General features: G+C 40.3%; 1 protein-coding gene across 6 annotated transcripts; it reads left to right on the forward strand.

Moving 5' to 3' along the window:
- Positions 1-5,407: 5,407 nt before the first annotated feature.
- Positions 5,408-242,533, forward strand: HECW1 (HECT, C2 and WW domain containing E3 ubiquitin protein ligase 1). Of its 6 annotated transcripts, none has more exons than XM_085226721.1 (29): positions 5,668-5,874; positions 81,649-81,973; positions 98,786-98,893; positions 128,466-128,560; positions 150,517-150,595; positions 156,724-156,893; positions 171,917-172,059; positions 174,019-174,119; positions 175,287-176,654; positions 179,676-179,777; positions 183,512-183,598; positions 185,010-185,160; positions 191,675-191,805; positions 193,207-193,328; positions 196,166-196,351; positions 196,934-197,068; positions 201,091-201,196; positions 201,393-201,489; positions 203,344-203,427; positions 204,059-204,168; positions 206,698-206,818; positions 207,732-207,845; positions 210,524-210,676; positions 226,079-226,177; positions 227,566-227,695; positions 231,850-231,996; positions 232,918-233,032; positions 234,277-234,475; positions 239,967-242,533. In XM_085226721.1, exons 1-29 carry the CDS (start codon positions 5,845-5,847, stop codon positions 240,076-240,078), a joined length of 4,920 nt encoding a protein of 1,639 aa, XP_085082847.1. In that variant the 5' UTR covers positions 5,668-5,844; the 3' UTR covers positions 240,079-242,533. The 6 variants fall into 6 exon arrangements, with proteins under 6 accessions (XP_085082846.1, XP_085082847.1, XP_085082844.1 ...); XM_085226718.1 differs by lacking the exon at positions 183,512-183,598 and adding an exon at positions 63,176-63,233 and having other exon boundaries at positions 5,669-5,874; XM_085226720.1 differs by lacking the exons at positions 5,668-5,874; positions 183,512-183,598 and adding an exon at positions 5,408-5,469.
- Positions 242,534-248,161: the final 5,628 nt, after the last annotated feature.

Raw genomic sequence — 248,161 nt, forward strand, 5'->3', positions numbered from 1 at the left:
TGTGCTGCTAAGACAAAGCCAAACTGCTGAAAGCATGTAGTCATCACTGAATGTAAAAGCACTGCTTGGGATTTTTTGAGGCTGACCTCTAAACTTAAAACTGCTAAAATGTGTGCTGAATTAAAAAATATCCCAGTGTAATTCAAGCAACTTCAGAAAGAAAAACAACCATCCAAAAATTGCATTTTAAAACTTCAAAGATTTATCTATAGCAACAATTCCTTTTGTACATTGTCTTGGTTGTAACTAGAGGCTAGGCAACACGTAAGCACTTAAAGGCAGCTAGGCTACCTTCAGTTACTGTTTGAAGTTGAAATCCAGAGGTGGTCAAGTTATGTATATGAGGTAACAGATCTTTGTATCCAACAGTAATGTGATGGCATGATTTAAAGTTTGTGTGATTTCATGTGCTAGTCTAGGGGCTGAGGCCTAAGAGGAATCACTATTGCTGCAGAAAGAAGAGCCAAAAAAGCTGATAGTAAAGAGCAGCATGTTTACACGTAAAGCTTTTGTGATGAGCTAGAAGAGCTGGTAGAGCAATGACAAGAACAAGAGGAGAGCTGAAGAAGCAGGCAGGGCTCAACCAGGGAGTAGGGCCCAGCCAGGAGAGCAAGCTGCACACAGGGCCTTGCGTAAGGCCTTGCTGTCCTGTTGCTAGTGGAACAGGTCCTGGACTTTCTGCTTGGAATCTTAAAAGGTAGTGATCATACAGAAAATGGGAAACAGCCAGACAGCTACACCAGGATGCTAGGGAGCAAGGTTATGAACAATTAAAGCCCAAATACTTTGGGAGATATATTGTATCTCACTGCCTTGCTCTACTTGCTGTCCTTTTAAACCATTAAGCAAAGAAAGAGTTTATTAAGAAAACTGATATTTTTGGTGTGAAAATAGGCCTTTCAGCACCACACCGCTTCGTTTAATTCTGACAGCTTTGGGATAGAGAATCAAGCTGCCTTTTTGTTACTGGCCTAAGTTTAAACTTGGCATGGTTGATACCAAAGACTGTCAGAAATATTGCAGAGGGCTAAGTATTAAATATTCAGGTCATCTGTCCTAAAGGATGAAAATATTTCACAGTAGGTTATTTTGGCTGCAATTGGAAGGAATATGTTGTTTAAGTGCATATCCTCTTCTTTTTCTTTCATTAGTAGAATTAATTGACAAATGAAAGAAGACAGCGGAAATGTTAGACTCATTCTCACAGTATTTGTGTGGGGAGGTAGATATGACACTGCAGAACTACTGAGCACGGCCCTGGGTCTGTGCATATTATAGCTGTGTTCACATTGTTGTAATTATACATATATGCAGAAAACCTGATACAAAATGGAGTGGTGGTGATGTTGCTTGCTTTGATTTTTGGAAGCTTTGCCAACTACAGACCTTCCCCCCCAAAAAAAAAACAACAAACAACAACAACAAACCCAAACCCTAAACGACTGAAATCTCAGAACAAAACAATAGATAGTTATGAAGCATCGTGACAATCAAACAACAAGAGCAGAAAAAATGTTTAGAAGAGACATATGGCCTACCATGCTGGCCCATTTTTGGTTGATCTTTTTCCAATCCTTCTGCTCTCTCAATATAACCTCTCCCTCAGTCCCTCCCCATTTCATAAACCCATCTGTCTTCATCTGTTAATTCAGTCCTCTGTTACTGTGGAATTGTTTATCAGCCAAGTGACTATGGATGATGAACTCCTCTATTCTCTCCAATATAATCAGAACAGGCCTGCTACTCAGTGGTGGGCCAGTGTTGAGAATAAAGTAAATTACTAACGATTTGTCTGGGAACCTTTGGTGAGAGAGAGGCCAAAACAATCAAGTATTTGGCATCTTCAAAAATTTTCCAAGGTCTAGATGCACACAGTAGAAATATCTTTACCACCCTACTGAGAATCAACAATTGTGGCTTTCACCACATAGGAGGAATATCCCTGCTTGTCTTGTGCTTGATCCTGTTCAGTCTGGGAGAGATCTCATGAGAAGGCTGGACTGATCTAGTGTGGTTTATTGCCCTGCAAAGGGGTAATCTCATCTTTTTCCTTCTTGCTGGCCAAATGATTTCGCCTCTCTCTCTAATGTATCAGTGGGAGATGTTGGTCTGACACCAGTTCAGCTTAGAAAATTAACCCAGAAAAACAGGATAACTCTGTTCTAGATTAATGAACTAAACTAAATTACTGAAGGACCAGGTGAATAATTGGGCTGGCATGTAGGGATGGACAGAATCACAATATCAGGAATCAGAGGCAGAGCAAAACCACAAGCATCCTCTTTCAAAAGGAACTGACTCATACCCATGCTCTAGTAATTCAGTACCAATGCAAAAAAATTCATCTGTACACCCAGGGTGAAAGAGGGATGGAGATCAGGATGCTGCACAACATTTCACCCTTCCTGGTAAGAAGGGCAATGGGTAGGTACAAGGACTGCTGTCCTGCTGGAACAGAGATCGTTCCTGGTTAGTCCTTGATCGTCTTTTAGAAGACGGTCTGTCATGGCCTATCCCAAGTGTGCTGTCAATAGGAAGAATATGGCAACTTGTGCCCAGAGTTGTTTAAAGAAAGCACTCTCTTGACAGAGCCTGAAGTCCTAGTACCTACATGACAGACAAGTAACTACTGCCATGCATAAGCACAGCATTCAGCTGAGATATGAGCAATCTCATCTATGCAAGGCAAAATACAATAAAAGATATTGGGTTGCATCAGCTAAGTACCTTTCTAAAGACAGTCTGTGTGTATTGAAGTCAGTAATGGAGTTCTGAGTCCCAACAAAACAAGTAATTCATAATGAGAAGTCATGCGAGCCAGATATAAGGATGTCATCTGGTCATAAATAAGTCCAGCAGCTAGAAATGCCACATTATATCAGCTCAGTGGCAGTTGCTTTGCTAATAAGTAGCTAATTTTGTCCAATAAAATTTAATGAGGACACTAGCATTTTGACTGTAGCAAGACAACTGCATATTTGTCTGTTTTTCCAGATGTAGGTGTACGTGATATTTGCTAGGAATAGCTAAAATTTCTCAGTTGAGCACTTCTTTGATCAAACCACTTGAGAATCACTGCAAACTCTCTGCTCAAATACAAGACTATACTAAGCATTTGCTCTGATAGATACCAGGCATAAATGAGCCACTGGAATGATAGATTCTGGAAGTGCAATGAGATTTATCCTGCAAAAATTCAGGACCTACATATAGGCCCCTCAGAATATTTGCTACAGAAAGATACATTTGTTTTATCTTGCTTTCTCTTGCCCCACCAGTTCCAAACTAAATTTCTTTCTTGACCTTATTTCATGCTTCTGCAGGACTACTCTAGCTGCCAACATTCTGCTACTTCCCGGCAAAACAGAGACATATGACTCAGTCGCATTGGCTGCCCAGATTATCTTCACCTTACATTGTCTGCAATTACGCCTTAGCTTATGGCTGAAAAGAAACAAGAAACTGCCACTGCTTGTGGGACAGCAAAACCTGCTATTAGATTTAGTCTGTGGGAGCTTAGGGAGTGTATAACAGGTAGGCATGTAAAATTCAGAACCTTGTTTATAATATAGATAAATATCCTAAGTACCAAAGTTTAGTTCAATTTTAGAGTTGCATGTGCATTATGCCATCTTCTCCTTTTCTGCAAAATGTAAAGTCACAATGGAAGCCATTTTAATTCCAATGTGTACCACTTCCTTCTTTTGAAAACAAGAGAGAAAAGGTCGTTCTTAGAGCTAGGTTTATATTCTGAATCATTTGCCACAGAACCACATTTATCTTCTGTTCATAATTTGAATGCCCACCTACCTACAGGAGGTGGGTACGGAATACACAGTTTGCCTCCTGATCTTAATTTTAACCTCTCCTGTTTTACTCAGACTCCAACAAAGGGCAATCTAAAATTGCTGCTTCTGTAGGAGATTTGGGATGTTATTTTCAGTCTAGAAGGAGAGCAGAGGTGGTAGCTCGTCAAGAGAGAAGCATGTGCCCAGCCTTCTTAAAGGGGTTCTTAAAGAGGTTTTTCTCTTCCTTCTTCTGTAGACTTTCAAGTTGCCAGAGGAAAAGCACGTGCCTACCATGAGCAGTTTCAGCGTCATGTCTGGATCGAGGCTTCCTGCAGATACACAATCCACAGCAGTGGACAGCTTCACTAGATGCAGAGGCACTGCACTTGTCTGAACACTCCAAGCTTCTCAAACATCTGCAGAAACATGTTTGTACACAGATGTGTGCTGAAATAGTGTGATTTATCCAGGCAGCCCTGTTTGTCTCTTAGTCTGCCTTGAAGAGCTGATGGTGGCTTTGTAATGGATTCTTCTCTTCTCTGACTCACCAGTGAAGCAGCTCGCTGGCCTGGTGCTAGTAGTTGTGATCAGAGATGGATTTCTTTCATCAGTGTAATAAGACACCCATTCTCCTTCACGGTTCAATCTGATTTTTTTTAAGAAGATGAAGTGATCAAGTGGAAATAAGAGGCCACAATAAACCTGCAAATATTTTAATTGTCTCAAAGTGTGCTGATTGATTAGAAAATTAGAGGTAAAATATTTCTTGGGTTAGAGCAAAGCACAGTAATTCTGTATTTCCAAAGAAATTCGTGTGAGTAAGGGGTACAAAGGTGCCTCTAGAAGCAAACTTAGCTTCAATTACGTGATGTTACTGGAAATTAGTGTTTATTTTTCTTCATTGCCTGTGCTAGGGAGCTAGAACACTCTTGAAAAAATGGCACATTTAATAGCGTGGAGAAGGGGGAAAATCCACTCTAACGGTATGGTCGCAAAATGTCGTTTCTGCCTAAAGGCATCTGCAAAAATCCGGCAAGGGACTAAGCAGAACTTCACTGTTCTGCATTTGCTGTCTTCCAGAGCTGGTGTTCAGCCCCTCCGCCAGCTGGGCACGGGCAGCAAGCACAGCGCGGTGCAAGCTGCTGCTCGCCGCAGCCCCCGGCAGCGCTCCTGCTCTATTTTCGGTGAGCCGGCTGCACGGGGATCGATGCTAGCACAAACGCGAGACCCGTGGGAGAAACGCGCGTGTAGCAGCTGTGTTTTGAAACTCCCTCTCTTCCCAGCTGTAGGCCTGCGGCTTTCTTTGTCCGGGGGTGCGATTTATAAAACGCTTTCCAGGAGAGAAAGCGAGGGGAGGGGAGTCTGGGGATCCTTCAGGGGCTTGGGTTGGTGGTGTCAGCTCCCCGCGGAGTTTCAGTTGCGGGGTAGATGTCATTTCGTGTGCGAGGGGGAAGACATCAGCCACCACCCCAGAGTCCATACTACTGGCGGGGCATCGGCAGAAGGGGCATCGGCAGGAGGGCTGCAGGCCTGCGGGAGGGAGCGACGAGGGGGAGAGATTTCTCCTGCCCCGGTGCCGGCGCGCATCGTTACGTCCCTCTGCGTTGGGCGAGGTTCCCACCCGGGGATGCGCGAGGTGCAGGCGCGACCGGCCCAGCGGAGCTGAGCCCGGCGCTCCCAGGTGCGGAGGGTCCCGGCTTCGGCCCGGACGAGGCCGCCACCCCCAGGGGCCGCCGGCGACCGTCCCCAGGCGGCTCCGGGGCGGAGGCGGGGGCCGGGCCGGGCGTCGCGCTGAGGGGCGGGCCGGGCTGCCGGGCGCCCGCCGCGGCGTGTGGGTGGCTCCGAGCGCCCGGTACCCGGCGACGGGCGGCGGGGTGGGAGGAGGCTGGCGGGGAGGAGGAGGAGGAGGAGGAGGAGGAGGGAGCGCGGCGGCGTTGCGGGCGTTGCGGCCGGTGCTGCCGGACTATGGTGAGCTTCGGCGGGGGCTGACGCGCGGGCGGCGCTGCCCGGAGCACGTGTGGGATGTGAGCCCTGCCAGCCGCGCTGCCGGGGGAGCATGAGCTGTGCCCAGGCCGGCATTGTCCAGGTAAGGGAGGCCGGTGTCGCCCGGCCCGGCCCGGCCCGGCCCTGCCCTGCCCTGCCCTGCCCTTCCCGGGGGGATGGAGGGGCGGCGGCGGCCTGCCGGGGGCTCCCTGCCGGGCACCTTTGTGCCGAGGGACCGGCGGTGCTGCGGGGAGCCGGCAGCCGGCTGCGAGCGGCGGGCGCCCGTGTGTACGCGTGGTTTTGTTCTCCGTGGAGCATCTGGCAGCTCCGGCCTGCCCGCAGGGCGCTGTGCGGGTAGCCGCACGGCTGCACGGTGCGAATGTGTCTGCGTGCCGGCGGCGGGGAGTCCCGTGCGGGATTTGCCGTGGTCGTGGTTCTGCCCTTTAGGAGAAGCCCCCGAATCTGTTTGGTTTTTTTTTTTTTTTTTTCTTTGGCTCCCTGACAATGCAGCAAAATTTAAAGCACAAACTGCCTTTTTTTTTTTTGCCTCCTCCCGTTTTGCTGTAGTCTAACCTCATGATTTCATGTTTTGGTTATTACCTTCTTATGTAACTGCCTTTTCCATCAGCAATTAAATAAAATTACCGTAGGTATGTTAAGAACATTGCCCTAGCATCTAGCACTGTCAAATAATGCTTTTCTCATTTTTTATCTTCACGGAAAACGGATTTGCACCAAAACAGGCATGTACAATGTGTTGTCTCTTGCTTTGTTTCCTGTGTGCTTTTTATACTTGAAGAAGAAATTACTTGGCCTGGGTTTGGATTTTTGCATCCTGCTGTTCAGAGCTGCAGTAGTGCTTTTTTTTTTTTTCTTTTCTTAATGCTGCACTCAGCAGAAGTGCGTAGAGTCCAGCGGCCGCACGCCCAGCAGCGCTGCCATCTCATTCTGGGGGCACCCAGCCATCGGGGCGTCCAGTCTATGGGGGCAGCCCACCATCAGGACACAGAGCTGCTCAGCCATATATATGGCACATAGCAGGTGGTCAGCTGCGCCTCTCTGATTAGCACTCACACTAGGATTGTGGTTATTACAATAATTCATTTTAGCCTGGGGATTCGTTTTGGAAATTTGGATTTTCTACTAAGAAGGGATTATCGTTTCTCCATGTAGTACGTGTGTTTTATGAAGAAGTGGAGTACAGTGTGTATCCTGACTGCTCTCCCTGCTCCCGTCTCTGTAATGTAGACCCATTTGGACAGCGCAGGTGCGATGCTGATTTTCACACTGGAACCAGGAGTAGATGTAAAAAGCAGCACCCACTCTGCCAGCACAGCACTCCTCCCGCAATACAGGCTCGCTCTGTTGGGGGGGAAGAGAGTACCTGTCCCTATGGAAGAAACGCACATTCAGTTTTCTCATTGGGTGGTGGGAGTCAGCTCAGAACGGTGGTCGCTCCAATGGCCGGCATTTGTGAGGAGGAGTAAGGCACGTGACTCGGTGGTTGTGGCATGTTGTATTGCTTGTGTCGTACGTGCAGTGGTGCACAGCTGGTTTAGCATGGCCTGAGCGTTGGCCTCCCAGCCCTTTTGGTATCAGTCAGCTCTTTCTTGTAAATGTGCTTGCATGAAACTGGAGTGGGCCAAAGCACAAAACACACTTGGTGACTTTATCAGGAGCTATAAATACCTGAAAGCGGCAGAAATTTGAAAGCAAAACCATCCACTCAGATTACATCCCTAAATAACAGATTCAAAATCTGTATGCTCTGTTTTTTAAATGCATTCCAATAGACAACGTGGTACTTACCATGTTCCAATAAATAATTGGCTAAGGGCTGTTAGTAAACAAAGCAGTGTATCACTCTGTGGTTTGTATTTCATACAGGTGGCGCACAATCTAGCATTCCTTGCAATCACAAGATGATCCCGGAGAAGCTTCATGGAGTTCTCCACGTGCTTCCTCTGAAGTTGAGCAGTATTCATTCATGGCAGCGCTAAATGCTTCTCCTTGTCTCCTTTTGTGAATAGCCCTCATACAAACAATGCAATTACTTGAATAAGGACTGAAGCAAGATTTAGCTTGTTAGTTTGTTTCTGAGATACTCTGAAAGGTGTGGTTCTGATACTGTGGGAGAGATTAAAGATGGGAGAGTCTTGGTATTGAATACTGTCAGGCCAGGAGCTGTTCTAACAGAGGTGATGCTACCCATTCTTTGAAATTGTTGGAAATCTCAGTTGTGGGGATGCAGGCACTAAGGTTGCCTCTGTGTTTCAACTCTGGTAAAAGCTGCTTAAAAAAAAAAATAATTCTAACAGTACAGCTTCTTTATTAATCCCACCTGCTAGTTGAAGTTCAAACAAAGGGCTTTTAGTAAGTAACAAAATAATTACTTCAAAGTATGTTAGTCGGTCATCGTGGACTTTGCCAGGGAATCTAACTTGTTTCCACAATGATTTTCCTGATGTTCCTCCCAAGGCTCTGATCCCAAGTCTTAACCTATTTAGTTTCCCCACAGGACTGATGTCAGTGTGCAGAGCTTGTAGGCCCCAGCAGACAGGGCACAGAGCTTGACACTTGTACAAGTCCTGTGGTTCACTCTCAGATGGGATGCTAGCCAGCTCAGGTCAAAGTGCCTTGTGAAGATCACCCAGAGCAACAGAGTCTTCGAGATTTAAATGTACATGTGGCATCCCTGAGTTGATCACATCTCCTGCAGCTGCAGCTCTTCAGCCTGCGTAGTGAGGAGCTCTCTATGAGCAGGGAGTTATCAGCTTTCTCCTTGCTTCCAGGTCCCTGGTGGCCTTGCCACTCCTGGAAACTTCACCCTGGTGCTAGCCACTTCCTTTAGGTCCAGAGTAGCTGCAGGATGATCCTGCTCTCCAGCTTGACTATCTGCCTATTCACATTAAAAGAAATTGTGACTCCCTATATGTCTGCTGTTTGTTTACGCTCAGCATCTTTCTTGGTGTTGGCAATAAAGAGATGAGTCAGTTTTACTTCTGGTTAAGGCTTTTTTTTTCCACCCGTTTCTCTTGTTAGGTTTCATGTGCTATTGTAATTCTGCAGTGGCTGATTGGCAAGCACTGCAGGGAGTTGGTTTAATTCCTTAGAAATAAATTTCTCCTGGTCTCAGATTTGATGAATATTAATTCTAATAAAGTGTAAGGCCAAATTTTATATACTTCTGCATTTGCTCTCAGGCATAAGTAAATGTTTTGGTTTCCCAAGGTATCCTCATGAAGGCTGGGGGCATGCAACATAGGGAAAAGTAAAAGCACAGCCAGGAGCAGGGCAAGCAGAGATGCCACCTACGCCACCTACCCCATATGATGTTTTCCAGCTGAATTTTGAGTTCAGCAAAGTGTTTGGAATGAATGAAGAAATGGCAAGATTCTTTGATGCAAGGAGCCCTGGATTATTTTCATTACAGTTAATGAATGGTGGCCAGGCAGCTGTGTAATGGACTTGTAGCTGTGAAATGGACTTTGAATCAGTCCTAGATTTTTTTTGATCAGCAATGCTGTGGTAGGATACTCCAGTGTCAGCTCTGAAGTGGGAAGTTTAGGTCAGGGCTACCTCTCTGGAGGTGTTTGGGCTGTTCCTTTGGGCAAGGTGGAGTCCCCTTCTCATCTGGGATGTTTGTGGCTTCCTCAGCATACAGACTGGTAAGACTGGTCCAGACTGAAGGCAGAATAGGTATGCAGTTGTCACGGGTGTCAAACTGCTGGGGGCAAGAGAAGGTCTGTGGCCCAGAATCCTGCTCCCTTCAGAAGGAGGCAGGGGCTGGGTTAAGCCAAGCAGTAGCTGAGCCTGGTTCGCTGGTTCTCCACTGCAGTGCCTGGGGCAGCTCCTGCTTGTACTCTCTCTCCAGAGGGACAACAGGAGAAACCTTTGCTTCTCAGTACTCTCCTTCCCACAATCTCCCCCCCATCTTCATTTTACAGGAGAACAGCAGCTTGGGCTTCTTTCCAGCCCCTCTTCCTCCTGTCTGGACCATTGCCTACAATGCAGATAAACCTTGAGTTGGCTGGGAGAAGCAATAAAATGGGTTGTTCCTTTAGGCATTAAAAGAAGAGGGAAACCCTCATGCTGGTGTTTGAAATGTCAAAGGAAACAATCAGTTCTGGGCTCCCTACGGGACCGTTGAGCTCATCACATCACGAAGTTCTCTGAGGATGCGGGCAGGCAGCCTTCCCCTGCTGCAGAGCAGGAGGACTTGGAAGAGAGCATGTGTGCAGCAATCAGAATGCTGCTGCTGAGCACTCAGCGGAGGCTTCATTTCATGCGTGTAGCAAAACAGGAGCTCGTTTTCACACTTTCCAGATATTTTTATATTTCTCTGCAGATGCTTACTGAAGACTAGCATTTGTTTGGTTTTAAGCCGGAATTAAAATTCCCATCCGATGTCTAGAGGCAAAAGAAAAAAGAAAAAAAAAAAGCAGGTGTTTGTCCCAGAATGTAAAGCCATTTAAATTTGAGAGCTGTTAACCCATGTAGTAGCGATACAGCACAAAACATCTCTTGGAGTGAATCACTTGTGTTTAAAATGGAACGTGTTCTAAAAATAAACAGGTAATTGCTTCAATGTAGTCAATATGGAATTTAAGGATGACTGACAGTGATTTGTCATCCATCTCCGTAGCAAGAGTCATCTGGGAAGCCTGTGATGTTAAAAGAATTTGTTTTTATTAGCACCTCTTACAGTAGTTTTGTTAATGAGCTCTTGAACACCAGGACTGAAATCTGTCACGTGATATAATTAATTTTTCCGTACTGTAGGAAAACGTCTGCCATGTGCACCTTCAATTAGGTGAATCAGGTTCCTCAGGTCCCAGAACGTCTGGTTCAACAGAGCCATTGTTGTACAGAAAGGAGGAGCACGCTGTTTTGTTGCTGGCAAAGTGCTTTCACACATCTCCACGTACAGTTGAGAATGGCATCCTATGATCTTGGGAAGAGCTGATGTGCTACCCACAACGCCCATTCTGCAGAGAGGAAGCCAGGTGGATACTCCTCTCCAGCATGTGGCAGCAGAGGAGGTGGAGCAACAAATTGTCTGCTTTTCCTGAGGGACAGAAAGAGGAGGGCAAGCAATGGGGAGTGCTTGCGGAGACTGTCAGACAAGTTCTCTCCCGTGTGTTGGTCAGTGTCCTCTGAGTGCCTGGCTGTGTGAAGCAGGCACGTCAGGGTGCTGTTCCCTAGATCTTTAAAGGCATTGCCCTGCATCCTGTTTCTCTCTGAAACAAGCTATCCTGCCAAAGCCTGTCTCTTCAGCAGAACGCATTCGGTGTGAACTTTGCTGAGCTAGGTAAGAAGCAGAGAAGTTGGGGATAATCTGGCTTTGCTTGAGAGCCGGGCACCTGCTGTAAAGCAGTTCCTGAACGATTCGAGCTGCGGTCTTCCTTCCTGCTGGACATAGCAGATGCTTGGGGAGGCTGCTGCTTACAAGTGCTTGACACAATAGTGGGGTGGATGAGATCACCCGATGGGCCTGAGTGGTCCCTTGGGTGGCTTGGTGCTTTCCTTTCCAACCTGGGCCCTGTGAAGTCTGATGTCCTTATTTGTGACCAAGTCTTGTGTCTGTATCTTAAAGCAACCTCGGGAAAATTTAAACTTTTACAATTCATGTTCCAGTGCAGAGCATCTATCAAATATTGGGTTATTTGTCAAGTGTCTTTAATGATGTGTGGGGAAAAAAAAAAAAAAGATGCTGTGTATTTTTAATAAAAATATACAGTTTTTGTGTGCAGCTGCATGACTGTCTGAAGCAGACAACAGATTTACTCTCTGAAGCAGCACCTTGTTTTTAAAAGTGAGGTTGAGGTTGTGCTTAAGATGGAAAGAGGGGAGGAGGATGTGGATGAAGTATTTCATTTTGGAGTCAGAACATCCGTTTCCAAGATTATGCTGTTCCAGATTGGTGAAAGGCCTTTTAGCCATTAAATCTGCTGCTTTGTTTATAGGCCTGTGGAAGGTATGTAAGAATGAAGAGTGGGATCTTGTCGTGAACTTGTTTATTTGTCCTCACTGTGCGTTTGTAAAGGGTCATCAATCTGAGGTTAATACCATGATACCATGATTCAGAAACACTACATACATACCCAGAGTCACAGTAGAGACCTAAGACTGAGACAAATAAAAGGATTTTTGAGGCACATTCTTTGGTCTGAAAGTGAACAAAGCTCCTACTAAAGTTATTGGAAGCTCTGCTTGGTGAAGAGAAGTACCATATGGCCTTTTGTGATATATGTGTTTGGTGGTGGTGGTGGTTGGTTGTTTTTCTGTGGGGGTATTGAGGCTTTTTTTGTATTTTTTTTTTTTTTAAACGAAGCTGAGTATTATAGGGAAGCTGCATATTTGCACTGACATTTCATTCTCGTTGTTCTAGCACCAGGCTAAAGTAGAGACAACAACAGAGTTAGCATCCAGACTGCTATTAGGGGATAATGAACTGGTTTTCCTTCTCCTTCTCTTCTTATTAGGCTAGAAAAGAATTCCAGCATATAAGCACTGAGCCCTTTCCAAGACCTTTCGCTATGGTGGCTTATAAGAGTTAGGCTGATTTACTCATTTTTGGTTTCCAGTTCTTAACATTGCTTATAGATTTTGTCTTACAAGTGGAAGGGATACATTCATTCATTCTTATATGAGCAAAGCTCCCACCGAAGAACAATATTTCACACCTGACTGAAGGCAGAATTTCTTCTGTAGGTCCAAGGGACAACGTGTTGATGTAGAACCATTATCAGCTCCTGAAATTTTACTTTGTGTTCCTTCATGCTCCTCAGAACTGTGTCATTCAAACCTCTTCAATGATTTTTCATACTCGCTCTCTGCCCATCAGTTTCCATTCTCTTTAGCAGCTCCCTTCTCATCTTCTTCTGTCTTTCTTTCCCTTCCCACTTCCTTCTCCCCTTTCTACTCTGCAAAACCTGGTAGTTGCAAAACACTGTTATTCTGTCCAGCATGCCTTGCTACACACACAGTGGTTCCTGGGCCAACTTCAGCTTGGACAATGAGAGCATGTATTCATAGCTCATGCTAATGCTCTGTGCCTAATAGAAAGGCGTAGTAAAAAAAAAAAAAAAACTTAGTGTCTGTATTGAACAATTGGGATATTCCAAATTAAAAATATATCCCCTAAGCAGAAGTACATGAATGCTAAAATGCTTTTGTATCTTTCTGTGCTCAACTGTTTATAAACCAGAAACAGATGCAGAGAGAGTGCTTGTTTAGGACACCCTACAACTAGTGTTAAAAATAATTTATTGGTGAAAAGGGAATCGTAAAGGTTGAGAAAGGTGAACAGAATCAACAAGCAATTGTGCTGCCAAAAAATTACAGGAAAACTGTATCAAAGGTGTGGTGAAATGTTCTGGATGCTTCTGTGGATTACTCTTGTTCTTTGTGCTGCTAAGATTTGGCTGGAGATTGATTTTGGAGATGGATTTAAGCAGCCAGTGCCTTTTAGGAATCCCATTTAAGGATCAGCTGCTAGATTTGCTTGTCAGAGATGTGTGGTGACTTCCTCTTGGCATCAACTATAGCATCATGTCCAGCTTGGAAGATCAGCACAAACCCAAGGAGGTCACTGCAGAAGTTCCAGAAAGGGCTATACTGCCCTTGTGCCCTTTCTCTTTTCCTTGCATTTCTGCCCATACCAGACGCTGCGACTCTAATACTCTAATACAAATACACTTTTGCCTGCCTACAAAAGTGGCTTTTTGAAGCCTGGGACAGGGGCAGCAGTCCCTGCCTCCACTTTCCCCCACCACCACGCTGGAAAACAAAACAAAAGATGTCTAAAGATGTCATTGGAAATGGTTAAGAAGTGGTTTCCTGAAAGAGGTGGCAGAATGAAGTTCCCTCTTCATGGGAGAAAGGATGGATGTGACATTGTGAATCAGAGGTGGTATGTCTAAGCCCATGTTTGGAAATGGGAATATAAATGTTTCCAGCAGTCTCAGCTCACTTAAAATAATTTGGTCGCATCAGGTTATTCACGTAAGACTGTCATCCTAGTGATTATAAAATGTGGAATTTATCTGTATAATGATTTATCAGTATAGTACAGTTGTAGTTTGGACTCTCAAATTAAATATACGCCTGCTTTGATCTATTTTTCCCAACCTAATTCTTGCATCTCCTTGTGTGTGTGTGTGTGTGTGTGTGTGTGTGTGCGGTGTTACCTGCCTAGGGAATCCCAAGGACAGAGAAAGACAGCTCACCTTGGATGGTGGTGGCTGCAGGCACAGGGCTTGTGTGCATGCAGTTAGGCATGCTGTTAGGCTCAGCAAGGGAAGAACACGGAGCTGGATGTGTAAGCAGGGTTTGCACTGGATCTATTAGCAGCTCAGGGAGGCCCATGGTGAATAACGTGTTTGGCTGACTTGTGACCCCCTTGTAATAGCTCTGAGAGATGGACAGGAGATCAATCTGTGTGATGGCCTTCCAATAACTCACTGGGAAACTAAGTTCATCTCCTTTAACTACCTGGAGCAAAAGGGATATAAATACAATATTGATGATCTGAATAATAGCTCATTCCTGCGTGACCCTGAGAGGGACAGATACACCCTGAAACAAAAGTAGAAAGATGGCCGTAAACAAATGAAGATCTGAGTTACTGTGTCTGCATGACGTGATGTAGTGAGCGTACCAGTTTATGTCCAAGGGTATTACAGCCATGTTTTAAGCAGTGCTGCCCTAAAAGGAGGCATTCTACATCAGCTTGTATTGACTGCATGCTACTGGCTTATTGCAGTCAGCAGCGGGGCTCCTGCTCTGAGTTCCCCAAGGCTTTTAGTTTTAGCATAATGCAGGCAAAACCAGCGTGCAGCTGCATCTCTGCCATTTCTGTAATGCACCTTAAGATCATGTGCAGATCTGTGACTTTCCAGGAATCTGTCCTAATAGGCGGGAGGCTTCTCCAAGTGTGTATGACTGTGGGGCAGAATTTATGCCCATCTGGTCAGTTGCTGTCGTCTGCATTCAAAAATTCGTTCAGCCAGAGAGCAAGAGGAAGCATAAGGCTGATTTAAAGGGCAGAGGGGGAGTGTCTGGTGCCAGTGCTTGTACCAAGGGCTTGTTCGTGTATTTTATTTGTTGAATAGCATATGGGATATCAAGACTGAGGTGTTTTTAGGATGCCTGGGAGCAGAACCAGAGGTCTCTTAACACAGTATGTAAAGCAGGGGCCAGTAGCAATGAGTGTCGGTTTGAGGATTACAATTTTCAGCATTAATGCCTAAGTTCTGTGCAAGTCCTGTTCATTTGATCTTGGATTCGAATATCTGTTATCAATATTAGTCTTCTGACCTCTGTCTTTCTCCATACTTCAGTGTTGTGCCTAACGGTAAGCTGCATGCTCATTCGGCGTACTTCATGCAGAAGTTTTCTGAGATGGATCCTGGTAGCCAATGGCAAGTATGAAATCTCAGATACAACTGCCTGTGTAATAGGATACCCATGTAATTCAGCCTGTTGTGTAGCAGAGCTCTAAATACATACGGTCACAAGGTCTTCAAGCCTAGCAGGAACTAGGATCAGAGCTTAGAAAGTTGTTGGGCTCACTCCAGTTTAAGAGTGAGGTAAAATGTCAGAGAGAAGATGCTTTCTATATACATCTCTCAGCCCCAATCGTTGACTTTTCGTAACTTCTTCCCCTGATCCTTTGTCCCTAGTCTCTGGTAGGAGATGGCGTAGGAGGGAGACTTTGCAGCTGAAGAAGTCTCAGCCAGGCTTAATGCAAATCAAGAATTTCTCAGAGAAACATAGGTAAAACTGCAGTTGCTGATGACAGTGATAAATGATTCAACAGTCAGTTAGCTTTCTTTCAGAGCTTTTAGTTTTGATTGTTTGGAATTTTCTTGAAGCAAGGATTAATAAACTTTTTTTTTTGTGCTTAAGTTAGCAGGCAAGTTCTGGATCCACTTGAGGTATCAAGTCTAATGAGGAATAATTCTTATAATTACCTCGGAGGAGAAATATCTTATTTTAGGCCACAGAGGCCTGGCACGGAGTAAGCTTTCTCAACGACCCCTAACCAAGCACACTGCTCTTGCCATACACTTCGTGTTCCTGCAGTGGTGTCCTGGCTCATCTTCTCAGCCTTGAGCTGATTCAGGGCCTCCAGCCAGCCTTGGCAGCTGAGCTCAGCACACACAGGCTGCTTGGGTTGGTGCCGCACCAGAGGGTTGTTTGCTGGAAATAAGAGACCACCCCCTCAGCCCCCCATTGCACGTACTTCTTCAATTGTACGTTGAACTCATGTCACGTAGCAGTTAGAAACACGGTGTAATTATGTGCATTTTTCAAAGGCTGACTGCTCCAGTACAGAGCTGATTTCATCTCCATGCGAACCACCTTGAGACTATCGAGCCTCCTTTAAAAAATATTCTTTTTCCTTGCATCTACTTATGTTGGATCACCCTATTGTTGTCCAACTTTTGTTGGTTTCTCCCTCTCCCAGCGAAGAAAAGACTGGAAACCCGGTAGAAGCAATCCAATGAAGTGTGAACAAGCAGTGTAATTACCTTCTTCAAATAGTTCTGGTGCTTTGCACATGTGGGAGGAGGGGTGGCATATTAAGTATTTCTGCGTGAAAATTTGCCAGTGGAATGGTTTTCTGTCAAAAAATGCTGTTTTAAACAGAATCAAAATGTGCCTCGTGAGAATGTGTTTGTGCTGCGGCTGGCAGCTATTCAGAGGAACTGGAGCCCTGCAGCCTTGTTTAATGATCAGATCCAGTTGGGGGGAGATCAGAGATGGAGGTGTGACAAGGCTAATGTTGTTATGCTTCAGCGTTCAGGAAAAGTTCAAAATGTTTTTCCTACAGTGCAGAAAAGGAGGCCTGACTTACTCTGCTTCATAGAGTTGTTTCTTAAAAACCATCTCCTGTCTCTGGCACATCCTAGTTGTCATCCTATTGTATTTACTTTGTGGAAGCCTGGGGCTGATCTCATGGCTACATTGGATCCATTTAAACCACTGATCTTGGAGTAAGGATACATTCAGCTCATGAGCCCTTAAAATAACTGTGAAAAAATTAGCTGCACCTTTATGGAGACACACATTAGCAGGATTCTTTTCTCTTTTCTTCCTCTTGACAGTGCTAGGAGCAATTTTTTTTTCCTCTTGTCATTATCTCTACTTCCTTCCACATCACAAACATATTTTCTATAGCTATTGGAACTAATATGTCTGTTCTCTCTGTAGCAAGCCTGTAAAATCTTTGAACTTCAAGTTTAAGCTGGTGCAAGTTAAGCACATTTCTGCTGTTTAGGTCTGTCTGTTTTCAGTTATGAGATGACCTTATTTTTAGTTGCAAAAAGGCCTGTACGTTGACACTGCTGAGGTACATTTGTACCTCATTTGCTGAGGTACAGCAAAGGCAAACTTTGCAGCAGGTCATTCAAAAGTGATAGTAATGAGGGAAAGATATGTCCTATTTTGGCTTTCCTTCTCCTGTGGCAGTGAAATCAAGCATTAGTGCAATGAATAGAAAAATGGTGGCTTCAATTAAAGTCTTACTGTTTCAGGAGCTTTTTCTTTCTCTCCTTTTGTGACAATTTGTTTTCTTCCTGCAAAGACCTTTTTAATGCCATGCTCTGTGTGGGTTGCTTAGGTGAGTTGGAAGCCCATCCTCTGGCTGCTTAGTCTGCTGAAACACAAATGTGGAAAATGCATTTTTCTTAGTGTAAGCACTCAACAGTGCATTTGTTCAACAATTGAGTGGCTCCTTATTCAGACCACACTGTGCAGCAAAGACATAGTAGCTTTATTATCTTCTAAATAAAACGAAGAAATAGAAGGTTAATGTTTTGTTGTGTTTTTGTATTTTTTCACAACCCTGATAATGTTTCTCATTCTGTTTAGTTCAGCGATTTCTTGTGCACCTTTACTAACATTTGCCCTGTATCGTGCATGTACGGATACCCTTCAGTCTTCCCTTGCCCCGAGCCCCTTCTGTTGGATGATGGGTGGGGTTCCCTGCTCTGAGGGTCACTGGCTCCCCACTCCAGGTAGCCACATTATCTGGGCAAAACTTGGAGGTGTCAAACGTTGTATCTGCCCATGGACAAAACAAAAGAGGAATAGCGGAAGACTTATCACTGTGCTTAATGTTCTTCAAGGCTGAGAGTTGATTGCTGTGTATTACATAAGAAGAATAATAAAATTGTGAGAAATTCTTTCTATTTTCCTTTAAAGTGTCTTGCACTCCACGGTTGAAAACAGGAATCTTTCTGAGATCATAACTATGCTGTGCTGTGCTTTTCTTAGCCATTTTCGGTTTGTAGACGGAATTTAAGAACTTAATTAAATGCTTTTTTGGCTGTGCTGTGACCCCTCTGACCTCCTCCTAGATAACTGAATAGCAGATACAACATGACACTTCTGTAACCTGTGTTCTTGTGGCCCTGAAGTTCTCTCTTACGCTTATACGGAATTTTCTCTACTTCAGTTTGGGCTCATTGCCTATTGTTTTGTCACTGGGCACACTGAGAAGAGCCTGACTCTGTCTTCTTCACTGCCTCCAATGTGCTATCTACATTGATAAGGCTCCCCCTGAGCCTTCTCATCTCCAGGCTAAATAATCCCAGTGCATCTTGCTGCTTTTCCAGCCACTTTTTCATTTCATTGCGACAGGACACATGCATTTGTGTGGCCATGTGGAGAACTGCATCAGGGAACTGACCCAGGCTAGAAGTAATTTTATGTCTTGATTATAACCCAGATGAGATTTATTTGTCTGTTTGAAGAACAATTATGTCAATGCAAGCAGACAGAAAAAGGATGGAGGAGGGCATGGTATTTCTTCATGTCATTGTATGCTGGCTTAAAGTGTTTGTGACTGTGACAGTAGTCACCTATGAAAAGATCTGGAGATCTAAGAGTAAAGACTTGCCAAGAAACTATAGCAACTGAGATGGCATTTTGGCAGGGACTGCACTAAAATGAGATGACACTGAGAAATTGGGGTAACCCAGTGTATGAATGACTGCACTGGGTCAAACAAAAGATCGGTATAAAATTATCTCCATTGTGACTAAACAAGAACATTTAGAGAACGTAGCAAACATTTTTGTCTGCCATGAGAAAATAACTTCTCTCTATTATTTCCTTGCCCTCAATCCTAACCATTTTCTACTCATGTGCAGAACTGGGTGTTTCTGTTTTTAGTACCGGTTAGTAAAGACCTGCACCAAGACTCACCTCCTACTTTTCTTTGAACATATTTATGCTTATATAATAAAGTCAGAATGAATTTCACTGCTCAACTACCCATCCATCACATTAAGAACCACCTCTCTAGTCTGATGTGAGCCTGAATTCTATTGCCTTCCTTTGATGCCCCCTCCTTCTTGTACTGAAAGAGGAGGTGAACAATCACTTTGCCTCCATTCTCTTTTCCACTTGTGATTCTGTAAACCACTGTCATGTCCTTATCTTTATTGCAAAATGTTTTGCCTCTAACTTGGTTATTTTCATTTTTTTCTACTATCAGTGCTTTCACGTCTTCTATTCCATTTTATCCTAGGTATTTTTTTAAATCTACTTATCCTGTTTTTGTCTTCATGGATCTATTGAATTCTGCAGATTCTTAGATACATTTCTCATCCTTTTTGTCCCTTCTTTCGCTTGGTGATTTACCTGACTGAGGCACTCTGTTTCTACCATTAGTATGGCAACTCTTCATGCTACTTTCTCTTCTAATTGAGCTCAATGATAAAAGACTGAACAGCTTATTACTTTCTTCCTTCAGATCCTTCCCAAATGTTTACTACTTCAGAATGACTGTACGATTATGTCTCTGAACTGTTGTTTCTGTATTTATCTTGTCTATATAAGATCATCAATTCTTTAGTGTACAGACAATGACTGGATGATTTTGTACTCAGTGCTATCATACCTTGCATTTCACAAAATTGTCTCTAATGTTAGACATTTGGTAGACAACCGTTTCTGATGTTTATGACATTTTTTACTTTGCCTTATTAGTAGGTGAAATGATTTTTAAATCTTCCCCAATGCAGAAAATGTCAGTGAAGTTTCCAGCCTGAGGTTCTCACGTGGATCAAATTGTTTGTTCAGACTGCTGTAGCTATTAAAGGCTGCTAAGGTGTCCTGTCCTGTAGGTGGTTTTGAAGATCCTGCTCTCTCCATTCGATTACATGCATCTCACATCATCGTAGTTGTCTAGAATTGAGCCATCTTTTATACCTATGAAATATCTAGACTTTGTAGTGGGGAGAGAGGCTTGCAATGGACCATTCTCTGTTTTAAGATAAGTTGGGCTTTCCTGTGGGAATGATCTTCCATCAAGAGAGAACCTGGCTGTGAACTTAAGCAAAACAGCTAAAAAAATGAAAAACAGGTAACGTAGATCTCACCTTGTATCTACTCCAGGGCTGTCTGTGACAGCAGAGGACTGGAAATGCTGTATTTCTGTGTCAGTTCACACTATTGTTTTGTATTTGAGGTACATCATTCACATCTGTCTTCCTAGGCAGTTTAGTTTTGCAGAGGGGCTACATAACGTTGCAGTCAGTGGAGAATGTCACGAGCAATAGTGGTTGATTCATAATCAGTGTGTAACTATGTAGGGCAACATTTTTGGAGAGTATAAAGAATAAGTGCATATTTAGCCAGTATTTCTGTACATAAGCACTGAAAAAACAGAAATTGGACTCCTCACAATATAGGAATTTTCAGGACTTGTGGTTTAGAGTCTTTCTCTTATGGGATCAGTGTGCTTGCAGGGTTTGTACTTAGAAGATTTTCAGTACATGCTAGTTGGTAATTTAGTTCTGAACAGGAAAGCTGAGATTTTTCTTTGACTCTGTGACAACAGGCACCTCAGCTGTGAGAAAAGCATTGATTTTTTACTGAACTCGCTAAAGTGCTGCTCCCACTGGAAGGCAATTAGATTTGAGGGTCTTTCTCCCTTTGTTTTTACAAATAAATTCTGCTCTGTATAGTTTGAGATGGTGAGGAACAACTTTTTCTTGACATTTCTTGACTATGTTTCACCTTTTCTGTTAGTTTCCCACACCTTGCTACATAGCCTTTTTATATATTGTTTGTTTAACAAACTTGAGTGTTATTTGCTTAAAAAGAAAAATCCTGTAATCTTGTCTTAGGGGTTAATCAAGAGAAAAACTTTCTAAGCCTTGAAAGAGGATAAAACTGTCTCTACTCTGAAATATTAAATAATGGAAGCAAAGGGAAATAATCCCCCATGATGATACCTAAGAGAAAACTTAATTAAGAAAATGGAACTGCATTAGGAGTGACCTATTGTGGATTGCCAAAAAGCCAGTAGATGAGGGAGAAATGTGTTAGCAGCATCTTCCCATCAGTAAGAGGTTGTACAGCATACTCAGCCTGGAAGGTAGGATGCTCCACACAGTGGCTTGAAGCCATGTCTACCCTGCTGCTGAAGGTTCCTGTCAGTACTGCAGGGAGCACGTCTGGCCTGTGGGATGGCATACAAGTTCCTTGGAGTGGGCTGGTGGGAGCATGTGGCCACGCACCAGCCCCTGCTCATGCCTCAACACCATGCTATGTAAGCCTGCATCTTGAGCAGAGTGGCAAATTCACCAGTGCTTCTGTGGGTTTATTGAACTGTTGAGGTTATTTCTTCACGTGTGGTCACCAATGAACCCAATGAATGCAGCTCATGTCAGGAGGTGAGAGGGCAGCTATCAGGGTGCATGGGGCCAGCCGAGATGTGAATAGCTCTATATGATGGCAGACACCGAGGAAGCAGCAAAAGCTGTTACTTAGGTAGGTTCCTGCTGCCCAAGGCCTAGTAGAAGCACGATGGGGAGCTGCCCACCTGTCCTCTCCAAGGTGTAGAGTGCAGAGCTGGGCACTGGGGCGGTGGATCCAGATTCACTCTTGGCTACAGAGGGGAGGAGAGCTTCATCATTCACTGCTGAGGACCAAATGGGGAAACTGCGGAAAAAGTATGTGAGTGGAGGAAGAAGGAATGTATGGTACTTAACCTTTCACCCTTTACTCACCTAGGCAATGCTTTTGAAATTCATTTGACTCACGGTGTCTTTAACGAAGCAGGAAAATGATGTTCAGAGATAAAGGCTGAAAGGGTGGGCACGGTTTCCGTAATAACATGTGGTTTCGTAAGTTGGCAGTCACTGCTGTGAGGGCTGGGCAGTTGCTCTCACCATTAGTGTAATGGCTAGCAAAAGCATTCTTTATCCCTTTGCTCTAGTGACTACTGATTCCATAGTCTGTTTTGCATTAAACTAAAGGCTGACTCGTGTAAGTGATTTTTTTCTCCCTTCTCACATGATAAAGTGGGTACCTGTCATTGCTTTTGTCCCATTTGTATTTCATTGCAGATGAAAATAGAAGGAGAATTTGACAAGAAATTAAAGCAACTGTCATATCTTGTTGTGTCCCAGTGTCTTTTGCAAATCTTACTAAGAGATATGCAAATGACAGAAAATGCCAGTTGGAAAAACACCCCCATGTTCAAATACTTTGTTGTCGTAATTCTGCAATTGCAAGAAATCAAATTCTGACCACTAGTAGTTATTTTGCTTGGCTTTTGTTTACTTATCTTTTGGTTAAAAGTCATATTATGGCTACTTGATAAAATGGAGTTGTGATAATTTCCAAGCCCTCCCTTGTGAAAGAGGAAGGGATATCTTGCTCATGGTTACACTACCTCTTCCACTGTCTTTTATTGCAAAGTAGCTATGATTTTACAGCCCTACTTCATCTTCTCTGGATTTAGAAGATGATTCCAAGAAATAAGCAAAATAAGAATTTTTTTTTTTCTTTTTTCTTTTTTCTTTTTTCTTTTTTCTTTTTTCTTTTTTCTTTTTTCTTTTTTCTTTTTTCTTTTTTCTTTTTTCTTTTTTCTTTTTTCTTTTTTCTTTTTTCTTCCTATGGTAAATTTTCTTTTCTGTTGATCTTTTTCTTTCTTTCTTTTCTTTTCTTTTTTTTTTTTTTTGGAAATGTGGTACCCATAGATGAGTCCTTACTGGTGATACGTGCGGGTTTTATAGAGCACAAATGACTACTGGATATGTCTGTTGTGGGAGAACATAGAAATAGAGCTGGACATGATCTGTGGAGGCAGGAGCAGTGATAGCTGCAGCGTTCCCTGGGAGCTCAATGTAGCTGCTCTCAAATGCTTCTTGGAAAGAGGATTCTACAGACTCTTGTCAAAACACGTACCTGAGCTTCTCTGATGTCATTAGAAAGTTTTTCATAATGTTTAACATTGAATTCTTGCTGTATAATCAATCCTATTGCTTCTCATTCTCTCTACTGTGGGCACAAAGAGAATATTTTCTTCTTTGCAGTAGCACTGTGAACACTAAACCGTGTTACTTATACCATTCCTGTCACTTCACCTCCAGTCTTTCTAACTTTTTTTGCTAACCAGTGCCAGTTTCTTTGAACTCAGTGTCCAAGAGCAGATGTAGTACTGCAGCTCAAGCTTTGCTAATGCTCATTAGAGTGGGAGGATGACTTTGAGCATTATGCAGGCTGCGGCCCTCTTTGTTCCAGCCTCCTCTTCTGTCTCTTGCCCAATAGCTGTGACTGTGACCTGAGTTCAGTTTGTCATCCACTCTTACCAACGATTCCTCTCCCACAAGACTCCTCCCTTGCTAGGGGTACCCTTAGTTGTACTTATGCAATTGCTCCTGCTTTGTGTGTACAGCCTTGCACTTCTCTTCCCTTGTCTCATTTTTTCCGGTTTTTCGAGATCACACTGGATTCTGTCCTCCAGCATATTTGCAGTGCTTGTTGTTTTGTTTTGTCTGCAGAATTCAAGCCTACTTCAGTTAAAGCCTACTCGTACTTTGTCATCCAGGTAAAGAAACCACTGAGCAGGGAGAGCCTGCAGGATCTACTGAGCATGTGCTACAGGCTCTTATAGAACCAATGATAGCTGCAGTCTGGGTATTGCTTGCTGAGTTTTCCATCTAGCCTGAGTTATTTTCAGCTAGACCGTATTTTCAAAACTCTCTTGTAGGATTATAGTGTGAGATTATATCAAAAACCTTATTTGAAGTCATGATATTATGTATTTGTGTTTTTTTTCTCTCTGTAGCCTCAGAAACTATTACTTTGCTGCAGGAGGAAATTAAATTGGTTTGAGGTGATTTTTTCGTGATGAATCTGTTTCTTATTACATCCCATCCCCAGTCTCTTGATGTTCTTTTTGGGTTTGGCCTGCTGTAAGAGCTCTTGGGATCTCTCATCAAACTAAATGCCTGCCAGAGGGGTTATAGTCCAGGCAGTGCTTATTCTTTAGTCTAGACTTTGCAGTCTCTGGGCTGGCCCGGAGTTTGCCTTTGTGTCCCAGAGAAGTGTCTGGTATATTTGAACTCTAAGCAACAAGATTGTACAAATTCAGAGTCTGCTAAGAAGAAAAAGGTAACAGCTAAAAAGCTGCTTTGTTGTTGTTGTTGTTCCCTGGGTTCTACCACAAGATAAGTACAATTAATGAACTGGTCAGGTGCGTTGTGTAGCAGCCAGTCCTGTGATAGGTGCAGCAGCGCAGCTGAGAAAAAGCAGGAAGTGTTTTTCCATGTTGTTTGCATTGCACCTAAGGAGAAGAAATACTGTCAGTGCGGATGAACGTCCTCCCCCATAACCTCATGCATTCGTAGCCAAACCAACAAGACTGAGAAGAAAGTGGAATATATAGCATAAACTTAATTCTGTTCATGACATGGTTAAAATGAATTTCCTGTAGTTTTATAATCTGCCTTTGCCAATCTGTGTGAAAAGAAAGATCTTTTTAGATGAGTAGCCTCAAAGACTGTTTTCTAGACTCCTGTTTATCAATGTAATGTAGATGTGTGAAATGAAACAATCAGAAGGGGAGCAACACAGCAAATCAGTGCATCTTAGTACAGGTGTATTGCAAGAGGCACACCAGTCCCTATGACAGTGAGTGTTAGATCCTGGCTGGTTTTGGAGAGGGATGCTGAAGGATACTAATCCATTTTGAAATGGTTTTGTGTTGTTTTTCAAAAAGAAAAAAAAAGTTTATTTGTGAGCTATGTCTATGAATCCTAAAATTCATTCTTGTCTAAAATATATGTTATTTACAGAAAGTTATTACTTGCCAAAATTGAATTTAGTTACTAAAAGTAATTTTATGGCTGTATGATTACAAAAAAAACTTCCTTTTTATTTTGTTTAGTGGCTTTTTTCAGTCTACTTGTTCTTTAAACTCTGAAAACAATGTTATGTTCTTTGCAACTTGATTTATCAGACAGTAGAAAGGCTTTTCTGCCTGTGTGTTAGAAGGGTTGATCATATATATATAGACTTGAGGAAAACACATTTGGAATGCCTTCTGTGTCTGAGAAAATACAGCTCTCACAGGATTTCAGGTATCTGCAGCCTCTGTGGAGCTATCCAACAGTCTGAAATCTTTCTTGCTAAATCTGTGTTTTCTCTGACAGTAACTTTGGACTGATGGATCTGCAAAGTTTTCACTGCTGTGATCATTGTTTTCTGAACAAAAGCGAGCAAACATGCTTCTTCATATTTTCAGTATTTATTTCCACTTCCTTCACAGAAAGTTAACTGGATGAGTTTTTAAACACTTGCCGTAGTCTTCTTAAAAGTACATTTATAAAATACAAAAATATCTGTTCGTGAGAGCTATAAAGGCAGCAGATTAGCGGTGCTGAGTGCAAAGCAACAAATGTGAGGGAGATGTGCAATATCTTGCATAAAACGTGATAGATATTTCATTAGACAAGATTTAATGTTCACTCCGGAAGGGACTGCTATTCAGGATGGATTTTTAAGCTTTCATTTGTGTTTTCTCAGTAATTCAAGTTGTTCCATGAACCAACAGACTTATTTTGTCCATAACCTGGCAAAGATTTAGATATATTGAAGCAAGAAAACTGCAAAATGATTAGAGAGACTCTGCTTAAAATTAATTTGAATGCACTTAAGGACAGTTTGTCTATCAGATTTTGTTCAGGGAGCCTAAATGCTTAGGATTTAGCTACTGGGAGGATTTAAGATACCTCATAAGTCCTTAAAGTAATTTAGTGGTGGCTTTTAGTTATAGCTGCTTCTTTTCATTTAAAGAATGCAGGAGAAAGAAATAACAGGGTTTTAGAGTGCAGGAAATGAATACAAGATTTTGTGTATCCACCATTTACTTTAAAAAGAGACCTTTGTGATTTTTTATTTATTTTGAACTGATCTTCAGTTTCTTAGTTGTCTCCTTAGTCGAGACCCTAATCTGACCACATATGTATGTTATGGATCATTTTTAATTCAGTCATCTTATTAAACATATGCATTTTATGCAGTTTTTGCAAGTCATTGCAGTTAATAGTCTTCTTTCCCTCTCCCATGCTGTTTAAAATTATTTGGTTTGGAAAAACAGCTAGGCTGTAGGTAGTCTAAGAATGGATTTATTAGATTTTCACATATGTTGTTCATCACTTTGAAAAATTTTGCTACCCTCCTTCCAAGAACATCATTAAGAACAAGGTGACATCTCAGAGAGCACGATGTGGACTATTAGTAAATTTTGATAGCTTAGTAGTGGCCTCAGTTTTTGTCTCTTCTTTTGGTACATTTGCTAATATTTCAAAACATTCAGTTTTCAAGGAAGAATTTCTCCTCTCCAGTTTGTCTTCTTGCTTTCTTTAGTCTGCAGAGAAGATGTGAAGCTGAGTTTGACATGATCTCCATGGCAGCACACATTAGTTCCCATGGCAACATATTTCACAAACAGACCTACAACTTTACGATATTGTCAAACAAAAGGAGAAACCCACTGTTGGAGCAAGCCTTCACCACGGCTAAAATTAAAAAGGGCAGGGGGAGGAGCATGGAAAGAGGATGGGCGATGTAATGGCTTCGTGAGAGTTGCTCTTCTTTTTGCTGCAGGGTAGGCACACCATTTCAAAATCTAAATTTGTCCACAATTACTGTGCTGCCCAGCTGCATTCCTGCACATGAGTAGGGAAGTGATTTGCTGTCACAAGGCTTTTGTCCAACGATACTTCTTTAGCCTGATTTTCTAATGAAATGAGGCTTACAGAATAACATTCCTCTGTTCTGCTTTCTCTTTGTCTCTCTCCTATCATGCCTCCCCTGTAGCTTTTGACCCCATTGATCAGATTATTGGAACTGACAGAGGGGTCAAAGTTGAGGAGGTAATTAAATTCCTCTAGGTGTAGTGAGAAGGCTGGGTTCTGTCTCTGTTCAGTTCCTGGAAGGAGGCTGCGGCCATGCAGAGTTGGTTAATTAAGGTATCTAAACTACGTGTGTAAAATAAAGCCTGGTTCCTTTGGTAATGGTCAGAATTCAGGAAAATGTTTAAGCACATGTATTTGTTTTCATCCAGAGATGCTTTCTGAAACTGCTGATAATTGGAAAAACAGTTAATTAGTTACTTATCTTTCAAGATAATGGCACTGGGAAGGCACGTGGGAAAATATGAGTAACTACAATCCCTGGAGGGTCTTTCTCTTAGAGGCTGAATATAATCCATAAAGTAGGCTTTTACAGTGCAGGGATTACAGGCAACAAGCATAATAATTTACTCCTTAGTTTGTGCGTTGTCTAGTCAGGAAGCTAAAAGGCAGCTTTCCTTTCTATATATTTGTTTGGCTACCACTGGCAACCTGATGTGAAATTACAAAGTGGAGTTGGTAGCGCAGAGGACTTGTAATGGGGTGGTTTGGGAGTGTGGTCAAGCATAAATCAGCGTATTCAATGGTGTGTGCTGTTATTTGGGCTGTGAACATCTGCACTCTGAAAGATACACACATCTACATGCATGGAGAAGATTGCATGATTGCATTTATGTCATTGTAAAGGTACTTTTCTTCTGTTTGAGTGCTTTTCAGCTGTATTGGGGATTAGATTAAAATGATTAAAAAGAATTCAGAAGTCGCTTAAATGTTCATGTTGACCCTAGTTTAGAAATGCAAGGCCACCACATTGTTCTTATGATTTCAAAGTGATTCTCATCCAGTTTTGTATTATGCTCTATTTCATGCGGGATTTATGTGAAGATGGGAGTTTTTTTATTTTCCAGTGTTATTTTTTAAGTATTTTATTAGAGTACATTATAGAGGTTACTGTACATGGTTAAATGCAGGAAGCAACCTGTTGATTATAAGAAATACAGTTAAGCCAGGCTAGTATTCTTGTAGGTACTGGTGTGTCAAATGGAAGGCAACTTCAGGCTGAGAAGCTGTTGGATGCAGATGTAGGTTCTGGAGCCACAACTTGAGGTGTTGCCCTGCTCAGGTAATGGGATCCAGCTCCAGTGGACTGTGGAGGGCTGGGTCTCTTAGTGCTCATTAGTGCTCAGAGGAGAGTTACACCCAGCAGACCATGGCTCTCAAACACTGACAGGCACAGGCATCAACCACCTCTGTAGGAAGCCTGTTCCAGTGTCTGACCACATTCACCACAAATAAATGTTTCCCACTGCTTGGTCTCACCTTCTCCTGGTGCAGCTCTTTGCCATTTGCATCCTGCCATAGATGAGGAGCAGAGCCTGGCAGTTCCCTCTGCTTCCCCTGCAGAAAGCAGTGAGGTTACCTCTCAGCCTCCTGACTGTCCCAGCCTTTCCTCACGGGACAGGCCTTCCAGATTCGTTACCAGCTTTGATGCCTCCTCCAGATGCTTTCAAGGACCTTAACATCCCTTTTATGTTGTTCAGCCCAAAACTGCACGCAGTGTTTCAGGTGAGGCTGCACCAATACTAGGTACAGTGGGAAAAACACCTCTTGACTGCCTATTTCATTTGCCCCTTGCCTGCTGGGGCAACTGCTGGCTCCTGCTGAGCCTGCTGTCATGAGTACCCCAGGTCCCTCCCTGCTGAGCCACTCCAGCCACTTATCTCCCACCTGTGCCTGTGTCTGGCATTGCTCTGTCCCAGGGGCAGGATCTAGCATTTCCCTTTGTTGTACTTCATGCCATTGCTGATCGCCAAATGCTCCTATGCACCCAGATCCTTCTGCAATGCCTCTTGGTCCTCCAGGGAGTAAGCATTACCTCCCAGTTTAGCATCATCAACAAATTTGCTGAGGTTGTATTCCATTCCTGCACCCAGATAAAAATGTTGAACAGGATTGACTCTAGAATTGAGCCTTGGGGAACACCACTGGTGACCAGCTACTGGTGACCAGTTGCCAGCTAGATGTAGCCCCATTCACTACAACCCTTTGAACTCTGCAGTTTATCACCCAGCAGAGGTAAGCCTGTTTGTATCGTAGCTGGACAAGTTCTCCAGGAGGGTGCTGTGAGGGGTGGTACTAAAGGCTTTACTAAAATCTGAAAAGATTACATCCACTGCCTCCCCTTCATCCATCATGTGGGTGACCTTAGAGAAGGAGATCAGTTTGCTAAAGCAGGATTTTCCCTTCATGAGCTCGTGTTGACTATACCTGATAAAAGTTTTGTTCTTCAAGGGGCATTAAGCATCCTGCAAGGTAATCTCCATCCTTCAGGGACTGAGGTTAGAGTAACAGGCTGTGGTCTCCTAGCTCTTTTCTTCATATCCTTTTTGTAGCTGGGTATAGTGTTGGCTAGCTTCCATTCATCAGGGAAGGACCTTCACAGACTCGCACAGTCTTTGATAAATTGTTCAGAGGCATCCAACACCCCTAATTCCTTCAGCACTCTGGGATGCATCCCATCAGGTCCCATGAAGATGTTAAGCTGCAGGAGGAAAAGAATTGTCTTGCAGATTTTTGTTTTCTCTTCATGTCCAAAACTGCTGAGAAATTAGCTCTGGGAAGTGATCCCAGTGGAAGTGATCTGTTGAAAACACTTTAAACCATTAGATTAAATGGTCAAAGATGTACGTAGGCATTTTGTTACCTGCTTTTGCATTTTACTTGATAACTATTGTTTTGTTTTGAAGAGTGACTTGAGCTTGGGTTTTCTTTTTCTTTTCTTTTTTCTTTTTTTTTTTTTTTTTAAGGAACTTGCTTTTCCAAAATGTACTTAGAAGCTAATTCTTAAGTGGCCTCCATTTTCTGAAAATTAGGTGCCTCGATACAAAGGAGCAGGCAAACACCCTATTGTACATCTTGTGTATAGGAGTGCTAACTATATAAGCAGCCTAGGCTGTGCTGCTTCTTTTTGCTTAAAAACTACTGCTTATAAACTACCAATACCAGTACAAACACAGAAACTTGTTTGTAGCTAAGGTGCCAGCTCAAAGCACTCAGTCAATGTGGAAATTTAGTCTTTGTTAGTCCTCTTTGCTGATTAGTTATAACTGTATCCTGCCTAAACATCCCAGGGAATTTGGTCCCTTTCCCAACAGAACCTATCTTTGTTTGATTCCTGCTCAGCTTTCAGCCTCCTTCCTGTGCTTATGACTTTCCAAATCTAATTAATGTTTCTTAAACTTGAATTAGATATTCAGTGGTGATTAAGTCCATCCATGCTTCTGAAGAGTTTCATCTGACTTCCTGTCCCAAACAAGAAGAGCCTGTCTAGCTACTGTCATCCTTGTTTCAAAGTTTAGCTTTCAGACTTGCCTTCCAGGCAATGCGTAGCAAGGCAGGGTAAACTAGACTCACATCAGTGTTTATGTACATTTATGACCAGGATAGAATCTGTGTGTGGTTTGCCAGTATTATGATTTCAATATGCATTCCCAATACCTTTCTGTGAGTTATGGTAATACCTTGCTTTCTTCTGCTTTGCCCCAGAGTGTTAAGGTTGCAGTGTGGGTTCACTGCTGAAGAACTACCAAGATACCGATCTGAATGAAAGCTGTCAGTCTGTTCCAACAAAATAAACTTGTTTCATTGAGCTTTCATATATCATGGGATTTGCAAATGTAAAAATTCAATATGAAGAAGGGCTTTGAGTAATTCCTTAATCTGGTTTTCAGTGGTCAGGATGATCAGCTGTGTTTTCTGTGTCTTCTGCCTAATTACTTTCATATTAAAGATTAATTGCATATCATAGAGAATCCTTGATTAAGCCAATGGAAAGTTAGTGCATAGATCTGTTCATCAGAAGCAGCATGGAGAATAATAATGAGCAACCTCAGGGCTTGTCTATCTTACAATAGACACACAGAGGACGTGCGTTTCTGTGATGCTCCACTTACTGTCATTAAGCAAAAAAGAATCATGGAATCATTTACTGCTTTACTGGAAAGCTTCCTTTATTATTCTAGCAGAAATGCTAAGCCACAGCCTGAATCAGGGATTGAGCACTTGGTGGGAAGGCAGGGAGGTGTATGCAATGAACCTGAATATCCGGAAGGGGTGAAACCGGAAAGGGTAAAATTTTTCTCGCAGACTATAGAAACACAGGGGGAAAAAAAGATCAGAAAAGACCTTAAGATCGTCAAGTCCAATCATCAACCCATCCCCATGATGCCCACTAAACCATGTCTCTGTGTGCCACATTTACACAACTCACGAACATCTTCAGGGATGGTGACTCAACAACTTCCCTAGAGCTAAGCCTCTTCCAATGCTTGACCACACTTTCAGAGAAGAAATTTTGCCTACTATCCAACCTGAGCCTCCTCTGGCACAACTTGAAGCCATTACCTCTCATCCTATTGCTCATTACAGGGGAGAAGAGACCAAACCTCACCTCACCACAATCTCCTTTCAGGTAGTTGTAGAGATTGATAAGGTCTCCTGTGAGCCTCCTCTTCTCCAAACTAAAAAATCCCAGATCTCTCAGCTACTCCTCATTAAACTTTTGTTCCAAACCCTTCACCAGCTTTGTTGCCTTCTCTGGACATGCTCCAAGGCCTCGATGTCTTGTAGTGAGGGATCCCAGATTTAACTCAATACACTATATGTGGCCACATCAGAGCTGAGTACAGGGGGATGATCGTTTCCCTGCTCCTGCTGGCAACTGTTTCTGGTACAAACTCTTGAGCTATTTTTGACCTCTCTAGAGAAGGAATGTCAAAAGTACGGGATGTAGCAAGGGAAATGTTAGGAAATTTGTCAACAGCACAGACTTTATGTATGTATATGCCAAAATTAAATTAGAGATGCTCTAATATTACGAGGTGAAGCAGCTGTGGAATGAGATTTCTTTGCAGAGTGGCCAGTTGCTGTCCCAGTGCTCATTTGCTGCTTGTTGTGTGCACCTTCCCAGCACTGCTCTGAGACCCTTTATTTTAGATGTTGTGGGGAGGGTACCTACATATGTGGAAGAATACGTGAAGATGGTCAGGTACCAGGAAAACTTCCCAAATGTGCACCGTGGAGCCTTGCAGGCAGTCTGAGCAGTCACAAGGAACAGCTGCTTGGTGTGCTGTTGGAGTCCTTTATTTACCCAGTAGGTGGGCAGGTATGCCGGATTCTTGGCTGAAAAAACAGGTCATCCCCAGGGAGAAATTAGCATCTGACAAAGTGACAGTTTTCAGATCTCTTGGAACAGGAGGCTGTTTCATGACGAAAGACAGAGATTTGGTTATTGATGATAAGTTGATACAGTTGTTTTTTTTCTGAATCTAGTCAAATTGCATTTAGGAATAGTTGGTTATTAAGTAATCCAGTTTTACATTCTTTCTCTTCCTACTGTTGGACTTTATAAATCACTTTTTAACACTTTTATTTTTCAGCTTCTCCTTCCTTCCTTTTTTGAACTAATGTGAGTTTTATACCAGAGGGAATAGCTAACCTATTTATCTTGCATTTCTCATGAAGTCTCTAGGCAGCATATTTTAATCGCCTTCATCTTCTAAAATGTCTGCACTACACTCAGAAAGATTAAGGGAAGGAAATCTAAACACAGATGTTGGCAATAATAAACCATCCAGTTTAATTTATCTCTACCGAGAAATGCAAACCAAGGTGAATTGTATGGATGGTTAGTCAAGCTGTCTAGTTTATGTACCTTATCATATGCTGAAGTGCATGGTTAATTTTTTTTCCTTTTAACGCAAACTGAAGTGGTCTCTCAAATTTTAAAATTTACTTCTTTTGTTAATGGTGTTGGTTTCCAAAACAGGTTGGATTTATTTTTTTTCTGGATGCTTGCAGCCCGGAAGGCCAACTGTGTTCTGAGCTGCATTACAAAAGGGGTGGCCAGCAGGGAGAGGGAGGTGATTCTCCCCTACTACTCGGCTCTTGTGAGGCCCCATCTGCAGTGGGGAAGTACGGGAAGTACTGCAGAGGTCATTGGAGAAATGGTGTACGCTTGGGCCCTGTAAGTGTTCCTGGCACAATCTATCCTCGCGAGTACAGGATTAGCAATGCAAATCCACCTTGAGATTGGAGGTGGTGATGTGCTACTCTGTAGTGGTTTTCTGTTATATAGATATTTTTTTTTTACCAATTTAAAGAGAGAGATTAAAAAAGCAACTAGCTGTATCCCTGCAGTCAACTGCAAACACTGGTACATCAGTCTAAAAAGGTAATGCTGGAGGCAGTTCTCTTGGTTCTTTCATGGATTCAAAAGCCATTTAAATCATAAATCATAAAATAATTGTATAGGTATAACAGCTATTTGTATTCTGTAATGTCTTTATGATATTCCTCAGATGAAGTTATCTTGTTACATTAGCAGTCTAATTGTTTTTGTTTTACTGTGATGAAGAGTCAGATGGTAATGGGTGGGGAGGCAAATCTGGTGCTCATCTAGTCCAGACAACTTGTAGTGCTTTCACAGCATGCAGCCACCAGAACATAGAGTCACATGAATGTTCTGTTGTTTAAGTCACTCTTCAAGTGAACTGTGGGCTCTTTTCTCCACATTCCTCATGGAGAACGTGTTTAAGATTAACTCCTAAATCTGGAACTGTTGTTTATGCAGCTCAGCTCCACATCCTGTCTCCTTGGACTTCTCTTGATACTCTGAGATGTTCTTGGAACATTTGCTGTGTTTTTGCCTTCCACTCTCTCAACTGAGCTACATTCCCTTGGAGCAGCCTAGTATATGTCTAACTTGTTTTGTTCAGGATAGCCTGAACAAGTTTCCTGCAGTGCAGGAGCAGGGAGGATGAATGGTAGAATTAATACACAATTTTCTGTTTTTGACAGCAATCTTTATTTTTAGCCACAGGAACACACAACTTTTCTCAAACTAAAGCATCCTAAAGAATTTTCATTGGTACATATTTGGAGGTGGCCAGAGCAACGTGATAATCCTTTCTGGAGGGCACAAAACATGAATATAGTATGATAAATGAAAAAGGATGCTAAGGTCAGCCAAGGGAAGGGAAGATACCTGGAAAAAAAGATTTGTAATGGTTAAAAGGTGTCATACGGATTCCTATTCTAGGTGATCTCCAAATACACAAGAGAACAGTTAAAGTTTTAATATAGGTGAGTTGTAAGAAAAGGTAGGAAGGTAAAGTAAGAGGAAAAAAAGATGACTAGGCTGCATAGATCATGTACATTGAACATGTACATGTTATTTTAGGAATAGAGAGAGTCTGGAATTCTCATTTACAGTTGTTTTTTTTTTCAATAGGAAAAATTAGTATCTACAGAAGATAACTATTCCTCAAGAATATTTTAGTGCTTGGGGGTGGAAGGTGGAATATACTGTGATTTCTGACCTTCACAATTAAATCACAATAGTTCCCTTTATCTAGATAAAAACATTTTGACCTCGCCATTAAGTTGAAAGTACTGTCTTGTGTGCCTTTTAGGACTATTGCTTATCTGTTACTGGATGGGAGAGGAAAAAATAGAAACTCTAAATTTAGAGTTTTGAAAGTCAGCAGATTCAGATCTGCATTTGGTAGTTTTGAAAGACCTTATCAAGGCATTCTGTAGGCCAGTCACGTAGATTTTTAAAATACACATTAGTACCCCGGAAAATTAGAGAAAAGGACTGTTTTGTAGGTATAGAGGAAGGATGAGTAGTACAACCCATATAGTTATTTGTCTATTTCCTGTCATTTGTGCCAAGAAAATTATGGAATGCTTGGGCTGTGATTATTACAGCTTTAATGAGGGGTAGCATAATGAGGGCTAGGTCATGTGGGCGTTGACATGAGGAAAACAAATCATATCAGAATAGCCTCTTTTGCTTTTTTTTTTTTCCCCACGTGGTTTCTTAAGCCTGGTTAAGAAAAGTTATAGAATTGATGTAATATGCTAAAACTACTGAGTCATTTCCTTTGCCACTGTATGTTTTGACTGAGACGGTGAGTTGAGATGGAATCAATATCACACACTGAATAGGTAAAAAAAACATATAACTGAGGACTGCAGAAGTAATGGTAAGTAGGAAAAAACAAACTGCTGACATACAGAGGTCTACCAGTCCTTCCTGCGTTGTGCCCTGTTCTGCCCACAGTTCAGGAAGGGTTTTGGAAGTGGAATTTGGAGGAGACACAAAGAGGAGTGATGAACCGGAGGTATTGTGTCCCTTAAATTCTTGTCTCAAGACAGCAAAGAATTTGAAATCTAAAACAAAAGTGTAGCATCCTGAGGATGAAGATCAAAACAAGCATTTTTAATTTGTGGTGTGGTCAACAATTTAAATAATTCTCTTTGTATGGCTTTTACCACATCTGAAATCTTAATTCTTTTGGCATATTCTTCTAAAAATACCTACCCAGGGAGGCATACAGAAATTTTTCTTTGCAGAAAACCTGTCGCCCCTTTTGGTGAGACAAGCCTCCCCTGTGTTCTGCAACTGAGCTGCCTGAGCTGCATCCCACAGGCCTGCCCACGGTCCCTGCGTGGTACAGCAGGTAGCATGGCAGGGGGAAACACACTGTGGGATGAACAAGGTCAGAAGATGCTGCTGTGAGACTGTGGCATTGTACGTGGCCTGTGGGCCAATTTAGACCCAATTCAATTTAATGTCTCACCAGTTTAAATTATAACTTACCTATTTAGTCTAGGACACAATATTCAGGTGGGAAATGCTGAAATATTTAATAACTGAACCTCATGCTTTCTAAATGCTCTATTGTGTGGAAGGCACTGATATTTTGAAGTTTTGCATTGATCAGAGATGAAAGCAAGTGGGATGGATATTCCAGGGGGTGGTAGTCCTGTATTTTTTTTTTTTTTTTCCAGTTTTAAATAAAAGCTCACTGTAACAGCTAGAATCAACCCTCATCAAGTCAGCTGAACTTGTGCCTGTGATTAAGCACAGGGCTTGGGCTGGGCTGCTTAAAATGCAGTGTGTTACAGCCCTTAACTGCACTGGATCTCACAGAATGAGGCGAGGTGTTGCCCTGTTTCTGTGCTGCATGTAGAGTGGCTGAAAGGCAGCTCCTCTGCGTGTCCCAGGGCTGGTGCTAGGAGCTGGGATGAAGCCCCTGTCTATGCAGGCTGAGCTCCTGCTGGGATTTGTCCTAGGCCCATATCATATCAGAGCTGTGCACCAAGTGGGAGGTGTAATGCACGAGGTTAAAAAGGCACAGTTTAGTGCTGGTGAATTGTCTACAGCTTATGTAATACTTCTGTATGGGCATTTCAATATTTAATGTTTGTTGTAATATAGATGGAACTTGCAGGCAGCTGTACATTTGCTGCATGAATTTTTAAGAAAGGGATTAAAAAAGTTAGGGAGGCACAAACGTCACAGCAGCTTCCTAATTGGCACATAACCCAGTAGAAACCAAAATGTGAAAATTAAGCGACTGCCCTAATTATCGGAGGCTCCTAGGAATATACTGTGCTGGAAGATATTCCTTTTTCATTTCATGCACTACTTTAAAAATAAGCACTGTGCAGAGCATAACAAGGCTTTTAATTAAAAGGCAGTACCCACACAGCAACTTTCCACTCCGGCAGGAGCTGGTGAAGGGAGCCAGGAGGGTGAAAACACTGCTTGGTGCCCTCGAAGGATGGAGCTAATCTGCTGATAATCAGTGACTCTTCAGTGTGTTTGCTGCAGTGACGTGAGGCCTGATTCTGACTGACAGCAGCGTGCCTGGTAGACTTCTTAGAAGGATGAGTACTCCTGAGCGGGTGCCTCTACCCTGCTGCTCCCCTGGGGTCAGTGCACAGATGTGCATGTTTCTTTGTCCTTGATGCCAGCCTTCCTGAGCTCTGGTGATGCCATCCCCAGCCCACACCAGGAGTTAAAAGTTGGTGTCATTTAAAACAGCAAGATTTGTGAGATATGGCAGGGCCCAAGACTTCAAATCCATTTGATTAAAACAGCTTCACAGGCAGTATGTTTATGTAAGGAACTTTTTAAAGGTCTCTTAAACATCCCTGTCCATTTGTTTCCCAGAAATTGTTCCAATTAGTAGAGCATGATATTAATTTGCCAATGAATTATTTTCCCCCTGGCAGTGTTTTTATTTGAAGAAAAATAACTGGTGAAGAATAGAGAATAAATGCATACGTATGGACCTATTTGAGAGGCAAAAGTAATTTTTTTTGTGGAGATTTTGAGTATCCAGTACAAATTATGAGCAGGATTTTTTGAAAGACTGGCTTGAAAGCACTGTCTCAAAGATGAGAGAAATTTTATACTTTGACTTGTCTGTGAGGAGTTTTAAGTGAACTACTGAGTGCTTCTTGAAAATGACCACTCTTTACTGGGACCACAAATGTATAGGTATGTGTTCGTATGAAACTAAGTAGAATTACATTACATAAACATGCATATAATTATATTCATTAATTCAATGAATACATATCTATGTGTGGTAGCTGTATACTAGAGCTTCTGGGGGGAAAAAAGCAGGCGTTGTGCTTGTGCTGACTACATAAGCAAAACTAATGCATTTGCAATCTATTCCTCCAGTTGTCCAAAAAAAAAATTAAAAATCCCCAAGGTCTTAGTTGCTTGCTTTCATGAGGGCAACTTATATTGGTCCAAGGTTTGAGCAATCGAAAATCATCAGAGATTTGTGTGTGCTTACTGGTAGTTATAGTAGTCAGCATTGTCTGTAATAGTGAAGTTGCTCGTGGAAATGCAAACGCAGCTGCAGTGGATCGAAGCAAAGGTCTTTCTTAAGCAGCTCCTGTCTCTCCTGAGCAAATATTATAGTTAATGAAAGATGGAAACGTCACAGGCTTGTAGTCATTTTTTGCCAGTACACTCTCCCAGCTCGCAGTACACTGTGAATCATGAACTTCAAGTCTGTACTGTCTAATAACTCTTCATTTTTTATTTAATCAATCACAGTTGTATTTTTGCACTTTATCCATCTTTCCTCTTTCCCCTTTCACTTTCCTCACTATGATATTTCCCACCAAACTGAAGTTTCTATTCTGAGGTGTATCTCACTGAAATTGCACCTTGTGGCTGCCAGTCATAAACATGATGATGGGATATTAGAGCATGCAATAGTAATTCAAACAGCTGTGATGTGGCATTTTTGCAAAAAATATGATTTCAGTTATTCTAGGATATTTCTGGACAAAATGTCCAGCATGCAGTTAGACAAAAACATCATGCAATGGTTGAGAAAATGGCTGATGGCTCAGGCCCAAAGTGTTATAGTAAGTATCCATCAAGGCTGGATGTGGCTCTGGGAAGCCTGGTCTAGTGGCTGGCAACTCTGTGCATGGCAGAGGGACTGAAACTAGATTATCTTTGAGGTCCTGTTCAACCCAGTCCATTCTGTGATCCTATGATTCTGTGATCAGGCTGGCAGCTGGTCATTAGTAGGATTCCCCAGGAATCCATTTTAGGATCTGTTCTTGTTAATATTTTCATAAATGACATGGATGTAGGACTAGAAGGTATTTTTTGAGCAAGTTTCCCAGTGAAACTAAATTGGGAAAAGCTGTTGACTCTGAGACTGGAGAGGCCTTGCAGAGAGAACTGGACAAATTAAAGAGCTAGGCAATCACCAACCCCGTAAGTTTAACAAGAGCAAGTGCTGGGTTCTGCACTTGGGAAGGGACGACCTTGGTCAAACACACAGACTGAGTGATAAGACACTGGACATTTGCCCCTCTAAAATAGTGCAAGTTAATAAGAGCCAACAGTGTACTCAGGCAGCCAGGAAGGCCGACTGTCTTCTGGAGCAAAATCAAGCACATCCTTACTAGCCAGTCAAGGGAAGTGAATGTCCTGCTCTACACTGCATTGATAAGGCCTCACCTTGAGTGCTACACACAGTTTTTGGGCAGCAGGTACAAAAAGGGCATAGAGCTATTAGCGAATGTCCAGAGGAGAACTACAAAGATGATGAAGGGTCTAGAGGGAGCAATGTAGGAGGAGCAGCTGAAGTCCCATGGTTTGTTCAGCTTAGATAAGAGAAGGCTAAAGGGAGACCTCATGGCAGCCTACCTCATGATGGGTAGTGAAGGAGCAGGTGCTGATCTCCTCTCTCTGGTGACCAACAGTAGAACCTGAGGAAACAGCATTGAGCTGTGACAGGAAAGGTTCAGGTTGGGTATCAGGAAAACGTTCTTCACCAGGTCGGGCACTAGAACAGGTTCCCCAAGGGAGTGGTCATGGTGGTGAGCTTCTGAGGTTCAAAATGCATCTGGACAATGCCCTCAGACATATGGTCTGATTTTTGGGCAGTCAGTATCTCTACATAGCTTGCTCTTTCAGTTTGGCAGGAATCTGCCATAGAGCTCTTTGCAGCCCCCTTTGTGGTCATGCCTTATCATTTTGAATGCAGTAACGCACGGTGTGCCCAGGCTACTTCTTTCTTCCTTGCCCTTAGAGAATCTATGAGCTGATCTGAAGGCAGGAAAAAAGCATCTCAGGAAGAGGTTGGTAAAGATCCATGGAAGATGAGATAGCTGTGTAAATGTATGGCTGCTACCTGCAAGAAAGAAAGCAGCGCTCAGCCTGTGAGGTGTAACAAATACAGCTCATATGCCTCTTGTGGTTATCTGTGTGTTGGATGAAATTTCTATTTCAGTGGCTTTTACCTTTAGGAAAGATTGTTCTGGCAGTGATATTTTTAAAAAAATGTAATCTGCATGCCCAACTGTTTTTTTTAAGAAAAGCATCTAGATAATTTTCATTCTCTAGAGCAAAATGAAAATACTGTTTGCAATAGCGCCAAGATTAAGCACCCAGTTTCTGTGTACCAGACATTAATATCTGCCTGTGCCACAAATTTATCTTTAATTTCTGCCCTTCTCCCTCCTTGCCTAATAAAAGGTAAGCTGGAGTTGAACACCACAGGATTCAACTTCCCATGGATGTGACTCCTAATGTTTTCAGTGGAACTTTGCCTAATAAACGCACCAGTTGTGTTGAGATCCATGTTGTTTTTTGATATATCTTGGTATATGAGTTGTCAAATGATAACAGTTAGAAAACGTGAGCTGTCTTAACGTGTTGTGACCTAGAATATGTCCTCTCAATGAGCTGAAGGGGTTGGAGATATAATTGGGCATATGATGATTTTACGTAGCAGCTTACCCCATCATCTTGACAGATCTGTCTTGCTTTTCAGATATTTAACAGTGAAGCTTTCTCTTTTAGAAAAATAACCCTCCCCCATACAGTGGGGAGAGTGGAGGATTTCAAATGCTGCGAGTCAGAAGGACATTTGGATTTACTGCATTGTAGTTTTAATTGGGAGGTTGTAAATCTCTGGGGGACACCACAAAGTTTTATTTATGATAAAGGAACTCCATCTGAAGCCCTTTGTTCAGAGATCTGTGTTATTTGTACAGTATCAAAATTGAGTTAGTCAACTGCAATGAGATGAGCAGACTGCAATATAAGACCTAATATAAGGACTTCATTCCTTTACAAGTTCTGCAAATACCGCTGGCTATGAGAATGCCAATGTTTAGAAGTACTGTGTTTCAGATGTGTTTGTTGTGTTGCCCAGGCTTTTAGTTTTCCCATCATTATTACCACATAACATTTGGCAACCAAACTGCTCATTTAAATGCTCATTCTGTATATTGTAGGGGTTCAGCTTTCTTTTTAACAAATATTTTCCTTTTAAATACCAAATAAAAACAACCACTGATGCTTTTAAAATAGATTTAAAGAAAGAGTAGTCTGTTCTGGAGGTGCTTCAAGATACAGATTGGAGATCTTTTATTCTTTTCTTTGAACTGGAAGAAGGAAAGCTAGTTTGCAGTTGTCGTCTTGCCTGACGTAGCTACCATTTTTCTCCTAACATGGAAATCTGTTATCCAGAAATAAGTATTTACACAAGGATTAAAAGAAATGAAAGAAAAATTCAATAAAGATGAAAATTGCATCGTAAAGTTGAGAATGACCTAGTGATTGGAATGTTACCTAATTCCTTAGGAGATCATATACCACAAAGAGTCAATACCACAAGTCAAATGGCAGGTTCACTTTCCTAAGAATCAGGTATTCATTATCAAGTTCATTTAAGGTGGTGCAATCTGTCTTATACTTGTTTTCCTGACTACTCACATGTGTATGTCGTGTGACAAACACACACTATATTCAGATTCTGTTAGTGAATGTTGATTATTAGTGTCTCATTTATTACTGAGACAAGGAAAGTAACAAGTCATGCAGTAGATGCGCATAGATGGCTCAATTATTTTGTAAATATTCGTGAGAACTAGTGTTTGTACTCCCAGAAACAAATAACAGTTATTTAGATCTAAAACTCAGGTTCATAAATCTGCTTGGTATGTAAAATTTCAATGTCAAACAAAGTTTGGATGGTTACCTCATCTATCCATTGTATATGACTCAGTGCCAATTTGGCTGTACTGAGGTGTGTATGAAATATTGCAAAACTCATCAGAGTTGGAATTGTGACCTCAGATTTACTAAGTCCACTTGGGCAAGTGGCCAACACAAAGGCTTATCTGAACATGAACTGACTTTTCCTGTTGTGCTTGTATTTTACATGTTTTAATTCTCTTCTGGGTGAAAAACAAGGCAGTATGTTTTTGTTACTGGAAGCGGGCATAATTCCTGGTATGACTCTATGAAAGCATTTTTAACACAGCCTATTCTTTCACATGCAGTGTTCCCCCAACTAAGGAGCAACTCCGTTATCTGTAAGTATTGTTTCATGTGTGTTTTCAGTTTTGCTGTACAATTTTATGGCAGATTCAAGATCTTCTGGTGAAAGATGGATACTTATCTGTAAATGCTGTGAACACAGTGATGCAGAGCTGTTTCAGGGGCCACAAAGGAGATGAGTATTTGGCTCTGATCAGCATGCGTGACATCTGCTGACATTTGTACATGTCAGATACAAGGACTAGAGGTAAATGTATCAAAAAGCCAAATGATTCTGATAGGCTTAAGCAGGCGGTTTGTTTTTTAATGGGGCAAATGAACTGAATAACAAAATAAAAAAAAAACAAAAAGTTCAGTTCATATTATGCTAAGTATAACGTTTTTCCCTCCTCATTTCAAATAAATTTTCACTCAACCTAAAATAAAACATTACACCATTTTCAGCAACTGGTTGGAAAACAAAGGAAGGACATTACTATTTTCAGAAAATCACAAGTGGTCATCCCTGCTTTTTTTTTTTTCTTGGAGTTTGTTGCTTTGTGTTCTCACCTACGATATGCAAAACCTGGGTTTACTCTCTTTGTTCTTTGAGGGTTTATTTAAATATATGTTACATGGTTGACTTAAATCACAAAGCTGAAAGCTAGTATGAAGTTGGGGAATCATCACAATAGCCTCTGCTTCAGTTTAATGTAAAGAAACTCAATAGAGCAGAAAGCAAGGCTGAAGCACCTTGCTTGACAAGTGTGCACCCTTTGAGATGGTATTAAGAGTGGTTTGAGTCTCTAGTTTTTCCTTTTTGTTGACATTTAGGTCATTTCATCAGTAGTGAAACAGCTTCATCGGCAGTGGCTGAGAAGGAACTTAATGTTAACTGTACTACAGTGTGAAGTTAGATTTTGATAGCTGCAAATTCATAAGAGCAGAGGAGGAAACTGGACTGAAACCCAATAACCTGAGCTGGAGACCTGTTGGGCAGACCAGAGATGTCTGCCACCAGCAGTTCTGCAAGCCAGTGTTCCCTTTTCCATTCCTGTAGAGTGCTGTTGAAATGACATGGCTCACATTCGCATTGTGCAGGCAGATGTATTTTTCAGAGAAGTTGCTGTCTGATTTGGTGCCAATCATACCAGATTCCTTGCTCTTCTAAGCAGAACTATCTGTCACAGTAGTAACATGTCAGTGTTTTTTGTTGTTGTTGTTTTTTGTTTTTTGTTTTGTTTTTTTCAACAGAAGGAATGCTAATCACTACTAAGATCTCCGACAGTGATGGTTTTTAATAATAAAACAGTTGCAGGCAAGAGAATTTTAGAGGTCATAGGAAATACACTAAAACTCTCTGTTATTTGTAAAGGTGTTAATGCAGAGGTCTTCCTCAGTTTGGTGTGTGAATTTTTAAGATAGATGCTGTCTAATCACAGTTTGACCTCCTGTACAGGTTAGGTATGAACCTTGCATGCTTGCTCTAGTTCTTCATAATGCTGAGCTATATGTTGTGAGTGAGGTTGGCTCATTTTCTAAACGTTGATTGTTACTGTCATAATTGTGCAACTTAAAAGTTGTGGTGGTTAGGAGGCTAAGGGAGAAATTTCACCAGCCTTATTTTGCTGGTGGAATTGTCCTACAGTAATTATTCATAGAATCCTAGAATGACCTGGGTTGTAAAGGACCACAATAATCATCGAGTTCCAACCCCCTGCTATGTGCAGGGTCACCAACCAGCAGACCAGGCTGCCCAGAGCCATATCCAGTAGTAGGCTGGGGCAATAGTCCATAATTTGGCAAGAGCTGGGCTTGAGACAAGAGAAAGACTTAAGGATCTGTTACTAGGAAAAAGAGATGAACTGAACAGTGGGACTGATTCAGACTGTTACATGCCATCTCAGTGAGATATACACATTCTCACTATCACCAAAGGGTCCTCGCTGGCTGTTTTTTAAAATTTTTTTTTTTTTTTTGAAGTCTCAATGTGGATTTCCCTCTCTGAGGCACAGGTGTTCTCGCAGGCAGTGCTTTAGGAATCCAAGGGATTGACAGCCTCTATCTGATCACTCACTTGAAAACTGAAGTCTGTATATTATACAAACAATGTGGCTGTTTGACATGCTCATGCCAATACAGATTCAAATACTAGGCAAGAGCTGGTGCAAGCCAGGATGTCTTTGGAGAGGATCAAAGCTATAGTACAGTAGGTACACTGCAGTATCCTTGTGCTGTAGTGGAAAGAAAAACATTTTATTTCTTGTTTTAGGAAGAGAGAAATAGCAAGCAGGCAGACGTTTTTAGAGTAGAAACTAGGGGAAGGTTTCTAGCTTGATACCCGTGCATTGTATGTTTGGTCGTGTCAGTGGTTCTTTGTAAGTGGGAGGTTTGTGGTATTAACAGCTGTCTCCCTGCAGAAGGCTGTCATTCTGTGTTTCTTTTTAAAACAAGCTGCTCCATGCCCTGCCAGCAGACAATGAGGCATTTAGGCAAATCAGTCCTGCGTGAAACATGACAAAGCAGCTAAGGATGTACTGATATACTGCTACAGAAACACTGCAGTTCTTCATTATGTTATTGCTCTGCTTCTGTTATCATTTGCTTTGAAAAAAATCTCTTTCCCATAGCTTTGTGTCCATTCTGGCATGCTACCGTTCGGTAAGCCTACATAGTTAGGAGAATATATGTCTGGTGGCTGAATGTTGTTTGAGTTTTCTGCTTATCTCAGCTATTCACACTCACAATGGAGCTAAATATCTCCATTTACTTGGGCTTCTAGCATTTGTGATTATGTGGTTTTGCTATATACCCTTTGTTACTGATATGGGGCAATATGAAAATGTCTAGTCAGTCTTAGAGGCAGATGATATCTGATGTCACTTAACATCAACTTTTCTCCTGCGGGCAGTCTGTGGAGTCTAGAAATTTAATATTGAATGAGTAATGAAGATAGAATCTAAACTGTCTTGTGAGGCTTTTCTGTTTTGGATATGATGGATGGTTCATAAGGTTAAGACCTGGATGCTCTGAGAGTTGAAAAGTTTTGAGCTGGATCAGACATTTGCAGCTTGTATCTTGTATCTTAATAGCTTGTATCTATCTGTCTGGCTAAAACTTGCTTCTTCTTCTCTTATTTGTGTTTGTGTCTGAAGCTTTAGTTATTTGGCAGCCTTACTTTGAGTATTGTATGCAATTTTGGGTGTCATGATATAAGAGGGCCATAAAACGGTGAGAGTGTTCAAGAGTGTGCTTTGACAATGGTGAAGGATCTGGAGAGCAAGATGTACGAATAGTGGCTGAGGTCCCTGGGTTAGTTCAGTGCAGAGAGAGGAGCTGAGGGGAGGTTCTTCACCAGAGAGTGTTGGGACACTGGAACAGGCTCCTCAAGGCACTGGTCATGGCTCCAAGCTTCTAGAGTTCAGGAGGCATATGGATAACACTCTGAGATGAAGGGTTTGAGTTTTGGGTGCTCCTGTGCGGAACCAGGAGTTGGACTTGGATGATCCTTGAAGTTTCCTTCCAATTTGATGTTCTATGATTCTATGAATCTATGAAAAACATAGTTTGCACATTTACAAGCTGGAGCTTTGCTCTTATTATAAAGAAAATACCACTTTCAGAGCATTACTGCTTTTTTCTTGAGGCAAGTTATTTAAAGGTACAAAAATGAGCTGTCTGGGCTTACTCATTTTAAGCTGATAGTCAAGCATCAGTAATGAAAACGACTGCATAAATTCTCATCTATCTCACACTGTCCAAGACATTTTCCCTGCCATTACTCTCAGCATAACCTATAGCACTTTGTCCAGCCAGAAGGAGCTGAAGTGCTGGCTCTTCTACTGTGTAGTTTATTTTCCATCTGAAGGATTAGCCTTTCCATGCCAATTTTATTGGAGGTCTGTCCAAAGACCACGGATCAAGTCTTTATTCTTTCAAGAGACATAAGATCCAGCTCTTGCTAAGATTCTTGAACATGTGAAGTGTGAGTTAACTCCTGGCACCTGAGTAAACCCACTGGTGGAAAGCTCTGATCCTCACAAGGACATGGGGCTTTAGACTCACAGAAACTTAACATTGAAATGAGTGTGCCTACCCTCAAGATTAGGTGTGTGTCTGGGGTTTCATTCCTACAAGTTTCTGGGAGAAGAAACAATCCATAAAGAACGACTTGTAAGTGGTAGAGATCTAGACCTCAAACTTGCTTGTTCCACTTAAGAAATGATCTAGTTAAAACCATTTTCACCATTCTAGTGTTACAAGAACCTTGTGATGTCTTCACTCTTTACATTATTAACTGATTGTCTTTCATCCTTCAATACTGATTGTTATGCTTGATGATGATCTTTGTAGTTTTACCAAACTATGTAAAATGGCTATATGCAAAATGGTAGCTCTGCAAGATCTTGTTTTTTACAGAAATTCTTGCATGGACTTACAGTTTCAAAAATACATGTGGAGGTTGTGTGAAAGGTAGCCAGTGCTTCTCAGGGCTCCAGCAGTGATCAGAATCACTCTGCATTTCATGCACTTTGCAGTCACAAAATAAAGCATAACCCTTAGTAAATGTATGAGATGCCAGACACATTGTGATATCATGATGTAAAGTGAACAAAAGTGATGACAGAGCCTTTATTTGAGATACAGGTGCTGTAGAACAAGATATCAAAGAAAGAGGAATTAACTCACCCCTCCCAGAAAGAGTTTAGAAAAAAAGGATGAGCTGGGGAATGTAGCCTTCTCTGGTTTGAACTCTGGCATGCTGGAAAAGTACGGGAGGAGGGGGGCAAATGGTGCAGGCTCTGAGTACATACACACTGCTGGAAGCACCACTAAGGGTGGATCTATGCTCCCCTCTCCAGGTACTCAGGTGCTCATGTGCTCAAGCTGTTACCTGGCAATTCCACTGCACATGGAAGCACTGTGATTATCCCAATTTCACAGCACAGACATTAAACTGACTGTACGGAAGGTTCTCTGGCATGAAATCGTGACTGGCCTGGTCATTTTTAAGTCCCTGTCCATGCAGTAGTCTCTGGTACATCATTCTTCCTCTCTTCATCAGAGAAGTCAGCCGATTCTCTGGGAGCTGTAGGCAGAGTTAGAAGCCATGAAATGTTGGGAGTCATCTAGTCAAGTCTTTTGGTGGATTGCAAATCCATGAGATGTTGGCAAAAGCTCCAGTTGTCAAATCCAGATTGATGCTTACCTGCTATAATGTGCGGCCAGGTACTCTAGAGACTTGTGAAATGAAAAATTCTTACCTGCACACATGGATAGAGGCATGTAAAGTTATCCAAGGCTAGTGTGCTACTGGCTGAAAGTTTGGTCTCCTGCAGGAAGAAATTAAGCTTTAATAAATTCTGAGAAACAACTGGATGTGATACATCATACAAGCTACTGTGCTGCTGCCTTGAACAAGTTTGAGGCTTAAAGGATGCTATGGAGATGATGTCTGTAACTTTTATGGAAAAGATATCCATATATGAAATGACCTAAAGGGGAAAAGAAGAAGGGTGTACTTCCATAACTGAGACACTGCACAGTTGGGATATTGCCTGCTTCTCTCTCTACTTGATGCTAAGGAAAGGCACTTTTCTGTGATTCTTGGAGTGGTCTCTAAAATAAGTCTCTAAGTGTAAGAGTTTTCTGTGTCACACTGCAAAAGGTATTTTATCCCTTCCATTTAAAATGTAATTTAAAGTTAGTGATGTTAGTGGCTGTGTGATATTACAGGGGATTCCTCTGCTGTAAGTGTTGATTCTGTAGTGGGTCTCTTTTGGGCTCACTTTGGACTTTCTCATTTTTGTGAACTTTGGAAGTTACAGAATCCCTGCCAAAGAAAGGCTCAAACCTCTCAAGTCACATAACAGTACTCAAAGGAGGCTAAGTGATGGTGCTGACTGTAGCAATGGCAGAGGTGGTGGAAACTTCCAACTCTGTACTTCTACAACCTCTGAGTTAAGAGGAATTGGGGGCAGCATATTTAGAAATAAAGCCATTGACAACTAAAAGGTCATCGCAGTCCAAGTAACTAGTAATTACTGCTTCTCCTTAAAGGATCTCAACCAGTGCTCTAACAGTGTTGGGATGGAGTCTTGGTGTAGAAGTATCTGCTTGTTCTCACAGCTCAGCCTGAGATGAGAGGGTAGAAAAGGGCAGAGCTGATGACCTTTACCTCTCCATTCTACCAGTCTCTTTATATAGCTAATGAAAATCCATGCTTCGGTCATTTTAAGACCAGGCTGTACTTTCTGACTGGAGCCCAAAAGGATATAGTCTGAGTTGGTGAGGGGGTAGCAAAGGGGAGCCATGATTGCCTTACAGTTCTGTTCCACAGATTCTTTAAAATCGCTTTGAACTAAAACTGTTTGGTTGAAGAAAGCAAAAAGGTTATGATTATAACTAGGGACAGAGTATACTTTATCTCCTCTGTGGGCTCTTCAAAATCATGAGTCTGGGTAAATGCTCGTACAGTGTGAGGTTTGGGCTCTGTTCATCTTTTCTCACCAGCCAGGTGAACTGGCTGAGCATGGGGCTGAGCACACGATCTTCTCTGGGATCCTGCTCCATGTCAGGGCCAGGAGATGCTGTATTTAAGCATTTTCTCAGAGGTCGTGCTGGAGTTACAGTTTCCCAGAGCATTGCTCAGGTTGTTGACAAGCTGTGTGCGTAGGGGGAAAACAGACAACAAGGATGGTTACTGGAAAAGGAAAAAGATTTATTCTCCCATATCACTTCTGAAATAGTTGCCTGGATCTCAATACAACTTTCTTTCAAATCCGAACTTAAAATAAAACCTGGGTTTTTCTTTTTCTATTGCTATTTCTGCCACCTCCATGATTTGTGAGAGGCACTTAGAAAAGGCTGGTATTAGCATTCATGTGTTACTTTTTTGCCCCGTGTTGTGACAGTTTCACGAAATAGTATCTTGTCTGTGATGTTCAGAGTGACTTCTTTGGGTAGGTTTGCACAAAAATGCATTACTGTTGTGGAAAGTGAGTTCTATGTCTAGAATAATATTCAGGGAAGTTCTTTATAGTTCAGAGACTGAATTAAATTTTATCATGTTTTGGGATGCTTTCTTTCACATCCACCCTTTAAGGACCAATTAAAAAATTCCAGTATTCCCCATATCTGGACCAGGAGAGCAGTCTGTGCCAGATCTGTGCAAAAATTAGTGTGGGTGAAATCACTGGTCAAATTGACAGGTACTGTGAGGAAGAAAGAAAAGCAAAAATCTAAAACCCCAGGTTCTGTGTTACCTTTTGCCATGATGCACAACTGAAACTGGGCTGTGTCTCTGGACACAGTCTCTCCAGATCCTGACTTGTTTGCTTGTTTTATTTTTGACGATTTGAAATCAGCCCTGAGGAAATGTAGCCTCTTGCCTTTGGATGGTTCATGAAGATTAATTTTGGCCCTGTGACAGGAGATAGAGCAGAGCTAAAAGTGCCTGATGATGCATGCTGAAACTCCAGGCTTCGGTGGTTCTGTAAGGATGTCAAATAAGTAATCTTATTGAGAATGGTCTCTTAATCAGCATTTAAGGACTGAGATATGGAAGGCTGTTTCTTGGACAGTTTATTAGGCTCTCTGTTTTACCCAGCCTACATCGCTGGGTTAGTCAGCTTACAAATTGTCCCATTTCTGTTGACTTCCCATGCCACTGTGGTTGCCCTAAGTATGAGAGTGTAACAGAAGTGAGCCAGAAGGTTTGATCACTTCTGGTTATTGATGTCTTTCTGACTTGAGGCTCCTATTGCTTTGGAGTTGCTTCCCAGAACTTTGAAAAATTTCTGTAATATCGTTAGCTTTTATTTTCTCTTTGAGTAAACTCCTTTTCCTGGAGACATACAAATCCTCCTTTCCTTTAAAACACAATGTAATGGTAATACAGAAGCTAATCTAAGTGTATTATGTATGTGAGAAAGTACTTTTATGGTGTATGCAAGTTGTAATTTCAAGAAAAAGGAATGCTCTGTTTGTAATCATTGACATTTAAAAAAGTGTTGGGCTAATTTTTGTAATCAGCATTAAACATATGGTGGACTTGGGCTAAATTCATTTCTATAACTATAACAACCTCTGAATAGTTACCAGGAGACACCCTGACTCACTTCTTTGTGACAATCATAGCTTAGTTTTCAATTTTAACTTGTCCGTGTCATTCTTTGTAAGGGAGAAATATATTCAATTTGTCACTGCATGAGAAGGAAGTTCACAGGAACTCCATAGCCTGTCTGTTAGGAAAATAGATGGAAATCCTGGTGTCACATTACATCAAGCAATTGCTTTCTTTACCCATCTCATGCAGTGGTTTTCAGACCACCGTAGACTGGCTATGGTACTTATATGGCCTTTCTGCATCTCTGTAACTTCTCACAACTAGACAGAATGAAGACAGCAGTAAATTGCAGGGTATATATCCTAGAATCAGAGAGTAGCTTGAGCTGGAAGGGATCTTAAAGATCTTTTAGTTCCAACCTTCCTGCTGTTTGTTGGCACAGTGAGAGCACGTGATGTTGAGATGAGATGTGATGAGTGTGTGATGGCATAATTAAACACATACATCAGAGGTGGATGACTATTAAATGATCAGAAGAGATTTTAAACTAAACCTAGGAAAACAGAACCATTCTTCACTATCTGATTATAGTGCTTATGAGTAAATGACCTTTTCAAAAGAAGACGTGTAAATGTCTTGAAAATACTTCGTGGTTTCAGTGATGACAAATATAAAAATGTTTAGAGAATAAAAAGCATTTCCATGACTTGCATGACCTAATCATATTTTTCTGAGGGGGAGCATTGTTGGGGTTTGGGTTTTTATCATTTTTTACACTGCAATTATCATCTGAATATATGCTGCTTCCTGACAAGGTTTCTGCTACTATCTTCAAAGATGAGAGCTTTCAAAATTCAGAGTGTAGAAATATTTCAGAGGATTCTGAGGACGATCTCACCATAGATGAAGTAAGGGTAATAGTTCATATTTCCCTTTTCTGTCTTTTTCAGTTAAGCATTTCTGAGCAGATCTTTTCTCCTTTTTTTGTATCTCCTACACTGGGGTCCTAATCCTAGCTACTACATCTGGATGTTGCTATTGTATTCTGCTTTAGAATTTAGGAGCCCAAGATCAACACTATCTGATTAAATCTAAAGGGAAGTGTTTCTATTTTTCTCCAGCCATTTTTCATTCCTAAACTTGGTTTTAAAATACAGCTACTGGTGGAGAAAACGCAGAAGTTGCTTAACCAATAAGTTTGGATACTTCTTGCCAGACAGACTCTTTGATGTCTGTAAGCTTAATGTTTTAGAATTTCATTGCTTATAGCTATTCATAATAAATTAATGAGTAATTTAAAATGTTATGAGAAAAAAATATGGAGTTTTAGCCTTTGGAAAAAATCAGTGCTCATTTTACCTTCTAGAATGGAATGCATGTAAGTGTGAAGGATCTGATTCCCTATTTCATTGCACCACTGCCAAGCTAATACTGTTGCTTGGATTCTATAAATGGCTGCAAAACTGGCGTGGCATAGTGAATAAAGTGTCCACTAAATTTCAGTATATGTTGGTGCAATCAGTGGTTCTGGCTGTGACTCAACAGTTCCCATACACATGCACACGTATAATTGTGTTGTTTTCTGTAGCTTTATTTATATTGCATAGTATATGCTTTAATTTGTAGAAATGGAACAGTTATGTCTTTGATTTTGGTAAGGTCATTTCCACCTCTGCTCGTTGCATAGGATTGGTGCCTGCATGTTTCTAATGATTTTCTTATGCTAGTGAGTGCTAATGAAGGACAGTGATAGAGCCAGGCAAAGTCCCAGGTTATATTTTGCTACCTGAATTATAGTCAAGAACAAATTTGCTGGATGGAATGAATAGTCTTTGAAATAAAAATTATCATCTTGAATATGTGACTTAAGAAAGTTGTAACTTAGGGAAACCAATGCTCAGACAGGTAAAAGTGAGCCTTTATACAACAGACCTCATGCCTTCTGTGACACAGAATTCCCATACAATTATCTCAAAAAATATCTCCTTCCCCATTCAAAAAAAGGTGACCAAAAAGGGGAAATTAATGCAGCAACAGGTAGGTGAAGACTAGAGAGTGTGGAAAGATTACTGTCTTTCTTGACACTGGTCCTGTTTTGAGGGATATTCCTCTGCTCATTGCATACTTGATGATTATTTATGGTTTTTTGTATGATCTTAAGAGAAAATGTAACATTCCAGGCAGCTTGTTAAACAAATGCTTTATCAATGTTTATTCATTTATTTTGAAATAACATAAAAAAAAAAAAAAACAAAAAACGTTAGCATGAGAATTATCTGGAGAGAAATAATTCCACTTTGTTTGCTCATTAGCAGTTATTTGCCTAACATTTTTATTGATTTAGAGTATGATTCATACTCTACTCATGGTTCATTGGATTCACTTCTTTGGTATTTCACTTCAAAACTGCGAGGCCAACTATTTGTTCACGAGAGGACTTTGGATTTTTGTTCATTAAGCATAAAACTCAAATATGCCTGATAGGATACATACTGCACTGCTTAGAGATGATTATTTTTGATGGGTGACTGTGCTCATATGTCACAATATGGAAATAGAAATTAAACAGCATGGGGGAAAATAACTGGGGGATTGGGGTGGGGGTGAGGTAAACCAACAGTCAGCTGACAATATAGGCTTATAATGAAGTTTTTCTAGTTACGAGAACAGCAGTGATTTCTCAGTTACTTCCTTGTTGCGTGGCTGAAGAAAACACAACTGTGATTTTATTTATTTATTTATTTATTTTGAATAGCAGTCTTCAAGTTAAATCTGATCGCTGGAATTCTGCTAGGGAATTACTTTGGCATCTAAATTAGTGCGTGTAAATTATGCATGCACGAGCACAAGAAATAATTTTGTGTTCATAACAGCCAATTGTACATTCAGATGAGTGTTTGCATGCATAGTCATCCATTTGGAATCAGGCCCAAACTAAATTAGAATTAACAGCATGAGCTAGTTCCAGAATTTAGCTCTCGGTCTATTTATAATAATGTAATATGCGTTAAAAATACCCCCCTCTGCAGAGTGCATTCTGCAAAGGCTGTTATAGCCAAAAACCCCACGTAGCTGCAACAGTCACACCCATCAGGTAAACACGTACATTGGAGATTAAAGGCTGGTACAGCAAGTAGAGCTGACATCAGCATAAGTTTGGTGCACGTATAATGTGAGGAAACAGGCTGGACTGCGTTGCAGGGAATAGATACGGATGCCCCAAGCACCTCTTCATCTCAGCCTCCTCCAATCCATGCTGTGTGAGTAAGGGCTGTGCAAATGAGGAGATGAACTAGTTCTAGGAGACAGCCACTTCTGCTCAAAGCCCCCAGGATGACTGCTTACGCTTTAAGAGCCATAATAGCTGCCAGCCACTTTGGGCCCCGGGGTGAGATCCTGATATGTTGCGCAGCATTCCACAAGCATGCCTGATGTCTTGTGTCAACTCAAATGGCCAGGCTTGAAGAGAAGTGCTGGAGGAGCGGGGCAAAACACTGCCTTCTGGTTTTTACAACCTCATGGGCATTGCTTCCCTTTCAGTACTTAGCGTCTTCTGCTGCCCGGGATCCCAGTCTGTTTGGTGAACAAGGATTAGGACTGAGTTGTTCATCCCCTGCAATGTGTATCCGCAGGGCACAGGCTCAGTCCCTCAGTCCTGTCTGTCCCCACCACTCATGGTGAGGCAGGGACATGTTCTCTAGGGACAAAACTTGCCTTGGTTCTAACAGATTTGGTGTTTGGACTCAGACCAGTTGCACAAGGCAGAGACCAAACTGTATTTTCCGTGTTTGGAGGACAATTCCAACTATGCTTTTAAATCACACCACAGACTTTCAGACCTTCTTAATGTCAGAATTGGAAAGACCACTCAGCTGTCTTAGAAAGATGATTTGATGCAGTAAAAAGTGTACCAAAAGAACAGAAGCATACATCAAAACAAGAGGTGATCTTATGTAATGAGTTTTATTAAGATCAAGGGGATTAACTCCTGCCTGTGTCAATAAAAAGAAATTAGAATTTTGAATCTGATCTTTATTTTTTATCGTGAAGTAGTTAATGTTCTATAGGATCAAATGATTCTGCATGAAATGTTGGCATCAGATGGAATACTGATCCTGTTACCTTAGCTTCTAACGTAACCCAAACTGAGTATACAGAAAGGTTTTTTAAATCAGATTTTTAAATGCTTTTATTAATTTGCAAAACCAAACTATGTGTCTATAAGAAGCTTTTGCAGGGTTCTTGATAGCTCTGCAGTTATAGAAGTGATCTTAAGCAATTTGAGCGAGAGGACAAGTGGAAATCAATCAGTTCCTCCTCATAAAAATAAAAATAAATTCATTACGTACTTGCATATTGTTTTGGGGTAAGACTGTCCTTTAAATTCTCAGGGTTACAGAAGATGATGAATCGTAGTCAATTATGTAACTTGTTTTGAAAGTATTATTTATCCTCGAATAGTTTTGTGACTTTGCCCCTTGTTCTTAGTCCAGGATGGGAAATAGGGATATGGAAAGTAGAGGCAGAAACGTTCTCTCACAGATATCTTTCTCTAATATCGGTCTACTTGTCAAAGAGGGTTTGTCACTTAATTTCAATTTTTGAAAGAAAAAGAAAGTCAGTGGCTGTTATGGTTATGGCATTAAGACTTGGCTTTGGTTTTTCTTTTTTAAATCTACTGTCCTTTTTTATATAGGGCAAAACTAATGAGGAAGCAAGGTGTAATTAACAGGGCCAGTATTTCACCCTATAAGAAGTTATTAGCAAATTATTATCAACTTTAGCAGTAGAGAAATTTCACACTATTACTTCCTAGGTCTTATTAAAAATAAGAGGGCATAATCTATTGGAAGTAACTTTCTCATCCAATTTGTGTATTTAAGACCTTAGTAAATACCTCAAGAAAATGAAACATTAGTGATCTGACCCTGTTTGGTTGGGAATTATCTAAGTGACCCCTGTTTAAAAATTGTACTTCGTCTTGCTGTTTCCATTAGAAAATATTGCAGGGTGAAGAGTGGGAGGTTCGTGGTCTAGGTAGGACTTGCTGGATTGTTCCCTTTTTTCCTAGTGGCCAGGTTTCCATGAAAATAAGCTCTTTTTTTTTTCCTCCAGTGAATGTTTCCTCTGCTTCAACTCTGTCTGCTGGTGTCTTCTCCTATCTTCCTGTCTGATTCATTATCCTATTTATCACTTTTATTAAGTATGAAATTCTCTTTCACCTATAGTAAACTTGAAATGCTGTGGAAGTGAAGTGCTGCATAAATCAGTGATTAATTGTGTTCAGTAACCATTCTGGCGTTGTGCTTTATTTATGTAGGAAATATCAGCTTGTTGAGATGCTGAGCTTCCTCATAACTGCAGAGCTGGCACCAGTTACCCACTTGTCCCCAAGAGCAAGCTTGCTGAGGTCTCTACCCAAGACATTTACTCAGAGCAAGTTGAAGCCAACCACTGACCAAAAGTAATGCTCCTCATTTAGGATATTCTGTTTTTCCAAGGAGGAAAGAAGTTTTTCAGTCTTTTTTTTTTTTTTTGTATTTTCCATTAACAACTTGGAACTTGGTCTGTGAATATTGCTTTGAAGAAGTGAATGGTACGATTCTCAATAAGATCCTGTGAGGTGCTATTGTGCTAACTTTCTCCAGTGTGTTTATAAGGAAGCAAATAAAAGTCTAGCATATCATACCCTGGCCTGGAGCTTTTAGAATCCTTTTCATATAGTGTATCCCGCCCCCAAACACCACATCTTTACCATAAATTCCATGTTTTGCAGTGAACTATCCAGAAAAACCATTTAATACAGTAATAAATTAATTTCTTTGGCATAGGAAGAGCCAGTTTGCTATTATGGCTTGTTGTTGTGTCTGTAGTGAAAATAGGATGAAATGGAAGCACATTAATTCCACTGAAATAATAGGAGAGCTGGGCCTTCATCAGTGATTAGGAGAATGCAGCATTAAGATTTACAATGGTTTAGAAATGAGCCAAAGGATGTAGCATTTATCGGTTAGAGCAGAAGCTTGGTATTGCTGGGCTTGCTTTCTTTTTTCCTCATTTTTGACAATTAAATGTGAGCTGTAGTTTGCAGATAGTAGTCATTGCACTGAGCAATTGGGAGAAGATATTTCTGGTGCTGGTAATAGATAGTTGGATGTTTCTCTGTCAAAATTCATCAGATCAGTTGAGGAGATTGCCAGCTCCAGAGATGTACAACAGCTATTTGTTACACTTGAAGCATGCTGCTTTGCAGGCATAGGCTTTAGTGGCTTGTTGCAGTCAGCGAGGAATAATGGCATTTAGGCAGTACTAAATAAAGTTTTCTGTCTTGAACCTTTTCCTGCTGTAAGTCTAATAGATTTAAAGACCTACTCGTACCAAATAATGTAGTAGTTTGCTGCATAGCTGTCTTGCTGTTCTTTCAAACCTTTCTTCTCTCATCTCCCCTGTGTTTAGCAAAAGAATGCTTCTAGATAGACCCTAACATTGAGTTTGCAAATACAGGGTTTTAAAGGCATTAGGATAAGATATACAAATACTTATTCTTTGCTCACGGTTGTTTCTTTGGGAGATGAGCTGGTTTCCTTGTGTATTCCTGGTGTATGATATTTACAGCATGTTCAGTGGTAAACTCCATTTAGCAAGTATTCTATCTGCTGATCAGTTAGTACTCCACTGATCCTCTAGGATGGCAGTTCAGATCCAACTTCATTTCACAAGTGGCTGACGGACGGCGTTAAACTGTTTTCCTGCTTACTCAGTGTACTGCCAAGTATCCACATCACTGGGAAAATCATGATTGTCAGCGGGAGACTGAAGACTTGAGGCCAGGCCCTTCAACCAGTTGTTAATTATAGGATATTGGAGCCAGTGGAGTGACAAGAAATTATCTGTCTAAAGATGTGCCGTTGTGCACATTTCGGCCTCATCAAGCATAATGTTTTCTGTTAGGGCCAGCACTGAGGCCTGGTGGCAATGCTCTGGGAAGGGGTAGGCTGCTGCTGCTCTTGCAACTGCCCCACAACCGGCAGGGGTATTTGTGCCTGGTTGTTGGACCACTGATCTCTGCCATCAGCATGAAATTTCCTTAATAAGAGAAAGAAAATGTCATTGCTAACAAAAATATTAGGTAACAAGTGAGCGTATGCCGTATTTCACCACGCATGAGAAGAGGATAACTAAGGTTGAGCATAAAGAAACACATCAACCCTAACTTAGACTTATCCTATTGTTGCAATAATGCCAACTTGCTTTAGTTTTCATTGTCCATAGCCACAGTGTCATATATGTAGAAAAGAAGTTTGGTGAGTAGCCTGGCAAAATCTGGAAGAGGCAGGATAAGTTGCCAAGGGGACCCACTTTCTAGAAGCTCACTAAAGCAGGATAGATTTTGTGCTCTTTCAGAACTGGATCCCTCTGGAGAAGGGAAATGAGGCTGGAACTAGACTGGTTGCAATTGGTTCAGTAGGAGAGGAGGCTTTCTGGAGCTCATTCGTGCTCCAGTGTTTCATTCCCTGGAACTTTGTTGCAATGTCCTTTGTTAGACTAGATGAGCCTCACTTTTTATCTATTTACAACATAACTGGAAGGATCCTCTGGCTACAGAGCGCGTTTTGTTGGCGGTATATTCTCTCACTCTGTCTCCCTCCTGTTTTTACTTTGCTGGCTCCCATTTCTGCAGAGTATATCATACAGCAAATGTACACCATCAGAGGAATTCATGACCGGTAGAGACTATTCCTGTCATCTTCCCCTCCACAACAGAAGCTCGGCATCACTGTTGATCAGACTTCACTGCCAACATACCTGCAATGTGTGCCCCATCTTCAGTAAATCTTCACAGCATCCTCCTTGCAGTCCTACCTGCTTGGCAAATAAATGGAACACTGCATCATCCAGGTTTTGTTGCTTCTTTTTAAAACTCCTTCTTATCACAATATCTGTACAAAATTGGACAGACAGTTGGGCTCAGTTTGTCCTGAGACCATGATTTACTACTACAGTACATACTGTTTCCTCTTCCGTTTTTCTTCCTCTCAAGCACTTGGTGGGTGGCTGTCTCTAAGATTTCACTGTGTTGGGGGCAGAAATCATGTTCTTTGTTCCACACATGTCTCCTTGCTACATGGATGGTCTCGGTTCAGAACCTGCTTCTAAACCACAACTTAAGGTATCAGCATTTTGAGTAATGTTAGCTATTTGTTGTTACAGCTATCTGATGCTTTCCAAGATAGGGTTGCAAATTGAGAACAATGTTGTAGATTAACAGAGTAGCAGATGGAAGATCTCACCTGAATATGGCATGTGGTTGTTGTTACCTTATTAATTTTTGTGATATGGAACAATTGGAGGTTTTATTTTTACATTAATATGTACAGATCTTTTGTCTTTGCTTGAGAAAGCTGGAGTGCTTTCTGCAACAGATGTAACTAATTTTGAGACAAATTTCAGGCAACTGAAGTTTATCTCATAGAATTGAGGTACTATCCTAATTCTAACAACCCTCTGTAAATCATGTCCCTGAGCACCACATCCAAACAGTTCTTAAACACATCCAGGGATGGTGACTCAACCACCTCCCTGGGGAGTCTATTCCAGTGCTTTTAACAATCTTTCTGTAAAGAAGTTTGTCCTGATATCCAACCTAAACTTACCCTGGTGCCACTTGAGGCCATTTCCCCTCATCCTGTCACCAGTGAGAAGAGACCAGCCCCGCTCAGCTGCAATCACTTTTCAGATACTGGAAGAGAGCCATAAGGTCTCCCCTCAGCCTCCTCTTCCCCAGAACTGAACAGCCCCAGTTCCTTCAGTCTCTCCTCATAGGCCATACTCTCCAAGCCCTTCACAGCCTTGTTGCCCTTCTTTGCACCTGCTCCAGCACCTCCATGTCCTTTCTGTACTGAGGTGCCCAAAACTGAACACAGCACTCGAGGTGAGGCCTCACCAGTGCCGAGTACAGGGCAGGATGACTTCCCTGGTCCTGCTCCCCACACCATTCCTGATCCAAGCCAGGATGCCATTGGCCTTCTTGGCCACCTGGGCACACTGCTGGCTCATATTCAGCTGACTGTCCATCAGAACACCAAGGTCCCTTTCCATCAGGCAGCTTTCAAGCCACTCCTCCCCAAGCCTGTAGGGTTGCCTGGGGTTGTGACCAAAATACAGGACCTGACACTTGGCCCTACTGAAACTCACCCAGTTAACATTGGCCCATTGATCCAGCCTATCCAGATCCCTCTGTAGTGCCTTTCTCCCGTCCAGCAGATCAACACTCCCTCCCAGCTTGATGTCATCTGCAAACCTACTGAGGGTGCACTCAACCCCTCATCAAGATGGTTAATAGAGATGTTAAATAGAAGTGGCCCCAGTACCGAGCCCTGGGGGACACCGCTTGTGACTGGCAGCCAACTGGATTTAACTCCATGACCACAGCTCTTTGGGCCCGGCCATCCAGCCAGCGTTTCACCCAGCAGAGCATACGCCCATCCAAACCATGGGCAGCCAGCTTCTCCACAAGGATGCTGTGGGGGACAGTATCAAAGGCTTTACTGAAGTCCAAGTAGATCTCATTGACAGCTTTGCCTTCATCCATTATGTGGGTCACCTTGTCATAGAACGAAGCCAGGTTTGTCAAACAGGATCTACCATTCATAAACCCATGCTGACTGGACCTGATCCCCTGGTTGACCTTTAATTGGTCCATGATGGGTCCTGAGATTATCCATTCCATAACCTTCCCCGGCACCGAGTGAGACTGTTATCTCCATGTAATTTAAATCCTCAATTAGTATATTAATTCTTTTTCCTAATTATGTTACTTTTTTTTTTTTTTTTTTTTTGGTCTACTGAAAATTTGTTAAGATTTGACTTACAGTCACTGGACTGAGCATTTATTCTAAGGGATTTCATGTATTTCCTGCTGTAGCTAGAGGAGTGAAAATAGTGGCTTCAGATTGCAAGCATAGCTAGCAAAATTGAAAAATACAAGGTTTTTTTTTTTACATGCTTTTACTTGTTGAGACAGAAGGAACAAACACTTCCAGCATAAGTACCACTTCCTTTTTTTTGTTTGATCTTTATAGAAAAACCTTTCAAATATCCATCTATCTGAGGAAGTCTGAAAAACTCACTCTGATCTCTTAACTGTCATTCTGATCCCTTCAAGGGAAAGACTATGCTTAGAGCATGCAGCAGCAACTGTTAATTAATGACATATTGGAACTGATGCTGGGGGCTGGAGTAAACAAAGTAACAGAGAAACAGAAGAGCATATCTATATCTGCATGGAGAAAGAAAGCATATCTGCTTTCTTTGTTATTGTTCATATTGTTGGTTACACAACTATGATGTTTTGGTGCTTGAGTTTCTGTCTGCAGTGCCAGATCAGCCCAGTGTATGAGGCATCAAGCCCACAGGGAGCTGAGCACAAGCACTCCCTGACTCTAGCAACAAAGTGTTGACCACTGGTGAAATAATTTTTTGGCCTTGGATGGGTTTTCCTGCACAGACTGCGTTGTTATTAACCAGTACAGCACGCTGTGCTTGCAGATTGCCTGTGCTAATTACTGTAGTGGCTGCCCCAAGGCACTAAGCAGTTCAGAGGCTAAGTGCAACCAATATAGAAATATACTGAAAATAAAAGCAGAGGATAAAAGGGACAAGGATACCGTGGAAATATAATTGTGTATGGGTAGTTGTGTGCATATGTAAAATAAATACTGATATTAGTTGGTTGCATGTCAACTTCGCCATGATCAGGGGTTTATAGTTTCATTTCCCCCAAAAAATATGGTTTTGAGTAGGCATTTGAAGAAAGATGCCAAATAGCAGCAGGGGGATGTAAGCTTAAGGACCACTTCACGCAGGGCTTGGTTTGTATTAAAGAAGATGCTAATAAGCTTGGATGATGAGCAGAGCATCCAGAAGCTGCTCTGATACAGCTTAAGAGACAGGGGTGAGAGTCAAACATCAGCTGCTGGGGCTGGAAACAGCTTCTGTGCAGAAAGGGACAAGGCAGAAGGAAATGAGAAGTGGAGGAGAAAAAAAGGAGATACTCTAAAAGGAGAGACAAAGGAGATAAACCTGGGAGGGAGAGCATGGTGTTGAGGCACAGCTGGGCTTGTTTGAGCTGGATAGCAAACAAGAAACCTTAATGTTAAATGATGGGTGATGAAGGAGAAGGTGTTGGAAGGGGTGGGGGAGATAAAAACAGAAATGATGAGAGAGGGAGTAAATACTGACTGAATGAACTTGAACTCTCCAGGGTTCCCAGAAGAAATAGGTTAGAAAAGCTGCTGCCTAGGGCACTCTCCTTTCTGCTTGTCACTTTACTCTCGTCTTGTTTAGAGTGCTCAGAAGAAACTACTTATTCTCAGGATGCAGGAGTGGCTTTGTTGAAGATCTGCATTGTTCTCAGCCAGGAAATGAATGGTTGCTCAGGCTGCCACACACACAGCACAGCTTTTCTGTTCTTCAATATCCAGCATCTTTATCCTGGCTCAGATAACTTCTTTTCAACATTGTCACCACCACTAGCTCTGTATTTTTGCTAATGTTGAGCAAGAGCCTTCATAATGAGCTCGTAAAAATCTGCAACAGCAGAGGCTGTTGATGTCGCCACTGCTGAAATGCACCACCCACTACCTCCCTCTTTTTGGTCTCCATAAATGTTCAGCAAATGTCCATGAAAATCAGTGGGTGTAATTTTTTTCTGCATCGATGAATTCAGTGATATGCCTTTGTTTCTCACACACTTCCGTGTCAGATGCTGTTTTGTCAGACTGCCCCTTTGCTGCCATCTGTCACACAGCAACAAAATGAGTAACAGAGTATTGGCGGGAGGGTTCAGCCCCCTGCTGCCATACCACCAACATCTGCCTCTGACATAAGTGGCCAACGTAAAAAAACAGAAGGCATTACTTTCAGAGGAGCCCTTGTATCCAATGTAAATACACTTTTTCATTAAACAAAAGAAGTGACCAAATTGTAGGTAATTTGTAAGTATGGAAATAAAATGGATTATGTCCATGAGATTTAGTGTCTTTTGAAGAGTAAAGGGAGATGAAAACACAACGTGCACTTTTACTTTGTTTAATTTCATGTCTATGATGTATTTTGAAAATCTAATTGGCATTGCTTTATTTTATAAACCTTTTTTGAACAGAATGTTTTTGAATAGTAGACCTAGGTATCCTGCCTGTCCTTTCTCTTTTCATTGTCTTGTTCATTTTCATGCTTTTGTTGAATTAACAGTCTTAGTGGTTTTGATCGTGTTGTTGTAAGACTGTTTTTCTGTCTTCACAGCTGTTGTTGAGTACACATTGGGAACAGTTGGTGAGAATGAATTTTAGAGTGGGGTGCTAGAGTGCTAGTCTTTTTTCTCATGTGATATGTGATAAGGCAGTGCTCAGCTTGTATCAGGGGAGGTTTAAATGGACATTTCTTCATGGGTGCCCAGGGCAGTGGTGGAGTTCCCATCTCTGTAGGTACTTAAGAGACGTGGCACTAAGGGACGTGGTTTGTGATGGGACTTGGCAGGTCAAGGTGATGGTTGGACCTAGTGATCTCGAAGGTCTTTTCCAGCTTATGTGGTTCTTTGGTTCCCTGAAACATGGAGTATTTGACCATCTTGTTGCTGAGGAGCTTTCTCTGCTAGTGCAGCTACTAGGCTGTAAAATGTCAGAGTACTCAGTCACAGAAGATAAACAGAGAGAATTAACTGAAAATACAGACTGTAAATGCTCCTGGAGATTAATTGTGGAGTACTCTTGCATTTTTTTTTGTATTGAAAATTTGTATTACTGCATGCTTCGAAAGCCTTCTGTCCTTGCTGATTAGCTTCCCTGATTCAGACTGGAGTTTCCTTGTTCCATCACTTCTTGCTGTACAGTTTTGTGCTATGTGAGGTTTTGAAGTGCTAATTGAGGTTAATTAGAGAAGTAGAGGTTCATTTGCTATTTTGCGCTCTGATCTTGAACTACTAAAATTATGCTGGATCCTGTGTCTGCTAAGTACGTCACATAGAAATTAACTTCCTTTCAGAGATACAAGAATATCAATGAATTGATGGGAAACAGAAATGCGAGTTGACTGCCACCTATCTAAGCTCCCTCAACATGCAGATTTTATGATGAAGCTGAAAATCCACCGAGGGTGTTGTTTGTTATACCCAGGCTGCTGCTTCTTGCTCTCTTTCAGATGTTTCTTGAGTTAAATGAATATGACAACTAATCCTGTGCAGTCTGCAAAATTTACTGTAGCTAATCCTGTTCTGATTTTTTAACCGTGTCTATTTTGGTGTTGAAGTGCATGATGACATCCTGGTGTACTGAAGGATAATATTGTATGCTGTTTCTGTGGTTAAGATATACTCAGTGCCGAACAGTGAATCAAGTCAATTAATAAAATGTTGGCAAAGACAGTTTGGGTAGAAAAACAATGTTTTTAAATGTCGCTTATGTTGGTTATGGGATACATGCTGAGTTAACCTCATTGAACTTTTCCCCAGGAATTGATGCGCTTACAATTGGCGGGTCATTATGCTGCTCCACCTGTGTAGTGTTAAGGTCAGTGTGTTTTTCTGATTATAAAACCCATCCATACCATTCCATTATAAATTCACTGTCATTCATAATGGAATGTGCCAAAGCTCAGAGCTCGTTGCAGCTGCCCCTGGTCCGTACTTAAGATAAAATGAAGCAGCTAAGCTAATTTGAGCGTCTTTTCAACAACATGTCCAACGAAGCTTCATTTGAAGTGATCTTTCCTTTTGTTTCTGTTTTGTTTCCGTTTTGTTCCCGAACTTAAGTAACCATCTGATATCAGTGTTGTTTTAGTTTTGTGTTTAACGTGACCTGCCCAATAATTCACTCAAGACATGGTAATTGTCTTAAGATCCTAGCAAGGAGGTCCTGGGAGCAGCAGGCAACTGTAACGTTTCAGTTGCACGTGTTTATGCGTAGGCAAAGCACAGAATGCATCAATCACTCACCTTCACAAGGCATTTCCTGAAAGCTGCAGCTTTTGACCATGAATTAATTTGGAGTCATCAAGACACAAATCAGCCATCACAGCAGACACTAATGTGTGAGCTGCAGGAATGTCTGACTGTCACTAACCACTTCTAGGGGACCTGTGAGATGATCTGCATGCATAGAACACTGCTGCTGTATGCATCTTCCTGCACAGCTTAGTTCTCTAAATTGCCATGCATTATCAAGGAGGGCCAGAATGTGCATTAAAGCTTATCGAGTGTTATTTCTGTCATTGAAATGTTGTTATTATTGGGGTTTTTGTGTGTTTGTTTTTACATTTTTCTTTGTTACTAATCCACCGAATAACCTCAATTCTATGAAGACTAGGAATTCTGTGAACAGCCATGTATGTAATAGGTCCTTATATTCTTCCATTTTTATGAGGATGTATCCTTTTTATGTTGAATTTTGCACTATGTAGTAGCAAGTGAGAGTTCCTTGCACTGGCTGTTTTGCCTGTGTGCAACTTAAGGGGTACTGTTATTGCTGGGGAAACACATGCAGCCACATTACAACAGCTGTGAATTTTTGTTAGACTGTTCAACAGCGCTCCTCCTTTCACCTCTCCATAGCTGTAAGCTCAGTGATATTGTACATACGTACATGTAAGTTTTCCCAGAAGTATGTGCTATACATCTCAAGATGTGTTGGACAGTCATGGAAAGAACACTACTTTTGGTGACAAGTAATACTTGAACGTTCTATCTTGTGAAAACTGTTTGCCACCTGACACTTCATGTGCCAATAATATGAATTTTGAAATTACTGCATTGTGTAAATACAAATCCAGAGAATTTAGCAGTTTTTTTCCTTTACTCCAAGGAGAAAAAAAAAGAGAAGAAAAAAGGATTTCAATTTGGCCACTGTCCAAAATTTAAATAAAATATCCCTCTGAAAGACAGGATTTTGTTAGTTGTAGGATGGCATGTTCTTTCCTAAGCTAAGAGTGTTGTTTGAAAAGGGCAAAGAAGTTTGGTGGAAGATAAACCCCCTTGCATTCCATCTTGTCCTCATATGAGAAGGGTTAGGCGTAGCTTTGATTCTGAGTGATGTCCAATGTGCCACTGTAAGTCTGGTCATGTTCAATATATGAGCTGCCATGATGATGGGTTCACCAACAGCACACGGCCCAATTCACCTAGCAGAATTTGGATGAGCTCTTATAATCACTCCTAAGAAATTTGGCTGGGCCCAATGAGAACTCCCATGGCAACAGTGTGGTTTGTTAAAGCAAGAGGTTAGAGATTCTTTTGAATTGCTGGTGATAAATGCATGTGAGATTAACCAAGAACATGAACAATATGGCTGACTGCAACTGCATTAAATCATGGAACAACTCTATAGAGAATTCTAAGTTTCCCAGAGAAGCACTTTGTATTCAAATGTTCAAATCTTATCGAGTTGGCATTCCAGTGGGGGTGGAAGAGAGGCTCAGCCTGTTGAATGATCCCAGAAGTCAGCACTGTCTTGCAATTATATCTTCCCTCCCATTTCTTCACTCTTAAGCCATTTTTATACTATTTTCTTAGTTTCAGGAGGAGCTTTAGTGATTCTAGTCAAACATACCTTTGTTTTGGAAAGTTTACTCAGAGAACATAAGATATTTTTGACAGAAAGGTGGAAAACTGCTGGCTCTGGGCCAGCTTGGGGCAACTACAACAGGGTAGCTCATCAGCCCCAACAGAATCATCAAGTCCCCAGCCCTGCAGGATGATCACGGGTTTAGCCATGGGGTTTTCACTCCACTCCGTGCTCTGTGTTGTTTTTTACTTAGTGTCAGCACAGCAAGCTCCCCTGGTGTTTGCTAACAGCTGAGGTCCCAGGTCACACTGCTTAGGGAGCTAACGTGGGTTATCCACCACATTCCTCCCTGGAGCTTTATCTTCTCTCAAGAGGTGGACACTGCAGCAAGCTGTCTCCATATTCCTCAAAGATACAATTGAATGACACCCTTAATAGCAGAAAGGATTAAAAAGTAGTTCTGTTAATAAAACAGATTGCATTATACCTTTGAACATTGTAAGAGCAAAATGTTTTTCTCAGTTGGGCACCAGCAGGATCTATGTTGCAGTGTTTTGAAGTTCATCTGCGGTGATGAACTTTCCTAAGTTTTGAAAAAGTGCAGTGCTCACTGCTACTTACGTATCATAACAAACGTGGGCCCTACATGGAGCTCAAAGGAAATCCTGGAGGTTTTGTTAGATACCTCCTACCAATAACCCTGCTGGAAGTAGGTAGCTGAAGATATTGCACTAAGTCATGGCAGGAAGAAAACCATTTGAGTACTTGCTACAGCACGCTCATCTGGTTGTGGTGCTTTCTCTCTCCTGTGCCCAGGCTGAGGACAGCTGTACTCAGCCTTGTCTGAGTGATGCAGCCCACAAGCACTTGTCACAAAGGTCTGGCTGTATGTTAGACACATCACAGAACTTTTTATGGAAGTTTAACTGAATCTGCAGCTTTGTCCCAGTTTCTACCAATCTTCCCTATGTCTAGAGGGAAAAAAATTCTCTAGAATCAAAAATGAAAGTCATTCCCCAGTTCCTCGTCCTCCCTCCTCGTTTTTTTTGCCCTGCATGGAAAACGTGTTGAACCAAACTTTTTCTTCTTTCTTGTCATTATTGTGAAGAAAATTTTGTTTCCTCTATCTGAGCATGGACTAATTCAGGAAAACTAAAACAAATGCTAAGTGTGGTCCATAGCAATGAGCAGCATGTACCTGCATGGATATATACTTGACCTTATGGATGAGCCCTTGATTGTGTTGCATATAGATAATTGAGCTAAATGTCAATATTTGTTAACAGTTTGAGGACTTGCCAGGTGCAGGACCATTCCAAACTCTAGTGGGGCCCGAGCACTATCACAGGTCTGTGTTCAAGCACTTGATTTTTTTCCTTATGTTAGCTTCCCAATGTACGCAGTCAGCAGAGCTCCTCTTGGTATTTCAGAGCTCTTCTTGGTATTTCAGAGCACTCTTTTCTCTCCCCTAACCATGTAAGTGGTACAGAGAAGTTAGTCGCCCAATGTAAGCACCCAAATCTCAACACAGGCTATGGAAGACTGAAGTGAAAAGGTGAAAATGCAACAGAAAATTTGGCACAAGCCAAATAATGTCTTGGAAGAAGCTGGTGCTCTCATAGGTGGTGGGTTTTTAAAAAAGGTTTTCTCTAAATGATACAAAGAACAGCATGTTAACATTTTCATTTGAACCAAATTCTTCATTAGGGAAGAAAGTTTGCATGGATACATTTCTTAGAAAAATAAACTTTTGTACACACTTTATGTTATATTCAGTCTGAACACTTCAGTGTTATATTTGGTCCCTTTTTATAGTGTTTGGTTTTTATTAAAATGCAAAGCAATGGTTTATTAAAATTAAAAAAAAAAAAAACACAAAAACATGGGGAGATCATGCTTTTAATCAGATAAATCAGCTGTGGTAAAAAAGATATATTAGTATTCCTAAATGAAACACTGTTGGTGTAGAATTGCTCCCTGTGGTTCTCAACATGGAGAAACTCTTCAATATGTTCTTCTGCAGTGTAGTTCTTAAGCAAAAGAAAATTAAAAAGCCAACATCAGTTACATGAATCTTTCTTTATTATAAAAAAGCAGATGTAGGGGAAGCCATACCTGGAAGCTATTTTCATGCCATAAGCCTTGCCATATATCAAAACTAAGGCATTTAGCAAATGCTTTATTTTATACTGTAAAATATACATGCTTTTTGCTAATGATAACTCATAGGATGCACGTTTCAAATTCTGCATCTCTTCCATAATTTTGTCTGATGGGAAGAAGAGCTGGCAGATCCACCAAAATCCAAAGATTTAGCAAATTTAGCAACCTGCACATGTGAAAGCACTAAGCTTTCTTCCATGCCCTCAGCTGGGAAATAGGGTACAGGCAGAGGCAACAGCTGGACAAAACCCACAGGTGGGATGAGGAGAGGTGGGTGGGGAGCTTGAGCTCTTGCTCTCCTGAAGTCTTTAATTAGAGTAACATAAATATTGGCTAGGATGAGAGGTATGTCTTAATGGAAAAAATGAAGAAATAGATTAATTTCTGGCACAATTCCCTCTTCCTGTTTATGTCAAGCCCTATTTTCAGTATCAGTTTAATTGAAGGAAGGATTCTCTCTTATTTGCTTATTATCTGCCAGCCTTGCAAGGGGGAATGAGGGGCACCCGCAGACAGCAAGACATAGATTAAAAAATAGCTCAAACATCACTAGCATTTGAGTGATTAGAAGGGGAGTACTTGCAGCAAAATTTGGTGATAAGCTTGCCATTCTTTTTGTTGTACTACAGCTGGAGGGCTGTGAAGATGCAGGGCTTTCTGACCTCGTTTACTGAGGAATAGAAAAGTCTCTTGAACGGCTTACTGGGTCAGGATCTGATGCAAAGTCTGAAACATCCAGGGAATGTTTGTGCAGAAGAACTGAAATGTCTGATATGGACCCATGGCTGTGTGTATGAGCTGCTGTCTGTACCACCGAACAGTACCCTGACAACATCAGTTACTCATCACTCACACAGCTCATCACTATGAGCTGTGTCTCTAAAGCTGTGATGCTGCCTTAAAACCTCGTGTTGTATCAGCTGTTGTCTCCTGGAAGCTTGTGGGCCTTCTAAAAATCTGAAATAAAAGGCTTTATAATTGTGTTGTTTTTGTAAAAGGTAAATATGCTGTTGATTTCCACTCAGAATTTCCAAAGTGGACACCTATATTGCATCCATAGTATTTTGCAGCTTTGCCTTGTGTGACATACCCTAGTGTTGTTTTGTTTTTTTTTTTTGATGTGTGCAAGTATTTTGATTGTGAATTTAAGTCTTTTCTCAAGATATGGTCCATCTCTTCAAAGCCAACAGAAAAACTGTCTGAAAATCTCCATTAGTTTGTGAGATTCTATGTGACAAAACTAATTAAAATCAATGAATGTTTAATTTGTTTGATTTTAAACAATTTACAGAACTAGTTGCATATTGAAAAGCATTATTCTACAATACACAGAGAAGGCTTTGTCAAATACATAATCTCTGACTCTTATGTAAGTATATTCTAGAATTGAATTGGGATTTTAAAAATGAAAATTGCAAATGGGATTATTATTTTTTTTACCTTGTAATTTAAATGAGTTCATTCTTCATGACACTAAGTTTTCATTTCTGTGTATTTCTTTACTTCTTGAAGGAAGATTGCATGCTTGATGCTCCCTTTATCATAGGATAAAAAAAAAAAAAACAGATTTACTAGGAGGCTGGAATTTTATCATATGTATGCACTTCATTTCTTTCGTACTTAAAGTTTATTGGACTCTATTGAAAGGATATAGTGCTATGTTAGATTTTAGGTCAAATCCTGCTCTTACAAAGTCACTTTGATTTGGCTTCTGTTGTGTTTTCATAACTGCTTGTAAGCAACTCCAACACCTATTTCTGCAGACATGCACACATGAGTAAATTCCCTTGCATGAGTAATCAATTAAACTGGTGAGGCTGACTGCAATTTGCATAGCCTGGTTTCCCAGGCTGATAAGACTCCTATGATTGCACTTTCTGTCTGTCTGTCACTCCCATAACTAATTACTTCTGAAGCCGTTGGCTAATTTCAAGCAGAAGAGAGAGGAGTAGCTGTCTGTGAGATAATTGAGTTTCTTCAAAGTCTCGTTGGCTGGGGAGACACAAGAGAACCACGTAGGGCAGGGGAAGGCAGGCAGAGCCCTCCTGCCATCGTTTCCAGCTGATGGGTTTCATCTGGATCTTGCTTCAGTTGTTGGGTTTTTTTTTTTGCAGAGATATGGACAGGAAAATGATGGGATTTTTGTAGAGATTTGGTGGTGATGAGATTACAGTGCTGCAGGAAAATAGTTTCAATAATTCTGCTGTTGGTTTGTTTTGTTTCTGTGAATGCTCTCTCAGTGAGATCTGACTGTCTTCAATACAAATAATCAACTTCTAGTTAGAGATTAGAAAAACAAAGTGGTCATCTACTTATCACTAATATTGAGAGAATGCCTACTTGAAATTTTAGTATGTGGTCTATTAGCTAACGTATTACAAGTGATAAACTTCCCAAATTAATGTCTTTTCTGTTCACAGGTCTTCAACAAAAATGAATTCTTGCAGTCTTTGAGGACTGCTTACCTGTTCAAAAGCCAAATTTTAACCTCTCTGACATTCCAATTTTACAACTCCAGGTTAAATATCAACTTTTATGTTGAATAGCATCCTGTAGGACAAGAAATGCTATTAATTTTAATGGACTAGCCAGAGACCAAACAGCCCTCAATTGATTTGTACAAAGAATTGGACACGAGACAATCTTCATGGTCCTGATCAGAATGGAACTGGGTCCTACAGCAAGAAATTCAGTGAGATGTGATCATTAGTGTCACTGCTATGACGGGCTGTGTGATTGTCAGTCTTTCAGAATTCAAGTTTATGACCTGCAGAGCTGAACAGTTTTCCAGTTTGCCTAATTCCACAGGTTTTTATGAATGCTATTCAAAATCTAGTGTTTCATTGCATTGCACTGGAAGCTAATCCTCAGTGGATTTAGAGCACTTCATTGACGGAGAAGTTGTTACTAGGAAAGTAAATTCAAAAACTTTTGTTTACTTACTTTTAAAAGTGCAGTTCTACAAACTGTAATTCTTCTAGGAACCAATGGCATAAAAAGTGCTGTTAGCTCTAGCTAAGGGTTCTCGTTAAAGTGAAATTAAGATGTGGCTTGAACCTTTTTCAGGGACGTTCATGTGCTTTTGTTTGTGAGTAGAATATGACTTTTTTTGGTCCCTGTCACCAACATTCTTCTTATCTGAAAACTCACCTGAGATCTTAAGAACACAAGACCACAAACCATGTGAACTAGAGTAAAACGAAAAATCGAATTAGAAACTGCCACAATAACGTGAGCAGACATATGCCCATACACAAGATTTTGTGATGCAGCACATTAATATCTGATCTCTGTATTAGAGCTGCACCAGCAGCAGAGTAAGGGTGGCTGAATTTCAGAACTCAACCTCAAAAGGCAGCCCTTCCACTTCGCATAGTGCGTGTCCAGTTTCTCTAGGTGATGGCAGTGGCTGGCATGGAGTTAGGGGCTGTCTTGTAATGAATTAGAGAAAGGCAGGGTCCCTGAACACAGCTGCTGTTCCCTCATACAAGATGATTTTTGAGCCCTTTATGATGACCTCACATTTTCTCTTTGTAATATTTGACTCTTGTTCTCAGGCTAGAGACTGCAATACTAGAATGACTTATTTCCTCTAGGGACCATTTGCATTTCTTCAATTTCTCATGAATACAGTTACAATAACAATTTATTATGATTTATACAATCAAAACATAAGCAACCTTCAATTGAGTTGAAGCACTAAGTAGGAATCTGGCTTGGAAATAAATATTTAGACTAGTTCACCTGTCCAGAAGCAGAAAAATCTCACCCTTTAAACTTTGCTTTGTGGTTTATCAGTGATATTAAAAGATTTTAGTGGAATCAGGATTATTTTTAAGAACAAAATACTGGATCTGAGGAACTAGGCATACATGTTTTTCCTTTAGAGTTCTTCAGTGCAAAACTAGAAGTCCCGATTGGCTCAAAATGTCTCTTTGGATACAGTTTTGGTTTTTAAAAAACCTGTAATATCAAGTAAATTAGGCAGAACGGGCTCCCCAAGGCAGGAGCCATGGCCCCAAGCCTGCCGGAGTTCAAGAAGCACTTGGACAACACTCTCAGACACAAGATTTGATTCTGTGTCCTAAAAGGCTATTTTTTGCTCTGTGTGCTTAGTGCATTTTTCAACAGAGAGGTGGTGGCACTCTTGGTAACAGTTTAAGTGCTTTAGTTAAAACATGAAGTTCTGATAATCTAGTTGTGGTGCTGCCCTTCTAGTTGTGGAACTGTTTGCTGCAGTTGTTGAGAGCTATCTGGATGTTACTTTGTTTTGCGAAGTCGCCTTGTTCCACACTGACATCAGAGGGAGTTTTGCCTTTAATTTCATTGGAAGCAACATCAAGCACACTCAGTGATGGTAGTTCTGCATCTGTCTGGAGATAGCATAACATGGGATCTCTGTGGCCAATTAATTTCCAAATGTCAGGGAATATTCCAGGTTTCACTGAAAGGTGGAAGATGGAGCTGAGGGCGTGCCCAGCAAGCTGGTGTCTGGTTTCTTGCTGTCTGTGGATCAAAGAAGTGGTTGATGGAGGCATTAATATCCAGCAGCCTTCTCAGACCTACATGCCTCTGCCCTGCCTCTCTGCCTTAGGGGATTAAGATGCTGACACTTCAAAATTCTTTCCTCTTAAAAAGAAATGAAGGTGAAGGTTAGAAGCATAACAGAGTGTAGAGGCAATGAATTAACTGAGATTTAAAACGCTCTCTTTGCTGTGGTGCAGGGAGTGTGCAACTATGGTCAGCTGGAAGGAACCATGAATGAAGAGACTTGCTTGCCATCTCTCCTGTTTTTTGTATTCATCATCCCCACATGGAAACCAGTGTCTGTCTTATGGCTGTGCAGCACCTAGTGCCTTATTCACTGCCCCTTCCCATCTACAAGTGAGAAAGAGAGAGAAAAAGTAGTATTACTGAGTGAGGAGAGATGCTTTGAGAATTACTAGAGAAGAAAGAGAAGAATACAAGAAAGACACAGTCATCTATGGACATGGCAGAGAGGAGCAGGGACCTTGCTGGCAGCCTAGAGTCAAAGGAAAGAGGAAGGAAGTTCTTCGGCCTTTTGCAGGGAATAGTGCTCGAGATGGATGTAGGGATTTTGCAGCTAATGGCAGTGATGGATATCTTGAGACACGTGAATGGATCCATCCCTTTGTGTTGTGCAGAGTGGGCAGAGAGAGAAGTGTCAGTGGTGGAAATAGTACATGGTAGGTGCAAGCTTTGCAGGATAAATCCTCCTTCAGTATGTACCTACACAAACCTTTGGTGTGCTGAGATTCGTGCTTGTGTCTGAAGGGGGGCTGATCAATATTACAAACTTACAATATCTGGGGTTAGTTGCTTTTTATTACCTTTTTGTGTGTGTGTGAATTTTACAAACAGTATGTTCTGCCTAGGATTGATATAATGCATTTGACTTTGACTTTTTTTTTCTTCTCTCTATAGCAGTCAGTATGCAGTACAGAAATCACACAAGCCTTTTTTTTTTTTAGTAAACACTTGGGGTGGAAGGTATACTATAGCCCTGACATCGGGGAACGCTGGCATTTTTAGAACTCACACACTGCATGAAGGCTTTTTTCAGCCAAAAGGTTTTGGAAGAACCTTTGGACTCTGTGGAGTTGGGAAATGTGGGGCCACTTCTAAGCAGAGAGATGATTGTAGCTGACAGTCCTGGGAAATGTGGTACATTACTGGATATCCTTCCGCAGCTCATATTTACTATGTAGCACTTCCTTCATATTTTCCTAAACTTTGCAATGCTTCCTCACAGCTTTTCCTGTAAACCTCAGCTACATTTACTGGTATTGCATTTTTGAGGAAATCTGTACAAGCAGTGTCTGTGGTATGCTGAGTGATTTTTTTTTATTAGTTCATTTTTTTCTTCCTCCAGAAGTACCATCTAGGTTGTAATAATTTTATATTGTTGCCTAGAAAGCCAAACTATTCTTAAACAATCAGATAGTAGAGTTTAGTATGTGCTTTTAATCTGCCTCATGATTTCTATTTCACCTGCCTAAATGTACTTAGAAGACACTCTCTGACACCCTCAAGAATGCTTTGCCCATTTATGATTTTCTTTATAAAATTGTAGAGTTCAAAATGTTTATACATAGATATCACTCCATCCCATCTGACTTAATCTGGGATCCCACCAGTCACAGGCTCTCTGATCAGATGAAGAGAGGTGGAGCTGGATAATCCTAGAGAAGGCCTTCTCTGCTCTCAGTCTTTTCTGGGAGGAGCCCTGTCTCTTGCCTCTGCCTATGCAGAAAGTCTTGGGAACTTGCATCCCTTAATTAGTGTCTTGGGTGTTCAGTTGGAATTGGGTGAATCTGAGCCACTGTGAGTGCTGATACAGACAGTGGTGTTTTGCATGGAGGATGTAGAAGAAATGCAGCTACCAGTTTGGAAAGTCCCTCAGGTAAGTGGTCGTTATGGTGTATGAAATCTGAAGCAGGGTGCTTAGGGCTTCTTGGCACTCTCAGTGCGAATACCAGTTGCTCATTTCATAGAAGAGCAGCAATTTCAGCCTGCAGAGGAGAGCCATCTCCCTGTTCTTACATCTTTCCTCTTGAACACCTCTGGTGTAAGCAGAGTTCCTGGAAGACCAGTGAAATCCAGCTGGATCTGATGGAAGAGTGATTGGACTTCAAAAAATCATCTCTTGTGAGACACACAGACTCTTTTGGAAAACTCTCTGCTGAGGTTGTGCTTCTTCAAGTAGCGGATCAAACAAACTACTTGGCACTGAATGATGATCATGTGTTTTTTACTTGAAGTGATTATTGTGTACAAGTACTGTCCTCGTGTTTGAAAAGATGAGAAGTGGTGATGTTTAGTTTTGGCACTGCAGTCACTAGGGCTATGACTGTGAAGCTGGAGTTGATGGACACAGGGATGTCTGTGAGGAAGGGACTGTGTTCCCCTACCAGGTGAGTGCTTCATCTCTCCCCTGGAGAGAGACAGTCCCTGTGCTGCATCTGTGTTATCCCTTAGCAGCGCAGTGGCATTTCCCTGCCTTCTGCTGGTATTTAAAACCAAGCCAAAATACAGATTTCCTGTTCTGTGTGTCAGAAAGCACCAGCAAAAGCTAGTACTGTGGACTTCGGAGTATTTGGTAATAGCACGTGAGCAGATCCTAATGTTCTTTCATCTTGTAGTGTGCAAGGAACACTGATGCTGTGCAGTGTTACCACGGTTTAAAATGTTACCATATTGACCCTCTTATTATTTCCTTGCAGTTATCTCTGAGTTTTTATATTGAGGCCATACTGCACGTCTAACTTGTTGCATACCCAAATATGTCTTTTACAAAGTGTTGGCAATAATTTCAGATCATTTTTCTCTAATGCATTAGTCTGATGGCTGCTTCTCATTCTTTGCTGTGCCAGTTTGCTAAGACAATACTGTTTTCATGCTAACAATTTGAGAGAAATTAATAAATAAATTTTCTTTTTTGCTGCATTCTGTTGCAGAAACTTCCCAGTGCTTTTTGTAGTGAACTGTCTGGGTTATCACTCTGTCTGTATAAACTTGTGGAATGCTATTGTTAATTGCTCCTAGTGAGAAGTAGTTTACAATGTAGAGGCTCAGAGTGATCTTATCAAAAAACAGTGGAATGCTGTTTTCACACAGGAGCTTGTTTGGTTATACACGGAAAATCTTAATTCTTAGAATCACTTATTTGGAAATGCAATATGTGTGCCTTTCAGCACGCTTTCCTGAGTTCACTGGACAGCACTCCTTTCGTACTTCTTGCAGAAAGAGAAGAGAAAAAGCATTGTTAACTTCTTTCCTTTTTCTGGACTTCAGTTTTCTGCCTTCGGTTATATTGCCCTGTAGTTCCACATCCATCTGCTTCTGCCCAGGAGATTGCTTAAGTGCTCTCAGAAAATGTGGACTGCTCTTAATTGTTGGGTGTAGTTACTGGATGCATTCTGTAGATGCTAAGAGTACCTCTGCTCTGTGCTGCCAGATCTTTCTGCAGTGACTAATATGCCTGCATGGAGAATCAATCCCACAGACCAGCATCGAACCTTGCCTGTCTGACCTCGGGGCCAGCTCTTTCATTTTGATTCAGATTTTCGCAATGATTTGCACATCACTGAAGCAGAGTTAAATGGAAGAGGATGCATTAACATAGCAGTAAAGCTAGACTGGAAACGCACAAAGGTCAGGAAATGGAAAAATGAACTACCTATTAATGTCCATTTGACCCACTGCAGATGTATAATGGCTTTGATTTCCGATTAGTGTTTATTATAGGCATAAATAGATATACAGCGTGCCATAGATGTGCAATATTAAGACAAATGTTCTTTGATGTTATTACAGCATGCATCTCTTTGAAACATTTGCAACCTCCTTCATTTCACTCCTCCCAAGAGCAGCAGTTTCATCTGTATGCTCTGTAATACCGTGCAGGAAAAAGGTTTTCATTAGACTTGTGGGAGCCTGTAACACTGTCATGCTATTAAATGATTCCTTTGGAGCTCTGAGAAATCATTCCTGTGCCTCTCAAGTGAAGGGTCTGATCTGTAAAGTTCTCTGGGCTGTCCAAATCCTTTTGTTTTGTAGTAGTTTCCAATCTCAGGGTTGATTGTACTGTGCCCTTGGTGACCACCGGGAAATACCGGTGTTCTTCATAAGGAGGGATTCATGCTCAATTTTTTGCTTTCACACAGCCTTTTTACACTTCCACCCAGCAGAGCTGAATTTCCCATCTTGCAGAAGTTGCCTGTAAAAAACTTTCTGAGCAGAAAGCCCTTTTGGTAGGCTTAGCTTGAAGTTAAAGATCTGCACCTCCTTATAGGCAGTGCTACTTTTCAGCTTGACTTTCTGGCCTGGTCTTAAGGTGTTGCTCTGTATGTTCACACCTGGGCCATGACTTGAGTTTTAAAATCATTTTTAAAATTGACCACCCAATTGAATCTTTAATAGAGACTGAAACTACCTTGTATTTCTGTTAGTGCCTTGATACAAGTGATCTTAACTTACTTTAAGAGTTCTGCTGTCATATTTTCTTTCTTTCACCAGCCTGCTCTAATTTTTTGTCTTGACTCCTGTGTCTGTCTTACAAAACACATAACCTTTTATTTATAATTTGCAAAGAATATCAAAAGAACCTTCGTCTCCAGAGGAGAAATGAGGAAATAGGGAACTGCATGTCCAATTTGCTTGTCACATCAGACTTAGCAACAGTCTTGTTAAACTTTCTGACTGGTGAATGTGCTGTGTCCCAGCCTTCCCATCATACAGAGTTTCCTCACTATTTTTCTCAGTACTTGCCCTCAGAATCCTGTTTTCAGGGTTGCTTGCAGACATCTGAATGACTTCATACCCCTTAATTAGAGCCCTTTGTCAGCTGACTATAGCATCTCCTTGTTCCCTGTAGTTTCCTCTTTTGCCAGTACTGCAGCAACCAGCTGTGTTTCAGTCGTATCAATATCTTTTGTATGGACAGTAAGAGACTATCATACCACAGTCCTGACCTGCAGAGACAGAGATGCTCTCTCAAAGCAGTGGTAGCAAGTAACTAGTCATGAGCCTGAGTATTTGAAAGGCGGTTCTGAAATTTCTATGAAGCAAATAGAGCTGGCTCCTTGCAGACCCTGAGTTGGGATCTATCTCTGTATTGCTAAGGCATCGTATATCCTTCTGGCATAATAATCCCAAATAATAACATTCTCACCTTTTCAGACAGAAAGCACTCTAGCTCTCCAGTAGAAGCTATGTAGCAGTTGTGAATCCTTTGGAGAAATTGGCTGTAAAGATTTTTCTGGTATCTGGGAGATGGAGTTTTCTAGGTATTGTTTTCTGGGGCTGTGAAGGAAAAGCAGCACTTGCAACAGCTCTGCTGCGCAGTGCCAAACAGCAATGGGGCACAGAGAGCTGTGAGTATGAAAGGGAAGTAAACATGGAAGTAAAATTTGTGAAGTTTTTCACAGTATTTACTGATTATAAGTTTTCTATTCATGCATTTCTTGAGATCAGTTTTCTTTACAGATCTTGTCTGTCATTTCCTTTGACTGCACCTTTCTTCTTTCCCTTGTTAGGGGTAGGAGTTGCATTTCTGTGAAAAATTTGTTATACCCTAAAATTTGTTTTTATCTGATGTTTGTCAGATGGAGTAAGTAATGTAAATAAGAGGCAGGTTCTGCCCACGGATATTACTCCAAAAATCTCATTTTCAGTAGGACTTTACAGAGCTACTTTTATTAGTACATTGATATTTTTGGCTAAATGCTTGTTGATGAGCTGTGTGTACACGAAATGACTTTTTCTGATATGAAAAAGAAATTTAATTAGTGAATTAATTGGAGGAAATTCTAATTTACCCTAGCTTAGCCGATAGCAGTAGAGAAACTATGTATTGTCCAACAGTGATTATATTAATTCTGTGCTTCGACTGGATATTAATTTAAAAAATCTCTATTACCCAGTTTTTCATAATCTGAGTTGTGATGGTGAATGGAGTTAAATCCAGCTGGTGGCTGCTCACAAAGAGTGTTGTCCAGGAGTCAGTACTGTGGTCTGTCCTGTTTGATATCTTTGTTGATGACCTGGACGAGGGGATTGAATTCACTCTCAGTAAGCTGGCCGATGACACTAAATTCGGGAGATGTAATCACCTGCCCGAGGGTGGGAAGGCCCTTCAGAGGGACTTGGACAAGCTGGATCACTGGACTGAGGCCAGTGGGATGAAGTTGAACAAGACAAAGTGTCAGGATCTGGACTTTGGTCATAACAACCAGCGTTATGCCGGCGGTATGCTCAGGTAGCCAAGAAGGCCAATGGCATCCTGGCTTACCTCAGAAATAGTGTTGCCAGGAGGAACAGGGAGGTGGTCATCACCCTGTGCTCAGTGCTGGTGAGACTGAATCTTGAGTAGTGTGTTCAGTTTGGGGCCCCTCTCTACAAGCAAGGCATTGAGGGATCTGGAGCGTATTGTTTAGTCTGGAGAAGAGGAGGCTCAGGGGAGACCTCATCACTCGCTGCAGCAACTGAAAAGGAGGTTGTGGTGAGGTGGGGGTCAGCTTCTTCTCTGGTGTTACTAGTGGCAGGCACTGCGAACAATTTCTTCTCTGATAGAGTGATCAGACACTGTAATGGGCTGTCCAGGGAGGTGGTTGAGTCACTGTCCTGTAGGTGTTCAAGAGATCTTTAAATGTTGTACTGAGGGGTATGGTTTAGTGGGGAAATACTGGTGACAGGTGGACAAATGGACTAGATGATCTTAGAGGTCTTTTCTAGCCTTAGTGATTCTGTGATGTTATTATGCATGTCCAAGTGAGGAATATCAAAGGAAAGACGTTTATACCTGTTGCTTCAGGTGTTGAACACAAAAATAATTGAACACTGCTGATAGACCTGAAACTCCATTCGTGTCACTTTGTTCTTCCTCTCCTAGATGAGCTCTGACGTAGGAAATAGGCAAGCAGTAGATTGGTCACTAAGGCAATGCTGACGCCCTCAGCTTCAAACAAGTTCGTACTGGGCATATCATAGGCACAATGTATCTAAATGTGAAATACAGGGGCTTTTAAGACAAAATCTGAAAGACTGTTCTGTGTGTGCTGTTGGGTCACCATTTGGCCATGCAGTACTCCCGCTTTATAATTTATATTGTACACTGTATAATAAAAATGAGAATATAGCTAAACGTGTTCTTTTTTTTTTTTTTTTTTTTTTTTTTTGTTGTAGTGGGTATGTATGATGGATCATATTGCTTCCACAAGGAACAGAGAGGATCTTTCCTTGATTTTTTAAAGCTTTTCTTTTTTTTTTTTTTTTTTGTGGTTGGTGTTCTGTCACCAGGGCTTTAGGGCTGCTTGCACATTTTACAGACGCAGATACTGTTAGAGCTGTGTGAAAAAGCTGCAAAACTGGCAATGATATGTGGAATAATTATTTGTCCTGATCTTTGTTCTACTTACTCATGCAGCCGTGCATGTATGGTATTATTTATAATATATGCATGACATCTAGTCCAGATAATTATGTGTCGCTGTATTGTCCCTAAACTTTCCAGTTTGGGGATTTTCTTTCTTCTAGATTATTCGTATGGAATCAATGCTGGAAATAAGGGAAACTCAGGTTTCTGGAGACCGTATCCTTGTGAATCATTTTTAGGTTTTGCTACTTGTAACGTTCACATCAATACACAATAAAATGCATTCTTACAGTATTAGAACATATCGATGAATATAACATCTTCATTAAAATGGATTTAAGTCATGGTGAAGCTGAAATAACTAGATATTTGTTAATTATGATTTAATTTGAAGATATGCAGTTAATTAATACTCTATACCATTAACATTCAAAAATGGAAATATCTGTCACCAGAAATAATATGTCTGCCTTGGAAAATAGGTCGTGCTCTGTGAGCAAAGGAAACAATGTTAGTGATACAGATCAATCTGTAAGAAAAGTCTTGAAGTCCTTCGTGTTGCTATTTCACTGTTACAAAACCAGCAATTACTGTCTCAGCTGTTGTTGTGACAGTGCATGCCTTCTTCACAAAGTGACAGAAAGTTTCATGAATTTAAATTACTGCTGAGAGCCCAGTAGTTGTGCACACAGAGAAGTGCTTCCAGCACTTCTCAGGTTAAAATTTGTTCGTAGACTTCCTTCCTTCTGTTTCTGTATTTCTCACGTAGCCTTTTTCATAGTTTGCTTCCATCTTGCCAGCACTCACAGTATGATGTGGCATCCACACCTCAGCTATTTTTCCTATAAACCCAGTTTAATATAGTGAGGGTTTGGGTCACTGGATTGTGAACACTGTAGGGCAGTTTCTGCAAAGTAACAGCATATTCTAAGAGTAAAAACATGCTGGGTAATTTTTTTTTTTTTTTTTCTGTTTGTACACATTTCGTGCAATGGAATTCTACAATGGAATAATAGGCCTCTTAATTATTCTTCAAAAATGTGTATTATTAAAAATATATATATTTCGCTTTTGGGAGCTAATTGTTCTTCTGTGCTACCACAGCCTTAGTAAATAGCAAGGTTAAATAACTGCTTGGCTGGACAAAAGGACTATGATTTTTCTTCTGCTTAACTTGTTTGCGTTCAGAAGGTTGATTTGACTTCTAGTCATGTGAAAAGCATTTGTTTCATACATACTGGAAAGTTGTCTGGTTTTGTATCTGCCGAACTTAACAGCATGATTGGAAACAGACAGATAATGGCAAGCTAATGAATAATGAAAAGCTGAGTGATTGAAATAGCAGAGCTGCAGGGAGATAAGAGGGAAAGCAGGGAAGAAAAGTGGAGAAACAAACAGCAGAGAAGTAAGCAATAACCAGTATTTTGACCAGTATCAGGATATGTCATTATATCAAAAGTAACCTGTCAGAATTTAAGCTTTCTCCATCCACAACTCGCAAGAGCTCTTAACTCATGTACCATGATGCACTTTGTATGAGTCACTCGGCTTGCTTCGAGAAAGGAGGGTAGATTGGTAATAATATTTTTGAAAAATAATTTTTCAACTGCTAATGTAGTGACTACATTTCAGCAACCTCCTCCATTCCCATTATTTGGCTGGTATGTTCCTAAATCCCTATCAGAGAGGATGGACATTGTGTTCACATTCTACTGAAAAAAAAAAAAAAAAAAAGAAAAAAAAAAGAGAGAGAAGAGAATAGCATGAGAAGCATCAGCTGTACTGAAAGACACTGCAACACTTAGTTTATATTTACACTTCAGTGAAGGCATCTTTATTTTGGTATGAGGGATTAAGGCACAAACTCCTCCAGTCAGGCTGGGAGGAGAAGTTCTTACTTAACTAATCTAAACCAAATAGGCAAATGTAGCAACTGTGCTTTAAAAATTATTCCTCTGCAAATGTAACAAGAATTAGTGAGAAGAGGACCTGACTCCAGGAGTCAAAAGTCGGAAGCCAACCTCCTGGTGCTAAAGAGAACGAGTCCCTAGCAGGCTGATAGTCACAATGTCTGTATCGAAATGTGTGCATTAACTTCGAGGAAGCCAGCTGCTATTGATTTCCTCACGTGCTGCCAATTGCAGCTGGGCATGGTGATGTACAACTTACTTTTGCACTTGTTTCCATGGTAAGAGTTAAAGAGTAGAAGTTGGAGTAGCAATATCTGCTTCCTGCTAACCTTTTTGTGCCTCATGTCAGTGCCAAGTGCTCCTCTCTTACTTTCTGATGTGCTACTTTCCATAAACTTTGACATAACTGAAATATGAATCATACTGTAAATGCTCCCTTCTCTTTTTCTCTCTACAGAATCTGTACCAAAACAGGTTCCTGGGCCTGGCAGCCATGGCGTCTCCATCTAGGAACTCACAAAATCGGCGCCGGTGCAAAGAGCCGCTCAGATACAGCTATAACCCTGACCAGTTTCATAACATGGACATCAGGAACAATTCCCACGAGACAGTCACCATTCCTAGGTCTACCAGTGACACAGACCTTGTCACTTCAGACAGCCGATCCACCCTGATGGTCAGCAGCTCCTACTATTCTATTGGGCACTCACAGGACCTGGTGATATACTGGGATATAAAGGAGGAAGTGGATGCAGGGGACTGGATTGGCATGTATCTCATAGGTAAGGTCCTCTTACACTTTCCCATTTGCTTTTCTTGCTATTTTTATTGGTTGTAAACATTAGAGTATTATGGGCTAATGGTTATAATGAACTAATAATACAGGTCCACTGAACGTAATCTCAAAGTGGGTTTATAAGATTTCTTTGGCTCATGAGTTGCTAGTTGTAGTCTGACTTCTGCAACTCTGACTTCCTCTTCAATAGAGATATGACAATTCTTTCTATTGACAGTTTCTTGAAGTTTCAAGGCACTTTATTTTTAAAGCCATTTAAATTTTGTGAAAATGCCTCCTGTACAAAGAACGCATAGTATTTTCAGGGTTTCCTCTTGCAAGTCCTTGAGTAATCTGTAACAGATGAGAGATTTTAGAAATCAAGCATACGAATAGGGATAGAATAAGGATATTTATTTATAATAATTATAGACTGAGGCAGTCTGGAGTTGTGTCCTAGAGGACTTTTTTATTTTTCTTTCACACTTTGGAATCTGTATTCAGCCATTAGCATGTTTTTGACATCTCCATCTGTTTAAAGCCCAGCCCCTCTTAAGAGTAATAAGAGATGGTTTTAATGGACTTTTACCTAATTGTTTCAATTTGATACAAAATAAGCATATTGACCTTATTTGAAATAGTCCTGCTGCCTAGACTGAAGTCTGTGTTAATTCTTTGCCGTCTGGTAAGTTTTAAGCATGATGGATCAGTTTCAGACACATTCCTCTATGGATTGGAGGTCTTAATGTGAAGTTCTAAATGTTGGTGCATTTGTAAATTTGTCAAAATTTGTAAATTGTGCATTCCAGAAAGGGAAGTGTTGATCAAGTTCTGCCCCTACCTGTTTGGATAAGCCCGCAAAGCACTACACAAGTGTTTTACTTTGAGTAACAATGATGTATCCTGCGCAGAAAGCAAGCTAAGCAGATAAAGCATACAAGGTTCTGAGTTGGGCAGTGATGTATTGTTCAAGTGCTTTAGTGGTTAAGATCAAAAACGTTGGCATCTTGCACCAAGGATATTAGGAACAACAATGTTGGCATGTACAAGATGTGAGTAGGAACTAGTTGTGAGATTGAAGCAGATCTGCTGGCATAGTGGTAGATATTGGAAAAGGAGTTCATTGTACTGGTGGGAGAGTTGGAGATGGAGAATGCAAGGATAGCCTAGGACATGGAGGGAAAGGAGTGAGGTATGTAGGAAGCAGGCTTTAATACTTCTTCCCATGAGTAACCTTATAAAATATCCTGTTTTGAAAACCAATGAAAGTAGGAGTCTGGAATTTAAATATTTCAGGAAAAACAAGCAAACAAACAAAAACCAAATTGGATTACAGATGCACTGAAAGCAGTTTGGTTTGTTGGCCTTCGGAAATACTTATGTTTAGTTAAGATTGCAGATGAGAAGATGCAGCTACTCCTATTTCTGGGCACTGTGAATATTCTGCAGTAGTGAAGGATGTATTGCTCCTGTAAAAAGAGGAAGAGAGCAATTTCTGGTGGTCTGGAGTCAACAGAAAGTCCATAGAGCTGTTGCATGTTGGATGAACTCATTAAGAGAGGTTTTTGAATTCAAATGATTGTTTCAAGGGCTGTGAAGGTACATCCTTTTGATGAACCCCAATTTTTTTTTATAGGTAACCTGAATACATAGAGGGTTAACTATGAAATGAAAAACTCTCCCTGATACTCCTTCATACTTTACCTAATCAACCAGGACGTTGCCCAAAATACCCCAATAAACTAGAAGTACAAGCTGTGAAATGCATCCTTGCACCTACTGGCAAAGTGCCTGACGTTAATGGAAAGAATCAATGGCTCATTCTGATGAATGCTGCTGCCAACTGAAAAATGTTTACTGTTTTTAGTCCCCAAGAAATGAACCATTGACCCTCAGTGTCTTTGGAGATGTACTGTCTCCATCCTCTCAGGTTCCCAATCTAAATAATCAATGAAATAGCGGACAGAAGCATCCTAATTTCTTTTATTTTTTCCACTCTTTTCTCTCCTTCCTTTCCAAAACCTAATGTGAGATGGGATTTATTTTTCTAGTTACTATAAAGAATGTGGTAGACTGTGAGAATCACTTGATTTTTTGGTATTGGTGTGATGTGGAAAAATCTTGGAGCCTAGCAAGTGACTGGTGCAATGATTGTATCTATACATTACTGATACAGAGCAAATTTAGAGGAAAGAATCTCTAGAAGCAATCAACTATTGAATACATTTCAAAGGGCTTTTCTTTAGAGCAGCTTCAGTTCTATTCAAGTAGTAGTAATTATGGTGCATCTTTCAGTTTCGGTCCACCAGGAAAAAGTAGAGTCCTTGTGTCTGAAGATTGCTACAAATGTGAACTGAAGGAAGGACAATGGGAAGTATCATTACAAAAACATGCTTCTGTCCTGAAATAAAGCACTGATGCATACTACATTTCAACCTTTGTGATAAATCTGCAGGAGTGGGAGATCCAGACATCCTTTGGTTTGGACCTGGACGGGCTGGAGAAGTGGGCCCATGTGAACCTAATGAGGCAATAAGGACAAGTGCAGGGTGCTGCAGTTGGGCCGGGGCAATGCCAGGTATTGATACAGACTGGGGGAAGATCTCCTGGAGAGCAGCCCTGCGGAAAAGGACTTGAGGGTCCTGGTGGGCGAGAAGCTGGACATGAGCCAGCAGTGTGCGCCTGCAGCCCGGAAGGCCAACTGTGTTCTGGGCTGCATGAAAAAAGGGGTGGCCAGCAGGGAGAGGGAGGTGATTGTCCTCCTCTGCTCGGCTCTTGTGAGGCCCCATCTGCAGCACTGCATCCAGGCCTGGGGCCCCCAGCACAGGAAGGACGTGGAGCTCTTGGAGCAGGTCCAGAGTAGGGCACTGAGATAATCAGAGGGCTGGAGCAGCTCTCCTGTGAGGAAAGGTTGAGGGAACTGGGCTTGTTTAGCTGGGAGAAGAGAAGGCTGCGGGGAGACCTCATTGTGGCCTTCCAGTACTTGAAGGGAGCGGATAAACAGGAGGGGGAACGGCTGTTTGTGAGGGTGGATGGTGATAGGAGAAGGGGAAATGGTTTTAAAGTGAGACAGGGGAGGTTTAGGTTGGATATGAGGAGGAAGTTTTTCAGCCAGAGGGTGGTGAGGCACTGGAACAGGTTGCCCAAGGAGGCTGTGGATGCCCCATCCCTGGAGGCATTCAAGGCCAGGCTGGATGTGGCTCTGGGCAGCCAGATTTGCTGGTTGGTGATCTTACACATAGCAGGGGATTTGAAACTAGGTGATCTTTATGGATTTTTTCAACCCCAGCCATCCTGTGATTCTATGATTCTATGATTCTGTGATCTCTTTTGTGCACTTGCACAGATATCCCAAATCTTCACTCCTGTTTAGGAAGGAAGTGTTCATGGCTTTTCAGATATGACTTTCATAATGTAAACTGATACATAACTACATTTTGAATTAGCAGCCAGGCAGACTGGAGCAGGAGAACCAAAGAAAGTATGAGCTTTTCACAGTCTGCTGGACAAGGGAGTAGTGTTATTACCTTTATTATTACCACTTGTGCAGCAGCACTGTTAACTATTGCATTGCTTTTGGACAAACACAGGCCCTGAGCTGCACAAGCCCAATCTTTTTTTATGATTGTGAAATTTAAGCTGAAAGGTTAGAATGAAGCAATATTGTATTGCGGTCAGTCATTAGAGCAATGTGAAATTATTTTTGTCCTTGAAGTACCAGGCAGCACGGTGTTGATTTTCTATAAATATCATTGCTGGAGCATTAGAGTTATTATTTGTTGTTTTTCTTATGGGAGGTGCTGGTAAGTCCAACAGAGGCTATACCAAAAGCAGAGCAGAAGGCAATTCCCACCTCAGAGGAGTTTAATCATTCCCATTGTAGTTTTCTCGGAAGTATCTCAAAATAGTGTTATGTGAGTGTTGGCTTTGAAATGCATAAGAACAAGTCACTCCTACGACTCCTTTTAATGGTACCCAATAAACTGCAGGCTTCAGAACAGAAATGTTCCAAGTCTAGAGAAATATAGCTAATAAAGAAGATTTCTAGAAAAATTAAAAAAAAAAGCAAAAATGGTGTTGTGTTGTAGATCATATGTTTTAATAGAGAAACTACATTGCATTTGGGATGGTATTAAAAGGCTAAAGCAGCATGAAAGAGGAGCAAGAGAGTCATCCATTTAGAGAAATTCTGGCTACTTGTGCTGCAGTTACTTTTATCAAAAATGAAGGTATCTATTTTTTTCCCCTTCAATCCATTTGCTGATTTGTAAGAATGTCCAAACAGGCTTTGCAGAAGCAGGTGAAAGTTGAATTTAGAACTGATTCTTGGAGTTAACTTGCTCGTGCTCTTAGGAAATTGACTAGACAGCCACTCTGATATAAAACAGTGTAAAATATTGTGACTATGTATCTCATGCCAAAAAATATTATTGATGATGTCTGCCCTGTAACTGGATGAAAGCATTCACATGATTTTGTTGAAGGGTCATAAGAAAAACTCTTCAGTTGAAAGGAGATTAGTAAATGTTGACTGTGTTAAAACACAGGTTTATTACTTTAAAGTAATTTAAGATTAGCCATGATAAGATGACAGAAAATATGGGACTTTGGAAAACAAGCCCCTTTCTGGGTGCCTACGACATATTGTGCCCTCAGGAATAGGAATTACATTTCATCCCTGCTAAGCTAGAACTCTGGAGATGGTCTGACTTCCCGCTGCAGCATGTATCAGCTCAAAGCTAGGCAGTGGAATATCTGAATTCTGTGACAGCTCACCTGATATTTGCATGTGTCTTCCCTCAAGGGAGCTATATCATTTTGAATATCAGCAGTCTTTCAGAAACATGTCCACATGTAAACAACCAAAAAGAGTTGTCTGAGAAATTTGAACATGATAACACAGCTTTGCTTCTATTTAGAAATCTCTGGAATTTATGAGCTTTCTTTGCAGAAAAGCTATGAGTAAAGAAAACAAACACTGAAAAAAAAAAGAAAGATGAAGCCAAAACAGAGTTATGAATAATTAAGATAGTGTTATTTCTTTATTTCTTTATTTACTTGTTTATTTATTTTGAAGATCTATCACTTAGTAGCTACTGTGAGATAGATCAAATATTTGCACTTATTTATCTCAATTTTCTCTTCCTCTGTTTTCTCTTTTACTATTACTATTTGCTACAGTATGAAGTCTCTTAGATGAATTAATATGGGCTTCTGGCAGCTCCTTTAAAGAGCTATCTTATAATTAATGCAGTAGCATTTTAGCTGCTACAGATATGGAGATTTCACATCCATCATCATCTCCATATCTGACATAGAATACCAACTGAGAAATGTTTAAATCAAACTTTGAAAGAATGTTTGCTCTGGTGTCTGTGCACACTGACGTTAGGAATTGATCAGTGCTAATATTACTTACATACAGTAAAGTCCTTTCTCTTTTGGCAGTTCCTTGTGGGAATGTAAAGATTTATTAATGGCTGTTTATTACATTTTTCTTCTTTCACAAATCTCACAGGGTCCGATTTCCTGACTCCATTTGTTTTTTGACAGAGTAATAGTTCTCAAGTGTATGTAAGTAAACTAGGTCAAATGCCTTGACCTAAATAATGACTGAAGTTTAGCTTCTAAGTAATGTGTTGCTCTTCTGTTTTAGCCTTTGATGTTATTTCTCTCCCAAAAAGGCAAATTGCACCATAACCCAACATTCTTCACATTGATTTTAGGCTTGGAGGGCCTTGTGTGCCACTATTGCCTACTGAATCAAATAGAAAGAGCCATGTATTTTTCCTGCAGTTGGTCTTGTATCAGAACGAGTTTGTACAGCTATTTTATCAAACGTTCAGTCCATATGAACAGTGTCACATATGACCAGCAGAGATTGAAAATGTTGTAGAAGTGGTAAGGTACATATAAGACTAGGAACTGTGGGTCTCTGCATTACAGCCCTGACTTCATCTCACTCTGTGCATTTACACACTGGTTGCTTCACCTCTCTACCTGAGATACAGCCATCGCTAAAACAAAGCACTTCATAATGCTTCTAAGCAGTTAATTTTGTTGTTGTTGGATGTTATATCCTGGGGTTGCCACCTTTCTGATCCTTTTGTAGCCTAATATCAGATCATGCTCTTTGTTACTTCTCCTTGCTGGCTCTGGGCTGGGGCTAGCTGCCTTGGCTTGCTGTGAGCACGTCAGCAAGTTTAGTTTTGTTCGGCACCTGCAGTTCTGCTCCCTCTGTAAAACAGCAGTGTCCAGAGGCCACACAGCTTTCACAAAGAACAGCACCTTTTATTTCAGGAAAAAAAAGTATTAGAGGAGCAAACCTGTCATAACAAACAATAAAATACCTACACATATGAGTTCTTTGTTTCCACCTGGCTTGCACTCCCCTGGCTCCCACTTCATGGGAGTGACTTGCCTTTTCAGACTGAATCACTTTTTTTTGTATATTGCAGTTCTGTATCTAGTGGACCACTTTGTCCCACAAAACCAGCATGTGTCATTTCCAGCCCCACTGTGTATGTCACTAACAGTTAGCATTTGATTCAGTTTCACCTCTTACAGATAGGTGCAATCAAGGATCTCTGCATATTAACTGCATGTATAGCTTCTGATCCCTTCTCAGCACTTCCAAGGTTTGTGTCTGTATTTGTCTGCTGTTGACAATGTTAGTATTACAAAGCTCCTGTAAAAGCAATTGTACAATGCCATTGTGTTTTTTGGCACAGTCATCAGGTCACGGAAGTCAAAGGTAAAGAAGCCCATAGATTGCCAGTTCTTTTCCTTTCTATATCTTGAATATGTGATAGAGAGGTGTATACTAGTGCTGAAAGATTCCCATTTTCCTTTAGTACGTCTACATGAAATGACAGCTGTGGTATTATGAAACTTTCCAGGTGAGTTTGCAGAAGAGTCTTCCACTTCAGCTGTCATCTTGAGTATTTGGAAAGGGAAATCATACAGGCAAGGAGCATACCAGCTTCAGGCCTCTGTGATTTCCATCATCCTTATACCCAGGGATAGTACTGCTTCTGTGCAATGGGATCCACATTGCTATATGTACCACACTAGTAATTAAGACAGTAATGACCACTCACTAAAACATTTTTGAAGAAATCAGGCAGTCAGGGAATACTGGGACACCAAAAGTCAGTTTATGGCCTCAGTCCTTGAAAATGCTTGATCCACGGAGCAAATTCAGACCATTGACTGAGTAGACTCAATCACAGCATAAACAGTGGGATGCACAAATGTAACTCTCAACAAGATAAGGGTTGTTGTATGCAGGTTGTCAAACTAACCACATGCTTTTTGAAGGTTCAGCATGTGTATGTCGTCTTAGTTTTCTAAACCTAACTAAATCATTCTTCTCACTCCTTAGTGTTTGTAACACGTAAGTGCACTGTTCATAATATTTGAATATCCTCATAGTCCATCATGACTATTGTAATGACTACATTTAGCTTTCTTTATCTTTTCTCATCCATTGATCTCACCAGCCTAAAGACATTTCTTTCCTCAACGAATTTCTACCTTATAATAACTTATAGTTGAATGCCATTTTTCAGATATAGTCACTCCAGATTATCAAGAGATTCTTTACACCACGGTGCTTCAGAGCACATCTGAGTTATGTGGACCTTCTCCTTTTTTTTTTTGCTGCTGTATCAGATCACAATCTTCAGTTCAATTTGCTGTCTGCTGTTATGTCTTTCAACATCGCTATAAGTCCACTTTTTAAGTACTACAAATTATTTCTTCCATTTTTTAATGAACATTGTTACCCTGGACAAGTGCCGTTCTTGTTTGCATTTTAGATCTTCCTATCTCTGTTTATATCACGTCTTTGTATTGCTTTGGCCCTATAACATCCCTTATTTTATTATCCTTAAGCAATTTCATGGGTTCACTGTTTTCTCCTAATCTACATTTTCCTAATTATACTGGCAAGGCTTCCACTGATTGCAAGAACTTTTGACTGGCTAATATGTTAAAAACAAAGCAAAAAAAAAAAAAAAAAAAGAAAAAAGAAAAAAAAGAAAGAAAAGAAAAGAAAAGAAAAGAAAAAGCAACAAACCAACAACAAACAACAAAAAGTTCTTTTATGTTGGATCTCACCAAATGTTGTCTATCTTCTGATTTCAGTATGCACTGAGACATTCATGATCATTTTTGTTTGGAATCCTCTCTCCCATTTTCACTTTGGTGTGAAAGCTGAATGTCATTAATTGTGGAGAAAATTGTGCAATGCATAGCTAAAGTATAGCTGTTGCTGTACAAAAAGCCAGATGTGTCCCATCTGTCACAATTATGAGAATATACCTGGAAGTCCAGGAGCATTAAATTGGAAATCTGTGTCTGGGACAGGCATAGAATCATAAAATCATGGAATGGCTTGGGTTAGATGGGTAGTTAAACATCACCAGTTCCCCTGCCGCGAGCATAGTTGTTAACCTCTAAATCAGGCACAAGATCAGGGCCCCATCCAGCCTGGCCTTGAACACCTTCAGGGTTGGGGCATTACAACTTTTTTGGACAGCCTGTTCCAGCACCTCACCGCTCTCTGGATGAAAATTTTCCCCTAACTTCTAATCTAAATCTCTCCTCTTTTAGTTTTAAACAATTCTTCCTTCTACCACTATCAGAGTGTGTAAAATTTGTGTTCCCCTCCTGACTATAAGCTCCTTTTAAGTGTTAGAAGGCCACAGTGATGTCTCCTCAGTACCGTCTCTTATCTAGGTTGACTAAGCCCAGTTCCCCCAATCTTTCTTCCCAGGACAGATGCTCCAAGCCCTCTGATCTTCTTCATGGCCCTTCTCTGGATCCATCCTGTTGAACTTTTTCTTGAGCTGGGTTCCCCACGGCTAGAATGCAGTACTTCAGATGGGATCTCAAAAGGGCTGATCACCCTTCTTTTGGTGCAACAAGGCATACAATTGGTCTTCCAGGGCTGCAAGTGCACACTGTTGACTCATGTCCAACTTCTCTTCTACTAGGACACTGAAGTTTTTTGCCAGGCTACTCTCAATGAGTTCTTGTCTCAGTCTGTACATATACCTGGGATCGCCATGATTCAAGTGCAACACCTTGCACTTGGCCTTGTTGAACCTCGTTACGTATTTGTGGGCCCACTTTTCAAGCCTGTCCAGGTCCCAGGGTAGCGTCCCTTCTTTCTATTGTATCAACAGTACCACTCAGCTTTGTGTCATCCACAAACTTGCTTGAAGGTGCACTCAATCCCACTGTGTGTGTGACTGATAAAGATGTTAAATAGTACCTGTCCCAAGACTCATCCCTGGAGGACACCACATGTGACCAGCCTCCACCTGAATACAGAGCTGTTGATCTCAACCCTCTGGCTGCAGCCATCCAACCAATTCTTTATCCATCAAGTAGTCCAGTCTTCAAATCCATCTCTCTCCAATTGAGAGATAAGGATGTGGTATGGGACCATATCAGTGGCCTTTCAGAAGTCCAGGTACATGACATCAGTTGCCCTTCCTAGTTGATCTTGGACATGCTTTTCTCTTACACTGGGAGAGACTCTGCTCTCCTGACTTCCACTCAAAGGTTCAGAGACATGAGAGACTTCAGAAGCCTGAGTGTCAGTGGTAACTGGGGCAATGAACTTGAGTAGCTTAGCCTTTTCCATGTCAATTCAAGCCAGTTCTCCCTTTTCATTTGTCAGAGGGGATACACTCTCCTTTGCCTGTCTCTTCTGGCCAGTGTACCTATAGAATCCATTCTTGTTATTTTTCACATCCCTTACCAAGTCCCATTCCAGGCATAGCTGAAATAGCAGTGAAAGTATACTTCATATCCTGTCCTTGGTGACCAAGAATTGTTGCAACTTTGCCAACTTGTTCATTTTAGTATGATCCTTTTTCTTCCTACCTCAACTTTCCTCTGGTCTTTCTCTCGTTGTGTCTTCCACTCATTGCTACTCTCCACACATTGTTCACATTTTTTTACCTCTGAGCTTCCTCCCTATCCACTGAGAGAAAAGTAATTTTTGTGGAATTAAAATGGAACCACTCCTGTAGCTAAAGCACGTACGTAGCTCTTAGGTCAAGGACTGAGCTTACAACACCAGTGAAGAATTAGATCTTTATTTTCTAGAATTCTTCTAGAAATTATAGCGGATTGGATGCTATCTGTAACTTGCAGTATGGTCATTGTCCTTTTGTCATGTTAATGTGCCTTCACCAAAAGCGCTCTGAGTTGAGACACAATAAAGCAATGTGTAGTTTGAAATGAAGGGAACAATTCCATCAGGCTGAATTTTACACAAGCTCTGCATTTACCAGAACAGTGTTGCATTTTCACCTTATACATAAATAAAAAGGCATCAGAAATTGGCAAGTGAATTAACTGTGATTTTTTGATCCAGATTAGAGCCAGATCCATTGCTGTTGAAGTCAATGGAAACATTCCTATCGACTCCTGTAATTATAGCCATTATTTGTGAACATTTATTGTGGTATCTCTGTAAATAAGAAATTTATCATCATTTTACATTCTTCTTCAAATGATAAATTGGGTGGTAAGTGAAGAAAGTGAAAAAATAGAAAGCTTATCCATAGCTTACATTTGTGTTATCTTGCAAAATAGTTTTAGTTTATTGACATTCTGTGCTTTACAATGTCCCTTTCCCAGCTTTCTATGCAGACTGCAAAACAGATCAACCAGAGCTAGACTTCTCTGTACAGAAAACATTTTTAAAAGCTTTTTCCTAAGTATGTTTATTATAGTACAGACATACATATTGACCAGAAGCACTTTTAAATTTGAAACTAAAGCAAATTTGTTCAACTAAGGACTATAAAGCCTTCTGTAATTTTAGCAGTGCAGCATTTCTTATTCATAAAGGATCAAGACATGAAGTGTGGTTTTTATTTTTGTGCAGTAATTTCATTGAGTGTATAGAAAGCAAGTGTTGCAATATGCAGTGTTAAATCAAATTAATGATGGATAAGAGACTGGAGTATTGTACCAAGTTTGAGAACGTGTCTGACATTGTGTTCCTCTGTAGTGTTAGGTACTTTTTTCTTTGAACGTAGCCCAGATTATTCTGCAGTTATCATCCTTGGAGAATATGGAAAGATAGATTAATCATATTTATCAACAAGATATTGTATGAGAAGGTGCATTGTTCTTTCACTTCCCGCTTTAGCCCAAACTGACCAAAAGGATCACTCTGCTGTTTGTATTTTGAACTACCTCAGTTCCTCTGAGGAAGATGTATCAGCTCTGTTTGTGTCTTTCTGGGTATTTCAGACAAGCTTTCAAATACCACGGGCCTGCTGACAGCATCTGAAGCTCCTGCACCATATTTTACAGACCTTTTTGAGGGGTGGCTTTTATCAGTTTTTCCTAATTCCTCTGAAGAACAGCATGCTTTTTGTCAATTCTTTACTGTCTTTCATCTGAAAGATAGCTTTCTTTGGTGATAGCTCTTTATCTCACTACGGATAGCACTTGTAAAGTATGTCGGGATCTCTCAGCATGGCAGCAACAGTGCAGAATACTTTTAGCAGTAAAGGCTGTGCTTAGAGGTATTTGTTTCAGTAGGGACAAGCGATTTGTCAGAATTGCTGCTGGTTCTCAACTTGCTAAGGTTTGTCACTAGAGTGCCTTGGTCCTTCTTTCTGCTTCTCAGGCCCTGTGGCACAGCACGTACTCATTCATCACCTTCCCCTATTCTTCCAGGGAGATGTGAGGTGCTGGAGGCTTGTCTGCCTCTGCTCCAGCCCTGACACAGCTTTGGAGGTCTGCAGCCACTTCCCCTCTCAAGGCATGTTGGCTGGCTGGCACCTCTGTGCCCCAAGAGCAGGGCAGGCAGAGAGCACCTTCTGCCAGCAATCCCTCCAGCCCACCTCAGCTGCCTGCACAGTCACTGTCTCCAGCCAACGCTCAAAGAGCAGTGCATCCTCAGTGCTCCTTCATGTGGCAATTTTCTAAATTAGCTACCCATTTTCCATCTGAGCAAATGAAGCCTCAATCTGAGGGTGGTTGCAAAGTGTTTGCTTTTAGTCAGGTGGGCCCAAACCCAGGCTATAGTAGGAATTGCCAGCTAGGCAGAGACTTAGTGAAAAGGTTAATCTTATTTCAGAAATAGAGGGAGGGAGATGCATTACAATGCTTCATTGGAAAAATGTCAAAAGCCATTAGCTGCTGGCTGAAATATATGAAAGGGAGCGGCATTAGCTCTGCTCTTCGTTCTGTCTACAGGTGAAATGAAGCATTTCACCATTTACCTTTGGGAATTAAGATGCAACATGTTTTTAGTCTCCATTCCTTTGTCATTGGAATTGTTGGTAGAAATACAAAGTATTCCTTTTACTTTGCACATACCTATTTTCTATTTTGGTGTTGTGTCGTCTCCACACTTACATATGGTGTGCTGTGACTGCTATATATGTGTATATTTATATATATACACACATACACAAACATATGCAAATATATGTAGTGCTCTAGACAGCTGTGTATTTTACATACAGTTTTATTTCTCTATGTGCTATATGTGTGATATTTGGGGAGTAGCATGCCTGGAGTAATACCACTTGTCAACTAAACCTGATTGACAGGAGGTATTTGTACATTCCAGTCTCCAGAACAGTTTCAACTGCTGTTATTTTTCATATTTTCACCTTTCAAAAATACATCCCTTCGAAAACTGAAAGATTTCCTATTTGGACTTGCACATATTTTTCTAGAGATAAATTTTGTTTGGTTCAAAAATCCCAGCTATCTTAAATTTCTACTGGACTGAAAATACAGTTTTCTTTCTCTAGAAGAAGGAGGTACCATGCTTTTCAAAGTATACAGACAGGACATCTGATTGGAAGAAGGATCTACATACAGGATTTTTAAATCATGATATTCATGAATATGTTTTATTGTCATTATAAATTTAGTTATAAATTCCTTTCATCCTTGCCCTGATCGTTTATCATTCAGATAGCAAGCTTCTTCATTTTGTAAGAGCTAAATAAACAGTACCAGCATGTTGTTGTTTTTTTTTTTTCCCTGTAGCTCAAAATGTATAGTGTGTTGGGGGGATACCTAAAGGGTCTTCTGCTTCTGCTTGGGTGACCTGCATATTGCAGGAAATTCACCTTAAGGCATCCTTTCCACTGCCCAAGCCTGTATTTTATCAGTGGCTGCTGTGAGTGAATGTCTGTATGTTTTCTCTGACACACTGTGCTACCCGAACTTTTCCTTTGGACACTGTCTTTTTGAACGTTCCTTTCTCCTGGCAGGAGGCAGCGAGGAGACATTAGTTTGTTGGTGAGAACAGCTGGTCTTTTCTTTCTCATATCCTCACCTATTAGCTGTAACTGTAGAGCAGCCTGCTTCTTCCTTTCCTGTGTTCTCCTAACTTGAGCATGCAGATGAAGAGCAGTCTTTTTTCTTAGATTGGCTTGCCAAGCTTTCTGCCATTTCCATAAAAAGATGAGAAGGCTTTCTGTAGTCATCCCCACTGGCTCATCTTGCAATACAAATGTGATTTGGTTCGGGTGTGGGCAGATGCTGACATCTCTGTCAAATTAGAGAGATTGTGAGACGCAGAGCTTGTGTAGCCGTTATGCCAGCTGTGGGAAGCAGACAACAACCAACCCAGTGTATGAGCCAGCTGGCCCCAACAGATAGTATGTGTGAATGCAGCATTTTAAACCAGATTCTGGGATCTCTTGTGCCACTAAACTCTTGCCTAAAATGTCTGTGATTTATTAAACAAAGCCACCCGGTTTAGCTCAGCTAAGCTTTCTTAAGCAAGAATGATGTCTTATAAACAGTAATTACTCGTGCATCTCAATAACATGGCAGATGTTGGAGCCTCTCCAGCAGCTTCCAGAATCTAAATATGACAAATAAACATCACAGGAGATGAAACTAGAGAGCAGCAAGCCTGAGGTGAAGGATGTCCTCTGTACATAGTCAGGGTTGCAGGCTCCAATTCAGGCACAACATTTTGGTCTATGGTCACCTGTAAGTATATAAAGTATTTTCCCTGCCAGACCAAAGAGGACAGCTCACACATTTAAATCTTGTCGGGTGCTCCTGCTTCCCAGAATAAAGTGTGTAATAGTGGATAATCTGTATCTAGGGTGGTCCTTATTGAAGTAGTCAAAGATAAACACTTTTCTGCCTCTTTTAAATGGAATTTGACATTTAAAAGAAGACAAAATGAACTATAAAATACAAATGAAGAAGAGAAGTTGTACCAGAGTTTGAAAGGTTGCCATGGGAAAGTACTGTGTAAATGTGATAAAAAATTTCTACTTCTACAAAGAGCAAGAGACACAGCTAATGAAATAATTATTGACAATTAGCAAGTCAGTAAAGGGAAAATGTATTGCAGAAAACATGGCTGTTTATAATTATCCATTGCAATCATTAACAACCTCTTTAAAAGGTTTTCTTTTGTAAATCCCTCAAGAGAGCACACTAAATAGTTCGGTATTGGTAGCCCAGTTGTCTTCTTCCTTCTGTAGCATAGCTATGTAAAAATAAAGTAATAACATTTGTATCTGCCTGCTGCTTTATTTTTTCAGTGAAAGTGAAGTTTTTCTTCAATTTAAAAGACTTCTCTGTTTAACTTTTATATATGTAGTTGAGAAATATGTTGCTCTTTGCATATATATACTCGAATAATACCTTGCTCTTGAAGTGTCTTGACTTTGTATGCCAATCAGCAATCTCCAAAAGTGCTGTGCTTGGTTCTGTATGACAAATAAACCTGCTTGTTGATATGGACCTCTCTGGCAATGTGTTTATTACTTTGTATTGTTCGTCTTGTTTCTGGAGGTTATTTCAATGTCCATATCAGTGTGACAAGCTGAGCATTCATGGTAGCCTTGAGTGCAGGAACAGGGAACCCTGTGGCTGTGGTAGCTCTGGACACTGCTTTCATGTCTCTACACCACCTTATGCTGCTCCATGCATCCAAACAGCCTGATCAGAGCTAGCCTCAGATGGTCTGTGGAGCTCTGCAGCTTGTCACATCATCACTCCATTCTCAGACATGGTGTCCTTCATTATGGTGGGATCTTTTTCATTGACCTATGTGGTAATGAAGTGATTCATGCCATGTTTATGGTAATATATTTTATTCATGCCATGTTAATGTTGATGTATTTTAATACTGGATTTAGTGGATCATATTTTATTTAGGTTTTTGTGTGACCAATAATGAATGTAATTGTCTTTGGAACAGAATTGCAGCACCCACCTAGGGCTTTCTCAGCTGCGAGGCTGACTCGATTAGAGCATGTTTCTGCAAGTCTGTCAAAATTAGAGCTGCCTTCGTTGCTGAAAGGAGGTTGCTCGCTGGTTCCTGTGAGCAGAGATCTCAGCCTTCCACTTCCTTCAGTGCTTTAGCAGCTCACAGCAGATCCACGAATCTGAGTAGCAAGGCCATGGCAGGGAGATATAACATTACCTGCAGGGCTGTTGCTTCAGCCCCTGGAGTGTGAGGCCATTCAACCTGCTACAAGCCTCTACCCTTAAGTCTCAAATGGTCTGTAAATGACTGTCTATTTTATTTTTTGTTGTGCTGTTCACATTTACTAATTATCAAAACCATACACACTGTTTTGCTATGGTGACAATATGTGCATTTTTGTTGGCTTGAAAGCTAGTTTAAGCTCACAAGCAAGCAGGAGCCATGTCAGGGCCTTGTTAGTGGTTCTTTATTTGTTGAATGAAAGACCATCAGGAAGCAGACCCTCACCTTGAGGCCACAGTATGTTTGTTACCCTCTGTACTGGATAGGGCTTGCAGATTTATCTTGAAAAGAGTTGGCTGACACGGTCTAAATTGAAATTTGAAAGCAAACTGAAAATTAATCAGTGTGTACAGTCAGAAGGCTGCACTTCAGACTCACTGCCTGCCCTACAGTTATTTGCACACAGCCCTTTGCATGCAAGGCAGTTGCTTTCTCAACCTTCAGCCTGAAAGCTGTCAGCAACTTTTTATAGCTTACTTGTTGATACAGACATCTTTGAAAATTAGCATGGTAGTCTGACAACCTCCAAGTGTCCCAAAAAGCTTCAAATGGACAGCACTTCGTTACCAGTCATATGGTTTTAAGGAAGGACCTGGGTATTCTGGTGCACTACAGGTTGGCTATGAGCCAGCAGTGTGCCCTTGTGGCTAAGAAGGCCAATGGTATCCAGCAGTGAATAAAAACGAGCATGGCCAGCAGATCAAGGGAGGTGATCCTCACCATATACTCCCCCTGGTGAGGTCACATTTAGAATACTGTGTCTAGATCTGGGCTCCTCCATACAAAAAAGACAGGGGTCTCCTAGAAGGAATGCAGCAAAGGGCCACAAAGATGAGTAAGGGCCTGGAGCGACTCCTGTATGAGGAAAGGCTGAGTAACCTGGGTCTGTTCAGCCTGGGGAAAAGAAGAGTGACGTGAGATCTGATTAATGCTTATAAATATCTAAAGGCCAGGATGAGGCCAGGCTCTTCTCGGTGGTGTGTAGTTATAGGAAAAGGAGTAGCAGCTAGACAATTATTTTTAATTAGATAGGGATTGATCTGAATTAAGCAAGATGTTTTTATGTTTGAGAATTTTATAGGGATGTAGCTTTCAAAATTACATCCATGAAAATCTTTGATTTTAAGAAGAGCTGCAATGATTTAAAATATAAGTGAATGAGAAAGCAAATTTCTTAACATGTGGTGTCAAGCTGTCTAGCAGCCGTGGTATGTTCTGTAAAGCCAAAGGCATATTTTTAGCCTGACTCTCTGTTATGCATATTGTCACAACAGTTTATGATACCGTTTTCTTTGTTTGTAGATGAAGTCTTGTCTGAAAACTTTCTGGACTACAAGAACCGTGGAGTCAATGGCTCTCATCGTGGTCAGATTGTCTGGAAGATTGATGCCAGTTCTTACTTTGTGGAGCGTAAGTATTTTTTCAATTTCACTATAGCTATTCAATTTCACTATATATTCAGCCTATGCAGAAAGATAATTGAATTCCTTGTCGAGTTGTTAGTGTGATAGTGTTATACCCAATATATCCTGTAGGAAAGGCCAAAAGTGTTACCATAACTTTGAACGCATTAAGAGGAACTGAAATGCCCTATGGATTAGAAAAACATAGCTTCTACAAGAAAATAAATTTTGTGGATATTGACTTGCTTACGTATTTTAACTTTTTTAATACAGCTATTGAAAAATATTTAATCAGTTTGCTGTTATTTGGACATTGCCATTAACAGTGAGTGGCATTTACTTTAATATAGTGTTAAGAAAAAGAATTCCGGGACATAATCTCACTTCTGGAAGATTCACACTGTCTTTGAGTTGGAAAACCTCATGGAGGGTCCACCATATTTGAATGGATGCAGAAATCAAAAAAGGGTTCAGTCTGGTTATTGTCTAGCTTGCTGTAACTGCATGTTGTTACACTTTTATCAAAGTAATGCGATAGCAAATTAATTGTTCCTCATTGTATTAGTGTATTATCCAGGGTGTCTGATGCAATGCAGTGTAACACTTTTCCACCCTTAATAGTCAAAATGCATAGACACTAAACTCTGTTGTACAAAGAACTATGTACTCTCTTCAGAAAATTAAGAACATTTCCAGACTTTGTCATCCCACGTCCCTGATCAAAGTGAGCCTGATCATTGGAGTCCTTTTAAAGAGTTACTGTGTGTTAGTATGAATGGAATTTATGGTCTCTAATTTCCTCCAAAAAACGTATGCTTTTCTTTGGTGAGCAGAAATAGGGTACGCGAAAGACTAAACTGAGATTTATAGAAAATATCCATGGGAAAGGCCTACAGTTATCCGTAAGGTGTTAATGTGAAAGAGTCTAGCATTCAGCAGTTACATTTTTTTCAGTTGTACTGAATGTTTTCAATGATCCACCTTAGCTGCTGAGCAAAATTCAGAGTTGTGTGTAAGCATATATAAATTGCATGGTAGTCAGATGTATCTGTTTAAGACTGTCTGAGCTTAAGGGCAGTCAAGGGAATATTTGATAAAACCTAAATTCTGAAAGAGTTAGAAAGGATATGAATTATACTTGGTCAGATTCATTTCTGACTTTGACCTCAAGCATCAAGAAGGGTGCAACATGCACACATTTTACAGAAATTCAATTTTAGAAACATCTTCTCTGTTCTCAGTATGAAGCTACTGCTAATGATCTGTAATTCACACTTTTAAGTTAAATTGAGAATATTCTTAAAGAGTGAAGGGAGCTACTGGAAGAGTATCTATTGGATAGAAGGCGTGTTATGATTGTTCATATCCTGTATTTAAAAAAATACATTGCTGGGAAATTGTTTAATATACAAGAACATTGATTTTAGTTACCCTAGCTTTAGAGCTGAATTACTTCATAGGATCTAACCTTTAAAATAAGATTAATTTGCAACTGCTCCTCTGATCTTCAGTTATCAATCTGTGAAACTGATCATGCTTACTTTTCACTGTGAAAGAAGTGCGGGGAGAAGATTTAATATTGTAGAACAGGGTTTTGAAGAGGCCTTATTGTTTAGGTATATTGATAAAAGTAGAGGAGAAGAGTCAATGTGAGAAATCCTTAAGAGAAAGTCTCTTCAGGTGGGCCACATTTCATTAAGGGCTCAAGTGCACAATTAATTATGGCAGCATAATTAGTTGTCTCTGTTAACTGAGACATAGTAACTGCTGTTAATTGATTTTGTGTATATTCTTTAATTGCCCTAATATGAGAATACACAGCTTAGCATAGCCATCCCTCACTGACACGTAAAACTAAGTCATACTACACTGTATTTGGGCTGCTCATGCTTGATGAGTTGCTGCTGCTTGTTAATTTGTTATGCTGCCAACATTAGACTATGAATCTCAGCCCTGAGATTATGTCCCATCAAAGACAAATTATTGCCCGTCCAGATTTAAAATAGAAGACACTGAAGTAGGAAGTAGTAAATAATAGCACATGTAAATACACTTAGCGCTGCTTTACCATTGAAATAAGAAGTAAACACAGTGGAAAAAGTTGATTATGAAACATAATTATATAAAAGCATATTTGAGAGTTCCTGCTCGTTGCTGAGAATTATGTAGGAAATTACACAACTTTGTAGTTGATTAAACATTATGTTAAAACCTGCAGTGGCTGATGGTTTTCTGTATTTTCTATCCAGAGACAACTGTGTAGGCCACCTTCTTTCAGACTTTTCTTTTTCTTTTGCATCTTTTATGTTTGCACAGCACAGGAATGTTGTGACATTTTCAGGAATCAGAAAGATACTGATCATCAACATCAATCTCATCTAAGAAACTGGCCTCCTTTTTCTGAAACAACCTTGGGGACAGGACACATGTTCAGCAATAAAGCAGTATAAGAATTGTCATGTTGGTCAAAAGTTAACCTGACGTGGTATCATGTCTCCAAAAATAGCCAGAGATGGAGATTAGGAAGAGCATGTAAAGATAAGTGTTAATAACTCCCCCAGCTGGAGTGTTGTTAGTTTCTGGTGATGTGTTGCTGAAGCACTTTCTGACTTATGCAGTTTTTTTATTTAGTAGAGGTCAAGGGATATAATAGGTAGCTAAGACCCAGCAATTCGTTTCAAGGTGTCCGCATTGTTTTTCTATGCATAATGTTTTGTTTCCTTTAACTCGATATTGATTGGAATCTTGCTTAGTATTCATTCTCCGTAGAACAGAGTAGCTTTCACTTGCAAAGGTAACCCTTCATCTGTGTTTACTTTTGCCAGTAAATATCTGTACTTTGCTATCTGTTGTGAGTCAACACTGGCAGTTTATCAGCTACACAGTGCTTGAGAAAAGGTTATGGTATACACTGCAGTGCTTGGCCCATTGTAGCAGGAAAGTGCCATATGATAAAGGGGAAATCAAACATGGCCAAATGAAGAATGAATTCTACACGAGTTCAAATTTTTCAGTTCCCAAAACCTTAAGACAGACCAGCTTGGTAGCTGTTATTGGAATGTATACAAATTTTACATTTTTTAAAATGTCACTGTCCTATTGAGGGATAATAGCAATCATTCTGTCCACCCTCAGAAGTCAAAGTTTTCCTTTTGCCAGCAGCTAGTCTTTAGTACACCCCAATGCGTGTCTTTCAACAACATTTGAGAAAATTACTGTTATGCTGTTTCCAGCCCCTTGAAGTAAAGAGCTTAATGGACATTCACAACAGAGATCTTCCTTCTATCAGATGTAGTTATAATGACAGACAAAAACCAGTGACCTGGAGGACTCACTATGGAGAGGAGACTAGCAATACTGTGAGAGATGTGTAGTAGCACATCAGGAGGGAGAAACATGTGGCAAGAGATTGAAACTGTTTTTTGTGTAAACTGCACTGCTTGTGCCTTTATAAAACTGAAATTCTGCAATTTTGGATGTTTAGCTCTTTAAGCTCTTAGTGGGTTGTGTCAGCTGTTAACTAATGGTTACTTTTTCAGGTATATTTACAACCTCGGTTAACTTTTTGTTTGGTGGGTCTGTGGCAGTGCCTAATAGATTTCTCATTTTGGTACACATCTCTGTGTTTTGGGGGTACTTGGTTAATAGATATCTTTTTCAAGTTTACTGATAGCCTGGTTTAAGACCAGCTAGGGAACTCTTACTTTTCAAAACAAAAGTAATTGCTTGATGTATACCTATGTATCATTTTCAGATACCGTGGCTCTTTAAAAAAATTGTGTTTGTTTGTAGTGGTCTGGTTTTTTTTACCTTGGAAAGTGCTTAATATCTTTTCCAGAGAGGCATATGCCTTTCCAGTTTGCATATCACAAACTCACAATATAGTGTTATATGTAACTGGTGCAAGCCCGAGAGAGAACTGCTCCCAGATTACAGCATGAATACAGGCAGAGCAGAACTCATCTCGCATTAATACTCAGCGAACAAAAAACCTAAAAACCTTACCAGCTGCAGAGGCAACTACATGCTATGTCCAGTTTTGCATTTCTTCGGAAGCTTAGCAATTCGGGCTTTATGACAGCAGTGATAAACAGCAACCATCCATGGTAAAAAAGCATTGTTTGGGGTTTGGGGAGAATCAAGGGGAGGGAAGAATAGCTACATGCCATAGGGATGTGTACTTTGTGTGAAGACTTAGAGGGCACTGCAGTGAAAGAATGAGCTTGTAATGGGTTTACTGGGAAAGTAAACATGCTCTACTTCATTGGAATTTGTGGCACAACTTTCTGGCCTATACAACAATAGAAAGAGAGAAAACGTTTCACTAAGGGGCAGTGCAGCCTTTTCCTGTAAGCACAGTGTCAAACTGTTGTATCTTTAACATTATGATAGAAGTTTTGACACAATTCAGAATTGCATCAAAAATAGTCAAATATCTGTAACCTCTGTTAACCCATGAGACTTTCAGCATATCATTTCATTAACCAAGAAAACAGTTTCCAAATGTGGAAGCTTATGCAGCACTTGATTTATTACATTTATTACTGTTTTTGCTGCATTTTTATCAAAAACAGATGATAGGCCTTTCAAAGACCAGTTATAGTTATTTATTCCTATCGGACTTGAGAATTAAAAGGGCATTCAACTAAATAAGTTAGAATTCTGAGAGATTCTGGTATACCTACAGATAAAAGGTAGTCAAGGGCAAATGATGACTGGATTATGGTCAATATGTGCTATGTATGTGTGCATTTATGGAATATGAAAATAAAGAGCAGACAAAACTGGTATGTAATCAGCCCTTTTATCTGAGGATCCTTCTAGAAAATCTGTGTTAGGCAGCTGATTTAAAGGCCACTTTCAAAGTACAAATAACTGAAGGATGTAGCAACTTCAGAGGTTTCCAAATAAATGATATGCAGTCATATCAACAAATGCTGAAAGTCTTTTTAAAATGTTTGTATTTCAAGGCACGTACACTTCACTGGTCAAAGTGCACATATGTAAATTAGACTTTAAGCTTAAGGAGATCATAGATGACACAACTGAAGTAACACAAAAGTATTGTCTTCAATGGTGATAATAAAACTAAATTGCAGAATAGTTAAAGGTGTCAGAGAAAAAAAAAAAAAAAAAAAGATATGAGGCAAAAAAAGAGATTTGTATCCAGAAGGGCACATTTACTGTTTGCCTGTCTCCTTGCACACGTACTAGTCTTTTCAATACTTCGTGGTTATTTTCCACCCCATAAATACACATCACACTTTATATTCCTCTTTCATATTTTCTCAGCCCGATAGCCCTGTAGTGATTTAATACTTCCCTTTTAGGCTTAGCTCTGGCAGAGAACTGTCTGATCCTGGCTGAAGGCATTTCCCAGTTCAGAGCTGTTGTGATTCCTCAAGAAGCCTTTGTTTTGTGTCCTTTGATGAGCCCTTTAATCTTTGTCATCATTTTCTGTTTTTCTTATCTTACAAAGTCTTTCTGTGCCAGGATTGTAGCCAGCAACCTATCATGAATGGGAACACAGGTCAGTTCCCACAAGATAGGAGGACAGGAGACAGCTATTTCTTAGCTTCCTGCTTGATGGAACTCTGCTAGCTTAACTGTGAGACTTTTCAGGTCAGGTTTTCCTCCATCTTTCTCTCAATTTCTGCAGCGTTTTTTGACACTTGGACATACTTTGTTTGTACTGTGGAGATGGGGGCTGCTTGTTTATTTGTGGAAAGGGAAGTAGATGCTTGTGTTGCAGTGTGTGCTTGGTGACACCAGGCTGGGACAGCCTGGCTGGTCCCACGCTGCCTGCTCTCTGCTTTCCATTGCAGCTTACATGCGTAAAGCTGAGACTGAAGTGAGTGCTTGGTTATGCCGGCAGTAGGAATTTCAGAAAGTTCTGCCAGGGTGAACTGGAAAGCTTTAAATGAGAATTCTCAATCCGAGGTATTCTGAAGTCAGAGCTGTATTCTTCACAGAGCTGCAGTTCCCAGCAACTGAGACCGTAGCTTATTTGGTCAGCCACTTAACGTTAAGCAAGTTTGGCCATTCTAACAGTGCATCCAAGACTGAACCTCTTATATTTCTTGAGGCAATGATGAAAGATGACAGCGACATTTAATCACAATTCTAGTGATTAGATAAATTAGATAGCTAATTACATTGAGTTCTGGAGAATTTGGGACTTGGTTTGGACGAACAGATCTATTCTTTTTTGTTAACTTTCAGGTGTTTTTTTTTTGGTGGTGGTGTTTTGTTTTTTAAGCATAGTAATGTCTAGTGTCTTCTGTGAAGAGCAGATCTTCATTCTTTTCCATATGCTAAGATAGTTCCTCTCCTAAGGAGTTCAGGCCAGGGTTTTGAAGGCATTAAGTTCAGATAAATGTTTGAGGGCTAGGTTTCAAAGCTGAGAAAGGGAAGATGGATTCAAAGCTGAGGGGTGGAAGAAGAGGCACGGAGTGAAGAAGTGACTTGCCAGTGCAAGAATTACAACTGGAGATAAGGCTTCCGTTTCTGTACTCCCTGCATAGTGTCTCATCTGCTATTTGAGGCCATCTCTAGTCTATTTGCTGTCTGCATTATTGGGAATTACTTAAAAGTTGTACTCTGAAAATAAATGTGCCTGACTACATAGTGCATTTTTTTCCTTTTGTTCTTTAGAGATCATAACTTCTGAAAGCTCTTCTGCTGTAAAGAGAGGAGAGGGTGTCTGTAGGGCTCTTACAGCTTTTTGTAATGAGCCTGACAAAAGGTGGTGCTGAAAGAGCTGGAGTTTTTCCATTCTTTTCTGTTTTTTTTTTAAAGCCAGCTGTGAATACGTTGGATCTACGTGTTTACCTTCTCAGATGTTGTGAGGGACAGCACTAATTTCCCTTGCAGTCTGACAGCCCAACTCTTGCGTAGCTGAACCACTGCCTACAACAAAGACTGAGTTTTATCAAACTGCTTTCCACCTTGTTATTTTCCTGCAGCTTGTCCTGTCTCATATACGTATGCAGAAGGCTGCTGTTGTCCTGGTGCTGCCAGGTGACCCCACAGGTCCACCGCCAGCTCTGTCTGGTGTTGAACACCTTGAGCTCAGTGCACTGGATAAAACAGAGCATGACAGGAACAAATGCCAATATTCTTGCTTCATAGAGGCCTGCTGAGCAGATGTGCAGCAAGCAGACCTGGCCTCCAGTTGTAAGCTAGTGCACCCTCTGTACCACCTGCTGGGCGACACAATACCCTGTGATTTCAGAACTTGGGTAAAAGATTGCTGATCATAAGAGGGAAAAGTTCTTCTTCACTTATAGTGTTGTTTCTTTCACCTCCATATTTCTCTCTTTCCAAGTGGGTGTTTGTCTTGCTCTGAGCTTGTTGTTAGCACCCTTCATGAGAATCAGATAGGGACGGGGGCAGGCAGCAGTTCTGCTGCTGCCAGGAAATGGAAAAGAGATTGTGCACTCCTTGCAACAGTTCTCACTGAAATGGTATCAGGAGCTGGGAATGCCCTGAGCTTTCCATGCCCGTGTTAAAATTTGTGGGCAGCTGTAAGTTCTGATTTGCTCTGCTCTGCTTCCTTCTTTCTTCTCTAGTCCCACTGAAGATATCAGGTATGTACTGGGCATGATGCCACAGGGAATAGCACATGCTCATCATGTACCAGCAGTATCCTCAGACACATTGTACTTGCTTTTGCTTCAGAACTCATGCACACAATGCATTTTTTTTTTTCCTTTAACTTCTGTGTCATCCAGGAATGTACTTGAAGAAATGAAGAGGGAGTCTTGAAATGCAGCCGTGTGGCTAGCAACTGTATCATTCTCATCCAGTATTTGAGCAGTGCCTGAACAGATACTGCCTTGATTCTTTGAACTTTGGACATTTGTATTCCACAGAATGGGTGCCAAAGTCATCTCATCATTTATTTTAATGGGTCTGTATAGCTTGGGTAATATTTTGTGATTGATAATCGTTCTACTACTTGTAGGAAGCGATTACAATGTTATCTCTGATTCACAAATTAGTCTTTGCCAATGTGAAATATTACTGGCGATTCTCTGTTGGATGGTATTGTCTAGGAACTTGGTGAAATTGCCATGGAAGATAGATTCCCTCTCTTTTTTATAGAGCCCTGTGCTCTTCCCTTGAATACCTCCACTGCACATGTTTCTGAAGCTGCTACAAACCAATAAATTCCCACTGAAATCAACAAGAAGTACTGGCACATGGCATCTGTGTTCCACCAAGCTCAGCTCCTTTCACGTGCAACCATACACAGAGAGCCCAGGTGCAGATTTTGTGGATTTTTTTTTTTTGTAGAAAAACGATGAGATTCACGTGGAAGATGAATACAGTGTAAATGGGAAGCAGCTGTGATTGGAAGGGTTATCAGCACATGAATCAAAAGATTATATTTGCTCCAAAACAGTGCTGAGCTAGCAAGCCTCGTTTCAGTAATTTTCTTACTAATTATGAACAAACAGAAAACAATGTATTCGTGTTTTTAAAATCTAGGATATAAGTTCAGTTCAAGGATGCAAAATCTTTCAGGAGTCTGTTTTGTTGGTATAAGATCTCAGCACCACTGAACTTGAACATTTAAGATTATGGAAGGCACAGGAACCCCAGAGATGGGGGTCTCAGAGCAAAATGTAGTAGGTTGCTTCATGGGCTTGCCTGAGGGGGCAAACTCAGTGGACTGTCTATTGACCGAGACAATAACTAATTTAAAATCCTGTAGAATAGATCAATGTCAATAATTAACCATTTCTAAATGTGGTGGATTTTATGGATTATTTTCTTTATTAAAATTTTACCATCAAAATGATTCATCACAACAGGACTTGGAATGTATGTAGTAAAGAAAGCATTTTTCTTAGTTTATGGAAGCAATGAACTTATGAACTTTCTTCTCATCTGTTGAAAGGCTCTTCTATATCTTTCTGAAATGGTAAAACATGTGAAGGGCTCTTTTTAAGTGACCGTTGTGGCACAGAGAAATCTCAGTATAAAAGGGGATAAATCTCTTCACATAATATCAAAATTTGATTGTAGCCCTGCTGCGTCACTGTCTAGTTTTTGCCAGCTACAGAGTCCCTTGTGTCTTGTTGTGGTTACAGCAACATTTATCCTACTTACACATGGCATTTGGGCAATTTTAGTAGACAGAAAATCATCTTTGACCTTCCATGAGGGTTTTACCTGCTGCGAGAAAGCAGAATTTTATCTATGATGTAGTGCTGTAGTAACTCATCTTGCTTCTGAAAAAGTGCATAAATGATGTAGGGAGCTGTTTTGGTATTCATCTTTTTTGCAGACTAGTTAGTGAATCTAGCTTTACCTTATTCCTCATCCAGGATTTCCTGCTATAGGAATCCCAGATGCCAAGAGCACGTTTTCCATCCAGAATGACTTACTCAGAGAGCAGGAGGTCAGCATGGATGAGTTACTTTCTCCCTCCAGGGTTTGAACACAGCAGGGGTTTGAGTACAGCAGAACCATTTTTTGCAAGGTCTTTAGTATTGGTTATAAGATCCTGAGAAACTCAGAATAGTGTTTTGTACTTCTAAGCTATTCTCTGACCTTTACAATTCTTTGGATGTTCACCTTACCCCATTAACAGCAAATATCATTTCCTCCCATTTATCACCACTGAAACTATTTATTAAAAAAAATATATCTTGAATTAGATACTTTTGGTGAATTTGTTTCTTAATTAAATCTCCATAATGATGTTTGTTTTTTTTCGTCCTTTCATTAAATTATCTATGCTGATTTCATCATGTGTTCTCTCTTCAAAAATTGCCTATGGATTTTTTTCAAGTCTCCTTTGTTAAAAGCAGCTGCTGCAGTGAGACCTCTAAGAGTAGAAAGTGGTATTTATTGCAGACACTTCTTCCTGATGGTGGGACCTGTGCATCTACCAGGTATTTCTTCACTTCTCAGATGGCAGGAAGCAGAGGTGTAGGGAGGTGAGGTGTTTACTGATGTGGGATGAGCTGTCACAGCTCACTTGCAGCTCTTGTCTCATCCCTGAGGATAAGAGCCACAAGTCTGAAGCCTTCTCACTCAGGGGCCATATTAAGGGAGCTTTAGGTGATTAGGTTGCATATACTGATAATCTTGTTTCCTTTTACAGATCCCTTTACACTGTAAGGAAGCTATGAGTGCGGTCACAGAATAACTTTGGGTGCAATGGGCCTCTGGAGGTCGTCTGTTCAAGGCAGGTCCAGTTAGAGCAGGTTGCTCAAGAAATCTACTAGTAAAATTTTGAATATCATCAAGTAAAGTTTCCTTTTGGGCAGCTTTTTTTTAGTGTAGACTACCCTCACACTGAAACAAGTCTTATTTCATTTTCAAAGATGGCATTTCCCTGTCTCTAGGTTATGTTTTCTCCTGACACTTTCCTTTTGGTGGATAATGTTTGCCATCCCTCGGAAAACTCAGGAAAAAAAAGTAATTACTATTTCACCTGATATTTTAAAACAAGTTGTAAATAAAACACATGAAATCAGGAATAGAGTGTTTGTTGTTTTTTAAAAGCCATTTGCATCAATAGAAACAAAATGGATTTTGGTTATGTAGCAAATTGCAGCTCTGTTACAGAAAGGAGGTGGAGGTGGGGATAGAAATAAGTGGCTGATGCATATGCATCAGCATTCAAACTGTGGATGTTGTAACTTGCCAGCAGTGTTCCCCCAGACAGAGACTTCTGATTGGCAGCAGTACAAGACATGCAAAGTGGAAAGCGTAAACACGAAGAGACCAAGCACTGTGTATAAATGTATAATCTTTTTGCAGTAGAGGGGCACCAGAGTGCCTTCCCAGCAGCTCATGGCAAGGACTCTCAATTCTACGCTCAGCAGGCAGAACATTTAGGGAAGTTGCTTTTGTGATGAGAAGATCTCATACACATCTCTCTCCTGCCTGTGTCTTTGAGAATCAGTCTGCGCACAGCAGAGTGTTTGAACGCTGCAGTTGTCTAGCACAGGCCTCACAGGCTTATGATGTGTGACTACAGTTCTACTTCTCTTTCTCAAATCCCTTAAAATGAGTCTACAGATACATCGGGGTGTTTCAGGGGCCTGAAGAGATTTCAGAGTCTTGGTTTGTCTCCCTGCTATCTCAATGTTTGTCCAATCTACTGAACAGCACTTAAGTGCTACTGAAGTCACTTTATACCTGGATTACTCCAGAAAGCACTAGCAATTAGCACGAGCTGATACATCTCATGGAGAGATGAGACTGTTTCCTTCCCGTAGCTTGCCTAGGGTTTCTGGATTTACATATGTAAATATTTAATATGCTGTACTTCTGGATTCAGGCTCAGTTCAGAGACAACCACAGCAGAGTTATCTGTAGTATTTAAGACCTTGCAACCCCTACGTTGTCTGTGCTGCCTCTGCCAGAAGCAGCCTCTCATTAACACACCATTTCTGGAGGCACCATTTGATCCCTGGTCCTTGTTACCAGTTTCAGCAATCTGGGTAGTTTAGTTCATGTTTGGATGCTATTTTTGACAGCCTTTGCCTGCTAGCAAGTTAGCTAATGGCAAGTAAATGCAGGGTTGCTTCGGGTCACCTAGAGGTTTGAGAGGTGTGGGGCTCAGATGTGGGCCTGCACTTAGCTGAAAGACAGGGGTTTTTTTTATTAATCACATTCTAGTGCAGAGGACATGTTCATATGTATTCAGGCTGCTGATTTGTGTCTCTCAGTGGGGTTTTAGCAATTAAATGGAGGAGGCACTTGTCCTTCTAGAGCAGCCCTGTGGACAGCAGGACCTGAACTCCTCCAGTATGTAGAGATACTCTCTACTGCAGTCAGGGGATCTAGCTGTTAATTTGAACAGGATAAGGACTTCACCAAGAAGTATCAGAATTTGCTGATCTAAAATTATAAACTCTCTCTTCTAGTTATAAATTCATAGAAAAGTATGAAAATTTGATTATTCTTTTTTTCTCTTTTACTTGTTGGAAAAATAACTAAAAAAATTGCTTCAGAAATGAAATTTCCTTTGATGGTTTAAAACCAGTACATGGGTGTTTTGTGACTGAGTTGTGGAACCCTGAGAACTGGGTTCATAATGACCTCTCAACACAGCCTTAAAACTGGTACCAGGGACTCCTGCAATTTCTGCTTCTCTACAAAATGTGCTGAACTTCTATGATAGATAAAAAATCTCATATTCTGCTTTCTTCTGTCAGCAAATGACTCAGTGGAAGCCTTTTAAATATACATAACACTTGCAAAGATAAATGTTTTGCTTCTGAACTAGCCCATTTAGATTTTGTACAGTTTGAAAAATAGAATCTGATTTTGCTTTATAAGATCTATTTCTTTTTCTAAATTTCGTAAATTTGTTGCATTTGAGAGACATTTAAATGCTAACTAGTGTATCTTTGGCACACATAAATGATTTAGACGACCTGTGTGTATTATGTACTGTGGAGTACATAATCTGGTTGGTAGTGCATGCAGCAAGTTTATTTCAAGCAGAAATGCTACATGAAGTTTAGGAATATTTTGGAGAAGGACTGAGTAATATTTGATTGTGAAATGGACAAGATACAGCTTGGATGGCTATTTCTTTTGGAAGTAAAATAAGAGGTAGGTATGGCCTCCACCTACTGGAATTAGGGTTAGGAATTTTTCTGTTTGTTGGTTTTAACAAAAGATGAATCAGGTTGTTAGCAACTATCATGCAAACAGCCCATAGTTCAGGTGCTATAATAAATTAAAAATGTTAAGCAGGCTTTGCTTTGTTGTTGTTGTTGTTTTGTTTTGTTTTGTTTTGTTTTCCACTGTGAACTATAAATTACTTAGCCCTTGAAAGGGGCTTCATTTGGAAGCCATGGCTTATCGAGTCTGACAAAGATTGCTGTATGCTGGCACCTGACTCAAACAGGTATCTACCAACAAAGTATCTGCAGTAAGTCTCCGAGGTTGTAAGGGTGACTTTATGGTAGGTATATTCCAAAGGCAACAAGAAGGTGGGAAAATGAAAAACTGTAGAACAGTACCAGAAATGCATTTACCTGTTCTGGATTCTTAGTGTAGCAGCCAGCAGCTGGATGTCTACGGTAGCAGCATACAAGGGGACCATGTACATTGGATTTCTCTGAAGACCAACTTGAAAATGCACAGCGTATTTGCTTTTTTGCTGGGAGACAAATGTGTGCATCCTCAGAGCCTGTTTGAGACTTCAGTTCTGGACTATACATATGCAAGTAAAGGACTTCTTTTTGAAACACAGTAGGTTGCATGCGTCACGTGCACAAACAAGTACGGATCCATTAGCAGGAGGTGATGCCAGTTCACAGCAGCTGTGAGTTCAAGTATTTACTTTTCAGACTGAAATTTCCAGAGGTAATACAGAAAAGAAAAACCTTTCTTTTTCTGCTCTCAACGCTGCTAAAAAAAGACACATTTAATGATGATGGTTACTAAGAAAAATACCTTCAATAAAACACCACACTTACTGTATTTTTTAATATAGATTCCTTCTGACCTGGTGAGTGAGCTAAAACATGTTGCCTGCAAATATGTTTGTACGACTGCATGAGTTGTTTCTCAGAATATTTAAGTTGCAGAATTGTGACAATTGGATGGGCGATGGCACATTTGAGAACTAGCTCCAAAAGGCAGTGTGCAACTTCTGCAGGTGGGAGAGAGCTCCCCTGGGGCTACTGAACCCCCACCAGCAGATAGAACTGTTTGGTTTATGAATCTGCAGTGCCTTCTTGTTTCTGCCTTTTAGTACTATAAGCACATTAATTTTGGTTTGCATGCCAGAAGAGCTGTTCTCCCACAAAGAGGGTCCTTTACCTTTCTGCGTGTGCCAGCTTAGGCATCCCCAGACTGCCAGTTAGACCAGCAGCTTTCAATCTTGCTTTCCATTCCTTCCTTGGGGTTGCAGAGCAAGGTTCCAAGGTGCAGGACCGAATTCTATGCTGTCAGTGGGCTTTCTAAGACTGGGAAGGGACAGGCTCACAGCCCAGGAGTTTTTAAGGCACAAAACTGTCTGTGATTTAAGAGAAAACTGATGTAGGGAACGTCTGAACAAACAAATGCTTTGAAAGAAATCAGTAATGTACTCTTCAAATTCAGTGTGACTTGACAGACAGCAGCTTAAGTAATAAGTAGAGCTAAATCCCCTGATGACCTGCTTCATTCAATACCTTCAGGTCAGTACAGAAGCATGTGTGTGGTGCCTTACCTCTGCAGAGACAGATTTACCAGCCTTAATACACCTGTTAGAAATTTAACTGCTGAGCTAGATACTCCTGGATGCTAATGAGCTTTGTTGGAGTTTGTATTGAGTGTCCTCTTGAACACTGCTTCACAGAAGACCCTCTTTTGTCCTGTAACCAAAGAACAGCCACACTACTATGAAAACCGCTCCATGAAAGGATTTGTCTCACATTCTTATCTCCTTTGGAGCGGGTTGCAGGTTCAAAGAGATGCAAAGAGAACCCAGATTTCCTGACATCAGTGCGTTTCATCCCACATGCTGAATGCTGTGCATTTCTGCTGGGGAAAATAAAGCACTGGCCTAGGTTCTGCAGGATGCCTGGAGTCTCCTGCTTTATGCTGGGCACAGGCAGCAGATGTCCTGTCTTTCAGACTGCAAGGAAGAGCCGCAGCATTTTCCTTTTTTAATGTTGCATATAGACATGCAAAGGCTTAGAATCATTTGCTTGGGGCTGGAGGAGGTATGAAGGCATGTGCCAACATTAGATTAAGCGCTGAATTTTCAAACAGATAGCTGTCAAAGTCTGGGGGGGAAACCAATATACAGTATATACTTAGCTACAAATCAGCAATAGTAGGTGTTACTAATGTGCAGGTGATTCAAAGCAAATTTACTCTAGAATACTCCTCTGTTAAGTCTTCCTTTTTTTTTTTTTTTCAGATGCCCTTTGCCTCTGCTTTTGATTTTTCATAGGTTCTCTGCAAGCTTATTTATGAAAAAGTGTTTTTAAAATAGCATAGGTTATCTGCAGTCTGCACTGTGTAGCTGTCCTACTGCGTGTTGTCATGTAACATCTGCTAGATCTTGCTCCGGCTTTTGAGGATTTGCATTAGGGTTTCCTTTTCACAGTGCAGCAAACTCTGTGGGAGTTGAGTGTGCGGTGTTTTGAGACCCGAGTCTTTAACTATTAAAAAAATAAAACAATGTTTCCTGTCTGTCACTTATTTGTGTGACTGCAGCAAGCTGGGAGTTACTGCTGTCAGAACAGCAGCTCTGAAGGCTTGAAAATTTAAGTGCCAGCCAGTGAAGCAAACATCTGTGACGTGCACTGTGGGTCCAAGCATGAAGGTACAAAGCCAGAGAGAAAGCAGTGGCCACCTGGCAGATGTTTTCAGTTGACTGACATACTGCTGTCTGTATAGCAGTTTTTAATCAATAGGAACTAACAGTGATTTGAAGACCATTTCTTTCCAGTCCCCCCAGTGTACATCTTGATGTATTTGCTAGGGAACAAACCTTTGTAATTCCACAATCTCTCACCCATGCTGCCTACAATTCTTTGTCCCCTTGAACATTTAAATGTAGTATTTCCGTTGCTTGATATATCATTATGTTAATTTTTTACCTGCACAAATGTAGTATCTGGTGTCAGTAATTTTTTCCCACAGTTGCAACATAAATTTATTGCATGTGAAAACAGTGCAGTCATACAGTGTACCTATCATTTGGCTCACTGATCTTTTTACAGTCAGTATATTTTAACTTAATGTAACCTATTTGTAACCCCCTTTATTTATTGGTATCAAGTAAGATACTTTGAAATTGATGGATTTTATAAAGCCGTGTTTCATTTTGTGATTGCAGCAGTTTTCTTCTCCACTTATTACACTGGAAATAGATGATGAACAAAAGCTGATATTTTAAAAAGAAAGAAAACAGTTGCTACTAAACGAGCCTGCAGACGGGTCTCTAAGGTGAAAAATAATGACAGGTATAATGTGGCCTTCTTTGCACTTTCTTAATAATTTGTGCTTTGTCTTAAAAACTCCCTGGGAAATTAAATAAACAATAGGCACCATAGCAGCCACAGCTGAAAAAATGCCCTTGTGAATACCAGTTTCCTGAATGGGTGAACAACCCATGTGGGGTCATGTCCAGTCAGAAGAAATCCATCTCTGCAGAGTGGTTCAACCAAATGCAGCAAGTTGCATGCTTTGTGCTTCTGTAGTCAAAGTCGTAAAGTGAATTGCCAAAGTCAAAGTGTGCCCCTGTAGAAGATTACTTTGTGGGCAAGCTGCAGGAGGGCAGTAGTGTTTGATGAGTCTGTCCTCGTGAAGAGGACAGAGAGAGGAAGAGAACACAGCATTTCGTATAACTGTGAATGCAGCTACAATCAAAAGAAGATGGCACAACTCAACATCATCCCAGTAGGCAGATCTGCCTGTAAATCATTTACCTGAAAAGGAGTCTTACATGATGAGTCTCTTAGGACCAAGCTCATTGGCAGGTATTGGCATTGTTAATGGCATACAAATATCTAAAACTGTGCCTAGAGCACAATCATAGTTCCTAGAAAAGTAAATAGATGTGCTGCCTTCCCTTTCCTTTTAAATAGAGACCTGAGCAGCTTCACTTGTGAAAGGAGGAACAGAGGGAGCACCATGTAAGTCTTCCACCTTGAATTCATCTGTGGGTCCTCCTCTGCTTTTCTGTCCCTCTCAGAGGTGGTGACAAATACACACATCATCATGTAAAGCAGCAGTGATTCTGAAACTTGCAGGGTGTGGCCACAGTCAGACATTATGTGAGCTGCCATTGAAATAATCTGCATGATAAGGAGACTGATCAGTGTGTGTGAAGCTAGAATGCCAGGGGCTTTTCTCTGTAAGATATTTTGTAGGCTATCAGCATCTGAGATCCTCTAATTGGTGAGGGTTGTACAGTTGCAGAGAAAGAAGAGATCTACAGAAGGGGCTGTGTGTACATAGACAGGTGGTCTGAGATCTCCTGTGTGCCTTCAGGTAATCTAGGCTTCAAATTTGCTTTTCCTTTACCAGTCCTCACTGGAAAGATTAAATCGACCCAATCCTGCATGTGCCACAGTGCATACTGCCATCCCTCTTGAGCTTAGGAAAGTAATTCTGACAGCATTGTTCTAAAAGGCTGAGGCAGAGTTTTTATCCCGTGTATCCAGTGTGCCCTACAAGTCCCTGTCAGTGCCAAAGGATGTGAGCTCTTTTTTCTCTGCAGTTTCTCAGCAGATAGAAGGAAGATACGTCTTGCTGCTCTAAAACAAAGCCTTCATTAAGTCTAAGGAAAGAGCTACACCACAGCAGTGTATGTGACATGCAGCTTTTATCAAAGGCTCATGATTCTGAGTGGACAAACTCAATTAATTATAAGTGCTTTGAACCTATAAACAAGAGAATTGCTCTCTGTTGTGAAGACACAGAAGTCTGTTTTGCTCTGTTTAGTTATATCTTACTGGACCGTCACAGGTAAGACTTAGCATACGAAGAAAAGACCTTGCACAGTGCTGGTTTTCAGAGCGACTTCAGGAAAGCTTCTTCATTTGGTAATTATAGAGCAGGGCTATTCACCTCATATTTGTATTTAATAATGTAACAAGTATTTAGTGATAGAGTTATGTATTGTTTAACACCTTTCAATGTGGCAAAGTAGAGAAAAGTAGTGTGAAAGGAATAAAATTTTTGCAAAGCAGATACAGGAGTCCAGGACCAGTGTGCTAAAGGTCTCAGTATCTACTGCCCTAGTTCCAGGCTGTAACTGCCTCTTGTGCTCAGTAGAACTGCAGTGCTAAATCCAGGTGCAACTGTCCTTACTCTTACCACATACGATTAGATGCCTTGCAAATAAAATGAAGTCGTCTTGAGGTGAAAGGAGAGGAGCAGGCCATTTGTTGGGCTTTTCCCTTGTAACATTTTCCTTGCCTCTATTTCCAGTGCCTGGAATACTGGCTTTCATTTTGGTCATCCAAATTTTGCAAATAATTCTCTTCCAAAATTCTGTGAAAATGGTTCTGCTTTGTGGTAGAGCGAGGAAAACCAAAAATGTGAATAGTAATACTTCTTGGTAAGAGCAGTGCATTACTAGTAGTGTTAAGATTACCACAGCATCTTCACTCACTCTTCTTGGCACCTGGGGCCAGTAGCAAGTTTGGACCCTTACTTCGATCTCTATTAGCTTTTTGCTGTCTTCTGCTTGCGTTAATGTGTTCATACTGCAACAAAAATGAACAGTCTTTATTGTATGAAAACATGCTGTGTAATTCTCTTAGTCACCCAAAGTGAGTTTTTAAATGTGATTAGAAGGAGCAGCAGCAAACAGCAGCGTGCTTAGTGTAGTGGGTTACTAATAGAATTTGACCACTAAGAAGCTTCTTCTCCCAGCATTTTGACTTTTCATTGAGCCAGCTTCTCAAATTGACCATTTCTTCCTCAGTTATCATGAAATATTAGGCTAAAAATAACTTCAGATGTGAAAGGAATGTGTGCATACTGATTCAGAAGTATGATAAATGTATGAAAATAAGAAAAGCTGTCCTTATTGTGATACTGTCAATTACAATGCTAAGCTGCTGCTCTGCTTTTACACCCAAGTGCAGAAGAAATTTGCCTGGTAATACTTGTATTTGTTCTCCAAAGATACTGCATGGCAGGTGCTTTATTGACTTCCATTGTTCCTGATTAGAGTAGATACTGAGAATTTTAATATTGCATAACATGGCTGCTAAAAGCAAAGAAAGTGTTGCTGAAAACCATTCCGACAGTGACTAAAGAAAGCTTAGCGCCTAGAAATACGAATAGATGAGGCTCCTGTCTGAAAGAGTATGCTGAGGGGTGACAGAATGGGCATAATATGCAGGAGGAGTAGGGAAATGGTGAGCTCCGTAGTGCTTCAGTTTTGGCATGCACACACCTTCAAAGGTGGCTCTTGGGAAAAAATGTGAACCACTGACTCGAGGGAATGCTGCTCTGTTTCTAACATGAAATTCAGTTATGCTTATCAGATGTGATCAAAGACTAGCCCAAGAAATGCTGTAGCAAGTGTCTTAAATTAAACTGTCTTTGATGTAAATACAAACACGAGTCCTCCCTAGGTCTGGGTCTCTATGAGTCTGTCCTTAGCTGGGTTTGGAGTTGAGAGGTGTCCTTTCTCATGCTGTTTTTTCCCTTCACAGAGCAGGCATAGAGTAAAGTTGTGGCTTACACCTTCTAAACACTAATAATTGATCATAAGGTTGATGTAATTTTCCACTTCTGTTAATCAGCAGCAGTGCCTCCTCCACTCATACTTCAAGATCAAGGGGAATAAAAACTTGTTGTGGTGTAGGGGGCTGTGTTTGAGGCACTTGGCTTCCTAGGGCTATTTCTGAAGTTCATAAATTATCTCTTGCTCAAGGCTGTGCCTGAAGGCATAATGCAGTCATGGTTATTTAATGAAGACCTTAAAATACTGTTGCCCTGATAAAAGCAAGGAATTGGTGGTTCACAGGCTTCTGCTGCAGGAGACAATTAACTTGAGGCAGACGTAATACCCAGAAGCCTAAAGGATGCCGCTGTGATGCTGGGACGGGCAGGAGGGACTTGCTTCATCTGGGACAATTCAGTGGCTGTAAATAGCAATAGGGAAGGAGTCCCAGCTCTGCCCATTCTTCCTCTTACTACGTGCTGTTTTTGAAAGCTTGTTGCTGTGTAAATCTAAACCTTAATTCATATTATACACCAATGAATTCATTTGACTGGCTGAGCAAAAAGGGGAGTTACTTGGATAGACAGGAAAAATAGGAGAGTAGATTATTAGGTCATAATGTGCTGAAGTGAGAACAATGACAGCAAAAACTCTGTAGATATACTAATTAATTTTGATAAGAAAATCATTGAGTCAATTGTAACCAAGGTGGCAAGCAGTTTTAAAATATAAATGTTATTTTAGAACTTAAGCTGATATAACTGCTGCATTTCAAATCTGTTTTGTGCAATCTCAGTCATAAATAGGTAACCATGTATTTTATTTTGCCTGCAGTTAGTACTTTAAGATCTGAAAGCAAACTTGGTTTCTAGTTATTATGGACTCAACTACCACGCAGTTAAAAATGCTTTGAGGATTGCAAGTTTTTCTCGAATATGTTGCTCACTTGCAAATGCTGATGGTGAACAACTCATCCTTAAGCTGATTTACATAAAAACATTGTATGCCTGTAGGCTCCAGAATTTCATTAAAGTCTCAATGTTAGTGCAGCTCTTAAAATCTGCTGTTTGCAAATGTCTCTCTGAAATAGCTTTTCTCTCCCTGGATGAAATGCAGGTAACTTGTAACAGCCCAGCTCATTCACTCAGGTTGGTGCCTATCAGTCCTTTCCTTACACCAGTCCATGAAAGGCAGAGCAGATAAGATAGCACTGCTGGGTTTATCTGTAAATAATATAATATAATATAATCTGTGAATAATAATAATACAAAATTCTGGGCTGGGTCCTTCTGTTTTTATAAATATGGAGCAAATGGTTTGTTGGTTGCAATGGGATGAGAGATGACATATGACTCTACTGGGAATGGTAAAGCTGTGTCCTTTTTTATATATTTTTTCCTCATGATCTCGTATTTCAGAAAATGATTTTAGGAAGAAATGATAATTTTTAAGAATGTGACTTGCCTGAGCAAGCCAAATTTCAATCCCGTTAACTGTGCCATGCAGTAAAACTTGTGAAGTCAGTAATAGTCTGAGAATATGCACTGTGCAAACCTCAGATTCTTTTCCTAGCTGTACAAAGGCTAGAACATCCTCTTAGTAAAAGCATTCTGCATCTTCAGCTGCTGTGACTTAGCAGTGCCATTCTGCCGCTGACCTTTCCTGCGACAGGGAGCTGAGGAAGCTTTGCTTGCTCTGCCCTGCCTTGACTTCAGTTGTTGCTCTGAATACCAGCCTGAGCAGGACTTCGGTGGAAGCACTTGATCATGATGAAGTAGGCTTCCACAAGGGCAGCTGGATGGCAGTTGAATTCTAATGCATTCTAACCTCTTCTCACCCAGACAGTATGTGTCAGCCAACTGACAGTAAATCCCATTGCCAGTTCCCTGTGGAACTGCTCTGCTACCTGCTCTCTCAAGCTCCTGCTCCACTCAAGCCTATGATCACTACAAATCAGAGTTTTATTTTCTTTGCTTCCCAAACCTGATTTGTCCTGATTCCTCCTTTCCTACCTATATCCCAGTCCTCTCTGCTATCTTCATCTCTTCCTTCAACGCAGGCACTTTTGCAGTGAGTTTGTGTTTTCCTCATGTGTAGGACTTGGCACAGCAAGATTCCTCATACACACTCAGCAAGATTCTTCCTGCATGCGGGAGAGACACCCAGACGGGTCACAGCCAGAAAGAACTTAGATCTGCATTGCAGAAAATGTGCCTTAGCATCAGTCTGGAACATATTCAGCACAGAAAAGATTTCCTGGGCATTTAGATGGTGAAATCAAAGACTTCTCGAACCAAATTTTTTGGAAAGACTGTTTTTTTTTTGGAGAGGTTATTGATCTCTAATGTAGCTTCACATGAATACTAAAAGATAAATGCTCAGTAAACTCATTACTGCACCAAATTAATGTGGGGAGTGAAAAGAAAGATAATCAGAAATCTTTAATGAGTAAAAATAACCTTAACCTCACCACTACAAGTTTCTGCATGAAATTTTCTTGGCGTGCGCCTCTATATATCTGAGGCAGACATCCAGCATGCTAAATTTACATGTATGCATCTTTGAAAACATACGGGCACCTGAAGACAGGGTTTATAATGGAACACGTCAACCAACTTCAGTAATAAGCAATGCTAGGAGCCCTGCTTATGCAAAGAAATGTATGCAAGTGCTGGCAATGAATGTACAAACACACATCTAGTCCAGCCACTAGCATTTTTTATTTGTGAGTCTTGCCAAAAGGGCAGTTTTTATGAGTCAAGTATATAAGAAGCAATATTCTACTGAAATGAGATTTATATGCTCTTCACAAAACCACTTTGTTATATTTCTCCTGTAATAGGAGTTCCTGGTTACCTCTCTGTTCCTATGGCATGATGAGAGGCAGGTAGTAAAATGGTATGGCTTTACTGTCTTGTGCTTTGGAGTCTGCACCTGAAAAATTACTGAGTACCAGCAGTTAATCACTGAGTGAGTAAGCAGACTTGTATCACTTCATGTGAACTGCATAGTAATAGAGGTAGATTGTACATGGCTGGATGCAAAATCAATGTAGCGTGGAGCCTGCAACTCTGGAGGCACAAACAAGGGAAGCTAGGACAGAAGGCACCGTGCCACTGACTATGAGGAATTTATTGTTACCCAGTAGGTACTGTAGTGTACTGATTTACGGTGTGACTCTGGTTCTTGGAGGCAGGCAGCTGCTAAGTGGAATTGTCAAGCAGAGGAAGCAGAAGTGAAAGTCAATAATAGAGAGTTCCCAAAAATCACAAATAACAAAACAAAGAATTAATGACAAATATATGATAATCAGCTTTCTTGCTACAAAGATAAGTCTAGCCATGAATGTGTATTCTGTGCACATTCTGTCAAGTCCATGACAAAACCAAGAAGGAAAACTCAGAAGATGAAATAAAATTTAGCTAATCTGATCTGTTTTTCAAATATTTGTTACTACTCAAGTAATATGTCTTGCGTTGTTGCAGAGTTAAGGATATTCGAATATTCTATCTCTGCATTTCTTAATCTTGGTAAGTTTGGATATTTTAGCTGAAATTTGATCTTGTTTGATAAGTGTTCTGGGGTTATACTACTTGATTTTCAGATCTTATAGTTTCCTTGCAGATATTTTTACCTGAAATTATCAGTGGGTACTGGTTAAACTTACCTGCAGATACCTTTTTCTTTCCTGAGCGGTAGCACTATAATAATCTTGAAGTTGATATTTTAAAATCTGGTATCTTGCAGTTCCTGAAAAAAAAAAAGAGAAAGTACTGTGGGAGTCTGTGTTCAAATGTGCTTGTGCACGTGTCTGTTTTAGACCAGGACAGGAAAAAAGGTTGTCAGAAACTTGGAAAAAAATCTGCAGCTGCGATTAAACAAAATATGAACATGAGATAAATTAACTTTTTACAAGGGCAGACAGTGATAGGACAAGAGAGAATGGTTTAAAACTAAAGCAAGGGAGATTTAGATTGGATGTCAGGTGGAAGTTTTTTACTGAGAGAGTGGTGAGGTGCTGGAACAGGTTGCTCAGTGAGGTTGCGGATGCCCCGTTCCTGGAGGTGTTCAAGGCCAGGCTGGATGGAGCTCTGGGCAATCTGATGTTTACTAGTTCTTGTGATTGGCAACCTTGCACATGGCAGGGGGATTGGAATTTGATGATCCTTGAGGTCCCTTCCAACCCAAGCCACTCTATGATTCTGTGATTCATGTTTAGGCCTTGCCGGGTTTAAAACTGTTGGTGTCTAAACCAAACACGGAGGGACTTTACAGAATCCCATAGGAGGTTCTACTACTAAAAACCTACTATGAGCAGCTTCTAGCTTAAGGAAATAGATACTACTGGCTTCAGGCAGTAGTATCACTATCATGTATTGGACAGACAGTTCCTGGAATGGGCAGATTTTCTGGTACAGGATGAGGAATAAGCAGTTGTGGAAGCAAATTTCCCAAGCAAGTTGTTTGCATGGAACAACAACAGGTACATCTGGGAGAAATTAACAATAAGGAATATTGATGCTGCAGGTACAAAGGACCTACTCTTGTGCTCTGGGTTTCAGGTAGCTACTGATGTGCCTCTAATGGCTATTTTGACTTCCCATTGTAATTCCTTCTCCTATTTTTTCCATATGCCACTCCATATGCCACTTCCGTGTTGCATTCAGTCCCAGTTCTGCAGAGATTCCTTGACTCCCGTTCTTTCTCTGCTTTGGAGACTGCTGTGACCCACTGTAACGAAAGATGGTCTCTGGGTGATCTGATTGTAGCACAATATCATCCATCTACTTACGTTCCTTCTGGATGTTTTTGGAGGAAATCTTTATGACTCATAAGCTAATTGCTTCCCTCTCTGATGTGATTTGCTCAGTTCTCACACACAACCATGGGCAGCTACATTTTCATTACTGTATTTTGACACCTCTCATTTTTTATGCACAAAGTTTGCCCAAAAGAGCAACAACAGCTCTTTTTTGTAATAGATGGAACTGATCATAAAAGACACAAAATTTTGAAGACTGACGTTGCTTCCCTGACAGATGTGCTCAGAAATGCTTAGCTAATGCCAACAAAAACAGCCACGGGAGGAAATTACAACCAGACTGTGGAAGTGTCTCATGTAACACACTCCTGTCAAACACCAACTGATAAAGCATGTTGATGCCTCCTGCCTCCCCAAAGAATAGTGTTCAAATTTTCCTTAAAACACCGATTAGGATATGGGGGACTTTTTGGATGGATTTTTGTGTGTGTGTTTTGGAGGGTTCTTTTGTTTTTTTGTTTTGTTTTTTGTTTTTGTGTGTGTTGGTTTTTTTCAGTATAACAAAGGAAACTGCTTCATCTTGGCAGTGCTTCTTATTATATGTGAGAGACTTAAGTCAATGTTTAGTGCAAGTTAAGCCCTAGTGAGGGACAGAGGGTTGTAAAAGGACGTGAATTTTTGAAAAACAGAAGAGATTTAGGCCAGTTTTGAGAACTGTAGAGCACTGAAGGAATTGGACTGCCTTAATGCATATCACATGAACCAACAGGAATGATAACACTGACAGGAAACAAGAATGGGTGGATGATGGGCACTAGTATACCTGTTAGAAGCCTTCAACCTTCATTATCTCCATCTGAAGTTCATTAGGAGCCCCTACTGGCTTTTATCTTCTCTTACTTCAGTTTAATAGCTAGTGAATTGTTTCCAACTGCTGGATGATATTGAAAGCAGCATAGAATATAGCTCGGAAGAGTAATGTTCAGCTGGTAACTAATTTTGTAGTTAATTTACAAAACTGATTTGGTAACTGAGATAATTCAGGTCTTCCATAGAGAAGTAATTTTCTGTGGATATTTTTCCTGAGAGGGGAGAGGAAAGTCCATGGCAGAGGAGTCCTCTGGCACAACTCAGACTGGTCAAAGCTGTGCTGTGAGCAAGGAGCAATCTCCGTAGTGCCTGGGGCTATGACCTGGCTCCCTGACACATCCCCACCAGCACCCACCTATGGAAGGTTGCTTCCTGTAGAGTGCGGTGCAAGGAGAGAAGAAGAACAATATCTTCTTTGTGGGGTTCATGTCTCTGTCCTGGTGGCCTTGATTTTGGGCAGCTGTGTTTTCTGCACCCATGAGAGTTACATGTGGACCTAAGCATACAGCTGGGGACTGTTTTATTTATGTAATGGAGATACCAGTAGGTGTACAGGGAATTCCTGACTGTTTTGTTCTTGGCAAGTAGCTTGGTAATTATCACAGGCACAAGTATTTCTGAGTGTCTTTAAATATCTCATCGCTTGGAAGTTTTGCCAATCTAAATGCCATTTATGCTAATTGAAAGGGGAATCTAACTTCATTACTTGATGATTTTAACATCATAACTTCATTACCTGATCCAGTGAGCTACTATTCATAATTACTGATATGAAAATAACAAAGGCACATCTTTATTTATACTGGAATTAACCAGACAACACCACTGCATCTTGCAGTGTAGCATGTGTAGAACAACGGGACAGAGTTAAACGATCGTCTTTGTTCCAGAACAAGCTCATCTACAAGACTGCAATGCAAACAGCCTTACATACTTATAGCTTATTATGTTCTAATGCCAGTTGGATAATATTCAGGTTGATTTATATCACTGCCTTGCCTATATTTCAGATGCTTTCTGTTCATCTGCAGGGGTACCAGGCAGTGAATGTCTGTGTTTATTTTGCAAATGTATCCTTCCGAGGTGATTCAGAGATACAAGAAAAATCTTCAGATGGATTAAAATGTTAGGACACCATTGAAGTGAACGTGGAGGCACCAATCACGTTATTTGGAAAAAATGGCTCCCAGCCAAAAAAATAAAAAGAAAAAAGAAAACAACAAATCCCAAAAAGTTAAGGTGCCATTTTTGCACATAAAGATGTCATTTGTAATTTTGCAAGATATACTTGTTAAAATTGTATAAAGAAGCCAAAAAGAATAGCTTGGTATACAGTAAGAACAGCCATTTTTGTAATATTTTCAATTTGAAATAGATCTGGGAAGAAGTACAAAAAAATAAAAATTAGAAAGAAAGAAAACATTGTTCCCTTGATGCTTCCAGAGCAATTTCTCAAGCTTAGGTATCTCCATATGATTTTCATTCAAGCTGGCCCTTGTCACAATTGTTAACTACTGTGACAATTACTGCCTGAGGAAGAACTCCTCCTCTGCCCCATTTTGAATTGGACACGAACGTTGCACCTCTCTACGCTGCTTTCTTTCTTGTTTGCAGCTGTACTTGGATGAATTGATTGAAAATTAAATTATAAATTGTAATTGTGTGAAACTCAGAAGAAAGGAACCTTCAATACACACAGAGGTTCTTTCTAAATGCATATTCAGTTATCTTAGTAAACCTTTGTCCTTGAAAGTAATATTAAAATCCAGAATACCTACAGAAAAATATATTCATTCCTTCTGCTCTCACTCTGTAGTACTTTTCATTTAATTATATAGGTAATTTTAAACCCTAGTGTCCCAGTGTGCACGGCAACTGATTTCCTACTTGTCAACCTTCAGTGAAGTTTCTTGCTGTGAGGTCTGAATATTTTCATAAAGACTACTACCAGAAGTTACATTTTATTAACTACATGAGTTAATTAAAAAAAAAAAAAAAAAAAAAGTGTATCTGTGTTTTATCTTCCATTGTTCCACACAAGCTGTAGCTAAAAATCTCCAGGGGAGACGAAAATTAAGATGTGAATAATTGGTGAGAACTGTGTATTTTAGCTATTGTGTTATCAACTTTTACTGTCTGCTCAGTGAATAAATGGTTTAGCTGCAGAGCTATTAAAAGTTCCATAAAGAAAATTGCAACATGAGAATTCAATGTGGACTTGCAGTTTTTCAATTCCACCACCTCATCTAGCTTTTTTGCTGCAAAAGGAAACAACCGCTGCTCCAGGTGCCACCAAGGTATCACTTGGCTCAGCTCTGCTATCAGCTGCACTTCTGGTTCTTTAATCAGGGGTCACGGATGATAGCAGGAGGTCTTTATCCATCAGAGCTGCAAAAACTGTCCAGTTAAAGCTACTGCTCCCCTGGGTGCAGCTGTGCATGTGGTCACCTGAAGTGGTTCTCTAGAATTTGCAGAACTTCTTTCAGGTTGTGGTCAGGATGAGCCATGGATCCCTGTGTGGAGGAGCTGTGGGGCTCTGCATCCTGTTCTGCTTTTTTTGTGAAGTGCCACAAAATAAACAGGCTGAACAGGCATCTGTCTGTAGTGGTAGATGCATGCATGAATTCAGTGGGGGAGCAGAAATGTTGTCTGGCTGTCCTGGCCTGTGAGTTTGGAGAATTTGGTACCATATGCACTGTAGTGGCTCTCTGGTTGAATCATAGAGGTTGGAAGAGACCTCTGGAAATCATGTAGTTCAACTCCCCCGCTAAAGTGGGTTCCCTAGGTTGCACAGGAAAGTGCATAGGTTTCGACTGTCTCCAGAGAAGGAGACTTCAAAGTTTCTCTGGGCAGTTCCAGTGCTCTGGCACTCTCACGGTAAATAATTTTTTCCTCGTGTTCATATGGAACTTCCTGTGTTCCAGTCTGTGCCTGTTGCCCCTTGTTTTGTCATGGGTACCACCAAAAAGAGCCTGACCCCATTCTCTTGACACCCACCATTTAGATATTTATAAGCATGAATGTGGTGTACCTCAGCCTTCTCCAGGCTGTCCTCTTAAGGAACTTGCTCCAGGCCCCTAATCACAGTTATTTTTTGGATCTACTGGAGCAGTCACAGCAATGTAATCAGTGGTCAGGGCCCCAGCTCTTCACCTTGCATAATCGTTTCTCACACCAATGTGACTTGTCTATTAAAACACTGGCATTCCTTTATCATTTTCTTATGTAGAGACCATAATTACAGTGAGCTTCGTTGGCATTCTGTGGACAGTTGTGTCCAGGAGAACCTGATTATGAAAAGCACCTTCAAATGCATAAAGGTGACCACAAAAATGATCAGAGGGCTGGAGAACCTCTTCTACAAATGAAGGCTGAGGGAACTCGGCTTATCCAGCTTGGAGAAGGGAAGGCTGTTGGAAGACTTCATTGTGGCCTTGCAGTCCTTGGAGCTTAAAATCGTGAGAGAGACAGACTTTCTACATGGGCAGATAGTAATAACACGATAGAGGGAAGACTGAGATTAGAGTTAGTGGAAATTTTTTTATTCAGAGGGTAGTGAGGCACAGGAACAGGTTGCCCAGAAAAGCTGTAGATGCTCCATTGCTGTAGGCATTCAAGGGCAGGTTGGAGGGGATCCTGGCAACCTGATCTAGTTGCTGGCAACTGAGCAATCTCATTGCTCTGCCCATGGCAGAGAAGTTGGAACTGGATGCTCCTTAAGGGCCCTTCCAACCCAAGCTATTCTATGATTCTATGCATTGTGTAGCTGCTGAAGGCTTCCATTTCCCCCATTCAAACTGGAAGATGTTAACGCTGCGTTCATTTGAACAGGCATCTTTCAGGTGCCACGCTCGTATCTGTTACATACCTGCTGTGTTCTGATTGTGGGTGGTTCATAGAAACCCAGTTCACATCCTAGTTTGCTCTGAAGGAAAATTCAAGTCTTTAGACAGGTTGGAAGCCAGGACCTGCTTTGGCAGGTCACTTAGTCCAGGGGAGTTAGGGGCTTCGATTAGGAGAATCCTAGCAAGTGATATTTATTGGTAGTTAGGGTCTAACAGAGAACCTGGCTGAAAATACCCTTCCTGAACAAGAAGGTGATTTCACTTCTTCTGTGCCTTGATACAGTTACTGAAAAGGATTTTACTTGATGTATTTATCTGACTATTTGGCAAAAGCAATGCTATAAGTCCAAGATCATGGTCTTGTTTGTGTTTCTCACATAATCCACATATTTCTAGGTCAGTGGAAATATATTAAGGTGAGGTCTTGTGACACTACACTGTTTTTGAAAAATGTTTTTCTGTAGTAACTGTCAGAGCAGATAATCTGTGTAGATATATGTCCTTGCTCTAACCAAGACCAAAACAAATAGGTGAAACCTGTCAGTGATCAATTATGCAGTCATGTTGTCTTAAGAGGTTTCTCATTTCCTGTGCTCATGTTTGGTATATCTGAACAATGAGGATTTCTTTATCCCTACTTTTTTTCTTCCTAGCATAGCTAAGGGATACTGATCATGTATTCTGAAGTCTGCCTGTCGTAACAGGTGGTTATGTTAAGATTTAAACTATTTCAGGTGATAGGAATTGAATTGTAAATGCCACTCTGGTAAAGCAGAAGACCAGAGTCAGGAGGTACGCTGTTGTGCCTAGCAGTCAGAGATGAACCACTCACAGTTCAGCTACTTGCCAGCCTTTTGAGTGAACTATGTTATGCCTATCTGCTGCAACCAACTGTACAACTTCTTCAATTTTTCTGATCCGAAATAATTATCTTTTTCAGCTGAAACAAAGATATGCTTCAAATACTATCACGGTGTGAGTGGGGCACTACGAGCCACAACTCCAAGCGTCACGGTGAAAAACAACGCAGCTCCCGTAAGTTATGCTAGCCTTTTATTTGTTTCTGTTTATCTTCCCTACTAGCACTGTTCTGTGCTTTGCTGTCCTTGCCAATTTTGTGTAATAATATATGAAAATAAAAGAGAATATTTGCTTCTTAAGTGCACTGTGAAACAGAGGAATGAGTATTCTTTCAGTTTAAATGTGTATTTATAAGCCAAAAGAACTTAGACTCTGCTCTCAAACTTTCACAGATAACCTCTGTGATCCGGGGTCAGTCCCATGTCCTAGCTGTATCCCTTTTTGTTATCTTCTGTCTGCTGCGTGCTGTGAGACTTGATTAAAACCTCCAATGGATTATAAATTCTTGGACTGTAAGTACAATAACTGCTGAGAAAAGAAGTGCAATTTTCTTAGGTGCATTTTACAAAACCATGGCATGAACGTTTTCATGGCACTTCCTCTGAGCCAGCATCAGTGACAAGAAGTGAGCATGATCTACTGATCTACTGAAGTACTGAAGATCATTTTTGACAGGTTGAGGCTTCATTGTGAGCAATTTTGATTTGCTGGAGCTTAGCAAAGCTCTGTAGCTCACTTGGCTCTAAGAAGCTACATACCTTGTCTTGTGTTTGAAAATTCAGTGACCTTGAGAGTGAGCATTTTTTAGAAGAGCAATTGCTGACCGCCAGAGATTATCTGGCCTTGTTGACAGACTTTCACTGCCCGCCAGATTCATCTTTGCAGAGACCTGATTGAACTAAGGAATTTTAGTCCAACTAGCATTAGAGAAGGATGGGTCTTGATGTTGTTTACTCTGGAAGCTGAGCTAAGGAAAGGTCAATCTTACACATGGTTTCAGTGAACATTTCTGAAGCTTAACTTTTAAAGTTTAAGGGGTGTTTTTTCTGTTGTTGGTTGGTTGGTATGGATTTATTTGGTGTTGGGTTGTGATTTTTTTTGAAATGGTCCCAAGTTGATAACTCTAGAAAGGCCAAAAAGTCTTACATGCTGTAAGTTGACTGTCTGATTGCATCTGGGTCGGGAAGAATTATATTTTTTCTCCCTTGATGCATGTAGAGACTTTTTGTTGTTTACCTTCTTTTGATGCAAACAACAGCTGGAAACCAGATGCTGAGTGGGGGTTGATGTGTCTGGTAGTAATGAAAGGCATTCGTGTATTGGTACACCTTTCTCACATGCTCAGAATGAGTCCACTCACCACTTCTGGATCCTGGAGAATTCCCTTCAGCTGTCTACAGAGGAACAACATGACATGCCCTTGGACATCATCTTTTTTGTGGGATGCTGAAAAGTAATTTAGTTTGTAGCGTGCAGTGTTTTATTAACTCAGGTCTTGCCATTTATTTCCTGATTGCCATCAGTTTATGGGGGACCATCTATGTTACTGATTCAGTCCCAGTCTTCTCTGAAACCCAGCCAGACAAACAAGGCAGTAAATACCAATAGGCTGAGAGATTAGGATATTTATTTTTCATTATTCACATCTGTTTCTCAGACCTGAGTTTGAACTATGTAGATAAATTTGTCGGGTTTAGTGTGGAAGAGTTAATGTTTCTTTATTATCTATTGGCAGTATGTTTAAGTTAATAGAAGAATGTCAGATGACCTGCACTTTGTGCTAAGCAGATATGTAATCTCCCCAACTTCTTCAGTTGAGGTCTTTGCTCATATATGTGGAAAAAAAAATGAAACATCATTCACTTTCAGCTGAAGAGGGTTTGTGTTAAAAAGAAAGTGTTCTATGTGAGGGTCAAACCTTTGTCCTTGGGAGTAGCATTCTCTTCACATCTTCCTCTGATTTTTCTTGCCCTTCTGGGTTGCAGGCTATTCTGTCTTTGTCAGATCAGAGAGGCCAGCAGTGTTGCAGATGCATCACTGGTTTCTCTGTTATTTTCTGTTCATTGTTTGCTGTATGACATAAATATTTGGTGCATTGTAAGGCAAACACAAAGCAGTGAAAACAAAAAGAAGAAAGGAACAGCAACCGAGATTATGCAATATTAACCTGGGTGACCCTGCTCTATGAGCGCATGAGAAAAATTCAAGCCATAGATGTGAAAAGCACTCTATGACTGTAGATAAAAATAATGGGCTGATTCTTGCATGTGTGAAGGCTTTCAGCTAAGTATGATCCTTCAAACTCCGGTCCCAGCTGACACCACCAGACAACTTTCCTCATCTGGCTCTCTACAGTGCATGTGCAGCCCTCATTACTAAAGTATTAGAAAGTTTGACAGCATCCTGCACCATTGGAAAATGCTGTTATCCTAACTGAATAGATGAAAAAAAGAAGGGATTTGCTCAGCCCCATCCTTTTTCTGGGCTTTCATATGTGTCTGCACGGGCTGATCCTGGGGCTGAAATACTGGTGATTATACATAGAAATGTAACTACATATAGGCACTCACCTTTGACTACAGTTTCGCCAATAGCAAAGGTTAAAGAAATCACAAAATAACCTGCTTTATTTGTTTTAGAACATATTTTTTCCAAATAATGGCTTGGGGAAATTATCAGAAAGTTCTTTTCCTAAAGAAGTAGCAGCTCTTCTGGTTTGTACTTTGCTATGCTCATTCACCACCCACTACAGAGCACAGCACAGCTTCCCTTATCCCTGTCACTGAGCCCCTCCCCATCCTTTTGCAGTCACTCCACAAGAAAGTATACTGAGGGGCAGCCAATTCTCTTCTGTCTCTTGAATTGATAAGCTGAGCACGGCTGAGCAGTGAGTGATAGATTGCTTTGTTTCTCCTGTTCCTGTGTGATCAGTTAAGTGCTGACTGCATAGCGCCATGCACGTAGCTTGTCTGAGGGCCTGAGGCTCCTTACCCTAGTGAGATCTGACATTCTGGGCCCTCCATGGTCAAACTGGATCCATCACATCCCTCAGTTGTTTCTGTTGCTCCAGTGGTTCTGAGCACTGCCCTGGGGTCCCACGCATGGCATTTCTCACAGCACCAGCTGAAGCTCTGCTCCTCAAGCTGGCGTGGCCTGGCGGCAGAGCAGGGACTCTTCAGGTCATGGAGCAGGTTCTTACACATATTTTCAGCTCAGAGGGAATCCTCTGGTCTGCACTTGGAAATTTACCATCTGCAATCAGCATGAGTTTTACTGGTGACCATGGGACCTTAGTGTTTTGTCGGAAATAATAGCTTTGCAGGGAGAAAATCTCAGTAGAGATCTTTTTGTGGGTGTAGGCACTGAAGGCTTATTTTAAAGCTCGTTGCCTAGAAGGAGGGAAGTTTTACCAGCGTAGTAATGGCATCACAAGTTCACCCTGAAACTCAGCTTTCACTAGAGGGACAGAGGGAACAAGGCTTTGTATGCTTGACAGAAACAAACCTCATTTGGCATAGGTTGGGAAAAAGATCAGGAACAGGTGTCCTGAGGGAAACAGCATGGAGGAACAGGTGACCTTCTGGGGACAGCACTTCCCCCGAGACCACAGACTCACCTGCATCTGCAGCCACCCAGGCAGGTTTGAGGCTGCAGGTGCAAGGCACCTACCGTGATTTGGGCAGCAGCTGGCAGGGTGGCCACTCGGTGTGCATCCAGTCCTGCCAGTGAGCCTTGCAAGAAGAACAACCAGCAGGATCCTAACACCGTGATTTAAAAGCATTGCCACAACCATCAAAAAATCCCACACTGTCTGTCTGTGCTTTGTTGCAACTGAAAAGACAAAAGAAGTTGGAAACAGTCAGGCTGGGGGCTGGAAATGGTTGCCATTCTTGTTCATATGACACTGAGACAATTTTTAACAGGCAGTTAAAAGGAAACTTGCTTCCAAAGGGGGAAGAAAAAAAGTTGCTTTTAGCTGGATATCTTTGTATAGTGAGACAGTGCTTTAGGCTGAGTAGCATCTCACCTTTCTTATATTATGGATGTTCTGCTCCATTTGAATTTATCTCCTTACACTCTATCCCAGTTATTAGAGCTGCTCGCCTGCTGATTAGGATGCCCTGCAGTTCATTTGTCAGTGAAAAGTCCTGTCACATTTTATCACTTATGAATCATCAAGCTTGAATATCTGGGAACCAAGAGCTGTATGCTTTGACCAATTCTGACACGGTGAAAGCTAAATGTGAATTTAGGACAATATAGAGGCCTGGGGGTGATAGCAGTAAATGGAGCACCTGTAATCATGGCAGAAAGGAACAACCTGGATGAGTGACATCCATAAAGCAGGTTTGTACACAGTAGTTTGTACTTGTAAAGCGTAAGCTTTACATGGGTGAGCCAAACAGCTTCTTGAGTAGAAAAGGACATTGTTGTGGCATCTGGAACACTCCTGTGTTTGCTTCTCTTCTGTTACAACGTCTCCTTTAATTCATCTTTACATCAGATATTGTTGTAGAAAAACAATACAAGTTACAGCAATTAATTCTAGCAATAGGAAAGATGCATCTTGCTAGGGGGGTAATCTGAGATTATGAAAATGATTTAACCAGAGCACAGCTCTTTTGGTGTAAAATAAAGCAGGCACAAGAACGGTATATTGAATAAAAAGAACAATCTTTTCCCCTAAGAGTCTATCACCTAAAAAGATAAATAGGAGACATCACAATTAAAAGACAGTAAGTGCAGAATCGATGTTTTAGCCTCAGGACAAATGTCTTTGCAAAATTGGAAACGCTCACTAGCTGTATTAGACACAAATAATCACAGTTGATCAAATCTCTGGAGCTTTCATGCCACCGTTTTTGTCTCATAGATCATGATGGCTCTCGTCAAATGCACTTAGCATCATGGGGAAAGCTTTGTAAATTGGAGCTAATAATTGGAAGAGAACCTCTCTGTGTTGTATTTATGTGGAAACGCTGCTTCAGCCGGGTTTCCCACAGCAGGAATCACTGCTTGATAAGCTGCTGCCATTTGCTGGTGGCTGATCGTTCCCGAGGACTTCCTGCTATAAATGTTTGCATTATGTGCTGCCATGTCAGAGCATGGGCTGCCAAGAAGTGATTGATAATGAAGTGTTCTGCCTTGTTTTCATGGATGTGTTGCAAGCTGAGATTTTATAATAGTTCGCACGTATAAACAGCCACCTCTCTCTTCTTTCTGGAGACTGGATTTAAAATCCCAGCTGTGTGTTCTTTTTCACTTCATTCCTTATTCTGTGAAAGGTGAATTTTAAAATCATCTGTGTTACATCTAATAAGTCCGACAGTTCGATTTTTGAGAGTTTAAGAATAATTATACTTTAAGAAACAGAAGAGGTATCAGCAACTTGTAGCAGCTACTGCGCTGCTCAGCAGTTACAGTTTATAAACAGAACAAAAGATTATGGAAAACACAAAATCAAGGCTGCTGATCTTGTGTTTGAAAATCCTAATTCTTTGCAACTAATCAGCAAAGAATGCAAGCTAGGTATGTCTTTAACAAGTGAGTGGTATACTTTGAAAGGCTTATCATTTCTGGGACCAGGAGCATAATTTCTGGAAGTTTTGGGTCTGCTTAGGTGACCCAGTACTTGTTAGAAATGAGCAAAAAGTCCTCTTCCATTATCTTGAATTATGAAGTAGCAAGAGGTACTCCAAGTTGCAGCTGCCTTTGAACGCAAGGTGAGGTGTAGCACTTCATTCAGTCTGTCCCTGAATACAACACCTTGATTTCCTGTAAAGGAGATGGAGTCAATCAGAACTGAAAAATTAAAGGCAAAGCAACGGGGGAAATGATTGGAACTGGCAATACTTGCTCATTTGGAAGGCAGAGTAGATTACAGAAGTGAAAAACAAAGGGCTTTCTGCCCTCTCTTTCCATTCTAAAAGAGGATCTAACAGAATATGCATGCTAAGAAGCATCTATTGTAAGAGAGTACGTTACATTGATCCAAGGTGAATAATGAACATAAGTCTTTGGATTTAAAGGAACAATTAAATTTACATCAAAATTACTTAAGCAATTTAACAGGAAGCTCTTTGTGTCATTGGTTTTCTATAAATACGCAAGGAGCAACTTGGTCGCTTGTATATCAAATAATTTTATGATGTCTGGAGTTAAGTAGCTGTAGTGGCACATGAGAGGTAGCAGTATCTCTTGGAAGGGAATTGGAAAGATTTTCCTGCGTGTATAGGAAAGATTCATACTTTATCTATCGATTTATATTTGTCTTGAATTGTTCTGAAGAGCTGATAGTAAAAAAGAGAGTGAGGAGACGATTAGGAACAGTCCAGAAAGATTTTCATTAGTAGTCTATTGTTGTCAAGACTTCATATTGTCGTATCTACAGTATGTAGTATCTAAAGCTGTACTCTAGGATTGGGCACTGGGGCACAGAGCACCAAACACAGAATCACAGAACTGTAGGGGTTGGAAGGACCTCTAGAGATCATCGAGACCAACTCCCCCGCCAAAGCAGGTTCCCTACACCAGGTCGCACAGGTAGGCGTCCAGGAGAGACCTGAATATCTCCAGAGAAGGAGACTCCACAACACCCCTTAAACAGATATGCTGGCTGTTACACGAGGCAATGGCTCATTAACAGGTGTTTGGAGAACAGATTTTCCAGGCAGAATTTGAACTCCTTTGATACAAATAGAATTATTTTTAGTGTGAGAACAACCCTGAACACATTTGTTGCAGCTGAAAAATGTCATGAATTCATTTTTTCCCTTCTGTTTTGTTTCATTATAAAACCATGGTAGTGTTTTACAGCCTGATTTGGCAATATTCTGCTATGTTCTAGCATACTTAATCACGCAAGCAGCCTTCTAATAGTTGCACAGTTGAGCCCGTAGTTCAATGTAATTACATTTTTGGTTATGATTTTCTGTATCTTAATTAGCACTGATTCAAAGGATTTGAAGGTTAATGACATATCCAAATTATTTCTTATTGCCACCTCAGTAACACAGCCACTTTTTCAGGATCTGGCTACATAAAGACCATTGTATTTATGCTGCAATTACCCTGACATGGAGTGAGCATAGCATTTACATGAATTAGTGGAGTCAGAAAGCGTAACCAGGGTGTAATTGGACTCTAACTGCAGTGTAACTATAGTCACTGCATTATAAATAATAACCTTTCTCTTCCTTTTATTTCCTCTACTCACAGTTTAAATTGGAATGGTTGTCAAGAGATTTACTTCAGATGTTAAGAAAACTCATTTGCACTGAGGCCTCTTCTGAGTACTTTTCAATAATACTGGCTATTATGGTCCTGATTCAGTAAGGGTGTGGAGCAAACGCTGAAATGCCATTGCTTCTACAGGAAAAGTTTAGGATTTTTCTTCCAAATTAGCAGTCTTTTGGAACAGGATAGAATAAGCAAGTAGAGTCACTTCAAACTGTATTTGTATTAGGACACATTTCAGAGATGTCAATAACTGAACAAGTGATAAGCGATGCAGTTCTGTGTGCCTTGTGGCTTTTCTCCTCTTATCTTGAAATCTACTTCTTCAGCTCAGTGTGGTTCAAACTGCTAGTACCACCAATTTATGTTATCAAAGACTGACACCACTTGTGAGAGGTATGTGCTCAGATTTATTGCCTAACAAGAACAAGCTGAGCAGAGGAGGAACAAACAATAATATTATTTGTGAACATCAGCACTGATTTCCTGAGCAGCAACCTGTAAATCACAACATGAAAGTTTGTTCTTTTTTATTGTTCTGAGGCAGGAGGAATATCTCTGCTTTCCAGCACACTTGTATATTTAAAATTTTGTATTCTCTCTAATTTCCTGACCTCTTCATATGAAAGATGAGGCATAGTGCATTGGATCACCACCAGTGAAGGGTTGAAGTTTCAAACTCAAGCACCAAATATAAGTTTAGATTTGGTGCCAAAAATCAGAAGTGATTTGAAAGACACAAGAAATGGGCCCAAGATACCCCATGGTGCTTTTTCTGCACTAAATCATTTGCATATAGCATGAGTACCTCCGAGGATCCTCCAGAGTATCAAACACTGTGTGCCAGTACAGACAAGGCAGTTCAGGTGCCTGCCCTGTGCAGTGCACCGAAGTATAACACGAGTGATCAGAAGTGGAAGTTGCAGGGGTACCTTGTGCCCATCCTTTAGTCTTCTTTTACCACTGCTAGCATACTTGAGCACCTGGTGATTTTAAAATCTGTTTTATTTTACACTTCATGCACTGCCAAGGATTTAAACAGGGAAGAGCTTGCTTAAAAGAGCTAATATCTGTTAAATTATTAAGCAAAATGATTATTTCATTTATTGAGCTTTTTCCTACTGTGCTACTCTGAATGTGACGTTGTGCCATTGGAGGAGAGCAGGAGCAGAACAGAAGGCAGGGCTAAAGATACCACTTGCTTATCTGCCATTAAAACATTGTCAACTTCTTGCCCTCTTGTGGACTCTAATTAAGCAGCACTAATTGTGGAGCTTGTGAGCCATCCCTAAGTATCACTGGCCACAGCACACTCCTCACTTTGAAGATCAGTTGCACACATTTTGAGCTTCTTGCCTCTCCCTGTTGCCCTTGTTTCCTTGCACATGTTCTTTCAAAAAAAAAAAAAAAAAAAGCCACTTGGATGAGCTTAAGCCTTACTGAGCATCTGATCCTGTATAAACTTCTAAATGTGGAAATAGAGTGGCTTAATTAGCAGACTTACAGTACAGCACAGAGCATAATGGAAAAAATTAAAAGCGTGACAGTTGGGGGACTGGAGTGATTTTATTTCAGCAGCACCAAGAAGGTCATTATACAAGCCATTTCTTAGTTAATGGGTTCAATTCATGTCTGGTGCCTCCTAGCCACTTACTTTCCAGGATCTCTTCTTATGGTCACATAATAGCCATAGTGAATGTCTGCACATTGTATTACTTCCTTCTGTAGTTTAGTAAATTATGAAAAGATCAGTGACTATTCAGCACACTGCACTGGTGTAATCACATCTGTGCTGTTTTGCAGTCACAGTGTTTTTCTCAATCCATGACATCCATGCCTTATAAACACAGCATAAGAACTGTTGACTTTGGTATGCTTTGATCTTTTGGAGTTTAAAATGAGGGAAAGAAGGAACAGGAATGCTACAAGGTTGAGTATTCTGTATTCTCCAACATCCAACACCCAGGGCCATGGAAGTTACAAGAATCCTGCAGTACATGGGCACGAGATCCTCTAGGCCATTTTGGGTATGTCTGCAATACTCATTGATGAGGTATAGAAAGAGCTGTGTTTTGCTTTGCTGGGCACCATTACAGGACCACTTGTCCACATCTTGACTTTACTGGCCATGATGTGTTCAACAGTTGCCCATTGTAGGTGTGCACTGGATAGGCATGGGGACTAGCTGTTGGAAAACTTCATGTTCCAAGTGGGGTTCTTGATGACTGGAAGTTGTTGCAGCAGGGAAATAATTTTGGGCTGATCGGCTGCACTTTGGTGTGTTTCACAAGGTAAGACGCTTTGGTGAGTAAAGATGCAAGTCAAATCTGCACCAAAAAAGAGTTCCATGCAGTAATTCAGTAATGTGGACAGACCTTAGTGAGCAGTTTCTTAGGTCATGGTTTAGCACCTTGTTTAAATCTTTGTTGCCACTTAGTATAGTAATTATGGCTGTTCCTGATAGCCATCCATGACTGCTTTTTTTTAGTCTTGTTGAATTCTTGGCCTTTTTGTGTCTTTTGCTCTTTAATTAGGCCTTGCAAGGAAAAAAAAAATTGCTTTCCTCAATTTTGAATTTCCTATTGTTCAATGCTTTGCAGGGATACGTAAGGCTAGTACTGGATTTGTCTGGCAGTGCCATTGGTTGTAAGAAAACTCTGCTTTATTTAGCAGCCTATTTATTTCTCTTATTTTTCCCTAAAGGCTCTAAGCTATCTTAGCCAGTAAGAAAGTCTGAAAATTGCTGCTGTCAGATTTGAATTCTAACAAAGCTGTGCTTATCATTGTTGACCTTCTTTGTTGTTTTGGTTTGTTGTTGCTTTTTTTTTTTTTTTTTTTTGGTAATTCTTCTGAAAGAGGGGAAAGAAAGTTTTATAATCTGGAATTCTAGAAATTGTTTTTGTTTCCTCATAGCATTCTCCATTACTCTTTCTTTTCCACTCTTTATAGAGTCTCACCTTTCCACTGTGGTGTTGTGGTTTAACCTGGTGGGCAGCTCAGCACCAGGCAGCTGCTTGCACACACACACACGTAGTCAGACTGGGAATGATAATCTGTGGGTTGAGGTAAGAAGGATTTAATAAGGAAAAAAAAAAAGGAGAAAAGAAAAAAGGAGAAAAGAAGAAAGAAGAAAGAAGAAAAAAGAAGAGAATAAACAAAGCAAGTGATACATAGCGCTCACCACCCACCACTATCCAATGCCCAGCCAGTCTCCAAGCAGTGGCAGCCCCTCAGCCACCTTCCCCCAGTTTTACAGATTAGCATGATGCCATATCTATGGAATTTCCCTTCGGCCAGTTTAGGTCAGCTGTCTTGGTTCTGTCCCCTCCCAGCTCCTTGTGCACCCCCAGTTCCTTTGCTGACAGGGCAGCATGAGAAACTGAAACCTCTTTGGCTCTTTGTAAGAGAGCCACTTATTTCCATCCTAAATCACACGGCACCATACAAGCTACTGTGAAGAAAATTAACTCCCTACCAGCAGAAATCAAGACAAGTACAAACCTCTGCATTGCCTTGGTCTATAGGAGTAATTTCCCAAGATTGACTGAAGTGTTTGAGACAAATTTTGCATTGATCTCCATCAAAACTGACATATGCACCAAAAAAATCCCTCTCTTGCTGTTAAGATGTAATTTACTTATTAACATCTACAATAATTATATCATTATACATACAGTAGCTAATGATTTCTTTGCAGTGACAGCACTCCTGCATTTAGCTGACATTCCTTTTCCCCTTCTGTCATATTTAATCATTTTACATTCAAAAGTCTTTTGCATCCAGTATGCAGCAAATCCTTCATGAAGCTGTGGTACCCAAATTGCTGTATTTAACTCAGCAGTTATCAGAGGTTGGAATTTGTAAACATTGCTTTCTCCAAATGTCTTTGCCATAACATCCCACCATAGTCATTGTTTGGGATGAGTTTGGCTCCTATTTTCTTTATCTTTCAGATTGCCATTACGTATGATGAGGAACAGAGATAGAGCTGGATTTGTGCAGTCTTAAGGAGAGGCGTTTTAGGTGGGATATTAGTGTTGCCTTTAACTACACAACGGGGAGCTGTAGGGAAGCAGGACATGGACATGGTGAAAACACAGCAGGCAATATGCACAAATTGCAACAAGGGAAATTCTGATTAGACTTCAGGAATACTTTTTCTCCCTTCTGAGAGTAGTTACCCATTAGGACAGGTTGCCTAAAGAACTTGTAGGATCAGACCAAAACAGGGCCCTGATTAACCTTCTCTAGAGTGGTTCTGATTTTAACTGAAGGGTTGGACCAGATGACTTCAGGAAATGCCTTCCAACATCAGTTAGTCTGTGACAGTTTGATTACAGTCAGTATTCCCACAAGCACACTTCACTGCAGAAAGCTGTTGACTTTTTAAAGCTTGCTGCTATACAAAGCAGCAAACTAAGAGAAACGAAACAGTGGCTGCTCAGCTGCAGTAACCAAATACAAAAAGGAAGGCGACTAGAAAAGAGAAGACCATGAGTTTCCTGCAACAGTACAGGCACTTTCCACTGGGTCAGATGTATCCCCAGAAGATATACAGGAGAAACACTGAGCTTGAATGAGGCTACGTTAAGTAAGAAACTTTATATATTGTAAAAGAATGAGATTTTTTTTCTTTTAAGCTTTATTCTTTCTGTTCCATCATGCCTAAAAATGTGCAAGTGTTTTATTAGTAATTCAGCAAGATTGAGGGACATTTGAAGTAGCAAAGATACTCTTCTTTTGATTAAACTCTGCAGTCGCTTCTATTTTGCCTAAAGTAGTATCCAAGGCTGAAAGTAAAAATCTGTGATTCACTTATGAAAATAATGGTATTCACAGTGAATTGCTATTTGGGGCATTCATTCAGAAGAATGGGCATTGTCCACTACATTGCTGCTTCTTTGTGGCTTGAAGGATGATTGCCCAGATTCCGCCGTCCAGACTCCTTGACAGCAAGGCTAATGTATTGAGCCTTTCCTCATATACAGCTCAGCTGAATGATCTAGGTGTCTCCCACACGTGTGAGCATTACTCTTCTCTGTTCTTGTCCCAGCCAAACTACATTAGAAGAGCTAGACAGTTTCTAAAGCTTGCCTTGAAGCACAAACTGCACTCTTAAGTAGTTTTCCACACTGCAAAGACATTATGGATGCATTTCATTTCAGGGTATTTCCACCACATATGCCTACATCATCACCCTCCTTGTTCCTTAGTTCAAAAAGAAAAGATGTTAGTGACATTTTCTTAGTTCTCAGTACAAATAGAAGACTTTCTTGAGAAGTTTACAGTTAAAGGAGCAAATTTTATGCAGAATTACAGGAACCAAACAGTGCTCACAAGTCTTGTTTTGCTTATCAATAATGAAGCTCCCAAGTATTTAGTGTTATAGAGGCTTGCTCAGCTGTTCCTCAGAGGATGTTGTATACAGTTATTTGCTGTAAGAGTGCTTAAGCACATTAATACTTTGTGTACAGACCTGTTAAGCTTACAGACGTGACCTTGTTGTGCATTAGGCTACCACTTGATGTTAATCTGATCTTAAACCCAGATTTTCTTAGTTTTCTGTTTGGCTTTTGTTGTTTTGTTTTTGGATAATGGTAGCTCTGGGGAGCACCGAGTTGTTTAGTAACTTCAAGGAACCTTCTTCCCAGCTAACTAGACGAGAGGCAAGGATAGCGGGAAAGAGCTCTTTGTTTCTGTAAAAGTACATTTTTCACATTAGGGTGTCAACTACTGACATCCTTTGGACTGCTGTAAACTCACTGAGAGACTTGTTAGTGCTTAAAGGCCCTCTGGTGTCAAATAGCACACAGAGCCAAAATGAGCACTCGGTGAGATACGCTGCAGAAAGCTCATCTCAAGAAGTTTGCTACATAGCATGAAAAAATGACTGTCACTTAGATGTAATCCAGCCTTCAACCCAGAAAGCATAAATTAAACCCTATCTCACATACTCATACGACTGCCCAAGTATCTGAAAATCTAAGAATTTATTTAAATGGAATTTCAAAGAGTGTAGGAAGATCAAAGTCTCTAATCAAAGCTTTTCCTCTGCTGCCAAAGGATAGCTGACATTTTTTAGGCAGAACTGTTAAAACAATGAAAAAGCTGAATCTAATAAAATCTAGGAAGAAAAAGATACTAGACTCTCTGAAAGGTTCTTAGATTTGTTGCCTCAGTCCTCGATTTTGTTTTAATTGAAAGCGTTGCTCGTAACATCCCTTTTCTAGCTTCTTGTTATGTTAAGACAGCTTTCTACTCACATAGAGAGTATGAAGTATCTTCATGCCAGTTAGGAGACCTGACATTGACTGTCCTTTTGGAATAAACCTGTTTATAATTGCCTTCTAGAGGACTTTATATTAGTACTGATAGTACTAAACAGCAACTTTGTCCTGTAACTTAGTTTAACTTCCAGAGTTCATTATCTAGAATCTGCTGAAAGAATTAGTAGCACTTTCAATGAAAGAAAAAAATAAAAACGTTTACCTGTTTGCTTACTAACTTTTTTTAAAGGCTTCCAGGAGAGAAGCTTCTCAAGTGAAAAACTTCTGTCTCCTGGAAATAAAAGAAGTAATCATTAAGCACTGCTGCAAGTTGCAACAAGAAGAGCTGTCTGCTTTCAGAAGGCAACTGTTGTATTTCCAGAAAAGCAAATTCTCTCCTTAATTAGAGAATAGCACTGAGAAAGCATTACATTACAAGGCTGGAACAGGACTGACCACAACTGAGAGGGAAGGCTATACGTGTGTGTGGTCATAGGCCTTTGGGGACACAAGGCAACTGCAGAGAAGTCAGCAGGGAATTAGGTTTGCTAATAGAGAAACTGGCTGCGTGTGATTTGCAATCACCTGATAGAAAAACACTATGGTGCCAGCACAGTGGCTTAATGAGCTAACAGGATAAGTGCATTCATTGACATTGCATTCAAGAGATGGATAATTCTGTTAATAGAGTGAGGGCTGTAGCTGAAGCACTGCTGCTAATTAGGGCTAGATTTTCAAAGCAGTGTCTGGGATTATAGTCATAATTCTGTCAGTGACAGTCATGGAGCTCAGATCTCCATTTGCTCCTCCCACAGCTCACCCCTTGCATTGCACCCTGTGTACTAAAGGGGTAGTAGAAGTTGAGTGACAGAGGGGAAAAAAAGTACTTATTCACTCTGTATTTAATTAGGCAAGTTTTCTTCCTAAACCAATTCCAGTCAGCACTGGGAGAAAATGTGAATGTTTGCCCAGATCTACTATGGACACTTCCCATTATGGAGAGGACGGTAAAATGCGAAGCATGAATGTGGGACAGTGCCTCATATTCATTTACTGTGGAAAGGCACTTCACACTTAGGAGATTGTCCTCATACTTAGTGAAATCAACAGGGTAACAGTAAAAGCCAGCAGAGCTATGTTATGGGAAAGTGATTTTTCAAGGCAATTCTTACCATGTGTGCCATGTACACACTCATATTTTAAATAATAGCTCAAAGCTCATTTAAACTGACATCAGGAAAGCAGTACAGATTGGAAACCGGTATCTGTTCCTGTGCCTCTCCGGGAATTCTGGACCATCTTATGTCTCAGATGAACTGAAAAATGCAAACAGATGGAAGAAGACAGAACAAAGCATCAGCTTCTTCTTTTCCTTATGACCATTGAATTCAGGCCATTACTCTTGCTTATTTTATTTTAAATCTGAAGTCAAATTTAGTGCTCTTGAAAAGCAGAGAGCAGAGAACTGGAGCTTGAGGCAAGGAGAGGACAAGCAGTTACTGGTCAGCCCCATCTTTTCACCCAGCACTGCAACACCATGTCCTTTGCTCTGACACATCTAGCACTATTTCTTTTTTCTCCTGCTGATGAATAGCTGGGGACTGAGTTGAGGCTGTTTTTCACTTGTGATTTGAATCAAGCACAGGTCACCAGCTTCTCTTCTTTGGAAGGCTCTCGTCTGCTGCTTTTAATTGTCAGAACTGGTGCAAAAAAACAGAAGATATTTTGCTGCTTCACATTACAGCTTCTAGGTTTCTTTCTCAGTAGATCTCCGTCTTCCATACGAGTTGAATAGTGCTGCTGAGAAGCACGAGCCCTTCTGAAAAATTTGATAATTATTAGAACTGCTTTTTTTTTTTTTACAAGGAACTCTTTCTAATAGGTGGTATGATCCAGTGTAGAGCCCTAAAAATTTACATTATCTGAGGATTTGATCTACGTTAGACTCTACTACTATAATAATGCGTGTTGTCAGTGTAAAGTATTCTAGATGCTAATCAGTGTATTTTAAAACTGAAATTTGACTGGATTGAGCATTAGGTCACATTGCTATCATTCATCATACATGAACTCAACAAATACAAACAGCTAGTGCATCTAATGCCACAGTGTTTTAAATGTAAGAAATACTTGCCCATGTGAGAATATTGATTATGGTCATTAAATGTTACCACTGTTTTGCAGCAGAAGCTGCGGCTAACCAAGTGCTGTAATTGTTAGTGAAGAATACAATTTCTTAAACTAAATGTTTCTTCTACTTATAGGAAAAGAGAATTTGCTTGGCTTTGTTGAATTCCCATGTCTATGTGATTACATGGTCCCAGATTGCCCTTCTGGAGAGTAAAGCATGTTAAAAAATGGTGACTAAGGCATAACAGTGCTTTTCTGTGCTGTGTTGTTGAAAAAGGACTATTTGCTTCTATCTGCTACCTATGTATATCTAGGTGTGGTAGAAGCATGTAAAAAAATCATATTGGTTTCACATCATCAGGACTTTCAAAATAATTAAGTTGGGCTGCACCATATACAAACAAACAAAGTGTTAGCAGTGTAGAGCATGCTTTGCTAGCATGCTGCACTGTTACAGGTCACTCTGCTGCCTAAAAGATTTCTCCTGCAACACCAGACAAACATGTTTACAGCTTCTTCCAGACCTGCATACTCAATGCACTCCTACCCAAAAATATTTTTCTCATCATAGAGGGAAGCTGAATAGATGTACCTGAGATGTGTGCTGGAGCCACTTTACTTTCAGGAGCAAGACTGTTGTTCTTGTTACTCCTCCATATATCCAAATAGACTAATGTAGGGTAAGGTATTTTAGGAGATATTTTTAATTAACTGTCAGAGTTTTTGTTTCTTAGCTTCTGTTTAGACAAATTTTTAGTGATGCACTTAGAGTTTTGCCTCAGTTACAGCTGATGAACTGTCGTAATGTAGGATTTCTCAAGTTGTTGGTTGTGTTTTTTTCCGTAACACATACCATGGCTAAGCAGAGAGGGATTTTCAAGGACTCTGTTTGACAGTGTGAAGCCTGCCTCCTTTCTCATTCAGGGTCACATAACTTCCCTCCAGCATTTGCAGGAACTATTCGCAAGGAAAAGTGATGCTAGGAAAACACTATGTTATTTTTAGCTTTTAGTCATCTCTCTCTGCCTTCTATTTTCTCTCTTCTCAGAACATGAAAAGCACTATGAAATGTGGACTTTTTTTCCTGAGTTCAGCAAGTCATGAGAGGCTTTGACCTGGCCTCGAGTACCTCTGCACTTTTTGCAGATAGCTGTGGCATATTCTGGAGGTTGCCTTTTGCCTATGCTTCAGTGGCTCAGAAGCTCTGTGCTAGGCTGGAAGAAATTTTTTCAGGGTATGTTTAATGGAGAATATTTTAAAGGAACCAGTGATTCCTTACTTGCTTGAGTGCACACACATGAAAATACCAGTGGTTCTCATCAAAAGCAAGGAAAGTAGGAGGAGGTTTTAATCTGGATCAGGAAATCTTGAAGGCTTGAAGCTGCAGCTCTGGTCTTATCTCTGCATGTGTAGATATGACAGAAGCGTGTAATAAAAGCATAGTAATAGGGCTTCACACCAAGACTTCAAAAATAATTGGATTGAGCTACACAGTTTGCAAACATTACACCATAAACAACAATATACTAATTCAGACTGAGCTCTCACTTCAAGGACATAAAAGAGCCAAAATTATGGGGAAGATTACATTTGTGCCTTTTCATACCAAGGACTTCAGTCTGTGAGATGTCTAGATGAATGTCGTTCTCTCAGCTAACTGTGCTTTAAGTGGCAGCTGAGGAGAGCTTTTTTTAACCTCAGGGTGGCAAAATTCAAAGTTTTACCTACAGTGACAAAGTTCCCAAAGAAATTTTACTGCTAAAATTAGTCTGAGTTTCTTTCATGATAAATGGCAAGAAGAAGGAATAAGATCCATGTACTTTCTCATCCCAGGCATCAAAACTCTACAGATCCCAGTCTGTTTGATTGTTGGTGGTGGTTAGTGAGCGTGTTCATTCCCTGCTTTACCTTACTTATCCTGTGCAGAATGCCTGTAGCCTTTTCTCACTACCAAGGAGAAACTGATACTTCATCAGAAAGTGGTGATTCTGAACTGAAGCCAATAACGTTTTTTTATTTTTATTTTTTTCCCAAAAAAACATTTGACTTACATTGAAAGACTTTTCACATTCTCTTAAGGTTCCTGAGATTTTTGGTTTGGTCCTTGGAAATTTACCTTCAGCTAGACAGTGGGGCAAACATACTGACCTTGGCTGTCAAAAAGCTCAGGTAGAGAACTCTTACATGCTCAGCTTCGCCTACACAGCAAGCAAAATCATGCTGTACTATTGGTATAACTTTTCTTCCTTCCCCACTGGTCATCTTATCTCCTTGAAATGTCGATATTAAAGCAAAACCACTTTCCCAGCATTTGTAACACCCTTGCCTAGGTATGTCCATGCATAAACGTTTCTTTTCTTTCGAAAGAGGATGTGAAGCTGCTCTTGAGCCCACATGGGCACATGCCAGGCCTCCGGGACCTGTGTCTGAGGTGAGAAGGTGTGTCGTACATGAGCAGAACAGGCTGCAGAGCAGAGGCGTTTAGCTGAGACACTGGGGAAGAGGGACATCGATTTGGGCTGATAGAGCTATGCAGAATGGTAACTGGGACAGCTGAGGGACATGTAGGGAATACTGGATCTAAGATCTTGGTTTGAAAAAGCTTTGTTTGTATGCCTAATTCTTTAATGGTGCGTTCATTCATTTGCATTGTGCCTCTCTCCCCTGCAGCTTGAATGGTGTACGTTACCTTTGTTGGCTAAGCTTCAAAAAAACATTGTGGTGTCTTCAAAATTATGAAGGTTAAGTGCTAGGCATTATAAAAATGACAGTATCATTGGCTCTCAGAGGGTTCCACTGCTATAAACTACAGAGTTCACACTTTGGTTATATAGCAGTGCTAGTGTTTAGCCTCACTTTTGCATTGCAGCTTCACACCTTGCGCCTGGCTCAGCCCTGGAGGCCCAGGAGTGGCTCTGCATGCACAGCTCCTTGTGCCCAGGTTCATGAGGTTGCCTGTGCTGCTTTTACAGTAATGTCCAGCTTTCTGACATCTAGGAAGATGTCAGAAACTTCAAGGTTTCATGAGTTATCTATTACTTCTGTGATAATAGGAGCTGGGAGAGCTGAGTCTGTTCAGCTTGGAGAATAAAAGGTTCTAGAGAGACCTGATAGCAGAGATTTGGATTGGATATAAGGGAAAAGATTTTTACAGTGGGGGTTGTGAGGCACTGGAACAGGTTGCCTGGAGATGTGGTGGGTGCTCCATCCCTGGAGACACTCATGATCAGGCTGGATGGGCTCTGAGGAACCTGATCTAGCTATACATGTCCCTGTTCACTGACAAGGAGTTGGACAATGCGACCTTTAAGGGTCTCTTCCAACTCAAATGATTTTATGATTTTATGAGAGGGAAATACCTGTTTACTGCATATTTCATATGCCATGGTACGGAAACAGATCACCATTGAATAAGGTCAGATATTCTTCCTCATTGTTTTGTTTGTTGTTGTTGTTTTTTAATGAGGATTTAACACAAAGCATTAAGTAAACTTTCATTCAGAGTGAACATTACAGCTGTATTTGCAGTACCTAAATAACTGTAGGAAAGAATCCTTTTTGTTCATGGCTGTGGGAAGGAAATGGATGGCTTTGGAGGTTGGGGAGCTGCAAGGTGTACCCTGGGGAGAAAGCTCTGGGCATTTCCAGGGCATAGCAGAGAGACAAAGAAAGCCACAGCACAGGATGAGTGGCCTGGGCTTCAGGGAGATCTCACAGCAAAGAGCAGAGATGTAATGGCCATTTTTAGGGGATGCAAGGGCTGCAGAATGTTTCCTGCAACCTTAAAATTTGCTGAGCAGACTAGAATGAAGCCTAGAGGCAAAGATGGAACAACGACCTGCAGAGAAAAAATACAGTGGTATATATTGGGTTTATGTGACAAGAGTTTGGTAGCAGGGCCTGCTGTTCTGCTGCATCAGGCAAGGCTGGGACTGCCCTGAGCTGCACACAGACTGCTCCAGACAGCTTCAGAAGCCCCATTGCAGAGCATGATGGGCCCTCAGCCTTGAGGAGAGCAGAGCTCAGACAGGACAAAAGTATCTGGCAGTTGGGAAAAGGGCAAGAAATGGCCTTGCGAGCAGCCTGCAGCCGTTAGAGAGCCCATGCTGCAGCAGGGAGAGATGTGAGGAGGAGGGAGTGGCAGGGAGGAGCTGCCATGGGGTTGGTGAGGTAGTCTGAAATAGAGAAATCACACAAGAGTCATTTTCCATTGAAAGTCGGGTAGCTTATGTATTATCAGTTAGGTAATTTGCAATGCCAGGAAGGATCTGGGGGTCCTGGTGGAGCAGCTTCCGTATGAAGAAAAGCTGAGTAACCTGGGTCTGTTCAGCCTGGGAAAAGAAGACTGAGGGAGGCTCTGATCAATGTTTATAAAGATCTGAAGGCAAATGGATGAGGCCAGGCTCTTCTCAGTGCTGCATAGCAATAGGACAAGAAGTAATGGTCTAAAAAACTCAAACATAGGAAGTTGCATACAAATATGTGGAAGAACTTCTTTACAGTAAGAGTGATGGAACACTGGAACAGGTTGCCCAGAGAGATTGTGGAGTCTCCTTCTATGGAGATATTCAAGACCCGGCTGGAGGCCTACCTGTGTGACCTATTGTAGGGGACCTGCTTTGTCAGGGGGGTTGTACTCGATGATCTCTTGAGGAACCTTCCAACCCCTGCAATTCTGTGATTCTGTAAATCTTACTTACTCCAGTACATGAAACTGTCATGTCCATAGAGAGCAAAAGCACAAGCACTTCCCAGCTTCTGGGCGCAGATACGTGCCTCAACTTAATTCCAGCTTATTGGTGGACCGGTGTTATCCTGATACGATTTTACTAACACTGGAACCCTTAATAGCAACACATCTTTAATTTTTGAATACACTGATATTTGCAGGATACCATCAGTTTCACCCCTGTCTCTTCAAACTATTCATACCAATTTGCGGCTAATCTAAGAATGTTTAAGGGCTGGAAAAAAAAGTGCATGGTTTGCAAATGTGCACATGTCTAGGTCCATTGGCCCAGGCACTCTCCTGGAAAAGAATTGTGCAAAGACTAGAAGCAGTAAGCATTAAAGGATAATGTATAATAAATGTCAGCCAATGAAGTAGTATGAAAAATACATCTTGACAAGTAAATGTTATTGTTTCTTGATAGAGTCACAACTTCGGCCAATAATGGTTATAGAGTTCTTATCACAACATTTTCAGTGTCACTTATAATGCTAATATAAATTTGTATCTTTCCTGAAGTCAGTGGTGGCTTTAATAAGTAATTTCAAACCTGCTTACTTGAGAATTCCAAAGCTGTAATTGCAACCAGTTAACTGATGATCATTGTGATCCATGCCATGGTGGAATTTGCTTATGGTCTGCCTCTACTGAGTATTCATTTTCTTATTTAAATTGAAACAAACTGTTGATGGCAAAAAGTCAAGTCCTCCAGAGCCCATTTTTTAAATGGTGACTGAATTCACCCTGTACATTTATGGTCTGTACCTCACTTGTGTCTTGACCTGTCAGCTGTGCTCACTGTTTAATCCCTGGTAGTGGGCTGTAGTGCCCCTTCCTCTGTTTTGAACTTCCAGGAGGAAGGCAAAAATGACTATTTTCTATGCTAAGCTTGAATACACAATATTTAATATACTGTGCAATGAGTCACAGTTGAGTGGGACTTCAGTTACTGTTTTCTGGCAAAAATTGGAACTAACTGCTCTTTTTCTTTTTTGCCTGCAAGCCTGTGACTTCCTAGGAGCAGAGCAGCGCTTGGCTTGGCTCTAGAGTCAGTGGGAGGTAGTGATAGTAGCAGCACCGCCCTGCTGAACTCAGATCCTGACTCACAGTGTCGTTTCTTTCACTCTGTTCAAGGTAGCAGCAGACAAAACTCTTTCCTCCAGCTTATTTATGCCTTATATGTCAAGATGAGAGTGTTTTTGCTTCCCAGCTTTGATCACAGCCAGAAGGCAACCTGGGTTTTAATTTATATAACAACAGCCTAACATTAAAACTCAGCCTGTGGACCTAGCACATATATTTTAAGTGAATTCAAAAAGTCACCTATTGATTTATGTTATTTTTTTCAGTTTCACCCTCAATACTTACTATTCTAATACACAGCTGTTTGTACAAGCTCTTGTAGAAATGTGTGCAATAACCTGTCTGGAAAAAGATTTCCTACCCTATCGATATTATGTTGTAAAGACAGATATTGTTAATAGAGGTGAGAGCTTCTATCTCATTTAATTAATAGTCCCTTTTGGGATGAGGAACTGCTATATTAAAATTACAGTAATATTTTGGTATCATTCTCTTTTAGTGACATGCATCCAGGAAGATCTGACTTAGGCCACTAGTGGTTAAATCGTTATCCAGATGAAAATGTTGTTGTGATTAATAGTTGTCTAGTTGTTTCTTGGTTACCTTGTAAAAAGGTCAGTTACTAAAGCAGTTTATGTGTTCAAGAGATACTCCTTTGAGTACAAAGATCTTTGTTCTTCTTCCAGCAGATTTTTAAAAGCATCACCAATGAAGATTCAATCCAGGGACAGGGAAATCGGAGGCTGATAAGTTTTTCATTGTCAGGTAAGGTACTGTTAGTGTGAAATTTTGGAGCCCAGAGAGTGGGAAAGTGAAATTATTAAAACCCTTAATGTATATGTGTGTGTGTTTATGTGTACATATGTATGGCTGCATGTATATATACATACACGAGTGTGGTGAGGCACTAGAACAGGCTGCCCAGAGAAGCTGTCAGCACCTCATCCCTGGAGGTGTTCAATGCCAAATTGAGTGAGGCTTTGGGTGACATGATCTGGTGGATGTCAACCCTGCCCATGGCAAGGGGTTGAATCTTAAGGTCCTTTCCAATCCTAGAATCATAGAATCATTAAAATTGGAAAAGACCTCTAAGACCACTAAATTCAACCATAAACCATTACCACCATATCCACTAAACAGTGTCTCTAAGTGCCATATCTCCATGTTTCTTCAGCACCTCCAGGGATGTTGGCCCCACCACTTCCCTGCACAGCCAGTTCCAATGTTTGACCACTCCTTCAGAGAAGGAAGTTTTCCTAATATCCAAGATTAACCTCCATTAGTGCAACTTGAGACCATTACCTTTTCTCCTATCAATAGTCACTGCAATCTCCTGTTAGTAGTTGTAGAGAGTGATAAGGTCTCCCCTGAACCTCCTTTTCTCCAGACTGAACAAGCCCAGTTCCTTCAGCTGCTCCTCATAAGACTTGTGCTCCAAACCCAAAAACAATAAACTGGTGCTTCAAAACAAAAGGAGATCACTAACTTCTCCAAAACAGATCTGTAGGAATTTTGTTTTCTAAAAGTATTTGCTTCTTTAGTGATGGAAGTTTGTCCTGTGAAAAGTTAGTTAAAATTAATTGGTTAATTACCAACAATGATCTCAAAGAAGACAATTTCCCATGATTAGGCTTCTTAGTCTTTTATACAACTGTATTATTACAACTTTCTTTATTTAAAATAATAAGAAAATATTACAAGCCTAATTTATTTAAATTGAGTACAGTCTTGAAGAAAAATTATTGAGCAACTTTGCATTTAGTTACCAGTGAATGTCACACTTCTGATAAGCAACTGAAAGTGTCAAAACTCTCTTGCATGAGATACAGAAAGAAGAAATGTTCTAAGCTGCCCAAGGTGTACCAGGTGCTTCACTGAAAGTTCATGTTTTAGCAGCAATGTAACACAATTGCTGAAAGCCCTGGAAACCATTCCTTTGGATAGTATATTGAGAAAGTGTTATCATGATATTTGTGTGATATACCTCCTTGCAATGTATCACATTAAATGACTTTTTTCAAGCTTTAATATTTCACATTTCTCACACTTCATATTTACTAAGAGATTATGTGGAACAAATGACCAGAAGTTCTACATACGTCACAAACATATACATAAATACTCATAAGACACTCAGGGATTGTTGTTTATTGTTTTGTTATTGTTGGTTTTTTTTAATTTTTTTTTCTGTGGCTTTCAGATCACACATTTAGATAAATTTTCAGGTTTTGGAATTCAGAATCTAAATAACAACTGAAAATAACATTAGGTCCACTAAAGGTTATTTTGAAAATTGTAGTTACCATGAAATGCTAGATCAAAATGCGGATATAGAACATAGTCTGTCTTCGAAACATTTCTTGAAGTCCTAGTGACCAATTTTCTAACAGGAATAGTAGCTAGTAAATTTTGCTTATTGAAAATTACCATAAACCTACCACTCCTGCCCTCCCCCAACTCAAACTGACTTGCCCAAATATGTTCTTTATAAACCCTTAAGTTACTAAAACCCTTAAGTTACTAATCACTCACCTGCTTATTTGTTTTTTTACCTTTGCTGAGGTGAGGTGACGTGCTAACCCGTCCAATATACCAGCAGCTAGGTGCTCTAGATTGACATGTTTAAAGTCTGAAATTAACTGCTGCATCATCCTGTGGAACACACATAATCTTACCCTGTGGTATGAAGCTTTGTGTGATATCAGCTATCTAAGACAGGCATGTAGTCTGGTTCAGAGGAAGATAAGAGATGGTATTTTGCTCCAGTGGCTGACAGCTTGCAGTGATGAAACCCTCATGGTTAAACTGTTCATAGTAGCTGTTCAGACTTTTTCTGCGCTTTCTTTCTTGATTAAGGCAACTTTAAAAATAGCCTTCTGGCCATTTATGAATAATTAATTTCTTAATTCCTTTTCATTTATAAATAGACCTGTTTCCTTCCTTAAACCTCCACTGCCTCTTCCTCATAGAAATGAGAATCCTTTCCATAGTCCCTTTGTAGCATGTCCTAAATGATTTTTCCCTCTTTTTCACTGTCCTTAATATGTTGTCTGGTTGTCTCATTTGGCAAAAATGTTGAGGCTAATCTATCCTTATTGCGGTGATGATGGCTGTGGACCCCAGCACAAGAAAAATGTGGAGCTGTTGGAGCAGGTCCAGGGAAGGCCTCAAGGGTGGTCAGAGGGCCGGAGCATCTCTCCTGTGATGAAAGGCTGAGGGAGCTGGGCTTGCTCAGTCTTGTGAGGAGAAGGCTCTGAGGGGACTTCATTGCAGCCTTACAATACTTAATGGGAACTTCTAAGCAGGGTGACTTTTTACACGGGCAGATAATGATAAGACAAAAAGGAATGGTCTTAAATGAAAAGAGGGGAGATTTAGATTAGATATTAGGATAAAGTTTTTTTACTTTTTTTTATTCAAAGGGTAATGAGGCACAGGAACAGAGAAGCTGTGGAATGCCCTATAGCTCTTTCCATGCCCTGTTCATCACTCTTATTCTCCATTTTTTTCTATTGCACAGATCTAGGCCAGTACTTCACTACATCTGCACTATCTTCACAATTGTTTTGTTTATCACTATGATCAGAGAATCTCCTTGCTGTGCATGACAAAATGTGACTATCATGCTCTCTCCTCTGACCTTTGGAAAGCTTAGTGACTTTTACTGAGACAAAATCAGAGCTGGTAACACAAATAGATTCCAGCTGTGAATTGATTAATATCCCCATCTAGTTGCATGTTTTCCCACTAAACACACACTGATTTCCAAATTGTCACAAAGATACAATCTTCCTCATTAACTAGTCATCAGTGTCAGAAAGTTTGGGATGCTGTATGAGAAATGAGTTTACAGAATGAGTCTTTACAGGGCAGACAAGGAAGTGTATGGCCCTCCTTAGAGGCAGAAGCTACATGCCTGCAAAGCTTCCTTTAGTTCTGATCGAGACAGCCAGAAATCAGCACGTATGAAAGGGAAGCCCTGAAGTTGGAACAAACTGATAATTCCCTTGGGGCAGCAGCAGGCAGCGCTTGGTGTAAGCCACTTGTATATAGAGAAGTGAGCCTAGCTGGCATAGGATGCCCATAGCTTTTTAACTGAAAGTCTGTAGCAGTGAAAGAGTTGGCAGTAGCTGCCTGTACACCTCGATTTCTTCTTTCCATCATCTTCCATAAGAGAGATGGCCTCACATTATCAAATCAATAGATCTGTAGAACCTTAAGTGTATAACCATGAGTGTGACTTACGAATAAATGGGAAACTTAACGTGTGATGTGTCAATAACTTCTTTAGTAAACTGGCTAAAAATACACCTTTGAAAAGCATGGGTGAGTTATGTTGGTAGCATTTCCTCATGTCTTCAAGAAATACACTAAAACTGCAGTGTACAGCAAGATAAATCTCAGCCGTCTGGATTCATTGGTTTTACCAAGATTTGAATTCAGTTAATCCTAAATATTCAGTATCTTCAGAACCTTTGCTAAAGAAGATACAGAGGAGAGAGAAATATTTTCATTTGTGAAAGTGGAACAAATGGTGTTCTGATCAGATGTTACACAGCAGTGGTAAGAGCGCACCTGAGTGTTGTAGTTACAGCAAGTTACAGCATTCATCAGTTCCATTTCAAATTAAATTGATTTCTTCTGCATATACACAGGTGTCAATGTAGCATTATTCTGAGCTCTTGCATTTTCGAAGCTGATTTTCTTGGTGCTCAGAATGTTTGGTGAGATATTTAGGTGCTATTTCTCTACTTGAGAAAGCTACTTCTGCTATCCTTGTGTGCACTGGATATTAAAAATAGAAGGTTCTGATATTTTAACATAATTTACTGTATCGTGCAATCTAAGCAAGAAAATGATACAGATAAAATTTCTCATGTGCTTAGCTAAAACATTTTTCCCATCCACATACAAGAATCAGCTTACTAATTACTACTTCCCAAAAATGAAAAGAGAGTGATAGGTTATCATAATATATTGGGGGTTTTTTTGTGATACCTAATATATATGTACCTATCAATATATATGTACTATCAATTCTGTACCAGATACAGTGGTACAGAAAGATAGAATGGCTGCTCTTTGAAGGAAAAAAAAATCAAACATATACAGCAATAAATATTTCAGTTTCAGAATCTTTTGAGGAAACATCAGAGGGAAAGAAAATCAGATCTGAGCAGTCTTTTCCTCCTCTCATATTTTAGCATTCTGACACTCTTACACTGCTGGGCCTTGTCATTCATAGTGCTTTTGCGATCTTGTTTTTTATTTCTGGAATGCACTTCTAACAGTACAACTTTCAAAGCAAAACAGTTTGCCATAAAGGATTTCATCAGGGCTGATAGATTAGATACATGCTGGTAACAGGGATTGCACGCTTGGAGGAGAAACCCATGTTATCAGTTTGAACCAGATCTTTTTCTTTGTGTAAAAATATTGCTATAGCCATGGTAATACATGGTGTCTGTACTTTCACATGGGCTGTTAATAACAATATCCTCTATTTTTTATCTTAATTTATTAGAGAACATCAGAAGAATGAGATTTTTTAATACAGTCAGTTTCTGGGCCAGCAACTTTTGAAAATCTGCTGTATGAATTGTATGCTGGAAGATGCAATCAAAATCAACTTTCTTTTTAGTTTGCACATTTTATTGCATTCAGTGTTACCATAGGTGAAGAAAGTGAAATACAACCTGGTGAATCTAAACAAAAATGCTGATGTTGGTGTGGAAAGCTCAATTCATCTAGAATATCTTCTGGGAGTGCTTTCCATGGTCTCCTGTTGACTTGTTAGAATAACTCGGTGATTCTGATTTCATCAGTTAGAAGAGGGTTAAAGCACTGTTAAAGATAGTGTTTTGGAAACCTGCCTTAAAAAAAATGTTTAAATTGAATATTTAGGAATGCATCTAAGCAGTTTCAGAATATTTTTTGTATAATGCTTTGTACATCTTCAACACAACAAATGAGAAAAAGAAGCTAGAATGCAGGTCAGTGCTTTTAGCTGTAAACAGAAGAGAAAGATCTCCATGCAAAGAATGGTGGGAAAGAAACTAGCTACTAAAATCACTAATAAAAGCAAGTGCTTTGTGTTTTCCAAAGAAAGCTTAGAGATGCACCTGGAAATATGAAGAAGGCCAGAAGGTTTGGTTTATAGCAGTTGAACCAAAACTAATGATAGTTGCAGATTTGCTCTTCATTGACTTCTTAGCAAGAAATCATGGTAGACTTGTGTCTTTCAGCAGGATCTTAAGAGTAAATGTTGAAATAAGTGCATGGAGATTTTCTCTGCACAACTCAAATATGAGGGAGTTCTGCAGGTAGAAAGGCCTACTCAAAAGTTGGACGTTATATACATGGGTTTTCATGAATTAGTTCAGGTAAGTTAACCCATGCATGGAAGGAAGCATTTTAAAGTGGAAAAAAAAAAAAGTAAAATGGCTTCACATGTAGAAAAAAAGTGATCTGAAAGCCACGTTTCATAGAAGTAGAAAACTGATGCTTACAAGAAGTATCGTGATTGCCATATTTACATCATAAAATGAATGGATCTCTTTTTCAGAGCTTGTTTTGGAATTGGATTGAACAATTGCTTAGCTCAGATCACTTTTATTTCATTCCACAAGCACTGATCTAGAAGCCACATTACTCTGCACAATCAGGTGTAAAATTCTCTGTTTAATCAGATAATAAATTTTAAATATTAAGATTTGGCCTTATGTTACCTCATAATAAATATAATAAGCTTTTTTGCTTGTTTGCTTGTTTTTTTCTGACCAGGCTATCTAAATTCCTCATCAGTTTCCTGTCTATTTCTCCTGCTCTCCCAGATAATTGCCTCTAATGTGAAAAAGTAATCAGTTGATTTTACCTTATTTAACTTCTTTCAGATTTCCAGGCTTTTGGTCTGAAGAAAGGAATGTTTTTCAATCCAGATCCTTATCTGAAGATTTCCATCCAGCCTGGGAAACACAGCATCTTCCCAGCACTTCCTCATCATGGACAGGAGAAAAGATCTAAGATCATGTGCAATACAGTTAACCCAATCTGGCAAGGAGAGGTAAGCAGTTGAGCCAAGATTGTCTTAAAAAAAGGAAACAACTTTGGCTATAGATTTTTTTCTCTAAGCTTTTTCTTATCTATAAGTTTTTCCTTATCTAAATAGTTGTTGATCTAACCAAGTTTGATGTGTTTCATGGTTTCTTATCAATACAAAAGGCTTAAATAGCTACAAACGGTAAATCAAATCTTTCAGTATGGGTTGTTCTTTGTGGATGTCATTTATGAAGTTAATTATGGAAGGCAAATGTAACCCAGATTTGAAAAATACACTCTGAGATTGTGAAAAATTGCTGCTAGATTGTCATAGTGTTCTTACACAGAGAGGAAACATTATATAAAGTAAAATAGTGTAGCATGCAAATACAAATAATCTGTATGTTTGAAAAATGTCACTGGTAGTATAAATTAAAATCAACCTTGGCACATTTGCCTATCACCTTGAAGAAATGCTCTCTAGTCTGCTGCTTGTTATTGGAAGGGCTTCATGGGCATTAATGAGATCTTAGAGTTCAATTGCTCCCTGCTGTTTTTAAATTATACCCAAAATGGAAACAGACAGCAATGAATAAGGAATCTCTGGAATTAAAGGAACCTGACATTAAGAGTTTGATTTACTGCTATTCTCTTTCAGACCAATATCTTCCCTGCAGGAAAGAGTAGAAGTAAATAAATAGACTAAATCGATTTATTCAAATTAAAATGTAAATTGCAGAATAGTTTAGGAATAATTAGGTCAAACTGCATAGGCATGAAAGTTAGAGTGGGGAAGGAGGTGAAAGAATTGTCACTGAATACTCCTCCATTGAGGAGGATGAGTTTAAATTAAGTATTGCATCAGGTTATGCTACAGGTGAACCTTTGTTGCGGAGGAGACGACACCTCCAAGCTAGAAAGTGCCTTCTACAGGACTTGCTTAAGTGGAAGGCCCTGTTGTGAGGCATCCACCAAGCAGTATCTTCTTTCCTGCCCTAAGCAACAGATGTGTGTGGCAGAGGGGTCTCAGGCCAGAGTTGCTGGAACTGGAGGTCAATGACAGAAATGTTTCAGTAAAGTGCATAAGACACCAGTCTAGAGGTAAGCAGACATAAAAAGGAAACTTGCTTCATTATGTGTCACATATGGTGCATGTGGTTGTGGGAGTTTACAGAAAGCATGAACACCAGAAATTGATGCTTAAAGGACATAGGATGTGCCTGTGATCTTGCTATTCACTGTTGGCCAGACCGAACTGCTAGGCGACACAAGCTGTTCACGTTAGAAAAGGGACATAAGCTGTGCTGATGGAGGCTGAAAATAATCTTTTTAGAAGTGCTCAATACTGGTTAGAAGTCTTCTTTTTTCAAAAACAACTTCCAGCCAAAGTAATGTGCTCTCACTTCAAGGTCTTTTTGCACTGCCAGAGGATAAAATAACCACAGAGAAAGAATGTGGCCCTGATTAAATGTCAAGGGTCATAAGATATGCCTGAGTTTGTGAGCTGACATTTCTTTTCCAAAGAGTTTGTCAGAAATAAAAGGAGAAACAATGAAATGACCTAATGATGGATGTAGGAAAGGAAAAACACAGAGCTGAATTCTACCTCCTCTGTTCTCCCTCTGGTTTTCTTGATTGTGTGCAACCATGTAGCTTCTTCCTTTCTGTTGTTAGCTTTTTAGCACGTAAGGAGTCTACAGCAGCAGAGATGTCATTCAGCATACTATCCATCGTTTTCTTTGGCTGGTGTGGAAATTTAACTGCTTGTACTTGGGCTGCAGTTTACACATATCAGCTGCTCTGAAGTCTTTGTTACAAAAACCCACACTGGAGTATCTGTCACAAAAGTTCCTAGGCTTCTTCAATTTTATCCTTTTATGATACAAGAGAAGGAGAACTACAAACAACTGCTAAATTGTGGTGGTGGCTGTTTTTCCATCCACCTTTTTCACAGCACTGGTGGATGTGAACTCTTGGAATGAAACATTTTGAGAAATCATAGTTATTTTATTAACTGCTTCCATCACGAGTCATTTTTCCCCAATATACTTTGGGTGATGTATTACTTCAGAATTGCGATTCTTTCCTAAGGTTCTCCATCATAGCCCATGTAAACAGAAGCTAGAAGATCTTTTTCAGTTTCTTTCTCTTTTTTAACATATCTAATTAGTTTTGGCTCCTAAACTTGAAAAATTCTGAAACAGGGAAATAAAACTTTAGAAATAACTACAAGCTGTTGTATTTGTATATGATCTTGATTACCCTTGAGCAAATTCAGAAATGAAAGTGTTGTCTTAATTCTGTAGGACTTCAAAATCAAAATAAAATCCTACAAAGCAAAAGAAGATGTTTCATTTACTTATATTCATTATTCATTTTGCTATTCCACCTCATATACTTATCAAATTGTTCTATTTGCATGGTAACCACCTGCATTAAAAGAACACTCCGAGAGCACTGTGATACCTCAGGCAGTATTTCATCAACGTCATGTAATATTAATGATCTTCATTTCACAGGCTATTCAGATATTTTTCGACACAAGTGGCCCTGAATTAAAGCTATTCTTCTATTGCACTGTTTCATTGTCCTTTATACAGGAGGGCATAACCAAATGTAAATTTCTTACTAAGAGATGAGTTGTATTTAACATTTTGACGCTTGTAGCAATACTCAAGTGAAAGTGAGGTGGAAGCCTTCAATGAGAACTGTTCAGTGAAGCAGGTTAAAAACCATGTGATATCTTACAGTGGTTGAGAGGAGTCCTTCTGTGATGTTTTCCCATATGGAAGCATAACATCCAATTCTGCTAGGCCAAAGTGCTGAATACTGTAGTGTGCAATTACAAAAGCTAATAAATATTCAAAGGAAGGTCCAGGCTAGTTACTGATTGTGCCACAGCATCTGTACAGTCAGTGATGAGAAGAAAACAACTGTAGAAAATAAAAACAAGTTCCTTTCATACAGTGAACTTACTGCTGATTCGTAGTTAATGGTCCAGCTTCTTTTCATACTCCTAGCTCTACTTTCAACATGGCTTTCTTTAACAATATCTGTACTGGTAAACAACATAGATCTGTACTGTTAACATAGATGAGGTTCTGAAAAACAGCTGACACTGGACAGCTGCATCTATGTACTTCCTCTGCTATCCTCTAAAACACGTCAGGTGTATCCCAACAACCTGTTAGGGATGCTGTCTTGCCCCTTGTAGTAGCCCCATCCCACTTCTAGCAATTGGTTGGCACAAGGCAAAACAATTGCCAGTGACTGTCGACAGTGGTAGGCAATGCATGGCTCTGTGACTGTATTTAGTATGTTGATAATAAGATTCTTGGCACTGACTATAATATTTATCTCAGCCTTTTCCCCATATCTGGTTGTAAGTGTCAGATTGGACCAGTTCTATCACATCAGATACTCATTTATCAGGCACAGGTAGGAGGTACCCCTAACCTGTCAAGACTACTGCTGTGCCATCCATTACAGGCTACAGACAACTGAGGGGAGAAAAGTTCTCACTCATTAAAAGATGTCCGCTATAGGTGAAGGTGGTGGTGTGGATATATTTTAGATGGCAATGAATAAAAACAAACAATACAAAGAGCAGGGATCAGAAGCCAACAAGGTTGTTGTGTTGCTGACCTGTGGTTCGTAGGGTCGTTGCCCCACAACCTCTCTGGCTTTCCTTTTCCAGCTGCAACATAGCCTAGCTTCGGGAGAGACCTCCCAGAGTAATTTATAGCTTGTACTTTGTCTTTTTAAACTTAATCTACTGGGAAGAAACCACGGTATGGAAGGTATCTTTGCTATCCAGAAGCAAAAAATTTGCACTGTTGGACAATGAAAATGGCTGTGGCTACTCTGCTATTTATCCATGTGTGCTGATATCGCCAAGATCAGGAGTTGCTCAACATTTTAGTCTGGAGAAGAGAGGGATCTGGGGAGACCTCAGTGCAGCATTCCCGTACCAAAGAGAGCTTATAAAAAAATAGGAGACTGACTTTTTACATGAGCAAATGGTAGTAGAAAAAGGAGGAATTGTGCTCAACTAGAAGAGAGGAGATTTAGATTAGATGTTAGGAGAATTTTTTTTTACTCAGAGGATGGTGAGATACTGAAACATGTCACCCAAGAATGTTGTGGATGCCCCATCCCTGGTGGCATTCAAGGCCAGGTTGGATAGGGCCCTTGGCAGCCTTATCTATTGGCTGGTGATACTGCTTATGGCGGGGAGGTTAGAACTAGATGATCCTTAAGGTCTCTTCTAACCCAAACCATTCTATGATTCTGTGTCACCCATTTGACTTCAGTAGCGCTTGTTTGTATCAGAAATGTTTTGAAGTCAGAGTCACCTAATGCCCATTTTTATAGAGAGGTTGCTCCAAAAGTAATCCTATTTTCAACGTTATCACCACCATGAGCAATGCATTTTTGCCATGGTGAACAAAAGCCCATGTACTACATTTGTAAAAACCTGCACCAGCGGAGATGACTGTCGCCACTGCTGACATGCCTCACCCAGCACCTCACTGTGCTCACATCCACTGTTGGTTGCTGAATAAACATTCAGCAGGCATTAATGGATGTCAATTTTTTCTGCCCAGAGAAATTCAATTCCACACCTTTATTTTATATACTCTTCCATGTCAGATGCCAGTTTTTCAGATGCCCCTCTGCTACTATCTGTCACACAGCAACAAAATCTGATGTGATGTGGGTTGAGAACTGGCTGACTGGCAGAGCACAGAGGGTCATCGTTGGTGGTGCAGAGTCTGGCTGGAGACCTGTAACCAGTGGTGTCCCCCAGGGGTCTGTGCTGGGTCCGGTCTTGTTCAACATCTTCATCAATGAGCTTGATGAGCAAGTTTGCTGATGATACGAAGTTGGGAGGATTGGCTGACACGCCTGAAGGCTGTGCTGCCATTCAGCGAGACCTGGACAGGCTGGAGAGCTGGGCAGTAAGAAACCAGATGAGGTTCAACAAAAGCAAGTGTAGGGTCTTACACCTAGGGAGGAATAATTGCATGCACCAATACAGGCTGGGGGATGAGCTGCTGGAGAGGAGCTCTGCAGAGAGGGACCTGGGCGTCCTGGTGGACGACAGGTTGGCCATGAGCCAGCAGTGTGCCCTCGTGGCCAAAAAGGCCAATGGCATTCTGGGGTGCATTAAGAAGAGCGTGTCCAGCAGGTCAAGGGAGGTGATCCTCCCCCTCTACTCTGCCCTGTAAGGCCTCATCTGGAGTACTGTGTCCAGTTCTGGGCTCCCCAGTACAAAAAAGACAGGGATCTCTTGGAAAGAGTCCAGCGGAGGGCCACAAAGATGGTGAAGGCCCTGGAGCATCTCCCCTATGAAGAAAGGCTGAGTGAACTGGATCTATTTAGCCTTGAGAAAAGAAGACTGAGAGGGGACCTGATCCAGGTTTATAAATATCTGAGGTATGGCGGCCATAGTGGTGAGGCCAGTCTCTTTTCAGTGGTACGTGGAGACAGGACGAGGGGAAACGCACATAAGCTGCAGCATAGGAAGTTTGGCACGAATGTGTGTAAGAACTTCTTCACGTGAGGGTGACGGAGCACTGGAACAGGCTGCCCAGGGAGGTTGTGGAGTCTCCTTCTCTGGAGATATTCAAGTCTCGCCTGGACACCTACCTGTGCGACCTGGTGTAGGGAACCTGCTTTGGCAGGGGGGTTGGTCTCGATGATCTCTAGAGGTCCCTTCCAACCCTTACAATTCTGTGATTCTGTGATTCTGTGAATATTGATAGGAAGGTTCAGTTTCTACAGCTGTACCATCAAATTCCACCACTGATGTTGTGGGCCATTAGAAGGGATTTTGGAGCAGCCCACCAGATTTGCTAACAGTTCACTTAATTGCAAGGTCATAGTGAGCGAATTGTTTCTTGCCATGCTATTTTGGGGTAAAATGTAAATAAATCTCTTAAGGAAGTGTTCTTTTGTCAAATCTTCTGTTCATCTAGTAGAACTGAGAAATGTGAATGTTTATCATCTTTCTTCTAATACTGCTGTTAGAAGAATAATGACACTCTTCACATATTGTTTTGTGTTGAGACCGTGCATTTTCTGTCACAATCTTTTGATAAATCCCCTCTAAGAAGATTTTATTTGTTAGCAAGCACAAAGTGATAGACAGTCCAGGCAAGCAGTACTGATCACTAATGATTTTAATCAACAAAACAAACTAGTTTAAGAAGTAGTTAATATACCTCAGTCTGGCTGGCAAATTCTGACAGTGGGTTTGCAAACAAAGTACTTACCCCATCTGAACTTCCCTTGAGATCTATTTGTTGCATTTCCTTCTTGACCGTGACAGTTTTGTTAGAACCAGTTGCTTCTTCGGTTTTGGTTACTTGCTATTGAGCAGGTGTAGAACATCGAGGAATGGCAGTGAGATGACTGTAAGAACCGGTTGTTGGAACTGTCCAATGTATTTAAAGTAGTAGGAATTGTTAGCTGTTAAACGACACCTTGAATTTCAACTCTAGTAATTCTAGCTCTGGAAGAGTAGATTGCCTTTCAGTAGGAGTGTGAGGATGCAAACCATCTGAACTCCTTGCAGCTTCCCTGATTGTTTCTTTGCCTCAGCTTTTACAAATATTGTTAGATTATAGCTGAGATACAAACTAATGCTTTGAGTGACTGCTTTATCACTCTGAAGATACCTAATTTTTTCTGGTGAATTAATTGATGTGTGTAAGAGGTGTTCAGTACTCCGTTGGAAGACCGCTTGACAAATAGTAGTTAATGTGTCAGAATTGATAAACAGAATTAAAGTATTTTCACACATATAGCTTGTACTGACTGCACCTCAGAGAACCCTCAATCTTTGAAAAATACTGCACTTGAATAAATTCTCATGAAATCTATCACTTCAGATTACCAATCAGAAGAAGGAAATAGTCAAGGACTCAAATGTTAGAGGTGGTGGTCTGGGGAGAGGGCGATTCTGTACTGCAGACAGCAGGGATAGAAGCAAGGGGTCTGGGTGCTGGCTGCAAGACTATCAAGGTGGTATCAATGCAATAGGCTGTCTGAGTGCTGAGCCACTGATTCAAGATGCTTTAACTCTTTTTGAAATAATGGTATGATTTTAAACTGGATGTGGATTGCATTTTATCTGATTTTGATCAGATTTAGGGCCCAGATCTAGATACTGACAATCCTACCAATGCTTCATGTAATGCATTATTCCATCAGAAGAAGAACATGAAAAGAGCAACAGGAGTATGACACTGATTGAACTTCCATTTTTTTGTCGTTTAACTTAGATAACCTTTCTCCCTCTTCTTTTGACAAATACAAAAGAATCGGCTGCAGAGACAGGCAGGCCTTTGTACCTAAGCATAAGTTCAGCACAGATGATATGAAATCTAAATCCTGAATTCACTGTTTTGCCAGAGGCTTCAATGGCACTGCCTTGTGAGTGGCAGCTTCAGTATACGATATTCCACTACACATAGCCACATAAAGTGTAAAACAAATATTTCACTAAACAGAAAAGCTGTGATTTTAAAGCTGCAGTTTGCTTTAGTATCCTGTGATGACTGCAGTGTGAAAGCCCAAGCCAACTTTAGTTCTTTCAGGAATGAGTGGAAGGAGTGAGAAAAATTATCTAGATTATTCTAATATGTCTTTCTTCCAGAAACACATTCTTATCACATCTTCTGCACCTAAAATACTATCAGTCTTGCTAATGTTGTGTTCCAACCTATCCTATACTAATGAATTTGTAGACAGCATGAAAGAGATGAAGAAAAGTCAAGTCTCTTGATGTACCATAAGTACTTCATTTTTTTCAGGAGTTCTTTTGAATGTCCAATGTCTTAAGGCTGAAATTAGTCATTTGTAAAGTGAAAGCCATCTTGCAAAACTATCTAAGCCATCAAAGAAAATTCACGAGTCTCTTAGCCAGTAACTCTGAATTTTGTAGAAAACATGAAATAAACAGGAAGGGTCTTTTTTTTTCCCAATGAACAGAGAAAGTAAATCTGGGGGAAAATCTAGGAGATCAATATGCAAGGCCCTATCCAACTTTAAAGAAGTTGGGAAATGTTAAAACAGCAGCGCAGTTTTATTGCACCTTTTTATTGTAGGAAAAGAAACACTGTGCCATGCCAGAATAGAGTACCACACAGATTCTGACACTGTGGTCGCTGCTGAATCCCAGGGCAAAGACCTGCTAGGAATATTCGTAGGCTTTCTTACCCTTCAGCAGCAGTGGAGCTCTGTACCCTGTGCTGGTGACACCGCAGTATTTTATGCTGTCATTGAGAAGTACTGCAGTAAGTTTAAGAAACTGGAATTCTCTTCGAACTTATCCAGTTGCTCATATGAGAAGCATTGTGTGGGACAGAAGTGACACACACTGAAGATTTTTGAATGGGGAGCAGAATAGTACAGATGGAGTGGTGAGTACCTGGAGCATGAAATTGTTTCACTAGAGTATATGAAATGAAAAAGCCGCTAATGAAATATTCATCTGAATTATTAAATCTGTCTTCAGCCATCACAAGTAATTTACAGCCTTTTAAGATTTATTTCTGCTTATATTGTCCCTGTGACATGATGGGTATCACAAATATATTCTGTTTAATTGTTTCACATACTCAACTCCAAGTCAAGGGTCTAATGCTCCGTATCACCAATGTATTAATTTACCTACCTTTCACCAGTTAATACACTAACTGTTCTTAGCACTCCACTTGCACTTAACTTTTCTAATCAGTATAGAAGACTTACTCTTTTCATTTTAACAACTTTCTTGATAGTGTTTTTGAGAGCTCATCACTACAATCTATCCATATTCAGGCATACAAATAATATTTTTGAAAAGAAGACATGGGAATTAATCATCATCATCAATTTGCTTTCTATGTAAACTATTCTCAGGCTCTGGAGATGTTTTTATTGTCTTATGAATGCTTACAGATACATTCTGTCAGGTCAGCGTTTGGAATGTATCTTCAGTTTTCACCATGTGTAACTCATATACAAAACTCACAAGATTATTCATGTCAAAGAAATGGATTATCTTCATATCTAAAGTCATTGTTGGGCCTGGAAGAAAAAACAAACAAATAAACAACAGCAACAAAAAACCGTAAGCACTTAAAAGTAGCTTGCTCTCTGAGTCTTCCCTTCGGGTCTTACTCCAACATAAAGATAGCAGTATAAATTCAGATCTATGTTTAGGTCATTGAAATTGCATGAGAATTTGAATGTGTCAACTAATCCAGAGTATCTCTGATTCTGATTTTCATCTCTTTGAGAGTGAATACAGGAATACAAGTCAATCAGGAGGCAGATGTGCAAAATCTGTGTAAATTAAAGGAGTATCCTAATGATTTACTGCTTGCCAAAGCCAGAACTGACAATACCTTTTGTTAAGCCCAATAAGAGTTCGTATATTAATGTGAGTCCCTCCATTAGGTCACTTTTGCTTCCCTCTCCCTTCACTGTATTTCTATGGATATAGTTAATTACAACTGTTTGATTTTTGGTGCCAGAGGAAATGTCAGTTAAAGCTTTCTCTTGCTTTTTTCTAGCGCATTTTTAACACAGTGCCTTGTACAGGTTCTCCACTGTCTAATAAAGTGTGCTGTAGTGGTGCAGCATTTCTTTTAGTCAGGGATTAACAGGGTCTGTCTGTTCTTTCCAACTGGCCCATTATCAAAATTGTAGGAGCAACTTACAAGTAAAAAATAATCACTGCATCTTCAGACTCTAACAGTATTGGTATTGACAAATGCCTGTAGAAGAAGTTGCAAATGGGGAAAAAAAAGAGTCAATCTGCTTATCTTTCTAGAGTAAATCTGTTTTTTTCTAGGAATGAAATTTTAAAGGGATGCCAGAATGTCCTAAAAAAGAACCATAGAATCTTAGAATTATTAAGGTTGGAAAAGAAGTCAAAGATCACCTAGACCAACCGTCTACCTACCACCAATATTGTCCATTAAACCATATCCTGAAGTACCACATCTACCCTTTCCTTAAACACCTCCAGGGGCGCTGACTGATCACATCCCTGGGCAACCTTTTTCAACGCCTTACCACTCCTTCAGAGAAGAAATTCTTCCTAATATCCAACTGAACCTCCTGTGGTGCCACTTGAGGCCATTCCCTCCAATCCTATTGCTAGTTTCATAGGAGAAGAGGCTGACTCCCACCTTGCCACAGCCTCCTTTTAGGTAGTTGCAGAGACCTGTAAGGTCTGCCCTCAGCCTCCTCCAGATAAAACATCCCGGTTCCCTTAGCTGCTCCTCATAAGACTTATTGTGATCCTCCACCAGCCTTCCTTGCCCTTCTCTGGACACACTCCAAGGCCTCAATGTCTTTCTTGTAGTGAGGGGCCTAAAACTGACCACAGTATTCAAGATGCAGCCTCACTGAAGCTGAGTATAGGGGGACGATCACCTCCCTGGTCCTACTGGCAACACTATTTCTGATACAAGCCAGGGTGCCGTTGGCCTTCTTGTCTACCTGGGCACATTGGTCAGACAAATGTTGAGCAGTGCCCCCAAAGCATTTTCCTTCACACAGCTTTTCAGCCACTCTGCCCCAAGCCTGTATTTCTGCATGGGATTGTTGTGGCCAAAGTGCAGGGCCTGACACTTGTTGAACTTCATTCCATTGCCTCAGCCCGTTGATCTGGCCTGTCCAGGTCCGTCTTTTGGGCCTTCCTACCTTCAGGCAGATTGACACTTCCCCCCAGCTTGGTGTCATCTGCAGATTTACAGAGTGTGCACTCAATTCCCTCATCCAAATCATCAGTAATGATATTAAACAGGATGGGCCCCAATACTGACCCCTGGGGAGCACCACTCATGACTGGTCACCAGATTGATTTTATTCCATTCACCACCACTGGCCTGGCCACCCAGCCAGTTTTGTACTCAACAAGGAGTGTACCTGTTCAAGCCATGTGCTGCCAGCTTCTTCAGGAGAATGCTGTGGGATATAGTGTCAAAGGCTTTGCTGGAGTCCCACCTGATCCCATGGACTTGTGATAGTCCAGGTGGAGTAGCAAGTCTCTGTTTCCACCTGAATTAAGGGGGATTTATTCTGCTCCCACCCCAGATTTCCAGGTCAAGAGGCTGGACACCCTGAGGATAACTAGTCTGACTATTAAAGACATGTAAAGAAGGTATCGAGAATCTCAGCCTTTTCCTTATCGCCAGTGGTCATGTTCCCCACTATATCCAGTAAAGGATGGAGATTCTCCTATTCTCCTTGGCCTTCCTCTTACTGTTAATATGTTTGTTAAAACTGGTTTTTCTTGTCCTTTACAACAGTGGCCAGGTTGAGTTTGTGCTGGGCTTTAGCCTTTCTGATTTTTCCCCTGCTTTTGCTAGCAACATGCTTGTACTCTCCACATGTTGCCTGTCCCTTCTCGCACAGGAGGTAAGCTCTCTTTTTCTCCTAGAGTCTCATTAAAAAAAAAAAAAAAAAAAAAAAAAGTCAGAAATCTGTGTCGTACAGATAAAATATAGATGTTATTTGTTTTTATTTGGGTAAACTGCTTTCTACTGTTACTGGAAGAGGAGGTCATTTTCTGCCATCCTATGAGACTCGAGTCTTCATTAACATCATTTTCCTTCCCTATTACTTCCATATGCTTTGAACAAGATTTTGTTTCAAATCTGTTAACCAAAATGTAATTGTATCTTACCAGTTCTGTACTTCAGCGGGGAAGAGAATCTTTCCAATTTTCTTTCCAGAGCTGGTACAAAAATACTTACTCACAGAATCACAGAAGTGTTGAGATTAGAATGTACCTCTGGAGGCCTTCTGATCCAGCTAAGTCATCTAAGCTGGGCAGTCCCAGATCACTTAGCCTTTCCTCATAGGAGAGATGTGTGGGTCCCTTAATCACCTTTGTGGCCCTTCATTGGACTCTCTCCACTATGTTTGTACCTGTCTTATACTCAGGAGTCCACAGCTGGACACAGTGCTCCAAGTGTGTTCTCCTCAGTGCTGATTAGTGTGGAGGGATTCCCCCTTGACTTGCTGGCAATGTTTTGCATAATGCAGCCCAGGATACCATTGCTGTCTCATGATCAATTTGGACAAGGTCCTCTGTTTTACTCCAAAACCTGCCCACATTTTAGAGAAGATAATGAAATACAGGTTTCTTTTTTTTCCAGACACGAGTGCCAAGCATTGAACAGTGTAAAAGCAGCCAACCTTTTATGGCTAAGGTACAGGGGCTGTCACTTCTCAGAAAAGAAAGTGAAGAGAAAGAAAATAGCGTTTGATAGTGATTTGGTTCCACCTCCAAAGAGGACAATCTGATCTTAAAATATCACAAGAACTTGCATATTTTCAAAAGTGATTGGTGACTTCTGAAAATGAATTTATCAGTTTTTGATTTCTAAAGCCTTGTTATTTTGCTGGATTTCATTTTTCAAAGGACAAGTGGCCAGTGTGTTCTCTAAACTGAGGATTACTTGAGGCTCTTCAGGATGAATGACCTAAGCATGGGGCATCCACATTCAGGGACTGCCTCTGGAAAATGCTGTCCATTATGAACTAAACTGTATGGGAGCATTGGGTGCAAGTGTTCAGATAATGGAAAACCAAATCATGTAAAATTATCACTATCTTACTGTCTCCAAATCCATTTATTTGAGTTCATTTTCAATTTCAATCTGTATTAGTTTCCATATGGTAAATCTTTTGAGTTTTGCCACGGGATATCTCAGGTCTTAAAGGCTTAACTGTGCTTTCAATACACAGCTTGAAAGTGTCAGAACATTGTTTTAGAGAAAGTGCTTGGGAACTGTGATCATGGACCAGAAGCTGGTCACAGGCTAGTCTTGTATATCCCCAAGTGCAGCATGGTTGGCAGGTGAAATCAGAACAGAGTTTGAATTTACAGATTGTATGAAATATCACTGTATTTGTATGCCTAAGAAGCACAGCTTTCTGAGGAAACAATAGACATTTCCCCTGGCTGATTCCAGCACACGTTCCATGTGTCCACTCAGCTTGGCTGTTGAGAAGTGCTCTGGAAAATGTCAGTGTGTTTCTTGTGCAAAAAGGGTGTCACTTGGTTCCACCTGGCATTACAAAAACAAATGTGCATGCAAGTTCTGATTTACTTCAAGAGTTGTGCCACAAGACAAAATATCAGTAATAGAGGAACGTACAGTTCATTAACTTAACTTTTATTTCCACTTATGGACAGCTCAGTCTTTAGCTAGTGTGTGAGCATGCTCTACCTCACATAAATCATTTTACAGTAGTACATGTCAACAACAGTATAGTGGAAGATTCATTAAATGACAAATTACATTACATTAAAGAAACCTCATTCAGTTAAATGAATGTTTTCTGCTTTCCTTGTATGTGCCCTGATTGGGCAGTTACCCAAGATACCCATACTGTTATGGTAATATAGCTTATTTTAATAAGGCGATATTCAATATATCAATATGTAAAAATAATGTTCCCCTTTTGTAGGGTTTAGACTCTTCAATAGTATGCTGCAGAGGTATAGAAAATGAGAAGAAAATAACGCTTTGGGGGTTATTTGAATTGTGTTTCTCAGATTGTTTATTTATTTGTTTATTTATTTGCAGGACCTATTTAGTAGAATATACTGCTCATTTTAGTTACACATGAAGCTGTTCAAAGTCAGCATTTCTTGAAAATTGGATAACAACAATTTAGGGCTGAACTCCAGACCTCAATAACCCAGAGCGTTATTGCACTGTGAAGACTACTTCTGGCAGTGGGAAAGTTAGAAAACCCTTTTATCTATCTCAGTATTCACTTAGTACAGAAGTCAGCTTCCAGTTTAACACTGACTTTTGAGCTAGACAAACAGCTGTCTTACAGATATCCTACTTTTGCATGCCATAGCAGAGAGATCCTTCTTTCTCGCTGATAGCATCCTCATAGTAACAGATCTGTTTGGATAAAAGCATTCAGTGAGTCATGTCACCAGCTCATGGTCTGTACTGAATTTAGGCAATCTAGGAGCAAGCAAGGATAAGCAACTAATATATTTGCTTTTTATTGTTATCCTAAGGAACAAGTTTGCTTTCCCTATGGGGACATCCCTGTATCTCCAGTTGCTGTAATGTTCCTGTACTTGGAATCCGTACATGTGGAATTCCTTGCCATTAAAACTTAAAATACCACCCTCCGTGTTTCTTCCTGAGGTTTTTGTGTACACATTCTCTAAAAAGCTTGCTGAAACGTTACATGTAAGTTAAAACAGATGTTCTCAAAACCAGACCAGCTGAGGCGGTGTTGACATGTTTCAAAGCATCCAGTGACAGCACCAGTTTTTGATGTTGACATTCCTATCTTCCCTGATGTCACTGGTTATGGTAGCCTGTGCCATGGCTTACCTCCTGGGTTAGCTGTGTGGGATCACGCTGTGAACCACACCAGGAAATTGATACAGATAAACAATATTTTCAGACTGTTCCCTTCTAAGTTAGGACAGAGATGAGAGTGGGAAAGATTTTAATATGTATCTAAAAACTGTGATCAGCTGTTGTGCACTTCATTAGTTCCCCACTACTCAATAGCTGAGGTGTGCTGAACAGCAGAGTTGCCACAAATCGCCAGTCTAGAGGAGGAAAATGCTGACTAAACATCTCTCCATGCTTCCAGTTTAGTTGTACTTACATGCAGCTATTTGAAGTATTTAGAATTTGTGTGGAAAAAAGGAAAAAAGATCATCTGGCCAATTGCATTTAGATCAATAACCACTGCTAGGGCAGAGTTCATTAGATCCCATAGGTATGCTCTTCTTACCATAGACAAGCCTTTGCTTGCTAATATGACATGAATATCTGAAATTCTTGCATTCTCCAAGCCTGATTCCTCAGTGTTACCTAGTAGCTATAGGATGTTTTCACTTGATTGCTTTGAGGACAGGCTGTTTTTATTTACAGGCCTATGCCTTGGGTTCCAAGACCTGTTTCTGTCCTTTGAAAAAGCCAGAGAATCCCACATGCAGCAGTATGTTGTGGCTCAGCCACCAGCTTCATGTTCTTTACTCTTTTATTGCAGCAATTCAGCTTTGTCTCCCTGCCCACGGATGTCCTGGAAATAGAAGTTAAAGACAAATTTGCAAAGAGCCGACCGATTATCAAGCGTTTCCTGGGAAAACTCTCTATGCCAGTTCAGCGCCTCTTGGAAAGACATGCCATAGGGTAATTTTGCTGCTCGTACTTTGACTTGTTTAAGGAGTGTGCTGCCAATTTGAAGTTCCTGGTGATATGCCTTTATAGTTACATAATGATGTTGTGTGGGCATTACTAAACTGAGAGTTGCCTGATGAACAATGTTAGTCTTTATTAGAACGCATAGCACTATGGGCCAAACAGTGATTTCTCTTTATAACCTTATCTGTTACATTTCAAAACGTGAGAACTGGCATTTAGGAAAGGTTTTGTGTGTATCAAATTTTGGCCACAAATCTGGAGAGTGCAATATTTTCAATTTAAACATTGTTTTAGTGCTATCAACAGGCTATTTTCATGTTTCAGAGGATTAACTCTGGGCTAAAATCTTGCCAGATCTGTTCCTCCTCCCTTTAGACAGTGGAAATACTGTAGAAATATACGTTATAGCTGAGTCTTTCTGACCCTCCCCTGCTGCCAAGGAATATCCAGTTCAGATTAGCAGCCCTGCCCTGCATCCCTGCTGTAAGAAGGTCCAGGGAGGATGTGTGCAGCAAAAGTAACATAATTCCAACGTGAGATGGATGGATAGCATGCTGACAAAGCCAAAACATTTGCTCTGAACTTTAAGGTTTAGACCTTCCAGAGCAGGAAGAGAAAGAGTAAGCTACTGAAGAGAGCATAGAAGATGCGGTTGCCAGGAAGGAATTTCTGAAAATTGGATCTCAGTTCAGCTGAACAGCAGGATGATGGGCTTGTTGGAAGTGTTTTTGAACAGCTGGTTCAAAACTGGCAGTGATATTGACAGCTGAATCTACCAGAAGGGACTAAACTACATCCATGTTTCTCAAGTAGGAAAGATAGAGTGGCTTTTTAGAAACCAGATGGAAAAGAACAGCTTGGGGAAAGTAGAGCTTTGTAACTGATATCATTGGCTTCCCTCAACGTGTCATCATCATCTGATTATATCTTCCTATTTTACTTCCTTATGGAAAACACTGTCTATCAAGGGACATACTTTGCCAAGAGCAGTGCCTCCAGCCTGTACCTAGATCTGGCTTAGTTTTGTTACCACAGTGGCTTTTAAATCTCAGGCAAGCTCAATGAGAACACACAAATTCAGAAAGATTATTCATAAATCTTGAGAACATCTCATTTATGTGATTTCCAGTGCATGTGAAACTACTCTAGTAAATATATTGGACCCAACTGGGGACTATGTTTCTTTAAAAGATATATAAATATTACTATTCAGTGAACCCTCTGCACTTAACAAATGCTTTGCAAACATTGATTCAGCCTCATTTTGGGCAACTGGGAAGTTAATCTCTTCTGTAGTTTCATTCTGTTCTGAGGGGTGGATGAAGTGTGGCAAAGGGAGGGACCTGCACAAGGACAGAGTGGAATCATTGATCAACCTTGTCAGGAAGGTGTTCTCCTGATATTTCAGCTTCATAGAGGTAAGAGGGGTGGAAAGAGATGAAGAGTAGTTGTTCAATCAGCTTAAAAAGAGAAGGTGGTAAAGTGGGGACTGATCTGTCCAGAATTTTGAAAATAAGTACAGGAAAGCTGAATTTTATGCAGATGATGAAGGGAAAGAAATATAGAAATGTGAGATTCTGCATAAGGGTAGATATGATCAGGTCAGCAAGGAAGTCTTGTTACAATAGCTGAAGTGGGAGTTGTTTGCTTCCCATGTTGATATTTCCATGCCCATGCTGCAGAGGTTCCATTTCCACCATTCTCTCTATATGTATACATATGTGCTTGTGTATCCTAGAAGCTGATTCAACTGTTCCATTGTAATTGAAGACATTGTCCTCTCCTCTGCCATTTGTTCTTTTGTATGCAAGTCAACATGCCCTCATGGCTGGGTTGAATAGACTCTGAAATTCATTACGTATTTTTGTAGGACACAGCAGCTTTATCTATGGACAGTAGACATTTAGTAGGTTATAGTCTATTGTGACAGTATTTGCTTTCTTTCAGGGACAGGGTTGTAAGCTACACTCTCGGTCGCAGGCTTCCTACAGATCATGTCAGTGGCCAGCTGCAGTTCCGATTTGAGATAACTTCTTCCATTCATCAAGGTAATTCTTAGTCTTAATGCACCCTTTTTCTAGTGCTTTTTTGGCTTTGCATTCATTTCTTCTCAGAAGTCTAGGTTCTCTACTGGCAGCTCTGATACTTTAGGTGCAGTCATGAGCAAAGGAAAGCGCATGGAGTCTCCTGTCCACAGAATGCATCGTGAGTTGCGGTTTCTCCCCTACTTCACCTCAGCTGACAGCTGCTACTGTGTCCTCCTGTTCTTGACTGCTTCATATAGTCTTCCTTGTCACTGGAGAGAAGAGGATGAAAAACTAAGGTCCCATCTACCTCTCTATCATCTGTCCTGAGGAAGTGTTTGGTGGGCTATTATTTGTAGAGTCATCAACATTTGAGCATTTTATAAGTAAAAGTGAATAATCCGATAGTAAGGATGATTGAAGACTTCCTCGTTTTGACTATTGTTAATCTTAAAAAAAAAAAGGAAAAGAAAATGCATTGTTCCCCTTCAGTCATGGTGGTGTCAGTTTGAATCTTGGTTTTGTGTCAATAATAAATAAATAATAAATAATAAATAATGCTCAGGGGCTTTTTTCTTCTCTAAAGTCATGCTGTCTCAGGTACACTTTGTCAAGCCAAAAGCTGCATTAGTACTGTTTCCTAAATTGTGACCTGCCCCTTACTGGAAAAACATGACTTCTTTCTTTTGACTGGTAGATGGGATCAAAAAGCCCAGGCTGTCTGGCATCTGGGAGGAAATCATATCAAAGAAAGAAATCCCAGATTTCAGGGGGTTGATTAGCAATTTGTTAAATTCTCTGTTGCAAAATCTTGTCAGCTTCTGCGTGACAAGAAAAATGTAATTAAAGCATCAGAGAAAGTATCCTTGTCAATACCACGATACTCCTTTAAGCCCACTGGCTTAAAGGGGAGTTTCAGGAAAGGTTATACCTTCAGGTTATATTGCAGGAAGGCAGTATGCTGCATACACATTACCACCATGAGTAAGTCCTGTGATTGTTAAATCTACTGCACAAAGGCTGCCTACCACAAAACCAGCCTTTTTTCAGTGAGCTACTCATTTCACTCTCTGATTTATGTTTTAATTTTTTCAGAATCCAGTGGATGCCTCTATACTCACAGCCAAGCTTCTGATTCTGTCAACATTTTGTATTAAAAGAGTAAGTAATTTCTTTTCCTGTCTCATACAGATGATGAAGAGGTCTCCATTAGTGCAGATCCTGAGCCAGCTGACCTCCAGGAAAGCCCTGTGAACAACCCCACGGAGGAAAGCCTCGGTGAGCCTCCATGCATCAACACGGTGACCTCAGAAAATACAGTTCCAGAAGAGCTAAATGGATACAGTGTGAACAATATTGATAGCCCAGGGGCTGTCAAACCACCCAGGGAAGTCAACCAGAACAACATAAATGAAGAGCTAGCAGGAGATGAGGAGGTTGATGCCGTGCCAGTTCCTGAGCCCCTGGAATCCATCCGAGGAGAAGTGCTGCCTTCTTTAAACACGACGGACCTCACGGAGCAGCTGGGTCTGCTGGCTTGCGTGTCTTCTTCTGAGACTGAAGTTAGGGAAAACAGCAAAGTCAATTCTGGTACTCAGGGAGATGATGGAATATTGAACAGCACAGAAACTTTAGATGTCAATGAGGTGAGTGCAGATGTGTATGCTGACAAAGACCTAGAGAAGAGTCAGGAAGAAGGAGGTGCTTCAGCTCAAGAGGAGGAAGACAGCAAGCTACAGCTGAGGACCACAGCAAAGAGGAAAACAAGGCCATGCTCCCTGCCTGTGTCTGAACTAGAGACAGTTATAGCTTCAGCTTGTGGTGAGCCAGAGACGCCCCGCACTCACTATATAAGAATTCACAACCTGCTCCACAGCCTGCCCTCAGCACAGATGAGCAGTGATGGGGAAGAAGAGCAAGATGCTGGCAACGGCGGGGAGAATGATGAAGAGTCCACAGTCAAGGAGGTGTTGCAGAAGGAGACAGTCAGTGAGAGTGAGACAGTGGCAGCAGAGCCTCCTCCAGAAAATGAGACAGAGGAGAACTTCAGCCAGTGCACAGTGCCTCCCGGGACCTTAGACGAACAACTCTCTGACTTAAATGATGGGCTGGTGGATGGGGAAAACCCCAGGACAGGAAGCGAAAGCGAGTCAAGCTCTAGACCCAATGGTGACAATGAATGTGAGGCGTGCGACACCTCTTGCTACAGCCCCTCCTGCTATAGTACCTCCTGCTACAGCACTTCCTGCTACAGCACCTCCTGCTACAGCACCTCCTGCTATGACAGTAACAATCGCTTCTCCAGCCATACCCGCTTCTCCTCTGTTGACAGTGCAAAGATTTCTGAGAGCACGGTCTTTTCCTCTCAGGATGATGAGGAGGAGGAGAATAGCGCTTTTGAATCTGTGCCAGACTCAGTACAGAGCCCTGAGCTGGACAGGGAGCAAGTGGATGGCTCCTCCCAGTGGCCAGATGAACTAGTAGCTCATGGTGGGAATCCACAACTAGCCACAGAAAGTCTAGACACCCCAATAGCAGGTCCAAGCAGCAGAAGAGAAGGTTAGATCCTGAGAATCAATGCACTGAGCAGCCCTGATTATCTGAATGTCACAGAAGGCATCAGATAATCAAGGTTTCAGATAGCTCATGGCTTATTTCATAAAAACTTGGGGTCTCTGAGTTGGGTGATATTTTAGGGAGGGTTGGATAATTGAGCCTGTCTTTATGTATCTCAGCACATACAGATGGGGATCTGTATATAAGGATTCCTGTAGATATACATGCATCATTATAAAATCAAGATTAGCTGAAGTTATGTGGCAGACCAGCATTATCACATCACCAACCCATTCCTTATTTCCTGGGATTGTTTCATTTCACATATCTGATGTACTGCCATGTCTCTGCTAGACAGTGAGAGGACCAGCTTGTGCTTGTCAAGGGGCAGACATGCTGATTTACTTCAGCTAAGGATCTGGGCCAGCGTCTGTGTATGATATACACAGTCATGTATGTGGAGAAAAGCAAATGTTTTCAAGTTAGAAATGAAATAGTTGCCTCTTACAAAACCTGTTTACTCAAATTTCCCAATAATTTTTTTTGTTTTCAAACAAATCAACATCAAATTTCACAGACTGTAGGGCAACTCAGATTACTTATTTTCTGAGATTTAGCTGTATCCAACAAAATTCTTGTCTTATCTTTCTCTAGAGATAAAATATAATTTAAAAAATCACTTCTGTTTTCACAACATAGATAGTCTTTTTCTTACTCTTTCCAAGCCTCAACATTAAATATATACCTTCGGTAAGTTTTTTTTTACATAGTATGGAATTACATGAAGGGTGGATTTGGTTACTCATCTTCAGTTCACTTATCATTTTTCTCAGGCTGTTGTGGTCAAGGGTAGAATTGCATTCCCACATCCTGAGCCAGCTGTCCCCTGGTATAAGTGACATCAAATTTAAACAGCACTGAGAGAATAACATAATTGGTGATCACTAGGAAACTCCAGCTAAAGCACCCTTGTACCTTTTCACTGTCCATTCCCACTTCATTTACCCCGGTCTTTCACTGCTCTTGCTGAAGGAATGGTGTAAGGGGACTGTTAAGCCCTTGGTTCTAGCCCAAACAATTAATTCTCAGAAGTACAGAGAGAGATAGAAATCCTCAGCAAGGTGGACCTTCCTTGCAGGTGAGGGACTTTGTATACCCAGGAGGACACGAGTGTGTGTGTGCATGAGACTATTCTTACAGAATTGATAGTTGCTTTGGACCATGTGTGTTCTGAGAGCGGCTTTGGGGAGAGGATGTCTTCTGCATACGGACTCAGTATGGCTACAAAATTTTGTCTCTCAACTTTATACAAGGCACAGCAACTTTGCTTTGGCTGGCTGAAAGAGAGAATGTCTGAAGGGCAGCCCTGCTCTTAGCACTCTTTTGGTATGACCAGGGCGTACTTCAGTAACTGTGCGTGTTGATCCATGGTTTGGTGGCTGTTACAAATACAGTAGATGTGGTCACCTGCATCCACTCCAGGTGACTGGCACTACCATGATTCCACTGGTGTAACTGTCATGACTAGGGGAGAGTCAATTATGGTGAGGTAAGTAAAGAAACATAGATAGATGTTCTGGTAAATTGTGCCACAACACCTGTAGAAACAGCACAGATTTTAAGCCTATGAAAGCCAGACTTTTAGCACTGAGTAATAACTTACATAACTCTGCTGTCTGTTCAGAACACACAGCAGATATGACCGTTAGATATGCCTATACAAAGTGTTTTAATGGAGAAATTTAAGATGCCATATGGTAGCATCAAAGCACCTAGAAGAGAGAGTATTTTTGACAAGTATTTTTTCTCACTTCTGGATGGTGTGAGATTTTTTTCAGTTTTATACAAAATTAGTTTCTGCCTTGTAGCTGTTCTTTGTGTATGCTTATTTTTAGGCATTTTTTTATATATATTTGGTAGCAATATGTTATTTTTTACAAACTGTTCTTTCTTAGGATATTAAAATAACACTGATTTTAAAGACAGCTAAACCGGCCAACACAGTTTGGTTCATGTGATTGGTCTGATTTTAATTTTTAAGTGTCTGTTACTAGGATAAATAATCTTGGTTTCTAAGAACAGAATGAGAAGGAATCTGAATTATTTTTATCTTGCAGTTTCCTCATTCTCATAGTTAAGTCTAAGATGAGGAATAGTTTTACTTCCTTACAATAAACTTCTTCGTATCTTAAAGGATTCTATAAAAAATATCTGGATCTTAAGTTATTCCTCTCAAAAGAAAATGAGTTTGGACATTTACTTAGATTTCATTTATTTCATATGCAGATATACAGTATTACTGTTTTCTAAAAACTACCATTGCACTGTCCACTGTGTTTCAGTTTTCCTTCTTCTTTCCTTCTTCTGTATCTCAGGTCTTCTCTCTTTATCTCAGGTCCTGACTATGTTTCACTATCTTTTGTCCTCTTCTACCACCTGTCTCCTATTTGTTTCTGGTCCTTATCTCATTCTCTCTCCTCCCACCCAAGATGAACACTTTGAATTTTGAAAAATATCTGTAGAAGGAGGTGCTCTTCTGCTTTACAGGGACTGCACAATTCTGCCACTCCAACCTATTTATACAGTTGCTGATCCTTTGGAAAAGCAGAGGAAGATTCAAGGCAGATTTTAGCCTCATATTTTGCTGGTGAGAAAAGTTGGAGCCAGGATTTTGCATGTTCCTGTCCAGTTTCTGCAGAAGCTTGAGCTGTACCGTATTTCTCAGAGATCAAGCCTGATTCTTCTCTCGCTTACATTTGTGTGTCTATGAGTCCAGAATCTGGCCCATAATAGATTAACATTGGCTCAAACCTGAGACTGGAGCCCTGACTGCATTATTTTGATAATTCTTTGGTGTGTGAATTGTTATTAAAATAGTGCCTGGGAATAGGAATAACGACAGCTGCAAGTATACCAGGAAAACCTCTGTGACAAATAATCACTTGTTTTACAGTAGCACGTTTTTTGGAACCATGTTGTGAAAACAGTGAATGACTGTCAATATCTTGAATATCTTGTCCGTAGGTGATTGTCCTTTACTCCATAATTCTCAGCCAGTCAGCCAGCTTCCTTCTCTGAGGCCTGACCATCATCACTACCCAACTATCGATGAGCCTCTTCCACCAAGTAAGCTTTAGCATTTTTTAATTTATTACATTTTTTCAGCCTTTCCTGTTAATTCAAACAGTGTAGAGGTCAGTATGTCTTTCTATATAATCCCATCTGTTCTCTATATACTTCCTCCAGAATCCAAGCAATATGGTTTTTTTTTTTTCCCGTATTTGACCCTGACTTCAAGTGTTGTCATGTTATTTTGGACAAACCCTATAAGATCTCTTTGCCTTGATTCATCCTCTTCTTTGCCTACCATGAAACGAAAATTGTAGTGTTCTCCTCATTCCAGACAATACTGTGAGATTGGAATGAATAGGTAATTGTCAGGTGTGCTAGAAGCCTTACAAAAAAGCTTTTGGTTTATCAGCAAAGTACTGTGCTTTTTTGTTTTTGTTTTAAAGTTTGTCTCCAGGTTTTTCTGTAACCTGATTCAAACGTAGTTTGGGATGCACTCCCTGTGCTCAGTCAGCCCTGCTTTCAGGTCCAGCACAACTTTTGCTCAGTCAGGATGCACCAGGAACAAATAGTAGGTCCGAATGACTCTGTGAAAGGTAGCTGACACATGGTGATCCGATCATACTGTTTTTTGATTTGGTGATCAACTTAATGTTCTGCTCATTATGGAAGGAAAGACATCTGCAGTTGAGATGAATAAAAATCAGAGATTTTTAAGTAGAGTAACCGACTATCAGGCTGATAATACGGGACTTTTACCACTGTGTCTACTGCTGAAGATGTTTTCACTTGTCTTAGTACCTTTTCCTTTGTGTACCTAGATGATTACTCCGCTTTTTACATTAGCTCTAACTGCCCAGCAGAGTGCAGTCTGTGCCCTGCAACGTACTGCGAATCAGCTTGCAACTTTAGCACGTGATTTACAACCCCAAGCATGCAGTGCCTCAGAAAAACAACCAGGCACGTAAACAAAGCACTCTGTTTTCTTCACAGCCTGAGGAGGGAACTTGTCCTGTGGTGCCCTTGAAAAATAATTCATCATTTACCAGCCACGCTGTCAGTATTCCGTAAGCTGAATATAGTCCTGATGCTGGCGTCAGCTGCACAGTAGCATGAATGATTCAATGCCTTTAGCCCAATGAAGTCTTATTAGAGTCCCACTGTGGCTTGCCAGTGAATGATGAAATGGGGAATGGTTAGCTCTGTAACAGGAAAATATTTATCTTCCTCCCACTCTTACCTCAGTGGTTTGTGAATAGGGCACATAACCAATTAGGTGACTTAATGATAGGACACTGACACCACCTCAGGTAAACAAAATGTACTGTGGTTCCATGTCCCATATGCATCCGTCACCAATTCAATACACTTCTCCTCTTTCTTGTAACTATCCTTAAAAGACAAGTATTTTTACAATTGATTTTCATGAGTGCTTTCACAACAAGGGTTAAATATATGAAAAGCAGTGTATAGCAACATAGTTTAGAAGTGATATCCCTTTGTAGGATTTTATTGTGTCATCTGCTTATAACATCATTCTACCAATAAAGGCTTGAGACTTTGTATAAAGGCTTTGAAACCTAAGTATATTGACTTTAATGGGAATAGACTCTACTAAGCTAGTTTTATGGGGAAAAAAAAAGTTGAATTAGATAATATCACCTAAGAAGGCAGTGCTAAATGCTCTTAGTGAGATTTCAAAGTTGTTTCAAAAGGAAAGCTATAGTCTTAATCTATAAATATTTCTTTTTCTAGTATCCAGTATCACTGTTTCAGTGCCTTTAATGCCTCTTAATCACAATTAACTTATTCTTGAATGGTACGAAAGGAAAAAACTTCGTATTTTAAGCATCAGTTATGTGTACAAGCCTGACTTGCTTCTTACATGTAACATTAACCTCTTCACATTGTTGAAGATAATGTTGTCAGTGCTGCAAAATCATTCTTGACTGGTTTTACACTGGCCATGGATAATTCTATGGCCAGTCCTTTTTCTGTTTGGAGTAGTTTTCTGAATAACTTCATTTCATCATAACTGCACGACTATTGATACTGGGGAGGAAATTTTGTTTCAGACAGCTTTGTTTGGAAAGTAAGATAGACCAGAGTCATTGTTTATTTAGCAATGTCATAGTGACCAGCTCAAATGTTAAAGCCTATATGAGATTGACAGGAGATTTGCAGAGCTTTTATTGCCTTCTGATGGCATTAATGCTCACCCCTTATTATGCATGTGTTTTCTAGTACTGCTACATGCCCTACAGAACTGAAGCCAAGAAAAATATATGTGCCCTGTTCAGCGCTCCTCTGTGCAAAAGGTGTGGCTGAGCTTGGAAAGGGAAAAACAGCATCTTTACTTTGCCACTCCAGGATTATGGGCCTGCCAGAAGAGGTTTCATCTTCTGGTATAAATCAGAGCAGTTTCAGATGCTGTTGCAAAATATGACTCATCTGATGGAGGGGGATCACTAGAAAACAAACAAGTACTGACCCATCTCCACTCTCTGCTTGAGCATGCTACTTCTGTGAAGGTTAGATTAAGGTTAGTCTCTGTTGTAGTCGCAGTTTTATTTTGCCTGAAAAAGTAACAAAAAGGCCTGAGGAGAATTGGCTGCTTCCTAGATTATCTATGCCCCTGAAGTAGCGTGAAGAGACTTGAGCATAGCTCAGAACCTGAGTCCTGTCTGTCGGTTCACCTGTCAGCCTGTTCATCTCTCTGTGCAGATATCTATCCATCTGTCCACAAATCTGGTATTGTATGCAGCTTCAGTGACTTGTACGACTTACTGGTTGTCTTGTGGGAAGGCAGAAAGTGCACCTGACATCTTTGTGCAACCAAAATACCAGTGCCTTCCACCCTTTAACAGCCTTCCCAGGTGGTGAGAAGAATAGCTCTTCAGCTGATTTTAAAAGCTGTTGCAAGATCAGTGCTTATCTAGGACCTCTGCAGAAGTCCCAAAAGCCACATGACATTGTTCTTAATAGTATAGTATGCCACTGCAACTGTCAGCATGTGGTTTCAGGTGCACAGACACGTTCAACAATGAGTAAAGCAGTGCTCACAGTTAGATAGAGGTAGTTCATGTCTGTACATAATGCTGCAGGATGTCTGATGCATCCTGCAGAGATAGCCATCCTGAAACTGCAATCCAGTCTGCAAAGAAATTTTCACCATAACCTTCAAGCTCTGAAGAAGTTTTGTTACTCTTGGATTTCTAAGGATTGTACTTAGAAGCTTAGGAACTCTGAATTGCATTTAATTAGAGATACACTGCAGGATAGGTTCTGGAGCCAGCAATGCAGAGGGCTGGATTATGAGAAACTCAAGATCTACATTGTAATTGGATAATTTTATTCTTAGTAAGTGTCTATCTGCAGGCTCTGGATCAATATTGATGTCTTCTACATAGACTGATAAGAATGTGGGTGTGAGCATTGCCTATAAATCCCTAATTATCCATTGAGATTTATTATTCTCAGCTTGTCACTGTAGTGTGAAGTAATGACCAGGACAGCAAGAACTTCTTAGTGATTTTAAGGTAGAACATGTCACCTTTGATCTGGCCAAGATAATTTCCTTGTACAGGATGTTGCAGATAGTGCGTGGCTCCAGAACAGCCATGATGGTACACCCACCACTAGTGACAGCATGCGTGGTAGGGCTTTGGCCTTCAACCTGCCCTGTCAAGTCTGATTTCATTCAGTGTGCATCTGTTGTCTTGATGTGCTCTTTTTCACCGTTTGGCTTTAGACATTGTTTTCATGAAGCTATGTTCTTGTTCTTGATACAGCTACAGCATCCTTGAGAAACCTTACCCAGTTGGATAACCAGAGAGCCCTCCCCTTAAAATTATGTGATGTTCACAGAGAGACTGTATGTATGTACATGTGGTGTTAGCATAGTTTTTGCACCTATGATTACCGAATTACTTACGCAGTCAAGTCTAAAAGAAATAATGCATGTGTATGAGGCTCTTGCTGTTTTGAAATCGCACAGAAAATCTCTCTGAGGACTCTTGGTGTCCTTTTCCTGGAACTAACGTGCCACAGGCTACCAGCCACAGACTTAAGACAGCCTATACCAGAATAGGACCAGTCCAGATATGGGAGCTGAGTTTAGCCATAGCTGTTGTTCTGGAGAGGGAAACTGTGAAGAATGGGTTTCCAGACACAGCATGGAAAGATACAGCTTCACTTCTACTCGTAGAAGTAGTAGCAGATAAGATGTAAAGAATGAAGTCCATCTGAATTTGGCCATAGGAAAACGTAGGAGGAATGGTCTCTCCAGTTAGAGTAGTCATAGTGTGAGTATGGGAATGACAAATAGTTTTACCTCCCAAAGGTAATTACCATATGTGCATTTGTGTGTGAATATGAGTGAGGTTTGTATATAAACACATGTAGAAAGTATGTGTTTATACATAGAAATGTCATCAGCTGATGGATCATGTAGAAATGTGAAGCTAGCAAGTCAGATTTATATCACAACTCCATACATTCCAAGCAGTCCAGTGTGGAGTTTTGTTAAGTAATTCACTTCTGAATTTCCCCTGCACAAACCTTTTTTTTTAATCAATATTCCATTTTCCACAAACCATCAGAACATTTAGTTTTCAATCCTGGGATAACTTAAAAATTAAAATGAGATAGTGATTGAAGGCTCAATATTATGCTGCAAACTTTCAGTCAAGTTGGCATTCATCAGAACACTAGATTTATGAAAATCGTTTATGTATATCTACAGAGATTTGTACGGGTATGTCCAATCAGGCTGTGATCAGTTTTCAGGGGAGCCTATAACTGTTGTAAGAAACATGTGTGAGCATGTTTATTCTGAAACATAACAAAGCAGAAAACATGGATTTGCCACATTAACTCAGATTTAATCCTTCTCTGCTAAGTGTCAGTTCCCTGTGGCTACCCTGACCTGTAATGAATCCAGCCAGCTAGTAATAGTAATTGTAAAATTATCCAGCCTTTTAAAATGTGCTTTTGTAGTCTATGATGGTGAATTCCATAGGCTACCTATGTACTGTGTGTGAAATATTTATGTATATGCATACACGATATATGCATATAGAGAAACACATAATATATATATGCATTTGAATATATATGTTGAATATATATACATATATTGCACGTGTATAGGCATGTATATGGTATCTCTCTTGTACGTATATCTTCTCTCTGTGAATATATATGTGTGTGTTTATGTATCCCCCCACATAATTTTTTTGGAAGACATCACGCTGACAGCATGTACCCTTCCTTTTCTTCCAACCCCAGATTGGGAAGCTCGGATAGACAGCCACGGGAGGGTGTTCTACGTTGACCATGTCAACCGAACTACCACATGGCAGCGCCCCACAGCTGCAGCAACACCAGATGGGATCCACAGGTCTGGCTCTATCCAGCAAATGGAGCAGCTGAACCGGCGGTGAGCACTTGCATCTGTATTCTTCTAAGATCCACAGTCTCTTTTCTCAACAGTGCCCCAGTAACTTCCTTCCTGGAGAAGAGAAGGCTGCGAGGAGACCTCATTGCAGCCTTTCAGTACTTAAAAGGAGATTGTAAAAAGGAGGAGAATAAGTTTTTTTTACATGGGTAGACAGTGATAGGACAAGGGCAAATGGTTTCAAGCTCAAGGAGGGAAGGTTTGAATTGGATGTCGGAGGAAGTTCTTCACAGAGAGTGGTGAGGTGCCAGAGCAGACTGCCCAGAGAGGTTATGAATGGAGATGTTCAAGACCTCTGGACAGCCTGGTCTGGAGGTTGGTGACCCTGCCTGTGGCGGGGGGGGTGGAACTTGATGACCCTTGGGATTCCTTCCAACCCAAGCCATTATATGATTCTATGATTCCTTTCTCACTGCATCCCATTGGCTTCGTAAGCTTCTTTCCTTGTCCAAATGCAAGACATCTTCTTGTCCTGGCTGCTGCTGATTTTCCAATTTTGTGTACCTGCTGTGGGTATCCAGTACACAAATTTGCCCACGAAGGGTGCTGTTGAGTGAAAGATGTTTCAAAACTTTGGAAACTATATGAAGAGTCCTTTGAAGAACTTTCTTTGAAATTACTCCTGAAAGAGAAAGGAGTGTTCTTCCAAAAGATGGAGTTACTTTTTCTATTTAACTCTTAGAGTGGTATTCATGGCTCAGCACCTAGCGCTGCACTGCAGCAACTACAGAGGTTTCTATGCAGACTGTTATGACTGTTTCAGACCCACTGCAAGGTTTGTCTGTTTTTCCAGGGCAAAGCACTGCTCTAGTAGAACTGTACATCTTTCCAGATAGAGACAGATATCTTAATGTTGTAATAGGTGCTGTAAATCTGTCAGTTCATTTTTTGCTAGCTCAGATGTATCTTAGTATTACACAAGTTTTCCCTTTGTTTGTTTTGGCATTGGTCAGCAAGGGAAAGGCAATCTGGACTTAAGCAAAACCTTTGACATGGTTCCCCACCACATCCTTATCTCCAAATTGGAGGGATGTGGATTTGATGGGTGGAGCACTCGATGGATAAGGAGTTGGTTAAAAGGCTGCAGTCAGAGGGTGGTCATCAATGGCTCTGTGTCCAGGTGGAGGCTGGTAACGAGCGGCTCCCCCAGGGCTCTGTCTTGGGACTGGTGCTCTGTAACATCTTTATTAGTGACAGTGATGGTGGAATCGAGTGCACCCTCAGCAAGTTTGCTGATGACACCAAGCTGAGTGGTGCAGCTGACATGGTGGAAGGAAGGGATGCCATTCAGAGGGACCTCAACAGGCTTGAAAGGTGGGCAGGGTGAACATGATGAGGTTCAACACAGCAAAGTGCAGAGTTTGGCACTTGGGCCGGAGGAATCCCAGGCATCCATACAGACTGGGAGGAACAGTCCTTGAGAGCAGCCCTGTGGAGAAGGACCTGAGGATCTTGATAGATGAAAAGCTTAACATGAGCCAGCAGTGTGTGTGCTTGCAGCTCGGAAAGCAAATGGTATCCTGGGCTCCATCAGAAGAGGGGTGGAAGCAGGGACAAGGAGGTGATTGTCCCCCTCTACTCTGCTCTTGTGAGGCCCCAGCTGGAATACTGCGTCCAGGTCTGGAGCCCCCAGTAGAAGAAAGACAGGGAGCTGTTGGAGAGGGTTCAGAGGAGCCACAAAGATGATCAGGGGACTGGAGCAGCTCCCCTATGAAGACAGGCTGAGGGAGCTGGGCTTGTGTTGCCTGGAGAAGAGAAGCTGTGGGGTGACCTCATTGCAGCCTTCAGTACCTAAAGGGAGCCTACAAGCAGGAGGGGAGTCAACTCTTGGAAAGAGTTGATAACTGCAGGACAAGGGGAAACGGTTTGAAGTTGAGGGAGGGAAGATTGAGGTTGGATGTCAGGGGGAAGTTCTTCACAGAGAGAGTGGTGAGGTGCTGGAACAGCTGCCCAGAGAGGCTGAGGATGCCCCGTCCATCCCTGGAGGTGTTCAAGGCCAGGCTGGATGGGGCTCTGGGCAGCCTGGGCTGGTATTAAATGTGGAGGTTGGTGGCCCTGCATGGCACAGGGGGGTTGGAGATTCATGGTCCTTGAGGTCCCTTCCAGCCTGGGCCATTCTGTGATTCTGTGATTCTGCGTCTGGTCTGAAAATAGATTTGTTTATCTTTTCTATCTCTTGCTCGCTTCTTGAACTGAATTTAATAGTGGTGAAAAATCCTCTCTTTTTACTTCAGCCTTTTTTTTTTTTTTTTTTTTTTTAAATTCCCTGCTTACTATAATGATATGGTGTCTTTTCTAGACAAGCAAAGCTGAAATTATATTCTAATCATAGCATGTGAAATGCCACAAAAGTTTTTTGGTCTTTTTCTCTGTGCTAGGAGAAAGTTCTGCAGCTAAGAGAAAAATAGAAAGTTTAAAAGCATTATTTTCATTGTGCAGAATAGTTTTGGAGTTACTGTATGTAAGGAGAACAGGGTTCTGATTGACAACAGAAAAGTTGATTTAACTCTTGGGGAGAACTTCAGTCTTCTTAGTTATTATTGTACACAGAAAGTTGACACCATCAACTTTCTTGAAAAAAATGTTTTTATCCTCCAAATGTGTTACTTTGGGTAGCATTTCATAATGTGTATCATGTCTTGTAGAGGTGAAAGAACCTTTAAGCTTTCCTCAGAAGGCATCAAGCTACTATGTTAATATTAGAAATAATAAAAAAAATTAAATCCCAAAGTGTATGCTTAATCCAGATGTTTTTTCAAGGCATTTACATGACTCTCCTCTACCGTTTTGTGTTTGTCTTTAAGAGGGGTTTGGATTATGTGAAAGCTCAGAGTATCTGACTGCTGATAGGCAATTTTTCTGCCGCAAGAAGTTCTGTTCATCAGCCTTTCTCCTTCCTTTTTTTTTTTTTTTTTTTTTTTGGAAGTGCAGCGCAAGACAGGAATAAGTGTTCGTGAGGGTGCTTTTAGGAGTGTAACATTCTTTTAGCTAACACAGGTTAATTCATAAACCAACTGTCTCAGATACTTCAGAGTTTGTACATTTGTAATGTCCTTGCTACAAACTTCCTTCTATATTTTCTTGTAGTTTGTCTGGCTTCCAAGTTTATGACTTGTCACTGGTTTGGATTGGTAATTGAGTGCTAGTAGGTCTAACATTTTTCACTGAATTTCTCTATTTTTGGTATTCAGAAATTCAGTTACAAAGTCAAAGGTATAGAGGATTTTCAGGACCAAGCACTTTGTAGTAAACATAAATTGCCATGGCTTCTTGGGACAAAGGAAAAAAACCTTATGAATCACTGCTCTCTATTGAAGAGCTCTCTTGATTTAAAATGTTGAATATGTTGAATATGTTCTCCTGTTCTTTTGAAGTTTGGGAACAAAAATTTCCCAAGATTCTGATAAGCGAGGCTCATGCTGAATGCTCAGTTAAAAGAAATTGGAAAGTGATTTCTGCATCTTCAACCTGGCTGCTTGAATTTATAAAATTATCATTGCAAATTTCAAACATTTCGACTCCAGATTTCTGTATTATGAGGAAAAGAAGCTTTCATAAATAGTAATTGGAAAGCATTATAGTAGGCATTGCTTCAAACACTCGTTTTAGGAATACTGGTTTGTTGTGTTTCAAACTTCATTGTTTGAAACAGTCTTCAGCAAACACACCTGAAAATAATTGTAGGTGAGGCAAGAGCAAACACGGGGCTTGCAGATAGAATTGCCAGCAGCCTGAACATTTGCTCTGAACAAAGTGGAACTCAAAACCACTTAATTTGAAAAAAACTTGGCCACTTTTCTTTTTGAACCAGTTTACTCAGCTTCCTGGTTTCATTTCTGGGAGGGAATGGAAAAACCAAAATATTACAAGGAAACCTGGTATTTCTAGCTCTGCCAAAACCACAAAGCTTTGGAAATTTAGCTTGGGAAAAAAAAAGAAGAAAAAAAAAAAAGAAAAAAAAAATCCACATAGCTGTGATTGTTCAAATCAGGAGCCCCATCCGATTTTCTTTCTGTGCTCAAAGCTTCTTGTCAGCTATGCTAGCCACTTGAGAATACGGAGACAGCTGTAATTTTTAGTGTAAAGACTTTGCTCATTTTCTTCAGCAGTACCTGAGTCACTTACTTGTTAGCAAAGCAGTTAATAGCCACTGCTGCTCAAGCTCTGTTGGGAAGATCTTTTGAAGCATATGTATATCTAGACTTGTTTTTTCACTAGTTTAAGAAGTAATAAATAACACAATTATAACTGCGTAGTTAAGAGAGCTTCAGTTTGGTATTTCTAAACCTCTATTTCTTTGACACATCACTTTGAAAAGACTGCATTTCCAGAGGCATTCCCATAACTTTTGCCTTTTCAATATTTTCTCCAATTACTTTGACATTTTCTAGTATTTATATAAGATAGTTTTATAGTATTGAAACCTCCAACCTTTTTTTGCTTGTTTGTTTGTTGTTTTTGTGGGCAAACAGCTAGTACTGCTGCTCAAGGTTTGACAGTAGGAATTTTCTACTATCTAATTAAACTGAAGCTGCAAGTTTTTTTTATTAATGTGCTCATATCCCTCGATTACATGAACTCCTTAAAAAACATGTATATTGCTGATGCATGTGAGTGTTGTAAAACTCCTCCAGTAATGGAATGGAAAGTTCATTCAGTTGCCTGTAGTCAAGTGAATAAAAATGTAAAGCGTGGGTCTGAATCAGAGGGACATATAGCAACTAAGGTAAGTTCATGCTGTTACGAAATCTGCTATCAGAATTTGTTCGTGAAGATGGATGTTGACTGAAAAATAGAACACCCAGTCTTTTTTTTTTATTCTTCTAAATTTGCTCTCTACTGAGCTTTCAAATGATATATTAAATGCAGTTTTAAATGCTTTTGAATGCTGAAGGATATAAATACTACTCTGAAAGTTAAAACCTAGCTGTTTTTTCTTAATTGTTTACAGCTCATCTGCCCAAGGTTGAATTGCAGTAAGCTACTGGAGACACTCACCGTATATTGAAAGTGTAAAAAACAAGTCCTCGTTGTCTTTACTGATCCCAGGCCTATTTAAGGAACTAACTCCTGACCAATTTTCTGTTTAGAGTAAAATGTAAATTAACAAATAAAGAGAGAGAGAGAAAGTAATTAAAAATTCTAAGTCAGAAGATGAGATGAGAAAAGAAAAGAAAAAAAGAGCATAAGTCAAGAAAATGGGAGACAATGTTGGATCAGATTAAATGCAGACAGTAGAACTAGTCTTGTTTATATATGTTTGAGAATACAATCCAAAAATATGGATTAAAAATATCAAAGTGGATTAAAAGCTAATAAATTAATTAACAGGACCTATTTCTTTCCCTTTCTATTCCTTCTTCCTTCTTTTCCTTCTCTCTGGATTTAAAATACATTTTCTTATTCAATAAATAAAAATATTTACATTCACGGCTTGGTAGTAGAACCAAAGAAATCTTGATCTCTCTTCTTATTCATCTGTCTGTGTGAGTGAACAAGTTAACTAGAATTGATTTTGTGTAGTGCATATTTGAAACACACCAGGTTATTTCCACAGCCAGGTATATACTTTGTTCCTGATCTGGTAAAGTATTTGAGATTTGAATAATCTCTAAGAGAGTTATTAGACCTACTAGCATCAATTAATGTGGCAATTAGTTCCTTAATTAATATGGAAATTATATAGTTTGTAAAGGTGTTTGCAGATTTCAGTTCAGTATTTACTTCTGCCATCCTTCTCACTGTTTTTTTGCTTATGTCTGTATTGTTTCTTCTCTCTTGTTCTGTAGCTGGTCACCACCCAATGCAAGCTAATATGCAATCCCATTAATTTCCATGAGTGGACATTACACATTGTTATGTTTTTCACTCGGGATGCGTTGCATCCTATTCTCCTCTTCTATAGCCATTTTAATGAGATTGTTGCTCTCTGAGTTCATACAATCTACTAGGCTGCATTCCATATTGTCTACCAAAACAGGAGTGTTTTCAACTGGTGGCCATGCTATATCATCAGCCACATTGTGAACAATTTACCTTTTTAGGGTTTTAATCCTTTACCATTTTAGGGTTGAGCGTATTCTATTGGTATTGTAATAAGCAAGGCTGAAGGGCATCAGTGCACCATGCTACCCTAAGACTAAATGAGAGGGAGAACCATGATCCAATAATATTTTCAGGTTCCAGACATCTGGATTATTTAAAGAGAAGCCTAATGGAAATTTGTACCTCAAGTATCTTTGTGAACTTGAGCTTTGAGTCTCCCTTGCCTTTCAATGTAGCTGTGCAGCTCAAAATGCCAGATTTTGGGTTGGTCCCAGGTGTGAATACCTTTATCACCTCAAGGGAGGGAATCCAGTGTGGTCCTTACTTTGTTGTATTCTGGAGGTAAAAGTATTGGAATCATTCAAAAAGAGCACTGATTATCAAGACAGGAAGTATCAGAATGCTATTCTGTTAACTAAGACACGTTGTTCCTTTCTCTAAATGTATGCAGATACCAAAATATCCAGCGAACTATTGCAACAGAGCGGGCTGAAGATGATGGTGTGGTAAACAACAGGGTGGAGAGAGTTCCCACTGGAGGAGGAAGTGACTCTGAGGCAGAGCCTTCCCAACCAAGCTCAGGTATGTGAAAATAGCTATCGAGGGCATGTTCAGTGCTACTCAGTGTTGGCATTCAGTTTCGAGGAGTGCTGAGGACTAGAATGCCAGGGTGCAAAAGCTAATTAAAAGAAAAAAAGGTTCAGGTCTGAAGCTACAGACACAAAGACAGATAAAAAGGTTCCTTTTTTTTTTTTTTTTTTTTTTTTTTTTAACAACTATTAAGACAGAGCATTTTTATTTTAGGGAAGAATTTTAAAATAAAATTGAGATGGTGTCTATTTTTGTTCAATGCAGCATAAAACCAGCTGTTTCATATTTGCTGCATTGAGATAAACACTGTGGGTCTTTCCATTTATTGTTTCTGGGCATGGTTTCTGCCCCAGTACATTTCTTTGTGTGGACACACCTGCAGTGGCCCTGGCATGGAGTATGGAATATTTGGAGTTTTTTTATGGCTACAGCTTTGTGATAGCTATTAGCAGATCCAAGTCTGGGCTGACACTGATGGAGGCACAGCTGTATTTTTACACACCACTAACTATATGACAGTGCCTCATAACGGAGCAGGGAACTGATCTATTTGAAAACTTTCATGTAGTTAAAGCTCTCTGTAGCCAAATTGATTCTTCCACTTGGCTCATTAGATAACTAAACAAGAACTACTGCCAATGTGAAGGAGAAGACGAGAATGTGTATCCAGAGAAGGATGGAACAGGTAGGGAGCTATTCCACTCTTTTTTGGTGGCAGACATATTTCTTAAAAGCAATTGCAAAACCATCAGCTAAGATGCTTTTATTCACATAAGAAACATCAACAACCAGACTAATGTTCACGTGCAACTTGTGGACCCACAAAATGCTTTGTTTGAGAAATTGTGCCACCAAAATGAATACAAAGTTCTTTTCCATTAGGTCATTCTCACCCTCCACCAAGGGTTGTCTTCCATGTTTGCTACAATAAGTAAGTATCTTCTTGCCACCCTTGTATAAAATAGCATTGGCAAAGAGAAAGAATCAGCTCATCTATTTGAATTTTCTTAATGTTCCATACTGAAGAAGAATTCTTCTCTCTAAAATCAACAGTGGGTGGAACCAGTCAGGACCTGAGTAACAGCACTGAACTAAATAGACAGCTAGTAAAAACTGTTGAGGTTGAATGTTATTTAGAGATGGCAGTAGTTATGAGCCAGAGTTTTTTAACATCCAGGAGCATCCAGCTCCTGCCCTGTGAGCACGGCAGCATTAACATAACACCTACAGATTTACCAGCAGACTTGTCTTGGAAACGCAAGGAGAGTAGGTACACTGGGCAGGATGGTGACAGTTTTATACAGTCACTTTTGTAGCCACTCAGTAGAGACTAGATAACAGACTGTCTTTGCCACTGTTAATAAAATTGTGGTTCTTTTGGTTTCTGTCCAGAGATTAGGAGGGAAGGTTCCCTTTCTCCTGTGAATTCTCAAAAAATCACCTTATTGCTGCAGTCTCCAGCTGTGAAGTTTATCACCAATCCCGAGTTCTTCACTGTGCTGCATGCAAACTATGTAAGTAATTATGATTTGCTTTTTCTGAGTCCCAATACGGTACCCAAGGCCTTCAGGGAGAATGCACAGTGAATTTGAATTATGTGACTTGGGGTTTGGTTGTTTGTTCTGAGCACGAGGCCAGGTTGAGGACAGCACAGACAGACTGCTCCAAGAAAAATCTTGCTAGGATTCTGCCACACACAGGGAATTCCCTGGCGTAGAGAAGCTTATTAATATTATTCTTCCAGAATAAGCAGGAACCCTTGATTTCAGGTTGATGATTCTGTTGTCTGTTCCTGCAGGGAGTTAGGTTGTTACCTTTGGAGCCATGTTCATGAGGAACCTCACTCAGATTGCAAAAAAAGTCTCAGGGGAACAGAGAGAGGGGAAAAATTATAAACTCCAGTTTGCACTCTCAGGAAGCAGGTAGGCATAAAGCAGTGAAAGAAATACTGACTTGAGTCAGTGTAGCTATTTTGGAAAAAAAAGAACTTTTTTTTTTTTTTTTTTAATTAATACAGTAAGTCTGTGTGTTTTGTTACAAACCTGATGTGGAGTGGAAAAAGTTTAGTGGTAGGTTTACCACAAGGAAGTAGGTAGGGAAATCTCAAAAAAGATGTAGTTATCAAGTTCCAGTCTTGGTTTCCTTACCTTGAATGCAGGTTTAGCTAGGCATCCACACATGACTTCCGAATATTTGGAAAATGCTCTATTTCTGGATAGGGTTGCCCTTTCTTTTTGAAATGAACAGAAATTGAAATACTTGAAGAGTTGTCTCAGCACAGTTTTTAGGTAATGACAAATGTCCAGCTCTGGCCATAGCCCTGTGTGGATTGAAGCCGTCTGTCCTTCTCCAAGCCTCTGCCAGAGCTTATTGCTCCTGAAACCCTGCAGAAGGCGGCGTGTATTTACTCATCTGACGTTGCCTGAACTACGTTATGGAGTGCACGTAATTTCTTCCATTGACAGGGTGATATATCAGGATTTATGTCTGGGAACAGTACCATTTTCATTCAGTGTAGTTATTTACAGAAGCAGCAAATGTTTCTATACTGGTGCAAGAAAAAGTTCGCAAGAGATTTAAGTCTTAGTTTCAGTTCTTACTGAAATAAAAGTCAAGAGAAGCCTTCAGTTTGAGTTTATTAATTGTCTCTAATATGGAAGCCATAACAATCTGTTGAAACATCTGTCAAATAGTCATATAGATTCCACTTGCACAGAAATAATGACCCACATAACTCCTGGATTAATGCAGTTGTTGTATTTTAACAACATTCCCCCATTAAAATTTCAAGCTATTAATTATACCAGCAAAGATGGGTTTGGAAAACATTATGCAGCAGTAAGAGTTAAAAGGGAAAGGCTGTCATTTTGCTGATACTTTATTTCCATTGAGAGATACATCTGCATTGCATTCTTGGTTTCTGTAGTGCCTATCAGAGTTATTGACCAAACATTAGCTGAAAATAGAACTTCCGTAACAGAGTAGCCTGGGAACTCAGCAGTCTGTGACCATAAAACTTTCCTGAGTTATAATCAGGTCGTATTTTCTGGCAGAGATAATATCTCTTTGATTTCACTACGTATACCAATGTTTTATCATAATTAAGGACCTTTGCTGCAAGGAGTATTCCCTTCTCAGCACTACCACAACTATAAACCTTACATAATAAAACTAATACTTGTAAATGTTTTATTGCATCATAGTGGTAAAAATGCATTAGAAGTACATAGAAATTGAGAATTCAAAGCTTTTGGAGCCAGACTCACTGGGCATATTGCGTATAGACACACTGGGACTCACTTCACTGGAGACAGGAATTCTCCATTGACCCTTAATTGCTCAAGAAGACAGAGACGGCAGAAAGTATTTCATGTAGAATAATGAAAGCTCTAGTGAGTAATTCAGTCCTTTCAGGTGACCAGTATAACCAGTGCACTCATTTTCTGTCTAGTGAAATGCTCAGAAGGAATGCATATTTTCTGTGAAGTTTCCTACCCTGCCTTGAACTTTTTCCCTGGAATACAGGTCCAAGTATAGTGTCCTGTGGATGAGAAAAAGTGTTGCCACGACAAGTGTATTTTGTGGTACTGTATCACTGAATACACTAAGGCTACAAACACAGTTCAGTTTGGTTCCTTTTCTGCACCTGGATCAGGTCTGCATAAGTGGATGTTCTTCTAAGAGGTGTCTTTGATGTTCATGGTGAGATATGACTACCTGCCTTCAGGATGGTATTCATGTGACTCATAAAAGCATCTCCATCTGACAGACTTTTTAGTCAGTGCAGAAACAAATACTCAGTTCCAGAAAGCAATTGATATCTTCCAAAAATAGGCAATTGAATGTGTCTGTTTCTGTCCTGTCACTATAAAGTGACCATAAATAAGGTAACAAATTCACATACAGACATCTGCCCTGCAGTCCTCTTCAGTGATGATTCCTAAAAAAAAGCATCTTAATTTTAATGATACCATAAATCCATATTCACAGCGATCTTTGCACCTTTCTTGGATCATCCAGTCACACAAGCAGGCTTTCTGCTAGTCTATGAAAGAAATGAAATAGGAACAACTACATGCATCTTGAGTAGGTGGTGTTTTAGCCAACTGTTTTTTTGGAGTGCTTTATGAAGCAGTTTATATGGAGAGTAACTGTGCACAGTGTGGAGGGATGTTTGGCTTTCCAGATTATATTTCTTACTTCTAAATGTTTGTGTAAAACAGTTGTTCAATTTAATGCAACTCTCACAGTATGTGCTTCATTTCTTTGGACAGATGCCCCAGGAAATAACTGAACATGTCATTTTGATATCAGTACTGTTTTTTTCTCACTTCTGTTTTCCTTTTCAAAGAGTGCCTATCGAGTCTTCACTAACAGTACCTGTTTGAAGCATATGATTCTGAAGATCCGTAGAGATGCTCGTAATTTTGAGCGCTATCAGCACAACAGAGACCTTGTAAATTTTATCAACATGTTTGCTGACACCCGACTAGAACTTCCTCGTGGCTGGGAAATAAAAACTGATCAGCAGGGCAAGGTAAGAGTGCCAACAAAACAAATCACTTGTTTAACACAGCACATCAGGCTACGTGATCTCTGAAGGTCCCCTCATTCTTGTCTCAAAAATGGTAAAAATTTGGATTAAACAACACTTACACCACGCAGAGTTATTTTAAAAGCAGAAAAAAAGCATCAGGAACAAATGTTGTAGAGTATAGGGGTAACCTAGCTTCCTGTGGAATATCACAGCATATCTGGGAAAGTACTGGACTGATAAAGATTTCATCCAGAGTAGAGATCTGTCACACAGTGACAGTGTCTGCTTCCATGAGGCTTTGCTACCAAATAAGCAGTGTTCCCTAGTGATTTCATTCTTTTCCACCTTGTTTACCTCATGGCTATTACATGTAATTTTGAGCTATGTAGCTCCATGTATTTTCCAAGATCTGTTTTAAATTTTGCTAAGAAAGTCCTATTATTTGAAGATACTCTCCGTGGGCTATGCCTTAACAGGGGATTTCTGACACACAGTTTCTAATGATTTTCACTGTATGTCACCACAGTTGTTGGCTTTCTTCTTCCAAAAATAACCACCCCACATTGTTCCTGTATATTTCAGTCTTTCTTCGTTGACCACAACAGTCGTGCTACCACATTCATAGATCCCAGGATCCCACTGCAGAATGGTCGTCTCCCTAATCACTTGACTCACAGGCAACATCTTCAGCGGCTTCGTAGCTACAGTGCTGGAGAGGTAACCATGCTAGTATTAACACTGATCCCTTTTCACAGCAGTCAGATTAAAACGTGTTGGAAAAAAGGTCTTGTGGATTTTTATCTTCCAAAGAAGTAAGAGTTCTTTTCTTTCTGAAGTGTTTTTGTGAGCGCTTGCTGATAATGAAGATCTACATTTTTACCATTTTCAGAATAAAATAATAAAAAAGTAAACTAAAAATCACAGTGAAATGATGATAAAACAGATTTTAAAAGAAGAATCCATGTTTGACATCCTTGTCTTGCTTTAGTAAAGGCAAACCACTCATTATTTGTATACTTTGATACTTCAACAGCCTCATATCTTTCTTCGTTCTCCACTATGATACTGTGCTCTGAAGAGATATACTCCCTAGCAGGTGCAGCAATGCATATTAAGATTTGCTTCCCTGGCCTTCAAATCATGCTAAGCAGGTCTTTCCTATGTTTCATGGATATGACTTCTACCACTGAGTAGCGTGGGCAGGATAGCAGGTACATAAACCCTGTTTTTGTTTTGTGGAGTTAAAGAGCAAAGCGTACTAGCAGTCAGATTCTTCATACTACTGAAGATTTGTGAAGATTGCGGGTCAGTGGGAGTAGATATGCATAAGGGCCACAGGATCTATCTCCTGCAGAAAATCATCAGCAGTGTTTGTGAAATTGATACTGACATTTGTTCCAGCAGGACTAGTCTGAACACTTCCTACTACCAAAGGAACTTAGAATCAGGAGCTCATTTAAGGGTGAGGTCAGTGCTTCAGGACCAAGGGCAGGCAAGACATAAGTAGCTTTGATGGAGTTTTGGAATTTTGTGTGAATAGTGCACAATATTTTCTGAAGATTGAAGTGCATCAGTGTCTCTTGCAGTCCTGTTCTCCCACCAGTTCAGCAACTTCCCTCTGCCAGCAGCCTGCACATTAATGTTTTTATTGTGGCTGATTCAAGCGATATGAATGTAAAAGCTACCTTTGTGGTGACACATATTTGGGCTCATACTTTCCTGAGGCTTGCTTACAAATTCACCTAGGCAAGGACAGAAACACTGCTGAGCTACTCAGCCAACCTAACACAAGAAATGCACTTAGTTCTTCACATGGTTGCAGGACTGGCAGAAACAAAATGTCACGTACAGGGAAGAGAGTGGAGAGAGTAATGACTCTGAGGAAACTGTAAATTCTTCATCAAGGGCACTGATTTGGCATGATTAGCAGATGAAACGGAGCTGCCTTCTGTCTAGGCAGCTAACAGTGTTGGCACTCTCACTGGCTCAGTGGCTCAGATCTCATGATGCTTATGCACCCTTGTCGTAGCCATTAGTTTCCTCTCTGGGAATATTTGCTCCTCCACTGGAAGCATTCCCATTCATTTCCAAGGTCTTTGGATCAGTGCCTGAAAGCACACCACTTACAAAGAAAAGATTCAAATCTTTGCAACTTGGCCCATGAAACTTTGTGTTCCATGCTATTTCTTCATAGTATGTTTGGATGTCTTTTTTTCCTATAAATCACAGAATCACAGAATTTCATGTGTTGGAGTGAGATTTTTAGCTTACAGAATCTCAGAATTGCAGGGGTTGGAAGGTTCCTCAAGAGATCATCGAGTACAACCCCCCTGACAAAGCAGGTCCCCTACAATAGGTCACACAGGTAGGCGTCCAGCCGGGTCTTGAATATCTCCAGAGAAGAATACTCCACAATCTCTCTGGGCAACCTGTTCCAGTGTTCCATCACTCTTACTGTAAAGAAGTTCTTCCACATGTTTGTATGCAACTTCTTATGTTTGAGTTTTTTAGACCATTACTTCTTGTCCTATTGCTATGCAGCACTGAGAAGAGCCTGGCCTCATCCATTTGCCTTCAGATCTTTATAAAGATTGATCAGAGCCTCCCTCAGTCTTCTTTTCCCCAGGCTGAACAGACCCAGGTTACTCAGCCTTTCCTCATACAGGAGCTGCTCCAGGCCCTTACTCATCTTTGTGGCCCTTTGCTGCACTTCTTCTAGGAGACCCCTGTCTTTTTTGAACTGGGGAGCCCAGAACTGGGCGCAGTGTTCTAAATGTGGTCTCACCAGGGAGAGTAAACAGGGAGGATCACCTCCCTTGACCTGCTGCCACATTCTTTTTAATGCACAGCATGATACCATTGAGCTTCTTGGCCACAAGGGCAGGCTGCTTGCTCATGGCCAACCTGTTGTCCACCAGGACCCCCCGATCCAGCCAGTTGGCCTGTGAGGATGTGAAATGAAGACCTAGGGAGAAGGAGAGAAGATTTAGCTCAGCAGAGAGGAGTTGTGTCTTTGGGCCAAGACTTAGAGAGTATGCCTGTGAGAGCAGAGTACAGCACAAGGCTATTGCTTAACAGAGGTGAAGAGGAGACGAGTAGTTTCACAACCAAGGTTTTCATTACACTTGCACAGCTTTTGACAAAAACATAGATGCTGTTTAAATTGCATCAATCCCTGTGGCATTCATTGCATTGCAGTTAGTACATTGTATATGACCTGTTTGAAAGTTCAGTCATAAATTGCCTGTTTTTAAAGGTGAGACGGATTGGACCAAGATTAGCACATCAGCCCATTAGGTACTGCAGGCTTGACTGTTCTCCCTGACACTGGAATAACTCTCTTGTAGCTGGCAGATGTGTACCAACATAAAAAATGGGTACAAACACAATCATAATTGGATCACAGATAAAAATTTTCACTACGCACTTTCACAACAGTTTTGTGTTTTCAATTACACACAGTATGTTTAATCAGAATCATCAAGTTTTTTATTGTTTAGCCTTTGTGTTGACATGTATGAAGTACATTGACTGGTGTCTTGTTACACATAAACTTTTTATTCTTGATGTGCTCCAAAGGCAACTTGCCAGTCACATTTAGCTTCTCAGTTTTCATTTATGTCCAGCTGGAAGACCTGGCATTCGGCCATAATACTGAAAATGGATTGGCACTACTTACTTGTATGCAGAGCTAAGCATTTAAAATATTGGAGTAGAAGCAATTTCTTCCAGAACTAGTTGCCAAGTACTACAGTCTGTGCAGCAAGAAGGAATCATCCCAGTAGAACGACAATTGGAATCCATACACATCTTGTCTTGACACAGATTTTTAGCAATGCTCCTCTGTTGGCTTTCCTGCGGCCACACTTTGGAGGAACTCATATATGAGAGAGGTGCATTCCCCTCAGTTTGTACTATCCCACATACAGTTACACTTCAAGTAATGACATACTGAAGACAAATTGCTGTTGTATGGCTTTTATTATCCTTAGATCTAAGTGTCTGCCCAGCTTCTAATGTATCTGCCTTCCTGACATGAATCTCTCCTCTAGATACTGTGTTTAGGACAGTGGCATTCTTTAAGTAAAGTCTCTCAATTAAGTAGCAATGATAAATTTCCTCTTTATTCCTCCTTATTTACCTACTTTTTAGTTGATGTTCTTTTTCTCGGCATATACAATTCAGTATCTGTTTCTGGTTATGCAAATTAGGCAAAAGCCCTTTTCTGACCTGTGCTCAACAGAGTTATATCACGCTCATATTATTCCAGTATTGAATATCATTTCAACAATACAGAGAGAACACTTGTAGTGTTGTGGGTTTTTTCTTTCTCAAATTAAAATTGCTGTAAAAATTTTGACATAAATACAGTTATGCTAGAACAAGATACTGTATAATATGGCAGAGATTTTATTTTCAGTGACAGAGAACTCCATCACTGTAAGGCCTTTACTAACGTGCATTTACTTTGGGACTCTGTTGCCTTCACTGCAGCATAGAAGAGGTATCATAGCTGTGGATAATAGTGTCCCTCCATTTGGGAGCACAACATTACCTGATATTTTTAAGCTGACTGAACTGTAAAGCTATAATTTTCGTGCAGACTTTCTGTTCTCCAGTCAGTCAGCAAAATGGAACCACTCTGAAAGTCACAAAAGTAAAAATCAAAAACATTTTTACTAATTGATGTGCTGTCGATTGCCATTTGCCCATTCTTCCCCTTTCCTCCTTTGTTGTAGGCTTCTGAAGTCTCTCGGAACAGAGGAGTTACTCTGTTGGCCAGACCAGGCAATAGTCTCGTAACAGCTATTCGAAACCAGCACCATTATGAGACATTACCTCTGGGTAAGTCAAGTGTCCCTTTTCAAAGCAGAGCTCACAAAAAAGCTTTTAGAACAATTTGTCAATCACATACATAGCTCCGTGTTGTCCCTTGGCTCGCTGGCAGTGCAGTCAGTGGGCCCCTGCATCATCACAGTAATGTCCTAAAGGCCCCCTCAGTAGTAAATAAAGCCTCTGTATTACTTTTTTCCTTTTCTAGCTTACAATGACAAGATTGTTGCATTTCTACGCCAACCTAACATTTTTGAGATGCTGCAAGAGCGTCAGCCCAGTTTGGCCAGAAACCATGCACTCAGGTACTGCTTTGTTCCACATTGCTGACACCAAATTCCATAAATTATTTACGGTAGTGAAAAAAGCAAATTCAACTAACTATTGCAAAAAAATCCAGAACTGCCACTAAGTATCACTGACCAACAGAAACTATCTTCTTCTACAGTTATCACCTTGCTTTTCAGAAGATAGCATTAACATGCAATTTTGATGGGAGTGAGCAGCAAAAAGCGAGTAATTTCAGTAGAAGGAATTTCCCTTGTGGTCAGATTTATACTCAAGCCAAGGACATAGTCATTCTCGATTTTATAAGCAGCAATATTATGAAGTACTCCTGTCTTTCTCCTGACTTAAAGGTAGTCCTTTCTTAAGTAATTAAATCATATCTCTGTTTTTATTACACCCATTTATTTTCTGTTAGGTGTAAAAAAAAGAAAGAAATCAGAACTAAAAGCCAATACAATTTTAAATTCATTCTAATTCCAGAAGTTAGATTAACTGTTTTGGCCTAGAACCTGAGCTGGTTTGAGTCAGTCTCAGCCATACCAAGCTCAACCAGCACACAGCTTGGCCGAAACGTTTAGTTTGCTCTGCACAGTGAAAAGTGCTGCTGGGGACCTGGTAAAGAAGCGAAGGAGGAGCAAGAAAATAGCCTTCAAGATCTTGTAGCCAACTTTCTGCTGATAGCCATCCTGACTCATAACTTACACATGAGAGCAAGACAAAGAGTTCTTTGGGGGCAAGGATTAGACTTGCTTCCTGAAGGAATTAATACATGCAAATAAAATGAGAAAGAAAGAATGAAAACTGCTGCTTGTACTCAAGATGTACATTTCTGTAACTGAGAATTTTTTATCCTCACCATCAAATTACTTCAGACTTTTTTTCCCCAGCTGTAATTTGAATTCTCATTTCTCAGAGAACAGATGATGGTTTTATGTCCTTTAGAGCAGAGAACAAAATTGACTAGTGATAGGGACTACACAGCTTAGCCAGCACGTATTAAAATTTGTAACAAGATATGGAGCCCTTTGCCTCCAAGTCATTGCTTTGATTGAAGCTTAGGTTGGAAGTTATCCCAAACTGCTATCTAATGCTCATATAGCAGACCTTAAGCAAACTCCTAGGGGACAAATGTCCATCTTTTACAGGGTTTGACTCTGCCCCATCCAGAGAAGTACTAAAGTACATCCTTGACTTCACATGGAATCTTTTGACTTGATATTTTGGTGCTTGTTATCTTGGATACAGCAGTGCTACAGAAGCATGCTGGCAGGTTGGGATGTAGCTCTGTGTTTTTCACGGGTCTGACCTACTGTTGGGATCCTATCCCGTGCTTTCCATCCTTGTTAGAATTCATTTAAAGCAGCAAAATGCATGATTTTGTACACGCACCGTGTAACTTCTTTGATTATCAATTGATATCATATTCTTGATATTCTAGTGTGTTTTTTACCAGCTAGAATGGGCAGAGGTACAGGAAGTGGTATTATATGAGATACTGTTAATGAAAGGTGAGATCTTAGTTGTAACCTTAAACTAGAAGTCTGTCTGTCAGTGACTGTAGCCATAATGTTACACATGGGCTTACAAGGTGAAGAATTATTTTGTTTTCTAAAATATGGTATCGTGTCTTTGGCTTCAGGATCAGGCAACTCACTGGTATAAATAGATTTTTTTTTTTACTAGTTTGTTAGTGTGATTAGCAAATTAATCAGGCAGTTAAGCTGTCTGCCATTTTTTTAAAGAGAGAAACAGGAACTGGCAAAATGCCAAGGAATAATAATTTTATATCTTACTCATGCGTTGATTGTGGCATGTTCTCTTCACCTTTTTCTTTCATTCCCCTCTTGTCAATAATATCATTTATGTTTCAGGGAGAAGATCCATTATATTCGGACAGAGGGTACGCATGGGCTTGAGAAGTTGTCCTGTGATGCAGATTTAGTAATTCTGCTGAGGTAAGAAATTTGATCAAAAGCATAATATTGTTATTTATTGTACCAGAGAAAGTGTCTGTCTCTTTTCCAGCACAAATCAAAAGATTTTGTTAAATCTTCCATACCATTTGTAATTAAAATAAGATTTGTTGTTACTGAGAGTCACCCAAAACAATTCAGTCAGTGTCTATCATTCCATTCTTACTTCCTGGAAGGCAGCCTCCATCAGTCTAACAAACTCCATCCACAGTCAGCTCAATCATTTCAGCTGTTACCATCAAAAAGCAGATAAAAACAATCAAGTAAAAATGTTTCATTTGAAAGTTGTTTTGTTTTTACAAAAGGAAGAAAAAAAACCCCTCTTCTTTCACAATACAAATAATGTAACTGCTCATAAAATTGCTAATTTTAGTACAGTAATGCTGTTCATACACACAGAGCCACATCCCACAAATGAACCTTCAAGTGCAGTAAATGTTGCCTGGGTAAAAAGACTTTTATTGGGACTGGGGAGCTTGTTCTTTATGTGCTAACTACTATTTTTTAGCACATTTAAGGACTTTCGTGTTGTTTTGAGTTTACATGGAAAATGTTGCATTACCTCATGTGATGAATGTGTACGAAACCTCTCTCTATCACTTTTTACATGCAGCCTTTTTGAAGAAGATATCATGTCCTACATACCACTCCAGGCCACTTTCCATCCTGGTTACAGTTTCTCTCCTCGCTGCTCACCCTGCTCATCACCCCAGAATTCTCCAGGTAAGGGAAGGGAAAAATAACTCAAAATCTTGCAGTCTTGGTATTTATTCTAATAAATACAAAAGAACAGATGGAGAACCAGCATGAATTGTTAACCTGTTAATTCCAGGGCCCACTCCAAATCTGCATTTTTGCTGGATCAGTTGCCATTGCTGTTACATGTCTGTTGAAATGTTAACAGAGCCCACAAATCAGGAATTGCACATGTGAAAGAATGCATTTTGCTGCTTTTCATATATCTGGGGAGGATTCAGATAAAAAGAGAATAGTGTGCTTCAAATATAACTTGCTGACATGAAAGCACATTCGTGTTATGTGACAAGAGCAAAGAGCAACATCCAAATCAAAGGCTTATTGCAGTACTTCTAGTTCTGCTATAGAGTTAACTCACCTCCAGTTTGTGTTCCAAATACTTCACCTCTTTCCAAGACTCATCTATTTTAAGACCTGATGGAATTATCTTGATCATCCTGTCTGACCTCCTGTGTTGAGAACTTCAGTTTGACAGGAAGCATATTTTCCAGAAAGACATGCTGTCTGAGAAGGTTATTTCCAGCTGTGGTATGTCTCTGTAGTTATTGTTTATGCTATAGAAATTTGAGGAGCTGATGTCTCTGTTTTGCCAAGATATACAACCCCCCCACTGCAGTCTCACTGCATGACTGTGTCCAGTGGTCACTGCTAGAGAAATTTACAGAAATGTGATCTGAAGAAATCCATTTTTGGCTGATATTTGAAAACATCCTTTTATACTATCTGATTTCAAACAAAATGATTGGATAAGAGATGTCCAAATCTCAGAGGTGGCTATGCAAAAATGAATTTTCTTTTATGCCAAGAAGTTAAATGCTGAGCCTTTGTCTCCAAGAGACCAGTGTTTTGTCAGAATGCTCTATTGTCATGAATGAGTTTGAACATCATTGTAAATAAATGTAGCCCCTTTCCTCTGCATCAGGACAGATCAGAAACAAGTCTCCTGCAAGACCAAATCTAGGTATTTGGCAAGAACATGGCTTACAGAAATGCACTGATCTTTCTCTGTTTTTGTGAAAACAAAAGAGCAAATGCTGATTTGTGGCAACATGCTTGCTTATTTTTGCCACTGCTTTCATATCCCTTGATAGCCACAATTCCCTTATGTTATGGGGGACAAAACATCTAACAAAAGTGTCGCAAGGGATTCTCCTTGCACAGCATGTAAATACTCCTTTCTGTTTTACTGGCACAGAATTAGTAATGTGCTTTCCTCCTGGCAATCATGATCCTTTTTTTTTCCTTCCTATGGAAGACTTTCTGCCAGAATTCTCATATAAGAGCTTGTTTATATTGTCTTTTCTAATGAGAAAGGGAAATGGGATTTCATGGATCCATTCTTTGACATGATCCATGACTTCTTTCCATGGCATGGCACTTCTTCAGAAGGACTAATCAGCCACTTTGAAAACGCAGACTTCAAAACAAAACAGATCCCAAATTACTGAAAATCTGCTGTGTGTGTGAACCATAATAGGAAAATGTCACATTTCTTGCTGACAGAAATCCTTTTCAGTGCCACAAAGGGTTTTTGTGTTGATGACTGGAAGCATTTAATATACAGTCAGATTAACTCCGGGAAACCTGATTCTCTGTTTGGCTGGGGTGCTAGGCTCCAGACAGAAATGCTGCTTTGAGCTCCAGAAGTTTAATCCTGCCAAGTAAGGAGATCTGCTATTCAGTGCAAAAGAGAGAGATCATTTAAAAGTGAAAAAGAAAATCTAAATACCAATGATCATGAGTGAGAGTTATGCATGTCAACCTTTCAGTCATGCCTTTCTGACCCTTGCATTTTCATTCAGATCAATCATAGTTAAAGGCTCAGGCAACCCAAAGGCATGCACACACAATGCCAACTTAACTGTTATCTCAGTGAAGAAAATACAGGTCCTGGAAGTCATCAGAATCAGTGTGTTATAGGAACTTAAAACTGCTTTAATGACAGGTAGAGTAGAATTAGGCCTTATGAGGAGCAGCTGAAGGAGCTGGGATTGTTCAGTCTGGAGACTGGAGTCTGGAGTCTGCTCAGGGGAGACCTCATTGCTCTCTAGAACTACCTGAAGGGAGGTTGTAGTGAGCTGGGAGTCGGCCTTTTCTCTTGTGTAACTGGTGATTGGACTACAGGGAATGGCCTCAAGTTGCGCCAGGGGAGATTCAGGTTGGAGATTAGGAAATAGTACTTCTCTGAAAGAGTGGTCAGGTGCTGGAATGGGCTGCACAGGGAGGTGGTGGATGTTGTGTTGAGGGACATGGATTAGTGAGAACTATTGATGATAGGTGGATGGTTGGACTGGATGATCTTGTAGGTCTTTTCCAACCTTGGTGATTCTATCATTCTGTGATTCTATGAATTCATACTAAGTGCATAAAAGCCCTGTGTATTAGTGTAAGAAGTTCCTGAAGCATTTGTTTTTGAGTTGTGTCTGGAAACATGGGCTGCATGATTTGGAAGAATTTAAAAGAACCTTGCAGTATAGAATGTTTTTTTCCCATCAGGACTGCAGCGAGCAAGCGCAAGAGCACCCTCTCCATACAGGAGAGATTTTGAAGCCAAACTACGCAATTTCTATCGAAAACTTGAAGCCAAAGGATATGGACAAGGTCCAGGTAAAATTAAGTAAGTATTATGACAAGTCACTCAAATAGTCTAACGTGGTCTAGCATTGTCTTTAATCATTATCCATGAATGAAGGCACTGACTGATAGAGAGTGAGAAACACGCCAGAGATTGGACTTCATATGTGAACCACCAGTTTCTGATAAGTGCATGTCTTGCAAAAGAGCAAAGAAATTATATCTTACAGATTTATATTTTCTCGCCGTCCTGTTTAATGGGGATGTTGATAGTCCTCCCTGTCATTCACTAGAAGGAAAATCATCTGTTCAGGCAATTGTCCATGGTAATAAACTATACATTATTACCAGCTTTTTCATTGTAATAAATGGAGCAGCTCCAAATCCTTTGGATCTACTTATTAATAATTCAGGATCAGAGTATGACCCTACAGAAGTTATCCCATCTATGCAGGTTCAACTTCAGGTAGTTCTCTGTATTGGTAGCCCTTGTGGATTTGAACCAGGGAGATTTCTGCCTCTCTTCATGTGTTTTGGGGATCATTGTCTTAGTTGGGACTGACTTCCAAGCTGTCTGAGCTCGGTAGTTGGCTTGAGACTCTGTACCTACTTATACTTGATTGAGTCATCTTACTGGGTTAAAAGACTCTATGTTTCTAAGCTATTTCCTGGGCATGTGGTTGAATTTATGCATCACAATGGCTTCTTACCAAATCACATCTGTTAAGAGGGTGGGGTGGAGGGGGGACTGAAACTAAGCAATTTATTCCAGACAAGCATCATCACGATATTCTTACAGAGCTGGGGAGTCCTAGTCACTGGTTATCCCCTTTAGTGTAGTTCATTTGACTTCTAGGGAATTGAATCTCTCTCTTTACCAGATCTTGTTTACCTTCAGGCTTACAGACTCACACGAGATTCAATCATTATATCTCCTTTTCTGCCTCCCTTTGCAGGCTAATTATACGACGTGACCACTTACTGGAAGGCACCTTCAACCAGGTGATGGCATATTCACGCAAGGAGCTCCAGCGAAACAAACTTTACATCACATTTGTTGGCGAGGAAGGGTAGGAAACACTAAATGCTCTCAATTTTGAAGTAGCTGTTGCAAAACATAGAGTTGACTAAAGCTGAGCATTTATGAATTGTTTTTATTTTACTTTTTGTTTTACTTCTGTGTTAATGATCCATCTTAATTAGACCAAACATTTGTTAAAAATCAGAATAGCAAAAATTCTTCATTTTTCTATACCATCTAGATCTCTCAAAGTAACAATTTAAGTGGTTAAGTCTGATGTCACCTTGTTGCCATGAATGTTTAGACTGGATGGAACACAAAACTGAACTACAGGCCCATGGTCACACATTGAATTGCTCTCAAAACTATAATTAGTGACAAAGTCTTTACCCCTTTTATTACTCTTACTCTAAAAAATGAATCTAGATTTGCTTCAAATGTTTCTGCTTTGCATGCCATCCAATGAACATTTTTTATTATATGTGGACTTATGCTCTGGCTAAAGTGAGAAAGTTTAGTCATAACAGTTCAACTCACCCAGCTGAAAAATGAAAGCAATAGAATTCTCTTGAGAAAATCTTTTCTCAGGAGACTTTCTGCCAACCTTACAAACCCTAGAACCGTATACATATGATTAAAGCAAGCCGCTGACCTTTCATTTCAGAATCTAATCTGAACCTTCAGTGCCACCCCAGATCACCTCAAGAGGTACATTTTAATTGAGACTTAATCCATATTCTTCTTAATGGAGAAACCACTCTGCATGTTTCCAGTGTTCCTTGTAACAAAGATTTGAAATAATATTTTTCAATAGCTTTGTATGTAAGGTTTCATTTACTAAAAACAAACAAAACAAAAACAAACAACAAACAAAAAATAGATTTTTCATTATAAAAGTACCAGAACAGTAAAGCTCTGGACACAGTTCTCTCCAGCAACCACTGACACTGTCAGCTCTGAGATAGCATGTCAAGTGGAGAGCTTCTGAAGAGCTGAGTTGGTTCAGAGTTACATTAGGTCCACTGGAAAATAAAAGTAATGGATTTAAAAGAGAGTTCCCCAGTAAATCTTAGTGTCAGGAGTTTTTTTAACTCTTATTATACTCTATGGAATCAATATGATGTAATAGAGGTCATCTTTTACAGCTGGTTTTGTCACTGACTTGCAAGTAAAGCTTAAACATGCAAAATACCTCATTTTGCATTTTTGGAATAGCATTCTAGTGTGCTTACACTGGCCAAAGTCATGTTATTTTCCCCACATCTGTAATAACTTTTTTTGTGTGTGGCAAAGTATCCTCAGGAGAAATGATAAACCAATCTGATTCTCAAACTCATTCATTTTTTCACTGATTCATTTACATCTGAAGATACGTTCTTCCTGGGTTTCTCATATTTGATGCTAATATAGGTTCTCCTAGAAGGACTCCCAGGTTAGCCATTCCCTACAGAATAGTTGATGCTGTATGGACATATGATGGTGTATGATCAGAGCTTTCAGCATGGTTCAAAGTTTAAATGATATTGAGAATAAACTATGAAGCTTTATGTGTTAATGTGTTGCCCTGAAATGCAGTATCTGGTCTTTTCTGGAGGTTGCAGATGTTGTTCACAGTTCTTTACTCCAGCCATCATCAGGATTGCCCAGTATGATGTCCATTGAACCAGATCTGTTACATGGTTAGCATGATAGTTGAAGTGGAGTTATTACTATCCCCTCTTGCTGTTGTATGTTTAGTCTCACTCACACGATCTCTGGCCTAAAGCTGCTGAAGGTGACAATAGTGAGCCTCCAAATGTAAAGCAGAGAAGGGTGGACCTGCTGCCCATTATCATCTTTACTGTTACACCAACCGATCATTCGGACTCTTGTGATTATGTTTCCATAACTTGAAGCATATTACAAAACATTCTGATCCAGCTGCAGTTTTCCACTTGTTTGACATTTATTAAGTATAAGGAATAACGCCCACCTCAGAAACTGCTTTGGCATGCACGATGTATGGCTGCAAATCATTTGTTCATTTTGCAGTATGTAGATATATTTTAGATTGAAAAACCTACTTATCAGTATTAAGGAATTATCTTTTTTTAATAAATCCATCACAACTGAGTTAATTCATTCAAGATGGATTTTTGTTTGTTTTCAGTATAATTGGAAACTGATTCAAAAGTTAAATTGAAGAAAAAAAAAAGGAAAAAAGCTCACTCTCTACAGAGCAAAGTCACGCAGTCGCAAAGCAGAACTTTAAGTGTATCACATGTATTTGAAACTATTAGGAATTTATATTAGGAACTTGGATGGAATAACTGATGGATCACCATTCCATCTTGAAGGAGTTTGTCTGATTCTTGGTCTTCCTCAGTATTTACCTTTAGATTATACACTCTTAAGAAATCATACCAGGGGCTAGATTGTGTCGTTAGGAGTAGGGGAGTAAGATCAATCTTTGCTTCTGTCTGAGCTGTCTGATCTGAGAACCCAGATGCTCATAGGCAGTTCAAACTCACCAAAAAGCTAAAAAGTGAGAAGAGGGTCTTTGCCCTCCGCCCTGTAGGCTCTAGAATCAAGTCTTGGGAGAGGAACTATATCATGTTAGAAACACTTAATTGTGCAGAGGCCTACCTACTAGCAGGCAGTGTATGCAAAAACAAGGAAATCTGCTCAAATGTGAATGAATCTCTTTTTTATGTTTTTTCTTTTTTTTTTTTACTTTTTACTTTCTAGACTGGACTACAGTGGCCCCTCTCGAGAATTCTTTTTCCTTCTGTCTCAGGAGCTCTTCAATCCCTATTACGGGCTGTTTGAGTATTCAGCCAATGACACTTACACTGTACAGATCAGCCCCATGTCTGCCTTTGTTGAAAATCACCTGGAATGGTAAGGACATTTTATGCAGAACTGAACAATCCTTTTACAACATTTCGGAAATAGAAATGCAAACACAAAAGCTGTCGATTTAGACTAGACTGCATACAAGTGTCATTGCTGCTGTTGGGAAGAAGTGAGAGGTAGACTGGGAGAAGAAAGAGAAGGAGTAAGTGTAAATACAGCAGCAAGGTTTTTAAAAAGGAATTGTGATGAAGTACTGTTATTCAGATATTCTAGTTGTATTACTTGGGATTTGATGTTTTTGTTCTTCTTTGAGAATGTGAAAAGGATGGGAGTATGGGCTCTGCTCTCCTGGATCCTTTTCTAAGGATATCTTGTGTGGTCTTTTAGCACATCAAGCAGCTTGGTGCTTGGAAGCTAGACAGTGCTCTCCAAGAGCCTTATTGCTGCTCTGTACCTACTACAGGGCTTTAAAGAGAAAGCAGTACGCCTTTTGTCCCTGCCAGTGTCCTTGCCTGGGTATGGATCATGGCCAGCAGAGCAGACGTGTTCTTCACTTTACCTTGTACGTGTGCAACCAACAAATTGGTTCTTCATCAAAAATTTCGAATGCATATTGTGATGTTTTTATTTTTGTATCTGCCTGCAGATCACTCCGTCTTTGGGATTTGCTTTCCTTTTGATAGTTTCAGGTGTGGTTCAGTGAAGCGTGTGCTTGGTCACTTCTGGCATTTCATTGTTTCAGAGAAGTACTGAAACATCGGTCTGTTCTTATGATGTTTTGCTTTATCTAACCAATGTCATGACTCCTCTTAGAAATTCTTTTTTTTTTTCAAATGGAAGGCCACTCAGGCCCTTTTAAATTGCCAATAGCACATGCCCCTCTGTTCTTCTAGACAGTACTCTGTGTGCTTTGGTTTATAGTGGGCAGGAAGTCAAGAAAGACAAAAAGAAGCATCATCTCTACTAAGTTTACAGTGGAAGAAGAGATAAGTTGCTGTGACTTAGTACTGGTCTCTGAATTGTTTTTGCTATTGCCACTTCCAGCAGTGGAGCATTATGATAACAGTGGTCTTTGCACTAGGACTATTTTTCTGCTGTCATTAGCAGGAAGAGAGTGGCATAGTTCTTAAAGCTTGTCGGTCTCCCTCTGCAACCCTGCTAATTAAACATTATGCAGTGGCTTCCCAGTTTTCAAGGAAAAAATACAGTCTGTCCTTTGTTCAGCTTGACAGGCAGCATGAATAAACTTCTGATTTCAGAGGCTGTATTTGTGAGGATGCATTTTGATTCCAGGGCACAGGACTTCTTCTGCCTACACTGTGAACAAACTGGACTCGGGCCTGTTACTCCAGAGTTGGTGATACCGTGTTATCCCATGGTATTCGAAATAACTCCTGTCTCTTATCTGTTGTAAATAGTGTCTGTGTGAAAAAAAGTTCAGCTTCAGTTTTTTTTTTAACAGAAGTGATACATCCTTCTCTGTTCTTTAGTCCCATTTTGTTCTTCTGCTCATTAAGAGATTTTATCATGGAAGAGAAAGAGGCAGATTTTAAAGGTAATCAGGACATATTAAAAAGTGGAGAGACACCTAATGTATTTTTTTATAGCAATTATTACTTGAATGAGAAATCAGTAGCAGTTAAAAACTTAGGACCGTATTTCTCTAACTACATGTGTCAATAGAGGCTACTTTTATACAGAATATTGTTAGGATTTAAGGTATTTCTAGTTTCTTGCTTTTTTTTTTTTTTTTTTTAAGGAAAGAGAGATGAAGTACATTGGCCTGTAGAGTGAAATAGATGCTATGAACAAAGAGGCTTGTACATAAAGTAGCATTAAGCAGGGTAAGATTGCAGAACCCAAGGGAATGATAAGCAATCCTGTAATTCCTCAGTAATATTCCTTGAACCTGTTATGGAAATAAGTGGCTGAGACAGCAGTTTATAATTAGCCTGACAGATGTCATGGCTGGCTTGTAGATATGCAGGCATTCCAAGTTTGTTATGTTGTCTATGTTGACTGAACTCAGCTATGCATACTATATATATATGTACTACACATATATACATGTATATCAGTTATACGAGAGGACTGTATTCGGAAGTCTGGTTACAAGCTATGATGAGGTTTCAATTAAGCTTTTGAAAACTGAAATAATATGATTGCTCTTTAACTCTTTGCACACTAACTTCTCTGAGGATACTGTACTAACCTGCGTGTCATCATTTGTTCATGAGGAATGGAGTTTCCTGAAGTTCTCACCCTTTCTCTAACATTGTTAGAGTCATCCAAGTCAGTACTAAATCTTCTGTTTGCAAATTTACTTGTTGATATAGTTCCAGCAGAGTTTTCTCTCTCTAACTTGCAAGAAATTATTTTCCTGTTTCCAAAACTGGTAGAAACATCAGCGACCATACATGGATGAAATGATTTTCAGACTTCACAGATTATTGATTATCTTTTTAAAACTTGAAGATTAATGTCAATCACAACTACAATAGTTTTAGATTTGCAGATTTATTGAACTGTTTGCCTTTTGATGCTGCGAGGCTTATCATTTGTGTAACATCTGCCTTTTACATGTTTTTTCTGTAGAGTAATTCTGCAAGACTTGTAGAGACATGGTAGAGTAGAAAAATTCCCTCAAAATTATTTAATATTTTCTCTTTTTAAGTGAACAGTGGTAAGTTTGAGATAGGACACTTGTAACAAAATGCACAGATGTGAAGTTTTGGCAGAACTGAAAAATACACTTCTTTTCCCCCCTCCGGCCTAAAAGTTACAGTTCAGGCTCTGTTAATGGCTTATTTCATGCCTTGCTCTTTGTACAAACAACATTCAGAGTCCAAAATGAGCACATCAAAGTGCAGTGTAGTTGTATGCCAAGTTAAAAAAAAAAAAAAAAGAAACGTAATGACTGGAAAATATTTCACATTTATGGAGAAACTGAGACTTAACACATTTCCTGCAAGCCTCCATTGAATAAGACTTTTACCTGCAGTTAACATATGTGCATGCTGAACATTTTCAATCTTCAGAAAAATTAATTTTAAATCCTCCTCTATCTGAAAGAACACAGTTAAATCTATCTAGATGTACGAGGTTTGATTATACACATTTTTATTTCTGTGCTACAGGATGTACTTGAAGTTCATAGAATTGCTTTCAATCCATGCCAGCAATGAGCCGTTCTATCAGATCTATGTAACGTGCCTACTTCTATTCCTGAATACTGGAAAACATCTTCAAAAATACTGTTCACAACCCTACAGAAGATAATTTACCTTTCTCCAAAGAAGTGGGCAAAATGTGGTTGCAGATGCAATATTTTATTCCAGTAAAAGGATACGGTTTAGCCCAGAAAGAATATTCTCATTTTCACAATTGGTCAACAATTGGTCAGGTGTTTTGAGTAATCGAGGTAGGATACCACAGACTATCTGATGGAGAAAATATGTTCTACATTCTGGAAGCAAAATATCTAGTTTCTGATGCAAGCCATGGGTTACTCTCCCACTTGTCTTCATGGTACATTTATGAACAGATCTATAAAATGGCTAGTGTCTGTTCAGCACATCTCACTCACTGTGTTGTAACAGAATAAACTGTCTAACCATGCTGTAATACACTATGGTTTTCTTTGGACCTTCATTTTATCTACAATTTTCCATAGTATTTTCCTACTCTGGTCCAGTTAAGAAACACAGTAAAGTGAATATGTATTCCTTATATACATGTGGTTATTTCTGTATCATTTTTACCACACATGAGGACTACTTGTTCTTGTGGCCACCAGTTTTAGATGTTTAATATTTGCCTGTCATTGTAATATCACTTAAACTCTACTTCTTAGAATAAAACAATTCTCAGTGTTGCCTTAAGAACAGTCTCTCCCTCCTGTGAGAGAAATAACAGAAGTGTCATTGCCTTTTCATTTCACAAAAATCTGTTCACAAACTGCTGTCAGGCAGAAATTCCAGTCTCTATTTTCATGTCTTCTGAGTGAGCTAGAGTTTTCCTTCACGACACTCCTGTCTTAGAGTAATCTGGTAAGATAATGTAGTGCGCACTTCTTCAAGACACAGAACTGTAGTCACAGCACGGTCACCTGCACCCCGCTCTGTCACCAGATCTCTTGCTTGCTCTTCTATCTAACTAGCATCCTCTACTTTTGAATTTTTAGTTCATTGTGTGTTTGTAAATTTAGAAGCACTGCCAGAAATATGAAAGGAAGCCCGGGACAAAAGACTAGATGGCCTAGACAGATAAAGTCATTCACAGACATTCATTTGGAGATCTAATGGATGCTAACTTGAAACATCTTCTGTGTTTTCATAGCAAATTAATTACAGCATCCATTAATTACAGCATCCATTGCAGAAAAATTCTGTTGTGTTTTGATTTTTTTTTGTTTTCTTTAGATGAAGTTTAATACATTTACTTAGCAGAAATGTCTTAGAAAGTTGAAGATTTGTGACTAGAAATGCTTTTGTGCAGAACCCTACTGAAGAACATAGAGATGGCATTACAGTGAGATCCAGTGGCCTAGGTTTTCAGAAACTGTAGACTGATTTCTTGCTGCAGTGTCCTAATGAACTACATTAACTTATCTAGAACTTATTTAGTGCTTATTCAGAACTGCTTTTAGGATAGAAGTTTCAATTCCCATAGTCAATATTTTTTCTGCTTTCTGGTATCTCCCATAGTCTAATCCTTGCTGCTGAACAGACAGAAGACTTGCATGTATTTGTACACAGTATTCTGCAGGCAGATGAAAGCCTGTTGCACCCACTCTTCATGTAGACAAGTATTTGCTTCCCCCTACGCCAACTGATGTGCTTTCTGCAGCCCTGAGCCAAGCAAATGTATACAGCCTCTGCTTCTACCTGCTCTGACAATTTAGGCACATAGTTGGTTTGCCTGGTGTGTGGGTATACCAGCAGACAAACTCTGACCTTCCCGTTTATTTATTTCGTGTAAATGAAAAGCCATGTAGCCATCACTGTCCGTCTTAAGTATTTCTGAGAAGGCAGGGTGTTGTTTTACCAAGAATGTCTCAACCTCAACTATCCTTTTCTACTGGGAGTGCTTAGTTTTCTTAACCTGATTTCCTTTGGAGCTGTGCCTCGTGCAATTGTGCTGCCAGTCCATCAGACAGTTTCTCGATCAGTTTGGAGGGTAAGTGTCTCACAGATACTAAATTCTTAAAAGCTTTGAAAAATTTATGATTGAGTAAAGCTGAGGAGCTCAAGAGTTCCCTATTCTGTTTGGCCCATTGGATGGCCAGCTTGCCTGAGTTAGCTGAGGTCCACCATGGGTGCAGGCCACAAACCAGTGATACCATCTTGTGTGGCAGCTAGAGATGTGAGAGACAGCTGTGACTGCTCAGGAAAGGCAGAAGAGAGAAAGTAGAGATACTCCGAAGTGTGGGAAGCACTGGCAGAGTTGTTTAGGAGAAACTGGAGTTATTGCAGTATGGTAACGTAGGGCCATCAGGCAGATCTGTAGGAAACAAACCACAATTAATCCTGCCACATGGAGAATAACTTGCTTCAACTAAGGTCTTTTCAAAGAATATGATAAATTGCCTCATGATCTAATGGGTTATATTCAAAAGTTGGCTAGGTCCTAGTCACATTCTGTGGCTCTTTATAGAAACAGTGGATAAATGTAGTAAAAAAATATAAGCAGGAGCTCTGAAAGTGGCCAGTACTCCACTGATTGAACCGGTAGCTGTGAGGATCATGTGGCTCAGTGAAACGTAAATGACTAATTTTTTAGATCTTGAGGCAGGTAACCTGAATATGGCCCTCCACCTGTTCTGTTAAGGCAGTCAGAAACACATTTAATTTTGTGGCTTGACTCAAATGGATTGGCTGTGTGGATCTGCATTTGCAGAAGTAATGAATTTAGACCAGTTTAACAGTCATCTTTAAGGGATCTGTATATGCTAAATGCTGAAAAATCATGCTCTGAAAAGTAGATCAGATACAGCACATCTCAGAGTAAGCATCCAGAAACATTCAGCTGCTTTTAAAAATTAGATCGTTACCCCTTTGCCTCAGTTTCACTCTGAAGAGATTTCCTACTCTGTAACCAGCTTGAAATTCATTTGTTGTGTACTAATGCTCTAAACTGCTTTGAAATTCACAGATGAGAGACAGCATAGAAAGCCAAAGCATTTAATTTTACATTACAGTATAAATTTTAATTACTAGCAACATCTTACTTTAAATAAATTACATTTGCATGAGCTCCCAAGCACTCTTGTAAATCTTCTGGACAAGAATGATATTAAAATAAATAGCAGCTGAAATCATGTTATAAGACCATTTCACTGTGAAAAGAGTATGTTACTGAAATGCCTTTGTGCTGCTATATACGATCTCTCTCAATGCCTTCTGTACTGAAGTAAACTTTGATTTTCTTATTAAGTTTGATGTATGACTGTATGACAATAGCCTGCCTAAACAGCTGGTTAATAATTTATTAAGAGTTGGGAGGAATTGTAAGATTAAAGGCAAACCGAAGTGAAAGAGAAAAAAAGCATTCTCCCTAAATGAGCACCCATTTGCTTTTTTTAAAGTTTCTGCTTTGTATTTATCTTACTCTTGGCTTTCTGTCATTTACTGGTGACAAGTTAGCTTACTGGTGCCTTGGTTTCAAGTTCGTTTGAGGATCTGAATCTCAGTATCAGAAGGGTTGAAACAAGGGTTGTCTTCTACAGCCTCTTCTCCTTTTCCATTCTCTGGACCTCATATTGTCTAGCACTGCTTCTGTAATTCGTTTGGTTGGAGGAAGAAGCAACTGCTTAGTTGTGATTTTATGGAAGTTGTTTTTTTCCCCCTGCTTAAGGCCATGTAGTCTTTTGCTATATTGTTTATTGAATTTGCCCAATGATGAGAGTGTTCACATGAAAATCTGTATGGTGTCTCCTCTATGCATGTGGTAGAATAAAAAAGGGTAAAATCCACAAAACTAGAATTCTTTTCAGTAAATCATTCCGATCCATTTATCTTGCTGTTTTTTTAGTAGAAATGGTATTTCTCTTTGTGTAGTTGTTTCCCTGAGTTGTTCTAGAAGCTGAAGTTTCGTTTGCCCCTTGACAGTTATTTTTCATTTCACTATGTTAGATAAGTGTTACATTAAAATGCAGGAAGAAAGAAGATTACAGATCTACATTTATCTGGTCTGAATTTATTTATATGGAGAAAGATAATGTCAAGTTTTCTAGTTGGTCTCAAGCTGGGACAGGAATCTTTTTCCAAATCTCAGTAAAATCTTGAAGTTGTGGAGAATAGCAAAAATATTGACCTATCCACTGTCTATGAATTAATATTTGCTTAATAAAAGGAATATAGAAATATACATTCGGTATCTAGTATTCAGTTAAAGGAAGCTTTTTACATTGTCTCATTACTTGCATTCCAGAAAAGGTGGACTAGAAGCTGGAATTATTTTATATTATTGGAAGGATTCATAATGAAAAAGTCAAAACTTTTCTTAGGGTTCAGAGAACAGCAAAGAAAGATCCAGGTCTGCCACATTCTGCATGTTCCTGGGATCAAAGCTGTCAATTTTCAGAGGCATTAATAAAAGTTGAAGGTGTTCAGTGTTTTGCAGAATGAAACCTAAAACAGACGGCCAAACGATTAGTAGCATGGCTGAATTTTAGCACACAGATTTCTTAGCTTATTCAACCAAGTAACCTTATCCTAAGAGGTAGGGATCATTAGCTGAAATGAAGCACAGTGCAATTGCAATGTACAGCTTCTGGACCTGAAGTTGTGAATCCGCGTGACCTGTTTGTAGTTAGCTCGTGTAAGGGTATCTGCATCATGCTTCACAACATGGTGTAAACATTCCTGGGTGTTTGCCCGTGATTTTATGATAATCAGTCTCTCTTATTCTGTTATACCCCAGACAGACTTGAAAGTATATGCTACCTTTAAGTCGACTATTGTGGCTTCAGTGTTTTCAGTTAGCCATGAAAGGAAAATGTGCAGTCATTTGGCTTGTGCTTGTATGGCTCTCTTGTCTGGTAGATGACAAAATCTATGAATTTTCCTCTGGCAAAGCTATGGAAAGCAAACATAAATCATACAGTGTATAAAACTTCACTAACAAAGTGTCCCCCTAGCTTTTCCAAAAGGTTTGACTAAGAAATCAAAGTCTTTGTTTGACAGAGATTATCCCAGAGGAGGACAATTGTACATTATGGTTCATAAGCTCTGTGGGCAAAGATAGGGACTCCAGCACTCTGTCACACTCCTCCTCTTCCAAAATGCTACAGTACATGGAACATCTTTGCTATTATTAGAATGACGCATAGCTAATATTCGATGTTATAGAAAGTCTGTCTACTTCATTGATCTCCTTATTAGCTTGAAAGACTGAACAGGAAGACAGCTCTTTTCAAATGTCTGGATTCTCTGGTTCTTGAATGGCCCATGACACCAAAGCTGTCATACCTATGATGACTCCATGCACTGTAGGTGCCAGACACAGATCTTCTCAATTCTGTATCTGCACTAATGACTTCTGATGCAGCTCAGTTGATGTGAAAGGAGCCAGTGCAGGTGCCTTGGCTTGATTCTTCTTACATAGCCAGTTCTGTGAGGGCTTTTTAAGTCAGACATAGTGCATGCAAATGCTGTAACTGTTTCTCTGTGTGAGCAATTAATTGGAGCCACAATGTGTTTAAACCAAGGAGTCCTTCTGGAAGCAACGGTTTGATGGATTGCATTGTAAAGAAATGTAAGGGGTATGTCAATTTCCCTTATCTATATCAACTTTGCCTATCATTTTTCTGGATTATGTAGAACTGCCTGCAGCTTCCATGGTAAAAGCATGTTTCTTTCTCTGTGACACAAATCTGTGTTTTAGCCATGCCTAACAGATTTCTTGTGGTTGGTATAGCCAATATATAAACGAGATGAAAGACAGTTTGGGTGAAAATACAACTTAGCTAGGACAAGAAAGACAGTTTTGAGGGATTTGATTAGGTTAAATAAAGCAGCGATGAGGTTTACATTACCTCATTGTTTTCCAGCTCTGGTAAATTAATGGTTTGAGTTTTAATCACTAATTCAGAACGCATGCACTCCAGAGACTTAAGAAGACATTGAGAGTTCGTATTTCCATCATGTGTAAGCATAGCTCTTTCTCTTGTGGTTTCTCTTTAGTACTGATAAACAGAATGTTGTGTTCCGTTTGAAGATAGAACCAGAAGAGAAAAGTAGGGCTAGCACTGAATGAAGTCAGTAATACACTGGCCTGTTCAGACATAAAGTCTCTGCACTGTTTAATGATAAATTGAGAAGTCAGTTTATTGAAACATAGGCATTATATGAAACTCAGGTGCCAAGATGAATAAAACTATATAAAGGAAGACTAGAAAGAGAGGTCTTATTCCTGTAGATCACCATCTGAAAAGAAACATTACTACAACAAACTTGGTCTGGTAGGCCATGACTTATTAAGTCTGCTGATGTCAAAAGAAAAATGGGTTAACTCCTTCAGAATAACTGCATGGGGGTCCAGGTTAAGTTCTCAAGTGAGGTGTTAGACATCAGAAGAGGTGGGATAGCTCCTCAGCGTAACGTGAGAAAAGCAACATCGAGATTATCTAGAATTATATCTTTATCATGCTGAGAATTCTTCACACTGAGGATGGATATAGGAAAAGAAAATGAGCCACCAACAGTCTTGTTACTCCTTCTGTTAGAATTCTTCAGGACTTAGTTTAGGAATTATTTTACCTTCTGTCTTTAATGCATTGAGACTTTGTGCACTTTTGTCTCCTGGCCTTTGTAGGAGCCATTCTTTTGGTATTAATGACACATGAGCTCATCAGATTCCTGAAATGAAGAGGCGTGGCACAGGAACGCCACAGCATCCTCTTAGCCTGCAGATGTGCAGATCAAATTTGCCACAGCATCAAATGACATGGTGGCAAAAAGGCAGTCTGCAAAATCTGTAGATTTATCAGTTGGATAAACTGAGCAGTGTTAACTATCCCAGCCTGCCTGGCTGACCTGTCTACAAGAGAGAACTTCATGTTATCATGTTAGTCCCCTCAAAAGTTCTGAAATTTCTATCACCATGAATAGTGGTTAAATACACTAAAGAAAGGCATTTTTTAATGAAGCTGATAGAAGGTGTGGATTTGGTCTGCTGACGAGATTTTGTGAAGATGATTTGATCTCATGCTGGGTTATTGCTCTATAGATGTAGCTCATTACAGGACATGTTGATTATATCCTGCAGTGAAACAACAAAAGGATTTGTGCTACTAGCATATGGACACATACCTCCAGTGCATATACCTGACACACTGCTAGTTTTGCTTAAAATTCAGGATGTACGAGGCCAAGCAGAGTTGCTATAACTATCTGTTCTTTTTTATTTTTGGAAAAAAATGCATTCTTAGAGCTGTCTTGTATTACTTCTACCCCAAAATAAAGTGTATTTTTAGGGGAAACAGTGTTCTTCATTTTAAAAGTGCTGGTGCTGGTGAATCCAGCAAAATTGAGAAATCATGCATCAGTCAATTTTCCATTCCAAGTCATATTGTTTTAGGCTATAAGAACATGTTTTTGGTTCCTTTAATAGCTGGTTTCTAGCCTTTAGAATACTCACAAGGTTCTTCCTAACGATGAAGGCTTTAACTCTTTTAAAACAAGCTGTGCCATAGTTCCTGAGCTAATGATGCCCAGCTTCCTACAAATCTGATTTTCATGATTTAATTCTCTGTCTCCTAATAAGATGCATTTTCAGATTAAAGCCTTAACTATTACTGGGCCATTCTAAATATTTTCCCCTTTTAGATTCTCTGATGTCTAATAATGATTGAGATCAGGTCCTCTCCCACTGTGGAAGAACTAAGAAGCTTTCTGGCCTCATCCCCCTACCAAGCATCATTTTGTCTTAAACAGCTGCCAAAGGTGGTCTGTAGCTGGATTCTGCACTTGAATCAGAGCAACCCTGAATATATGTGCAGGCAGGGGTACAAGAGGCAGGAGAGCAGCCCCAAAGAAAGAATTCTGGGGTTTCTGGTTGATGTCAAGTTGAAATTGAGTCAGTAGCATTCCCTGGCAGCCAAAAGGATTCTCTAGGGTGCATCAAGCCTATAATGCCAGTCAGACAACGGAAGGTGTTGTACCACTCTGTGCTGTGCAGCCTCACCTCAAGCACTGCCTGCAGTTTTGGATGCCACAATATGAAAAGGACATAAAATATTAGAGAGCATGCAAAGGGCTATGAAGATGGGGAAAGGCCTGAAGGGCAAAACGGCTGAGGTCCCTTGGTTTGATCAGACAAACTGATGTGAAGCCTACAGCTCTTCATGAGAGGAGTGGAGGGATAGTGCTGATCTTTGCTCACTCAATGAAAGGATCGAGGGAATGACCTGGAGCTGCATCAGGAATGACTCAGGTTGGGCATTAGGAAAATGTTTTTCACCAGAGGGTGATCAGGCCCCAGTACAGGCTCCCAGGGCAGTGGGCATAGCCCCAAGCTGGTGGAGATCAAGGAGCCTTTGGCCAGTGCTCTCAGACATCGGGTTTGGATTTGGAGTTTTATGTGGAGCTGGGAGTTGGACTCAATAACTCTTTGTGGTTCCCTTCCAAATCAGGATATTCTATGATTCTATGATTCTTAGGCTTTCTTTGAATTATTATTATTATTTTTCACAAGCTACTGTATCGAGAAGGGCACACTTAAACCCAGCTGATGTATTTCAGGGAGATAAGATTTGTGAGATTTTCAGTCTTTTTCATCCCGTAAAATACTTCCTCTATTAGGATGTAAAATTTGTCATACCATAGCCAATTTAGCCCACAAAGCATCCTCTATGGAATGATAAACAAAAGCTATTCTTCCACTGTATACATAGATTATAACTTTGTACATCATTTTCCATCTGAATATGAGGAAGGACTATCATGTCAGGTACAGTTGTGCAAGTTCAACCAGTTAAGAGAGGGTCCTGTAACAAAGAGTCATTATTGGACTTCCCTTATTCTGCTGCTACATGATAAGGAGCAGAGTAAATTGAATTTCCTGTGACTCACTTGCAGTTGTAGGAAAAAATATTGCTTAGTCCTTGCTACAAAGTGTAGATTTGTCTTTCTGTGTACAGACATGTGGTAAGTATGCAGAATCCCACTGAGAACAAGACTGTTATTTTGCAACAGGCTGTTGTGAAAGCAGGCCATTTCAGGGGCACCTGCAGCTTCCACAAGGAAAGAAAGTTAGCTGGGTGGTGTGGAAACTCCTGCAAATGGGTCGAAGAGTAGTGTTTTTAAAAGCCAGAAAGCAGGTGCACACAATGTCCTTTTTGAGTGGAGCAGTGGTGTCAATAGGCAGGAAACCAGAGCAGCCCTCCTGCTCATTAATTCTGTTTCTCCTTCCACCATTTCCTGTTCATTAACTCTCTCCTGTTTTTTCCCTCTCTGCATTACTCAGACTCAGTGATTGTCTCAGAAAGGAAAAGGTGTTGAAAGAAAAAGACAGAATGAGAATTTGCGTTTCTCACCTCTCTCAAGATATCTTTCCTGCTACAAAGAAATGGAGTAACCATTTTATACTTCCTCAGAAAGATATATGCAAGTCAGGTTTAAGGAAGGTATGTGCCCTCCAGCCAGGATTTACCTCTGTGCTGCTTATTCCATCAGGAAAACTTGTTTTTTCTGAAGGGTTTGTCTCACCCTCAGAAAGTCTCTGACTTTCACCTGTGCACTAAATCCTTCAAGAAGAAATAAACACAAGGATCTATTTTTGTTTTAACTGCCTTTTTGTAAAGGAGGAAATTTCTTGTTGCTGCCCTCAAGTCTTTTTGCACTGAAGGCTTCTTGCTGATTTTTGCAAGTTTTGGTATCTATTTGGTGGCACTGTTATGCTTGGCTGCTAGTGGTCTCAACTTGAAGGGCTATAGATACAGATGTCATCAGACTGTACAGTTGTCCTGTGAGCACTTCAGCAAAGACCTCCTTTCTGACAGGTACCTGTTGATTTATTTCAGCCCCTGTTTCTCAGTGCGCTGCTGGATCGAAGGGGTGTAAGCTTATGGTCCCAGACAGGGTCCAGAATGGACAAGGGACCAGAGGACTTTCTCTTAGACCACTTTTCAGCACAAAAAGTTCAGTATAGTAAGTCTCTACAGAGATATCAAAGGTGGCTGCAAGGGACAAAGGATTTGTAGGCTCTGGTTTAGCCCCCTCAGGATGGAAGAGCAGCAGTCTGTCTCCTGAGGTGATACAGAGCTGCCAAGAACTATAATTTTCACTATAGCTTTATTTTAATCTACTGTATTGCAAAGTAACAAGAGCGGCAGTGTCTTATTAATTCTTTCACATCCTTTATCCAGACCAGATAGCACTGTACCATCACAAGGGGTGGGATTGTGGAACCACAGTGAGGCCCCTGCTTAGAGTGGACTACATAGCATAGGGTTCTGCATATGTTTGGTTAGACTGACCTGCCAGACTTGGTCTTTTCACGTAGAAACTTTGCCCATCTGGGTTGCTTGAAACAGTTCTGCCATAAGGCACTGATTCCAATTAAATTGCCATTAATAGCTGCAATAACGTCTGCTTGTGATTGTACACACCTTGATTAGGTGCACTAGCCTTTCACGTCAGCTTTGCATTAATACCAGAAAAGCCACAGAGATGTGAAGAAGTGATACAAGCAGCAAAGAGAAAACCAAAAAGAGAAAACTATTCATGCTGTCTGGCAGTTTCTTAGCAGAGAGTTCCAGGCCAGGGAGACTTTTCTTAGCTACTTTCAGCTTCTATTTATTCCAACTGTGTCCTGCACAGCTGAGTAGCCATAGGATGAGCGCTGTGGGTGAGAAATGCACAGTGCTGACAGTATTTTCATTCAACATTCATTTTCGAAACGTATAGGGATGGGAGGATGGAGCTATGAAGAACAAACCTAAAAAAAGCCAACATGCATTATTTGGGACAAACGGGCATTATTATAGGTCCTGAAGGTGCTATAAAACTAATGGATTACAGGCTCAGCATCTCTGGGATTTGAGCTGACTGGCTTCCACTGTGCTTCCATTGTGTCAGCTCCCCCACTTTTCATTGCTTTTTTGCTGGAAACATTGCACTGCAGCACAAGTGAAGTAAGCAGGTCCTAACTAGATCCAACAGCTGCCTTTTGTTGCTGCTGTGGAAACAGCTGTAAGGGAGTAATATAACCACTCTTCTGTTACCAGTCAGCTGCATGCCATAAGCACCTTTCTTGGATGCAGGGGATCCTGAGGCAGCTCCTGTGGTGATGTAGATGCTAACCAGGTCCATAGCATCCTACTTTGTGACTCATTTGACAAACTAAGTACTTGTTGTACTTTCCCATGAGCATAAAGTTGACTGCATGGATATTTTGCACTACTTTTTTATGAGATTCACATTTAATTTTTATGCAGGGAGAGTCTTTGCTCTGGTTCCTGTAGTAGAAGGAATGATTTCTCAGCTATTTGATCTCTTTCTCATCTTTTGTGCAGTAAAACTTAACTATGATGTCAGTCAGCTTAAAATTCAAGTACTTGCAATTAGGATGTGTTAATTTTTTCTTTTCCTTTTTCAGAAATAAGTTTTGAACAGGTGATAGGGGTTGTTTTTACAATAATAATGATAATAATAATAAAAAGGAGGAAGAACCCCACTTGGACTTTCATCAGTTCTGTATTTTTCTATCTGAGGTTATTGATTTAAAGCCAGGTTTGATGGAAGAATACCTAAGTCATAGGGAAAAAAAAAAAACAAAATCATAAAAAAATTTATCATCACATCATGGACTGTAATGGGTAATGGGTAGAGCACTTTCTGAGTGTACTTGGAATAGGACTGGAGGTTGTTCTAAAAGATATGAAGTATGTGAATGCTGAGCATCGTCGTTAAGAAGTACAGTTTCCTGAGCTTTAGCTCATGATTTTAATGTCTGTCCTTGTTCACAACAGTTATCTTGTTTGAATCTCAATTCCTCGCCTATGAAGTCAACTCATTAACCTGAAGTGCTTCAAAGTCCCACTGTGGAAAGGGTTCTGATAATACGTTTTTCTGCTAAGGCCAGACAGAGCATGACACTGTGCTTCACTGTTTAAACATTGTGTTTGATGGAGTACATTTGCTTCAGAAAATTCAACTAAGGATCACAAAATCCGAATGTTCAAAACATTTATTGGCTTGGGAAGGGCAAGCACACATCATGCCAGGTGTACAGACAGGTACTGCAGGAGATGGATCAAAGAGAGGTCCATTACTGATCAGTCAGAGATGTGAGGGGTAATGTTAAATATCTGCTGGGAAAAAATAGATAAATGCATAAATATAAGAAACTACATGAGAAACAAAGAACAACTGCTACCTGTGTAAGTTTCTATGCTGAATGTCTTGAGTTATATTTCATTTACTCTGCATTTTTATATCTTAGGTTCAGATTCAGCGGTCGTATTCTTGGCCTTGCTCTCATTCATCAGTACCTTCTTGATGCTTTCTTCACAAGGCCGTTCTACAAAGCACTGTTAAGACTGTAAGTATAAGCATACAGCTGTGCAGAAACAATGCAGAAGCAGTGATTTAGCAGTGGATATTACAGAAACACAGAGTTGCTTCAAGCACTCTGACCTTCAATGGCTTTCTGTTGTTTCATGGTTTGTTCATGATAGATAACAAAGTCATCTTAATATTTCTTGACTTTCTCCAAAAATTTGCCCTTGGTAGATGCTGCCTGTGCTGTTATAAGTGGGTAGTAAGTAAGATGTTTGAGAATATGCCTTTGAAAGTACTCACCCATAATTTCAAAGCTTAATATTGATTAAAAGTTATCAAAGCAATTAAAATATATGGAAAACTGAAAATCATCTTTGATAGAACAAATATCATTATTTCTTCTTAAGAAAAAAAGGGGAGAAGCATATTAAGAAAGATACATGATTTCTCACTGGTGGGGTAGTTTTTCACAACTTGGGCTAAATTAGGAATGCTAATGCAGATGGAAACAGTGAGTGTTTCTTTTTGGTCTTCTACTGTCTTTTACATTAACAAGCAGAAGCTACTAGTAATACATTATCTTCATTGTCAATTCTGTAAGGTTTATAAGGTTCACTTTAATTGATAATCTGTCTCTCTTTAATAGACTGCGGGAAGAGAATGTACATAAAATTTGCAGCACTAACAAGTAGTAAGTCAAGACTATAATTGAGTGACAAAGACCACACTAAAGTATAGCTGAAATAGAATGAGTCCAAATCAGGAAAGATATTTTAATTAAGAGTCTATAGAGATCTTTAACATGCATTTTGTTTTATATTTTTTCAACAGTTAGTATTGCTGGGCTCCAAACAATCATATTTATATTGTATCTGAGCTAGTATGAAAAGAGAATAAAACCTAGAGTGCTCCTGCATCCTTCTTGCCCCCTTAGGGTTTGAAACTAAATTGCCTGTAACATACATGTGCCTTTTCAATCAGCAAACCTGGCTCCTTGCTAGCAAAAAATTTAGATGCCTGGTGTGCCTTATGTCAGTCTGTGAGCTCTCTTTTGAGATAATGGATACAGGGAAGCATCCAGGCACAACATGGTGGGGCCTATTGGGGCTGAAGGTAAGTGTGTGTGTGAAGGTATGCTCTGAAGTGCATGATATCTTGAAGATGCACATAAAATTGGACCCCCAAGGGTGCCTTCCAACAGCAAACAATACAGGCAGCCAACAGAATTGGCCTTGAGCCCAGCCATGCAGACAGTGCAGAACTACTTTAAGAGGGTTTGTGTTTCTTAACACACCAAAAACAAACAAAAAAACCCACCAGCCTTATGTTGGATCTTTGTCATAAGTTTACTTTCTTACTAGTAAGTATTCCTACAATAGTTGTGGGTTCATATATTCACCTTCATCTTTTTTCTTGCCTCACAACCAGGCCATGTGATTTAAGTGACTTAGAGTACCTGGATGAAGAGTTCCATCAAAGCTTGCAGTGGATGAAAGATAACAACATCACAGATATCCTGGATCTCACCTTCACAGTGAACGAGGAGGTGTTTGGACAGGTGAGCACAGCTATGCAAAACATCTGAAAAGCAAATTTTAAGCTGACAAAGTTGAGCATGATGAACATCTTTATGTTGGACTAGATTATTTAGCCTTTCAATAACATTTTCTTCTCCTGCCTTCTGTTTCTTTCAAGCCACCTGTTTTAATGCAGATGTTTATTCTTAGGGTCTGTAATATAAAATACCAGCCACAGCCTCCCTACAGGCCTGTTGAGCCACACACTCATGAACATGAGGAATTGTCTGAAGTAGAGTGCAGCTCTTCTCTCCGGATTGTAGTTCACACAGACTGTGGCATTCAGTGCATTCAGTAAGGTGACTTAAAGCTGATGTGACTGAAAAGGGGGGGGTCAAAAGGGAAGAAAAGTATTTGGCGGGTCGTATAAGGCATGGCAACTCTTACCATTATTTTGTCTAATATATTCCTGTTAGCTTCACTGTCTCTCATCTACTTGCACCTGCTTATCATTTTGCTGTGTACAAGTTGTTATGCTTTTTACCATTCAGCTTTACGTTAGTCAGACAATTCCCTTTAATCAAGCTGATCTGGATATCTACAACTTTAAATAGGAAACAGTGCTGACTTCAGTGCACTCTGGTGACCAGGACACTCCTGTGGGTTTCTTTGGCTTGCACTGAAGCCTTGGTGCCTTTGCTGTTGTAACCTATACAGGATTGGAATTGTCTCTAAAAAGTCTTGACAAGACTCAAAGCAATATCAAGTGGAAAATCTCCCAGTACATGCTGAAAGCTAGAGAGGCAGAAGAGCCATGCATGCCAGATAATGTAGAATCTCAAGAGAAGGAAGTTAACTCCTGTAAGGTATAGAGATGCAGTGTCAAAGAGAATGGAGAGATCAGGTGGAAAATACAGACCAGTGGCTTAGCTTTCAGAAGAAAAGCTGACAGGAGTTAGTGCAGAGTGAAGGCGTACAGAGTGAAGGCATGCAGAGCAGGGAGAGAATTAGATTTGTTTTGGAGTAAACTTTTGAGCTGTGAGTCTGAAAGTAATAAATCAGGCAAGACTTCAGGGGATATTTTCAAAACCAAAGTTAGTCTGCCTGTTGTACAAGGGAATGAAGAATCAACAGAATCAAGAACAGACGAAATAAAAGGGATGGGGCAGAAGAATTGAAGCAAGAATCCCTTATGGGAAAGATTAACATTGTTTTTCATAGACTTAAATGTAGGGAGTTCTCCTCTCAAAAGCTGAGAGTTTGCATGATATTCAATTGACAGTACAGCCATTTTCCTGGAAGGTGTGCCTATGTAAGACTAATAAAAGAAAACAAACAGAAACATGCAGACATATTCACAAAGACAAATGAGAAAAGTTTGTATTTGCATTGGAAGACTACAAAGATGATTAAGAATCTCAGCTTGAGTTGCCCTAATACATCTGAAGATGTGTATTCAGTACACCAAGTATTTGTTGTGCACTCTCCAAAGAAAAGAGCTAGGCAATTACGTAGATGTCTGCTGTGGAAGATAGGAGATGAGTCCAAAAAGAACAGAAATAAAATTGCAATTTGTTATAGATACTGTGATAATAGAGCAAAAGAACACAAAATATTTTGATGCCAGTTCACATTCTGTCTAGTACTTTATTTCATATATGTACTAGACACTGAACTTGCTAGAACTAATAGCGGGGGAAAAAATGATTCTCATAGTGAATTATGATTGTGAGAATCCAAGAGTCCTAACTGAAGGTGAGAACTTCTCCCTTATGAAATTTGCTGAATGCTGACAGCAAAATACCCAAGAAATCTCGAGCACATTTTTTTCTCACAGATGGATCGCAGTTGGAATTCTTGCATGCCAGGAGTATCTGACCACTTAAATGCCATCTGCAAATTTCTTTGCTATGCACAATGGGAGTTCTGCTAATATTTGGGATGCTGGATTTCAAGAGTTGGGTAAGGGAAACAAGAAATAGTGGCTCTTTGAATAGCAGTGTTGCAGATGGATCACAGGCTTTTTGTCCTGTTTGCACAATGAGTTCATTATTGACAAGTCACTATTTCCTTCATAGTTTCTTTCTTGTGCATCTCTGACTTGTGTATTTAGATTTTGATCCTTGGGGCTAAATCTTGTTTCTTGATACTTTTTTTTTATTATTATTATAATGTACTATGAGAATCTCAAGCCCTCTTCCATACTGGTGCCTGGAGCAAACATAGGGTATCAGTGCAAGCATCCCACACTTTTATTTATGGGTACTGGATGCCAGTTTGAGAGTTTTGCTGATTAGACTAAGAGAGGTGACAGTTACCTGTGATTTAAGGTACTTTCCCAAGCTTTTACCCTGTAGAAAGTGTTCTACCAGGTTTGTCTCCAAGCCCTATATGTGGATACACTAGCAATTGTTCTGGTCAGGTTAAAGAAGTGGGTTAAATTTGTTATAGTGTTTCCTTGCTGCTCTAAATGTGCTGCTCCTAATTCTAGCTCACAGCTGTGGCTAATACCTCCAAGAAAAAAAAAAAAAAAAAAAAGAAAAAAAAAAAGTGGGGGAAATCCACTGTCATTGATCTGCTGTTTCCAAGTCTAGATAAATAATTATATTTGAAATTATATGAATAAGCTAAAGAAATCATGAGTATGTCTAGGTATTTATGGGAAACCTTGAAAGGAAATCCAGAGGAACTGGATTTATGGTCATGCTTAAAGTTAGACGACATGAATTCATTATTGATTTTAACCAATGCAATCTAGGAAAGTACAGCATAGTATCTGAATGATGCAGCTTTGCTTGTGGAATGGTGAGTAGTGATTTACATTTGGGAATTTAGCCTGAACCAGCTGAGAATTCCTAACTCATTACATCCAACCTTACTTGTTCTTGTTTCTCTGCAAAGCTACATATTAGATGACTCACTGAATGTTCCTGTAATTCACAATTTTCTACATGTCCTTCCAGCAAAATGATGTAAATACTAAGTATACTCTGCATGCTCTCTATTGAGCTAACAAATAGATAATAATGTAAATAGTGCAAGTAATGAGAATGTATTCATGCAACTCATTTAATACCTGTGCTAGACGTCATTGTTATAGGAGCAGAAAACTGAAGATGAGAGCAAAATGTTCTTCCTTTAAAGTCCACTGGATTCAATGTGAAAATAATTACAGAATAAATAATATATCCTATCACATGCGAGAAGTAGTATATTCTTTTTAGGTACTATCTTGATTGATTCCTTAAATCACTTCTCAAGCCTTAGTAACCCAAGCCAACTAAATTAACCATTATAATGCAATGCAAATCTGTTAAAAATGGTTACAGTACATGCTGGTTGCCATTTTCTTACTCCTATAAATAGCTTAGGTAACTTCTCAGGTTTGGATGTCTGATGTAAAACTCTGAATGCCACAGTGACTGTATTTCTCATCTGTGTGAGGTGCTATCCACTGTCAGTTCTTGTTTAGGTAGTATATTGGAACTATTTATTTTGTGGGAATTTTCTTGGCTTTTGGCATTTTTGAGTTAACATCTATTCTACATCAATTAGGTGTAAGTGTAACACTTGTTGCTTAAGAGGGTCTGTCACAAGTAGTTACACAGCACTTCCAGTTGGAAAAACGGTCTGCCAAGTTCCAACAGTGGAATTGTCTCCATCCTGTTGTTTCCAGTACTACTGCTTGGGTAGCCTGCATCATTAGCAAGCTGGCAGGAATATCTCCCTCTTGGGAGCAAGTGGGAGAGAAGGAGATTAAAAGATTGACCAGAATGGCATATTCCTCATATCTAATAAATTGTGCCCTCAGAATCAATTTTTGCTTGTACAGTTTAGAGTCACCTACACATCAGTCCAGCTTCATCTGGGGATAAGGCTAGGGCTAGGGCTGAGAGAGGAACAGAGGTCAGAAAGCTATATGTAACTTCTGAAAGTTTCCCATTTTGCTAAATATTTATGCGATAAACCAAAAGTTTTGAATCACTCTATGCATGTGCTGCAGGAGTGCTTGGGGAGTGGAGGTGAGTGCCCATCATTATTGCTCTTCTTTCTATTGCAAAAGGACAAGAGATCAGGGGATAGAACTAGAAATATGGCTGTTACATTTTTCACCTTTGTTTTCAAAGTACACCTTAAATTTAAAACACAGTGTGATCCATGCATTGTTATTCCACTGCTCATCTTTGTTCTGTAGGTGACAGAGAGAGAGTTGAAATCTGGAGGGGCAAATACAGCAGTGACAGAAAAGAACAAAAAAGAGTACATCGAGAGAATGGTTAAATGGCGAGTGGAACGAGGAGTTGTTCAACAAACAGAGGCCCTGGTCCGTGGCTTCTATGAAGTAAGTGACAGCAATCACTGTCTTCCTTTCATCAACTGAGTGAGGCAGCACCTTGGTTAAACTATGTTTCATCAATACCCTCAAAAGTAACAAAAACACACAAATGGCGTGGAATCGGAGTGCCTGGATCTGTAGCAGAATCACTTCAGTGAGGAGCTGATGTGACTGCATTTTTAGGGACCCAGTACGGTAAAGTTAGTCCTGGGATGCAGTCAACTGACCTGGATCAAAGGACATCCTTGTGGCAGAGCTGTTACAAGGACTATCAAAGATGGGATGAAAACCTGCTGCTTTGCTAGCCCCTACAGGTAGCTACCTATTCATATCCCATGCTAATCACATTCAACCATGTATCTTTCTGCTATGTAAGCAGAAGTTGAGGGATATCTTCGAGGGATATCTCACAGAGGAAAATAAACCAGAAGAGTAGGATCTCTGGAACAGCACATACTGAATACACAGAACAGTAACAATAACTGATCTCTCTGAGCAGTCATGCGCTGAAGTTTACTGAAAGTGGAAGCCGGTGATGGTGTCTTTATAGCTCTATAGAGTTGGTCAGCCCTAAGGCCACTGTACAAAATTGTAAACAAAGTCCAGTACAAAACAAATTTTTCATATTACAGATCTAGTGCACATTTGACCATCAAAATCATTCATCAGAATCAATGTCAACAATGAAGACTGTGTCTTGCTACTTACTGCCTCATTCAGGTCAAATATGTATTGTCATTGCTTGCAGATCAAAACATCAGCAGACCTGTACAGATTTATCAGCAGAGGAGTGAAAGTTAGCCATCAGCAGGCAGACTTCAGTGGCCAGCACTTGAAGAACTGGCCATTGGAGCCCTGGGTCTAAGAGGCATTTCATCCGCTTTATTTCCAGTCTGAAACTGTGCTTACAAGTGTTTTATGTTCCAGGTTGTAGACTCCAGGCTTGTCTCTGTTTTTGATGCCAGAGAACTGGAGCTGGTTATAGCTGGCACTGCAGAAATAGATCTCAATGACTGGCGTAACAACACGGAATATCGTGGAGGTAAACTGCCTGCTGATGCTTACTAATATTTTGAGTGTTTTCAGTCTAAAACATGAAAGATTTCATCCACTTTTTTCCGCCTGTCTTTACTGAAGGATATGCCCTGTTTTGTTCAGAAATTTTTTGTGAAAGTTAACTCATGAGAAAAAGTAAGTAAGACATGAGGTTTGAATTGACAGATGTAATAACACTGAAATTGCTTCTGCTACCCCGTCCAGATTTTATACACTCTCACTTTCTGCCAGCTTAACATGAGTTTTGACTTATAAGAACTGAAAAGGATTTGCAGTAGTAGGTCTAAAACTTACTCAGATGACTGTGAACAAACTCCTGGTTTCATTGAAAGTGATATAACAAGTCCTCTTGACTTCAGCAGGGAATGAGGCTCGTGAGTTGAATTCCTCTGCTCCCAATTACACTCCTGTGGAATACAGAACTTGCTTAGCCATTCCTTCAACCTATGTCAAGTTGAACTTTTTCCGTTTTCCTCTAATGCATGGTCTGCTTTTGCTTTAAATATTGAGCATGATTTATCCAGGCTCTCTTGGATGATGAATAAATGCAAAATCCATAACTTCTGCATCACAGAAAGGAAAGTCTTAGAGGTTTGTGTATCCCTCTCTGAAATACAAGCCTTAAGTCTTTGCTACTGACTGCCCAACTATTGTGTTACACTGAAATAAACAGCTAATCACTAATAATCCCCCAGGTTATTATCCTTATTATCCTCCTTTTTTATTTTCTTTCTTTCTTTTTTTTTTTTTTTTTTTTAGTTTAGCTATTGAAACAAAGCCTGGCTTTTTACAAGCACAAATCAAGGCACAGAGCCCTGCATGTGGGAGGTTTGCCAGGGAAGAGCTTGCAGCCCCAAACTCTTCTACATTGCGTTGGACACTTTTGCAATTCAAATGAATGTATTTGGGAACCAGAAATGATGTCACTAGAAGTTGAACTGTGTAGTGTATTACAACTGGTCTTTTATACCTTATATAGTAGCCCTGGTTCTTCCAAGGAGTTTGTAAGAAGCATACGTACACTAAGTATATATTTGAATTTTAGGATTTCAAGTGAGTTGGTCATATTACAGTATCCAGAGCCAAGACAAGATGGGGTTTATGAATTATCAGTAATCAAGAATGAGATATACTGCTAGGTCAGGAGATTTTCCATAGGAGATTTTCTACCCCAGGCTAGCTACACTAAAAGGTACGAATTTAATTTCTCTCTATCGCTTCGTGGTTTAGGTTACCATGATGGACACATTGTAATACGGTGGTTCTGGGCAGCAGTGGAGAGGTTTAACAATGAACAGAGACTCCGGTTGTTGCAGTTTGTTACTGGAACATCAAGTGTGCCATATGAGGGCTTTGCAGCTCTCCGAGGAAGCAATGGGCTTCGGCGCTTCTGTATAGAGAAATGGGGGAAAATAACCTCCCTTCCAAGGTATGTCCCAACTACAGTACAAAAACAGAGGTTCTGTGTAAGGCATGAGACTGTGCTTTGTTGCATTTGCCTGACTGAAATGATGAATCTCGAAGAACATCTTAAAAGAACAAAGAAATAATTATCAGTTTGTTCTGCATTTACATTCACAGATAACTCTTTTATTTTGTTATTTTTTTTACTGGCAGTTTCAGTTTAAACTACTTTGAGTCCTGAGAAGTGGCTAAGGTGAAGATATCCAGCTATCCAAACCTAACTACCTTATTTTGATTCTGTATCTGGTCCACTTCAGCAGCTGTCAGCTGATTCTGTTCTTTTTACTCCCAAAATACTAATAAAAATAATTGTGAAGCTGTAGAGCCGTGAAAGCCAGAATCTACTTCTGCATTTCAGTGAGAGAACTGGGTGTAATCCCTTCATTTGCTCTGATGGTTCCACTTTTTCATCATAAGGAAGCTTAGTGGAGGAACTTCAAACTGTGTGGTGATCACACTCAGTTTGGTACATCTAGTTCTGCCAACTAAAATCCAATGAGCTGTGATGTCATACAGTGTCCACAGACTTCCTAATGCTGTCCTATGGAGGAGTTGTCTTCCTTTCTAACAATGAAGGAACTGAGGCACCAAGAGGTGGTCTTACTTAAGGCTACCCAAGAGAGCTGTGGCACAGCTAGCAATAACACTGAGCTTTAAGCTCTGTTCATACCTGTAATCAGCAGCCATCCTTCCCTCTGAACAGAGTCACCTTTTCTTGAATGTCCTTACAGTTGCCTGAGGCTGTACCCAGTGTGATTACAGAGCATTTTTCATGGGTCTGCATTTCAGCACCTCTGAGATGAATTTGCTAAGTGAGTTTTTAACGTAACATTTGCCATCCTAAGGATTCTTTCCTCCTGCACTCCAAGATCCTCACTGTCTATATATAGGGGGTGTGCCGAGGGAGGTTCAAGTTGGATACTAGGAAAAATTTCTTCTCCAAAAATGTGGTCATATGCTGGAATGAGCTGCCCTGGGAGGTTGTTGAGACACCATTCCTCAAGGTGTTCAAGAAACATTTACATGTTGTACAAAGGAACATGGTATAATGGGGAAATATTGATGTCAGCTGGACGGTTGGACTAGGTGATCTTGGAGATCTTTCCCAACCTTGGTGATTCTATGATTCTGTGCGTCTTCTCACTTCTGCTCCAGAACGTGAAGTCTTTAGACAACTCCCCCTTATGTCTTGTCCCTGCACTTTGACAATGGAACATGCAACTGCCACTTGCTTATAGTGACCGTGATGCTTAGAGTGAGCCCCGTCCCTGGAGGTGTTCGAGGCCAGGCTGGATGGGGCCCTGGGCAGCCTGGTCTGGTATTAAATGTGGAGGTTGGTGGCCCTGCATGTGGCAGGGGGGTTGGAGATTCGTGATCCTTGAGGCCCCTTCCAACCCTGGCCATTCTGTGATTCTGTGATGTGATAGCACCTAAGACAGCCACACTGTTGCAACAGCAGTGTAGCAAACCCAGAAGAGATGCATGGTGCAAATTTTAGAATGCATTATTTTTCAAAGAATAACCACTAGCACATAACATGCAGAATGCCTCTTGAAAGCACTGTGGATAAACAAGACTTTTTTCAGGAAGGTTGAGAATCAAGTAACTCCATTCTAAATTTACTGGTGAATTTGTTCATCAGTACCAGTTATCTGACTTGAACCAGCTAACAGTGCTGCTATATACTCATACAAGAGTTAGATTATGCCAGTATTTTGTTTCTGGAGGCTGTCTGTACCAGCCACATTATTCCTGTCAATATTTATTTTAAGTTCATACACATAAGAAATCCTGGATCTCCAGACAGTGACTGACCCTAAAGCAGGTTCCTAATTCTGCTGGTGTAACCTTGCATTATGGATTCTTCCAAACTAATGTAGTGTATCAGATGAAATAGCACTGACTAGGTAAGAGGTTCAAGCCCTTGTTCTTCAAGGTTGGTTTTTACTCTCCCTATTTAATATGCAAAGGTTTATCCTTAAATAAAAGAGTTATATATTTTATTTCTTTTGAATGACTTGGATTTCTCTGGCTGATTGAGTAGGAATGAATGGGGATTCTTCCAGCTATAGCTTTTTCTGAAGCAGGAAGCATCTTCTTTCCTGGGACAGATTGGAGCTATAAATAGGATAAAAGGGAGCTCTGTGCAAACGTATTGCTTGTGAACTCTTGTTATTGTAAGGGATTAAAGGAAGTAACAAAGAAAAAAAGAATGCAAAAAGCTTAAAACCTTATGCACATAAATTTGTAGGGAGAATTCTTCAAAGGAGAGAAACAGCATAGCACTGTGAACCGTGAATGAGATTAAGGATCATAGAATCATAAAATTATTAAGGTTGGAAAAGACCTCTAAGATCACCTAGTCCATCCACCCACTTACCACCAATATTGACCACTAAACTATGTTCTTAAGTACCACATCTACCCTTTCCTTAAACACCTCCAGGGACACTGACTCCACCACATCCCTGGGAAACCTGTTCCAGTGCCTTAATGCTTTTTGGAGAAGAAATTCTTCCTAATATCCAACCTGAACCTCCTCTGATGCAACTTGAGGCCATTCCCTCCAGTCCTGTCACTATTTACACAGGAGAACAGGCTGACCCCCTCACAGCCTCCTTTAAGGTAGCCACAGAGAGCAATAAGGTCTCCCCTGAGCTTTCTCTTCTCCAGTCTGAACAATCTCAGCTTCTTCAGCCACTCCTCATAAGACTTGTGCTCCAAACCCTTTACCAGCTTCATTGCTTTTCTCTGGACACGCTTATATGGTTGGAGGCTTAATTAAGGGAAGAAAGACTTCTTTCACTGCAGTGTCTGCTGGTTGCACTGCTGATGTAATGTTTTCACCCCAAGATGTGCAGCAATCCCAGTACTACAAAACAGCAAGTGTCCCCTGGGTTATGCTTACTGTAATAGCTGCCACTGGGATCAGTAGGAAGTCAGCATTCAGAAGGAACTTAGCTCTTTGCAGATCCTTTGGAAGGGTTCTTCCACAGAAGTGATCACTACAAGTAAATCTTGTCATAGGGGAGAGAATGGATTTTTTTTCTGAGTTTCACTAAGCTAAGAATGACTAGAAGTCAACAGCTCTGCAAGACTGTTGCTTAAATGATATGAAGTGAGTGGATGATGATCAGTCAAGATGAATGTCCACGAGAAAGTAAACGTCAGTGTAGTGATTGTGGCTATGTCTGCACCACACAGTAGGACACATGACAACAGTGATGCTTTCACATTATCACAGAGTCACAGAGTGGCTGAAGAAGCTGGAAGGGACTTCTGATAATCATCTAGTCCAGCTTCCCTGCTCAAGTAGGGCCACCCAGAGCACATTAGCCAGGACTGTTTCCAGATGGCTGTTGAATGTCTCCAGGGAAGGAAACTACAGCCTCTATAGACAACCTGTGCCAGAGCTCAATCACTCGCATGGGAAACGTGTTTTTCCTCATGTTCAGTCAGAGCTTCATGTGTTTCAGTTTGTACCCACTGCCTCTTATCCTGGCACTGGGCACACTGAGAAGAGTCTGGCCCCATTCATTCGACACTCTCCCTTCACACTTACATGCATAACGTATAAGTCTCGTACAGGCTTTGGTCTCTGACAGCTGAATGTGTCATGTTGAGTACCAGACAGCAATAGCACTTTAGGCTTAGGGAACTTACAATGCACAGCCCACAGTCCTTCGTGACTTTGCTGCTTCCAGTTCTGGAGCCAGGCAGCTGAGCACCTCAGGAACAGCTTTCTGAATGGCATGCTCTTCCCATGGAGAACACATCCATAATGGATTACAAGAATCCTTCAGTTAATTAACTCCCGGTGGTTGATAAGTATTGACAATGGATTGTAGAAACAACTTATGCTGCCAGAGATTGCTGAGATAAACAAACAGTGCAGGGCTACTCATTTAATTTCAAGGGATATATTAAATAATCTTTATTAATGCTCACTTTTCACTAGCTCTCTTGTGTTCCTAGTTAATTTGTGCAAATTCTGCATTTATTGTGCGCTCTCTTTGGGAACAAGCAGCTAACAAATCTTCATTTAAGAGGTAAAAAAGGGATGGTAGAAGCTTTCCTAATTGAAGTTGTGTGATGCAGTGAAGAATACATGCCTCTGGCTATTTCAGTTGCTTTTAATAATTCACCATTGACAAAACTCCCCCTGAATCTACAAGTCTCAGGCCAGCCCATCTACCAGTATCATGTTTTTCATGCTTTGTGGGTGGCCTAAGAGATGATTAGCAGAGTTTTAAATAGTTTCTCTAATATAGCTTTTCTGCTTCAATTTTAAGAAAATGACATTGCAGTAAAGGTATTACACAGAAAAGCTAGAAGTAAAACAACTTCACAGCATCTAAAAATACTAGGGGTCAGAAGCTTAGACATTATTAGGTGTTGAAGCTGCATTTCCTTCTGTAGAGTTTTCTCGATTCCGATTTATCGGAGGGAGCAAGAAGGAATAGAAGTAGATCTAGCATCATGTAAAACTCCCAGCAGACTGAAAATAATTGTAATAATTTTAATGAAAGTGTGCCTGCCCCGTAGCCCCAATTGATGAATAAGCTCTATGTTTTTCTGTCAGCTGAAATGGATGAACCACTGGGATAGGGACACTGTCATTGCTTCGTATTTGTACAGAACCTCATGCAGTGAGTGAAGTGCTATCAGCATCTAATTGCTGCCACCAGTAAAGCTGCAGCAAGGTGACAGCACGTGCAGAACCCATTCCATGGCTTCCTTGGAAGGTGCTGCCAGGGGGGTAAATAGAATGATGGAACTGGGAAGAGAGTCCTAGTGTTGGCAACTTGCTCTGCTTTTGCCTTGTCTACTACAAATAAATCACACTTGCAGAGTTGTCTGACAGTTGACGTACAGGAACATTGTTAGCAGCCTTTCTTATTCTGTTAGCAGATCTCTGACTGGTCTTTTACTAGTCAGCTCTGCCTCATTATAAGCGCATTCTGAACGCATTCTTTCAGTATATTGGATCATATTATGTATGTCCACAGGCTCAAATCTTACTAGCTGCTCATGTTAGATGTACAACTGAGTTGCACTTTTTTTTTTTTTTTGGAGGGGGCAGTGGAAACTCAAGGCAACCAAAGTGATAGTGGGATTTTTTCTGTATCAGGGCCTAAATCCCAGCTTCTGAGTGACCTCTGACATTTTTCTACATGAAGATACCTGCAATATTTAATGCAGGGATAGCAGAGAATGACATTATGTTTATATTTAACTTGAGTCTTATATTTGAAATGTTCATTTTTATGTGCACATGTATTTCAGTACCTCAGACTTTTGGAGAATCACAGTTTTACTTTAATAGTTGAAATTTTTTTATCTCTCAAGTGAACTTGAGTGTTTTTAGTTTCAGTAGGAACTTGTTTTCTCAGTATTTGTTTCCTCTTGTATTTATTTGAATTAAACTTAACATGTAACATATTTTCCTTCTTCAGGGCACACACATGTTTCAACCGTTTGGATCTTCCACCTTACCCCTCATATTCTATGCTGTATGAAAAGCTGTTGACAGCTGTTGAAGAAACTAGTACCTTCGGACTTGAATGAGGGAGTTCAGGCAATTCTGGTGTTTTTCTGGTTGTTGATGTCATCTTTTCAACATCATTCAATATTGGTTTCCCATGTTTTTATTTTTGACAATAAAACAAAAAAGAATCAAGATTGACAAAGGCTATGCATGAAGAACTGCCACCCTCCAAGATCTAACCTTCATGCTTTCATCCTGTTTCCTATGGACTGCTAGTCTGTATGCAATAGAAAAACAACTGTCTCAAGGTTTCTGTATATCTCTACATACCTCCATTAATAACAATGAAAATACAAATGCAAGTTACACTACACTTGATCAAATGTTAGTAAATGTTTACTTCCACCTACGTTGATTAAAAAATAAAAAAAAATTTTAAAAAATAAAAATCAAGCATTCCAAGCTTTTATATACCCACATTTTCTAAATCAATTTGCAGCCCATCTTACTTCCTAACAGTTGAGCACAGTACTAGGAGCTGGTCAAATATATTCTTCATCCATTCTTCTTTTCTCTGTACATACTGTCCATCTCAGAGACACTTACGAACAAAACTGAAATTTTTGTATACGAACTCACATCAGTTGCATCAGCTGGACCTGGCCCAGATTCACGGTGCAGATAAGACCTTCAAAAACTTAAAAAACAACCTGTTTTTTATGCAAATCGTAACAGCGGTTGCTACAGTTGTTCCTTGCCAGTGCTGGAGAGAACTTGCACTTCAGAGATATGGGGAGGGGTATCTCTATTGTGATGTTCACCGCACCAGAAGCACAAGTTTGTGCACACTAAAGAAGGATATCTTATTATGTAGCATAAAGACCAGGCTTCCTTACCTTAGTACTGTATGCGGCAAGGAAAAGGGGAAATAAGGTGAATGTTCCACTCTTGTGAATACCCTTGGATTCTGTCTACCAGATCTTTGTTTTCTGATGTTTAAAATGCTCCTTTCCAAATGGAAGTTCGGACAATTCCATCGCCTGTGTCAGAAGCCATTTATTGTCTGTCAGACTGGGCTAATCTATGGTTGCTGGGGACAGGTTTTGGTTTTGTCATTTTTCTTTTCTTGTTCAGTGCAAATCTCCGTAACCTTGAGAGTGGTTGTAGAATGAAAGTTTTAGTCTAGGATCTATTGAATGAGAAGCTGCAGTGAATGGTGGTGCTAGTCAAGGATGAAGGGTACTGTAACTCTGTTATGGTTAAAATTTTGTTGTAGTTCCTCTTGGAGTCAACCCAAAAGTCCTCCGGCCATGACCAAACTTAAGAGCAATCTCTTATTACTTCAAGCAGAACCCACTTCAAATTGGTGTACTTTGCATTCCTACTCTGAAACCAGGGAAGAAAAGGAAAACAGCAGTAGGCTTGTTTTTGGAAGGATTTTGCTGAGGCTGTTACAGGAAACATAACTGCTCTGTTGTGTTCTACTTATTAAGATTTGCTGCCCTTGTTTTCCAAGACTGATCTCAAATTGAAAGTGTTTGTCTTAACTGGGAAAAGACAATAAGTATAATTACTTATGATGCTAAACATGTGAAAGGATGCATGAAATAGGAGGTGAGAAACTTGTGAAGGATGAGTGAAGATAAGAAAGAAGGAAACCTCATAGTATCCAGCAGTTCAGATGAAAAATTGTTACAGTTGTGTGCTAGCTGTGCTTCAGAGTGATTAAAATCAGATTACTTCAATGTCTGACATGTCTTATTCGCAGTTTTATCTCCAGACAAAAGAACTGAACCCTGCTTTCTCACATAATTTAATGGTGGCTGCACAAACTCATCGCACTTGAAAAACTGCCTTCTTAGATTTGTACCACTCTGCTTTGATTCTTAGGTTAGGAGACGTCTGAAAGGTGAGGGCACCCAAAGTATGTTTCTAGAGAGTAGGTATTATTAGTGATATAGAAAATATTTGGGATACTCATGTTGCCCCATTCATTCTATTTCTCTAATTTCTTCGGCCTCTTTTATAGTAATTTATTGCATGGCTTTTACTGAGAACGTATTTTAAAATACATGTTATTCATATTGAGTACAGTTGCGTAGGGATGCCTTAACTACATGTCACCTTTCTTATACCAGACACCAGAAATTATGCCTGTTATTTCCACAAAACTCGAGCATCTACTGCACGTGCTCAGCCCCACTGAGCTCGTCTTTACTCAGCAGAGTAAAGACGGAGTCTTTTTTTCTGAGAACATCTGTCACATGCACATGAACTACATAAGGGTGAGTCAAAGCGTAAGAGACCAAACATAATCTTCCAGTGCACATTATTTCTGCTTCTTCACCACTGGGCTCCAAAATTCAGTGAGGTCCTGATTTATTCCTACTCATATTAATGTAACAGAGTTATCTGTACTTTGTCTTCCAACAATAGAAGAAAAGGCAGATAAGTATCCAGTTGGTTTGGCAAAAGAGAACAGTGCATGCAGAGCTGTCTCATTGACATAGTAAAAGAAGTTAAAAAAAAAAAAAATTCTTTACAATGCTGTATAGTTAATTTTTTAAGTATTTAAAACTCTATTTTATTAAGAAAAGGTGTAACTATTTTTTGTAGCATAATAAAAGATATTTGTATTTCAGAGGCAGCATCAAAACCCACTGACTGAAAAACAAAAGCTTTCTCTTGAAGTTCTTTTTCACAACATATTCTGGCCCTCACCACACACTGAGCTCTAAATAAGGTGCCATGCATCTCCATGTTTGACAAATGCCATCTCAAGCAGCTTGTGTGTTCTTGCTCTAGAAAATATACCGCACAGCCTGCTACTTCCCATCAAAATCCTTAGTCCAAGCTAGCTGTCGAGTGCACAAGCTAGGAGTATTTTTAGAAGTTGTTATTTGTAGATGTTTGTGATGACATCAAAGTAACAAGATCATGCAAATTTTGTTGAAGGATTTTTGTTTGTTTGTTTGGGGTTCTTAGTTTTTGTTTGCTTGTTTGTTTTAGTCTAAAGTCAGAAATAGAGGAAAGCAGACAAATATTTTCATAAAGAAAACACCATGCTACTCTTGCTTTTCTTTCACATTCCATCTCTATCCCTCTGTCTTCCCAAACGTCCTACCCTGATATGTTTTCAAACACTGATATCATCTCTGGGATATGCAGATCTACACCTCACAAGGCATTTTTCCGTTCATACCACAGCCTGAGTCTGGACCCAATATGAAGTGAAGGGGAAGCTGTGCACCTTGGTTTCCTTGTACATTGGAGTGAGGGAGAGAATGATGCTAACAAGTGAGGGGAAGAACACATTTCCTTTGCCCTGTTATTAAAACTGTCCATTACGAAATAAATTGAATAATTATGCAAGACATACAGCCTTCCTTGTTCATCTTATGATTCAAATGTTATTGTTAGTATATGTGCTCTCTTCCCCGATCTGCATTTTCATTTGTAAAATATAACTGTTAACTACAGAATTTCTGGTTTCAGTTTCTCGTAGGAAAGACTTTCAAATTTTGCTTCAAGCAGACTTACAGTGAAATACACGAGCAATGAGCTTTCAAAAAATCTGTTCAACTCCTTTACCTCAGTTCACATTGCATGTGCTGTTGGCTATATTAAGATATGACACAAACATCAGCAGATTTTAAGATGCGAATTAAAAGTGGAATAGGCAATCTGACAGCTTTTTTGAAATGCAGTCTCTGACAGGAGGAATGGGTGATGGTAGTTTGTACATCTGGGTTCAGAGGTTTTACTTTTCTCAAAGTGTTTGTTGTGATGGCATTAATGGTAGAAGAAACGGAGTACTGCTGTTGTGAAATCCTGGTGCTGTAGTAGCCTTATGCTGAAGATAATAGAATTTGAAGGCCCTCCACCTTGAAGTAGCCACACTGACTGTACATAAGCTATGTAGCATTTGATCCAGTACAGTCACAGCTGTACCTTACTGTTGTCTGCATCAGGTCTAAACCTTAAAACGTCATTTCAGTCTGCAGTACATTCTGTGAGCATCCAGTCTCAATCATGTGGCTGTGCATATTTGGAACTCAATTTTATGTTCGAGGGAGTTCTGTGGCTATGACAAGGCAAGGAGTAAGTGGTCCAAATTACACCAAACATCTAATGGAGAGGTTTTGAGTTTTGTACAATCTGACACAGAACTTTTTTCACCGAGTTTTCTCAAGTGCCCGTGAAGTTTTTAGCGAGCTGTAGATGAGGTTTGAGTTGGTATTCTAGTCTGAGAGAGAGCCTGTGGAGGGGGTTGGCTTTGTACTTTGTTATTCTTGTTTCACAGTAACAAATAGTTGATATACTTCTAGTTCAAAAAAGTATTTTGACATGGAAATTGACTAATAAACTTAAATACATACTCACAGCAGAGGAGTTAAACTTGCCCTTTGCTGTTAATCCTGTGACAGTCTATGGAAATCCAGAAGGATGAATGTGATGAGATTTGTTTAATTTCTGTTGAAATAATATTTTTTTGCCCTGTCTCTATAGTAATATTAATAGAGCTTCCCAGTCAAGATTGAACACTTTCAGTCAAATGCAGACCAACAGATCTTTCTATAAGAAATGCGGTGCTTTTTCTATTATAATTCTTGCTGTACCTCAGTGCTCATTATTAAAAACAAACAAACAAACAAAAAAAAAAAAAAACACAAAAAACTGCTGCAATATACTAAATCTGTGATAGGATTTCCAGTCAGATTGGATTGCTACTTTCTCTCTGGTGAGTCATGTAGTTCCTTTGTTCTAGTAGAAAAACAGATGCCTGTACATACTAGTTACTAGATAGAGTAAATATTGTACCATTGGCCAAATTCCCTGCAGCTTCCAATTCCTCTTAAAAAAAAAAGATACGTCTGTTACGGTTTTTGGTAAAGACTACATAAAGTCAATGGCAGGAAAGGTCCTCCTTGTTGGACTGATTTTGCTTATATTGACAGAAAAATTTCACATGATAGGCTGTGCTTTCTATTCAACCATATCACTATAGAGGAATGTCAATAAAATCACTTTGTTATGGTATTGTGTGGGCTGTCTCTTTCAAATAATTTTTTTTGTATAGGATGTGTTTTACTAGAGTGGGTGGAAGTTGGCATAGGTGAAAGTCCACTGACTTGAGTTGCTCTTCCTCTGCCAGGACAAGATCTTATCCATTCATTGCATTTAGGCCTTTCCACTGCTTTTGTTCAGTTTCCCAGGGTATGTGTCTAAAACCTGAGGTTTTCCCCAAAAGTGCACATAACCTAAGCCCTTTTACTTTCCTAGACAAACCTAGGAAGACCAGCTCTGCCTTGAAAGCATGTGAGGTTCTTCATTGTTACAGAAAACATCTGGACAAACAGGGACAAAAGAGGTACTTACCTCACTTCCACATCTAATTACAGGTATGAAAAGCAAGTGCAAAGATGATTTCTTAATAGAGTATGCTAAGTCTGCATTAAGTGTTGACAGCAAATAAGTACCAGATGCTGTGGAATTCTCAGTATGTCACACCCATTTCTTTGCTGCTCATCACTGTAATATCTCAGGCATGTTTCATTAGCACATTCCAGGTTAGATTAACACATCTCAGATATACAGTCAGCTAACCATACATGACGCCTTGCTGACCATACCTGTTTTCTTACATAAATGGCACCTCATGAGGGATAATGGTAGAAAAGGACTGCTGGGAAGCTTAAATCAAATATGAAGAGTTTTTACAGGGAAAAATAGAAACAATTGGAAGACTCTCTGAGGAAAATGATAAGCAACATTAGTAAAAAGCAGTGAGATGAGCTACTAATCATTAGGGTGGATCAGAGACGTTGGTTTCTGCAACAGTGATCTGTTTATGTGGCTGGAACTATGTCTCTTACAATAACTCATTTTGTGAAGCTGAATTTTTGCTAAAATACAGCAACGTTCCACCTGAAGCCTCCATGAGATGTCCTTCTGGTGTGTCAATAAGCTCCGTCAGCCTATAGACACATCAATAATAGTCCCATCCCATCCTGTGGTAGCAAAGTCATAGGCTTTTTCTTAAATACACAAGAAGTCAACTCAGAGCCTGACTGTTGTTCTCATAGAAGACGTCAGTTGGACAATAATTGTCATTTCTGCAGAACGATGGAGAACAAAGAGGAGAGAACAACGCTACAAAGGATCCATTGTGTCTCCTCTAATCATGAATCCTTCATGAGCTGCAAAACTACTCTCTATTATTTTTTTAATTTAATTCTTCAAAATTGATTTTGCCTGAAAATACTTTTCATGGGTTTATCAAAATGAAGTGTGTGGTTTTATTTAGTTCCCATCTTCTTGGAATATTGGAGAAAAAATGATGATTTATTATTCTGTGTGAAATATAAGCCTGATTCTTATTTGTATGAGGCTTTGCTGCAAAGCAGGTTTATATTGTCGTAACTCTACTGTAAACGAAGTTCATTCCCACAGAGCCACTCTAGCTGGAGGATGCAAGAATGCTACACCCAATGATATTTTTCCTAAATCACTGGCATGTAGGATTTTGTATAATAAATCTCCACAGTATAAGAAAATAGTAGAGCTGCATGGGAAAGTTTTCCATGTCAGTGATAAACAAGAGTAATACTGAGGTCACCTCTGTTCCCTTCTGTGAAGATCAGGACGCTTTGGGAACATACCTTTACCTTTAACATGTTTCAGTATCAAAATAAAAGACAGTTTCAACAGACAGAAGTTGAGGAACTGTTGCTGTGATTTCCTAACATTGGTTTTCCAGAATCAAAGTAGCATACAAAAATAAATTGCACACACTCATATTTTTCTGTTTGCAGAATTAAAATGTATGCTTCAGCCAGTAGACAAAGCAGTATATGTGCCTCACAGAGTCATCATATTTAGATAACAGCTTTTCAGGAATGCAGCACTGGAATCTGCTCAGGAACGTTGTTACAAGCTGTGATTTGACTTCAGTATCTCCTTGTTATTTCTTAGTATTAAATCCAACTGGTGAATTTTTTAGAATAACTGGAAGTAGTAATACAGATTACTATATAAGATGACACTTGCAGTGTGTGAGGATGTATTTGATGACAGCTTTGGTATCCTTGGCAAGTGAATGCAAACTTCCCTGTTTTCGGCCTGGAACAGCTTTTGTGATTCAGGAATTGATTAACAGGACTGGGACATCAGAATGTCACCCTTACTAGCCTGGTGTGTAAAGCACACAACATGGCTTTCAAACATCGTAATTATGCTTCGTTTAAAGTATTTCAATATTTTAAAGTACAAACTGAAACACATTATCTTCACGCACAAGGCATAGACATGAAGTAAGTATAATTGCACCCTTAATTTTGTAAAATATAAAGTCTACCTTGTTTGTGGAAGATGAATCAGTCTCTGGGACTGACTTGATGCTGCAGAGCAGTGGAAATGATCTGAGGAGCACCCAATCTGACCGGGGACCCATTTGATGTGTTTTCCAGCTGGTAAATGAGTGCTATTATAATATATATAAAACTCCTGTTCAAACGGAAAACTGCAAAATATGAACCTGCGAAAGTATTTGGGAAGGTTATTCTAAGATCTTCCTAGTGCAAACTTATCTGTCTTGGAAATAATGAAATAAAACCCTAGGAGCAAAATGAAAAATTACTGCCACATGAGCAGCAGTTTATATTAAAACCTTCACAAATGTAAAAATAATTCCACGAATCTAGCAATAATGATGCATAGTGTTGCCACTTAGTGGAGCTCTGCTTTCCATCCTTAGGTTGGAAAAGTAAAAATTGGTAACACTTTTTTTGTTGTAGCTAGTAAAAACTTTCATTTTGTACAGACATAGCATAGGACTGTTTTTCAGTGTTGTTGGGTACGCAGAGCTCTTGTGCAAGTGCCTTTAAATGATGACAAAAAGAACTTGATGAATACAGGAGTGAAACAATTCAGGTGATGAACTCTTCCTGCCGGCTGACGTGTAAAACCATCACATGGAGAAATAAGGGGCTCATCAGTGCAAAATAAATGACCTCATACTGAGCCCAGACAGCCTGTAGAAATTCCAGCCACAGAAGATCATATTTCTCTGTGACTGCATAAGCTGAAAGGACAAATTTAGCACCTGAAAAACAACCTTAAGCAAGTTCTGCATGGTAAGCTATGGATACATAGATTCCTTGT

The sequence above is a fragment of the Meleagris gallopavo genome, chromosome 6, assembly GCF_905368555.1.
Source record: "Meleagris gallopavo chromosome 6, MGAL_WU_HG_1.1, whole genome shotgun sequence".
In the NCBI taxonomy this organism is placed as follows: Eukaryota; Metazoa; Chordata; class Aves; order Galliformes; family Phasianidae; genus Meleagris; species Meleagris gallopavo.

What these genes read in the sequence shown, in the direction of transcription:
- HECW1 (XM_085226721.1), top strand. Translation starts at nt 5,845, where the DNA reads ATGAGCTGTGCCCAGGCCGGCATTGTCCAG. An exon ending in CCCAGGCCGGCATTGTCCAG is followed by an intron (nt 5,875 to 81,648) that starts GTAAGGGAGGCC and finishes TTCTCTCTACAG; the next exon opens with AATCTGTACCAAAACAGGTT. An exon ending in CAACACGGAATATCGTGGAG is followed by an intron (nt 233,033 to 234,276) that starts GTAAACTGCCTG and finishes TTCGTGGTTTAG; the next exon opens with GTTACCATGATGGACACATT.